Source organism: Puma concolor, chromosome D2 (genome assembly GCF_028749965.1).
Source record: "Puma concolor isolate L17-30 chromosome D2, mPumCon1.1.hap2, whole genome shotgun sequence".
Lineage (NCBI taxonomy): Eukaryota > Metazoa > Chordata > Mammalia > Carnivora > Felidae > Puma > Puma concolor.
The window spans coordinates 57,162,508-57,375,545 of NC_141677.1; the positions used below are offsets into that span (position 1 = coordinate 57,162,508).

General features: G+C 50.6%; 1 protein-coding gene, 1 long non-coding RNA gene and 1 other non-coding gene across 4 annotated transcripts; 1 reads left to right on the forward strand and 2 right to left on the reverse strand.

Moving 5' to 3' along the window:
- Positions 1-6,741: 6,741 nt before the first annotated feature.
- On the reverse strand, positions 6,742-191,097 carry SLIT1 (slit guidance ligand 1). 2 transcript variants are annotated; one of them, XM_086680526.1, is made up of 37 exons: positions 191,079-191,097; positions 159,446-159,517; positions 157,269-157,340; positions 153,825-153,896; positions 64,067-64,138; positions 62,482-62,553; positions 61,806-61,877; positions 61,161-61,324; positions 59,716-59,863; positions 59,169-59,240; positions 58,586-58,657; positions 56,381-56,452; positions 55,489-55,632; positions 48,463-48,626; positions 47,711-47,734; positions 47,439-47,583; positions 46,748-46,822; positions 46,431-46,574; positions 43,507-43,650; positions 43,078-43,244; positions 40,108-40,240; positions 37,914-37,982; positions 35,387-35,458; positions 32,867-32,938; positions 31,921-31,992; positions 24,436-24,599; positions 22,367-22,491; positions 21,976-22,073; positions 19,207-19,346; positions 18,928-19,021; positions 16,425-16,562; positions 14,886-15,123; positions 13,334-13,464; positions 12,748-12,902; positions 11,385-11,673; positions 10,849-11,060; positions 6,742-10,038 (listed from the first exon to the last, which is right to left on the reverse strand). In XM_086680526.1, exons 3-37 carry the CDS (start codon positions 157,331-157,333, stop codon positions 9,800-9,802), a joined length of 4,329 nt encoding a protein of 1,442 aa, XP_086536652.1. In that variant the 5' UTR covers positions 157,334-157,340; positions 159,446-159,517; positions 191,079-191,097; the 3' UTR covers positions 6,742-9,799. The 2 variants fall into 2 exon arrangements, with proteins under 2 accessions (XP_086536652.1, XP_086536651.1); XM_086680525.1 differs by lacking the exon at positions 191,079-191,097 and adding an exon at positions 181,615-182,163.
- Positions 191,098-203,399: 12,302 nt separating this feature from the next.
- Positions 203,400-207,263, reverse strand: LOC147576098 (uncharacterized). Its single transcript, XR_015241763.1, has 3 exons — positions 206,181-207,263; positions 205,893-206,014; positions 203,400-204,163 (listed from the first exon to the last, which is right to left on the reverse strand). It is a non-coding gene; the product is annotated as an uncharacterized LOC147576098 (long non-coding RNA).
- Positions 207,264-210,619: 3,356 nt separating this feature from the next.
- Positions 210,620-210,704, forward strand: TRNAQ-UUG (transfer RNA glutamine (anticodon UUG)). Its single transcript has one exon. It is a non-coding gene; the product is annotated as a tRNA-Gln (tRNA).
- The last annotated feature ends 2,334 nt before the right edge of the window (positions 210,705-213,038 follow it).

A 213,038-nucleotide genomic window follows, 5' to 3' on the forward strand; every position in this document is an offset into this window, starting at 1 on the left:
AATCGTGATCTGATCTACTAGGACAAGTAGTTAAAACCAGAAGTGCAAAGTCTTTTACGTCTCCTCTGTGGCAGTGCTGCCCACAAACAGATTTGGTAATGAACCTGAATCCCAGAACAGTGCCTCCCCTGGCCAGAACAGGCGTGCCCCTTTCACCCTCTAGCACCCTTTTTCCTTTGTTGTACACTTGCAAGCTCACTCCCCAAGCTCTGGTCACTACTTGTGAACCTAAACGAATGACCCCCGTGCCCATTTGAACCCGAGTCCAGCCTGCCCTCCCTCCGCCCTCTCGTGAACACCTGCATGTTGATGGCCCCTTGTTGGCACACCAGCAGCTGTAGTCTGAAGAAGTTCCGAGCTCTCTGGCCTGGCTCAGCTCGTCTTGAGGAGCCATCCTTGGCCCCTCCTCTCTTCCCTCTTCTGCTTGTGCCGCCCAGCCCCCTTCTAGGAGGTATCTTCTCTGGGACAGTACCATACCTCCCAAGCATGTCACTGAGCGCATACGTGTCATACTAGAAGCATCTTTCTTTTCATATCCCTTTATTTTCCTTCCAGCATTTAGCCGTTGAGTCCAAATACTCTTCAATTTATCAACTTTTTCAGCCCACTTGTTTTCTATAATCTGCACCTTATGCTGTCTTGCAGCTGAAGCTGTAGTATTGGGGAGGTAGTTTGTGGGAAAGATGCCATACAAACAAGATCTGCATAATTATGTATGTTTATACCACAGGTAGGGATTCGTTTTAAGGCCACTGTATCTTAAGGGTATCAGTTTCACCAGTGTTCTAGGAGACTGTGTTCTTGACTGTGGTTTCCAATACATGGTGTAATACACAGTTACATTCACCACTGTTGGATTTATTTCACTGTGTAAATAGTGGTATTTTCCTGTTCAAATGCTTCTATAGAAAGTATTTATTTTAACAACAAAAAATTAACTGTCGAAAGGGCTTTCCAAAAAAAGTGTTCTTTCTAGCCACCTGTCCTCCCCAATTACCTTGCTCATCCATTGAACCCCCAAACAACACAGTGAAGGCAGAAGGGTGCCACCTCAAAACCCTCACTCTGGGCAGACGCAGCGTGGATTGGGAATCTGAGTGTTTCCCCCTACTGTCATCCCATCCCAGAACGAAGTGAGTCTCCCACAACTGGTATGGCTGTGCCAGGCATGGCATCGGGGCTTGCCTCAAGCCGCCCACTTTTTTTGCATACGCAGTTGATACCTTCCAACTGTCCACTCAACACCCTGTCCATGGAAACGAGCCTTAGCTGTAACCCCAAGGAACTCCAAACCCATACCTGTGGGGCTATGGAGAAACCACTGGTTGCCTAAAGAAAGCATTAAGATGTATTTTTAGTCTTTCTCACGTTTGTGAAAGACACACACCTATTCACATTCATTAACCATGGGAGATAAGCACGTTTCCTTCTGCACCTTGACAGTACTCTTGAGCACCTCAGCCCTCCTTCTCCTTACCCTCCTCCTTGTCTTCCCCCTTGCACTCCCCCTTCTCCCTGTCTCAGCAAACATCTGTGCAGATGTGGCCAGCCCCGCCTGTCACCCGTGGTTACAGGAGGAGACCGTCTGCTCTAAGGTGTGTGCAGCTTTACCTCTCAGGAGTCTTGGTCTGCAATTCAGAGCACCCCTAGATTTAACGGAACGGATGCTTTATGATCGTGTTCCTCTTCTCTGTGCCCCATTCCTGGGCACCTCTGTCTGAGCCGTGACTCTCATTCTCCGCAGCTGGCTGGACTGAGAACCACGGCTCCAAGACCAGAGAGCTTGGGACTGGACACATGGTGGGGGTGGGGTGGGGGGAGGTTCTCATCCGCTTGAACTGTAATTTGCATATTTTCTTATGGCCTCCCTTTGTCTTTTCTAACAAACGAGGAGGACACTTGAACAGCAATCCTGGAGAATGTTTTTTCTAAGATACTATTTGTAAGCAAATCTGATTTTAAGATGAAATGTGAATGGGTAACTAGATGCCAGGGAATTTAGCACTGAACTAGACCGTCAAAACTTTTTTAACCTTTGCAGGAGGAAATAAATTTTGCTCTCATCTAATGTTCACAAGAAGTAATGTTGTAAATAGTTTTTTAAAAATATTTATTACACGTGCTGTATACAGATTCATGTTCTGAGTGATGTTGGTTTGCATTGTAGTATTGTAGAAGACTATATTTTGAGCAGTGGACTTCCTTTCATAACACAGTTCACACATGGAGAAAGAACAAAAACCAGCAGGTTGAGAGCTGTTTGGGGCATTTGATCTGTAACGCTACATCAAATCCAAGCTTTAATTGCCCCCTCTTCTCATCTGGTTATGCCATATATATATACATATATATATATATATATATATATATATATATATATATGTGTATATATATATCCTATATATATATATCATATATATGATATATATATATATATATATATATATGATAAACCGGTCAGTTCCCAGATCTGCAGAGCAGATTTCCAGGTGTTCTTTCTGATGTGTTGCCCATAAGCAATAAGATCCTAGGTAATAACAATTTATTCTGGGCTCTGCGTTGGCCCTTGTCTCAGAGGATAGGGTGGGGGTAGAACAGCTCTTGCTAAGACCTCTTGCCTTTGCCGGAGAGGTGGCTGTACTTGAATTTTTGCTTCTGTTCGTCTGCACGCTTCTTCATGTCCTACAACTCTAGCAATGGATGAGAAATCTGTCAGCACCAGACACATCAAAGATTGGGCATAGAGATTGAAAACTGATCTATTTTTCCATGAATTTGCAGGGCTTCCAGAATCTAGTCGAGGCAAAGCTCATTTGGCTGTGAACATAAGAACTTTTTACATTAAAATTTTAAATTGACAGTTAAAAGCCCTTTGAGTCTATCTGCCCTACCTTGGAAAGCTAAGCCCACTTCCTGTGATCCTCCTCTGTGCCTGGGTTTGAAATGTCTGGGGTTAAGCCGTTTAGATGGGAGCAAGGAAGGCAGTCCCTCCTCTCCCAGCGTGTCCAGTTCAACAGGTTTCTAAGCTGTTTAGCAGCCTCTCCTTGTGACCGTCCTAAACTTTATGAAAAATACCCCACACCCAAATAACCATTAATAGAATAATGTAGTTTTTTAGGCTTTTGGAATATGTCTTCTCTTTTGTATTTATGACGGTGTTTGGAATTTTTCACTAGTGTTTTTTTAGATTGAAGTGGGTGCGTTAGAATAAAACTTTCCACTGCTGAGCCTGAAAGCAAGCAAGAGGAAAGAAACTGACCTATATTGTGTCATTGGGAAGGTGACTACTGTGGTGGGAGGGCGGGGAGGGGGCGTCGTAGATTATGTGCGAGTAAAATAGAACTCTGGCCTGAGGCTCCCCACGTGTTTATTACCTTGTAATAAATAATCCCTTTATTAGCCTCACTTAATCTCAATAGAAGCCTGCTGTTTACCCTCAGGGAACAAGTAGTTTTCAAAATTGAGCTCCTCCAAGGTCATCGGCCAGTGCCTGTGTGCAGGCAGTGGTCGTCTTTGTGAACTCATGGCATTATTTTCCCATATGCATTATGGTAGTAAGGAATTCAACCCCAACCTGTATGAAAAGCACAGCCCAGGGTCCTACTTTAGGCTAGAGTTCATGCCTTTCAGGGGCCAGGGGGCCATAGGAGGCCCATGCAATTTAACTGAAGCTCAGGTGCCGTGTTGGGTTTTTATTCTTTTTAGGCCACGACCCTTCAGAATGAGATTAGGGCAGGGGCTGCTGATCCGGCTGTGGATCCAGGGAGCTCTAAGATGAATCTCTACCGTTCCTTTAAGGTCTTTCTGGTTCCTCCCAGTGTTGTCATTGCCGAGGTCAATCTTGTAGTTGTTCAGATGTGCTCCTTTTTGCTGTCTTGTGAGTCTTAGCCAGTGATCCAGATGCCTAAGGAGAGAGTCTCTGGATTCTCGGTACCAAGTGTGTGCCCCTAACCTGTGTGCAGGTGGTCTTTCCAAAAGCAGTGAATTGAGAAGTTCTACAAATGTTAATCTGGATGATAGATGTGTATCCTTGGGCCTGGATTTCCACTGTGTTAGTGAGTGTAGGAAAATACTGTGTCTTTAATGGATGAAAATTCAATGTATGCTGTGAATTTGTTGGTTTGAAACATTGAAAATTTTTCATTAGACAATGTTTACATACCTCACCTGAAGAACCTTTGAGAGTGTATATATGAAATTTAAAAATATATTAAGTTGCTTTAAAACAATATGTATAGCTATAAAAGTTGGAGTTATTTTAACTTTGAATATGTACCAAGTCTCTTAAATATTGAAATCTTGTGGACTTTTTGTGCTTCTGTGTTTTACTTTCCTATTAGGCCATGTAGGAAACTGTGTTCTTGTTATTGGTAAAGGGGCCCTCACTGAAATCCAAGCTTGGATGGATTTCCTTTGTTGTTTCAGATTTTCTTGTTTGGTTTTGAGGGATGGGGTATGGAGCTAGAGGATGTGTGGGAGGGATTTCTCTAACATTGACATCTATTCCATGAGCTTTTTCTAGGCGCTTATTTTATTGCAGTGTATTAAACTTCTTTGATATTAAAGTGTGTTTGTGTAGTTACTGGACAGGGAACAGAATGCACTGAAGCCCAGGATTCAACTTGTAGCCTGTGGCAAAGTTGAGCAGTTGCCAGAAGGAACCAAAAGACAATACTTCTAATACTTCTGCCTCGGCCACAGTGTTGGCACATAAGAAGGGAATGTTGTTTGGTAGATCTGAGGCCATTTTGTGAGGTATGCCTAACTTCAGGGAAAAGAAAACACTGCGGATGAATCCTTGGAATTCCCATGGTGGAGTTGGAAAGGTGCCAGTGCTTCATCCTGAGGGGCGGGGGACCTGGTGAACCAGGTAAGCCACTGTTAAATACCAGGGTGATACGCACAGCTGCCAGGGGGGGCTGCCCGGCTGTCTGTAGCCCATGTTGGGGAAGGGCAGAACGTTGGCATTTACATTGACTAGCCCCATGACCTGTTTCACTATATTCTTTCAGTTCTGCTTCAGAGGGGTTTATGTAAGGGTCCAGTGGGCCCGTGATTTCCTTTTGGAGTCAGCCATGGTTTCCTGAATACGTTACATGACGGTGGCCATTGACATGCAGAACTATATCCGGTGAAAATAACCCCACCTCTGTTCACTTGAATTTGGAGAATTTATCTTGTTCCAGATTAGGAGTTTTCATGGTTAAAAAAGACTTCTTTTCCTCCCATATTCATCCCATGGGAGGATAACTAGAATATGGCCTGAGAGGTGCAGACTGACTGGCTTGGGGTGAGGGCACGTCTCTAAAATTAGCTCTGAGAGCACAGAGTATAGGGGTGATAGACATGCTTTAGCACCAATCTCGGGAAAACTTGGCAACTCTAGCTGGAAGCCTGGTCATTCTTTCTGTTGCTTCCACTCCCCAACCAAGCCCTGCTATGCTCATTTCCTTGGTCGGGGATTTCCTTTTAACTGTTAAAGTTGCTACTTACTTTCCTTTAATTCAGAGGTTGCAAACTGGTGGCTCACAGTTGTATTTTATTGAGCCCAGTGTTTAAAAAAGTTATCTGTACACATGAACTGTGAGGGTTTACATAAAATTTGGTTTCTGGCTTCTCTTTTAAAAATCATAATGAAGATCTAATAAAGTTAGTGCATGGTACGAATCAGGTAGAGCTCAGTAGATTGGAAAATGTGCCTCTAAGGTCACCAGAAGTCCCTAACTGTCAGCTGCCATTTGTCCCTTTTTTCTTTAACAGTAGGGAAATCGGTCTCTTACCCGCTGCTGTATCGGAAGTGGTAATACAAGTGATGGGCCAGAAGGGCAAGGTGCCCATTTACTTAGGTAACCTATTGGCCAGACACTTGAGCTTACAACCCTATTTTAACCCATTTTCTTCCTTATACCCAGTTCATTACATTTCCTCCCAAATCCCTAATTGCTTTGCAGACACTGCAGTTACCATCACCGCCCACTTTCAAGGTGACCATGTGCTGTTCAGGTATGACTTGTGTAACCATCATCATGATCTAGTGGGGAATCAGTCTCTGATCCTGGCATCAGAGGAGAACCAGGTGGGTCACCTTGGTGGTGGGGGCCTTGCCCAGCCCGACTGCCAGCACCTGGCCTCACCTAGATGCTCAGGTCATGCATCCTAAAAAATTGCTAAGAGCAATTCTACAGTCTGGAGTCATAGTAGAACTACTGTAGAAGTGTGTTTGCTTTCTTTCTCCACTGATCCCTATGAACCACTCTTCTAGTGACACTCAGGTTAACCTTACAGGACAGTTTGAGAAACCGTACTGCTTTCTTATCTGTTGCCCCAGTGAACTGAAACCTTCAGAGCCAGGTTAAATGTGGATGTGACTCTGTTCACAAACTCTGGGTGTGACTCCAGATACTTGAGGGGAAATGAGGATGAGGACCCCTCCCCTGCCCAGATCTCTGCGTGTGCTGTGCAGAGCCAGGCTCTGCCCCTGCACTCACATCCCCAGGGAGCTATGACCAAGCCATCCCCCAGACCTCCCCTTCCTCCTTTGGGAAGAACCGACCTCCTCTGCCACTTCATGAAGACCAGAGAGTTCCAAGGGCAGGTGTCCTACATGTGCTGCCTCTGAGAGCCATCGGGGGGTTGTGGCCAGTGTGTAGGCAGCCCAGAAACCCTCAAACCCTGGGAATCTGCATGTCAGCAGCCCTGGGCTCATCCTTAGTGCAGAAAAAGAGATCAACAAGGCAGAACCTGAGTGAATCAATGTCATGTTCACATGGAAGACAACAGACAATATCCAACATGTTCTAGAATAATTCTAGGGAAAGGGCAGGTGTGGCTCCCTCACGGGCCTGTTCTAAACCAGTCTCTCTAAAAGAGTGATCCAGATAAGACTACAGAGACCCCTAAACAAAGTGTCACTACCACACAGCATCTGAAAATCAAAACGGGACACGAGATATTGACTTTAACATATAAAAATACTATAACAAAATGAAATACAAATATATATTAGAATCTGTTAAGTATTCTGTATAAAGAGATACTTTCGTGGTTAGGCTAACAGCAGGCAAAGAGGAGACGAGTCCGGCCTATTCCTGACACCTTCCCAGGGAGCCCCGGCCACCATCGCCAGCAGTGCTACCACAGCAGCAGCAACCTCAGGACTTGCCCCGCTTGTGTCCCTTCGGTGCATGTTGAATGGAGACAGCCGGTGGTGACACCAAAGTGAACGAAGGTCTTTATCAGAGGGGTGACAAGGTGTGGAGGTGATTAATTGGAGCTTGTTTCGCCAGAGCCTTCTCCTGGGCCTAAATGTGGACAGACGCGATGAGCGGTGGTCCAGTTCCTTAGCAACTTGCAGGTTGGTGGTTGAGGAAACGTTGATCCTGGGACACACCACGTGGCTCCTTGCTGCCCTTACTCTTGTGGTGGATCCCAATCTTGCAGCTCCACTGAGGGTGCATGCGGGGCCAGGCTGACATGCGGGGTGTTGTGGAGGGCCGGGTAGGGGCGGCACCCAGCTCACAGGGTACCCCCTGCAAACGCACACCCCGTACTCTGCCCTCCCAACCCCACGGGAGCGGGAGAGCAGGACTTCTGGCAGCCATCACCCATCTGCAGATGAAGAGGCTGCTGCTGGTTAGTGCCCCTCAAGCTCAGGAAGCCACTTCTACTCCAGGGCAGTGGCGGAATGGTGGTGGCCACGGGAAGGTAAGTGTCTCGGGGTCAGTTGGCCCAAACACCTCTCTTCCGTGGAAGGGGTAAGTGCCAGCTGCACTTGAACTTTCCTCCATATTATCAGTACCTGCCTAGCGCTAGAGCTGCTCTCCAGGGTCTCACGTGGTCCAGAAACTGTAGGTAAGAGAGGGATGCCGTGCAGCCCTAGGAGAAGGCCCTCAAGGCTGCTGTCCACGGAGAAGGGCACCGTGGCCCTGCTCAGAACCACAAGAAAATAGAGCCAGGTCCCTGGTGAGCAGCAGATCCAGCCATGAAAATGCCTCTGCAGTTGGGCAGGGCAGGATCCTCTTCCCATTACAGGGCTTCCAGGGCTCCAACTCGCTGGCCAGAGTCCTGGTGTAGTAGAGCGTGCCAGGCTTCCCCAGTTGTCGGAGGCTCCAGCCCTCTACCGCTCAGCACCAGGAGCTCCTCCCACCGCCCATGGTGGCTGAGGACACAGGTGCACTACCACCTCAGCCCCACCCAGCAGGCTCCCCCAGCCCTGTCTTCTGTTTGCAGGTGGAAGGAGCCAGGAAAGGGACATGCTTGCTCCTCTTGCCCACTGGCGTCCCCTGGGGGCACACTCTCTTGGGGAGACATCTGGACAGGAGAGTGTGACCTATCTTCTAGCCAGCTTGCTATTTAAGCTCAAAGATAATCTGTGTTTTCATTGTGCATGGAAGAGAAGCATGGAAGCATGGAAGTTGTAGTCACATGGCCCATATTCAGTGACTCTTCAAACACAGAGTCCTTCCTTGCAAACGCCTGGGGTAAGCAGCCCTAGCCTGGGCCACTGTCTAGTGGTCGGAGCCCTCGCTCGGCTCAACTCTTCCCAGGCATCCCGGTCATTCCTGTGATGCTCTACGATTAGTTCATATCTGTCCATGAGAGCAGAACACCCACAGTGCCAGCCCAGTTAGGCACATAAATACTTGATGTGATTCATGAACATGCATCTTCTACCTCCTCTAGCCTCCCTTCCGGAGCCACAGTGGGAAGGTCTACATTGCTCATATGTATGTTCAGTCAAACCACCTCCCCATGGGACAGCTAGGAGACAGAGGACCATAGATGGGGAAGACGTTTGCCCAGAGTGACAGGCAGCAAAGGTTTCCTGGTGCCTGTACCACTGCTCCCTACTGGCCTGCACGGTGAGGGGGTCTGGACCCAGTCTCCGTGGGAGGGGAAGCCTCCCTGGCTAAGCAGCCTAGACCACACCCCCTTGCCCCTGCCAATGGCTTGACAGCATCCTGTGGCTGGCTAGGGGCTAGGAAGGCCTAGGACCAATGCCCCTTTGGTGGTGTCTGGAGGTGGTGGTTATTCTGCTGGAACCAAGAACCTTCCCAGCGCCTGTCCTCTTTGGTGGGACTGCCACTCCAAACAGACCCAGTGGACGTTTTTGAAGCTACAATGGTCAACTCGTAACTTCAGGATTCAGGGGTCTGGTCCTAAGGGACCCTCCTCTAGCCGCAGCCTCACTCCCCATTGAGCAGTGGCTTTAGTGCTACATCAGCCCAGGAGGCAAGGGTTAGTCCCTTCCCGGCCAGCAGGAGGGGGCCCTTCCCCTGCGCAGCCTGGCCTACTGCTGGCAGATGCTGCAGCAGCAGAAAAAGCAGAGATCCTGGCTGGCTGCCCCAGGGGAGGCTTCAAAGTTATCTGCAGGGGACAGGGGGCTTCTGAGGGCAGTGTGGGCCACCGGCGAGAGGGAAAGGCTGTTTTGGGAAGGGGCCAGTCCCTTCTTCAGACCCAGGTAGTAGGCAAGCAGGGGGGGTGGCGGGGAGGGTCATCATTCTGTGCACTTCTTGGCCTGACCTCAAGCACACATTCATTCAACAAATATTTATTAAGCGCCTGTTTGTGCAAGGCACTTCCGGAGAGGGCGGCCTAAAGCCCGGGCCACGCCCACCCACCCCACCCCCAGCTGCCGGCCTGGTCACCCCCCCCAAGAGATTGCTGTGGGGTGGGGCCAGAGGGCCCTGCCACTCAGGAACAGGCAGGATGGCCTGCACCCCCACCCCACTGCGGGCCACCCGGCTTCACTGCAGCCGTGCCCTCTCGCCTGCCTCACCCCTCCCCGTCTAGCCTGGCGCTACTCGCAGAGGGCACAGCCACACTTGGTGGGCTTCTCCACCTCCTCGGCAAAAGAGGTCCCGTCGCTGCACTCAAAGGTGAACTTCCTCCGCTTCAGCCGCAGGCCCTGGCAGCAGCCCTGACCTGGGCATGAGCCCCGGCACTCCACCCACGACAGCGGGCGCGTGGTCTGGCAGATGGCATAGCCCCTCTGGACCTGGTGAAAGTCCCGGACAGGGTCCCCCCGGCACTCGGACTCTGGATAGGACAGACACCAAGAGAAAGCCTCAGGGCACACCCATGGGCCAGCGCCGGCCCCCGGGAGGCCGGAGGCGGCAGAGAGGCGCATCCAAGGACCAGGTCCTCTAGCGCTTAGACTCCACCTCCGACCCCACCCGACATGCACATGCACAGGCTTCCTTCTGGGCCCATAGGCCAGTCAGTAGGAAGAACTTTCTAGCTGCCAGGGCCCTCCAGGACCGATTAGGCTGTCAGGTAAGTGGGCTCCCAGTTGCTGGAAGAGTGCAAGAGGAGGCTGGAGACTGGGGAGGCAAGAACAATAGAGAAGGAATCTGTGCCAGGAGCAGGGGCCTAAGGGCCCCTGAAGGTGCTTGAGTTCTGGACTTCTCCAGCTTCCCTCTGCCTAGCCTCAGCAGTCTCAATCCCAGCAGAAACATCTTGGTTACACGGGCCAGGGAGGGCCTGGGAAAGAGTCCCCAACCCTCACACTTCCTGTTGCTCTTGGGTCACAAGGTGATGGGGCCAAGATGTGGAGGTTTGTGCAGGAGCTGTTCCCCTGGGCAGCCCCTTCGGTAAGGAGAGACCCCAGCCAGAAGGGACACTTGCCCTGGATAAGGGGGCTTCAGGGCAAGCTGAACCATTTGGGGGTGGGGGTCAGAGCCTAGAGGGTAATGGGTACTACGGCCCAAGAGCAGCCCAAGATGTGGGAGAGGAGAGGGGAGGAGGCACAGAGGGGATGCCAGGGTTTGGAGGAGGAAAAGTCAAGTCACTAATGCAAGTTGTGGGGAGGGGCCCTGGAGAGGGCATGTCAGGAGGGGGGCCCCTGACCTTGCTCACACAGCTCGCCCGAAAAGCCTGGGTCACACACACAGTGTGCCCCTTTGGTGGCCAAGGCCTGGCAGTGGCCATGCAGGCACTGCAGGCCCCCGCAGGGGTCTACAGGTGCCCCAGCCTGGTTGCACAGAGCCCCCGAGTACCCATCCTGGCACTGGCAGCTGTAGGAGAGAGCGTCGAGGGGCATACATTCCCCGTGGACACACCTGGAGGGGACAGAGAAAAGGTACTGTGAGAATAGGCTGGAGCTAGTCCAATCCCAGGGAACCCACCCCCCCAGCTTTGGCATCCGGGGAGGTTATCCTATTCCTAAGACTGAAACAAAGGGAGAAAAATGTGATTCTGTATCCCTAGGGACCTCTTCCTGTTAATAAAAACTGAAAACTAGGGGAAAAAAATGGAAAAAAAACCCTGTGCTGGGCCACATGTTCCAGTTTGGGGTGTTAAAAGTACAGTCTATGCAGCAGCCCTCAGCATGGGGAAAGGGACGGGCAAGGGGTGAGGGCTCCCCGAACCCAGCTCAGGCTCACTTGTGGCCATGGCAGGGGCCGTCGGCTGGCTGGTCACAGTGTAGGCCCCCCCAGCCGGCCTCACAATGGCACACGGGCCCAGGGGTGGCATTGGGCTGGCAGATGCCATGCAGGCAGTAGAGCTTTCGGCAGGGCTCACAGCCTGGCACCACGCCTGGCTTCATCCGCGTCTTGGTGAAGTCCTGCAGTTCGTTGTTAATGTACAGGTTTCGGATGCAACCGTGGAAGCTGGTGCCGTTGAGGATCTGCCACAGGCGGAAGGCAGCTGAGTTCACATCCACTGGCATCCCTTGGGTGGGTAGGAGCGAGCAGAGTTGGGCTGAGTCAGGCTCAGACCATGTCTGACCCTACTGCCCTCGGTCCACTGGGCATCTCCACAGTGTTCCCTCCCACCCTCGGCCTCCGTCTTTCTGTCTTTGCAACCCTGAGCCAAGATCCTTTGCCACCTTGGAGGGGCCAGACTCCTTTCCCAGAAAACAAAAAAGGAAAGCCTGTTCCCTCAATGACCAGAACCCACAGGTGCCAGGCTTGGCAGTGGCCAGCTGACAAAGGAAGCTCTGGGTGCCTAAAGTCTGCCCTCACCCTTCCCGCCCTCTGGGATACCAGCTTTCACCTCCCAAAGACTCCAAAAGCAGCAGAGGACCTGGGCCTGGAACCAAGGTGTATGCTGCTTTGTCACCTGCTGTCGTGGTGATCACAGCAACCCTTGAGGGAGGAGTAGCTGAAACCCATCTTGTGGTCAGTGATTTGCCTGAAATTGTACGACTAACAAACAGCAGAGTTGGGAGTAGAGCCCAGGGCTCTCTCCTTCACACCTGCCTGCAGTCTCACCAAGGCCCTCTGTTGCAGAGACCTGACTTGTTCAGACCTGGAAATGTTGGCGGGTGGCAGACAGGGGCATTTAACCTGCAAAGCCTGTAAAGCCAGCTGGGAGGTCCCCAGCTGATGCGGTCCCCAGCTGATGCGGAGACTCCTGCTGGGTGCCTGGGTCTCTCACAGCAGCTCCAAGACTGGGAATGGACCCTGAATGCTTGACAAGCCCCTTCTGGCCCAAAGACAAGAGGGAAAGTACCCACTTTGGAAGAGAGCTAGGAAAGTTCCAGGCTTCCCCCAAGGCCAGGCTAACCTAGGCATCTATCCTTCTTGGTCGGTCTGAGCTCGACAGCAGCCTGGGCTCCAGGCCAGGAAGGACAATCCCTTGGCAGCTTGGAATGCCCCTGTCATCCGGTGGCCTGGGCACCAGCTGTCTTGGCAAGACTCAGGCCAGAAAGCAACAGAGGCCCCACCTGGAATGGCTGTCACATTGCTTGATGGGGAGGCCTGGGGAGAGCCAGCCGCAGCCTCAACCTGGCCAGGTCCTTACCTCCCACGTAGAGGGGGGCCTCGCTGTTTAGTGTGTAGTGTTTGCCAAAGTTGTCCATGGTCATGGGACTGCCTCCATCGATGGAGAGATTCACCATCTGGTCAAAGGTGACTAGCTCAACAGTGTGGAACTGCCCGTCATTGATCGTCTCAGCACTAGAAGAAGAGGGGGTGCCCCCACCCCAGGGAATGGGCTTCAGTTCAGCCCATCCCTGCCTGGGTCCTTCCCCAAAAACGCCACTGGTCAGCAGCTGCTTTCCAGGGAGAGACCATGGGGACTCGGTGGCCTGGGGCCTGGCCCCTCCTGCTCTGCTTCTTGGGACTCCCCAGGGAAAGGTGAGCAGTTTGGGGCAGGGGTCTCCAAATTATCCCCCCTCCCCTTCCCACTACAGACCCCCTTGTGAGGGGGAGGTAGGATAGGGAAGGGTCGGTCCACTGCTCAGGCCTCGATCTCAGCCTCAGCTCCAAGATGGGCCCAAATACTGTATCTTCCTACATGGGCAGCCCAGGTTCTGGAGGTCCCGATAACCACCTGCTCTTGGCCTGGGACACCCTGAGGGAGGGCGGTGGGTATGAGGAAGCCTTACCTGTAGATGGCAGAGCTGGGGTAGCTGCCTGGGTCATAGCTGACACGCACATGACCCTGGTACAGCTCCACTGCAATGTGGTCATTGTCCCCATTGTACAGCAGGATCCCGTTGTCCTCTGCCGTGGAGACCTGATGGGCAAGGGCACTTTCTCTGCCACCCCACCCCACCCAGCAGTGGCACAGGTAGGTGGGACAGATGGGGGATCCACATTTGGAAGAGGGATGCTGTGCGTAGAGCTGCCCCCCCCCGGCTGCCCAGGGGACACATCCTCAAGGGGATGCTGACAGAGGCTGGCAGCCCCTGGTTCAAATCCCATCCACTGCCAGGCTGGCCAGGGCCACAGAGAGAAGGCAGACAGACCAGCTGAGGCCTGGAAACGACGTGTGAGAAGGGGCAGGTAAGAGACCTTAGGACTATGTGCCCGGAGAGGAAAGTCAGATCGATGCAGGGTAGCTTGTTCTATGGGCCTCTGGGAGCCACAGAGAGGACAAGGTGAAGAGGGCTCTCTAATAGCCATGACCACCCAAACCTGGAAGGAGCCACTCAGGAGGTAGCACCGGTCTCTGAATCTGTGTGAGCAAAAGCTGGAGTTGCCTTGGTTGGGGGAGCCCTCTGTGAAGCCGTAGAAACGATGATCCTGCCTTGTCCCTCTTCCCCCATTGCTTCCGGTAGACAGCCTGACTCCCTGGTCTCATACACAGGGCTGGCACACGGCCCAGGCCGGACACCTCATGGCACCCGTTTCGCTGGACTCAGTGACTGGTCCAGGGATGGGAATGGGACTGAAGACAGGCCAGTGACGGGGACAGCAGGAGGTGCCTGAGGCAGTGGCTGGGAGGGTGTGGTGAATTTTATTTTACTGAGCAGTTGGGCTGTGTTGTTGCAGTATAGACAGTGTACATGGGCAAGACTTAGGAGAGGTGATAAAGTGGGGGAGAGCACAGTGAGCACGTCGGGAGGCTGAAGGGCTCTGGGAGAAAAGAAGAGGGCAGAGAGGAGAAGTGGCTGCCAGGGTAGGGAATGCAGCTGTTGGAAGAGGGAGATGGCCAAAGAGGAGACGCAAACTTTTATCATGTGATGTGCACTGTCCTCTCCCTCCCCAAGAAACGTTTAGCAAACAGTGCCATTCAAGTGGGACCCGCTCTTTGCCCTCGAAACACTGATGTTCTGAGATGAAATTCAAGACGCAAAATGGCAAAATAAGGGCCCCAGGGACAGGTGGCCAAAGATACAAGCCCAGAGCCAACCCTGACTGTGTCCTAGCCACGTGGAGAAACCCGTGTGCAGCATTCGAGGCTGAAGCTCAGGAGTAGGCGAGACTGGATAGTGGGAGAGGACCCGGTCACCCAGGAGACCACTTCTGGCCCTGCCTTGAGACTGCTTCTGTGACCTGATAACATTTCCAGATGTGCCTGACCCACATCCCAAGCGTTTTGACTGACACAGGCTGCTCCCAGTTTTGGGCGAGGATGCCGCTTGATGCTCGGACCTGAGGCCACGGCCCCCTGCTGCCTGACTCCCCTCTGTGACTGGCGCCCTGGGCACGCACCTGCAGCGTGATGTTGGCCCGTGGCCAGTTCTGCAGATCGGTGAACTGCAGGTAGGTGTCCCGATCCACAAAGTTAACACTGAGCAACTTCTCACACTCGGGGCCGCCGAAACCTGGAAGGCACTGGCACACCGGCCCGCTGCCCTGGTCCACACAGTTGGCTCCATTCTGGCACTCAGTCCCCTCGCAGGGGCTTCTGGGGGCAGGTGGGCGGGGAGGGGTCTCACAGAACTGCCCACTGAGAGGGAAAAGATACAGGTCAAAGAAGGGGCAAGGCAACATCTTTCTCTCCCACAGTCCTGGAGAGAAATCACTAAACATCTTGGGAAACTGGACCCTTAAAGCAACAGAAGATGTTCCTAATGAACACTTTCCTCGAGAGAACAAGCCAGAAGGATACTGAAGACAAGGTAGGAAACAGGGGTGGTCCCTGGACCAGCATCATAGCTATCACCTGGGCATTTGTCAGAAATGGAAAACCTAAATCTGCTTAACAAGATCGTGTGCACATTAAAGTTTGAGAAGCACTCGTGGCTCGTGGCAGTCAAGTCTGCTAGCAAATTTTACTCTTGCCCATTTTACAGAAAAGAAAAAACAGACACGAGCAAAAGAGAGAAGACTCCAATTACTAAACAAATACAAGAGGGGACAGTACTTCCGGCAGGTAGTTCTGACACAGCATACATCCTGTAGCGTCAGCATTCACAACAGCCCAAAGCGGAAATAACCCAAATGCCTGTCAGCGGATGAATGGATAAACGAGTGTGGTCTACTCATGCAGCGGAATACTATTTGGCCACAAAAAGGAATGAAGTTCTAATACATGCTCCCACATGGATGAACCTCAAAGACATGACGCTAAGTGAAAGAAGCCAGTCACAAAGGACCACAGATTGTATGATTCCATTTATATGAAATCTTCAGGATAAGGAACTCTACAGACAGATATCAGATTCTTGGTTGCCTGGAGCTGAGATGGGGGGCGGTGGGGTGACAGATAAGAGGTATGGAGTTTCTTGTTGGAGTAATGAAAATGTTCTAAAATTGATTATGGTTAATGCATGCAAAATCCTGATAATAGAGTACAAGCCACTGAATTATATACTGAAGCTGGGTGAATTGTATCCCAATAAAACCATGGGGGAAAAAAAAAAAAGACCCAAGCAGAGCACGGGAGGTGGATGGCCAGAAGGAGGGCAGGTGTTCCTCACCCCCAACTCTTCAGAGAAGTCAGGCTGTGAAGGTAAATGACCTTTACGCTAGGACATGTCTTCAGAGGTTTTGCTGGGCAGGATGTGGTGGGCATTGGCCAGTAATCTGTACCCACCACCCCCTCCCTCAACCAAACAGTTTAGGGACCCTGTGCCTATGATCCAAGTTATTAGGTAACTTCCCCAAGGCCACACAGCTAGGGATGGCATAGCCTTGGTTAAAACCCCAGGATCCAACTTCCAGGCTCTGACCCTGGCTCCCTCCTGCCGGCTCAGCGGCTGGAGGCTAGAAGGCCTCAGTCACTCGGGGCACAGCGGGACCACTCACCCGTAGCCTTCAGCACAGAGGCAAGAGTAGCTGTTGACTCCATCCACACACCGGGCCCCATGCTGGCAGCGGTGGTCCCTGCAGTCATCCTGGTTCTCACTGCAGTTGTTACCTGCGTAACCTGATGCGCACTCACACCTGGGGGCGTGGGGGGATCAGTCCCTCACTCAGCCGGGAGCCCGCAGGGCCCAGGGGCTATGTGTACGTGACAGAGAACCTCAAGGCCTGCGCGTCTGTGGGACACCCAGGAGATCAAGCAGAGCTCTGGAGAGAAAGATGCCCCCAGCCCGTCCTGGTACGCTTTTCTGGCACAAGAAAGGAGCTTGTGTGGGCTTCTGAGTGACAGCAGCTTCCGGGCTAGGAGGATGGACACCGAGGGGCACGAGGAGATGGGGATCCGGTCACGGAAGACCCACCCTGGCCACTGACCACACAACCGAGGCCAAACTTCAGTCCCTTCTCGACCTGCCCAGCTGCTCCCCAGCACAAGGCCCCGAATCCTGGGGCTCATCTTGCCCTCTTCTCCAGCCTCCCCAGCTCCACTGGACCAGCCTCCTGGCCCTCCCTCTGCAGGGCTGGTGCCCCCTCTCAGCAATTCCAGCCCAGCCCCCAGCCTCGGTGACCTGGGGGTCAACCATTTGCCTATCAAATCAGGAGCGCACTCCTCCACCTACTTTTCAGTCACAGCCTCGCAAGATGCCCCCTGGCCTGCTCCCCCCACATCGGGCCCACCCTGTGGTCAGACTGGTCTCCACTGGCAGCAGCCCCCATCCCACCCACCCGCACTTCCCTACCTTCACACCTATTGATTCTGGAACATCCCCCTCCTCTCTCCCTGCCCCAGTCCAGCCTGGCCAATAACCTCACCTCCTCCAGGAAGCACCCCCAGCTATCATCAAGAGATTCCCTGTTGGAAACTCTTTAAACTGCAAACTCCATGGTTCAACCACGCAACCTGGAAGGCAGGTACCCCTGCCTGGATGTTTTTATTCATTCCCGGTTTTCCAGGCTGTAAGCGACACCTTCCTACCCCAGTGAGCATGCACACACACGCACCCCTAAAGCTGGTTTCACGCCACAATACTTTTCCTTACTACGTAAAATGGCATGTTGCTTCTCAATGTTAGTTTTTCACGGTACTCTTGACCCACCCTGTTGATCGCAATGCACTACTGGGTCTTGGGCTGCAGTCTGGAAAATGTGCTGCAGCTGAGCCTCCGCCCACTCGTTTACATTCGCTCCCTCGGTCATTCAGGGACTGAATACCCGCCGAGCTGCAGGCACAGTGGAGTTACTTACACCCGCCCGCAAAAACAGGAGAGCGAGAACAGGCACCACACAGCTGCTCTCTGCTCATTTCCCAGCACAGGGCGAGGGACCGCGTGCAGTCCTGTTTTATTCTATGTCTGAGGCCCAGCCCCTCTGAGCGGCAGCCACACCCCTCGAGCTGCCACTGCCCCTCTGCCATGGCAACCCCACCCCCCAGCGGCACCCCACAAGTGCAGCATCTGGGCAGCATTTGGGTGGGGTCTCCCATGCACCCCTCAGTCTCAGGCTGGACCTCGATAACCCCGGTCTCTTGCTTCCTGCCACTGTCCTTGGGCAGCTCCTGCTGGACAGTGGGCTTCCTGAGAGACTCGACCGCTGACCCTGGCCTGAGTGGCTGGGGTTGGGTCCCTCAGCCACAGGCCTCAACCCTGACCATCTGTTTTGTCCTGACCAGTGGAACGGGCTTCCCAAAATGGGACTCTGTTTGCGAAACTGCAGATGGAAACATTTTTAAAATCCATGACCTTGATGTGGTCTTCAGGTGACAATGCACTTCCATATATGCCAGTAACAACGACGGTGACAACGGTCAACGACCCCTTATGCAAACCTCCCAGGGCTAGATAGATTTTGAAATTCAGAATCTTTTGGGGTTTGGAAAGGTGACACAATGCCTAAAGCATTATGTAACACGTAACGGGATCTGGGGCAGCCCCTTAATTACACACACTCACATTTCTGCAGCAAGAAGAGTGACTATAAGTAGCCTCGTGTCACTGTACGTCCGGTTTTATTACCAGATACGTTCAGGTCAGACCAGATTTTGCTATCAAACGGACTTTTGATCTTCAGAGTTTTGTGCATTTTGTAATTGGGGATGAGAAATTGTGGATGTGGGAAGATAACAGCCATTTATGGCACACTTATCAGATGTCAGACTTGGAGCTAAGTGCTTTCTGTGCATTTGCTCATCTGACCCTTACAACCACCCCACGAGGAAGACACCGGGTGCCCAGTTTGCAGACGAGAAAACAGGCTCAGGCGGTCAAGGCATCCATTCAGCGTCACACTGTAAACCCAGGTCTGTCTGACCAAAGCTGCGGCCGCCACCACCCTGAACCCTCGTAAAGCTGAGACCAAACTCACTTGACAAAGAAACAGAATGGGGAGACCAGAGGGGAGGGGACTTCAAGGCCCATGCCCTTGCCTGGCCCTGGAAATGGGCAACACTCACCTTGGCCCATCTGGAGTACCCACGCACTGGGCTCCGTGCTGACACGGGTTCAAATCTGGAGAACAGAAGTCCACCAGCTGCTCACAGGCCCTTCCTGGGGAAAGAACGAGGAAGAGGCAGGAGAGAAGCTGCCCCAATCTCTGCCAGGCAGCTGGCCTGGCCGAAACCTCCTGTAGACACTGAGGGAGGGCCCCAGCCCTCCTGCCCACAGGAACGGGGCTCAGGGCAGGCACACCTGCCCACCTCTCCCCACAGATGCCAAAACTCCACCACACTTACCCACATACTGCAGGGGGCACTGGCAGGTGTAGTTGCCCACGCCATCCACACAGGTGCCCCCATTGGCACATGTGTGCTCCACACAGTCGTCCGTATTCACCTCACAGGTCGGTCCTTCAAAGCCAGTGGGACAGGAACACCTGAGGTTGGGGGGGGGGCAGGTGAGGAGAGACGGACAGGTGGGCAGGGCCAGGGCAGCAGCCTTCCTGAGGCACTGTGGAAGCCTGTGTCCACCTGTGACCATCATCATCCCAGAGCTTTGGTCCCCACTCCCGGCCAGGTCCGTGCTAGGCACTGGGGTTAGAGTAAACAAGACAGTCCTGCACTCTGGGGGCTCCCTCAGTCTAGCCGGGGAGACGACAAGGAGACCGGCAACCAGAGGAGAGGCCAGGATGGGGCCACACTGAGGCCGGGGAGATGAGGACAAAGAGGCAGAGGACACCTAGCCCATATGTCAGGGATGAGGTGAGAACAGGGCTGGGGGATAAACAGGAATCAGCTCATGGAGGGTCCCGGAGACCAGTGATCTTCCAGCTGGGGGAGCACCTGCGGTTTGCCAAGAGATCTGTGGGTCAGAGATGTCTGAGAAATTGATTTCCAGATCTTCAAGTCCTGCACAAACACTTCCCTAAACAGACCTAACCAGAGCTTCAGAAAGGCACGTGCACTTCTCCCAACTGCAGTCCAAGGTGGGGACATGCCTGGAGCCTAAAACCCTCAGGCACCAGATAAAGGGACAACTAAGAATTGACCGAGCATTAAAATAATTTCTGGGGGCACCTGGGTGGCTCAGTCGGCGTCCGACTCTTCAGCCGAGGTCATGATCTCACAGTTAGCGGGTTCATACAAAGACCCGTGTCAGGCTTTGTACTGACAGAATGGAGACTGCTTGGGATTCCCGCTCTCTCCTCTCTGCCCCTAACCCCCCTCAAAATAAATAAACTTTAAACAAAATTAAAAAATAAAAATAATTTTTGATGACAGATCACTCTGGGGTTTTTGGTATATAATCTTGGAAGGGTTTCAAATAATTGAATGGCATGCTACAATAAAACGTCTAATCCCAATGATTTATTTCAACAACTCTTTCTCAGCATTTATAGCTATATACGTATATTTTTATAAAGGAATATATTGGATGCTGAGTCCTCATTCTGTCATATTCACCCTGGGACACATGAATCAGAAAATTACACACAAAAAGCTCCACCTGTTATCTGTAATAATTATCAATAAAATTTTGTAGCGGAGTTATGTTCTGATCAATTGTATATCATTGATTATTGTAATGACGACTCTGAAAAAGAAACCGTTCATCAGAAGTTTATGGTGACAAGAAATAAAAAAAAAAACTTTAAACTTACATTCCCATGTTGGTGGCAAAGAAGTATGGCAGCGTGCTCAATAAACAGACTCTCTAGCATCACAACAGATCACATGCGAACAAAAATGGAGGCGGGGTTGGGGAGTAAAATGGAAATACTAGTTGGAGGAGAAAGAGAGGGAAGATGTTTAAGCAGTTAAAACAGGAGCTTGTGGGTGTAATCTTTAAGTGTATCAAATTGCTGCGCTATTCAGATTCCACTGGCAAGCGATGAGAGTGAAGTAAAAAGTGAGGTCTTTCAATGTTAATATTTACAATATCCTGGAAATTAACCTCCCTTGCAATGCAAAGTTCAACTTACCACGAAAAATTCCAGCCGTCCGTGTAAGAGCGTGTGAGAGGGGATGGAATTAAGTTTCGTGGGGGCACGTGAGCAAAAAGGTTTGAAGCGCACTGTTTCGGGGCCTACTGTCATCTGTAGGGCTCCCACCCCCACCTAGCGGGAAGCGTCTGAGGGGGCTCCCCTAGCTCCCCACAGAACCCTGCCCCTGGAGTCTATCAATGAGGAGGGGGTTGGACAGAGCCTATTGTATGGACGCCGTTTCCAAGGTGACGACCTGGGAGAGGCTGTTTAGTGTTTTATTTTTCACATCTGGTGATTTAGGTCTGCAGAGACAGGTTTGGCCATTCCTGCTAAGTAGACTCATCATTTTCTGAAGAGGAAATTTGTTCGGCCGGCAGTTTATTTTCAGTAACTAAATACTGTGTGTTCCTCTGAAAAGCTCTGGGTCCAGGAGGGCTCTGGGAAGGTGGGGGGCTCGTGGAGGGGTCCTGGGGGAAAGCAGACTGGGTGGGGGCTTGTGTGGTGAGCTCAGAGAAGAGTCAGGAGGCCCGGCCGCCCAGGTGTGACCTGTATGACCCAGGAGACCATAGCAGGAGGCCCGTACTTGCTAGCAGGAGGCGGGACTATCGGAAGGAGACTAGGACTTGCTCCCACCTCAGGTGGGGGGGGTGGGGTGGGTTGCTTGATACCAAGGAGCTGGCTGGGGGCCTGCCGTCAGGCAGCCCTGGCACAGCAAGCAGGTGGTTGACTTCCAACTGGAGGCCTTGGGGTTAGTGGAGATTATAGGGGTTTAAAACACCCCTAAACTGCCCCTTAGCAGTGCCACTGCACATGGCCTTGGCCATGGACTCCCAGTGCCATCAGAAGGCCCTCTGGCACCTGGCACGAACAGGGAGGGGCCTGGAGCAGGGGCGGGCAGTGTAGCTCCGAGCCCCCGCCCTACCTGCTGCTGTCAGCCTGGCAGGCCTGCATCTCTCTGGGCAGCAGGGACCTGTGATGGGTAGGCATGGAGGGGTCTCTAGCACACCCCCACCTCCTCCTCCAACACAGGGAGGCCCGGGCCATCCCACCCACCAGGTTCCAGCCTCTCCAGGCAACTCACGTGAACCCAGCATCCTCGCCCTGCCGCGGGTGGCAGGTCCCGCCGTTTCCACAGGGGCTGCTGGAACAGCTGTCCAGGGACACCTCGCAGTCACGGCCCTGGGCAGGTGGGAGAGGGGGACAGTGAGTGAGGAGGACCTCAGAGGGACCCAGGGATTGGTGTGAGCCGACAGAGACAGCCAGCCCGCTCAGCAGCAGGCCTCCCTGTCCCGAGAGTTACCTGTTCATTCATTCGTTCACTCATTCATTCATTCACGTGCTGGGTCATTGACTAAACATTCCCTCAAGCAGCTGCCCTGGGCACTGTGGGCAAAGTGGCGAACAAGACAGCACAGCCCCACCTGATCTTGAACGAACAGCCCTCCTCCTCCCCAGCCCCAGCTTCCACTCACCTTATAGCCGCTGGAGCAGACACACCTGTACGCCTCAAGGGCATCATTATGGCAAGTGCCCTGGTTCTGGCACGGGCTGGACAAGCAGGGATCACACTTGGCCTGGACAGCCAGCGCGGGGGGACCTGAGGCAGGGGGTAGGTATCAGGGGAGGGTAGGGCCGGACAGCCTCAGAGACAGTGCTGGAAGCTCTCTCCCCAAGGAGATTTCAGCCCTCCCTTTATTTCCTCTGCGTCTGGTTCACGCCCCCTTTCTAAGCCCACCTTCCGGGCCTCCAGACCTTCCTTTGTAAAGTGTGGTTAATAACAGCACCTGCCTTGGGGGCCATATTGGCTAAATAAGCTAATCTGAAAAGTGCTTAACAGGCAGGCTTTGGACGCCCAAGGAGCCCCCACACGGCGTCAGGGCAAAGCCGTCCGCGTGAGGGCATCACAATCACTATCACTGAAGCCGGCTCTCGCTCCCCAGCGTGGTCACGGTGAGCAGAAGACTGAGGGCAGCCGCCTTGGCAAGGAGGGGACACAGCTCCGTGAGAGGCCATGCTTAGGAGCAAAGAGCTCATTTGTCTTTGAGATGTTTCTCTCCAAGGCTGAACAGGAAAGAACCCTCTCCTGTCACCACAGGCAAGGCCTTCCCCAGCCCCTCCAGGACCCACTGGTCCTCTTCCCTGAACTTGGAGGTGGACGAGGAGCCAGCAGCCAGGCTGCTTGGGGCACCACCTGTGAGGGGCATTAGGCCCTCACAAGAATAAATAGAACTAGCTGGTTAACTCAGGTGTCCGCTTAGGACTCCTTCTAGAAAAGGAGAAATACTGGTTCTGCTGAAGAGGTATGAGCATTAAGAGAAACAAACACTTTTCAGTGATGACTGGAAGGAAGCATGAGCAGGTTTCCCGGGCACTGATGGGGTTCTGTGTTTTGATCCCTGGTATGTTCGTTCAGTCTGTGAAAATTCAGCAAGCCATTCACTTATGATCTGTGTATCTTGCTATTATGCATGTTATATTTCAATAAAATAAAAAAAAAAAAAACTTACCAGTGTCAACCCCACCCCATTAAATAAATATTGAGCAAATGTTTCACTCCCAACAGGCAAGCCACAGATCAGGTCCCTCTGAACTGTTACCCCTGTGACAACATCCTTCATGGAAGGTGGCCATTAACCTATGGCTGTCAGTTTCATTTTTTAAAAAAAATTTTTAAACATTTATTCATTTTTTTAAGAGATGGAGAGAGACCAAGCGCAAGAGACAGGGGGAGACACAGATCCGAAGTAGGCTCCAGGTTCTGAGATGTCAGCACAGAGCCCGAGGGGCTTGAACTCACGAACCGTGAGACCATGACCTGAGCGCAGTCGGATGTTTAACCGACTGAGCCACCCAGGCGCCCCATGTCAGTTTCATTTTTGATGGAGGTCTGTGAGCTTGCAGAGGGCAGGGGCTGCACCCCCCAGGCGGCCCCCAGCACACAAAGCTGGGCTTGGGGCAGGCCTCAGCCGCCTCCCTTGGCTCAGCTGGGCTCCCGGGCTGTCAGTCAATCAGTCAATCAACCTCCGAATGAGTATTTACAGATGCCCTAAGTGAGGCAGCTTCAGAGCAAAGCGTGAGCGAGTCTCCAATCACACTCAAGTCCCTGTATTTCTGCAAATGTCAGGCGAGCGGCAGCTGGGTCCAGCGGCTCGGGGTTTAAGCTAATTGCCGCGCACAATTCCTACCATAGAGAGGCCCGAGCACTCCCGCTGCTGAGAGGCTTGGAGCTTCCAGAAACGCTGCTGCTATTTTTATTTTCCTTACATAACCCCAGGGAGGGATTAAGGCCCTTACAGCCTGAGATTTTCTGCCTGGCTTTTTTTTGTTCGTTGTACGTCAGGACTAGAAGGCGGCCATACTAACAAGCAGCAGGTGCCTCGTTCCTGCCACCTGACCACCCCCCATCCAGCAGGTCACCACAGGGACACAGGAGCTCCTGGAATGCCCTTCCAGGATTAGGCAGGTCTCATGGGCTCCCAGCAGCAGGTGGGCGGGATGCAACCCTGTACCCGCCACCCCATTCTCGTGCTCCTGGCCTCACCTTGGCATTCAAACTTCTTGGCAGGCGTGGTGAGGAGCAGCTTGCCCTCCATGTCCGGGGGCCCAGCACAGCGGGCAATGCCCGGTTCCTTATAGCCCGTCTTCACCCAGCCAGACAGCCAGCGGAGGTGGCAGTCACAGTACAGAGGGTTGGCACCAATGGCCCTGAGTCAGAGAGCAGAGAGAAGCAGGCATCTATAATGGGCTCCTTCACCCACCGGGCGCACTCAGCCAGGGGCTGGCAAAAATCCCAACAGCCCCCTTACATGAGCCTTTCCTGTGTAGCCAGTGCTGCTCTAAGCACTTCCTGCGTGTTGGCTTCCGAGTCCTCCCACACCCCACTCTCCCCACTGCGCACATTGCACCAGTCTCAGAAAGGCTGAGGCACAAAGCGGGGAGGTGAGACTTGAACTGGTGCCGTTGGGGCCAGAGGCCATCAGTGTGTCGTCTCCAGAGAGCACGGAGGGGAAGGAGTCACCAGTTACCGCTGGGATGAACCAGCTGCTTTCCCACAGCCAAGCATCTGACATCCTCACGAGCCCCACGGGGTAAGCTCTCTCCTCCACCTCAAACAGGGGGAACTGAGCCTCACGGGGGATAAGTCATTTCCCTGGGGTCACACAATGAATGAAGGGCAGGCTCTGGATCCAGGGTCTGGATCTGACTCTGAAGCCCATACTGTTATTCTTCTTTTCATTTTTAACTAAGCAAGGAGCACACGAACGCATTCTTAGTCTAAACTACTTTGACAAACTGCGCACAGAAGTCTCCACCTCACACGACGTGGTAAACATACTAAATGCCATGAATTTTACACACCAAAATGGTTCATTTGATCTTATGTGAATGTCACCTTCATTTTTTTCAGAAAGGCATGTTCCTGTTACTGATGGGAGAGCAAAATGGTGTAACTCTGACAGAGGGAACCTCGTGATATCTATCAAATCACCCATGCAGTTGCCTTTGGACCTAGCAATTCTGTTCCTGGAAGTTTATCTCACAGATACACCTCTACAGGTGCATAAAGGTGTCTGTGCGGTGGGACTGATCACAGCCTTGTTTGTAACAGCCTGAAATGAACTACACTATACCCACATCACAAAGAAAAGCTGCACCCGGTGCCTCTACCACGTCAGAAGGACCCACGGCCATACGGCCACATGGTCACCGCGCTCAGGCGTGTGGCTTCCCGCTCCTCTCCCATAGCGACGTAGAAGATTCTTCACAAATTATATCCACCTACTGCACATCGTCCCCAGGCAGCTTTTTGTCACCAAGTGACATGTCTTGGAGATCCTTCCAGATCAGCATAAATGGATCCACCTCATTTTGTCCAAGGGCTTCCTGGCATCCCAAAGTAATGGACATCTAGCTTACTGAGCAATGTCCCTGTTGCCAGGCATCCTGGTTGTTTCCAAAGGCAGCGAATACTCTTGTCCATGCTTCTTTGGGAGGTGTGAGCATTGCTCTAGAACAGGTGCCCAGAAGCAGGCTTCTACTTCTAGATCGCGGAGGATATGCATGCTGGGTGTTCACAGGCCCTCCAAAACGAGGTGGCATCGGTTCACACCCGCCTGCGGCATAAGGCCATGCCTGCTCCCTCCCATCCCCGCCCGACACCAACACCACACAGCCAACTCTGTAGCGTTTACCAACCAGCGGACAACTGCAGCATCTCACTGACTCACAGCGGGAGATTTAGAGATGGGTCAGAGACAGGGCAGGGGAGGGTAGGGGGTAGAGTTCCTCGGCCTAGCAAATAGAAAAATCAGAGCCTGGGCCGGAGGTTCGTTTATATCAACGTTATTTTGAAAATATAAGGCCGCGTGACGTTAGCGAGACTGGGCTCATTTATTAAGCACCAAATAGACGCGCTGCCCTCTTCCACCTGTTTCTGGGCAGCAGAGAGGACGTGGACCCCCCCGAAGTGCGTTCGGTCTGATGAAAGCAGCAGCAACCCTGAGCAGGAGTTCCCCAAAATAGCGCCGCTGACGACCTCGCAGTCTTACAAAGCGGCTGAGCGAGACCTGGACTGGGGCCGGCGCAGCTGCTCGCTGCCCGGTGACCTTGAGCAGCCCGCCTCACATCTCCGGGGCTCACTTTACGACGCGCTAAAGAGCCTGCAGCCTGGAGGAGGGCAGAAAGACAAGCACCAATAACCTAAAATGGGCACCAAGGGAATAACGCAGCGTGGAAAAGAAGGCCAGTTCAACCTCAACGTGTGTTTAATTTTTTCTGTCCTGATTTGCTGACAACATCCAGCCCGGCTCACAGGACAGCGGAGACGCCTTCCCTTTGCCACTGAATGGGGCCGGGGCCGCTCAGAGGTACAGGAAGCTGGGGTGCCTTGATTTTCTGACGCTGCAGTGTGTTAACGGCAACAACAACAAAGTCTTTTTTAAAAAGCACAGGAATACCAAAAATTGTGCTCTAAAATGGTTACATGAACCAGAGTAATGGTTTTCACGTAAAAAGTGCAAGGTAATGCGATTATGTTATTCAAGAGGCAAATGTAGAATTTATTGTAAAATATATTTTGTAATGCACCGCAGGGTCGTGGTCTGGTAATGGGCCACGAATTTAAAGTGTATTACGAATGACTTTTTTCAAGTCCTGTAGCTCATTTCGCGGCCGAGGTCACTGTGACCGTGGATGCCTTGACAGGCCAGGATTGCCACAGTTCCAGTCCCCAGAGAGCAGCCCCTCAATAAATGGCAGGAAAAGTGCGCCTCAAATCCAAGTGTCCCTTTCCGATTCTTCACATAAAAGCAGAAATAAAGAATAACAGAAAGCACCAAAGTCAATATAAAGCTCTTCAAAAGTAAATTCCAGTGGGGCCAACGCATTTTCCTTGTTTCTATGGAGAACAGACTCGGAGCCACACCCGAATTCAACCTTTCACACTTTGGTTCACCCAGAGGCTGGGGTTTTGAGACCACTTCAGTGGTTTCACGTGGGGGCCACTTTTCCCACTGGGAGTGACTGCGAGCTCGGTGTGGAGTGGCAAGTCACAGGCCCGGCTGAGTGAGGGCCGCGGTGGGGACCGCAGCCAGGCCGCTCGTCGATCCAAAAGGACTGTGGGTTCAGGCTGACACCCGGGCAAAAGTAGAAATAATCCTGTGGTGTTGATCTTTGGTGTATCTTGGAAATAGCTGAAACAGAAGATACTTGGTGTCTTCCTGCCAAGGCCCCGCTGGGCTTCCATTAACGGAACGGGGACCAAAATAGCTTTTCCTGTGCTGTTTCACAGAGCGGCCAACGGTAGAGTTTAGCACATACTGAAACTTCCACATCTCCCTCACCTGAGCTATACCCCCTCCGCCCACCCTCCTCTCGGGCAATCTATTTGTGTGCATCACTGTCTCCCGCTGCACTGAGGCTCCCCGGGAGCAGGAACCACGACCCCCGCTGTGCCTGACACCCATTTGCGAATGAACACCTGCCAGGACCATGCAGAATGCACAAAGCCCACTGTGAAAGCAAAGGAAATGCAAAAAGAAAAGAGTTCCCCCATCATCCCAGAAATGTAACCAGTTTAATTTTTGTGGATTTCCTTCCAGTTCTTGTGTTCACACGTGTACCTCAGTGAAATCAGAGTATACAGTCTTCTTTATCCTGTGGTGTCATCAAATAGTAAATTGTGATGCCGTAATTACAATTAACTACTTGCTATTCTGTCCTGTGGGCATAGTATGATCTACTTAATCATTCCATATTTACTTTTTAAAGTTATTTATTTTATGTTGAGAGAAAGAGGGCACACTTAGGTACTCAAACAGAGGAGGGGCTGAGAGAGAGAGAGAGAGAGAGAGAGAGAAAGAGAGAGACAGAAAGAATCCCAAGCAGGTTCTGAGCTGTCAGTGCAGAGCCTGACAGGGGGCTCAATCACATGAACTGTGAGATCATAATCAGAGCTGAAATCAAGAGTTGGACACTTAACTGTCTGAGCCACCCGGGTGCCCCACCATATTTACTTTTTCACACAGCATTCTTAGTGAATTCGGGATCTAGCTTCCCAGCACGCAGTAAATCAGAGGCAACAAAATGCCAGATTATAGAAATGACGAAAGATGTTGGAGAACCTTGGCACGGGATCTGGCACACAGTGAATATTTGTTGATGAAGAGACGGATGGATGGATGGATGGATGGATGGATGGATGGGCGGACAAATGGATGAAAATTGAACTAACTGCAAAGTAAATATAAAAGTAAACCACAGCAGAGCGAACCCAGGGCAGTGTGGACGCTTACAATCACTATGGCATATGGACCACAGTGGACCTTAGAAATAACCTTGGTACAGGCAAGAAAGAGGCCCAAAGAGAAGAATGAATTGTCTGGGATCCCACTGCAAGTCGATGGCAGAACAAAGAACCTAACGCCACGCGTCCTGATTCCTGAAGTTCAAGGAGACTGAATGTGGTGGACCTCAGCCTCCACTGCACCTGCTCACCCCGCCTCCCACATACTGCTAGTGAAGAGGAGAGGCCCGGGCAAGAGTCACAGGAGGAACAGAGGGCACTCCAGGAGCCAGGGACTCTGGATGCTAACTCTTGGGCAACCCCTGACTTGTTACAGAGCCGTGGGTGCCTCCCCCTGCTTCAGATTGCACACGGCCCTTGTGAAGCCAAGCGGAATGCGGTGAGCCTGCGCCGTCCTGGTACCACTCCCTGACTCCTTACAAGTGCTCGAGAAATCCTTATGGAACAGCTACGGCTCTCCCGTGCGGGGCAGATGGCGGACACGTGTGTGCACATGTACACGTGTCCTCAGTACTGCGCGTGCACCCACACCTGAACACAAGCACACGCACGAGTCCCAGGCTGCTGCCTAGTTCCATTTGAGACCCTGGGTATGAAGGGCAGACCTTATTCGTGACGCTGCTTCACTGGAAGCTTTCTTTCGCGCAGATGCTGCCCTGTAGAGAGAGGGGCTTGGATGCAGTGAACAAACACATCTAATCCGCAATGCCGACGCCCTGTTCTACAATTGCTGCTTAATGGATCTCTACCTCCTGCTTTATTTCTTCCAGATTGGATCTGGTTTTTTGGCTTGATGTCACTGTTCTCCTAAAGAAAGTCTGAATTTATAGATGCGTCTGGTTCAACAGTTGTTTGGCAGCTCTGGTTTTTTGTTTGTAGAAAACATGCTGTTTGTTCCCACCTCCCCCTTGAAAAACGAGGCCTCTAGATTTTGAGCTAGAGTCAAAATCGGAATGGACTTGGATGTTGTTCAGTTTTCATCAGGAAGAAGGACGGGTAGTCAACTGCACACTTAAGTCCCAAGTACAGGAGATACGTGAAGGGGGAATCCAAAGGCAAGAAAGGTTGACCAGATGCTTGAAGAGGCCTTGCCTGGCAAGTGGTGTTGGGGGCGTGGGCAGCTAAAGCAGGCCCTTGTCATAGTGGGGGGGGGGGGGTGAGGAAAGGCGGTGCGTGGGCCCAGAGCAGGGCAGACCCTGGTGCCTGTGAAGACAAGCACAAATGCCCTCTGGAGAGAAGTGTCTCTAATTTAGGTCCCCAGAGTTCCAAACATCCGCAAAATCTGAGCTCACCACCACTAACTACCAAACGCAGATGGAAACACGGCCCTGTTGACCAGGAGTCACCGAGAGCAGTGATCCACACAGCCCCGGCCTGGCCTTTGTCTTGACCCACCATCTCCAGCCAGGCTCCCTCCTGCCTCATCCCATGCAGCCAGCCTCCACATGTCACCACAGCTTTCCAGGAGTTTTCTGCGACTTAATTCTTCCACAATTCCCTTCTATCTGTAAAATAACTCTTTAGCGTGACACAAAAGGCCCTTCACAATGGAATTCAATGTTCCATTCCAGATTCGTCTCTTCCGACCCCACACTCCTTGCCCAACCAAACCCTGTATGTCCTATGCTGGACAACACAGCATCCCTGAATATGTCATTTACTTTCTTGCCTTCTCGCCTCTGCCCATGCTGTTCCCTCCTCCTAGAAAGTCTTTCCCCATCTTCTCCAAATGGCAAAAGTGTGCAGTTCAGTAGCATCAATGAACACTCACAATGTTGTGCAACCATCACCACGATCTGGCTCTAAAACTCTTCATCACCCCAAACAGAAACTCTGTACCCACTGAACAAAAATCCCCCATTTCCCCCCTGCTCCCAGCACCTGTCAGCCACCATTCGCCTTTCTGTAGCTTTGATTTGACTTTCCTAGGCCTCGTATCGGTGGAATCATACGATGTTTGTCCTGTAACGTCTGGGTTATTTCACTTGGCATGTTTGCAAGGTTCATCCATGTTTGTCGCAGGTGACAGAGTTTCATTTCTTTTTAAGGCTGAATAAGATACCATTGTATGGGGGCGCCCGGGTGGCTCAGTTTGTTAAGTGTCTGACTCCAGCTCAGGTCATGATCTCACGGTTCATGAATTTGAGCCCCGCATCAGGCTCCCTGCTGTCAGCACAGAGCCTGCTTCCGATCCTCTGTCCCCCTCTCTTCCTGCCCTTATCCTGCTCGTTCTCTCTCTTCCAAAATAAACTTTAAAATTAAAAAAAAAAAAAGATCCCATTGTATGTCTATATCACATTATCCACTCATCCATCAATGGACACTTGAGTGCTTTCTGATTTTTGCCTATTGCGTGAATAATGCCGCTATGAACATGGGCCGTACAAGTATCTGTTTTCAGATTTATTTGTGTGTTTGTTTAGAGCATTAATGAGGGAGGGGGTAGCAGGAGAGGGAGAGAGACATGGGCTCAGTCTCATGACTGTGACATCATGACCTGAGCCGAAATCAAGAGTCAGACACTTAACCGACTGAGCCACCCAGGAGCCCCACGTATCTGTTTTGAGAATCTGCTTTCAACTATTTGGGGTACACACTTAGAAGTAGAATTGCCAGGTCACAGGGTAATTCCACATTTACCCTTGCGAGGAACTGGGCATACTGCTTTTTAAAAATCCACATAGTACTGCCAGCTACATGGTTTTGGAAGCAATTCTACATCTCATTATACCACTTCTTGGGGGCAGTAAATTTCCAGAGCTTATCCCCCACCCTGTGAAGGGAGAGGCCCAAGTGTGGTGTCTCGCTTAAGAGCATGGGCTTTCGAGACAGAAGACCCCAGCCCCCACCACCTATGCAACGTTGGGCAAGCTTCTCACACTTTCTGGGCCTGTTTCCCCGTGTGTAGGATAGGAATAATTGTGCCTATGCTGTAGGATCGCTGTGAGGACTAAATTAGCTGAGGCGGTCAATAAATGGCCATCGCCACTTTTATTACTGCGTATGAAGAACCGTTCTCAGATTCCATTGCTGTGTTGACGAAACACCGAGTGTGTAAGAGTCTGAGATGGGGAGTATCTGAAGTTCACAAGCTAAACTTGTTTCAGGGCAAAAGCCACAAACTTTGACAGTTACAGAAGATGGTGGGGGGGGCATGTTTCTTGGAATACAAGTTCTTTTTACATCCAAAGAGGCCTCGAGAATTGGGCCGGGGTTACTTACAGGTGAGACAGGGAGGTCACGTCTGTGAAGATGCCCTCTTGGAGGGTGGAGATGTCATTGCCATGCAGGGACCTGAGGACAGAAGAGGCTGTCAGTGCCTCGTCCAGGGACAGAGACTTGAGAACTGACGGAGTGTGTCATGCTTATCCTTGGGTCTTGGTCAAGGTCAATGCTAGAGGGAGCCGGTGCCCCCCTCAGAGACCCCACCCTGCCGGCCACCGGCGGCAAGGGAGAGGGAGCGCCTCGTAATCCGTAATCCGAGGGAGCGCCTCGTAATCCAAGTAGATAACCCTGTGCCGCAGCCCTTCTCGGGGACTTGTTTTTGCCATCACGAATAACTCAAAGCACCATTTCCGTTTACATGACAAATGGAACGCAAGGCCCTGACCCTGTGCCCTCCCTCACTCCGCCAGCAAGTCTGGGTGGGGGGGAGGTAGGGGGGGAAGGTCCTTCCTGGTAAAAAAAAAAAAAAAGTTACTATGGCAAGCCGTAGATTGGGGATAAAGAATGTCACCCTGCCCCAGGCGGAGGATTCATGCAGATACTTGAGAGGCCTTCATAACAGCCGCGACAGAGGACTTTGATCACAGGGCAAAAACTCCCAGTGGGAATTCTTAGGAAAGGTTCACAAATCTCTTGCCAACAATCTCCACTGGAACCGGAAACTCACATGCAAACGAGAGGCTACCTTATCTTGGATGCCCCCACCTCCCATTGCTCCCCCAAAACACAAAGTGGGGCAGACAGCAACCCCCATTTCTCAGAGTTTTCCGTTCACTCTTCAGCCTCCGTGAGGGGCTTGAATGGAAATGGACAGGCCTCCCAGCTTTGGACACTGTTGGCTCTGCTGGGGCCACAGACATGGAGACATTTCTACCCACCAGGTGGGCTGCAGGTCCTCTGTGGGGTGGGTCTCTTTAGAGGAATGAAGAATGAAGAGACTTACAGCAGGCGCAGGGAACGCAGCCCCTGGAAGGCCAGCGGAGGGATGCACTGGAGGGCGTTGTAGCTGAGAATCCTGTGGGATGAGAGGGAGGGTGAGGGAGGGAGCAGGACAGGGGTGGGGGGCGCCATGTTGCTGACCAGGCCCCTGCAGGCGGCTCAGCAGCAAAATGAGGGAGGCCTGAGCGTGGAAGAGGGTGTGGGCCGAGCTCCTGGCCTAGTCAGCCCTGTGACCCGGGCCTGTCCCCTAACCCTTTTATGCCTCTCAGCTCCCTCAGCGGCAGAGCAGGGACAAAAACAATGACAACTTGATAGGGTTTTTCTGCGGGTAAGGGGAGATGGCCCAGGTGAAGCCCTCAGCGCGGTGCCCGGCTCCCAGGGAGGCCTCAGTAAGGAGACTGGGTGCACTTCCTCGTGGAGGCCACTCCAGCAAGGGCCAGAGGCAGGGTCCCCGTGAAGTGGACACCGGACCAGGACCTGCCTCACTTCCAGAGTGGACCGGTGAGGTCCAGGCCCAGCTAGTAATCTAACATTGGGAAGCTGTGGTGGTGACGAGGGCACCATGACTACCCCCGTCGTAAAGATGGGGAAACTGAGGCCCTGCAAGGTGAAAGAACTTCGTCAGGGTGGCGTAATTAAGTCAGTAAGCGGGGTTTTTAATTCAGCTTCTCAGTTTCCAGAGTCCACAGGCTAACCCACTCTCCCCAAATGCTTCCAAATAAATGAATCCACCAAGGGCAGATGGGCAGGTTGACAACAAGGGAGGCGATACTCGTGATAGCTCCAGATGTCCGTCAGCGGAGGGACAGGGACACTCCGGTGCAGCCATACAGTGGGACATCACTAGTCGCTGACAAGAAGGAAGGAACTACCCATACGTGCGGTGACATGGGGGAATTTCGGAGTAACTGTGTGGGTTGAAAGATGCCGAACAAAAAGGAGTATCGTTGCACGATCCCAAACATGCAAAACCCTAGGCGATGCGGACTCACCCACAGAGCCGAATGGTGGCGGCCCTGGGACGGGGGTGTTGGGAGGGGCCGGGCAGAAGGGGTGTGAGGAGGCTTCTGGGGGTGACGGAAGGGGTCTCTGTGTTCATCGTGGTGATGGTTCCAAGGACGTGAACGTAAGTCAGGATGTATCCTTATTTGCCGCAAGCATGTACAGTTTCTTTTATGCTGACTGTACCTCACTAGGGCTATTTTCAAATAATAATGAGAGCAGGGGTGTGCTCCTGTCACAGGAATGGGTTCTGTTTCCCCCGGCAGCTGCCGGAACCACTGAGACCGGGACTTCTCAGCCCAGCATTACCAACAATTCTTTGTTGGGGGGCTGCCCTGGGCATTTTACAGTGTGTAGGGGTAAAATCCTGGCCTCTGCCCACAAGGTGCTGGGGGCTTCGCCTGCCCCTGCTCTAGCTTTGACCACCGAAAATGCTTCAGACATTGCCAAACGGCCCCTGGTGGGCAGGACCTCCCTAGCTGATGGCAGCTTCACATCCAGGCTCACAAAGACTTTGAAATGGGAACCAGTTGATGAGAAGACTCTGGAGCAAGTAAGTGCAGGTGGGTAACCTAGAACCAGAATTTCATGGCCTCGGGCCCACCTTCTGCTCCTGGGGGTCTGGCTGGGTCACGACCCCATCCTTTTTTGGGGGTACTGGCTCTAATGTTGGACCACGGTGGAGCCCAAGGGAAAGTTCTTAGGTTCTTGGCACATTATCTGTAAAATGAGGTGTGGAGAAGGGGAGTGAGATACCCCCGTAAGTTGCAGGCCAGTATACGGGCTGCTTGTTATTCTTTCCAACTGATTGCTTGGCATGTAATTAAAGCGATCGTTAAAACAACTCAGAATATGGGCACAAAAGTGTTCGGAAGCACCGTTCACAATAGTCCGAACTGGAAACAACCCCACTATCCATCCATAGTGAGATGGGTAAGGAAGGTATGACATATTCCTACAAAGGAATACTACACAGCAGTAAAAATGACCAGACCGCGGCTTCACATGAGTGGACCTCGCAAACATAATGCTACATAAAATAAGCCAGGTTCAAAAAAAAAAAAAAACACATCCTGTATGATTCAATTTACACAAAAATAAAATCGATTTGTGTAGAAGTGCATATGTAGATGGCAGTGCTATAAAGAAAATCAAAGACATGATCACCATAAAAGTCAGGGGAGGGACTTCCTGGAGACGGTGGGGAGGGGGGAACAAATGATCAAGAAGGGGCTGGGGGAAGGACTTTTGGGCGTGCTGTGTTCCGTTTTGTGCCTTAGGTATTTACACATGTGCTAGCTTTATGGTTATTTGTTAAATTGTACTTCATATTTTTTTGCATTTTTCTGTATGTATGCTATATTTCACAATAAAAAAATTTGGTTTTGTTTTTTTTTTTCTTTTTGGCTGGCGAGGCCAGGCACACTCCCTGGTAGATGAAGAGTGACCAGTGGGGCTTGGAGAAAGTCTCGGTGACACAGCGCGCGTGCCCTCTCTCCACCTCCCCACCACTGGGACTCACAGAGTGGTCAGCTGGCTCATGTTGGTGAAGGAGGAATTGCTCAAGGAACTGATCTTGTTGTTACTCAAGTCCCTGGAAAAGACAAAAGCATCACTGCTTAGAAGAAAGAAGAACCCAATCCCGGCTCTCTGCTACAGGCTCCTCCCCTCTCCCACTCTGTCCATGCCCCCCCCCCCCCCGCCTCCCACCCCAGCCAGGTGGCTGCAGGGGCTTGGGGTGGTGGTAGAGAGGGGCACTTGGTCCACAAATAGTTACAGCCCTTTGCTCTGTTCCCTGAACTCCCGCTGCGTCCTCAGGGCTACATGTTTCCATTGCCTTTCCGCACCCCACCCCTGCCCCCCACAAGGACAGACTGGCTCATGCCCCCTTCCACCGTGGAAATGCTCCCACCAAGGAACTACCAGATCTAGTGGGCTCTGTGCTTTCTCTCTAGCTAGTACTTCACACAGGCTCCTTCCGTGGCTCTCCTACCGTCCTACCAAGGGGACAATAACCACCTTTTTTCAAATGAAGCAGGGTGATCAAGTAACCCCCCCCCCCCCGTCACAACTGATACCCCTCTTCTCAAACCTCCTTTCAAACCCCATCCATCCTCAGACACCTGTCTTCCCACACCACCACCCCCCCACCTCCCTGGCCGTGCCTCCTCCATCTCTTGGTAAAGCTTCTTTCCCAGACAACCCTACCTTCTTGACCCTCTTCCTTTAGTCCACTCTGGGAGCCTCGGGAAGCTCCTGGCTTCACTCCCCACCACGTGCAACAGTGCCCTCGCCTCTGAACTCCCCTCCAGAGACAGTCCAGCTCCAGTCCACATCTTGCACTTTTCCTACCCCCTACCCACCTAGTCCACAGCCCCAAGGACCCAGAAACACTGCCCTAACTGACCCCCCCGCTCCTCTCTCTCAGCCTCCTCCTTCATTTCTGCTTACTCAAGCCATCTCTTTTCCTGGCTTCTGTCTCAGACTTGTATCTCATCTCTCCCCTAAATTTGCCCCATTTCTATCCATCTTCCACACGGGCGGGCACCACCTCAATCTTTCTAAGACACTAATCTGACTAGGTCACTTCTCTGCCAAATCCCACAGTGGCTCTCATTTGCCTAAAAAATTATCCCAGCCACCTGCTAGGTGCTCCCGGCTCTGGCCCACCTCTCCCTCACTGCCTCCCACGTGCCTGGCATAGATTTGCTACACTTCCTGAAATTCTCTTGCCCCTGTTCCCTCTGCCTACTGGTGAGTTCTGCCTCTGCCCCGGCCCCCACACATGCCCTGACTTCATTTCCTCTTAGTAAATGTTCCTCTAACTCATTTCATTTAAGACCGGTCTATTGTTCTCAGGCCACACTGTAGTTCTTCTCTGAGCTCTCGGCACACCGCGTGGTCCCTGCTTCTGATTGGCAAGGACTGGCCCCGCATCGGCCCTCTCTCCCTCCTTTCCTCCCAAAGGTATCCAAGCCACCAGTGTAGCTGCCTCAAATTAGACCAGAGAAAAGCCGTCTATGTCTTTGCTACTCTGTCACCAGCCACCAAATCACTGCCCTCCTCCCACCCCTCACACCATTGGAACAGTCAAAACACATCTGCTGGGTCTTTAGCAAAGACAGATCCACCGGAGCTTCAAGATTCTGTGCTACTCAAAGTAGCCAGTCCCTGAACTGAATGTCCCACAACAAGGACCTTGTGCCAAAGTGCAGTCACCTATGACGCTAAACACACAACTCAGTTTAGCGAACGCTTTTTTCATAGTGACACTTCTCAGTGATGGAAGAAAGACACTGATTTACATTCTGGTGCAAGTTTCTTATCTAATTGTGGACCCATTACAAACAGTTCTCTAGTGACCATTGGTCTATAGACCACACTTTGAGTAGTAGTACTGCTCCAAGCCAAACTAACATGGAATGTTCTCTGGACTTCTTTCTGGGAGAATCTAGCCAATAAGCACACCAAGACAATTGGAGAGAGGTGTTAATTAGGTTGGAGAGCTGAGAAGAAATGAAGTTTATTCTGAGGCTTAGTTCATATATTTTCATGGAGTGGAAAGGCTCAAAGGTGTAAATAACAGAAAAAGAGATGTTAGCCTGAAGAAAAACTTAGTCACTGATGTGTATTTGTAGCTGTCGTATTTCATGTTTGGTTTAGGGGCCAAGGATGGACTGCGTTTTCCATCAGCCTCTACTTCTGCTCTGGCCCCCTTCCTTTGCCAGGATGACCCTCATTAACAATAATTCTCAGCCCAGATGGAGGCTTGGGGTGACAAGCTAGGGAGAAGTGGACAGGGTCCAACTCAAGGGAGCCAGGAACCATGCCATTCCCAAGCATGGCCACTAGGTGGCAACACAGTTCTACGCACTGACATTCAGGGAGGGAAGGGGCAAAATAAAAACCAGATGAGCTGGAAGCCGAGTGGTAGGGAATTCCAGAAAAGCTGGAGCCAGAGGGTTAGATACCAGTGCGTCCCCCCCCCCCCCCCGCCCCCGCCATCCTCTAAGGCAGGCTTGGGATCCTCCAGAGGTCCGAATACTCACACAAGCTGCAGATACTTGAAGGTAGACAGCTGTCCCGGAACCAGTGTGAACTGGTTCCCATCCAAGTAACTACAGGACAGAACACAACAGTTAGTGCGGTGCTAGGGGAGCCTCCCCTGCAGCCAGGGCCTTCTAGTTCCTCTCCTCTCCTACATGCAGACCACACAGTTGGCCCAGAATCACTAACTGGAGGAGAAAAGATGCAGTTTCTTAGGCATGTGGGTAGATGCCACCCAAAGAACTCGGTAAAAGCTCTGACACACAAAGCCTCCCTTGGCTTCCTTTCTGCCCCTGCCTCGCCCTCTCAGCTTCCTCCCTGTTGGCGGGCGCTACCCAGGGCTCAATGCTGGGCTCCTCTCTCTCCCCTCTCTGCCCTGCAGTTTTCTTGGCCAGACGGGTCAGATCTGCCACTAGTCCCCTCAGGTCCACCTGCCAGGCCCCTCACCAGCTAGCAAGGCCCTCCCTCCACTTGCTGGCTGGTCCCGTGGGAGCCCCAGACCCAAACCTGCCCAAACCTGACCTCAGGGCTTTCACACCCAAACTGGTTCCCCTGACCCCCTCAGCATCACACCATGATCCTAACCACCCAGGCTCAGGACCCTCAAGGTGACTCTCCTACTCACTCAACAGCACCCCACAGCTGCTGACTCTCCTGCCACTGGTCTCTGCTCATGTGCTGTGTTCCGCTCTCACATCTCCCCTGAATGCACACTGTCACCCACGCCTGGACTCCTCAGCTGCCTCCATCTGTTCCTCCACCTTGGCCTCCCTTCTGGGACCCACTATACACACTGCTGCCCAAGTTGTTGTCCTCAAAGCCAAGCCCACCAAAGGTCCTTGTAACATTCCCTAAGGTGCCCCATGTCTACAAGGTGGAGCTTGGGATTCAAGATGCTGTGAAGGTCCCCTATCCCCCCAGACATCCTCGCTGAGCAGGGATCCAAGGGCCAGGAGCTGAAACCCCCGTTGGGCTCCCTGTCCAGGACCCCCACCGACTGCAGCCCTCAGGATGGCTCACCGCCACCCCCAAAGATCCAGAGAGCAGCAAAATCAGGGCTTTACTCATCCTGACCCATCACTCTGGGTCATACAAAGTGACTTCCCACCCATCTCGCGTGATCCTCTCAATGGCTCTTCTCAACACACCCTAGTGGCCCCACTTAAGAGCTGGGAAAACGGAGGCCTAGAGAAGTCAAGTGATTTTCCCAGCCTCTGAACTTCAGCATCCTTAGTCAAAGAAGCCAGGCTGTTCCACCTGTCACATTATGCTCAGGGTGGCTAGGAGGCACCAAGGAGGAAGCAGGACACTAACACGATGATAGAAAACTGGGCGAGGGACACAGGACAAGGACTGCAGTGGTTGGTGTCCCTGTAAAGAAACAGCCTGCCTCGCCAGTAATGAAAGAAACACAAATGAAAAGCTCACACACTTCCCACAGGGAAGGAAAAGCGCAACTACGGAGGCCTGGAGGGACCAATCCCAGGGGACAGGACGAGTCGGGGACGGACCACAGCCTCTTATTTGGGGGTGTCAGTGGAAGAAGCCCAGCTCTCCTCTGTCTGTCACTCACACTGACATCCATGCCCCCACGTAGGCTCAGATACCACATCCAAATCAGCACAGGTTTTAGCGCATGATGCCCAGTATGGACAGCGGGGGTGGCCACGAAGGCCATTTCCACACCCGGCCAGCTGGGGCGCGAGGACAACGGCTTTTCTGGAAGGCCATGATGCAAAAGGCAGCAAGTGCCCTAGCAGTGCAGCGCTCTTTGACGAGCAGCCTCACTGAAGGGATGTTCACCTCGGGGACTTTTTTTAATAGTGAAACATTGGCAACAAGTCTCCAACAAAGGGGCATTTGTTACATAGATCACAGTAGATTCGTGTGGTAGCGTCATGCGCGGCCAGCGAAAACAAACTTGTGTGAGAGTTTTCATGACGGAGGGGATGCTCACAAGCTGCGGTGAAGCGGCCAACGTAAGGTTACTTCTTATTTTAAAAGCAGGCCTCAGCTTAAAGCGAGCAAGCGCTCGCCGTGGGAGACTCATGCCATCAGGTGACTGCAGAGGGGGGTCCGACAGAAGCTCAAAGGCTTCCTGGAACCAGTGTCTCCCGCCACGCCCTCGCTCCAAGCCCTAACCAGCTGTTCTTGGTGACCTTGTCCCCCCGCACCGTCAGGCCTGGGGCTACTCACAGTTCCGTGACATTCTTGGGGATGCCTTTCGGCAGGACCTGGAGGTGCTTGTTGCTGCATCGGACCACCGTGTCCAGGCAGGCACATTCCTGGGGGCACTGGGGGCGGGGCAGGCAGCCCCCCTCCTCCTGGCCTGGGGAGGAAGGCGCGAAGCCACGTCAGTGAGGGGACAGGCCTTCTTAGGGCCTCTTATACCTGGGGCCGTGCTCTGGGGTATCTCAGAACAGAAGCCCCTCTCTGACACTACCCCAGGCACTGGTAAGTCCCCTCTTGGCTGCATGCCTTCCTCACTAGGAACGAAGCCCCTTGGACCATTTCGAGGTTAAGATGGGTCTTGGGTCAATTTCTTCTGCCTCAGGTCCAAGGTGGACCTCAGCACAGCAGGAGGATGGCAACCATACCATTTCTTGAGCACCTACTAAGTGCCAGACAATATGTCGAACAGGATCTCTTTAACGATGCAGAAAGGATGCCAGCACCACGGGGACAGAGACTGGTCTCTGCTTTTTTGCTCACAGAAGGAGCCCAGCACCTAGAGCAGGGGCTGGCACACAGGAGTCCTCAAAATAGATCAGCTAAACGAACCTATGAATGGTCTTATACTTTACTGAGAGCTGGAGAGGTTACATAACTTGTTCGGCTCAGAAGGCTGGTCAGAGCGCAGTGTCCGTACCCGCATCTGGCCGACACAGACTCTGAGCACCTTCTATCACACCTCCTTCATTTATTCACTTATCTACCCAGTAAATATTCCTCCCTTCTGACTGGGTGCAGGCGGAACAATAAGGACACCACGGTAGGAGCCGCTGAGGGCACTAGGAAGCAGGTGACAGAGACTATCAGTTACGGAGGGCAGCTGTGTGCAGGCGTCGTGAACTCCCTGAATCCTCGAAACATCTCTCCGGTGGATGTGCTATCAGCCCATCGCAGAGATGAGAAAACTAAGGGCAGAGTGGCTAAGTAAGGGGCCCAAGGTCCCCCAGCCTGGAAGAGGGGCAGGGGCCTGGAATCTAAGCCAGCTGCTCTCCACCACTTCAGTCTACTGCAGCAACATCTCAAAAGTGCTCCTGTCCCTTCCCCTCCAGGGAGCCCCTCTGAGGGGGGCGGGGGGAGCCTCGCACGTGCACAGAGTCGCCTGCCAGGATGCACGGACATGACAGCAGAGCTCTGGAAGGTCACCCGGCGGAACACTGACCAGGAGTCATTCCAGGTCCGGGAAGTTGGAACAGGCCAACACTGGTGATCTTTTTAGTCTTCTGGATTGTGTGTTGTTTTTTTAAGCAAATGGTAATGCTTCACTTTGTGATAAGAAAAGTAAAAAGAAATTGTTTCTTGAAAAGAAAATAATGTTTTCAAAAGATAATTAATGGCAGAAGGAAAGGCCCAAAATATATAGTCGGGTTTAAAAAGAAACAGAATTTGGGGCGTCTGGGTCACTCGGTGGGTTAAGCGTCTGACTCTTGCTCTCGGCTCAGGTCATGATCTCAGCGTTCGTGAGACTGAGCCCTGTGTCAGGCTCTGTGCTAACAGTGTGGAGTCTGCTTGGGATTCTCTCTCTCTCCTTCTCTCTCTGGCCCCTCCTTCCCACTCTCTCTCTCTCTCTCTCTCAAAATAAATAAATAAACTTTAAGAAAAAAGAAAAAGGAACAGAATTTTTGGGTGGGGGACGGATAAAATAGGTAATGGGCTTTCACTTGTCGTGATAAGCCCGGGTGATGGATGGAATTGTTGAATCACTATATTGTACGCCTGAAGCTAAAATAATACTGTATGTTAACAATATTGGAATTGAAGATAAAATTAAATTTAAAAAAAACATTTTTTTTAAAAGACTAGGAAGTTATTACTATATAAAATGATATACAAATATATACGTGAGTCGTATGGAATTTTTTAAAATAGCAAGTAAAATTGCTCTAGGAAACCCATTGACTTTGTTTAGAGAAATACCCTGACCTTCTCTCTTGGTGTGAAAGTTGAAGCTCCTTGCGCGGCCTGGATGGGCCAGTCTGAGAGCCGAACTGCCCCCTGGAAGCAGGCTGAGAGCGGGGCGGAGGAGGCCAAGTGGGGGCGGGGGGGGGGGGCTGGAACTCCCCACAGGAAACTCCCGGTGACCAGGCTCAAGATCAGGGACCGCCGGGCTGAGCTGCAACCTTGCTCTGTTACCCTGGGTACAAATCTGCCTCCGGCAGCTGCCTTGCCTGCGTGGAGCTCTGTCGGAAAGTCACGGGATGGGGCTACTACACTCTGCACGGGCAGGGCTAGAAGGGAGGGCCTCAGGAAAGAGATGGGGAATCCAGAGGAAACAGGACATCAGGGTGAGAGGTGACCAGGTTTCCCAGGTGGAGGATGGGGGGCCCGGGAAGGTCCCACTGCACATCATGGACAGGCTGAGCCCACAAGTCTGGGGCACTGAGGAACCGCCAGGAGGCAGATCAGTGGATCAGGCACATTTACATTAAGAAAAGTACTAAGATGTAGGGGCGCCTGGGTGGCTCAGTCGGTTAAGCATCCCACTCTTGATTGTGGCTCAGGTCACAATCTCGCAGTTGGGAGTTCGAGCCCCTCGTCAGGCTCTGAGCTATCAGTGTGGAGCCTGCATGAGATTCTCTCTCTCCTCCTCTCTCTGCTTCTCCCCTACGTGCTCTCTCTCTCAAAATAAATAAAGAAACATTTTTAAAAATACACTGAAACGTTAACTGTGATTTTCTCTGAGTGATAGAATAATAGGTAACGTTTATCTCCTCCTTTTACCTATTCTTTCCATTTTTTAAACAATAACTTTTTAAACAATAACTGTTGCTCTTAAAATCATGGGAAAACACCCCCAGGCAGCGGTAGGCGCAGGACTAAGACTGGGTCTCCCTGCTCCCCGCCCCACCCCAGGCCCAGGGCCACCCCTCCCCACGGGAAACTCTTCAGGGCTGGCCTGCCTGCCTCTCCCCTCCCGCTCAGGGCCCCACGACTTACCTTCCTCACACCTGAAGTCAGGGAAGGCCACGTCCTGCAGGGGGATCTGCCGCAGGAAGTCTGGGTTCTGGCACCGCGGGTTCCCTGTCACAATCTTCCTCCTCCGCAGCCAGTCCCCCAGCCAGGCCAGCTGACAGTTGCAGTTGAAAGGGTTGGCCAGAAGGTTTCTGGAAGAGGCAGCCGTGTGACCAGCAACACACCCTCCGGGCTGGGTTTCCCTGCAATGCCCTGTCGCCCCACCACAGACTGGCCAGGCGGCCACCCACGCTTTTTCCCAGATGACCGGCAGTTACCAAGACGTGGCATTCTGACGTAGTGGGACCCCACAGACCACCAGGGCCCGACACCCCCAGTGAGTCCTTTCAAGTAGCCGCCCTTGGGAGGGTGGGCGGACGGGCGCTGGGGCTCAGATGCCGGAGCCAGACTTACAGCGTGGAGAGGGCCTGCAGGGTGTCGAAGGCCCCAGGGGAGATGGTGGCGATCTGGTTGTCGTAGAGCGAGAGCAGGCGGACGTTGCGCAGGCCCGTGAAGCTGTCGTTGTGGATGCAGCTGATGCGGTTGTTCCTCAGCATCCTGGGGGGTGAGAGGGGGGAGCCCGTGCTGTGCCCGCAGCCACCCACCAGCCTGCGCCTTGCCCACGGGGGCCTCCCACAGATTCTTCTCCCGGGGCCCTCCCCTCCCCACGCTCCCCCTCAGGATGCTCTCCCAGCCACCCTGCTTGCACAGCGCCCAAACGGCCTGACCTCCGCCTACACTCCCTGGGTGCCCAGGGCCTCCTCCCGCCCCCAGGCCATGCTCTGCACCAACGCCGGGGACACTGACCCAAAACCTAAACCCAGTCGTGTTCCTCTCCAGGCCGAAGCCCCAGTGGCTCCCAAACTGCCCACGGAATAATGTTTACACTCTTTACCGTGACCCGCGGGAGCCAACCCCAGACCAGCACCGGCCGCCTTCCTGGAGAGGGACATACCCTTGACTCCTCTGTCCTGCGGGCATGCATAGGGGCCTGCCTCTCCATGCCCTTCCCTGGCTGTGGTGTCCTTCTAGAATGACCCCTTCCCTCATTTTTATCTGCTTAAGTCTGTGTTCACCCTCCAAAACCTGGCTCAATTCCCCTCCCCAACTAAAAACAAAACCAAGCTGGACACAGAATAGGCGATTCACTAGGAAATTACAATGGTTTATGAACACCGATAAAAAAAAAAATGTTTAAACTTACTAGTAATCAAGTACATGTAAGCAATATTGAATCTTTGCCTGACAAACTGCAAAATAACTAAAAATATAGTAATATATAAATATAGTAATATAGTAATATATAAATATAGTAATAGTATAGTATATAATATAGTATAGTAAATATAGTAATAGAGGGTCAGTATGGGTGAATGGGCATTTTCACACTTGGGCCGGCAGGAGAATGGTGTGGGGCCTTCCTGGAAGTGAGAGGCAGGCAGCAAAGGCCCTAAACGGGCCTCATGCTTTCATCCTGCAAGGCTTCTTTTAGGAATTTATCAATAGGGAATAATCCTGGATGCACACAGAATTTCATGATAAAGATATTAATCACATTACTCATAATAAAAAATTAAAATAGCTTGAATTTCTGGGGTGCCTGGGCCGCTCAGTTAAGCATCCGACTCTTGATTTCAGCACAGATCATGATCTTACGGTTTGTGGATTCGAGCTCCGCATCAGGCTCTGCGCTGAGGGCAGTGGAACCTACTTGGGATGATTCTCTCTCTCCCTCTCTCTCTGCCCCTCCCCCGCTCATGTGCACGCGTGCAAACACGTACACGGTCTCTCTCTCTCTCTCAAAAAAACAAACATTAAAAAATAAATAGCCGGAATTTCCAGTAGTTATGTAATGCATAGTCCTTCAAAATGATGTTGTAAAAGAAATTTTAATGGTATGTAAATGTGCTCACGTTGTGTTTAAGACAAAGCAGGTTACTAAATAAAATGGATTCTAGGACTCCGTTCAGAAATACCTACATGGAAGCACCCAGGTGTATGGGTGTGTGTGTGTGCATATGTGCAAGAACATGTGTGGATACAGAAGACTGGAAAGTAGTTGATATGGACAATTAACAGCGTTTGTGTGGGCTGGAGGGGTTATGGCACTCCTCTTCCTGTGCCTGCGCTGTCACTCATGGGCTCTTACCGGCTCTGCCCCAGACCAGCCCTTCCTCTCTCCTCCAGCCCCATCCACACCTTCCTCAGAAAGAACCCACGTGACTGGCTGACTAGCCCACGACACCTTCATTCAAGGACTACCCGGCAAGTATAGAGAAGAATGAGGCAGCCCCATGTGAACAGCCTGGGAAAACAGTCCCACTAGATCCACGTGTGAAAGAAGCCGGTGGCAAAACACAGCACAAAGGGCATCCCCTTTCTGTAAACCAAACCAACCAAACAACAACAACAACAAACCCCAAACCCACAGGGAACCCCTCATATATTCATTTCCTTTACACAAATTCCATGATGTGCGCTCTGAAAACGGATGGATAGCCCTACAGCTGGTCTGGGATTGAAACCCAGCAGGGCGGCGTCTAGAGCTATGCCTCCCCCCCTCCCCATAGTGGCCCTTGGCTATTCAGATTCAAAATAATTAAAATGAAATGAAATTCAAAATGTCGTGCCTCAACAGCGCTGGCCCCATGTCAACAGCCACACGTGGCTACTGACTAGACAGTGTAGACGTGGGACATTTCTGCCACTGTAGGAAGTCCAACTGGATGGCACGGTCTATTGCGCCCTTGAAAGGTCTATGTGGTCACGTGAAGAGCTAGTGCCGCCCGTGTGTGGGGGGGGGGGGGGCTCTACAGCACTTGTGGGGGGGGGTGCGGGTGACCCCAGGATCTACTGAGTCCCAAAGTCTGGTTAGCTCTGGCTGGGCTCTGGTTCGTGGGATCCCAGAATCCCAGAGATAATGGGCCATCCCTCCTCCCCCTTCCGCACTGGCTGAGTCACCTCAGCAATGTCCCCGCCTTGGGGCCACCCAGCCCTCCTGCCACTCCTGAACTAAACACACGTGCGGTGCTCTTGCAGGCTGATGAGAGGGCAGTGAGGGGGAACCTCCAAAAGGGCTCACCCCCACCCACCCCTTCACCAAGCATCGACCCCACACCCCAGGGAACAAGAAAGGCCTCACCACGGTTACCAACATCTGATTATTTGCTGCCTGCAGACCCTGGCTGTAGACCTCATACACCCTCAGCTGCCCCTCTCCTCCCGCCAGCCGGGGTCGGGAGGGGTGCCTCCCATCCTCTCTCCTGATGCAGACACCGACACGCTAGCTTGCTTTTGCCCGTTGCAGCCTGGCCCTGCTCCCTGGCCCGCACACTCACAGCGTCCTCAAGCCGTCCAGGCCTCGGAACATGCCGCTCCGGATGGACTCCAGCTGGTTGGCGGTCAGGTGCAGCTCGCTCACAGAGCCCGCACCCTCGAAGGCCCCATCTTCGATTTCGGACACCTTGTTGTTGCTCAGATTGCTGGACGGAGGGCGGCAGAAAGATTATGGAGTTGCAGACCCTCCCCCACCTTCCTGCACCCGCCCCCTGCAGGGGAGCTCTGCCCCCATGAAACTCTCCCCACACACAATATTTTCCTTCTCCCTCCCCAGCTAGAGTCCTGGCCACAACCTCCCCGCCAATGGGTAACTCACATCTTCTTCAGATGAGTGAGTTTTTTAAATATCCCAGTGGCTTCCAGGATGGAAATCTCATTGTTGTTTAATCGTCTGTAAGAGGCAATGAAGAGAACTTACACATTCATAAATGACAGACATTAGAATATCTTCCAAATTGAGAATATTTGGGACTCAAACAAAGGGGCTCCCCGAAGAATTTATCTGGCAAGGCAAACTGATCGCTTATCAAAGGAAGGGTGGATGATGGTGCTGGGAGGGGCGGTGAGTGGGGTACTTTTAACACTAAAAATGCCATGAAAACTTACATACATGAAGGACAGATATGTGTAGCTATTCGTGCACATAGGCATGTGCACAAATTTATGTTTTTAAAGAAAAAAAATAGAGTATGGCCTAAGATCCAACTTGATCTAATGGAATCATATCTCCCAGAAGAAGGCAAAAGCCTGGTTGAGAAAAGCCACCCCGGCTCAGGCTGACAACCTTCCCTGCACGCCAGAGATTGTTGGAAGGGTCTGGAGGCGGTGAGTCAGAAGCAGAGGGGCTTCAGGGGTGGGGAGGTGCTTCCTGCTAAAGCCAGCCGCTGCCATGCTGGAGTCTCCAGCGGTCCCAAACAGAGCCAGACCGGGGGAAAGCCCAGTGTGGATCGAGGAGGGCTAGGAGGACTGGGGACCGGTGAGGATGTGCAGGGGCTGGGGGCCCTCACAGCTCGGCCGTGGACTGGGGGATGCGCTCAGGGATCTTGGTGAGCTTCAGGCTGGAGCACTCCACCAGGCTGGCCTCACAGCGGCACTTGTGGGGACAGACCACGTCACTGTTGCACTCGCTGTTCAGCTGGTAATCCTCCGTGCCTACGGTGAGAGGGCAGGGGCGGGAGGCTGAGGGCCCCAGGGCAGGGTCTCCCTAGCCCCCTCAGCCTGCTGCCCCTGCCCACCAGCTGCCACCGCCCCAACCCCCTAGTTCCCCGGACTCTCCTACCTGGAATGAAATACTGCTCTTTGGCTGGGGAGAGAAGCAGAAACACCATCAAGCTGGAATCTTCCAGGATGTGCAAGAGCCCAGGCCCCAGTCCCACTGCCCAGGTGCAGGCACCCCGGGAACAACACTGGGGTCCCAAATCAGGGCCCTAGAGCCCACCCGCCCAGTCCCCGTGCGGAGAAGGCCTTGCCACAGAGCACAGATGTTCCTTGGCCAGGTTGATGCTGGGGTGGTACCACCCCCAAATGAACCTCTCGGGGAGCACCCAAACCATGGCAACGCTCATATGCAATGGTACAAGACGGGGATGGGGCAGAGAGGCACCCGGTTCCTGACCAGGATCCAGGCTCAGAAGCTGACTCACACTGTCCCCAGCCAGTTTCTGCTGCCCCAGAGCCTGGAGGAGGCAGCTCTCTCCCTGAGGAGAGCTCCCAGGCTTCTCGAGTGTGAAAAGCAGTAGCATGAAAGCAAACTGACCTGGGAGCAGAGGAACCTGGGTCCTTGTGCGGGAGTCCTCCCTCAGGGACCTTCAGCCAGGCCTACCTTTCCCTGAGCCCCAGTTAAGTGAGGGGTGGGGCTGACCAACCGTTCAGATCCAAGTCTATGGTCTCGGAACTACCCCCTCTGAGAGGGTCTCCGGTGGCCTAGGACGCCCCTGTTGGAGCCATCCAGAAAACACCACCAGGTCCCTGAGCAGATAGAAGACAGGCAGGCAGGTGGACGGACAGACAGGTGGGCAAGCAGGCAGCTACCTGAGCACCGGAACTTCTTGCTCTTGATCTGCCCGATGCGCTTGTTGGCGAGGCGCCGGGGGCTGGCACAGCGGGCCCCGCTCGTCTCAATGGGGTTGGTGCGCAGGAAGTCTGCCAGCCCCTTGAGGTTACAGTCGCAGATGAAAGGGTTCTGTGCCAGGTGCCTGTCCAAAGGGGGCAGAGTGGGGATCAGAGACAGGGTTGCAAACTTGCACTGACCTCTGCCTGGACAGGGCCTCACTGCCTCTGGGTGGCTCCAAGCCCAGGCCTGGGCCCCGGGGGAGATGCACCACCTGGGGCCACCCCCCGGGCACACCCATCAGCTGGAGAAGTCTTGCCAGGGCATCGCAGCAGGGAAGGATCTCTGCAGGCTCTGGGTGTCCAGCTGTCCCTGCTACACTCCCCACTTCAAGCCTCACTCTGTCCCCTGTCCATCTACCTACCTGTACCCACCCTGGGACATTTCACAGACACCAGTGGAGGCAAGAGTGACCTTGAGACTGGCCAGATCACCCCATCATTCCATGGGTGAGGGGACACAGCAGGTACTTGAACCCAGGACTGTCAGTGCCCAGAAGTCTTTGATGTGGGTGGTCCCTTCCACGTGGCCTTGGACGACAGCAGCTTCTTTCCACAGCCTTTGTCAGGAAGGGGATGAGGCCAGGGGTGCAGGGCTGGGTCCTGCAGCTGGAGTGACGTGTGTCAAAGTGCCTGTTGCAGCCTCTCACTTACGGGAATCTCCGTTCCCACCCCAGGCCTTTGGGACTGCTTCCCCCTGACCATTTTACATGCTGTCTCTTGACACAAGGGAAAGTCAGAGAACATGGCCGGATAGCTACTTATTGGGAAGTCACTCTTACTCTCTTTCCAGGCTGCCTGTGTGACCAGCAGGGTAGGTGTGGGGAGGGGGCAGCTGACAGGTGATGCTGACTATAGCAATCTGGGTTGCTGTAAGCAACCACAGGGCTGGTTTTCCTGTTTGTGGGCCCTCACCACCCCCAAAAGGCTCAGACCAGCCACCTCTGAACCACCCCAGCAGCCAGCTTGCTGACCTGCATCTGGGCCATCACAGCACTGGGCATGTCCTGCTTTCTAAACTGAGACAGCCAGGGAAGAATATTCTAGCACCTGCTCAGGCTACTGTCCCTGAGAGCCAATGCTTCTGCACGGAAGTACAGGGAGACAGAGCAGGGGCCAGCTCAGAGGCCCATCTAATGCCATCACTTCAGGCCGTCCACTTCATGGCCTCAACCCAGTGCCCTGATGGGCCAACAGGGCTCTGCAGGCAGAGACACAACTGCTGCTCAGGGTTTGCACCCAGCTCAGCTCAGACCTCGGCCACTCGCTCTCCTGTTCATCACCTCCTGGGCTCTGGATGAAGGTGGGATGCTTGGTTGGAGCCTTCTTGGCCCAGACGTCCCTGCCACTCCCCTGGGCACTGTCCCCACTTGCCTGCCTGAGTCCAGGCTCCTGTCAGGATCACCAAGTGGGCCGGGCCTTCTGCATCTAGTTGCACATTTGTCCCCCTATTCAAACTGTCAATTTGCAGAGAAGACGTGTTTGCCGACTCCCCAGGGCAGAGTTCATTGCTGATGGAAAACGTATTAGGAGTCGGGGCTTGCTCTGGGACCCTCCCGACCACATCTGCCTATGCCTCACTGCCCGGCCTCTGCCTGAACTAATGGCTTCCCTTTATCACAATCTTGGTAGAAAACTGCTTAAAATCAATCCAATTATGTTATTCAGGCACACGTTAAAATGTTCAAGGGGTGCAGCGTAGAATATATCCTTTTTAAGAACAGGTTATTTGTGTCAAAACCAATCTATAAAAACTTGAACCACCCACAGAGACAAGAGGCTTCAGTATTTGACACAAATTAGAGTTTTTAATAATTGCAAAGGGCAGGGAGCTGAGAAGGGAAATTGCTCAAGAAGAAGGAAAAAATACCAGCTTGGGAAAATATCATCACGTTAGAGGCACACGCAGAAATGTGCTGCATGTGTGGCCATGAACATTTGTCACAGTAGAAGGTGGAAGGGAAGACTGTATTCTCAGTGTCTTTGTTGGAATATGCACTCAAGAAGTCACAACTAGGGGCGCCTGGGTGGCGCAGTTGGTTAAGCGTCTGACTTCAGCCAGGTCACGATCTCGCGGTCCGGGAGTTCGAGCCCCGCGTCAGGCTCTGGGCTGATGGCTCAGAGCCTGGAGCCTGTTTCCGATTCTGTGTCTCCCTCTCTCTCTGCCCCTCCCCCGTTCATGCTCTGTCTCTCTCTGTCCCAAAAATAAATAAACGTTGAAAAAAAAAATTAAAAAAAAAAAAAGAAGTCACAACTAAAAATCTTGCGGGAGAGATGCTCAGCATCATTAATCAAATTAAACCCACAATGAGCTACCACTCCACACCCACTTTGGTGGCCATAATCAAAAAGACGAATGATACCAGGTATTGGCAAGGATGGAGACAAAATGGAACCCTTACAATACACTGCTGGTAGGACCATAAAATGGGACTTATAGCCACTTAGGAAAACTGACAATTTAAAAAAAAATTTTTTTTAACATTTATTTTATTTTTGAGAGACAGAGCATGAGCAGGGGAGGGGCAGAGAGAGGAGGAGACACAGAATCCGAAGCAGGCTCCAGGCTCTGAGCTGTCAGCACGGAGCCTAACGTGAGCCTCGAACCCACAAACTGTGAGATCATGACCTGAGCCGAAGTTGGACTCTCAACCGACTGAGCCAGCCACGTGCCCAGAAAACTGACGATTTTTTAATCGTCACAGATTTCCTATGTGACCCAGAAATTCTAAGAGAAATTAAAACATTTGTCCACATAAAGATTTGCAAGCAAATGTTCATAGCAGCCTTATTCATAATGATTCCAAAGTGGAAATCCAGATGTCCACCAACTAGAAAAGATAAACACAAGGTGGTCTATCCATTCAATAGGAAATTACTTGGCAAAAAATAAAAAGGGACAAAGTACTGATACATACTGACACATGGACGAACCTCAGACACACAACGCTGGGACACCTGGGTGGCTCAGTCGGTTAAGCGTCCGACTTAAGCTCAGGTCACGATCTCATGGTTTGTGGGTTCGAGCCCCACGTCAGGCTCTGTGCTGACAGCTCAGAGCCTGGAGACTGCTTCGGACTCTGTGTCTCCCTCTCTCTCTGCCCCTCCCCTGCTCTGTCTCTGTCTCTGTCTCTCTCAATAATAAATAAACATTTAAAAAAAAAAAACCTCACAATGCTAAGTGAAAGAAGTCAGTCACAAAGATGACACATCATGATGATTCCATTTTTATGAAATGTTCAGAAAAAGCAAACTACAAAGACAGAAATTAGACGAGTGGCTGCCTGGGGATGAGCTGGCAATAGGGACTGACTGTAAAAGAGACACAAGAGATTTTGAGGGAGTGATGGAAATGTTCTAAAATTTGATTGTGGTGCTAGCTGAACAATTGAAATATACTAAAAATCACTGAATTGTACACTTGGAACAGGTGGGTTTTATGGTATATAAGTTATACCGCATGAAAGTATTTTTTTTAATTTTATTTATTTTGAGAAGGACAGAGCATTAGCAGGGGAAGGGCAGAGAGGGGGAGAGACACACAGAATCCCCAAGCAGGCTCTGCGACATCAGCACACAGCCTGATGTGGGGACTGGAACCCACAAACTGTGAGATCATGACCTGAGCTGAAATCAAGAGTTGGACGTTTAACTGACCGAGCCACCCAGGCAAGCTTCATGAAAGCTGTTTAAAAAAAAAAAAAAAAAAAAAAAAAACAACTTTGAAAAATCTCTTAGGGCGAGGAAAACTGCAGCAAAATCAGTATTGAGACACAAGGCACCGAGCCACAGATCTCGGAGCCACGGACAAATCAAGCAGGATGTGGGGAGTTGATATCAGGCCTGACACACGATTCAGTAAAGGGGTTTAACCATCCAAACCTGTATTGAGATACCTGATTATACCTCAGATTTGTATTTCGTTTATTCTTATTCCAAACTATATTTGAGCTGTTAATATACATTAGGTGTTTATGAAAGTCCAGTTCTGTTTTACAGCCTTTAAATAATAAGGTCTATTCTTATGGAAAAAAGCACAATTGAGGGGAAAGTTAACTGCCTTCTCAGTGATGGTGAAAGAGATGCCTGAGACCAAATCCCTGCTCTACTAAGATGTTGTGTGACCTTGAGTGAGTCACATGACCTCCTGCCTCTGTTTCCTCATCAGTGAAGTCAGGGATGCTAGACCCTCCCTCCACAGGCCACTGTGAGTATTCAGTAAGGTCATACATGGGAAGAGCAGTGGCCTGGCATTCTGTGAGGGCTCGATAAACAGCAGTGACTGTTGTTTTCAGTGTCACCACCACTATTTTGATCTCACCTGTGGGAAGACTTCCTGTTCTAACATTCTGCTCCAGCTTTGTGCCCCACTACTGCCCTATGGGCAGTGGCCAAGATCTCAGGCATGCCGTCTGGCGGGCACTCTCTGAAATCCAGTCAGGTAAGTGGACACAGACAGAAACCATCCCCAGGGAGCGCAATCCATTTGATTTGTTCGCTCTCTTTCCACCTTGAGAGGGTGACGGCTCCTTGCATGAGACCCTCAGTCCCATTCCCCATCCTCAAGGCTTTCCTGTGTGGGGGTCCCCGACCTTGAAATCTCCTGAGTGCATTTCTCTCGGACATCCCGCCAGCTGCATAAAATAATCCACCTTGCCGATGTCTCCCCGTAACTTTGAATTTCACGTATTTGGCAAGATTTCCCCATAGTGTTCTATCCCCTTCTCCTTGGCTATAAGAAAATTAGTTAGCAGGTGTGGGCGGCAGGTGGGCACATGGGCTTTAACAAGTTTGTCTTTGTGGCTAATGTCCCTGCTGGTGAGCGTGGTTCCCGGGGAGCAAGAGCTGTGCTTTTTCTTTGACCTCTGTTAATGTATGCTGGTGCTCTGTGCACGTATTATCTGATGGAGACCACTGTCCAGCGGATAAACAATGGCAGGATGACAGTGACAACAAGGGCCATGGCGATAGTAATGGTAAATGTCCATTAAGCATGCAGCTCTGGACCCACAGGTCGGCTCATCAAGTCACACTGCAGGTAAGGATTCCTTTTTCAAGCATAACCACAACAGCATTATCAAATGAAGAAGGAATGTTAGAAATCCAGTATCACCGTTTCAGGATCCCTAATGAACGAACGGGTCCAGGCACTGAAATGAGCGGCTGTGTTTATTACACAAAGAGAGCTGACCAGATATCATGTGACTCCCAATGGAAGTACACAGTTCTGTGGAGTCATCCTGCCTAAAGAAGAAAAAAAAAAATCTGAACCCGACCAAGCTCCTGGATAGAATTTTCTATCTGCAGGACACAGACAGGACAGAGGGGAATGTGAAGCTACATCGCAGGGAATGTAATCTCCCAGCAACGTGCAGACCATGGGGAGCTCTATGGATGCAATAACACAATGCCTTCGACTAACATAGCACAAGGAACAAGGCCATGGAGAGGACACCTAGAGGCTAAAAACAACTTAGTGATACATCAGCCAGTATCAGCCAGTTGTACCATCTAGGCCTTATTTAGCTCCTGATTCAGACAAGTTATTTTAAAAACTGTATAATATGTATGAGACGCTTAATTTATTTTTTTTTATTTTTTAAAAAAAAATTTTTTTTTTCAACGTTTATTTATTTTTGGGACAGAGAGAGACAGAGCATGAACGGGGGAGGGGCAGAGAGAAAGGGAGACACAGAATCGGAAACAGGCTCCAGGCTCCGAGCCATCAGCCCAGAGCCTGACGCGGGGCTCGAACTCCCGGACCGCGAGATCGTGACCTGGCTGAAGTCGGACGCTTAACCGACTGCGCCACCCAGGCGCCCCTGAGACGCTTAATTTAAACGCTAATTCGATATCTGATGATATCAAAGAAGTGCTAAATTTTTAGATATAATAACAGTGTTGTGGTTGCGTTTTCAAAGAATCTTTGCCTTTTATACATATGTATGAAGTCTGTATAGATGATGAGTGATGCTGGGGTTTACTTCCAGATAGTCTGGGAGGTAGGAAGAGGGGATATTATGAAACAAGACTGGCCACGAGTTAGAGCTGGGCGATGAATTCTAGGAGGCTCACTATTCTGCTTTGAATATGTTTATAATTTCCTTCAGTAAAAGATTAAAATAAATGCCTAGGGTTGTTCCTCTCTAATTTTTAATTTATAGCCATCATTGCTATTACCGTATTTCATCTGGTTTAAGATATTATCAGTTGCAAGATGCTCTGTTATTTTATGTATTAGCAGAAAAGAACTAAATCCTGCCAATTAGGGGCACCTGGGTGGCTCAGTCGGTTAAGCGTCTGACTTCAGCTCGGGTCATGATCTCGCAGTTTGTGAGTTCGAGCCCCGCATCAGGCTCTGTGCTAACAGCTCAGAGCCTGGAGCCTGCTTCGGATTCTGTGTCTCCTCCTCTCTCTGCCCCTCCCATACTCATGTTCTGTCTCTCTCTGTCTCTCAATAATGAATGAACGTTAAAAAAAAAAAATCCTGCCAATTAAATGACATGCCATTGATTGTAATATTCATCCCAGCTTAGAGCTGTTAATGTAGAAACAACGGATGTCTTAGAATTGATATTATATTATTATTACTAATTACAGCCAGCATTTAAGGAACATTTACAATGAACTAAGTTCTGCACAAACATCCCCTTTTATCTCATAACAACCCCTGAAGAAAATAGTATCCTCATTTTATGAATGAGTGAGCTGAGGCCCAGAGAAGCTAAATTAAGTTGCCTAGAGTCACACAGCTAATAAGAGGCATAGCTGGGATTTGTACCCAGGACTATCCAATCCCAAATCTGTGCTCTTTCCTCTGTGAGAGGCCATCCTGGTGAGCAAAAGGCACAGGGCAAGACAGCTGCCTGTCCCTGGGGGGCTGTCGCCTCCCGCTAAGTCTTCCTGCAGGTGCAGGGACCGAGGGGAGGAGGGCAAGAGGGCACTCACAGGGTCTGGATGGCCCGCAGGGAGGTGAAGGTGCCCTTGGCGAGACTCTGGATCTTGTTGTCATATAGGGAGAGGAGCGAGAGGTTCTGCAGATCCTGGAAGGCATCGGGCCGGACACAGTTGATCTTGTTGGCGTTCAAGAGCCTGTGGGCAGACAGGGCCAGCTGGTGAGGGGAGAGGCGCGGATCCAGCTGCATCAACACGCCCTGGGCACCTCCCGGCACAAAGCATGCGTTGTCTCGGGGAGAAGAGCACAGGAGCAGGTGCAGGGGGTCTGGCCCTCTGCATGTCCACTCCATACAGGAAGCCGCGAAGTCCGACTGCCCCCTCTAAGCGAGGGATCATCCTGTTCCACTGCTCCTCTCCCTTTCAAGCAACTGCTACAAGTGCTCATGGGGTTCTTGGGAAGCAGAGAGCACAGTGGTCAGGCCTCCTCCCAAAGGCATTTTGGGGGCTCCCCTCCTTTCCAGAGTCTGCCGGGTTTCCAAGTATCTGAGATGGAGCATTTAGGTTCCGTGCCTCTCAGATTCTGGGAGAGAACCCTTGCCTGAACTCTCATGGTTGAAGGAGGCTGAGCTGGGTCTGGATGTCCCCTTGCAGGAGTCAAGTCTGTCCCCAGCCATGCTGACCTCCTTGGGAACACAGGCTGCATCGCGGGAGCCTCTCAGCTCAGGCGTCCTGTGATCGGCTCTGAACCTGACCCCCCTCCCTCTCTGGCTTTGCCAGAGTCCCAGAGTCCCCCATGGCACCCCTAGCTCTGCCATCATCCAAGCTCCTTGCCCCAGTGAGTCCCACACCCCCAAAGAGGCTGACAAGGCTAGTCTGAGAAGCCAGAGGAATACTAGCCCCCTCCCTGGGCGCCACCCAAGGACACCTGCAGATGGGTCCTTACAGGAGCTGTAGGGTGTACAGGCCTCCAAACACACCCCGGGGGAGGTCTGTGATCTTGTTCCCATACAGGACCCTGGAGACAAAAGGCAGCAGAAAGAGAGAGTAAGAGGACAGCCCACCAGGAGGGACAGGGCTCTGCCAGTCACACCCGCACAACAGCGCCACTGCTAAGCCATTCACAGGGCACAGCATGGTGGTGTCGGTTTGTTGTAACAAGTTGCCAGCAGGTGGCAGTAAGGTGTGCTCCTAAAGGGTTCCCCATTTGTAGTTTGCAAAAGGTACCCTATGGGCTAGAGGCAGCAGTGATCCCCCGCTACTGTAGGAGCAGCCCCCCAATAACCCGCTCTCTGCCTCACACATGGAACCCCCAGAAGCCTGCAAAGGGGCCCTCTGGGGAACTTCATGGGAAATTAACCTGGCCCTGGATCTAAAAGGTTCAAGGAGGAGAAAATCCCATGAGCGGGATAATTAACATATTTTCAGAGGATTATAGGAAAAAGAACAGGAAGGCCAGATGGCACGTGTGGCATGAGCTCTGACGTCAAGCAACAGAAAACACCCCAGAAAGAAAGAGATCAGTTTAGCCGAGCTGAGATCTGGGCGGTGGGGTACGAGTGGGTGTCATACCTGAGTTCTCTGTGTTGAGCAGGAATTCTGGTGTATGATACAAAAAAAAGCAAAGGTTCAAAAAAGCCATGCAGGCAAGAATGGGTTGGGGCAGAGGATGAAGTACCAACGGGGCTTGGGAACTTGCCCAATATCACAAGCAGCCCCCATAAGCCACCCCTGTAAACGATTCAGGCTGAGTAAAAACAGTATATGTGGTCTCTTCATACACGGCTTCAAGATCCTTCCTGAAGGAGGGCATGGCAGAAGCAAAGGCCCTACGGTGGGGTCCAGGTTGCCCCTCCCCCTGGGGGGGGGGTGGTTCAGTGTGGCTCAGGGGAAACAAATGGAATAACAGCTTGGATTTTACCCAGCCAGCACCAGGAAGCCTCTGAGACATGATCAGATTTGCATTTGCTCGGTGGAGAACAGAGTGGAGGGGACAGGGGCTGAAGCAGGGAGACAAGGTCAGGGTCTGCCAAGATGGATGCTGTCAATGAGGTCCGTTAACACGCCATCATCACAGAAGTTCCCAGATGGTGGGGAGATGGCTTTGACCAGGTATCCAGGAGCAACAGGAACCTACTTAAATGTTATTGCATTTTGGCAGGTCACCTCCAGATTCTGATCTCCTCAGCCAATGATAGAGACTCATCACCAGGCCGTCAGGTTACAGCTGTGTAGATTGTATACTGCACAACTTACAGGGTGCCATTCACAAACAGTCCCACCCACTAGCTCAGACTCTACTCCAAGAGAATAAGGCTCACAGAGAGGCACTGAGCTGGCAGCCTCACACATTCCCCAAGGGGGAGTTCCATCCTATCTCACTTCTCAGGCCCCTAATCTATACAAGGCATGTGTCCATTGCTGCCAAGGACAAGCAGAAACACTAACTCTTAAGAGTAACAAAAGGCCCCTACCAATGGGGAACTCGCCCAGCTACAGTGCACTCTCTGTATAGACCTCCAACAGCAAGAGACTTGGTGAACTTGGGGTACAAGCAAGGGCACCGGGAAAAGGAGAGATGAAGTAACATTTTTGAAGCTGCATGACATTTTGTAGATTGATGGACCCCACCCCCACCTTCACCCCCCCCCCCAAACACAATAAACCCTCCAGGGAAGGAAAATGGACAGAAGTGGAGGAAAACGCTTTTTTCACATCACCCACCGCAACCTGGGATCAGAGCACATTTGGGAGGAAAGATACAAGGTGTGACAGTTGTGACAACTGGAGCTGGGAGTGGCTGCCCTTACATGTGAGCTGGGGAAAGTTTAGGAGCATAGAGTGCTGGGCCTCTGTGGGGAGGGGGGGGTGCCAACAGGAAGCCTGGGCCAAGTCAGAAGACTGTAGCAAGGGATGCTGGGAAAATCCCCTTCATGGCAGGAAGAGCATCAGAGTTGCCAGGGGCAACAGCTCGGCCTGCTTTTTCCAGGCACTCAGCCCTGGATTCCCTCCACCCCTTCCCAGTTGCAGAGCATCCACCAGAGAGGAAGGGGGAGCTGGGCACAGCATCCCCCTCCAGTGCCCATCAGAGTGGCCACAGCACAGGGGCGGGGGGCTCCCTGGACCCTGGCAGACTTGCACTGCTACTCACAGCGAGTTCAGGGAGCGGAGGCCCTGGAAGGCATCGGGAGCGATCTCTGCAATCTGGTTGTTGCTCAGGTCTCTGCAAAGTGCGCAGGAGGGAAGATGGCTGAATCCCGCGGTGGCCACCAAGCCCTGCTCGGCCCCTCCTCCCAGATGCCATGGGAAGGCAGACATTTCTTCGACATTAGGAAAATGAGGGGCCAGTTCTCCCATCCACCTGAAATGCCCCGGCCACTATTTCCCCATGCGTGAGAGAGTCATACTCAGGCCAGGAAGTCCAGCCTTGGTCTCCTTTCTTGATAAAGCTTTACCCCACATCCCAGTTTCCCCTACACCCCCTCTCATGTCCTAGTAGTTCCCCTGCTGAAATAGGAGGGTGACAGTCAGCTCTGGTCATGTGCCAGACTCAGGCTCAACACCCCATTTAGGCCTCATGATAACCCTATGACGAGGTCACAGCACCACCACCCACATGTCACAGATGACCTGGGCAGGTAGAGTCAAGACCTGCCCCGTGTCTGTGGCTGCCTGCTCCAGGCTTTTCCTCCTGCCCCAGGCTGACCCCCCAGGAAGCAGCGCGAGGTACTCACATCCTCCGCAGTTTTCTGTAGGGAGAGAAGGCTCCGGGAGGGATGGACTTGATCCCATTGAGCTCCAGGCGGCTGCAGAGAGAGAACACAGAGGAAGCCCAGGGTCAGGTTACCCCAGTCCTGACTGTTGCCTGCTGGGATCACCTGCCCAAACAGGGCCCTTTGCCCCTGTTCCCATCCTCCGTCTGGAGTAGATGGGCTGGCACAAACAGGGGAAAGGTACACTGCTGTATTGGAGCCCATTATCTCAGGCTTTGGTGGCTGCAAGGGGCCCATAAATCAGGCTAATACTAAGAAACCGACTGCAGTGGACTCAGCTGGGCTGGACAATGGACCACAGAGAGTCACCCCTTCCCCAGCCTTCTAGAGCTGTCCAGCTTTGGGCAAAGGGCTCAGCCCAGCTGAGGCTAACTCTATCTCCTCCATTTGTACAGAGGGGCCTCAGGCAAGCCCTGCAGTAGAGCCCTGCTCCCTCTCCTCCCTGGACCACCAGAGCCGGGCCAGCCCGAGCACCTGTGCCCCAGCACCCTCCCTGCCCTGTACTCACATCTCTGTCATGCTCTCAGGCAGGTTGGCGGGGATGGCAGTGAGGCCTTTGCCACGACAGTCCACAATGCCATTGCTGCAGGTACACATGGCCGGGCAGGAGCCGGAGGACAGGGTGCAGGAAGGCACTCGGCCCGCTTCTCCTTGGCCTGAGGAAGCAGTGGGCTGTGATCTGGGGTGTCCCATGTCAACACCTCCCACCCCAGATACAGCATTATTATACAGAGCACATGTGTTTTTCTGACTGAGGATGAACCAGAGGAGATCACCAGGGACTACCATGTGACTCTGTGGGTGCCTGGCACATGGCAGGTACTTGCTAGATGTTTGCTGAACTTGAATCTGGATCTAACTGTGCTGCATGAGAGTGTGATTCACACACTAGGAAATCCTGGCCTAAATTCCGAAGCTCCAGGTTCTAGTCCACGTCACTCAACACTTTGAGTCTCCTCATTGGTCACCAGAGAATGACAAGGACCATGTCCATGGGGCACTCGCTCTGTGCCACATGCAACGATGTTAACACACATGGTAACTCATTTAATGCTACCGCTGAACCCATGAGGAGTGTGATGTTATTGTGGTCATTTTACAGGTGGGAAAACTAAGCCCTTGAGAGTTATTAGTTTGTGGAAAATCACACAGCTGATAGGTGGTAAAACCAGGATAAAGCCTACTGACTGGTATAAATTTTCTAAATTGAAGTACGACATTTAAAGTGCACCGTCTTAAGTGGAGATCCGGCTGAATTTCCACTTATGGATACACCCACAGAACCGTCCCCAGACATAGAACATTTCTGTCATCTAAGAAGCGTTCCCCATGCCCCTTGTCCAAGTTACCACTATTCTGAGACCTGTCTCCAAAGATCTGTTCTGCTTATTTGGGGACTTGACATAAATGAAATCAGAGAGCAGGTCCTCTTTGTGTCCGGCTTCTTTCGCTCAATATAAAATCTGTGAGATTTGCCCATGTCGTTGTGCGTATCCATGGTTTGTTCCTTGTCACTGCTGAGCAGTATTCTATTACATGGATACATCATAATTACTTAATCCATTCTCTTGCTGGTGGACATTTGGGTTGTCTCCAACTCTGGGCTCTTATGAAAAGAAGCTGTCTTGAATATTCTTGGACATGATGTTTTTGTGATGGGTGAGAACAGGAGATAAGGGATGGGGCAGGAGGGGGAGATGGGGCAGGAGGTGATGGATGGGAATAGGAGATAATGGGTAAGGACCGGAGACGTGAGTGGTCCAGGCAGTGGTGGATAAGGACAGTAGGTGATAAGTAGGAAAAGGAAGTGATGAGCAAAGAGAGGTCATGGGTGGGCCAGATGTTAGTGCATGGTGACAGGAGGTAGTGGGAGGCAATGAGATGTTGGGGGGAGGGGATGAGATGTGGGGGTAACAGGAGGCAGGTGATGGGCAGTCAAGGGCCTGCACCCACCTGAGCAGCTGAACTCACTCTTCTGGACCTCAGCTACATTGAGGCCACGCAGGCTGGCGGGGCCCGAGCACTGGGTGAAGAGCCCGATGGTTGGCCGCTGCCTCAGCCACTGGGAGAGCCAGGCCAGGTGGCAGTCACAGAACAGGTGGTTGGAGTGCAGGCGGCTGCAGGGAGACAGGGCAGCTCACAACCCACCTCCCTGGGCCCCCAGCCCCCAGCTGAACAGCAGGAACACCGATGGGGATTACCTGCAGCGGGGGGGACACCTCCTCTGGCCGCTGCCCCTCCCCGCCCTCAGCTCTCTCAGGGACAGCCGCTGGCTGCAGAGTGACCAGCCAACAATTCATCTCACTGAGCTCACACAGACCCACTGCCCAGAATCGCATACCTCATTCTCAAACACAGAAACAAAGCACTTGTTCTCCAAGTTGAAACCAAATATAAGACATTCAACATCCTTGCATTTTAGCTCACTTCCCTCCCAGCCTAGGATGGCTCTGACACTCCCAGCCTGGGATGACCACTGAGAATGCAGAGAAGGAGCTCTTTCTCCTGCCTGTGGAAGCCTTTGCCCCCTTCCCCACCACGCGGGGCCCCAGCCTGTGCTCGCCCGCCGGGCTCTAGGCTGCCCCTGAGCTGACTCACAAGGTCCGCAGCTTGGGCATGTGGTTGAAGCTGGACACGGGGATGGTGGTGATGTTGTTGTTGTTCAGGGTCCTGACCGGGGGAAAGCAGAGTCAGTCGGCATCTACGCAGCAGGAAGTTACGTGCCAAGGAGGGACAGGACTGCTCTCTGACAAGCACACAGACTCTTCACACCCAGATCCACGGGCTGGACCCCGGAGGCTTCGCCCGCCGAAGAGCTTGTGACACGGAGCCACCCTCAGGGATAGCCCAGAGTGGGCCAGAGGCTAACAGGCAGCAGCCACGGACTCCAGGGAGAGGGAAAAGCTGCCCACAGGCTGAAGCCAGTTTGAAACCCCCAGGGTGGGGTTTCATAGAGGGAGACAGGGAGTCATTCCTGCTTCATGTGTCAGAAAGTCCTGGAAGACACAGACACTTGCCTGGGCTCCATGCGAGCAGGGTAAGCCTGGGTCACCCGCCGCAGGTACGATGCTGTGAGCATGCGCCCCACCCCCATCCTGGGTGGCGGGTCTAGGGCAGCAGAGAGCATGGCCTCTGCCCTGGGCCTAGCACTGCCCCCCGGGGTGTCCCGGGACACCTCCTGTGCTGCTCCTGGCCCAGCCCCAGCTGCCTGGGCCTCCGCTCCTGCGTTAGCAAGGCTCTGCGGCCTCTGCTGCCCTTCCCACGTTCTACTTACAGCACCTCCAGCCCCCGCAGGGCCCGGAAGGCCCCTTCCTCGATGCAGCTAATCTGGTTCTTGTCCAGCTGTCTGTGGAGCAAAGGAAATTGTACTGGAATGCACGTTGCCTAGAGCAGGGGTGTCTGTCCATGTGTTTTGATCAAACACTCATTAGTTAAACAAAAAAAAAACAACAAAAAAAAAGAGGCCTGGCCCCACTCATTCAGTACACAGGCTTTCATCCAAATAGCAACTACAGTAAAACGTTGGATTGCGAGTAACTTGTTTTGCGAGTGTTCCGCAAGACGAGCAAACATTTCTGGTAAATTGTGATTTGGCAAACGAGCGATGTCTTGCAATACAAGCAGTACGTGTCAGCTAACGCCATGTGATCACAGCTGACCGACAGTTCTTGAAATTTGCTCTGATGTCCAAGCACTTTGGAATACAAGCATGTTTCCAGAATGCATTTGTCACAAACCCAGGTTTTACCGTACTAATAAAAGTTTCAATTCTTTCTGATTCAGTTAAAACAACACATCTACATAAAAGTTGCATTGTATTCCTTCACCTAAGTCGGCATAGGCTCTGGGGAGCAGGCGTCTGTGCCCCCACTGTGGAGACCACCTAGAGGGTGCTGGCAGCTAGAAAATGAGACAGCCTCTCCCTGGAGCAACGGCAGCCAGCGCTGGCAAACAGATTTCACCCTGAGTGCCAAGCGAGGCCGACTAGCCGTGGCCACCTGGAATGCTGCCTTTGGAATAAACCGAAGCTGTGATTTGGGTCCCCTGGGAAAGAATGCCATGCTCCGCTGTCTACTACAAACATGGGGTCAGGGAGCAAGACACAGGCCGGGCACCTGCCATCCCTGCTGCACTCAGAGCTCAGGGAGGTGGGACGTCTGGACCAGAACAAATTTGAGTAGTAGGAATAAACTGTCACATTTATTTGTTTTTAAGATTTTCTTTTTTTTTTTTTTTCAGTGTATTTATTTATTTTGTGAGAGAGTTCAAGCAGGGGAGGGGCAGAGAGAGGGGGACAGAGACAGAATCCCAAGCAGGATCTGCACGGTCAGCAAAGAGCCCAACGTGGGGCTTGAACCCACAAACTGTGAGATCATGACCTGAGCCGAAATCAAGAGTTGGACATTGAACCGACTGAGCCACCCAGGTGCCCCTAAACCATTACATTTAAATAGCACTTGACAGAGTGTATTTATTTCCATGTCTCGTTTAAACTTCAGAATAAGCCTGTGAGGTAAATGGGAGAAGTTAACTGACTTGCAACCACTTACACAATATGTACCTGGAAGAGAAGATTCAAACCCAGCTCTCTCAATCTGCTGAAGGGCAAGAACATAGAGGCTGTGCCATTTAAATGGACCTCACCTAAGCACTCACAGTCCATGACACTCCCTTCTACCCAGTCCCCAAAGGCTGCCTGTTTCCTTCGACCCCAGATTGTTCCAGAAGACCGTCAGTCATCTCAGAGCCCACACCAGCAACTTGTCTGCCTGGACCACAGGGCTAGGGGAGATGCACAGGATGCTGCAGGGGTGGCCCTCCAGCCCCTCCACCCTTGTCCCTCCCAGGCCTGGACTCACAAATTTTTGAGGTCTGTAGCTCCACGAAAAGCTTTCCTGGGTATGGCCTGGATGGTGTTCTCACTCAGGTCCCTGAGAGGATAAAGCCAGAGGGAGAAAAACACGATCAGAGGAGACTTCTCCAGAATGCCCTGATGAGTCAGGGAGGTCAGGATGGCCAGAGAGTGCTCCAGCACCCAAGACAGTGCTCAGTAAGGCAAGTGTTTGTTGAATGAATGAATGAATCAATGAATGAATGACAGAGCTGGAGAGAGGCTCCCTGCCCTGGAAGGAGCTTTGCCCCCAATCGCCTCCCGTCTCTGCAGAGAGGGGGTTGCAGCTGGAGAGACAAGCTTGGGGCGGCCGTGACCTACTCCTCTGCCAGATCCCAGGGAGGTCAGCTCAGCCCCCACGGCATCAGCCAGGGCTGTAAAGGAGCAAGCCAAGGAGGGCTTCTTAATAAGCCCACCGCCACCCTGGGGCCTGTGGTACGCACGACTCACTCTCTGTTTTGCTGAGGAGGAACAAGGCTCGGGAGGAAGGCACCACTGGTAACCCAGCCAGCATGTGGCAGATTCAGGTCACGAAATCCAGGCCAGGTCTGACTCCAGATCCTGTGCTCAGAGCCTGCCATCAGCAGAGCTGACTCTAAGAGCCTGAACCCACACCAGAGTCTGGCCCCTGAACCTGCTTCTCGTGCCGGCGGGGGGCCACAGTGCTGCATCCCTGCCCTGCAGCCTGGATGGCAGAGGTCACCAAGGACTTTGCCGTTTCCCCATTATTAATGCCCTGATGGAGGGGAGGCGGACTTGCAGGGACTCTGCAAATCCCCGGCCTCTGCAAGTTCCCAGACCAGCTTCTGGACACTTCCTCCAGCTCTGCTGGCAGATAGGGCCTCTGGCACCTGTCCACCAGCCTCTCCCTTCCTCTCTCACCATCCTTACCACAGACTTTTACAACATCCTTACTACTGCCTTTGCAGGGCAGTTTTTCCCTCACCACAGCAGTGGCATCAACAGCCACTGTGTCCCAAGCATGTCCCCCAGGCCAGCATAGCCTAACATGTCACATACAGGAGCCCACTTGACCTTGCACTAACCACGGGGAAAATACTATCACCATCCTCCTTTTCCAAAAGATAAAAAGGAGGCTTTGAAAAATTCAAGGGAACACAGCTGGTGAGTGATGGCTCCAGAATCTGAGCCCAGGCAGGCAAGGTCCCTCCCGGAGCCACCCCTCACACAGCTGAGCTAGGAGCAGGCACTGGAAGTGGGGGAATGGATGTCCTCCCCTATTTTGCAGAGGAGGGGCCTGAGCTCCAAGAAGTGAAGCAATCTGCCCAAGGTTAAACCAGGATGGGGACCCCGGTGGTTTACAGGAGAGCCCTGCATCAGATGTGCCCTCAGGGTCCACAACATGGGATCCAATGCTAGACAGCTCCACAGACCCCCAGCTCCCTCTGGGCCAGCCCCACAGGGCTTTGACCATATCCTTCCTTTCAGCCATTCACCCCACAGCCCTTATGGTTCACTGCCAGCCCCCCAGCACACAGTCCCTGGGCTATGAGGGCCACCACCACTCCATCTGGGTTTTCCTACTGAGACAGTAAACAGAAGCGTGACAGTAGAATGCATGGGCCCTTCAGATCCCAGCTCCCTGGCTGTGTATCTGTCAGTCAGCCCCTTTCCTGCCTGAGTTGCAGTGTCCTTGTGTGCAAAGTGTGGATATGAGCCTGGCAAGGACTGTCCCCACCAACCCTGTCCCCCTGCATAGAGTGTGAGCTCCCTTCCCTCCAAACCCCAGCCTCTCCTGTCCCCCAGCCCCCTAACTGGCCCCAGGCATCTGTGCTCTGGAGGGGCTTCATCGCCATCAACACCTCCCATTCCCTGTTCTCTCTCCCCTTGAAGGAAGGCATCTCAAGCCTGTGGCACAGACACTTCTCTCCTCCAAAACTACATACAATCCCCCATCACAGCTTGTGCTCCGCTTCACCATAACTGGCTGTCTCCATCCCTCCATGCAGCAGTTGTTTCACCCACATCCACCTGCCGGCAGGTGGCAGTGGGTCTGGGGTGACGCTTGGGTCCATCTTCCTCTCCTTCTCCCACCCCACGTGCCAGTCTTCCCTCTTCCCAGAGTCTTTGATCTCAGTTGTCAGTGCGCATCTCTGGCCCCTGTTTAGTCTGTCTGTGTTCCTGGAGACATTCTCTGTGCCCCACTGACTTAAGCTGCCCCAGAACCGCCCCTGGCCTCCCCATCCATGCTACCCGCCCCACTTTCCCCTTTCTCGGCAATTCCCACCAGCCCCTCCATCTTGAGAGGAGAGGGGAGCACTTCAGCCTTTACTCATCTGCCTAATCCTATTATCACCTCTTCCTTGCCTACATAGCTCTGTCCCCTGCCCAGTTCCTGTTATGCAAGTAATTGCTGCACATTATAGAGTGCAGGTGATACACCCTGTGACCTTGATCTCTACCTCTTCTTAGGTAGACGCTGACACCGGGCAGCACAGTAAACAAAAGAATTGGGAGCAAGGGCTGTACAGGCCACACAAGTAAACAAAAGACTGCCAGCGCTCAGGGGGTCACAGTCACACGACTTCTCTCTCATCACTCTCTCTGGGAGAAGCCAGCCGCCACGTCAAGGACACCCAAGCAGCTCTCCGGAGAGTCCCACATGGGGAGGAATGGAGGCCTCCTGCCGATAGCCAGCACCGGCTGCCAGCAAAGTCAGTCAGTCATCAAGGAAACAGATTCTCCGGCCTCAGTCACTTCCTGACTCTGCAGCTGGCTATGGTCCACCCGCTGCCCTCAGGATTCAGACACTGAAATCCCACTGCCCAATGTGCCAGTGTTAGGAAGTGGGGCCTTCGGGAGTGCTTAGGTCATGAAGGTGGAGCCCTGGTGAGTGTGATGAAAGGCCCCATAAAGGAGGTCTGAGGGAGCTCCCTCCTGCCGCGGGAGGACACAGCTGTGAGCCTGGAAGTCTGTGAGCCAGGACATGGGGCCTCACCCGACACCAGTCTGCTGGCACCATGCTCCTGCACTCCCCAATGTCTAGCACTGCGAGAAATAAATATTTCTTGTTTATAAACGACCCAACCTATGGTGTTTCTGGTACAGTAGCCCAAACAGACTAAGACACAGCCCCAGCCAACATCGCAAGTGCAATCTCATTCAAGACCCCACGCCAGGACCACCCAGCCACCTACAGAAACTGTGAGGGCAAGACAAGAGCAGGGAGGAAGGGCAGCGGCCTGGAGACTTCTACAGACTCAGGAAGACAAGAGGGCGCACAGGAGGCGTGGACCTCCAGCAGGACAGTCCTGTTGGCCCCAGCTGGCAGCTCACCCTTCAGCCAGGCCTGGGAGGGAACTCTGGGCCAGCAACTCACATCCATTATTCCGTCTAATCCTCTCCACAACCCTGCAAGGGAGGTTTTTTTTATCTGTATCGATCAGTTTATTGATTTAAGCCAACCTTGTTCCAGAAAGGCTTTAAGGCTGCTTATAGGGCTTTACAAAACAGCAAGAGAGCAAGAGTGAAAAGTGGGGCAAAGAGAAGAAAAATCAATGGCGGGCACCAAGAATGCAGCACAATATCACCCACGATGTCAGGTCCAGGGCAAAGCGTGAGCTCTAGGCTTTCCGAGAGCTGACGTACATGGGGGAAACCGGTCTGGTAACAGCATTCCCAATATGTGTATACATTTAAAAGGACCGGTTTCTCAGGAGTATAGTTGTTTGGGGTACTAAGAGGAGACAAGAATTCTCCAGGGATCTTCATGAAAAATGACAGTGTGGCCTAATCAATAACACTAGATCCTTATAATAAATGGGTTTCAAGTGTGTCTTATAATTGTATCAAAGTACAGTTCAGGAAATGCAATTCTGTAAGGACTCACAGCAGGAGCTAAGTGGGGAAAGAAGGGCAGAAAGAGCGTGTGCAAAGGCAAGAGGTGGAGTAGAGCCTGGAGCAACCCAGGAGTAGTTAGGTTTGCCTGGAGTGGAAGGTGCTGGAAATGTGTCTGCAGGAAAAAGCCTTGCAGGCCAGAGGCGACAGGTTAGACGGAGAGGGGAGAGGCTCTGATCCAATGGCCTTTTAGGCAATGCTCTGGGGCCCCAAAGCTTACAGAGGAAAGATGTTGCCCCCAGGCAGGCAGGAGATTTGACATCAGGAGCCCATCCATGAGGTAAGGGTCCAGGGGTGGGTGTGGAGCCAGCCAGGGCCAGCCCACAGGACGGAGCAGCCCACGCTCTTAAAATGAGGAAAGGAAACTGAACTTAAGACCTGGGAAGAAGCCAGCCTCTAGACCAGAGGAAAGTGGGTGAGCTTTGGAAGCCTGAGGAAAATGCAGGATGCTGGCAGCACAGGAGGGGGTGGAAAGAGCTTGAACTGTGCAAGGAAAAGGATCCAGATTCAATTCCTGCTTCTACCATCATAGCCAGGGATCCCGGAAGTTATGGGCCTGCCCGCTTCACCGTCCCTGTTTGCAAAATGGAGATAAAAATACCTACCACACGGGTTTGGAGAGGAGGAGTTCATGTATTTAAGCTTCTGTCCTAGTACCTCCATTCAGCAACATTTAAGAAAGCTGGCTTTTGTCCCTCAAACACAGTTGGCCAGTCTCTTTCCTAAGGTTTGACTGTAGTTTCCAGTTTGCTCGCTAGGGGGCACAAGAAGCCTTCCCTGGACGCGATGCCTTCTCCACCACTGCAGAAACCCAAACAAAGCTATTCTTTTTTTTTTTTTTTTTTTTTGCCCCAGTTGACCTCCTATCTGGTCAACAATTGTCTTGTCTTTCCCAAACCCCTGTGAAGTAATGTTTCTCATCTCCATTTTCACTAGGTTGGCATGCAGTCCCAAAGGCACCACCTACATCTTTCATTTTTGCACCACCATCCTATGGTGACCTTGTCACAGGCCCTGAAGTTGAGTGTGGCCTGGGTGTGTCAGGGCAAAACGAGATACACTGAGAGAGTCCATCCTGGAAGAGGGAGGGTGCTGGAGCTGGAAAGACAAACCGAAACTGGGAGCACCTGGTGGTCTGACCCTGGCCAGGGGAAGCGGAGGGCACAGAGCCATGGGGCGGATGGGGGCTCAGAAGGAAGTCCCAGGCAGGACAGTGAAAAGCAGATTCCCAGAATAAGGATGCAGCAGCCAGACGAGGGACAGACTGGGGAGATAAATACCGGCCCGGGGACAAATTCTAAGGGTGAGGATGAGGTCTTGGACCTTGACAAGCTCCCCAGGAATACAGATGCTGCTGGTCCAGGAAGTACACACTGAGAGGCCAGCGTGTAGAAGAGAAAGCCCACAGCAGAGTGTCATAATAGAGATGGGTTCAATAAACCCTGGCTTACCCACTTAAATCAGGTGGTCTTGGGCAAGTCACTTAAACTTTCTGGCCTGTTTTCTCATATGCAAAATTGGGCATGAGAAGTGGCACCTACTTTGCAGGACCTGATGTGACAGGCACTGTATGTTCTCAGTCCTGCCTATCACTCCACTTATGCTGCCGTACCTTCAGTTCTTCAGATCCCTCCTGCCACAGGACCTTTACACTTGCTATAACTGCTGCCCAGAATATTCTTCCTCTAGTCTTCACCCAGTAAACGCCTATTTGTCCTTCACATCTCAGTCTACAGACACTTCCCCTGACTGTTCCTTCTGCTTCAGGTTCTCAGGACCCCATGCTTTTCCTTCCTGGCACCAATTCAGGTTTATAATGAAATATTGCTATACTGAATGTAATTAGTACTAATTTTTGGTTAACATCCATCTCCCCCTCCAGACCATAGTCTCTCTCTCTCTCTCTCTCTCTCTCTCTCTCTCTCTCTCTTTTTTCCCAGACCATACTTGAGTCTCTTTTAAGGGTGCCTGGGTGGCTCAGTCAGTTCGGCATCTGACCCTTGATTTTAGCTCAGGTCATGATCTCGCAGTTTGTGAGTTTGAGCCCTGCATTGGGCTCTGCGCTGGTAACTCAGACCCTGCTTGGGGCTCTCTGTCTTCTCTCTCTCACTCACTCTCTTTCTCTCTCTTTCTCAAAAATAAATAAATAAACCTTAAAAATAAATACAGACATGTTCCTGATTCTTAACAAAAACAAAAACAAAACATAGTACTGTCTCTCTTGCTCCCCTCTGCTATCCCAGACCCAGCACATTGTGGGGACTCAGTAATTTTTTACTGAATTGAACTAATGTGGATCCACATCTTTGTTTTGTTCCAATCCCTCTGCGCTTTCCTGGCCAAAACAAGGAGTGAGGCCAGGCTGTGCAGCAGAGAGGGGAGGCCAGGGGCTTGGAGCTGGACGGGCTGGCTCTGCCCCGTCTTTGCGAGACACGAGCCCCTCACTCGTGCACTGGGTACCCCCGTACCCACTCTGCCTAACTGGGCAGCAGCAGGCCCTACAAGATGAGGCTCTGAAAGGGGAGGGAAGCGCTGGCGAAGCCCTTGTCCTTGTTTTATCATCAACCCTGCCCTTCCCCTCACACATCCTTATGGAACCTCCGTAACTGAATGAGTCCACGCGGTTCTGAGGTGGTACCAGCAGCACGAGCATGGAGGTTCGGGTGGCACTGGACAAGGGTGACTCTCCTGGGAGCCCACAAGGAAGAGAGGGAGCTGGAGCCCCTAAGAGTCCCACCCTGGGGAGCTCCAGTTAAGGGTCCCTGAGGCAAAGATCCTCGCGGTCTGAACCCCACCCCCCAAGATCAAGGGCCCTGAGAGGTAAGCCGCTGCCAACTGCAGCAGCCCCCAAGTCTGGGAACACCCCCCGAAGACCCCAGCCAGGCCCCTTTCCATGAAAAGAAGGGGGCGGCCAGGCCCACGCCTTGACTTGGGCACAATCCCAGGGGCTCCTGCTCCTGCAGCCTCTGCCAGGGCTGGGGGAAGCAGGGCCTGGGAAGCCGAGGTCGGGACCCCATGTTCCTGCTGCTAATCCCCCTTCACGCTCTAACCAGATTGGACCCTGCTGGCAGATTGGTCTCTGAGGGGATCAGCGGGGGGCCCAGCCGGGGACTGCTGGGCACCAGCCCAGGCCAGACTCGGCTCTGGGTTCCTGCCACCAGCTCGCCAACCCCACCGCGGGCCCCAACAGGGCCTGCTCTGTCTGCCTCTCAGGCCACACGGAGGGAGGCTCCGGGCAGTCTGGCCTGTCCCGTTGCGCTAGCAGCCTGACTGGTTATCCTGAGCCCGGGCCTAGTGGGAGGGAACTAGGCCGTCCTGTTTCAGGCCCCCTCACCTGATCTTTCTTGTGAGACTGTCCGATAAGGACTCAGGCCCAGGAGCAAAACCGGCCACGACCCCACCATGGGGACCCTGGAGCCTCCTTGTCCGTGAGCTGGGAATGATCGTGGGCTTGTGGGGCTGCACTGAGGCTGCCACCACTTGCCCTTTATAATGGTCCTTATGGGGCCCTGTAGGGAGGGCTGGGGTGGGGGTGGGGATGGGCGGTCAGGGCTGGAAGATCCGGGAGTGGGAATCAGGAGGCTGAGGCTGGAGGCCAGCTCTGCCCCCAGCCCGCTTGGTGACCTGGGTCAAGACCTGCAGTTGGTTCCCCAGCTCCTCAGTCTCCCCTTCCAACAACACTGCCCTCCCAGGGAGGTCGAGGTCAGGAGGGTTCAGTCGCAGTGTGTGGCGGCCCAGCATGGGGGTGGGGTGGCTCACGCCGCTGCTATTAGGCAGTACCCCCCCATCCCGCAGTGGGTGACCCAGCACCCATGCCTCCGGCCCCTGGGCCGGCAATAGTGGAGCCACCTGGGAGTTCGTTCTAAGCGTGGACTTTCTGGCCCCGCTTACTGAATCAGAATCTGCATTTTAGCAAGACACCCAGTTGATTCATATGCATATTAAAGTTTGAGAAGCCCCGCATCTGACCGAGTGGAGTTTAAGATGTTTCCCTGTCCCCCGCTAGGGCTAAATGGGGTTGTGTTCCCTGCTCCCAAGTCAGCATTTCAATGAAGGGGCGGAGGCACCAGCTCCAATTCCTTGGGGGTGGGCGGGGGTTGGGGGGGGAGGGAGGGATATTGTCTGAGGGCTTTGCTGAGAACCAGGCTGTGGTAGTAATCAGCACGTGAGACTGCAATGAGGCCAGGGGTCACTGCTCCAGGGATACTCTGCACCGCAGGTCCCCACTGCAGGAGGCGCCCTCAGGGAAGAGGTTGGCAGTGCCTCCTGGGTGGGATACCCGGTGCCCACCTCGCTCTGAGGTGCTGCTGGGATCTGGGAGGACCACCCCTCCCTTGTCTCTGCCTGTCCTTCAATCTTGCCTCCACCTCTACCCCTCCCACCCGGGAGGGAAATTAGTTCTGCAATTACCCCTCTCTGTTTGTTCTCCCAAGCCCATGGACAACATTCAGGTGCCCCAGATTCACCTTGTGGGGGGGCTGCGTGTGTGTGCCCCTGCCTCTTGGTGATGTTCAAGGGGGGTTCTTTAAAGGCATTTGGTGGCAAGGACCTGAACCATGCTGCCTCAGGCTCCGACCTCAATGCAGGGATCAGGGCTTTGTCTGCTCATAAATCTCAGGCACTCCCAGGAGACACAATCTGTGTTTATCAGGGGCTGATCTTGATGTGGATGAACTTGTTTCGTCATCTCCAGGAGTCAAGTTTTGACAGAAGGAAAGAGGACTTTGCAGAAGTGACCAGAGTGTAATGCCAAGGGGCACTCTAGTGGGGTGGGGCACGCTAGTTTCCTCTGACCTGGGCCAACCTCCCCCACCCCCCCACCCCCCGATATTGTCAGAACAAAGGAAAGACTGAGGGAGCTGTCTTTGCCTGCTCCTCAGCTGCCCTCTAAGTGGCCAGTTCCCCTTGCTAATCCTTATGCCCTCCTGACCCCCTCTCCTCTGCTCTCCTGATCAGCAGAATCAAGCCAGCGAATGGCAGGGCCAGCAGAGAAGCCAGGATCCCCAGAGGGGGCCTCAGTGACAGTGAGGAGCTGGCCACACAGTAGCCACTCTGGGAGGAGAGCCAGCAACCCTGGGTTGAAAAGTAAACCTCGTTGCACCTCAGTTTCCTCATCTGGAACATGAGCTTGTAAGAAGAGTAAATAAAAGTATGTGAAAGTATCCAGAAGAGTATCTGGTGCACAGTCGGTGACAATCAACCGGTACTGCTGGTAAGGCTCCAAAGCCCTAGTAATTCTTGCTGGGCGATCCAGCTCTGTCCCCTCTCCCTCACCTCCTCTTCCCATCCTAAGGTGGTTATAAGACTCATAGAATTAAAGCTCACACATGCTCTGTGAGCTCCTGAGAGTTCAAAAAGCGTTGCATATACCCAGGCTTTTCTCAGGGAACTCCTGACATCCAAACTCCTGTAGGTGGCTTTAAAGGCTGACACCATGGATGGCGGGGATGAGCTTTGCAGGAGACATGGGCTGGTCCCGACAGGGCATGTCAGATGCTGTCAGCTGGAGCGATGCCCTCCCTCCTCTGCCCACCATACTGCCCTGAAGCCACATACCCTCCTGCGGCTGCCCACCCCCCCACCTCCAGCCCTGCAGAGTTAATGTTGCAGAAACCTCATTAGGAAGAGACATTAAGCAGCCCTGGATGGCTGCACCATAAAACCAGCCTGGGTAACATTTCCTCCTCAAACCGGGCTGTTTGTTATGCAGCTACTGAACATCACTGTAATCGATTCCCACAACAGAGATATCAGATGAGAGGCACACACCCCCCAAAGCAACCTCAGAGCCCTTCCAAGGAAAAGCTGCTGAGAGGCTGGAGTCCCATTCAAGAGGGAACAGCTTGAGGGTGGGGGAGTGGGGGGGGGGGGGGCAAGAAACAGAACCAGTAGGCACAGGTCCCAGCTACCATGGCAAGAACACAGTAATGGCCATAGGGTAGAGGGGGTGGGGGGAACAGGTGGGGGGAATGCAGGCCTCTCTTTTTTTTTTTTTTTTAATTTTTTTTTTCAACGTTTTTATTTATTTTTGGGACAGAGAGAGACAGAGCATGAACGGGGGAGGGGCAGAGAGAGAGGGAGACACAGAATCGGAAACAGGCTCCAGGCTCCGAGCCATCAGCCCAGAGCCCGACGCGGGGCTCGAACTCACGGACCGCGAGATCGTGACCTGGCTGAAGCCGGACGCTTAACCGACTGCGCCACCCAGGCGCCCCAAGGCCTCTCTTAATCTGGGTACCAGGGCAAGACCTTCCGTATACTCAACCACCACACACTGGGCCCCAAGGAAGTGCCTGCTGTTCTACTGATCTTATCCTGGACACCTACAGGTTGTTAGAACCAACAACTTCAGAGACTCCCAGACCTGACACACGGTGGTGGGGGTGGGGTGGTGCAGCAGGAGGAAGAATCAAGATATAGAAGAAAGAACGTGAGCTTTGGAGCCAGACAACCCTAAGTTTGACTCCAAGTTCTACCACCATTTATTGCCTGTGTGCTCCTAGGCAAGTTACTCAACCTATCCGAGTCTAGTTGCTCATGTGTGAAGGGGGGTTGATCACAGCTCCCTCTTGTTTAGTTGTGGTGAGGATGACAAACCATACATGCCTTTTATACAAAGCACAAAACAGGCGGAACTAATCTTTGCTATTAGAAGTCAGAATCACGGAGGTGCCTGGGTGGCTCAGTTGGCTGAGCGTCCGACTTTGGCTCAGGGCGTGATCTCACAGTTCCCAGTTCGTGGGTTTGAGCCCTGCATCAAGCTCTGTGCTGACAGCTCAGAGCCTGGAGCCTGCTTCAGATTCTGTGTGTGTGTGTGTCTCTCTCTGTCCCTTCCCTGCTCACACTCTGTCTCTCTCTCTCTCTCTCAAAGATGAATAAACATTAAAAAAGAAGAAGAAGAAGAAGAAGAAGAAGAAGAAGAAGAAGAAGAAGCAGCAGCAGCAGCAGCAGCAGCAGCCGCCGCCGCCAGGATCATAGTTACCCTGGAGGGAGTGGGGAGAACTAAAGATCAGAAGGAGGTACAGGAAGTTTTCTGGGTGCTCATGGTATTTTTACCTCTTGGTCTGGTGGCCCACCATGCTGGGCGCATGGGTGTGTTTGCTTTGTGAAAATTCAGTGAGTAATATATATGAAAGATGTAACACATACACAGACAGTTGCACTTTTTTGTATGTATGTTATTCTTCAGTGAAAAGATTGTAAAATAACATGTGAAGCACTGATTCCCATGCCAGGTGCTTTGTAGACATGTAACAAACACCAGTACCCCGCCTCCCTGATCCCTCACTGGAGGAGGCAAATGGGGAAGAAAATCTTCCAAAGTGACAAATTCCAGAAGAATCGAGGCTCACAATTCTAAGTGGTTGGGAAATACGTGGGCTGAGGGGAAACTGCACAGAGGGCACTGTGGTGGGAAGAAAGCCCACCCCAAAGTGATGAGGGACCAGAGACCAACTTTAAACAAGTAAGGAGGTGGGAAAGCAGGCACTGTGGGCACGCGAGAATTTTGTGCTGGGTGAAGATGCTGCATCTCCTGGGGAAGGAGGGCATCTGTCTCTAATGCAGTAATGCATGTCTCAGTTCCATGTCTTCCTAGAGAGAGGGGGCTGTGCCCTGCTCTGGGACGACACCTCAAGGTCAAGCGGGTGAGCTGAGATGCTGGTGCTGGAGGGGTGAGGATCTCAGGGAATCCAGGGAAGGAGTGGGGGAAAGGGGCCAACAAAACAGCCTTCAGAACAAGTCTAGATTCTTTTTCTGCCTGTTTCAAGAAGGAATTAAGGTAGTTTTAAGGATACATTATTAAGTGGAGTAAGGTAACAGAAACCAGAAGAGGAAGGAAGGAAGGAAGGAAGGAAGGAAGGAAGGAAGGAAGGAAGGAAGGAAGGAAGGAAGGAAGGAAGGAAGGAAGAGGTAGAAACATAAAATAAGAGAGAGAAACACACTCTTCAAAAGCCTTTGCGTCTGCTCATATATAAATGTTCCCTGGCTTCTCCCAACCTAGGGGAATGTGGAGACTGATGTGCTACGTAATTTATGAAGACCACAGATGAAAACAGGCTTGAGAGAGTCATGGCCTTTCCTTGTTCTAAAACCAAACAAGGAAGCCTCCCACCAGTCCCCATAAAGAGGTGCCCAAAGGATGGAAAAGCAAGACTGTCATCGGCATCTCCAAAGGCAGCCCAACTATGGTAGGTCACTCCCTTCTGAGTCACTTCCCCAGAAGCCAAGTCACAGATCAGCCAACTCTCCAAAGGGTCAATTTCATTGTTTCCTTTACCAATTTGGCTTTGTTGGGTAGCTCCCCATTTGTCTTCACATTGGCCTTTTAGAATCAGTTGGGTTGTCCCTGCCCTAGCTCCCTGCTCTGCAGTCACAGGAAGAGATGAGGGGTAGTTCCACCCTAGTTCAAGCACCAGGAGCAGAGGCAGAGACAAATGGAACAACCCTTCAAATATTCTAATAAAGACAAAATGCAAACCAGTCAACTCACACTAAACAGTTAAAGGAAGTAAGTCAATGTGATGAATTGGTCATTTGACAAATTGGCCATTCAGTGAATTGACTTTTGGCAAATTGGCTTTTAGCAAAATGACATTTGGTTTAAATTGGTCTGCTTCTGACATAGCAATGTGTTTCACAGGGCAATTACTCACACTCATGGCTGGGTACGAGAGCTCAGGAGAAGCCATTCTGCAGACGGACCAACCCCACTCTATCAAACACACTGCTCTCCACTAGACTGGCCCAACCCAAGGGGGAATTTAGAATCTTTTGAGGGATACACACATGGCATGGCATGCAGTCTCACCCTTCATCTGTGTTGTTTTCCTCGGTTAAGCTCACCAAAACTCTAAGGGTCAGACTCCTTGGGTTTCCCCCAAGGCAATAAAGACCTGGGAGTTGGATGGGCAAGATTCAATGTGGTTTGGGAAGGGAGAGATCCAAGGGTAGGGCAACAAGGCTGGGCAAGTAGAATCCAGGCTGTGCTGGGGGAGGGGGCTCCACTCGGTGCAAATGACGAAATTGCCAGTCTGAGCTTCCCCAGAAGAAGAGGGGAGCCATAACCAATGTGAGGGCAGCTAATGCCAGAATAGATATCTGACTGAAGCCTGTGGCAGGAGCCATCTGCCAGTCCACCAAGGAAGCCAAGAGAGCATCACTGAGCCCCTGGGGCATTACCAACACTCTATTTCCTGACCTCCAAGAGAAAATGGGACTTTTTTTTTTTAATCTAAGACAACACCTTTGTCTCCCCATCTCTTGCACTGCAGTCCAGGCACTGTAAATCTTGGTCTCTGGAGTTGCTCAGAGGAGTTGAAGGATTGGAATGGCAAGAGAGAGGTCAGCCTCCCCGGCACATGTGCCACTTTTCATGTCCCCTCCACATAGATACAGAGGGATGCCCAGAGGACATGAGACACTTCCCAAGGAGGCAGAAAAACAGAGCCCTGCCAAGTTACAGGGCAAGAATGGTGTCAAATTGGCTGAGTGTGATCTGCAAGTGGCCACAGTAGGAAAGCCCAGGAGCTCAGGGACCACGTGCCTGGAGGAGCTGTCCGTGGTTCTGAACCATCTTGGAGGATCTTCTGGTCAGAGCCAAAGACATATTTTGTTTGTTTTTTGTTTTGTTTTGTTTTGTTTTAGCTAAAGACATATTTTGGATCCTACCCACCTTCAACCTTACCCATCTGACCCACACACTAGACCTTGTCTATTCAGTTTTATTTCCCAAAAGCCCACAGGGAGTCCAGCTTATAGCATGCACACAGAGGGTCAGGTGAGCACCATTATGAGTTGCAAAGGTCCAATTCTTAGACTTTTAGGAGAGGCATGTACTGAGCACAATCCATACCATTAAGATACTTCCAGATAGGAGTGAAGTTTGATCCTGCCCCATTTCTCCATAAGTCAGACCTCCCATTGCCTGGACACAGACCCAAGCACAGAGAGGTGCTGAAAAGTGCCTGTGCCCCAAATACCCTCGCCCAGATCCTCCCACCAAAGCCACTTACTTTAATCCTTAGGACCTTAATGATCATCACTGACTCTTGTATAATACACAATTATAATTGATGAAGACGGTGATAACTACATATATTAAACACATTTATTATGTGCCTGGCACTGTGCTAGGTATTTTATATGTTTTACATACATTATTTCATTTCATCCTTAAAACAGTCTTCTAAGATAAACAGTGCCACCACTCTGGTGTGGATGTTGACAGTGGGGGACTTTGTGTATGTACAGAGGGGAGGAAGTATATGGGAACTGTCTGTGTTTTCCATTCAATTTTGCTGTAAACCTATAACTGCTCTAAAAAAAATAAAGCCAATTAGGGGCACCTGAGTGGCTCAGTCAGTTAAGTGTTCAACCCTTGGTTTCAGCTCAGGTCATGATCTCATGGTTTCATGGGTGAAAGCCTTGCATCAGGCTCTACAGAGCCTGCTTGGGATTCTCTCTCTCCCTCTCTCTCTGCCCCTCCCCCACTTGTGCTGTCTCTGTCTCTCTCAAAATAAATAAACTTTAAAAATTTATAAATAAAAAATAAAATCAGTTAAATAATTCTCACCATTAAATTTTTTTTTTAATTTTTAAAAAAAATTCTCACCATGCCTATTTTCCAGAAAATGTAATTGAGGCATAGTAGCTTTCCCAGGCTTTCTGACTGCAGCTAGCCCATTATGCTACACTGGCTCAGCACATCAGAATCATCAAAGTGATAGGCATGTGGGTGGGGAGGCATCTAGAAGCATATACGTGTCAGCAGTGACATCTGATAGATGAACTTGGGGAAAGGAGGTGAAAATCTAAAAAGCAGAGTATGGTAACGAACATTCATAATGTTGACACTGAGTCATCAAAAAAAAAGGTTAAATTACGTTCAGGACCCTCTGTTTTAGAACTGAGATGATTCTATAGTAAGTTTTAGACATATGCCATTAAAAAGTGGCATGAGGTTCAAGTATTTTCCCTGAGCTGACATTCTGTGGGAAGAACAGAGTGTCGGCCCCTGACTGGGATGAGCATTGTCCAGAGACTTCTTGCACCTGGATTCTTACCAGTATCTCAGAAACTGTCACTCCTTCCAAACCTCCTTATGTCTGAAAGACAAAGAGGTGAACTTTGGATTCCTGTGGCGAGAGGCTTCAGCCACGAGTCAGTACAGATAGGAATGTCTCTGAGTCCCTGAGAATAAAGTGGTCTTGGTGTGGGCAGGCTGGAGGGAGGATCGAAGTCATCAGCCACTGGTTTCTCAGAGCCTCTGGTATCTGCCGCCCCCTCCCAGAGCCACCACCCAAGATCCCCCAGCAGAATGAGTGACTGCTAGGACTCCCGCCCCCAGTCTTCACCTAGGTGCAGAAATGAGGCTAGGCTGCAAAGCTTGGAATAGAGAGGGCATCATAACCTCCTGGTTTGGTGGCTGTGGCCAGCTTCTGGGTGAGACAGACAGAAGGCCGGGGGGCTCTGACCATGTGTGAAAACTAGAAACTGATATTCAGGTTGAGGAGCTTTCATTTTAGCACCCAAGTTGGTCCAATTTCTGATTCTCCAAAAGAGATGGAAACACTGTCCAGCTTCTGGGAAGCTGGCTCCAACAGCCCTGCTCCCCCAGGAATGGCCGGTGCCGCTAGAAACTCCACTGTCCTGCCTCATCCCTTTAACGCTCCAGACCAGGGGTCCCCCACCTGTGAGCTATGGAGCCTTGAGGGCCACACAGCTGTTGCCACATCTGGGCATGCTCATGCACCCCTAGCACTGTCTGCAGCCCGACTGAGAGTTATGTAAGACCGTGGGCTTCCCCTCTCTGTGGTTTCTTTTCCGTGTCTAGAAAATGGGCACAGTTAAGACACATTATCTCAGAAAAGTGCCACGAAGAGTGGGCAGGTGGGTTGGCAGTTTAAAGCCTAGTAAGTGGGCACAACTGTTACTGATTGCTCTTCTCCTTGTCCCTCCCACATGGGTGTAGATGCTGTTATGATAAGATACAGATGCAATTAAACGTACTGTTGGATTCATAACAGGATACGTTTTCTCAGTTATCACGTAACTGTACCCAGGCTTTTTTTTTTAAAGTTTATTTATTTATATTGAGAGAGAGAGAGAGAGAGAGAGCAAGCAGGGGAATGGTAGAGAGAGAAGGGAGAGAGAGGATCCCATGCAGGCTCCACACTGTCAGCGCAGAGCCTGATGCAGGACTTGAACCCACAAACCTATGAGCTCATGACCTGAGCCAAAATCAAGAGTCGGACGCTCAACCGACTGAACCACCCAGGCACCACTATTTCCCCCCGCCATTGCTTTTCTCTTCTTAGCACTTGCCATAGTCTCTTTTTTTAATGTTTATTCATTTTTGAGGGACAGAAAATGAGCAGGGGAGGGGCAGAGAGAGAGGGAGACACAGAATCCAAAGCAGGTTCCAGGCTCTGAGCTGTCAGCACAGAGCCTGAGGTGGGGTTCAAACTCATGAACCATGAGATCATGACCTGAGTCGAAGCTGAATGCTTAACCAACTGAGCCACCCAGGTGCCCCAGCACTTACCATAGTTTTAAGTCAATTGGTTAGTCATCCAATTATTTAATGTTTATCTCCTGAACTAAATCATGCATTCTATGAGGCAAGGCCTGTGTCTGTTTCCTGCATGCCTAACAAAGAGGTTGGATTCAGTAAACATTTGATGATCATTTAGGCTACTCAAAATGTCAAACTAGCACTTGGGAGGGGGTCTGTGACATTCTGACATTAAAAAACAGGTCCCTCTCAGGGACTGTCAGGATGAGGATATAAGGCCCCCTGTCTGTGACCCCCCCCCCATCCCCACCCACCCAGCTGTTATTCTTCTGAGGATCCTGTCCTACAGCAAAGGGCAAAGGGCCTGAACTGGGTCAGTGTTACGTGGGAAGGGCCATAGGCCCTGGGAAGAAAAGCCAAATGTTGTCTCCAGACTCCCCTTTCACCATGTCCGTTTCTACTCTCCTCACCACCTACCCTCTCCTCCATGTGTCACAAAACCCTCTGCTGTTTCCATCACTGCACCTGTCACATTGCGTGTCTGTGAGTCTCTAGCCTCCTGACAATAATTACAACACAGCTGTTAGGAAGGATACACCTGCCCTCTGCCTGCCTCCTGGAGAAAGACATACTTATGTGAGGAGAGTGGCCAGCACCCGGGCCACATGTGGGCAGAGCCACACCACCACGGAACGCCAGCCACACAAACGTACCATATACCTTCTTGAGCTTGCTGATCACTGCTTTCAGTGCCTGTACTGAGCGTGTAGCCAGGAGCCAGTAACATCCCAGATCCGACTGCAGCTTAGAGAGCCGGAGGCCTCCAGGCTAACCTGGTGCTCCAACTCAGGCTTATCAGAGCTCTGCACTGGACGGCTTGTGTGGATCAGCACAGCCAGCGTTTCCTATTTTTCATCTGTCATTGTCTGAGAACAAAGCCAGGTTGGAGAATAAGTAATAAAAACCACAGCCTTACCACTCACAGTGTGACCAGAGATGTGCAGGATTGGCTTTGGTAGAAATGCAGAATCTCAGACCCCCTCCCAGACCTACGGGATCAGAATCTGCATTTAACAAGGTGACTTGTGTCCATTTAAGTCGTGAAGCACTAGACAGAGCAGTAATCCTCAAACTTGGCTGCACAATAGAGTCTGGGGAGCTTTAAAAACTACTGATGCTTGGGGGTGCCTGGGTGGCTCAGTCGGTTGAGCGTCTGACTTTGGCTCAGGTCATGAGTTCGAGCCCCCCAATCGGGCTGACTGCTGTCAGCGCAGAACCCGCTTCAGATCCTCTGTCCCCTTCTCTCTCTGCCCCTCCCCCGCTTGTGCTCTCTTTTAAAAAAAAAAAAAAGCCACTGATGCTTGGACCTCACCTCAGAGATTCTGATTTCATTGGTAGAGCCTGGGCACCAGGACTTTTCAACGCCCATTTTACCCATTCCAACGTGTAACCAGGATGGAGAATCCTTATTCCTCTGTCCTCTCGGCCCCTCAGGCGCCTCATCTTGTCCTCCTCCACTCAGTGTACCTCCCCTTACATGGCTATTTGCTTCTCCAACCCTTCCTTTCTCAGTATTTCCAGCCCCCCAGGATTACTGATAATAATCAAGTGTTGAGGAAAGTAGTTCACACTAGATGGTGAACAACTGACAGCTGTGACTCCCATGAGTATGTGCACTTTTCAAAGAAGTGGGTTCCCGACTCAGCTGTCATCATTGGTGGCATCTGATCAGTCTGAAGAATGTAAACGAAACACTTGAAGCAGAGTAGGCCTTCCCAGTCTCCCTGAACTTGCCTTTTCTATTCAGCTAAACTTACTATCCAGGAAAAGAGCTACTCGTAGCATGGGTAAAAGTTTACTACGAAAGTCAGACGACTGAGCAAAGACACCTGCATGTTTACCTGTGCGTATGGGCTACTTTCTGTCTCCTGTGGATGGTGGGATGTCCCAGGACATTTTGGGCGGGAGGGGGAAAGAAAAAAAGGGGAGAAGGTCAGAGGGTACTTTCAGAAGTCAAGAGCAGAGGCTGAGGCCAACACCGTGGGTGGCAGGATCAGAAGTGCCCACATCTCTCAGACCTCTGTGGTGACTCTGGTGCCGATGTCTCTGCACAAATACACTCCCCTCAGACTCAGGAGCTGCCACGGGGAGGGTCCAGAGACCAAGGGAGGGTAGAGGCCAGAGCAAGTTTATTTATCAGATGAGCACCGCAGACTTGAACAGAAGCCAGAATTCCAGGCAACACATTCTGAGCCCACCGGCACACCCTTGGGAAGTACACGGAGAGGCGTGGGGAGACCCAGCAGGGAAGCCATGGGCTGGGACCCCAAGGGAGCAGCCCCCAACCCCCAGACTCGGGGTACGTGGGAAAGCCACCTGGGGGAAAGCAAGGAACCCAGAGACAGAAAGAGAGATGGAAACACGAGACCAGTAAAGAGAAATGGGCCAAAGAGAATGAAGAGAGAAGCTAAATGAGAGGAAAAGACAAAGAGAGGCAGACAAAAAGAGACAGAGGGGCCAAGACCCCCGATTGAAGATGAGGCTCTGAGGCAGGACTGGAGGCACCTGGCTTTTCAGAACAGCCAGGGGCGAGTCAGTGTCACCGTTGACAGCCAGCTGAGGTGCAAATGAAAAGAAGCAGCGTGTGAGCCTGTGGGGGGCTTTCTGCTCTGGGAGCTGGGCTCTAACATCCCCTGGCCTGTCTCTCTTGCAGGCTGGGCGGCTGCGGGATAATTTGCCTGTGGCTGGAGGTGTCAGGCTCTGATGATGAGTGTGAAGTCTGCAGGTGACCTGCCCTCGGGGACACATCCTGTGTGACTAATCACTGGGCAGAGGTGGGAATGGAGTTCCAGCTACTGGGGCCTCTTCCTAGCAGAATCAAATCCCCATGTGTGTATGGGGGGGGGGGGGTCCTGTCCCCATTCGTGCCTGGAGAGGGAAGGCTTTTGCATGAGAAGGACCCTGAAGGCTAGCAGTAAGCTAGGGGACAGAGCCAGTAGGGACAGGCTGTCATCATGGAGGGGTGGGGGACACTGGGGAATGATGGTGTGTGGGGTGCATGGTTCATTTTCTCTCTTGCACACCACAAACCCAACAAATACTTTACATGTAAGTTAAGAATATAGACTCTGGAGCCAGACTATCTGGGCTTGAATCCCGGCTCTGCCTCTTACTAGCTGGGTGACTCTAAGCTTGTTGCCTAACCTCTCTGTGCCTCATGTCTTCCTCCATAGGCCGGGAATAACAAATAATAATTATATCTAGCTCATAGGCTGTCGTGAGGATTTAATGAGTGAATATGCATAAAGTGTTCATATCCGTTCCTGCCGGCACATGATAAATGCCGTGTGTGTTAGTTATCATCATCCTTGCTACTGTTGGTCGTTCAACCCTTATAAGTGGTGGGCCCCGGGCTGGGGGCTCTGTCAGAGCAGTGACCAGGACAAAGAGGTGCATGCTGCCATGGGTTTGGCCTTCCATTCGAGTTGGAGAGAGAGAGACACTAAATAGCACAACCCAAAATCTTCAAGCTGATTTCCAAGACGGATGAGTGCCATGTAGGAACGAGAACAGGGCGCCACACTAAAGAGTGACTGGGAAGGAGGAGGCTTCAGTGGCCAGGGTGGTCAGGGAGGGCTGCCCAGTTTGTCCAAGGGGAAGCCAAATGGTGAGAAGGAGGGAGCCATACGGAGTCCTGGGGAAGTGCATTCCAGGCAGAGGAAGCAATAAGGCAGGCGAGAGACAATAAGGCAGGAATGAAGTATCAGGGGACAGAAAGGAGGCCCGCGTGGCCAGCGTGCCATGAGGAAGGGAGGAGACACAGCCAGGAATGGAGGCAGGGAGCCAGCGACAAGGACTTCATGGGCATGGCCAGGATGTAAGGTGGACTCTACGTGAGTTAGAGGGGGTTAAGTAGGAGAGACGCAGGATCTGACTGACATTTTCCAGGAGAGCTGGCTGCTGGGAGGGGTCTGTATTATGAATGTGGGGGAGGCAGGGGGTAGTGAAACCAAGTGTTGAGCCTCTTAATAACCAGAGAGGTAGGATTTTTACGGTAAGGGAGCTGAGCTCTGGTGGCTGCTGCAGGACGAAAGGAGTACAGGACCCACAGTAGCTGTGGAGTCACGGAGTGCTTACGTCTCCCATGGCTTGTACTTGCACTGTCACCACCTACAGAACAGGTTCCATTGAGAACCCAGAGTCATCCAGCCGGTCCTGGTGTCCGGGTCTGGCTGGCTCCAAAGTCCTTGCCCCTACCCACTGAGGCTGGCCATCTGCTGGTGCTGGGAGAGGGGAGAAAACCCTGGGGGCCCTGGGTCTGCCCACACAGCTCTTCCCTGCTCTAATCTCAGCACACCTGCCCGTGTCACAGATGGAAACAACCCACTGGGATGGGAGGAGGGCCATTCAATGTCAGAGGTGGTGCAAGAGGCAAAAAACCCTTTATGTTGCATTTGAGATCATTTACCTAAGTCTGAGAAGATACCTACTTACCCGACCAAATTTTGGTCCTACCCAAAGCGCACTCTGCTTTGATGAGATTCTATAACCTATCCTCAGACCTCAGAATCTGTCTCTTGCAGAAGGCAAATGCTACAGATTCAAAGCACGGATTTCTTTTCTTTTCTTTTTTTTCCATTTCACTTAACATTAACTTCGCAGCTGCATCAGAAAACCAATCAGGGTGGGCCTGTTCAGACACGTTCCCTGCCTCATTTCTACCACCCTCTTCCTGGAAACGAGCTTCTCCTGATGTCTTTCCATGAAGCCCGTCAGGACCCCCAGGGAACTTAACCTTTGTTCATCTCACTACTGATTAGGGCCTATCCTCTGTGAAGTTACGAGTGAACTTGGAGATTTTTGTGTGGTAGAGTGGTAAATTATGACTGCCCGGCAGCAAAGATCACAAAGATGAGTTACTGCCCTGCAGGACATTAGCCAGCATCATATCTAACTTTGTAATTTTACTTCAATGTTCTCTTTCATTGCTTATAAGGGCCTCAAACCCTCCTTGAGACAACTTTACCATCCTGCGGTTTTCTCATTAATAGCTTAAATAAACCTTTGGTCCCACAACCACTTTCTATTTGCGTGAGAGTCACGTATCTAACTTTTTCCAGTGACACTTTGGCAGTAGTTTATCTTCATCTTGCAGATGAGGCCACTGGGGCTACGAGAAGCCAGTGAACTAGCTGAAGTGCCCAGAGCCAGCAGGTGCACGGGCAAGATTTGGACGCCCCTCAGCCCAATGCCAGAGCTCACAGTGCAACCGCCCCTGAAGGTCTCACATGTCATCTGAGTTGACACAGGGCCTCAGAATGGCCTGACCAAACTCCTCTGTGTTACAGGAGCAGACCCTGAGACCAAGGGGAACTTGAAACCTTGCACACTATCGCACACTGATAAAGGACAAAGGGCAACTGCAGCTGAAAAGCTGTTTCTCTTGTAACTACTGCCTCGTCTTCTTACGTTTAGCTCAGGTCTTTGCTCGATCAAGGCCACTCACAAGGAGCAAAAAAGAATGCCTGCCATACAACGGAATCTCACCTGCTCGCTGGAGAGGTGAGGCATCTCCGGCAGAGAGCCACTCCTTAGAGTGTCAAACAGGTCTCTGATGCTCTGACCCAGAGTCCGTGGAGGCCCTAGAGGACCAAAGAGGGGCTGCCCAAAGTCTGTGCATCTCCTGGAGTTGTGTGCAAATTTTGCCTTATGTGCACAGTGCATCAGATTCTCAAAGGGATATAACTCCAAAGAGCTTTCATATCCTGCCTTGTCTGCAGAAGGGCCCTTGTTAGAAGCAAATGAGCTGCCTGAGAAGGAAAACACATTAACCTCCTGAGCACTTGCATAGGTCAGCCTGCCCAGATGGGCCCATTTGTGACTATGAGAACAAAGCAATCCAAAAGTTATATTTTAAAAAGTGGGTCATTTCATTGGTCAAGTACCTGAAAGGCTCAGGATCTATGAACTGCATGTGAGAGGCTCAGGCCTAGAGATACATAGACCCACACGGATGCCACTTCCAGTGACATAAAAGCAGCCAAGGGCCAGAGGGTCTCACCCAGAAAAAGGAGATGTCAGCTCCCTGGGGTAGGGATTCTTGTCTGCTTTGTTGGCCAATTACCCCAGGACCTAGAGGACAGCCTGGTACATCGTAGATGCTCCATAAATATATGCTGACTGAAAGAGAATTGTCCAGGAGGGAAGAGACATGTCACTGACTGATGATAAGAGCCATGCCAAGGGCAAGACCCAAAAATAAGAATAAGATTAATAGCAACTAACACTTATCCAGCCTGTCCTGTGTGCCAGGCTCTGTGCTAATATGCCCTGACCTCATTCCCTCATTCACTCCTCACAGCAACTCCCCTAGGTCAATGTACTATTGTGAGCTCCATTTCATACACGCAGAAAGTGAGGTTCAAAGAGGCTCAGTGTCCTGCCCAAGGTCATATAGCTGAGGAGCCCAATCCACAACCTGGACCAGGTCTGTCATAGTCCACTCTTAACCACACAACACTGCCTCCCCGGATGCATGGGAGGAGTGGCAGAGGAGAGAACCACAGCAGAGAGAAAGTGGGGTGAGGCGAGGAGAGCGCACTGTAGCAGTCGGAAGACAGGACCTGCGTTGCAAAGCTCTGCTGGGACAGCATTTATGAGACGCTGGGAAGGTCATGGGAAGGAAAAGGGGAGAAGCGGCTGGATGTGGCAGAGGCTGCCTGTTGTCCCTAGCCAAAATTCATTCTCCCCTTTGCCTTCTACTGGAACTGTGATTTTATTTGGCCAGCCATGTGCCCTGATAAACGAGTACATTTTCCACTTCCCTTGTGTGTAGGCGTGGCCAAGAAGAGGTAAACAGAAGTTGTAAATGAAAAAGCTTCTAGAAAATCTGTAGAGCAGGCTGACTCAGTTGCTGCAGGTTCCCCTGTATCCTTTGTTCCCCTCTTTCCCCCTTTTTCCTACCTAGGGCCCACCGGAAATAACTGGAGCTCCATCAGCCATCTCAAGCCATGAGGTGACCTTAAGGACAGAAGACAAAGCCTAAGAATGTTGGAGCAAAAGATAGAGGGACCTTGGGACCTTGACTCCTAGCTGGTTCTGGAGCTGCCATTTTTTGATGTGAGAGGAAAACTCCTATACTTTGTTTAAGCCACCTTTTATTTTTTTTTTTTTTTAAATATTAACTTGAACTACACATCGTAGGTAAGGTCGTGGCTTTTGGCAATGTGTTAAGTTTCTTTTTTTTTAATTTTTTTTTTCAACGTTTTTTTATTTATTTTTGGGACAGAGAGAGACAGAGCATGAACGGGGGAGGGGCAGAGAGAGAGGGAGACACAGAATCGGAAACAGGCTCCAGGCTCTGAGCCATCAGCCCAGAGCCCGACGCGGGGCTCGAACTCACGGACCTCGAGATCGTGACCTGGCTGAAGTCGGACGCTTAACCGACTGCGCCACCCAGGCGCCCCTAAGCCACCTTTTAAATATTTACTTTTTTTTTTTTTTTTTTTAGTTTTCTGTTCTGTAGAGTCAAACCCAATCCCCCCAACTGGCACAGAAATCAATCCCCTGTAGGGAGAAGACCAGCAGAGCTGTGCAGAGCCCAGCACTATATGTCCAGAAACATTGGACGGAGGATCTGCAGGCTTGACCACAGCAGACAAGCAGAGTCCTGAGGTAAGCAGGGCGGCAGGGGGGATAGGCTTCCTTCACACCCCAGACTCTCTTAAGGCAGGTAACAAGAGAGGGTGGGAGGACACAGTGGCGTGAAAATGAGAGTGAATGCCAGAGAAGCTGATGACTGCAAAGACGAGGATTTTCAGAAGCTCCAAAAGTAGGTTAATCTGTGGGAAAATTGTAGGCGGCAAGTTCCAGGGCTAGTTCTGGAGCCAGAACCCCCAGGACCACTGCCAGGCCATAGGGGACCTTTGTGGGAACTGGAGAAAGGGGCCCCTTCTTCAAAACACTTCCATTTACTTGGAAACTGTCATAATAAATATACAAATCTACATCTGTGATATGAATGGCGTCCCTTAGAAATGGCGCCCTTGGACAGTGCACGGCCTGCACAACCATGAAGAGTGACTTTGCAGATCTGTCTGGTCCCACCACACCTGCATCAACTTCATAGCTCCAAAAAGTGGCTGAATGCTATGCCCCTAAGGATGTCTCAGCATTATTAAGGGATGATTACACAAGGCCATGTGGACCCTGGTTAAAAAGGCAGGAGATATTTCTACCCTAAAAAAAAAAAAAAAAAAAGATGCAATGTCAGATTCGAGCACCTGGTTAAATGTCACTCATAAGGAAAATGCAGCTATGTGAGGCAGGTCACAGCTACACTAAGATGAGAAGTGACTGTAGCTCTTGTCCACGAGTTTGATAAAGACCAAGCACGGCACCTAAGTAGAAATCCCAGCCTAGTAAGAATCTGTGGACTGCAACAATCAATGACCAAATAAAAGGAGACATGGGTGCCTCTGAACTTTATCGTAATTAATTCAACCTTCTTTACATAATTTTATTGGTCTATTTTTTCCCTTGAAGGGAAGGAAGCACTTTTACAATTTATGGAATTATTTTAGATACAAAAAGCAGGGGCGCCTGGGTGGCTCAGTCAGTTGAGCATCTGACTTCAGCTCAGGTCGTGATCTCGTGGTTCACTACTTTGAGCCCCACATCGGGCTCAGTGCTGACAGCTCGGAGCCTGCTCCGGATTCTGTGTCTCCCTGTCTCTCTGCCCCTCCCCTGCTCATGCTCTGTCTCTCTCTCTCTCAAAAAAAAAATAAAACATTAAAAAAATTTTTAAATAAATAAAAGCAATGATAGATCTCAATAAATAAATTATTGCAACCTTAATTCTCTGCCCCTACCCCCAACTACCAAAAAAGCCCCCAAAACTAAAAACCAAACTAAACCAAAACAAAACCCACAAAAAACAAAGTAAACTGCATCTATGCTTTCCAGCCAGGGCCCAGCTGCTGACCTCACCACACCTTAATGCTATTCTTGCAGACCAACCACATTTTCTAGGGAAGGTCCCTCTGCTGGGGGCTCTCCAGGCCCTGCACACCCCTGCTGCCCTTCGCAGCTTCCCATACTGACTCTGTGGCAAGAGAGAAGTGAGCATGTCTCAGATGAAGGAAGGGGTGGGGCTGAATCTGGTGCCAGAGAGATTGTTAATGAGAAGAGCTGCAGTTCACCTATCAATGCCAAACGGTTCCTGAAACTGTTCCCCGGGGCAGAGACAAGCCATCCCACTGTGGCAGGAAGAGAAATGACAACCACACTTGTTGAGCTTACATTTGTGCCAGGCACCGTAACGGACGTGAAGGTTGCGTGAAGCTGATGGGGAAAAATGCTCTGGACCCTGATTCAGAGGCTTGCTTTCTTGTACTGTGTGACCCTGGGCAAGACCCCCTGACCCTCTAGGTCTCAGTGTCCCCACCTACAAAATGAGGGCCCCAACTATGTCTAAGGCAGTGCTTCTCAAGCTGCAGGGTGCACAGAAGTCCTCTGGGGTCTCGTTCACACCCCAGGGGAGGGCCTGAAAGTCTGCACTTCTGACTAGAGTGGCCCTGGGCCTCATTCTCAGCAGCCAAGCAGAGAAAGCAAGCCTCACTGAGTGAGCCTGGCAGCTGGCCTCTCTCCTGCCTCTGCAATTTCAGCCCAGCAGACCAAACAGCCAGCTGTAGGCAGAGCCCAGGGACCTCAGCCAGCTGCCTTCTTCTTTTCCCTTTCCAAACAAAATTTGAGATGTCACTTTTTTTTTTTTAAATCACAGAACAGCTGAGAAAAGAAAACAAATATTTCCTCCACATCCGTCTCTGCTTCCCACCCCCACCTACCATGGGCCAAGAAACTAGCTTTCTTGGTGTCATCCTGTCCTCTTCTCCCAGCTCCCACACCAGCACCCTTGTCTGACAGGGTACCCCCCCCCAACTCCGCAGGCTCCCCCCCCCCCACCTCCACTCTCTGAGCTCACCTCTGGCAGAGGCTTGCCAGGCTTATTTTAACAGCTCTGATTGAAGCTGGGATCCCGCTGACATTTACACTCCCTCATCATTATCAGCTCGAAGCTTCCAGCAGCCAAGCTAAAAAGGCTTCGCAGAGCGGGAGGGGCCAGGGATGAAATGTCAGCAGCTTACGCTCCTGCCTCTCGCGGAGCCGCCCCACCACCTTACCTGGCACAGCCCACCTGCCCCCCACCAGCCCAGGCCCGGGCGGCCAGCGGGTTCTTGTTCTAGTGACCACATTGTCTCTCTCAACAATCAGGACACGTGGTGCGATTTGGAAAAGCACAGATGTGAAAAGACTCATAGAGGCAGAAAAATTAAATCCCATTTAGCGGTGTAATCAGAGCCACCAGCGAGCCCCTCCTGGGCAGCTTTCTCCCCATTTAGACATCAGACAAATGTTCACTGCCCAAACGTTGCTCTGCTGAACCTACGGCTTTCTGGCTCCTCTCTTGACTTCTGGAATATCCGAAGCTCTGTTTTTTCTCTAGAAGGGGGTAATCGTCCCCGCCCATCGGGTTACTGGGCCATGAAATGGGAAGAGGCAGGTGCCTGTAGTCAGGCTCGGCCAGCGCCACACCCTCACGGCCGCCCTCTCCCTCGGGGGCCTCCCTCATCCTACACCTCAGACATCAATTGCTACAACCACATCTGATCCTTTAAGCTGCTGAACTGTTGAGCCTCAGAAAGAAGAGACATGAGAGCAAGGAGCGCCTCCACGCTTCACGGTCTCTGAAGAAATTCATGGCTGTGTTTTATGTCTGCTCAGCAAGGGCAGGGTTCACAGGAATGCGTCTGACTCACCACTAAATAATTTACTCCTGGGTCAGAGAGGCAATAATTTTTACAGAGAAAGCATTTCCAACTCAATGCACTAAAATGATGTCAGTTCATTGCGGGGGGTGGGGGGTGGGTGGGGGTTAGAGGTGAGAATTAGGATCTGAGCGATTCTTCTGTTGGAAGGAGAGATGAGCTGTTCAAAGCACAGGAAGGACAGACACCATTTATGATGGGAGATGACGAAATGCCTACGCGATGAGATGGGGTGAGGTGAACTGTGCAGGCATTGTGACGTAGCATTAGGCCACTGGTGACCTTCTGGCCACACCCCAGGAGGGTCATCTGCTTCTGGACCACAGCTGGCCATGGGGAACTGACACCATGGAGGGCAAAATATAAAGATACTAATACAAAAGCAAACGGCCTAAGATGTATGATAGTGGTTGTCTTAAAAACAAACAGGGGCTCCTGGGTGGCTCAGCCCATTAAGCGTCCAACTTCAGCTCAGGTCATGATCTCACGGTCCACGGGTTCGAGCCCCACATTGAGCTCTGTGCTGACAGCTCAGAGCCTGGAGCCTGCTTTGGATTCTGTGTGTGTGTGTGTGTGTGTGTGTGTGTGTGTGTGTGTGTGTGTGTCTGCCCCTTCCCTACTTGCACTCTGTTTCTTCTCTCTCTTTCAAAAATAAATAAACATTAATAAATAAATAGATAGATAGATAGATAGATAGATAGATAGATACAAACAACAACAAAACCTGTCCATCTCAAGGAGTCCCTCCAGGAAGTCTTCCCTGATTTACCCCATCTAATCATTCAGATTATAAAGATTACTGTCTTACAGCACTTGGCTGTATGGTCTGGTCTGTAATCCACTGCACCTCAGGAGAACATTAAGTTCCTCATTGTCTCCAGCATTCGAGGCAGGCCTTCCCCAGCCATACACTGTCCGTGGGCAGCCGTGGGCCTCGTCCTTCTCTGCCACCCCCGGTGAAGACAGGTGCCACGTTGTGTCTGGCTTGTTCAAAACTGCCCTCCACTACCACACGCGTATCTATAATCACCAGCGTAATAATTGTGTTAAATTACCATTCTGACATCACCCTTTCAAGCAAATCAGGAAGCCCAGTTTATAGTTCAATCTGCAACATTCTGATCACATTGCCAGCCGGCAAATGTCTGGCAAAAGCAATCGCCTTGGGCTATCACAGCTGGAACAAATAACTATGTTCCTAGAGTGCCTTCCACGTAAAACACAGTGGCTGGGTTGTGTAAGGGGTACAAATGGCAAGCAGGCACAGGCCTGGTCCTCATGGAGCTCACCGAAAAAACAGCGGTGATCCTGAGAGCTGAGAGTTCTGGAACTCTCACTGTGCACTATACAGTACCACATTTCATCCCCACGAAAGCCCTGCCGTTCAGTGCTATTCCTATCCCCAGTTCAGAGCTGGAGAATGAGGCTTAGGGAGGTGGTCGCTCCGAGGAAGCCACACTGCTCAGAAGCACAGGCTGGGTTTCCAACTCGGGTATTCCTACTCCAGAACCTAAGTAGTAACTGTGACGCCAATTCTGCCTCCTCAGACCCTGACTGAGACAAGACTCTGTGTGACAAAGAACCCAGAGAGAGAGACAGAGAGAAAGAGAGCAGGAGCCCTGACAGGGAGAGAGATAGGAGAGAGAGAGAGAGAAAGAGACAGGACCCTGAGTGAGAGAGAGACAGAACCCTGGCAGAGAGAGAGAGAGAGAGAGAGAGAGAGAGAGAGAGAGAGAACCATGACAGGGAGAGACAGGACCCTGAATGAATAGGATAAGCATGTAACAGCCACCCAGCACCCACAGACAGGGCTACACAGAGGAATGGACTATGGAGGGAAGTCATATGGAAGAAAGCCCCTGGGCTGAAGAGGCCTGGGAGGGTGTCTGGAAGTGAGGTGAGTGTCCCAGGAGAAAGCAAGGATTGGGAAACGCAGACGGTGAACCATACTCCTAGTGCTGAGACAGAGCTGAAAAGCCAGTCTGCCGGAGCATATCGGGAGACGCAAGCCTGGAAGGGGTCTGGTGCCAGGGGGCCCTTGAGAGCCAGCAAGAGGAAGGTGGACCCGAGCCAGCGCAATGAGGACCTCTGTATTTTCGAAGACAAGAGTGAATAGACCAGAGTGATGTCCAAGAAGGTGATGCCTGGCACCCTGAAAGGGTGGCTGCGGTTGGGAGGGCCAGGGAGGGCGTGGGGCCACTTGGGAAGCCACACTAATCCTTCTAGCACTACCAATGGGGCTCCCGACCTGGAGGACCTGGCTTCCCCCAGACGTGAAACTGTCTAGGGCAGCAGATCAACGTGGCTATGAGCACGAGCTCTGGAGCTGAGTGGCCCTGGACAAGACACCTAGCCCCTTGGGTCCCATCTTTCCTGAGCAGTAAAACAGGGGCTGCTCACGTGGGGCTGCTGAAGGACTGACACTGGAGGGAGGGCCAGGAGGGCAGGGGGCAGGAGGGCATCAGATCTCTCAGCCTCACGTGGGCCTCCCAGAGCAGCAGGTTCAACAACAGCAGGACGGGGCCAATGCCACCTAGAGTTTCCAGAAGCAAAAATGGCACAAAGGTGGTGACACTCTCCAGGGGCAGAGGTCACACACGTTACTGGATCTGCGGCGCATCTGGTCAGGTGTCTGTCTGTTTGCACCCCGCTACCGCTGGCTCATCCCCTTTCCACCTGTGCCCCTGGCCAGGCCCTGGCCCTTGGTCAGCACACATACACACACAGGCGCTAGGCATTGGGGGAGGGGGCACTTCCAGAATTTTCTTCCGCTTTTCCTTTTTAAGCAAATCTGGTTTGACGGTCCTTGAGCAGCTGCCCTGACCCAGAGGGGGAAAAGGCAATCCCAGAAGGAGAAGGAAACCCTGGCAACCTCTTGCCTAGGGGAAGAAGTAGACCCCAGGCAGTGGCCCTGCAGCGGCTGGTTGCCATGAAATGGAATTTATACATGAAAATCAGGAGAGAAGCAGCCCAGGGCACCCCAAGTGTGGCTCTGACAGAGCTGACAGCTAATTAGAAAGCTGCATTCGAGCTTCACGTTGAAAAGCCATTTAATAATTAAATGTCTTATCTGTATTTAAATCCCTCTGACAATATATACTTAGAGTGTGGCCAGAGAACAAATGTTCTCACTTCTATCACCCTACAAGACACAATATTTGAATCCAAGCATCTCCCCCAGTGACAGTAAGTGACATTATGTCACACGACTTGTACCGAGAGCCTTCCAGCATCAGGGGACTCTTCGACCCGGTTCTTGGATCAATGTGGCACAGAGAGACTCAGTCTCAGAAACAGGCTTGACATGAATACGTCGCTTCACAAGTCACAGAGCTGGGAGGCAGGGAATGGGTGAGGGGGCCTGCAGCCTGGTGGGGTATGAGGAGGGGCAGAGGGATCAGCTGGCCTGAGTGTGGCCAAAAGAGTGCATCGTCTGTAGAGTAAGAATAAAATTCTTAAAATGATAATAAAATCCTTGTTTTAATAATAATAATAATAATAATGAAAGTTGGTCTGATTTCCATTAACTCCATGCACAAGTAGTCCTAAAGAATATTGATAAAGTACCGCTCCCCACTTAGAAGGAGGCTCCCACGGCCACCCCCTTGGCACACCACCACCTCAGCCTTACTTAGTAAGCATGAGCACAAATGGTCTGGAAGCCCCAGGGAGAGGGGAAGGCTGCAGAGGGGGAGGGGGAGGAGGCCGCAGAGGAGAAACTGTTTTAGAGTCGGGGGAAGAACAGGTGCTCTGCGGGGTACAGGGATGGACAGACATAGGCTGGGTTGGGCCCCATGAGTATGCTCCGCCCACACTGCAGAAGCAAGAAACAACGAGGGAAGAGACCTCTGTGTGGCCCATCGAAGCTGCACCCCATCCTGCTGGCAGCAGGGGCCATAATGTCACCGGCATCCCCAGGTGGGCTGCGAGGGCCATGCAGGGCTGTGGGAGGAGGGTAAACACCAAAGGGACACATGGAAGCCTCTGCAAGGAGACCAGATTCACATGGGAGGGGGTCAGGGATGGTCCCGGCTGGGACATAGATGGAACACCTGGAGAAGATAACAGGGAGGGAGGCTTAGATCCTCTCACTGGTTGGTTGGAGCTCTCCTGGGACAACACAAAACACTGCCTCCCCTCGGCCCCAGGATAGGTCTCAGAAAGCACAAGGCTGCACTTCTGTCTCCCCTTCTGGAACTTTCTCTTGCCATCCAAAGGAGCCAATGAACCCCCAGCAGAGAGTGCACATTCAAAGGAATAAGACCTGGAAGGGAATTTAATCATGACCTAGTTCAACTCTCTCTTCTAACCAACGTAAAAAACCCAGAGAGGTCAAGAGACTTCGCCAATGCCACCCAGCTGGTTAGCTGGTGCTCTTTCCATGCCCCTGCCTGGCATGCTTCTGAGAAGCATTATGGTATCATAGGGGCTTTGCAGTCAGTGAGTTAAGGTCCAGATCTGCTCTCCTCTTAGAGCTGCGTGATGTGAGATACACCACCAGTGCTTCCTGGCCTTGGGTAGCAGCCTGGACTGGTGGCTGGACTGCCTTTGAGCAGCTGAGCAGTGCCCCAGTCCCAGACGGCACAATCCTGGCTTTGGGGGTGGGATACGACTTTGCGTATCTGGGATGCTTGAGTCACAGCCAATAAGACCAAGTACCTCTCTTCAATACACGCTGTGTCATAACCATTGAAACTGGCCTGGACTATCATTAAATTTGGGAACGTCAAGGGTCTTGGAAAACACTAACTGTACCTGACACAGCCGTCATCCCGCCCTCAAGGTGCTCTCCATCCTATTGGGTTCAACTGTTGATTTACCAGGGATTCAACTGCTACCTCTCAAAATGTAGTCCGCGGACCAGGAGGGTCCAATCACCTGGGACCTAGTTGGAAAGGCCCCTCCTGGACCTGCTGGATCCAGATCTGCATTGACACAAGACCCCCAGGTGACTCGGATGTACCTTCAAGCTCGGGGGGCACTGGTTTAGGGCAGCGTGGGGACATTCCAAGGTGATGGCCCTGAAGACAGGCCAGCATCCCGCACACCATCAGAGACCATCACAGAACACGTGTGACGTGGTGCTACTGTCCCTCTGCTCTCGGGCGGATGGGAGAGGCTCAGCTCGGTAAGAGCTCAGGTGGAAAGCTTCTGAGTTTCTGAGGACGGCAATCATAGCGTGCTCCCCCTTGTTGTCATGATGCAGCCGGCCGCCAAGTTAGGCAACCTCCTTTACACAGTGTCTGGGGAACACAGGTCCCGGGCTCCCAGACCGGCTCTGCATCCCCGCTCTTTGTTCCCCAGCGCTGGGACACCTGCATGTCAGCTCAGGTCTCCAGGACTTGTTTCCACATCTCCATCGTGACATACGGATACAAGAAGATCCTAGATGTAAAAAGCCGGCCCTGGCCTGGTCCCTGATGGGTGCCCAGGCAGTAACAGCTCTGATTGTGATGTGGGGGTGGGGAGACTGACTGCTTCTCCAAATATCCTAAGGGGGCAGACGTGGGCCAGCGAGCCATGGGTACAAGTCCCAGGACAGCAGTTTGGGCTTAGTGCGTGGGAAAACCATGAGCAGCGAGCGAGCTCTCAACAACAAATGCCCAGCAGGGGCTGGTGCAAGCGTGGCACACGCTGCCGGAGCTCAGGAGAGGGACCGTGGCGCTACGGGAGCCGAGAGAAGACGGAGGGCGACACCCTTTCGTCTCCCATTCCTGTTGCTCTAAGGTAGGGCACAGCCTCCCCCAAGATGCAAACGGGCGTCTCCCACTTCCTCTCTCCCAGCAGTGGCACAGACAGAGCTGCGCTGCAGCTGGTGCCACAACCTGCGGCAAGCCGGGCGCTCTTTCACCAACACGGCTGGCAAGCAACTCTCATCACGTAGCCAAGAACGAAGGCACCACCGGCCGCCTTAGTGCCCACTTCCCAGGCCCCTCGGTAATGATTTTAACACGCTTCTGGTTCTCCCCGCAAACTGCTCAATTTTTACAACAGCCATACTCTTCTTTTTTTCTCCTCTAAGTGTTCGTTTTAGCGCAACTGAACAGAACACAGTGGAAATTCCAAACCAAGTTTGACAGCGGTTTCTTCAGAGTGCAACACCCTGGATTAATGATCCCGCCGGAACGAAGTTCCTTTTAACAAAGACACTGTTAAAAACAAAGCCAAAAAAAAAACCCTCACTCAGCCCCTAAGTGTTTACCATCCAGTCACAATGAACCAACAAGAGAGTGTGCGTGGTGTGGGTTATGTGGATAGCTCAGACCATTCCCTGCTCCTGAAAGAAGGGAGAGAGCAAGACGTGAGTATCTATAAGAGTGTTCTAGGCAGAGGGAAGAGCCGATGCAAATGTCCTGAGGCAAGAGTATGCATAGTGTTCCAGGAAAAGCCAGGATTGTCAGGAAGGCTGGATTAAGAAAGAGGGTGAGGGGTGGGAGGTTAAGGATTTGGGATATCAGACGGAAGCAGGAAGCCATCAGAGGGTTCTGAACAGACGAGCAACTTGATTCATAAGCTGATACACTTAAGTCACCAAGAACAGGGCCTGGCACAGAGTAAGTGTTCAATTAATACTAGCTCCTGTTGTACTTTACCCCCTAAATTTCCATGTACTCACCCCAATATGCAAATACACACACCCCTCAAAGCCCTTCAGTAACACCTCTCTACCTACTGAGGTGTCCCAAGTCCTTCCATCTGGGATTCAAGCCCCTCTATAAGAAGGCCCAATGCACACTTCCAGCCACCGGCCCAGAACACGCCCAGCTACAGATTCGCTCTCCCTAGACCTGCACACCTCCCCTCTTCTTTGCTTTCCCCTGTACAATTCCTTTCCTCCTGAGAGGAGGTACCTTCTTGGTATCCAAGGTCACATCCATCTCAAAGGCCACCTCCTCCATGAAGCCTTCCCTCGTGCATCAGCTGATAGAAGACACGTCTCCACCATTCGCCAAGCCGTGCCACTAATGGACCTTCTTATCCTTGGTGCTGGTTTCATCCCCCCACTGAAGCCCACCTCCAGCCCCTGCCACCAGCCACGAGGAAGCTGCCCACCAAGCTCCTCCACAGGGCTTAGCCAAACACTGAATAAACCATTATGACTATCAGCTGAATAATGCAATAAACGCACAGCCTCTGTTTACCCCCACCCACTCGGCAAAGACCTGGCTGAGACTCAGCCAAGCAGTGAAGGGGGCAACCTACTCTCTCAGGCCCTCCCAAGGGGCCAGTTAATTATAAATAAAAAAGGCTGGAGGGGGTATTCCTCTTCCTTCAAATATAAAAACTCAACAGACAAAAATAAATCTAACAACTGCTCAGATCAGATCAGAACTGTTCTGATCACCAGTTAAGCCCAAAGGCTCTGGCCCCTCTGTGAGCATAGATACAGGCATTTCACCACAAAAAAACCCAGCCATGATAAAGAGGAGGGGAGGTTCAAAACCCCTGCTCAACACCACACATGTGCACACACGCATGCCATGCACCCACACGCCTAGCATAGCTGTGTGGCCACATTCAAGCTCTTGCATCTAGAGAAAGGACATCCCTCACACAACGAGGAAGCCCTGAAGCAGCCACGAGGCAAGAGCCTGATGAGAAGGAACTGAGGCCATCCTTGCAAAGTCAGTGGCGGGGAGCACTTCAGCTACATCATAGAAGCCTCCAATGACCATGGTGTAATGAGGGCGGGAAACATAACTCACCACCCGTCTCTATGGAAGACATATTAAAGAGCTCTGAACTCCCACATGGTTTTCTGAAGCAGGCAGAAGGGATGCCAGATCAAACAGGGGTCAGAATCTTCTAGACGACTGCTTAACCAGATGCGGATAAATCACGGGACCACAGAGCAGCCTCCAGAGGGTCTGAATTGAGGAGCTCAAGGTGAAAATGGGGCCGGGACTCATGAACTGTTGTTACCCGGGCCTCTTGGGGAGGCTCTGGCTTCTCTCTCTCAAGCTATTTCACCAGGTTAGCCCCCTCCCAGGGCCAAGAACCCAACAGACAAAGCAACCAGCCAGAGAAGGAACCGGTACCCAGAATCTGATCAAAAGGCCTCTGCCAAAGGACAATCAGTTGGATCTCCGGTCCCATAAATGGCACCTATAATGGACATCCAGTGGGTTTTGTCTGTTTTTTTTATCTGCAGCATCTGCTCACTCTACTTCCCAGTGATAACCCCAATTGTTTTCTTTAGGGATCTATCCCTCCCAACTCTGCTCTCATGGTCAAGTAGATATGACTCCACTCCCAACTCCAGGCCCCATCACCTGGCCATGGTGGCTGGTTCAAGATGGCCACAGAACTCATCAAAGCCAATATGATGGTGTGAGACTTTGGGGACAGAGGCTAACATTCCTTCCTGTGGACTTGGAGCTAAACACTGGAGCTTCTGTAGCCACCTTAGACCATGAATGGAGAAAGTGCTGAGAAGAGAGCCAGCATGGTAGAGATTAGAGGAGGGAGGGACAGAGACAAAGAGACTGGATGGATGGATAGATGAATGAATCATCACTTGATGAATGAAACACCCTGGTATCATCATTTGAGCCCTTGATCAGGCCTCATCTGATTTAAACTCAGGTCTGCCTGATTCCAGAGGGAAGACTGTTAATGGGTATTGAGTGTTTATTGCTGGACACAGTGCAAATGTTATTGAATTTAATCTTCACAATAACTCTGTGAGGCTTCCCCCCTGCCTGTTTTATTCGTAGACAAGGAAACTAAGGCTAAAGAGGTTTTTTAACTGTCCCAGGTCAGCCGATTCACTAGAGGCAAAACCACAACCAAGGGTCACCTCCAAGGCTATGATGTTCACGCTGTGCCCTTCCGCCCCTGGGCAAACAGGCCAGAGCTCTGGAGAGCATCCTCAGAGGGCTGTGGACCCAGGGGAGCTCACATTTTGATCACTGAGCCAGAGGAGGGCTTCCAGGGAAGCATCTTCGTGAGGGACTACTGGGCATAATGTTTCCTGGGAGACAGATGCCCTATCTGCTGGACTAGGCTCCAGAAGGATCTCTCAGGGACTGCCGAAACCTGCAAGAGAGCAGCTGGCAAACACATGTGCACACGGTCCTCCAGGTACAGAGTGGGCAGTCATCTAAGCTTTCTGAACGGCAGTGACTCTCAGCCGTCAGTGGTAATCCAAGAGGGAGCCCTCGGAGTCCTCCAGGGTGATTGCCAAGGATACGGGCCAAAGCCAGAAAAGTCACAAGGCGGTACAACACCATGGGGAAGGTGTCAGAAACAAAAGACAAAAACGTGTTACTTCGGGGAGAAAGTACCCCCGCTGCTCCGGAGATGCGCCTACAGCACTACCAGCTCACGCCGCCACCAACGTGAGGGAGGACGGAATGCCCCTGGCAATGCGTCGCAACAACAGCAACGTGCTGTGACATTATTTTAACTCCGTTCTTGGTTTGTGAAGACTCAGCCTCCATTGTTAAAATGACACGGCAGTCTTTCCCCAGGGCAGGCAGGGCAGCCTGCCAAGGACGCCACCTCTGTTCCCTGGGTGTCCCTTGGCTCTGGGGTACCTCACACCTAACTACACCACACAAGCCCCCAAAGGTCTGCTCATTGCCCTTGACGTTCAAGCCCATTTGGTCATGGGCCAGTTCCCGTTTCTAAGACAGAGCTCTTCGCTGCCTGAAGAGGAATAATCAGGACTGCAGGAAATCCTAAAGAAGACAGAGGGAAGAGCAAGGAAGCACACAAGCAACCTCCTCCAAGGTCTGGCTGGGAGAGCTGGCACCCCCACCCTGCTGGCAGCCCCCCCCTCGAAGTCTGGAAGCCCCCGGCCCATCCCACGTGCTGCCATCCCAGCTAAGAGCGGCATGAGCTGTTGGAGGATGGGGAGCTCACTGGTAGGGCCTGCGCTCAGGATAAAGCAGGAGCCGTGCTGGGGCGGGGAGGCCCCAAACCACTGCAGAGGGGGCCTCAAGCACCCCACCCCCATTTCACCCACAGGGAAGAAGTGCAGACTTGCTAACATGAGGGCAGAGCCAGAAGCCGCTGCTTGAAGAGAAATCAAAGGGTGAGGCGTTCGTCTGGGGGAAACCAGGAACCCTAAACGGGGCAGGGTTGGGCCTCGGTCTTTCCTGCCTCAGGCACTGCCCTCCTCCCCCATCTGCCCACGAGATGACTCCTTTGGGAAATCCTCTGTGCTTGCCATCCTCCTCCTCCTCTCTCCACCTAAGCCCTCTCCACAAACAGGGGCTGTGCCCTCCCCTGGGGCTACATCAGCACCTGGTAGGTCCCTGCATGAAGCACTTCTGGAAGGTAAGAAGCAGAAGCAGAGGAAACAGGAATAGGAGGGTAGGCTCCCCCTCCTCTGCTACCCGGGTTACACTGCTCTGCCACTTTTGTCATTTTTAACTAAGTCACTTGGCCTCCTTGTACCTCACCGTCATCATCTGTAAAATGGGGGAGAATGACACCGAGGTATCAATGAAATCGTTCGTGGATTTCACTGATGTTTCCTTTTAATGCGCCGCAGAAGGAAAACGAGAGATGACTGATCAGTGCCTGGCTCGTGCAATAAATGTGATTTTTTGCATCTCTAACTTGTTCCTTTTCCTCCATGAAATGGAGAGCTCCTTGGGGACACAGGCTGGGTGTCATCCCCATCCGTGTCCCCAGCACACAGCCAATTCCACTTCCCAGGTAGCAACATGGAACAACGCTCCACAGGGCCAACAGAAATGGTCAGAAATGGAGTGAGGGATACAGGTGACAACTAAGAGCCACATTCGGGACTCAGCGGTCCTATTTCCAGTGTGGGTCCAGGGTCAGGGTGCAGTGACATGAACAGGTTCCTTTACTTCCCTGAGCCTCAGTTTCCTCATCTTTAAACCCGAGTTAAAAATGACAACCTGAGGGCGCCTGGGTGGCTCAGTCGGTTGTGTCTGACTACGGCTCAGATCATGATCACGCAGTTTGTGGGTTTGAGCCCCGTGTCAGGCTCTGTGCTGACAGCTTGGAACCTGGGGCCTGCTTTGGATTCTGTGTCTCCCACTCCCTCTGCCCCTCGACCCCACTCACATTCTGTCTCTCTTGCTCTCAAAATGTTAAATGAATAAATGTTAAAAAAAATTTTTTTTAATAACAACTTCACAGAGTCACTCTAAGGACTAAATGAGAGGATGTTTCTAAAGAACTTAGCACAGTACCTGGCCCATGGTAAGTCTCAATAAATATAATGGGTTCTGTCACTTTTAGTAATAATAACACTGGATTACTATCAATAATGAACAGTGGGTACCCTGAGTTTATCTGGAACCGCGGCTACTTTCTCAAGAGGTATTAAAGGAAAAACGCAGAACAGAAGGACTGCCTCTGAGATGCTGGGGGAGGAGAACTGCCTTCCCACTCAGAGCCCAGATCAGAAGAAAGTTCTGGAAATATCCTGGCAGAGACCCTTTCCGGGGAGAAGCTGTGGGCCCCTGCCGCTCTCGGCATCTCTTCTCTGAACTGTGCCGTCTTCCCTCCTTACACTGTTAGCCTGTCACACACAGAGAGGAAGGCGTGAAAGGTTGGAGTCTAGAAATTAACATTTCAAAGTCAGCGTTGGATATGTGCTGCCTCCCGCTTCCTGAGTGGCATGTGAGGAGCCCCAGCACAGAGGAGGGTTGAGGGGCGGATCTGGCATGTGCAGTCCCCACAGCTTTTGCGCCTGATCAGTCATGTCTCATCTTCCTTCTGCAGCACATAAAAGAGAAACATCGCTGACAAATCTACCCTAGGCAAGCTAAGCCAGCGCTCAAACGCAGCCCTGTCCTCTCCTCGAAGGAAGGGCGGGAGAAAACTTTGGCCTCCTCTCCTCCTGCAGACCTCTGTCAGACTGGACAGGCCGGAATTTGGGAGGATGAGAACAGCGCATTCAGCCCAGGCTGCTTAGCCATTCGGTCAGACGGCTACGGACCTCCCAGACTGGCCCAAATGAAGCACAGAGAAGCATCAATCACTTGTTCGTTGATCCACTGTCCATTCAAAAACCACTACAATCAGATTTCACCTGTAAAGTATTTGTTGGCTCACTCTCTGTCCCTCTGAGAATCACACCTGGGGAGACAGCACAGAGACAATTCTATGGCCCACAACCAATGCAAAGGTTTGCTTCAGCCCCTCACTTAGTGCGTAGTCAAAACAGTCACAGTGACGGAGACTCTCCTGAGAGCCCTGAGCATGACACGGGGGAAAGTGGAGAAACTTTACAACCATTTTGTAAAACAATTTGCCAAGAGCCAGTAAAGCTGACAATGCTCAGGCCCGCGTCCTAGCAACCCTGCTCCCAGGAATTCACCCAAGAAACTCTCCCAAATGTGTACCAGGAAGCACACGTGCGGATGTTCTCGGCAGCACTGGCTGCAGCCCAAAAACCTGGAAACAAGTCAAACACACCCCATACGTCCATTGTGGGAATTTGTACAGTGGTGAAAATGCGTGAGCCACAGCCACCCATGTTATCATGGGTGAATTTCAGAAACATAATGCTAAGTGAAAAAAAAAAAACATTGTAGAAGAATGTACATCATTTGGTTCCTTTTATTAAAAGTTAAAGAGTAGCGGGGCGCCTGGGTGGCTCAGTCGGTTAAGCGGCCGACTTCGGCTCAGGTCACGATCTCGCGGTCCGTGAGTTCGAGCCCCGCGTCGGGCTCTGTGCTGACAGCTCAGAGCCTGGAGCCTGTTTCAGATTCTGTGTCTCCCTCTCTCTGACCCTCCCCCGTTCATGCTCTGTCTCTGTCTCAAAAATAAATAAATGTAAAAAAAAAAAATGTATATAAAAAAATAAAAAAAAAGTTAAAGAGTAGGTAAAACTTAAAATAACGCTTACATATACACATACATGTAGTAATACTACAAAGAAAATCAAGAAAATTACAAACCCCAAAACCAGTGTGTGGTTCCCTGTGTTCCTGGGAGGCTGGGGTGGTCATGGACTGGACAGGAAGGGCAAGGGACCTTCCAACAGCACCGTAATGCTCTTTCACTTAAGTCAGCTGGTGAAGTCATGGATATTCATTTTATTATTACGCTCTGACATTAACATATACATCATGTATAACACATTATGAATATTCTTTTGTATTATGACAAATTCACTTAAATGTCACGTTTAAACAGAGGGCTGCTGATAATGTTGGGAGGGGCATCTGAAGGCAAAAAGGCACTGGAACTCTCAGGAATCGCTGAAGTCGAACCAGATGACCGCTAACATCCTGCCAGCTAAGCGTTCAGGTTATAAAAACCACAGACACGAATGAGCAATATAACAAAGCTGCTTTTACTGGGGCCCAATGTGTCATCAGCACATGCTAGTCTCTTTACAGACATTATCCTAATTCCCATTTGTGGAAGATGGGAGCCATTATTGTCGTGGAAAACATGGCTCTGAGAGGTGAAGTGACAAGGCCAGGGTCATCAAGCTGGTCTTGCCGCCGAGTGAGAAAGCAAGCGCACCCCCCCCCCCATCTGTCCGCGCCTGCAAAGACCGCGTCCTTCCACGATGCCAAGCAGCCTCTCAAATATTTATAGACATAAATGGTGAATGAACCAAAGCGCAATTCAATCCAACACATATTTATAAATATTTATAACCAAATGTTTTGCTTTGATAAGGCCTATTCTCTGAAGTGCCTGGCGTCAGACAAACGGGGCTTTTTCTGTGGGAGCAGGCTGCGGCTCACCTGGGAACGTTAACTCATTTCCATGAACGCACACTTATGTCTGCACTCACATCCTACACAGATGGTCCTCTGCCCCGTTACTCATCGCCATCAATTTAACACACCATGAAAATAAGACTCGGGTGCTCAGGGACCGCAGGAGGCTTTGTTTGTGAGGGAATTCATGGCTCTCTGCTGCCTAAAATCTGCCAGAGGCTCCCCACCGTTTTCGGAATGAAATCCAAACCCCTCAACAGAATGACACGTCCTGGCTGAACTCACATCTTCCCGCTCACGGCTCACACCTGCACCCTGAATGGAAGGAAGGCTGGGCTCCAGCGGCAGTTCTCGAATGCATCGTGCTCCCTCTCGCCACCTGCCCCTGCTCTGGCCATTCTGTCTCCCCTTCCTCTCTTCCCCCCTCTGCTGGCCTGGCCAGTGCCCACCGCACGCTCAGAGCCTCACAGTGGTGCCTCGTCCAGCAGGCGGCTTTGCTAAGCCTCATGGCTGGGCTGCCACGGCTCCTGCACAAACCGTCCCCTGGTACTCATCCCTCGGCACGAGCCCTGTTTTCTCGTCTATCCTTCTGCACAGACCCTGAGCTCCTCTTTCTGCATCCACAGCCCCTAGGCTGGGCCGATATGAATTCAGAGCTCACGATAGATAAATGCATGTTGTTGCCTGAGCCTCATGCCCCAGGGCCACATAAAACAACGGTGGGTCGGGACAGGTGATCCGTGTTGATGTGCACGTGCCAGCCTGTGCTGAGCTTTGACAGCGTGATCTGACTTAATCCTCATAACTACACCACGGGGCAATACCATCCCCATTTCACCAATGAGGAAACCGAGCTTTAGAAAAGTCCAGTGTCGGAGCCCCCGGGTGGCTCAGTCAGTTAAGCTTCTGACTCTTCATTTCAGCTCACATCATGACCTCGCGGTTCATGAGTCTGAGCCCCGCGTCGGGCTCTGCATCGACAGCGCGGAGCCTGTTTGGGATTCTCTCTCTCTCCCTCTCTTTCTCTGACCCTCCCCTGCTCATGCTCCCTCTCTCTCTCAAAATAAACACTAAAAAAATAATAATAAAAAACAAAAAAACAAAAAGAAAAAAAAAAAGACAGAATGAAAAGTCCAGTGTCAGGAACAAAATCACGCAGCCAGCCACCCAGGCCTGTCAGACTCCAAAGCCCATGATCCATGATTAACTTTTTGAAGAAACAGTTGAATGCCCTCAGAATCTAGAAATCAGAGGACGTGAGCCCTGAAAAGCATCTTGGGAAGCAATAATGATTTTTAGTGGTCATTGTCGTGTCTGCGAGAGTCTTTTAATTTTTTAATCATGTATAAGATGCACGAATGACAACACCTTAGATTTTGTACAGCACCTTGCAGTTCCAAAAGATTTTCTGTCTTAATCAGCTTCTCTGAAAATTTGCCTTTGAGCACTTTGAAGATGGGTTTTATGGGTTGTCCCAAGGGTGGCATGAGCTGGTACAAAGACCGGCCTACGGACACTTGAAGCTTCTCACCAGCCCCCCAAGCAAGGCAGAGGATGGCAGTGAGGCAGTGGGGGCTGGACGGCCCCCAACAGCACTGAGCATCCTAGGTCCTCCGCGCCTGAGGCCACTCCCACCCCACCCAGGCCTTCAGGACACTAGGGACCTTCCCAGCAAGGCAGGAGATGGAGATGAGTGACCCAGAAGACGTGCACCATCTGCCCAATTCTTGACTGCTTCACAGTATGACTGCCCATGGCAGCAACATTATAAGCCAGGGACCAATGCGACAGGTAAGAAGAGCAATTCACCACAATCTTCAGAGTCAACAAGGGGGTAGCCATGGCCCCAGGTCCCCCACAGAATGAATGCGGTTGGACACAGGGTGCCTGAGGGCCAAGGCAGTGGTGGTGCATCCACCTCAGAAGCACCACTCTGGGGCCTGCCCAAGGGGGGGCCACCCAGCCTGAAGGGGGCCCAAGTGAGCCCAGAAGCCAAGAGAGCATCATTACTGCACAGTCCCAAATCTTCCAATAAGGACAGCAGAGGCCTTGGGAGTACTCCGCCCAGACACCTGGCATCACGCCTTAGCTCAGAGTCTCAGGGAGGCTCACCTTCCCAGCCTCCTCCTCTGAGCCCTCGTTGGTTGTGGGATCTTATGAAAACCGCTGGCTACTTCAAGTCTCAGTTTTCTCATCTATAAAATGGGGATAATAACAATCCCAACCTCACGAGGCTTTCGAGAAGATTAAATAAGACACGGCATATAAACCCCATAGCACATAACAGGCCCCTAATAAATGGCATCTCCTACCATTCCAAGGTTCTCCTGTTATAGGCAAGATTCTTAGCTGTATGCTGCCTCGGAACAAGGACCATACCTACCTAGTTGCCCCTGAGTGCCTGGCCACAGACTACATGCTCAGCAAACAGCAAGTGACTAAACCATCAGGCCATCAGACATCATTCAGGCTGGGAGGGAATATTTGGATCACAGAGTGTGGGGGCTAGCCTAGCTCAGGAGCCCCTTCCAGGCATAGGGGTTCCCACCCAGGCTCTGTGTGAACACGCCCAGGTCAGAGCTCTGACTATTAACGGAGGCCCGGCATCTACTCTCAGGCCGCTCTTCCTCAGACTCGACTTAAGCCACCTGCCAGTGCCGATCCTACTTCTGGAGAGGGTAGAGTAAGCCATGCCCTCCTATGCCTGTGTCATTCCTTCAGACGCTCTCAGCAGCTCTGGGGACCACCCCCAAGCCTGCTAGTCATTGACTGCCATCTCTCCAGTTTTTTCACTGACCCCTCACAGGTCGATGCTGGGTGCCTGTGGGTTTGGCAAAGTTTTCAGGCGAGAGTATGGAGCCTGGCAACAAGTTCTAGGGAAGGAGCTTTCTGTGGCAGTCCTCAGCTACCCCGCTGGCCTCCCTGACCCCCAGTCCCAGGCCTGGAATGTCCCCTGAGTCTCTCCCATCCCTCTGGGATGTAGGGGTCTTCTGTCACTGGTTGTCATGTCAATATCATGTCAACGTCATGTCAGTGACTAAGGTCACTGATGAGGGGAGTAAGTAAGTAAGTAAGTAAGACCCATCACTGTGCACCCGGTGTGCTGGGTCCTTCTCCCCTAGAAATCCAATCCCCACCTGTGAATCGCCCCGATCTCCCACAGAACTGTGGAAATAGTATTTCTCTGCCCTTCCTTCTAAGGAGCCAACGCTCAGAGAGGAAGCCTGTATCAGATTCCATGTCTTCTGAAAACGAAGGAAACATATACTCCCCCCAGAAGCACCACGGGCAGTTAGGGAGAGCTGCCTTCCCATAAGGGTAGTGGGCTCTGTCCTTGTCAGTAGAGTGGGGGAGTCAAGGGTGAGAGGACCTAGCACAGGCTTCGGAGTCAAACCTGCATGCAAGCCTTGGCTGTGTCAACTTGCTTGTTGTGTGACCTCAGGCAAGTTGCCTGACCTCTCTGAGCTTTAATGTGAAAGGAGACTCAACAAAACGTACCTCACAGGGCTATTGTAAGAAGGGTCCTTAGCTGGCCTGGATTAGGGCCGGGAGTGAATAACGGTCTTCAACTGTGATGGTGATGATGAAGAACCAGAAGGAGGAGAAGGAGGAGAAATAATCTTTCAACACCACACCATACCACCCTCTCCCCCACTAGAGAAGACTGCTTCCTGAACTGTTGGAACCCACTGCAAACATTCCAGGTTCTTCCTCCCTATGAGCTGTCCTGAGGCCCAGGGTCAGTTCCCCTTCCCCACCTTACAGAGGCTAGAAGAGTGGAGACCACTGACAAGCAGGCGCCCACTGCCCACAGGCCCAGCCTGGCCTCTTGGACCCTCTCCCCAGTGTTGCTGACCAGGAGCCTGTCCCGGCTCCCTCACACATGGTGGCAATGAGGTTGTCTCCCTGGCTAGCTCATTTCGGGAGACAGTGGGGCCAGGGGCTGGGCACCCTGCCCAATTAACACTCTCAAGAATGCCAGTGGAATGGCTGCAGGAGCAGTTGGACTCCCCAGGGAGAAGGGCCCAGGTGTTCCTGCCACCTCTCGAGTACGGGCTCAGGGAGGGTCCGGGAACTGCCAAGGAGACGAGGAGGCGGGGTACCTGCCAAGGACCTGCCACCAGGCCCAGGCCCGGGCCCCACCTCAGGGCATCTGGGCTTCCTCTGTAGGGGAGCATCTGGCAACCCAGGTCCCCTCTGGGGCATGCACTCCGTGGAGACAAAAAATGTGCAGCCTCTGGAATGACAGGACCTGGGATTCACTGCTGGCCCCAGCTTATTACCTGTCTATAAAATGACAGCACGCTCTGCCCTGTGTTGTCACAAGGTAACATTAAGCCACATGGCTTGGAGCTCGGTCCACAGTCAGTACCCAATGACTTGCTGGTTTCCTCTCTCCCCTTCCCATCCCTATTTAGAGTGGGTGGCAGAAATATGCCAGGACCCTGCTGTATAGGGAGAGACTATGGACTCAGAGACACACACAAAAAAGCAACTTTATCTCTGCCTCTGAGAGACTGGCTTGAAAGAAAAACGCTCAGCATGAAGAAAAGCAAAAGAGACTCTGAAAGCAAGGAACCTACCCTGGAAAGTCTGAGAATAAAACGCATGAATGAAGGGTGCAAAAAATTATGCAGGTAAAAACAGGAACCAAATACAGGGAGAAGAAAGACTGGGAACAACATCTATTAAAAAATCATAGCTTCTTGCCTCTAATAATTTATTTGCTTATAAACATACTCTCCAATATTTGATTGATGTTTGCTTGCATTTAGCCTCTTTAATAAAGCTATTTATCTTTGTGTTTAACAACAACAACAACAACAACAACAAAACAAAACAGGATGTGACTCTGCAAGGTATAAACCCAAGGGACGGTGGATTTCCAGTATTTTCACCCTGGAGTGTCTGGAGCACTCTACTGCCACCTCGTGACGGTGTACCTAAATTGGAAGCACAGAATTGGATACAAGTATATAAATCTCTTTGGTTGCTGAATCTGAAAAAGCCATGAGGCTTTGGTCATATCACCCACCTTCAGGCCACTCCTTAGTTACCAGCAACCGTTTTGAACAATCAGCGAACTAAGGTCCGTTCCCGGCCCTGCTGGAAGGAAGGCAACTCATTTCTGAGTTTCAAGCTAACCTCTTCCTTGTCTATAAGACGAAGGAGAGACCTAAGGGATCTCTGCTGGCTCTGACGTTTGGAAGTTCCATGAATATATTTCAGAGCCTCCAGAGGTGTCTGTAAAAATGCAGATTTCTGGTTCCAGCCTCAGATTCTAAATTATAACATGGGGAAACTCTAAAATCCACATTTTTAACAAGCAGATTCTTATCTCTTTAACGTTTGAGAATGGCTACCCCAAGTCCTTGCATGTAATATTTAAGATGCTGCTTTATTAAATCTAGAAGTTTTGAGGTGTCTGGGCACGTCGTGGCACCCTAACATTTCCTGAAGGCCTGAATATCACACAATATTCTGTGCAGCTTCACGAGGACTCCATAGTGTAAGACAGGTTTAGGCCCATTTTGCTGATGGAGAAACTGAGGCTCCAAGAGGCACCATGAACAACAGCCCAAGAGCACAAACTGAATGAGCTGGGTCTGAACCTTCATTTTTCAAACATCCATCAACTTTCCAGAGACCCTGAAGCCTTCTCAACTCCATCCTCAGTGCAGTGGGGCCGGGATTCCCAGCAAGCAATGGAGTTCAGGGCCTGCTCCCAGCTCTCAAGAGCTTTCTTCAGCCCTCTGGGACACACTTCAGACTCCAGCCCAAGCTAACAGAAGATCAGCATCTCATGTCGTCCTGTGTCATCCTTCAAAGCACTCCTCTAGCTCCAAAGTAGTCACTGTGTGTTTTGACATTCGACTGAGAAAGGCAAGGGCATGACCAAACCCTGTGTTCATCTTATCTGCCCAGGAGAACACGTGTTTCTTAAGCAGGAAGCAAAGGTGGCTAGTCTCTCCTACAGTAGCTACGTCCACTTGACAGAGAGAAGCAATGTGCTCCATGATTCAAACTCCCTCTCTGTTGCACACTAGCTAAGTGACCGTGGGCACCTGCATTGCTCTGAGCCAGAGTTTCCTCCTTGGAAAAATAGCGATTAAAAAATCCTACTTCACAGGGTTGCTGTAAGGATTCAGTGACATAATATACACAAAGTGCTACCATGACTACTGGGGTATAGTAAGTGCTCAATAAATGGTAGCTTAAAAAAAATATTCACACACACTCACAACATATGGCTTAGAGAGAAACGGAAATAAATCCCTACTCTGACCTGTCCGTTTCACCTAGAAGCACATGCAACAACAGAGCTTGCTGACAGGCACTGTGCTAGACTCACATCTGTTCTGCGAGAGGCCAGTTTCCTAGGCTGGGAAAAGGGTTTCTGGTTAAAGTTAACATCAGACAGAGGTTTCCCACTGCCCCTCCCACCTTCTTATAAACCCACAGGAAACTTCTCTGGGGAGCCCCACCTTCAACGTGAAGGTCAGGGCATTGGCTCTTCACCATCTTTATTATTACACGAGATGGCAGGCAAAGTCCCTTCCCGTGATCTTCCGAGGGATGGGGGGGGGGGGTGGTGTCTATTTATCTTTTAATTGAAACAGGAGGGGGAACGTGAGGCGCTCCTGGCCAACCTAACTACTGCCTCTGTGTTCTTCAATTACTGGTACAAAATGATTTGATGAGAGGAACCAAGCCGACATCTGGGTTTCAGTTAGCATCTGACATGGGGCCTCGCTAATTAATCTGGAAACATGAATTGACAAAGGCTCAAATCCAAGCGCAGTCAGGGAGAAAGCCGGCTGACGGGCCGTGAACAGAAGGTGGTGTGTGGTGGGCGGGTGTAGAGGTCACTGGGAGTGTCCTGGAGGACTCTGAGATGGCGCCTGGCTTTGTCATCTGACCCCCCAGAGGACAGGCAGGAGGTGGCCCAGCAGCAGCTGGGAGGAGCCCGACTGACGCCAGCCTGCTCTGTGTTGGCAGCCAGCTAGGCAGACAAAGGGACCCAAACATTTCAGTCCCATCAGCCAGATCAGTAGCTTTGTTCCTGCCTGGCCTGACGCCGGCACATTGTTACATCTTCCCTAATTCTCATTCTTCCGCACGTAGTCTTAAAGGTCAAAGGAGGAGGAGGAGGAGGAGGAGGAGGAGGAGGAGGAGGAGGAGGAGGAGGAGGAGGAGGAGGAGGAGGAGGAGGAGGAGAAGTTGTTCATATATGTACAAAAGTACTCATCTGTTTAACAATCATTTATCAGTAAGTCACTTTTATAGTTGATCGCTTACTAAGCACCAGGCACAGCGTTACCACACTTAATCCTCATAGCTAACACAATGAAGTTTTATCTCCATTTTATATATATCTCCATTTTATAGTTGATCCAAAAGAGGTCCAGAGCTGTTAAGCTAGTTGCCTAGGATTGCACAGCTACAAATGCAGAGCCAGACTCCAACCCAGGATTGGGTGAAAAAGGACAGCGGACCAGGCCCTTGTTAACACAGGTGGCTCCCTAAACCCCTCTCCCTACAACCATGTCAATGTGACCGCCAGGGGGTGGGGGTGTTGGAGTCATAGAACCTTTGCCAGTTAGAGCTGAGGATGCCCTAGAGATCATCGAGGACCATTCTAGTGTGTCTCACACAACTTTGGAGGCAGGCCCGAGGCGAGGGGCAGTGAAGACGTGAACAGGGCCCCTGCTTCCTCCCCCACCCCGCCCCCCGTGTCTATTCTATATCACGGGGTTCCCTGTGAGATTTATTCTGAATGAACAGGCTGCCACCTATAAACGTTGTGCCCTGCTGATTCAAATCCGCTACTCGCATTTTAGAGTAAAAGATTCAAAAATCCGGGAGAGTGCAGTGGCTCATCTCGGAGGACGAGAGCCAAAACCCAGGTTTTCCGATCCTTCATGCTTCACACTGTGTCCAGGAGGAAGCTCCTAACAGAGGCGCATGCCTTCACTGGCATTGCATTTTCATGGGCTGGGCATCCTACCGGGGATCTTTGTGATTCTGAGTGGACAATACCTATGGAAGAGCTCGGCAGAGTGCTTGGCACACAGCACGTGCTCTGCAAATAGTAACTATTATCCCTGTTTTGTTTCACCGCTCCCTGGTGCTAAAATAAAGGCTCCCATCAGCCCCCCACTCCGCCTCTCCCTCCCGACCTCCCATCCCCACCCAAAGGAAGAAGCTGCTTATCTGACACAGCACTGATCCAGATAAAACACTTCACACAGTCCCTGGCTTGTAGAAGGGCTCAGGCAAGGTTGGCTGATATTGTCACGACTGTTACCATAGCACCTACCTGCAAGACGTGTCTCCTCTCCTTCCCTGCGAGTCTGTAAGACATCAAGATCTGTCTCACCGGCCTGGAAGTGCCAGCATCTCACACCTTTCCCCCGGCTGACAGTTGACACTACTCTACATTCTCTCCTTCTGCAGACCTATTCGTGGCTCCCCTGTTTCCTCTGGCTTTTGAAAATTAATTATCAGTGATTTGTTAAGTTCATTAGCTCTGCCTCTCAACAGCATGGAAGGCCTGCCATCTGGACCCGTATTTTCATTTTCATGCAGGTTGTTCCATAATTACACAATAAGTGGTGTCACCCTGAGAAGCCGTGCTGAACGCACTCAGCTCACCCTGCCTGTCTTCAGACTTACACGATCTCTCGCTGGGACAAGCGGATTTGTCCACCCTGTTCGTGGAGGCCCTACCATCTTGCTCTTCTTAAACTAGTGCCAGATCTGGTGTGGGCCCTGCTTAGACATGCTCTTGTCTGCACCTGTCATTCTCTGAGGTTACTATCATTAACCCATTTGCAGAGGAGGAAACTGAGGCTCAGACGATGAAGCAATTTGCCCAAATAATGCTTAATTTTCAAGTAGTGGAGCCAAGATTTGAATCCAAGCCCTAGGTCTACACCAGAAAAACCTCGGGCTGAATGTAGTATGGTCCTTCAGGGCCACCCCTGTCTTTCCACTAAATCCATGCTCCCTCCTGCCTTCCACCACAGGACCTCTTGGGCATGCAGTCCTTACCTGAGTTCCACTGAGTTCACCCATTCCTGCCTGATCAGCTAGAGCCCAGCTCCACTCCGCTGTTTTGCAGATGCCAGATTCCCGGCAGGACAGATGCACATGCAATAATATGAAGAATGAGTTCTATTTATTGAGCACTCATTACATGATAATTGCTAAATGCCTGGATTATCTCATTTACTCACACAACACTCTTATAAGGCAGGTAACCATGGGCATCATCATACCCACTTTACAGAGACAGTGAGATTAAGCACTGGCCTTAGTCACCCAGGTGTAACTTATGGAACCAAGATTTGGACCCGGGTGCGCTGGCTCCAGAGCCTATTAAGCCACCTCCCTCAGAAGGAAAGAGCCCGCCATACTTCTGAGAGGCTGCTACACACATAAGGACCCTGATCAATAAGGAAGACGGGTCTAGCATGTCACGAGGGGAGTGTAGACAGACTCCCACAACTTCCACTGTGAGCAAGTGAAACCCTGTTTTCAAGTGAACAATAATTGATAGGGAAGGTGATTCTTAGAGCATTCAATCAACAAACATCTACTGAATATCCATTAGAGAACAGGGACCACACCGGGTGCTGGGAACATTGAGGACAGTAGATGTGCACTCCATCCTTCAGGAGCCACAGACTCTGGACAGATAATTACAAGTATCCAAGGCCTGATGCATGTTACAAAGAGGTGAGGTCAAGGGTGTTGAGGGAACACAGGGCAGGGAAACCCCACCTAGCCCACAAAGTGATGACAGAAGACTTGGCTGAGTAAGCAGTGTCTCAGCTGAGACCCAGAGGATGACAGAAACTGTCCAGATGATGTGTGTGTCTGTGAAAGTGTTTAGTGAGTGCGTCTCTCCAAGGAGGCGTACGTTCCAGGTCAAGAGAACAGCATGAACAAGCCCAGAGAAGCATGAGGATGGTACATCTGAGGAACTCAGAGAGACTGGTACCACCCCAAAGCAGCAGAAGAGCCCATTCATTCATTCAACAAACGTCTACTGAGTGCCAGACACGCTCCCTGGGACTTCCTTGTCTGATAGCTGCTTTACGGGCCAGCAAACTTGGCCTGGCTCTGGAAGTCAGTCCTAGAGCTGCCTCATCTTCTGGGTTCCTCCAACAGTCTCCAAGTCTATGCCTCGTCCACTCACAGCTCTCCCTGAAGTCTACTTCACCTGTCTGTTTCGAGAGTCACCCCCCTCCAGCACCTCCCGAGCTTTAACTCTGGTCCTTGTCAACAGATGCCACAGCCACTTAGTCCAGGGAGGGAACCGAGCGAATGTGTACTGAAGCCAGCCCTGCACCAGGAGCCTCTGATACCCTTCAGGAAACCCAAACAACCTCCCTGTGAGGCCTGTTATCTCCATTTACAGATGAAGAAACTGAGGCTCGGGGAACTGGGTGACATCTGCACCACCTCATGGAGCCTGTCGCGCTCTTCCCAGCATTCTTTGCGCCCTCTTGCCCAGAGAAACAACCCTCAGAAGTCAACGTTCTGTCCTCCTTAAAAGGGACTGTAGAAAAGTCACAAATGTAAAAAAAAGAAAAAAAAAAAAGTCACAAATGTTAAGCAGCCTCTCCCTCTACGTGCCAAGCCCAGTTCCAGGCATGTTTGGAGACAGAGAAGAAACCTAGTAGAGGGTCCCCGTTCACGAGGAGTTAACCACTGGCAACTGAAACACCACAAATGCTTATGCGCCTCAAAGCAAAGCCCTAAAGCCTCGTTCTCAACCAGAGGTCCACCAACCCTCAGGCAGCATAGGACACATTCAAGGAGTCCTGAACCCCTTCGTCAAACAGTACTGCCTCCATAAACAGTATGCCTTCCGCGTGTACACAGACTCAGGGGGAATGAGTGAAAACAAACCTACTTGAAAGCATTTCTGCAGTGGAAGCCTCGGGGATGAGACCGCACAGGATCTCCCTTTCTACGTGATACAGCTCCGGGGTCATGAGTATGTATGACCTTCACAAATTTTTAAATGATCCAAATAAAAATGGTATTAAATTCGTAGAAGCTTTGTCGCTGTATTTTCTGAAATGATACATACTCCGAGTCCACTTATGACCAAGCAGGGCAGTGGAGAGCAGGTCTATGAAGTCTTTTGACATTCAGAAGGGGCCCCTGGCCTTGGAAAGGTTGGGCCCCAGGGACGGGGCTTTTCAGCCTAGTGCTCCTCCTGAGCATAGTGGCTGCCCTCCCTTGAGCCCTGCTATTCCAAGGCTGAGGCCATTTCATGCCTTATCAATAATTCACGGGTACAAACAATAGTGCCAGCTGGATATTCTCTTTGGGTGGGGGGAGGGGCCTCTGAGGAGGCTGGCAGGATAAACCTTTAACCAACTAGAAGCAAACAGCCACACATGTGCCCATTCTGCCTACCAGAGAGAGAGAGGACCTAGCCGACTTGAAGAGTCAAGGTCCAGCCTGAGAGGGCTTAACTTTGGAAACACCCTGAAAGACCCCCAAATCCCTCTCAGGGCCAAAGGTGTTCCTGGGAATGCCCAGCATGAGATTCATCCCCCTCCCAGGAGCACAAGGTACCGCCATTCCAGCTCTCATACAGGAAGGCAGCCTGGGCACTAGAAGAACCTCTAGACCAGAAACCCAAAGAGTGAGTTCTGGTCCCAGCTCTGCCATGTGCCTGCTGTGTGACCTAAGAAAACTGGATTAACCTCTCTGAACTTCAGTGTACTCCTATATAAAATGCAGCTGGAATAAAAACAATGGGCAAAGGACTCAAACAGGAAGTTTAACGAAAAAAGAACACAAACAGCCTTAAAAACATTAAAAAGGGATGTCCAACCACACTCATAATGGAAGAAATACAAGTTAAAACAAGATTTTTTTCTTTAGTCCATCAAATCGGCAAAAATAAAAAACACTAATAATTCCCCAAGGGTATGGAAAAACAGAAATCCTCATACACTGTGCAGATGCTATAACCTTTCTGGACAGCAATTTGACAACAGCCTCCATAATATAAAATGCATTTTGACATAGCACTTCCACGCTAGGAATCTGTCCTATCATTATAAGGGCAACAGACAAGGATATTGCTTTTTGTTTTGCTTACAAGAGCAAAAAAAAAAAAAAGACTAAAAACAATTTAGTGACCCTTGATGAACACACAGTGAGAGTTTGCAGTGCTAGGAGAAGAAAAGCAGCTCTAAATGTGATGATACACAGCAACCTCTGAGCTCTGCTGGAATGAAAAGAAAAGGGCATGCTCCCATATCTGGGAGGGAAGAGAGAGACAGAATTGGGAGGGAAGTATGTCTGTTTTTACACGCACAGAATATCTCTGGAAGTCTCCATAGGAAGCTGTTTCAGTAGCTGTATCTGGGAAGGGAACCAGGAGATCTGGAGTGAGACCGATTTCTTTTCATGTTATATGCTTTTGTCCTAACTAGTGTTTTAAACCAGGTATTACATTTTCAATCACTTTAAGACATGAGGGTTTTGTTTTGCTTCAATGGGGAGCATCTTGCCCGTGTGAAAATTAAGTGCAGTTGACGTAAGAGTGTTTCATAAACTGTGAAGGACCATGCACGTGCAAAGTGCTATTAGTTTGCACACACATGTAAATTCCCACATGAAATGTGGGTGTTTCTTAGGGAAGAAGACTACTTGAACATCTGGGTGAACAGTGAATCAGGATGGAGCTCACTGCTTCCTAACGTTTGTACCTCATTCACCCGCAGACGTGTTTCGGGAGCCATTGAAAATGACAGGGTCTGAACTGGCCTTTACCTAAGAGGTTTGGGTGGGGACGGGGACGGATATATTTCATCTGATGAACGCACTTTAAATTGTTTTTAATGTTTTTTTTATTTTTGAAGGAGAGAGAGAGACAGAGCGTGAGCTGGGGAGGAGCAGAGAGAGAGGGAGATACAGAATTTGAAGCAGGCTCTAGGCTCTAAGCTGTCAGCATGGAGCCCGATGTGGGGCTCGAACTCATGAACTGTGAGATCATGACCTGAGCCAGAGTTGGATGCTTAACCGACTGAGCCACCCAGGCGCTGCTGATGAACCCACTTTAAGGCCCAAGGTTGGCTCTCAAAGAGCAGGGCTAAGGAATGCCTGAGGGTTTTGTCTTGCCAACTGACAAATGCCAACACCATGCCACTTTACAGCTGGAGCAGGTATTGTTCCCTAGTCCCCCTAACACTCAGCTCAGTGCCAGGCACAGGGACCCACCCAGCCAACATCAGTGAAATGGATGAATGAGTGGCTGTGAATGGGCTACAGGCCCAGGAGCTCACAGACAGTTGGATCTGGAAGGACTTTCTGGAAGCCTCTGAGCCCCATGTGCAAATGGGACTTGCTCAAGGCCATGGCAAGACGGGAAAGAGGTGAGACCAAAACCCAAGATCTGTGGCCCTCCCCAAAGCTTCCTGCCCTGCTCATTCCCTGAGTGTCCACAGAAGTCACATCACTCCAGATCCCATGTGCTGCCTAGTGCTCTGTCCATCTATACCATCCCACACCGCGTTAGAGGTTTTGAAGTTGGTCTCCAGTCTGAGATTTTTGTAAAGCATCCAGATACATCAGAACCATCAACCCCGCCTTATAATTTAAAAAAGCAAAGGAGGGGCACCTGGGTGGCGCAGTCGGTTAAGCGTCCGACTTCAGCCAGGTCACGATCTCGCGGTCCGTGAGTTCGAGCCCCGCGTCAGGCTCTGGGCTGATGGCTCGGAGCCTGGAGCCTGTTTCCGATTCTGTGTCTTCCTCTCTCTCTGCCCCTCCCCCGTTCATGCTCTGTCTCTCTCTGTCCCAAAAATAAATAAACGTTGAAAAAAAAATGTAAAAATATAAAAAATAAAAAAAAATAAAAAATAAAAAAGCAAAGGAGGGGTGCCTGGGTGGCTCAGTCGGCTAAGTGTCCAACTCTTGATCTTGGCTCAGGTCATGATCCCCTGGTTTGTGGGTTCGAGCCCCATGTCGGCCTCTGCACTGTCAGTGCGGAGCCTGCTTGGGATTCTCTCTCCCTCTCTCTCTGCCTCTACCCCACTTGTGTTCTCTCTCTCTCTCAAAATAAATAAACTTAAAAAAAATAAACATGAAGCAAAGGAAAGAAAAATCTTATCTCTGCCAGGTGCACTACTTAGACCACGTCTTTCCAGTCCCTGCAAGATACCAGGAGTGTGCAGCTCACGATCTCCTCAAGAGACGGACTCAAGGTGCCTCCCCAGCAGAGTCAGGTCACTCTGAACGTGCAGAAACAATCCTACAAGGGCCTCATCAGAAACTGTGTCCTCTGGGTACAAAGATGAGCCCAACGGGTTCTACTGGCTGACTTTTACCTACGCAAGTTGTACTTCACAAAGAATCATGCACCAAGGTGGAAATCTGAGTCTGGGGTACAGCTCCCAGCTCTGCTCCCACCCAGCTCAGAGACTCTGGGTAACACATGCCACCTCTCTGGGCCTCTGTTTCTTCATCTATAAAGCCACGATATGGATCAGAACCTCTCCTGGCTTCCTTCCAGTCCAGTTCCAGTTCTCATATGTAAGACTAAAGCAATGATTCCTCAAGGATGAGTGAAGGAAACCCCAAAGGCAAAGATTGGCAATGAATTAACAAGCAGTAGCCTTGGACAGACCCAGCTCCACCCCGGCCTCCTAAACAATCCAAACAAAGAAGTCCCTGGGAACCACCATGGGGTGTCAGGAAGAGCCGGGCGCTGTCCACCCTGCCCGAGATCAGACCCTCTGCCCCACCATCTCCCATGACCAAAGGCAACCTCAGTCCTGGCCCTGGTTCCCTCAGTCCTCCGTCCACACTGCCCTCTCTCAGCAGACCTCTACGATCCCAGGCCCCCGGACCTCCCCTTCCATGCAAAGCCTGAGCCAGAGTCCCAGGGGGCTCTTCATTGCATTTAAGAAACAAGCCTTTGGAACAGACATGTGTAATCGTAAAGATGGGCCCAGCAGGAGAACCAGGAGTGTTTGCCTCTCACCTGGCACAATGCCTGCCTCAGGCAGCCCGGGCTGCTCTGGCTCAGCGCGCGCACACACACACACACGCACACACACACGTGCACACACACACTGCCCCAGTCCCGCTCCTCCTCAGCAAAAAGCTGGGAGTGGGTGTCCATCAGCTCACTTCCCCCAAAGCTCTTCCTCCTCACTTCCCAGCAGGCCCCCTCCTCCCCTCTCTGACAACGAGAGGGAGCCCACAACCTGCATTGTGTGTGTAGGATGCACAGAAAGTATTACAGCAAAGAAAGGCACGCCTGGAGCCTACAGCCCAAAGCCTAGGGCTGATGGCGGTTGCTAAGAGACAGAGGATGCCCAGCTGGAATCGTGACTGAGGTTGCTTGTTTGTGCAAGAGCAAGATGAAGAGGAAAGGAGAGGACGCATTTGCTGTGATGAATTTCAGCCTCCACCAGATCCTGCCAGAGGAAAAAAGATCTCACTTGGAATTATACCCAACGATGTTCAGTCTTTCTAGCCTTCTGGCGGCAGAAAAAGCTATAAACCCCATTCTTTCCCTATTCCTTAAATATATGCCTTGAAAAACTAAGCCCTCCCCCTCCAAAAAAAAATCCTAGGAAAGGGTAAAAGCGAGCCATTCTATTTGGCGAGGTGCAGCACTGTAGAGAGGTAGCTTCAAGTCCGGATCTATCAACTCAGATGGTCTCCATTCAATCCTAGCTTCTCTGCTTACCGCTGTGTGTCTTTGGGAAAATGGCTTAACCCATCTGTGCCTCAGTTTTCACATATGTAAAATGGAATTAATATAAGTGTTATGAGAATTAAGTCCAGTGACCCATTTAGGGGCGCCTGGGTGGCACAGTCGGTTAAGCGTCCAACTTCAGCCAGGTCACGATCTTGCGGTCCGTGAGTTCGAGCCCCACGTCAGGCTCTGGGCTGATGGCTCAGAGCCTGGAGCCTGTTTCCGATTCTATGTCTCCCTCTCTCTCTGCCCCTCCCCCGTTCATGCTCTGTCTCTCTCTGTCCCAAAAATAAATAAACGTTGAAAAAAAAAATTTAAAGTACTTAGCACAGCCCCCGGTTCTCAGTTAAGACCCACAGATGTTCACGTTTACTAAACACAGACTCAGAGCTAGATTTTCCAGCGCTCCTTATTCTGAGCTCTGGAATCTGAGCTGCAGAATGGTCCAAAACACGAATCCTCTGATGGATTCAAACCGGGCTAGGGAAGAGGGGGCCGCTTGCCACTCCACCAGGCCTTCTCTCCCCTTCCCTGGGACAGGCAGCAGCCTATCAGCCCAGCCTCCCAGAAGGTAACCCTGAGCCACTCTGCCACTGGATCTAGCTCTGCCCTCGTCATTTCCTCATCTCTGCCCAGCTGGCGCCACATCAGGCCCTGGGAGTGGCACGAGATGAATGCGACACAGCCCTGCTCCCTACCCCCAAGCTTACCACTGGGAAGCCCGCACGAGTCCCTTCACAGCCAGATGCAGCCCTGGACCCCACCAGTCCCCTAACCAGACCCTCAGCAAGGACTGAGACCACCTCTCTCCTCACCCAGGCCCTGTGGCCCAATGCACACCTGCCTGGCCCTGGCATGGCCCCTAGATCCCAAAAGCGGTGAAGGCTACAGGAAGAGGGAAATCAGTAAGAAGCACAGTCCTGGCAGGGCAGTCTCTGAGCCCCCAGGGCAAGGACGCAGCTCCAGGAGGAGACATTGGGGAAAACTGAGAGGTTTTGGACAGCACCCGAGGGGGCCAGATGAGTGAAGCCTCTAAATTCTAAATCAGGCACGTGCTCTGATGCATGGTTTATTTGTGTAAAAAATCTGGCAGTCTGGCAGTTCCTCAAAAAAATTAAACATAGAATTACAATTTGACCCAGCAGTTCCATTTCTGGGTATATGCATGGAAGAAGCAAAAAGGGGACTCACACAGATTTGTGCACCCACGTTCCCAGCACACGATTCCCAGCAGCCGGGTAGAAGCAAGCCCAGTGCGGGCCATCAGAAGAGTGGAGAAGCTCAAGGTGGTGCGTACGTACATGGGATATCGCTCAGCCTTAAAAGGGAGGGAGAGGGGCGCCTGGGTGGCTCAATCGGTTGAGCGTCCGACTTCAGCTCAGGTCATGGTCTTGCAGTCTGTGAGTTCAAGTCCCACGTCGGGCTCTGTGCTAACAAACAGCTCAGAGCCTGGAGGCTGCTTCGGATTCTGTACCTCTCTCTCTCTCTCTCTCTCCCTCCCCTGCTCATGCTCTGCCTCTCTCTGTCTCTCAAAAATAAATAAATGTTAAAAAAAGTCTTTAAAAAAAAATGGGAGGGAGATCCTGTCACATGCTACAACAGGGATAAACCTTGAGGACATTACGCTGAGTGAACTAAGCGAGTCACAAAAACACAACTACAAACTGCCCTTCTGGGAGGAACCCAGAGCAGTCAAATTCAGAGACAGAAAGTAGAATGGCGGCCGCCAGGAGCCAGGGGGATGGGGATGGGGGGAATGGGGAGTTAGTGTTTAATGGAGACACAGGGTCAACTGGGGAAGGTGAAAAAAGGCCTGGAGGTGGATGGTGGTAATGGTTACACCAATGTGAATATACTTCACGTCACTGAACTACACTAAACAGAGTGACGATGGTAAATTTTATGTGGTATGTATGTTACCGTACACACAAAAACAGGCTGGCAAAGGTTCCCAACAAAATCACATTTAGCTGCACATCTAAACACGGTACCCTTCTTGAAAAGACTGAAGTAACAGGCCACTTAGGAACAGCACAGGAAATACAAGAGGGGGAGTTATCACCTGTGAAATGGAAACTTCCAGAAAACATCCCTTGACTAAAGCTCACAGAGTGCCCAATTCCCAAGTCCCACGTCCTCCAGAGCAGCTGGAACCAGGAAACACGCATCCTTGGCCACCGCTGGTGAGACAAGGAAGGAAGGGGGGAGATGACAGATCCCTCACTGAGCAAGCAGTGTGGGTGCTAGGGCCTGGGTGCCATCAGGAGGTCCAGTGCACACGGGGCTCCAAATGTTCTGCAGAAGGAGCCCATGCTGGGGCCCAAATCCCACCCAGCTGGGAGACCTCCCAGGCGAGTTACTCTGTGGGCTTGCTGAAAAACCAGGGGAAATGACCCCAAATCTAGAGAAGTTTTAAGAAGATTAAAGATATAGTGAGAGAGGGGCACCTGACTGCCTCCGTCAGTTAAGCATCTGATTCTTGGTTTTGGCTCAGGTCATGATCTGACAGTCTGTGGGTTCAAGCCCTGCGTCAGGCTCCACGCAGATCATGCACAGCCTGCTTGGGGATTCTCTCCCTCTTGCTACCGAGAGCTCATGCTCTCTCTCTCTCTCAAAATAAAATCAAATAATATTAATTAATTAATTAATGAAAGAAAACGTAATGTAGTGGTAAAAAGCATGAACATTGATGCCAGACTGCTTGGGTTCAAATCCTGGCTCTTCTACCTTCCGGCTGTATGACCTTGGGCAAGTTACTTAACGGGCCTGTGCCTCAGTTTCCCCATCTGTAGAACAAGGATAACTGTACTTACTTTGGAGGGTGTTCGGGAGGATAAAATGAGTTGATGTATGTCGAGCATTTAGAACAATGTGGAGCACATGGCAACACCACATCAGTGCTGTTATTATGATTGGTGGTGACAGTGGAGTCCTTCTACCCAGAGCCCGGATGTCTAAGGACATTTCTGCCTTCCTTTTACTCACCTGGATTTGCTCAGAGAACCTGCCCTGTGGTGCCGACCCACAAGGAGCCCAAGTTCCCTGAGTGAGATGGCCCTCGGCCATGAGGACAAACTCAGTCTTGGCCATCAAACTGTGGGTGGATGGCCAGGACACTGAATGGAGTCGGGAGCCCAAGCAGACCATGACAGGTGGGGATCGAAGCATGAAATAGGCTAAGTAAGGGCATCGTGGACGATCGTGACCTTCCCTGTCAGTCAGCACCATGGCAGGGCATTTTCTTCTGCCCTAACAGGCCACTGAGCCAGAAAGAGCCTTTCACTTTCTGTGCAGCTGTCTGTCCGGGGCCCATGGGGCACCTCCTAATGCCCTTGTCAAATTCTGCCGACATCTCTCACCACACACACTCTCCTCCAAGCGGGCCCACTCAGGCAGCTAATCTGCACAAATTCCCCCTGGGTGCTGACCGCCTCCAGTGGCCAGGAAAACACAAACGAGGCCTCTCTTCCGGCTGCCCACCCAGTCCTAGATGGGGCAGCACTGGGCATGCAGACCCACGTCTCTGCAGACACAGGCCAATGACACATTCATCACACACAGCAATCATTTATGGCGCCCCACTCTGAGAGAGGCACCAGAGAGCCCCAGAAAACAAGGGATGCGAGTCCTGCCCTCTGGAGCCGGTGGTATTTCTCAAATAGCTCCGCCAAAATACCCAAGAGGCCAAGGACAGCTGCCCAGGCACAGAACTTCTTGGAGGTCTTTTGTCTTATCTTAAACATTCTAGTCCATTTTGCGTTCTCCTTACTGTCTCAGTTTTGGTTTTACCAATAGTCATGACAATAACAGCCACCAATCTCTATGAAAAACTTGCCTTGCTTCAGGTGCTGTTCTGACCTCTTTATACGTATCACTTCACTGTTAGCACCGTCATATTACAGATGAGGACACCAAGGCAAAGAGAAGTGAAGCATCGTGCCCAGGGTTACACATTCTGCAAATGGCAGAGCAGGGATGGGGAACCCAGCCTGGCCCCTAGGGGTGCTCCCTTTGCCACTATTTAGTGTAATATGCAAAATGGTTTTAATCACCTAAATGCCCATTCCCCCACCCCAACTTTTAAGTAAAACTGAAGCTCCAGGATGATTGCCCCATTCAAGCCTGCAGCCACATGCCCAGACTGGCTTACTGCCCCGGCCCCCAGGGCATCCAAACTCTTCAAAGTTCAGGTTCTAGGCACTTGCGCGAACTGAGGTTCCGGTTTCTCTGCCCTCTGCAGACTCCAGTCTGGCCCCTCTGCAGGCTCAGGTAACCTCAGTTCTCAGACAGCCAACTTGGGGTGCCCCTACAGTCTCGGTCCCTCCCCTCCCCACCATGGTGAAAGAATTTAGAAGTGTAGCAAGCCTTCCTTGATGGTTCCCTTAGGGTAAAAGCTGACTCCTTCATTTCCCAGGACACCCCATCCCAGCCTGGACCCTGAGAGTAGGTTCCCTAAGCCTCAGGCCACCTCCAGAGCTGCTGCTATATATATATAACAAGTTCCTGTGCCACAGTCTCATGGCCAAGACCTTGTATCTGAATTGTCCACGTGAGCTCCATCTTGCCTCTGACCCCAGTAACCAGCTCATCCCCCCCGCCCCGTCCCTATCTTTAAACTCCAAACTATGTATCATTGGACACAACCCTAAAATACCAAATGCCCCTCACTGTATTTCCAAGGGACACATAACCCAACTGTTCATTGTGTATTCCCCTACCTAAAGGGGCCTCAGTTATTACCAGGCTCACCAGTACCTGCCAGACACACTGGGGAGTCCTGTGCCTGAGATGCTGTGCCTTATCTACCTGCCAACATCCCCAGCATGGGCTGGGCCAGCACATGGGCTCCCAACCCATCGCCTTCCCTGCCTGAATTAAGACCTTCACAAGACAGAAAAGTTGGCAAGCAGAATGACACAACCAAAGATGAGCATCTTTGGGAGACATGAAAGGAATCACGGACGGGACCGCTTTCGGGAAGCCTTGAGTGTCTGGAAAAGGGGCAGGGAAACCAGTCACCTGCTCACGTCCGGAGGTCACAAAGGAAGTCAGAGTGAGCCTCAAAATCCAGAAGAGGCAAGTTCATAGCAGTATTATTCACAATAGCCAAAGGTGGAAGCCACCCATTAACAGGTGAATGGATAAACTGTAGGATATACATACAATGGGGTATTTTCCCACCTTTTCCAAGGTGGAAATTCTGACGCCTGCAGCAACACTGGTGAACCTTAAGGACGTTAAGCTAACTGAACTAAGCCAGTCACAAAAAGACATGCTGCATGACTGCCCTTCTAGGAGGTACCTAGAGTAGTCAAATTCACAGCAACACAAGGTAGAATGGCGGTTGCCAGAGGCGGGGGGTGGGGGGGGGGCAGGCAAAGTGGGGAGTTCTTGTTTAACAGGTACAGAATGTCAGTTTGCAAGATGAAAAAGTTCTGGAGACTGGGTGCACATCAGTGTGAATGTACTGACCCCTATCAAACTGTATGCTTAAAAATGGCTAAGATGGGAAGTTTTATGTTATATGTATCTAACACAATTAAAAATCTAAATAAATACAATTAAATCAAATTGGGGAGAGAGCTGTTTTGCAAGCCGATTACACATAACCTATTTCCTCTCTGTGCGCCCTAAATCACATTTATGGGAAGCTGTGCGCAGGATTTGGAGAGAGAAGGAATTGACACTCCCATTACACCCCCAGGTTTCCTATGGGCCCTGCCCACTGCTGGGTCTCTGATTTGCTACTATTTTTGGACAGCCTAGCGTCCTTGCTCTTAGCTTTGGACAGTCTCTTGTTCTAACCATGCCCTTGCACTCTCTGGCCGGGGAGCAGAGGTCCTATTCAGTTGTTGAGCATTTCCTGGAGCATCATCAGGACTGAGGTCTGGCGAGCCCCCAGCTCCCAGCAGGCAGTCCTGGACCTTCGTCAGACCCTTCACAGGCCTTCTGAAGTGCCTGAGAGTCTGGGGCGGCCTCACTTCCTCTCCTCAAAAGGGTGTGTTTGCTCTGCTCTGGGGGGGATCATTAGCGTGTCCCATCTCATGCCCCTCACCCCATCCTGCCCCCACCCACCTCCTCCCCCAAACCCCCGTGTCTCCACTGTCGTTGGGAACCTCAATTGCGTGACAAATGACTGAGGAGGTCCTAGGGACGCCATTTCATTCTGTAGGCGTTATTGTGCCTGACCTAAACCCAAATACCCAGGCCCCAGTCTCCCGGGTGACACCTGAAGGCCCCAGTTTCCTGGCAACTGGGAACAATGGCCCCTGGGAAAAGCACACACAGTTTGGGAAAGGGCAGCCTTTTTTCTCTGCGCCCCTGGGTAGGACAGGGAACTCCCCACTTCTGCAGGCAGAGTCTGGAGGGAAAGTCAAGCCATGAGGGTATTTGGGCCTCCCGTCCCCACCTCCCCACCCTAACCCTGAGCTGCAGGAAGTCTCCCAGGCAAGCGGGAGCTCACCCACCTGGGGCTGCCTCTTGATGGGACAAAAGCTTCTTTGAGCAGACTTTCTGCCCCCCTCTCCCCAGGGCAGCCCTCCTTGCCAGTCCCCAGTTGTACTTGGTTCCCAGAGCTGACTCAAGGCATTCAGACTTCTGTTCTGGTGACACCCAGTGTCACCTTTTGTCTGCAGAAGTGACATTCTCTTTCCCCTTTGAAAGGGTGTTAGGAGGATTAACAACAGCTCAGGTGCACAGCAGGTGCTCAATACATAGCAGCTGTTGTCAAGACCATTTTCTGGGTTCTAGGGGTGCCTGGTGGCTCAGTCAGTTAAACGTCTGACTCTTGATCTCAGCTCAGGTCATGATCTCATGGTTTGTGAGCTCGAGCCCCATATCCGGCTCTGCACTGACAGAACGGAGCTTGGGATTCTCTGTCTCCCTCTCTCTCTGCCCCTCCTCCTCTCTCGCTCTCTCTCTCAAAAATAAATAAACATTAAAAAAAAAAAAGACCACTTCCTATGTTCTGGAATGGCACCTTTTTCCCAGTGGAAACAGAGAACTGAGTGACCTGAAAAAGATTGAGGAGGTCCCCTGACCTTCACCATAGCTTCTCAAATTGCAGGCATGCCAGGGCTGAACTTCTGGGTGCTAAATCACAGCCCACAGGCTCCCCACAGACACAAGAGACTCTTAGGAGGGTCTCAGAAAACTCCTTCCAAAACCAGGAACTCTCAGGGCGCCTGGGTGGCTCAGTTGGTTAAGTGTCCAACTTTGGCTCAGGTCATCATCTCACAGCTCATGAGTTTGAGCCCCATGTCAGGCTCTGTGCTGACAGCTCAGAGCCTGGAGCCTGCTTTGGATTCTGTGTCTCCCTCTCTCTCTGCCCTTCCCCCACGCTCTCTCTCTCCCTCTCTCTCTCAAGATAAATAAACATTAAAAAAATTTTAAAAACGCAGGAACTCTCTTGTGAATTCTAATATGTCGTAAAGGCTGCTATTTGTGAAATAACTCTTGCCTGTATGCTAGGAAAAGAAGATCACACTTTTTTAAATCCACGCAAGCCCTGCTCATCTAAAAGCATTCCTTCTGACTGAACCCACAAGACAATTTCTGCAACATCAACTAACTGACCTTTGAGTAATGTCTTTCCTCTCTCGCCTTTTTGTCTCAGCTTTTGGAAGGGAAGCAGGAAGGGAGGAAGGGCATGGCTCCTCCTTTACCCACGGGACACTGAAGTGCAGGACATTCAAGACCAGGGTGTCTCAGCTGGCTAACGTCACAGCTGAGACCAGGCAGTGGCCATACACACATGGCTCAGCCATCCCGTTGGCAGAGAGTGCCAGAGCAGGGACAGGAGCCCAGAGCACAGGTTACGGGAGAGGACAGCGACACCAGGACCAGAGGAGCAAGCCTAACTCCAAATCACAGACACAGGGGAAAGTTGGGCAGCGGCAAATGCACCATAGTCAGAAGATGCCAAGGCCAAGGACGTAGTGAAGTAGGAGGGTTCTGGGCTACCCCAGGTGCTGGTGAAGGTGGGACAAGATCTCAGGTGTCACAGATCTGACCTCTCCAGGCTGGATGGGCAGGCACAGAGCCAGACAGAGCAGCTCGAATGAGCAGGACGGCAGAGGGCTGGACTCAAGCATCCCTGCCCACCCGCAGCTCCAGCCCCCCTGCTTTAGCTCCCAGAGACCTGCAGTCTTTGCCTCCATCACACTCACTGCCGCATGGCTATTGATTAGAGTGTCACACTGATGGCTGTCTCTCCCCTTCGTGACGCAGTTAAGCCCTGCACCTTCAGCCAACTGAAGCTTTGAATCAAACTCTTTTTCTCTAGCTCACGTTGACTCCCATCTCCAGCAGGACCTATCAGCTCTGGAGAGCAGAGACCACATCCTTTCGTTTCCTCACTGCCCCACTCCCTAGAGACTGGAAGGAGGCAGGCAGAGAAATACGTGTTCAGTGTTACAAACGAAAGATTAAAGATCAGACCCAAGAAAAGCCAGCACGAGTCAGGGCCCCGTGCGCAGACTTACAGGCATGGGCTTCACGAATGACACCTACTACGGATGGTGACCTGGGGAGCACGCTGTCCAAATAACTTGCTCTGGATTTTGTTCCCTCCCCAGCCTTACGCGTGTGCCTATCTTTTCAATTGCCGATAACAAGTCAGCCAGTCATCACATTGTTCCAACATTCTGAGTGAGGCCCAGTGGCCACTCACTGTATGACCCCTCAGCTTCCCCTTGGGAGAGTACAGAAGGGACCAGCCAATTCTGTCCTCCTCTCTAGAAGGGAAGCCCCTTAAAGACAGCAGTGGGGGCGCCTGGGTGGCGCAGTCGGTTAAGCATCCGACTTCAGCCAGGTCACGATCTCGCGGTCCGTGAGTTTGAGCCCCACGTCGGGCTCTGGGCTGATGGCTCAGGGCCTGGAGCCTGTTTCCGATTCTGTGTCTCCCTCTCTCTCTGCCCCTCCCCTGTTCATGCTCTGTCTCTCTCTGTCCCAAAAATAAATAAACGTTGAAAAAAAAATTTTAAAAAAAGACAGCAGTGGACCTAAAAGGCCAGGGCAACAGAAGAGCCACTGCTAATCCTAGAGCTGGTGCTGACAGAGACCCAGGCACTGGCCCCCTAATCCTCACTTCCCCCCACGATGGAGGTCTGTTATGATCCACACCTCACAGATGAGGAAACAGGCTGGGGGGTTACACTGCTGGTCCACAGCCACATGGCTAGAAGTGGCAGCCAGGGCACTTGACTCCAAAGCCCTCCCTGGCAACCCCCACGCCTTGGGCCTAAAAGTAGGATTCCCTTAGGAGGCATAGAGTGAGAAGCAGAGATCCCAGGAAAAACTGGAATCAGCCAGGGGGCGAGGGTGGGGAGGGGGTGAGTTTGATGCCTTGGGAACTAGAGCAACAGCAAAGATGCCCGGGTGGGAGTGGTTTCCTGCTGGGCAGCACTGAGGTCCTGGGTGGCAAAGGCCCCAGACTAGAAACCTGAGCAGAAGCAAATCCAGGAAGGGTGCACAAGGTACCCTAGCTGAGAAGCACCTTCCTTCAGCCTCTCTCCAGCTCTCACTGGACACTGCGCTCCAAAGCACATCTAAACACCACCAAAGCGTCCTGCCTCCTGTTTCCAAAAACGGCAATGACTAGAACCGGTTGGGGGTGGGTCTTCCTCTCAAAATGTTTCCTTTAGTCAATCTGACTTTGCCTGCCTGCTAAGAAAAGCATCTCATGAACGGACACGGCATGCCCGGGCTCAAGATGGAACGGTGGCTGGAAAGGCACTCCAGACTCCTGAGTGGGCTCCTAAATTTCTGGGGTCCCTGGGGTGACCATGGAACTTAATGTTGGATGGGATTCTAGGGCTCACCAGCCTTGAGGTTTCAGCATCTGCATTTGGCATTAGTGATAAGGAATGGGGACACGCTAATAAAACCATACTCTGAGAAAACAGCCCATCTCCTTCTCATATGAAAATAAAAACAAACCATCTCTGCTGGGCTTTTTATAAAGGGCTGACAGGCATGATTTGTTCCCCCTCAAGGGCTGCCAAGGCCGCGAAATGAACAGAAAGGAGTGATGTTCCCGTGTTAACAGAGCCCCTAATTTCAAGGTTTGGAGGCACATTCTTGGTGTGTAAGAGGCAACACTGCATCCTCGGGGCACGGTGTGACATGCCTGGGGGCAGTGGCCTCATCACACAGGAGACATGTCACCGCAGTCCCTCCTGGGTGTGAGCTGATGTTCACAATGGGGACTGAGATTGGAACAGATTGAACAGGGCCAAGTCCTCCCTGTTAGAGTCAAAACAGATAACTGTCCAGGCCTATACCTCAACCGAGCCCAATGCGCTCTGGGTTAAATGAGCTATAAAGATCCGCAGCCTTTAACCTGGGCCAAGTGGATGCCCGGGGAAGGCACATAAGAGAAAAAGGAACCTTTTTTCTGGTTAAGCTCCAGTTCCCATGGCCAGCATAAAAAACCACCACATTTTTATTTTATTTCTTTAAAAATAATGTTTTGGGGCTCCTGGGTGGCTCAGTCAGTTAAGCGTCTGACTTCAGCTCAGGTCATGATCTCGAGGTTCTTGAGTTCAAGCCCTGTGTCAGGCTCTGTGCTGACAGTTCAGAGCCTGAAGCCTGCTTCATATTCTGTGTCTCCCCCTCTCTCTGCCCCTACCCCATCCTCCTTGCACTCTGTCTCTCTCTCTCTCAAAAATAAATAAACATTAAAAAAAATTTTTTTAATAATAATGTTTTTCTCCTCCTAAATAATAAAGGAAATTCTTTACAGCACCTCTCCATCAGGAAACATTAGCTACTAACAGAACCACTTTGGAGAGAAGCATTGTTTTCATGGCTCACTTCCCTCTTGCTTGAAAGAACTCCAATATGTTTACTGTCCAGAATGAATTTCCAGAATGTCAGCCACCTTTGGTTGCCCATTGATCTTTGTTTGGGGGGGGGGGGGCGGGGAATCAAATTACAAACCGTCAAAATACCACTTTTGGAAAATTTTGTTCTGACAAATTCCAAGTATAGAATGATGATAAGATGTGATTACTGGGTAATGGAAATGTAACTGTTTTCTTTTGTTTCCTGCATCTCCTTCAGTTAGAGGAACTAGAGCTTAACTATGGAAGAAAATTTAAGCTCAGTGTTTCTTGATGGTTCATCACACACAGAATGTGGGCCAGAATCCCAAGCCCCATCACTGGCATCATCTTTTTTTTTTTTTTTTCTCAACGTTTATTTATTTTTTGGGGGACAGAGAGAGACAGAGCATGAATGGGGGAGGGGCAGAGAGAGAGGGAGACACAGAATCGGAAACAGGCTCCAGGCTCCGAGCCATCAGCCCAGAGCCTGACGCGGGGCTCGAACTCATGGACCGCGAGATCGTGACCTGGCTGAAGTCGGACGCTTAACCGACTGCGCCACCCAGGCGCCCCTGGCATCATCTTATTTAACTCCTGCTCAGCAATTTGAGATAAGTCTTTATTATGCTCTTTTCCCAGATGAGAAGACTGAGTCCATGCAAGATTAAGCACTGTGCCCAGTACTAGTAGGTAGTAACAGCAGGGCTGTTGGATTCCAGGGTCCAAACTCTCAACTTCCATGTTATGCCTGGTCCCCAACTCTGGTGATGTCAGCAGCATCAGCACCTAGAAGTCCAAAGAGAAGTTGCACAAGGACTTCTCCACACAAGGGCCTCTGAGTCACCTGTGACTTCAGAAAGGCACTCTTGACCTCTGCACGCACCCCTGCCATCAACAGATGGCGCTCACCAGCAAGGGCTGCACTCCTACAGGGCGCCCAGGGGACAGAGCCATTTGCAGTCTGCGGTCAACGTTCAAATGACCACAGCTTTTCCCCAGAGACAATGGAGGTCTCATACCATGTCCAGCTGGCTGTGAAAGATGCTATTAAAAATCACTGATAAATGAGTTCCAGCCTTTGCTTACACAGTTTACTGTAAGGACCTATCAACACTGATTTCTTATCCTTTGTTTCCTATCAATGAAGTTGATGACTGTCCGAAATGGATTTGTTTTTTCCAGCTGCCTTAAAAGAAATAAGACATTCAAATGCCCAGGTGTAGTGACATTTCAATATACCTGAGACAGAAGATGAAGTGTGGGGAAGTTTATGTTTGAATAGCAGTATAATTGATATGGGCATTCGTTCCCATGAAATATGATTTTTCACTTCTATTAGTTTTCTTTCACATTCCTTTTCTTTTCTTTCCTTTTTTTTTTTTTTCATTTCATAGGCACTGAGAGAGAAGCCAGAATACAAACTGACCATCAAATTCTCACAGCTTAAGCCCACCACCCTCTTGAGGAATCAGTCATCACAGAACCACCAGTCAAGCTCCAGCCAAGCCCCAGACCATGTCTAATTCATCCTGATATTCCTCGAGCCCAACAAGTCACTGTGCACAGCAGGCTTGTAATAAGTTTGTTGGGTGAATGAATCCATCCATCCATCCATCAAGAGAAGCTGGGTCCAGAGTCCCCACTGCCACACTGGGGAAAGTGACACTCAGAAGGAGGGCTGGCTCTCAGCCAGGCAGGAAGACTAGGGGACATCTCCAGAGCTCACGTCTCCAGGAAGGACCCCCCACCATGGGACCTTGTACGTACTCAGAAACCTAAGAGCAGTTGCTGCTTTGTAAACATCAACCAGGAATCTCAGTAAGGATTCGCACCCACAGCAGAGCACCGAGGAGGGGTCCCAAAGCGATGTCCCTTTAATAAGGCTCTAGACCCACACCTGGGGCAGATGCCCCCCGCCTTTCTCTTCTTTCCTAAACATTATGAAGAGCAGAGCTGGTCATGCGCATAAATAAATAGATAAAAAATTCGTTTGCTGTTTTGTTTCCTAATAAAAGAATACTAACGTGACCAAAAATGGTTGCTCTGTGACAGACACAGAACTAAAACCTCCATCGATGAGCCATGATTCTGGACTCCGGGATGCCCCTGGTTGTTTGGGGAACACCATAAAAGTTCAAATACCAACTGTTAAATGGCTTCCTCCAAAAGCCCCCAGGTAATAACTACCATCCCCTTAGAGTTGACATGTCCAAATGATTCTCCTATAAACGATGGACAGAGTTATGAGGGCAGTGAATGAGAGCCCTGATGTCTGCCTCCTCTACAGCCGTGGCCTGGGACACGGGCCTTTGGCCCCCCTAGCCAGCTGGTGACTCCTGAGGGCCAGCCTGGGGTGCAAAGCCTCACAAGCGGGGTCTCTGCAGGGCCGCACCACCCCTCTACCACGCATGGAGAGGCCCCTCTTCCTTGGCACTCAGCCTGGGGCTCTGGCTTCTGTAGAGAACGCTCTCCCCTTCCGTGACCATCCTTCCCGAGGCCCTGCGGGCCATGAAACCCCAGCCACCTTTTCCCCTTGCAGCCATCCCTCACCCTGGCCTCGTCCCTGGGAGCGGGAATATCTCTGGCGTTGGCACCGGGGAGGGTGAAAGAGTGGCCCCTGTCTCCCTGCCAAGAGGGATGTCACCCCACCAGAATTTATGTGCCAGCTTTCCTTGTACCAGCTTTTCCCAGGTTACCTCCCCACCCATTACTACCCCATTAGTTGCCATGTGCTTTCCCCTCACTGTCACCAGCCCACACTGCCTCTTTGTTAGCCCGGGGCTCTCAGGCTGGCCCCTCCCCAGCCAGGGGCCTAGCTTGCACTCGCACTGTGAAATATTTCCTCCCTTGCTCCCGGGTCCCTCCCCCGCCTCCTCCCCACAGCCTTTAGTAAAACAAACCCACCAAAGGGCATTCTTGCTCTGTTTGCACAGCACGAGTGGGCCCCCGAGTTGCCTGGCGCCCCTCATCCTCCATGAACACACTTCCCCTCCTTATTGGTATTCAGTCAATACCTTCCTTTTCTGACCCTTCCCTGCTTGGCCCCTGAGATCCGCTGACAGAAGGGCCTTTGTTGAAGGAGCAGAGGGTGCAAACACCAGGGCTCTGAAGACAACACATGGACTTCAAAGGGGGAAATGAGTCACTGCTCATCAAACTGGGTGGGGGGCCGGCTCCCCGAAGCACCTCCAGGACCAGACTCTTCCTGAGGACAAACCTTCCGTGTCTTCTCACAGACCAACACCATTTCCAGAGCTATTTGTAGGTTTTCATTGTTCCAACTCTGACTACAAAACATGGGCCAGAACCCGAGGTCTGGTAAATATTTTGTTACACAATTCGCTGGAAGCACTTTGCTGTAAAGGATGGCTTGCAGCACGGAGGCTCGGGCTAGGGGCCTTCCAGGTTCCCACCATCTGCCAGTTTCGTGTGTCTGCAAGCTGATTACCCACCCAAACACCATTCAGAGCAGGCCTCTCCTCTGCTTACTGTGGTCAGACAGCTCTCTATGGAAAAGCATCCGAGGCCACCAAACCCAGGGCTCCCCAGCATCTCGGGCACATAGTCCCAGAAGATAACGAATCCGCTCCCCCTTGAACTCTTCCGTGGATAAGCCAAACAGCAGAGCAGCCCTCTCCTCTGCAGCCAGCTTTCCAGGAAGCCTGCCTCATACAAAACAAAATCCACTTCCCCACCTTCCACCCACTGTACCCAGTTCTGCTTCTGGAACAAATCAGCTCCCTTGTTCTCATGACAGCCTTCACGTAGATTTGAAAATTGCTCTCAGAGTTCCTCTACATTTGTTCTCATCACACCAAATAGCCCCAGGCCCCTTGACCATATCTCACATGAAATGTTTTCCAGATTCTCTCAATGTTGGCCACCCTCCTCCAGAGTACATTTAGTGTTCTCACCACAGCTGTCCACAACAAAGTACAGATTCGGGTACTGAACACTGTTCTCTGTATGTGCTCAAATCAGCACAGACAGAAACAGGCCTATCCCCTCCCCTGGAGAGGACACCTTGCCTCCATTAATTCAGCCTCTGACTACATTGCTCTGTCAGCCACCTTACCACCCTCAATTCATTCTCAACTTGAAATCACAGGCCCTTTTCCTAACAAGTGCCCCAAACCAGGTCTCCTCCAATCAGAGCTTTCAAAGTCACCTTCGTATTTATCAGTATTTAATTTCACCTCATTGATTCCAGTCTAGTTCATGGAATTCTTTTTCAATCTTCCGTCACCTTGGGTACAACGGCCATCCCTTTCCAGTCTTGTGCCACCTGTGAATCTGCTGAGCATCCCTTCTGTATGCTCATCCATTTCATTAATAAAAATGGTAAACACAGCAGGGTCCAGAGATGTTAATGACTTGTCTGTCCAAGGTGTCACAGCCAAATGGGGACAGAGTCAGATCTAGAACACAAGTGTCCTGGTTCTCAGTCTAGTGCTCATGTCTATGATCCTCTGCCAAAAAGTCCCCAGAACCCCCTCAGACTGCTCTCTCCAGCCCTCTACCACCCCCATATCCTTACTGGTCTATCCAGGAGACCTTGATTATAGACAGGAAGGTCTGGTAAGGACTGGCTTTGTGGGAGGAAGATGGGGAAATTGCCCCCTACCTAAAGGATCCTTATTTGTTAAATTATGTTTCCTGAAGCTACAGCTCTATGCTTCAAGGGGGCCTCTAAGAAATCCACCCAACAGAGCAGTAGAAACGGGACTGGGAAGATAAGGAGTTCCTGGGATCAAAGCTGCCTGAGATAAATGGGTTAGAACGAGGAAGCCTACAAAGATTCTGAGGATAACCCTGAACTTTAGAAAGAATCTATACAATGGACACTTAAAGATAGCTTCAGCCCTATAGCCTCTTATAGACCAGTCTTGCATGGTCTCTTGAAGATAATGACGAGTTAAAGGATTGACCTAAACATACATCCTTTCTCTGAGTATAATTCTAGAGAGTAACACCAAGATCGCTGGGTGAACATGCCAGGAAAACAGGTCAAGTTTAGTATGAGAATTCCTAATGATCAGATCTCACCACAAGACCAGTTGTCCTGTGAACTCCCCATCAACCAAAGTGTTTAAGCAGAGGCTGGAGCAAATTACTTTTGTCCTATTTGAATCCAAAGATCTAAGTTTCTGTAGCCTCTTTCCTGCTGTGACAGATCCCTTGTGCTACAAAGTAAAAAGCCATCACCAGACTCCAAATAGCCAAAATAATTTTGAAAAACAACAAAGTTGAAGAACTCATACTTCTTGATTTCAAAACATATCACAAAGCCACAGTAATCAAAGCAGTGTGATATTAGCATTAAGACAGGTACACAGACCAAAGGAATAGAGAGTCCAGAAATAAACCCTCAGCTGTACGGTCAAATGATCTTCAACAAGGGGGCCAAGACCATTCAATGGGGAAAGGACAGTCCCTTCATCAAATGGTATTTAGAAAACTGGACAGCCACATGCAAAAGAGTGAAGTCAGACACTTAGCTTTTCCTACATATAAAAATTAACTCAAAATGGATCAAAGACTTAAATGTAAGACCTAAAACTTATTATAAAAGTCCTGGGGGTGGGGGTAGGGGGAAACAGGGAAAAAGTTTACAAGATTAGACATGAAAAGGATTTCTTCAATTTGACACCAAAAGTACAGGCAACAAAAGCAAAAATAGACAAACAGGACTACATCAAACTTAAAAACTTCTGTGTATGTAAGGACACAATCGGTTGTGAGAAAAGACACATGGAATGGGAGAAAATATTTGTAAATCATATATCTGATAAAGGGTTAAATACCCAGATTACAGAAAGATGCTTCTCCAGCAATGACATACAAATGGCCAGCAAGCATATGGAAAGATAATCAACATCGTTAGTCATCAGCAAAATGAAAATCAAACCCACAATGATATATCTTCTCACACCCATTAGAATGGCAACTATTCAAAAACAAAAACAAAAACAAAAAGCCCAGAAAATAACAAGTGTTGGCAAACTGGTGCAGCCGCTATAGAAAACAGTATGGAGGTTCCTCAAAAAACTAAAAATAGAACTACCCTATGGCCCAGAAATTGCACTACTAGGCATTTATCTAAGGGATACAAGCGTGCTGTTTCGAAGGGACACATGAACCCCCATGTTTATAGCAGCGCTATCAACAATAGCCAAAGTATGGAAAGAGCCCAAATGTCCATCGATGGATGAATGGATAAAGAAAATGTGGTATATATATGCAATGGAGTATTACTCGGCAATCAAAAAGAATGCAATCTTGCCATTTGCAACTACATGGATGCAACTGGAGGGTATTATGCTAAGTGAAGTTAGTCAGAAAAAGACAAAAAGCATATGACTTCACTCATATGAGGACTTCAAGAGACAAAACAGGTGAACATAAGGGAAGGGAAACAAAAATCATATAAAAACAGGGAGGGGGACAAAACAGAAGAGACTCTTAAATATGGATAACAAACAGAGGGTTACTGGAGGGGGTCGTGGGGGGGGGATGGGCTAAATGGGTAAGGGGCACTAAGGAATCTACTCCTGAAATCATCGTTGCACTATATGCTAACTAATTTAGATGTAAATTTAAAAAAATAAAATAAAATAATTTTTTTAAGTGAACATAGAACTACATTCCTATAATCCAACAATCCCACTTCTGGGATATACTCAAAAGAATTGAAAGCAGGGTCTCAAAGAGGTATTTGTGCACCCATGTTCATAGCTGCACTATTAACAACAGCTGAGGGTGGAAGCAATCCAAGTGTCCATCAGCACACGAGTAGATAAACAAGATGTGATATATACACGTGATGGAATATTATTCAGCCTTAACAAGTTAGGAAATCCTGTCACATGCTGCAATGTGGACATAATGCCAAGTGAAATAACCCTTGGAGCGATGAGGAGTTGTTTGACGGGTATAGAGTTTCAGATTTGAAAGATGAAAAGGTTCTAGGGCTCTGTTTCATAACGACATAAACATACTTAACACCGTTGAAAGGTACACGTAAAAAAGATGGTAACCTTTATGTTATGTGTTTTCAGTCACAATCTTTTTTGAAAAGCTGTGTCTGACAAGAGGCAGGACAGTGTGGAACTGGGAAGGGCCAATGGGGCCTGGATTTCGATGAAGCAGAACCGAGCTACAGATACATCAGTGAAAGCTGAGGAGTCTTTTGGAATACTGATACCAATCCTCTACTCACATGTGACAACCTCTACCACCCCTGTGGACTTCTGATACCAAGTTGACCTCAAGTCCCAAAGTAATAAAACCATGCGTGTGTTCTAGGAAACCTTCTGATGCCAAGAGGCTCAGCATTATTAAAGTTAAGATCAGATTAAGCAGAGATCGATACCGGTCAAGAATTAACGACAAAGGTAACGCAGAGTCCAGCTGTTTATTCGCTTAAATCCTGCACTATTATAGATCACAAATGTAAATATAATGAGTTATAATTCATGTTAATAGTCACACCAAGTTAATCTACTAAAGAGCCTGACATTATAGTCAACTCCCGGGGAATGCATTCAGAGAAAGCGGCTGCAGAAATCCTTCTTCCATTTGTATGAAGTCACTATCTCATTTCCAGTCTATAAAACCAAGAAAAGAGGCTGCATGGGTAAAACTCTCAGGTGACAAGCTGCCTGCCAAATGCAGAGTGAGCTGCGGCAAGAGGCGGCAGGAGGTAAGGAACTCTGGCCACACAAAGAAGACGGTGTCTCTTCGAGCAGGCCCCGCACTGAGCCAAGGAGACAGGCAAAAGGGCAATCGGGACCCTCACACCAGGCCTCTCCTGCAACCTCCCGCCGGGGCCGTGAGGAAAGGGGAGCCAGAGAAGCCCACAAGCCTGGAGCAACCCACAAAGACGTCTAGAATGGCAGCTTGTCCTCTACGTCCAAGTAATATGGCTGGACGGAGCATGCCTGCCCACCCTCTCCATTGCTTTCAGGATGATGGTTTGGGTGACGATGGCATTCACAGCAGTTGAACTGGGTGGTCTGTAGAAATCACCCCTGACTCTCACAACATCCCCCAACACATTTTACAGATGATGAGATAGACTCAGAGAGTTTAAGTAACTGGCCCAGAGTCCGACAGCTAATCACTACCAATGATCATGGGAGGAAAGGCGAAGACTCAATGCCCACGAGGCTAACTATAACCTGGAAGAGCTGGTCATGCTTTCCAGAGGTGCACTTCTTTGGAGGGCTTCTGGAGCTCCGATGGCGTGTGCCCGTAACTCCAAAACCCCGGGCAGGGAGGACCCAGGCCATGCTTCTTGTCACTAAGGTTTACTGTCCTCTAAAGGGAAGACAAGATGCAGTATACAGAATAATGCCCCCCAGAGATGCCTTTGTCCTAATCCCCTGGGACCTGTGAATGTTACCTTACGTGGAAAAAGGGGTTTGACAGACGTGGTTATGTTACAAATCTTGACACGGGGAGGCTATCCTGGATTATCCAGGTGGAACCAGTATAATCACAAGGGACCTTATGAGGGAAAGGAGGAGGCAGGAGAGACAGGAGATGTGACAGCTGACACAGAAGTCGGAGAGGGGCAGGTGGATGGCTCAGTCGGTTAGGCATCTGACTCTTGGTGTTGGCTCATGTCATGACCTCATGATTCATGAGTCTGAGCCCCTATTGGGCTCCACACTGACAGCGTAGAGCCTGCTTGGGACTCTCTCTCTCTTTGCCCTTCCCCTGCTTATGCACTCACTCTCTCAAAATAAATAAATAAACTTTAAAAAAAGAAGAAGTTGGAGAGAATGATGTAGCCACAGGCCAAGAAATGTGATTGACCTCTAAAAGCTGGAAAAGAAAAGTAATAGATTCTCCCCTGAGCCTCCAGAAGAAACACAAGTCTGCCGACACCTGGATTTTAGCCTCATGAGACCCATTTCAGACTTCTGACCTCCAGAGCTGTAGGATAACACATCTGTGTTGTTTTAAGCCACTGAGTTTGTGATCATTTGTCCCAGCAGCAGGAGGAAACAAATACAGACCGTAAGGCTACAGCTGCCAGCAGCTGCGCCCACATCCCCACACGGAGTCCCAGCCAGGTGAGGAAAATCCAGCCAGTCAATGTCCTTAAAGGCAAAAATGGTTCCAGGTCCATTAAACTGACAGGCAGGGTGCATGGGTGGCTCAGTCAGTTAAGCATCTGGTTCTTGATTTTGGCTCCGGTCACGATTTCATGGTTTGTGGGATCGAGCCCCACGTCAGGCTCAGCGCTGACAGTGCAGAGCCTGCTTGGGATGCTCTGTCTCCCTCTCTCTCTCTGCCCCTTCTCTCACTTGCTCTCTCTCTCTCTGTCTCTCTCAAAATAAACAATTTTTTTTTAATTTTTTTTTTCAACGTTTATTTATTTTTTGGGACAGAGAGAGACAGAGCATGAACAGGGGAGGGGCAGAGAGAGAGGGAGACACAGAATCGGAAACAGGCTCCAGGCTCTGAGCCATCAGCCCAGAGCCCGACGCGGGGCTCGAACTCACGGACCGCGAGATCGTGACCTGGCTGAAGTCGGACACTCAACCGACTGCGCCACCCAGGCGCCCCTAAACAAACAATTTTTAAAAAGACTTAAAAAAACTGACCAAGCAGTATGGGGAAATGGAGTACATGCTCTTTACCAGCTCAGGGGAGTCAGCAAACTTTAGCCAATCTCATTCAAGTTGCCTCTTTAAGATGTGAAAAAATATACCATATACCAACTCCAAGAGTTTTTCTAAGAAGTTTTTTGCAAAGTGTTAAGTGGTCTAAGAATATACGGTGTTAATTTTGTGGTGCCTATTTTTCATAAAAGACAAGCATTTCCTTTCAGGTTAGTGCCCATCTTTTTATAAGGGCTGGTCAGGAACAGTTCTGCTCCGAGAAATCCAACCCCTCCCTCCCTAGCCAGAGTCCAGTCTCTTACCCAGAGTCCACATGAGGGTTGGCTCATGCCAGGTCACCTGTCAGGTAGAGACTTGCATCTCTTTAGCAAAGGTCTGGCGCCCACAGAATTATGAGGGAAAACAGCCAGATTTGGGAGAGACTTGGGATGGGTTTATCAGCTCCCTACCTCTTCTTTACCCACCCCACTCCAAGGCTCCCGAAAAGCGCAGGAGACCAGAGCTGTCCTGCGACAAAGACTGAGTTTCTGCCAAGAAGCTCCATCCATATTAACACTGGGGCCAAAGCTAGAACGATCATGGAGAACAGCCAGGAGTTCCTTGCCCTACAGCATGGGGATGGGAGGTCGGGTGCAGGAACGGGTCCAAATGTGTAAGGCAATGGTTCCCAGCCACTTCACCAAAAGAGTGCCCTTTGATCACACTCCCCAAACATTTGAAAAGTATGGGCCATTAAAATATCTCTATTAATAATATATCTTCCCATATTTTTTAAAAATTTTGAGAGAGAGAGAGCACAAGTGAGGGAGACAGACAGAGGGAAAGAGAAAGGAGAATCCCAAATGGGCTCCACGCTCAATGTGAGCCAGACCCAGGGCTCAATCCCGTGACCCCGAGATCATGACCTGAGCTGAAATCAAGAGTCGGACACTCAACCGAATGAGCCACCCAGGAGCACCTATCTTTCCAAATTTTTATTATTAAGCAAGAGCCAATTAATCAACTGCCAGTCAGGGCTTCTCTTTAGCAGAAGATGGCCAGTGCTACACCAAATGCTGCCCACACTGCAAAGAGCTTAAAGGAACCCCTGGTTTCTTCTTTGAGCTTCTCAAGCCCTGTGGACACCTGGCCGGAATCCCAAGTAAGAAACAGAACCACTTAAGCCACAGAATTAAGTATAGGGGAGGGTCTCATCAGGAGATGCAGGGTCCTGGCCCATCCTAATAAAAAATGGAGTCAGTCAAACCCTGCCATGCATCCCCTGGGTTCAGCCTCTTTCCGATTCATGTCTGTCTCCACCAGCTAAAAGGTCCATGTTTCCTTCTTGATCTTGATTACCTCCTGTCTCAAGTTTTCATGGCCTCCCAGGCATGAGAGGCAGCAGGGGCTCCCTAGAACTACCTTCCACACCCCATTTCAAGCAGAGGGGTATGCCTGCCTGCTTCTACAGAGACTCCATCTAGCCCACCCTCAATAGATTTTACTTCTACAAGCCATCAGTCCTTGAACAACTAGCTTCATATTTCTGGGCCACAGGTCAAAGTCAACCACAGGTCAAGTAGAACAGGGGTCAGTGGGCAAGTGCTGAGTCCATCAAATCCATGAAGCTGGGGCCCGACACACAAGCTCAAAGCCCCAAGCCCAGAAATTACAGACGGGAGGGAGGAAGTCCTGGGCTCCTCACGAAGAGCAGAAGCTGTTCACTCTCCTCCCACAGGCTTTGGGACGATGCCCGCCACCTGAAAGACACGGCTTACCGGCCCTGCTAAGCCCACTCGTGCTGGGGAAATGAGGATGGGTAGCCTGATCACTGCCTTATCTGGTAGGAGAAGCAGGAAAAGGAGTCATGAAGAACGTCGGGGGCTTGGACAGAGATACAAGCAACTGTACCTGATGGAAACAAAATGCGGTCTAGCCACACATGGGGATACGACTCAGTCTTAAGAAAGAATGAGACTTGGATGGACCTTAAAAACACCACGCTAAGTGAAGTAAGACAGTCCCAGAAGCCAAATATTGGATGACTCCACATGTATGACACACTTAGGATCGGCGAATTCATAGGAATGGAAAGTAAAAGAGAGGCCACCAGAGCTGGGAGAGAGGCAGGAATGGGGAGTTATTGTTTAATGGGTGCCGAGCTTCTGCTGGGCACAATGACGAAGTTTGGGGCATTGACAATAGCGATGGCTGCCTAACATGTGTGTGCAGTTAATGCCACTGAACTGCACACTTACAAGTGGTTAAAGTGATAAGTATGTTTATTTTAACACACACACACACACACACACACACACACACACACACACATTTCAGGCCAGCCAAGGATAGACATACATTCATCCGTCCTCGTGTCATGGGATGGAGACCCACAGGAGGGGAGGGGGCTCTGGTTGAGGGAGTGGGGTATTCAGGAAAGATGACTTTTACCCTCTGCTCAGTCACTCTGCTCGTAAGTACCCTCTGTGGCCCCCTCTGCCCATCATCCATTCCAGACTCCTCGTTCTAGGAAACAGAGACCGTCTATACCTTCTGGGCCAAGATCCACACAACACTCTAGAATTATGGGGCCCCTGCTCATAGGACAACTGCACCCTCTCCATCCACCCGTGTCTCCCACATCCTTCAACACCTGACTCGAAACTTCTCACCTTCCCAGAAGACTCCTGAGCAATCTCTTTCCTCTTCCTGTTTCTCATTTTTTATCATGAAAGGCAGTATAGCAGAGAGGGTTAGAGCCTGACCTGCATTCAAAGCCTGGATTTGCCAACAAATACCCATGTGACCAAAGACTTCACCCCTCCATGCCTCAATTCTCCCCACTGTAAAACAGGATAATAATTGCAAAGGACTGTTAACAATTAAAATGAGAAAATCCACATAAAGTGTTTGGTGCATAGGTGCTTAACAAATGGTAATTACAATTATTCTAACAATTATATATAGCTTTGGTATTAAACTGCATTTTTTGAAAATATTTGAATGACAGCTCAAGCATTTTTAAATGTCTTAATTAAAAAAAAAATCCCTATCTCTTACTTTTCTTTAACGGCAGCACAAAATTATTTATATAATTTCTGAAATGGCTTTAAAAAAAATCCTTCCTCCCCTAAAAGTTATTCATAATCGCTCCCCTCCTATGTGTACTCCTCTCTGTTCAGAATCCTCTTGATGCTTATGAATTCAGTTTGTCCCATACTGATTTTTGTAATGCTGTAGGAGAGGACTTTTCATTCCTTTGAGCCACAAAACGTCCCCAGCAGAGCGCTCTGCCTTTGCTGGGCTTTCTCCTGGGGGGCGACCTGTCCACTGCTCTTCCCTCCAGCCCTCCCCCAGGCGCTGGCCAGCTGCATTTGTGAAGGCCCATGTGGTTCTGAGGCAGCAGGGTCAGAGCCAGGGGCCAGTGCTGTGTTTAGGACATTCAACCATGCTGGGCGCATCAGCCCTCTCTGACACTCTGGATGTCAATCTCGGGCTGGCTGCCCTCTGCTGCAGAGGCTCCCGGCCAGCCCAGTGGGACGCTTGCCTTTTTCACTTGAGCCTTGACAGCAGGCACAGATGTAATGATTGGAAAGCACTTTGAGAATTCAGAGTGCTCTGTAATTGCTAACTCATAATCCCCAAATTGTTCTCTGTGTGGCCGCAGGAGGTAAAGCGTCTGCCCTTGGGAGGGTCTTTGTTAGCGTGGCTCCCACACCAGAACCAGGCCGGGCGGAGGCAAAGGGGGGTTCTGATCGTAGAGGGGTACCTATCTAAGACTCATCAAAGTGTGCTGAGAGGAAGGCTTCTCAAAGTGTGAACCAGATAAGGAGGGGATGATAATAATTCAGATTCTTGGGCCCTCCCACATCTACAGACTCGGGATCTCTGATGGTAATGCTCTGATGATAATCTGCATTTTAATAAACTCCCCTAGACAACTCTCATTCACGCTAATTAGAGTACTAATGGTTTAGACGTAGAGTACTAATGGTTTGGGTCAGAAGGACCTGGATTTGAGGCAGCTATGATCCCTATTGCCAGAGCTCAGCAAGTGACCTGACACTAGACCCACAAGACCTAGGTATTCCGGAAAAGAAAAAAAAAAAAAAAAAAACAATTTTTTTTAAGAGTTTCAAGGTCAAATCAGTTTGGCCAATGCAACACCCCACACGTCCCCCAGGGGCTTTATAATGCACATAAGCAGATTAAAGGGGCTGACCCAGTACTTCCCAAACTGTCTAACCAAGGAAGTTTCCTTCCATCATTACTGCCAGAAACATCTCACAGACTTAATATCTCACGAGACAAAGCTCATGAAGGTCCTTCCTGGGAAAAGTGAAGTCTAGGGAGTAAGGAATAGAATCTTAAGGCAGCGGTTCTGGCAAGAAGGAGGCCCTAGCCAGTGTGGGGCAGCCACAGCAGCCCCATCCCTCATGCACCAGGGTCCTTGGCGGCAAGGCTGGTTCAGTCCCGCAGATCTGCTGCCCGGAGTGGACGTGTCACAACGGCGAGGTCACCTTCCTGTTTCGGGTAATTTCCCTTGGAGGCAAGACAGATCCATTTTTAACAGCTCTTCATTTCAGCAGAGAATGCCCTCCCGCCTCTGATGGGGGCTGGGGACCAGGACTGGAAGGGAGGCTTTGTTCTTCTGACCAGTGCTGACAGTTTAATTAAACCCAGCTCCAGACGGGGTCGGCAGGGTCAGGCATTCTTCAACAGGGCTCCTGCAGAATATCACATCCACGCCTCTCCAGCCACCAGGGCTCTGTTAATGAGCTATCCTGGTCCTTACAGCAGGGATATAAATAAGGGGAAATAAATGCCCTGGGCTGCCCTTAATCACCCATCCCCACCCCTTCCAGGTCCAGCAGACACACAAAAGGTTGATCTTGTCCGGAGACATATTAGTTGCAAGGCTAAAAAGAAGCCCAGAGTAACTGGGTTTCCAGAAGTGGCTTCTGGATGAACAAGAAAAAGCAAGCAGCGAGAGGGGGTGTTGTAAGGCAGCACAGCGGACCCCTCCCTGAATCTGGGAGGACAGAGGCACAGAGACTGACACCCACTGTGCTCCACACCCAAACATGAATGGAGAGTGAGTTTTGCTGATGTAAGAGGAGCCGTCTGGTTCAAACAGGTCTGACCCCTGTGTGCATCCATGAAACATCTCCACATTCTCTAGTGATTGACTGTCAGGTGAGGAAGCGAACCCCAAATCCAGGTAGCCTGCTACCAGGGTATAACCACCTTGGCAAGAGACAGGGCTCCAGCTAGTGAAGCATCTGCCTCTACCCACTCCGTCCTGCTGTTGGTCAGAGGCTGGCAGATTGCTCTCAAAAAGCAGTGATGACAGACCCTCCCCTCCTGGAGAGACAGTGCCTACCCGTCTGTCTACACAGCCCACTGCAAGTGTCCTCAGCGCTGAGGACAGCACTTGGCCTACAGGAGGCCCTGGGTAACTGTTGGATGAATGGGTGGGCGGGTGGATGGGTAGGTTTATGGGTGGATTGGTAGACAGGGAAGTAGAAGGAGAATGAGTGGGGGGCTGGATGGGGAGGATTGATGGGTAAATGAATGGAAGAGCGGATGGGCAGGCAGATGGATTAGGTGGGTGGAAGTGTGTTCGGTGGGTGGAGATGGGAGGATGGGAGCTACGGTACAGGGTACAGAGACAGATGGGCAGATGGGTAAGTTGACTGGTGAGTCGGTAGATAGGTAAGCAGGAATGCATCAAGTCAGAGGTGCATAGGGGGCAGGTATATGACAGGTTGATGGGGCTGAGGGGATAGGTAGGTGGTGGGAAGATGGGTAGGTAGACAGGTGCAGGAGGTGGATGGGTAAGGGGCGGTGGAAGGATGATATGGAAGGATGAGCTGTAGCATCAGAGAGACCAGGGTTCAAATTTGGCTCAGCCCCTTGGGCAGGTCACAAACCCTCTGAGCTTGCATTCCTTCATCTGTAAAATGGGGGAAATGCTGACATCAGAGATGTTCTGATGATGAAATCAGATAATGTTTGTGGGTTGCCCCCCTGATCCTGGCCCAGAATAACCTTCCATTTGTTCTAACCATTGCTGTAACAACTGCGGTCCCTGAGGCCTTCTGTGACCGTCCTGGGAGCCCCAGGCAGTGAGAGGACGTCACAGGATGGGCACTCTTCTGCAGAGCCGCTGACTCCCTCTAATGTGGACAAGGAGTGTGGGTGGGCGCCCTCTTCTAAAGATGTGGTGGGGTGGGGGTGCTGAGCAGGAACTCGGAGCCCACTCTCAGTGGGGGCATCCCCAAGGAAGCAGAGAGTGCACAGGTGACTCCAGGGTACTAACAAACATTTCTGGAGCAACATCACCTACTTGCTCCATGCTTGTTCAGGACGGTACCCAAGAGCACAAAAGCCAGATTCCCTTGTCAATTCCTGAGCCTGCACAGTGACTGACCCAGGTCACACCCCAGCCTCTGCCTACAGAGCCCTTCTGCTGGCGAGCACACCTCCGTGGCTCCCTCCGTGGCCCCTAGGGGTCCCTCCATAGGTGCACCTCGTGAAAAACAGCCTCTCGTGAAAAAAAAATGTTAAACCTGTTGGGGGAGGTCCCTGCAAAGCAAGAGGATGGCTCTGCGTTAAGACAGATGAGGATAAATCACCAGCAGAGGACAAAGGCTCAAGTGTAGGGTCAACTTAGAGGCTGTAGTGCCACCTCCAAAGCAATCGCTACGTAGAATCACCTAACATTTCCTGAGCATCTACTACAGGCCACAAAGTTTACAGCTGACCCAAGAGTGGGTTACACCTTTCTCCAATCCCCACAACAGCCTGTGAGGTAGACGATATTATCTTTATCTGATAAAAGAGCAAAACGGTGCTCGATGGGGTTCCAGGAAGTCCTCCAACATCACATACCTAGCACTCACTGTAACTCAGACCACAGAAGCTTGCCATCGTTTATAAAAGCTGGGAGGTCTCCTACCATAGAAATTACACATGCTTCTTTTCAGAATATCTGGGAAATAAATAGAGAAAAGGAAAAAAGTCGCCCAGAGACCACTCCTGTCGGCAGTTTGCAGTCTGTTTCTGTGCTTTCTTTAGAGTGATTTCTTTAGTGGTTATATTGTCAGTACAATTTTGCATCCTGACTTTTGATAACACAAACATTTATCTGCATTGCTTTACATAAAGACCACTTTTGGTGATATAAATATCTCATCAAATAGATACACCAGAATTTGTTTAACTGCTCCCTCAACACTGGACACTTTGGTTATTTCTATATTCAATATTCTATATTTCAATAGAGGAATATTCTGTATTTCAAATTCTAATTAACGCTGCAGTGAACATGTTTGCACCCATGTATTATTACTTCCTTGGGCTCGATCCCCAAATGTGAGCTTCAGGACCTTCAAAGGCCCGGTGTCTAATTCCAACCCGATCACCTCACTGCCCTGTGGTCCAAGCCAAGTCACTGCCTGGGCCTCAGGTCCCGCGTAAGGAACGAGATGGACAGATCAACCCAACTCAGGGGGAGATATTACTGAAGAATAGCCAGGAACAGGAACCCTGCAGCCACGTCGACAACATCAACATAAATGTGGGCTGCAGCATCAAAGTGCGCCAGTCACTTTGTGATCACACCTTACCCTACGTATTTGGCCTCTCTCTAACCTGTTTTCATGCCTAGTTAGCATAATGGCCTCTGCTGAAAGTCCATGATTTGCTCCCGGTGAAAAGGATTAGCAATGGATCCCTTAAAGCAGAGGGGAGGTCAACAGGTGAGAGACCAGAAACGCCAGGCCCTGCCTCCCCTCTCTCCCTGGCTCTTAAGGGAATGTGGTCCCCCTCCAGGTCCTGGAGGAGGAGCGGGCTCCATGGTGAGACTACACCGGGTGACCCCACAAACCCCCAACCCAGCTCCTTGGCCTGGGGATGATCTCATGACCAATCATGAGGTCATGAGGTGAGCCAATCAGATTCTTTCCCCAGAAATCTGGAGTTAGGACCTGAGGCCTGGGCATTAACTCCAAAGTCAGAAGAAGCAGGAGGGGAGTCGGCACTGTGGCTAACCAAAGTCATGGTGGAACTGAGATGTTGTCCATAAGCCCATAATAAGTAGATATTCAGAAAGAACTAGAAACACCCTTCACATCTCAGTCCTGGTCCCAGCTCTACTTCACTTCCTGTCCTGGGGAAACTGAGTCTGCTGGTTGTCCCCTTCAAGTACCCCACCACACCCTTACCGTCACCAGCGTGCAGGAGTTCCTGTTTCTGGAGCTGAGAGTGCCCAAGTGCTGCTTGGACAGACCAAGTGGACTGGGAGAGTTAACAGAGGTGTTTTGCAATGCCAGATGTTCAAGTCAATAGACAGGGTGGAGGTGGGACAAAGACTGTTAGCAAATAAATCTCTAAGCACTTGCTCCTCACTGTTCCCTAGAACAGCAACAAAGGTAAAAAGCTCAGTGAGGCCACACGCCACAAACAACCAGATCAACCAAAGGGTTTGTTTAACCATTTCCCTCAGAATGTGTACTTTTGAGATGGCCTGAATTGGAGGGGCACCATGCTGCACTAAACCAAGTTGGGCCCAGTCATGAACTCAAGTCCTGGGCTGACCTAAGGGGGAAAATGCACAGGAGCTCTCCTCAAAGTCCTGATGGCTGGCACACCTGTGCTTACAGATGAGCTTAAGAAATATTCTAGAGGAGAGCTAGAGAAAGCAGTCCCCCTCCACCCGGGTCTGGCTATGCTCCTGGATAAGAAACATCTCCTCCCAAGAGTTAGGGACCCATTGCCTAAAAGGAAAAAGCAGCAGGCACTGGGAAAGGTTCTGGCTCTAGAGCCTGGAAATATTCCCCAAAGAGCCACCAAGCCTTCGATCGGGAGGGCCCATCTCCTGGAAGTCCTTCTGTCCACTGCTGACTGGCCCCTCCCCAAGGCAGCCAGCCCCAAGCCACTGGGGTAAGAACATCCAATGTTTCTGGAGGCCACTGCCTCCAGCTCCCAGCCCTATAGGGTGCCAAGAGCACGAGTCAGGCAGACTCCTGTCCCCTTCAATGGCTTTTCCTTGAATGGAGCTCCTTGTGCCAGCCTTTGGATATAAAACTCAGCTATTCAATATTTGTTAAGGCATAGAAGTGCTTTTCTCCAGTAAAACATGAGGAGCACTGGGTGGGGAGTCCAAAGGGGCTTCAGTACTGACCCTGAGGAGGTCGCTTTACCCCTCCAACTTTGACTTTTTCCTGACTTTCAACAGCAATAAAACCATGACGCTCTGTTCACCTCGCAGGGTCACAGGTGTCAGACGAGACACGGGACCGCCAGCTTCACTGCAGGGCCATTCACTCACCAACATTGCCCAGAGCACAACGGACATCAGCTGCAGACCTGGATGCTTTACGTGCACGATCTCAGCTCAGCCTCCTGATAGCCCAACAGCGTACCGGTAAGAAAAGCAGACCCCAGGAAGTTAGACCATCTGGCGTTACACCTTGAAAAATCCAGGACCACCTGACTCTTGATTTTCTCCTCCAGGCTACCTTCCCATTCCACCAGGGATCCAAGCTCTCTAGACACAGGCCAAGAAGGCAGCCACATGGACCACACTGTGTCACCACTGTCAGGAGGGGAGCCCACGGACAGGCAGGACACCAATAAAAGGCACCAGGGCACCTGGTAAAAGGTAGACCCAAGAGTTGGATAAAGACCCCTGTGGAGCCATCCTATCCCCTTCAGCCCCAAGAGCTGGTGGAAGGCTATGGCCAAAGATGTCAAAATATGATAGGGTTAGAAGTAATCTTAAGCAAAAGGCTGGAAGTTTGTGAATTTAGATTCATATGAAGGGATCTTGGGTATTTTAAAATAAATGAGAGATGGAAACAACCTAAGTGTCCATCAACAGATGAATGGATAAAGATGTGATATATATATAATGGAATACTATTCAACCATGAAAAAGAATAAAATCCTGCCATTTGTAACAATGTGGATGGACCTTGAGGGATTTTGCTAAGTGAGATAAACCAGAGAGAGAAAGACAAGTACTCCATGGTATCACTCATATGTTGAATCTAAAAAAAAAAAGTCAAATTCATAGAAACAGAAAATGGCAAATGGCAAAGTGGTTGCTGGGGGTGGGGGAAAATAGGAAGAGGTAGATCACAGGACACGAACTTTCAGCTATAAAATGAATAAGGTCTGGGGTGACTGGGTGGCTCAGTGGGTTAAGCGTCCAACTCTTGATTTCAGCTCAGTTCATGATCTCACGGTTCGTGGGTTCAAGCCCCACGTCAGGCTCTGCACTGGCAGTGAGGAGCCTGCTTGAGATTCTCTCTCTCTCTCCTTCTCTCTCTCTCTGCCCCTCCCCGACTTGCTCTCTAAACAAATAAATAAAATGTTTCATAACATAAGTGAGAGAGGGTCAAAAAAGGTGCCCAGAGCTCAACGACAAGCACGCACTAGACACATACTCTGAACGCTGGTCAGTGGAAGACAGTGGGTCGGGATGGCCGAGGGGAAGGGAAGCCGAGCAGACAGATAATGCTGGGAGCATGAGGGCAGACTTTTGCAAGGTGAAGAGGGCTTGGGGAAAGCGAAAAGAAAAGTACAGGAGGACACCAAGGGAAAAGATGTTCGGGATGAATTTTTGCAGAGGCGGAGCTGTGATAAGACCTGCGAGAGCCAGCTTCTAGAAAGGACAGCACAGAGAAAACAGGAGCTGCTGGAGCCAGGACAGGGCAAGGCCAGCACCTGCCCGTGACCAGTAACAGCACAGAACTCAGGTTAAAGCACAGGTTAGGGAGATGTTAGGGCGGACGCATCTGCTGGGAAGGACCATGCACCTTCAGCAGCTAAGTAAAGTGCCCACCGTGTATGCCCAGCCTGGAATGAAAGCACCAACCCACCAAGTGATGGGGGACTGAAGAAGGCCCGGCTCAAGCCCAGGGGTGGCGAAGACCAGCAGAAGGGGTCATCACTGAGGGTCACTATGGAGATCCTCCAGGCCAGAAGGAGGAAGAAACGGGAAATGACCATAGAGACCATTTGGACAGCTCAAAGACAAAAACTTGAAGGCAGGTTCAATGACACAGGCTAATCAAGAGCTTTGGAAATCGTGACAGACGTGGAAAAAACCGGCTGTGCTTAATCCAAACTCCCAGTCACACCCATCAGCACTCAGGCAGCCCTAGGGTGCCGTCTCCCACCCAGCCCCTGCCCCTCAGTCTTGTCTAAGTCACTTGCTGCCTCTTCCTCCACCTCGGTGCTGCCTATAAACTTCTTCAGGGGAGACCAGCAGCCTCACTTCCTCACATGGTGCTCTGCTGGCCATGCAGGTCCCAACCAGGTTGTTAATGACAACTGAAAGAACTCAAAAACCTCCCAACCTAAAATTCAAAATCCCTACAGCCCTTCCAAAATCTAACAAGAGGGGCACCTGGGTGGCTCAGGCGGTTGAATGTTTGGCTCTTGGTTTCGGCTCAAGTAACGATCCCACAGGTTCATGAGTTCAAGTCCCCAGTCGGGCTCTATGCTGGCAGCGCGGAGCCTGCTTGGGATTCTCTCTCTCTGCCCCTCCCTTGTTCACACACGCTCTCTCTCGCTCGCTCTCTCTCCCTCAAAAAATTAATAAGTAAACATTTTTAAAAATCTAACAAGAGGACACAGTTGTTGTAGATACCTACGGAAAGCAAAGTGAAGGAAAACATAAATTGTTGGAACACAGATTTGGGGCTCAAAGTTAACAAAATGTTTCTTTTTTTTTTTTTTTCAATGTTTATTTATTTTTGGGACAGGGAGAGACAGAGCATGAACGGGGGAGGGGCAGAGAGAGAGGGAGACACAGAATCGGAAACAGGCTCCAGGCTCTGAGCCATCAGCCCAGAGCCCGACGCGGGGCTCGAACTCACGGACCGCGAGATCGTGACCTGGCTGAAGTCGGACGCTTAACCGACTGCGCCACCCAGGCGCCCCAACAAAATGTTTCTAATACGCAGATCTGTGCAATAATGCAACTGACTGTGGAGGTGGTGAACTCTCCATCATTAGAGGTAGCCAAGCAAAGACTGAAGGACCACAGGCTAAGGATCTGCAGAAGAGATTCCTTAGATGATCTCTAAGGTCCTCTCCAACCCAAGATCCCAAAAAAGAAGCAAATGCTAGAACAATTACAGACACATTTAGCACATCACAGAGTAGCAGAATTAGCCACTACCCTTTAAACTTGGAAGAAGTACATTTGCAGCAGATAGAAGCCATGGTTACTAAGTTTCCAGACCTTATTACCCTGATCTGAAAATATAAATAGGTCCAAGAAGGGCTTAGTTGAATGAATAAATATTCGGCCCAAGGCAGGTTACCAAAGGCTGAGACAGATGCGCAAAGACAGTGCTCCCCATAAAGCCTGGCATCACGGCTGAAGAGAATGTCCACTCCCAGAACATTCTCACATCCACACTGTCAGAGGCAGCACACAGAACTGAATGAGTCGTGGATTCTGCAAGTGCTCACCAGACAGAAATGCCCCCACGCAGCACCTTCCTACAGAAAGGGCCTGGCTTTTGATGCCCCGTGCAACTCCTGACAGGTGAGGAGCAGGAGGTCACCGTCATGGGAAATTCTGGGTCCCCCTGACCAGACACTGCCCCTCCCACAGGGTGAGGGACTAGACCACAGACAGAGTTTTGGCCACAGTGTCACTCACAGCCTCGACAGAGCCTGGTTATTCTGGAACAGCAGTTCTGGCAAACTGTGCAGCTGGTTCCGGTTCAGTCGTCTGAAAAAAAGAAGAAAGGGAGAGTTGGAAGTTGCCTAAGTGTTCCAGGAAATCCAAAGACTTTTCAGAAAGCACTGGACTCAGAGTGAGAGGGCACAGGGTTCAAATTTTAACAAAGTCACTGTGTAACCCCAGGGAAATTACCTCCTCCGGGCCTCAGTTTCTTCATCTATAAAGTGGGAATTCACCATCCAACACTTGGGGAGGAGAAGCACAGAGCGCCTATGAAAGCTCCCCACCAAGGACCCGAAGTACAGTGGGCGTCGACACCTTCCATGACTTCCTCCCTTGCTCATCATCATCATCGTTACATTTGCATGACCCTTTGTAATTTAGAAGGCACTGATTCAAATATCATCTTGGTTTTCGAGCTGAATACCTGACTACACTTGAAATGTGAGATATACCCTTATGGGGTAGGACTAGCCACAAGGTCCTGATTTTTTGTTGTTTCATCCACATTTGACTCCGTGGCAACTTAACTTTTTTTTTAGTGTTTGCTTTAGGTCTTTTTTCAAAATGAAAACAGCTTTCTCGATTTTCTAAATTATGTATGAAAACGCATGCTTAATTCTTTAAAAACTTCAAGCAATAGAAGAAAAAGTATTCAGCCACCTGCATTTTCCTCACTCAACAATTTGTGGATGTCTTTTCATGCCAAACGATAGAGAATGACCCCTTTATTTTTAATGACTGACTAGTATGCCCATCATTTCTAATTGCTCCACGGGTGGACAGACGACTCCCCGTTTTGTAAACACAGGCAGGAGTGGGAAGTCTGGTCCTGGAAGGTGGCCTGGCGGAGAAGACCCAATACAGAAAGGACCCGGACTCGTCCCAGGAAGGCAGCGATGCCTAACCAGAAGCTTCTTGCCACCTTCAGCACCTAGTTCTCTACACCAGAGCACCGGAGGCCCGTCCACTGGGGCTGTGGCACCTATAAATGTAGAACCTTGGTGCTCACACAGACCATCTGCAGGGGCTTCACCTGGGAGTTGGTAAGCACTGCGTACCCCAGCCCTGTTGAGTCAGAGTCTGCATGTTAACAAGATCCCCCAGTGATCTACGTGCACATCAAGGTTGGAGAAGCACAAGAGTACGAGGCAGCCCCCGCCCTCCAGACTACAGCACAGTTTGGGCCTCACACGACCATCCCCTTCAACAGTGCTGGACGATGAGAAACCAACTCGGCAAGAGCTTTCTTCCGCTGGGAGGGAGGAAGAAATGTAGTTCTCTGCGGCCAATAGTAACTGGTCTGTGGTAACCGCCTCGGAGGTCGCTCTTCGTCTGATATGTGAGAAAGGCATCATTTTTTAGCGCGGCGCAGACAATTAGACCAGCTGGAAGAGGTTTACTCAAAAGGGAGGGCTCCTAGGGAAACACACCACTGCCTTGGAAAAAAAAAAGCGGGTTGGGCGGGGGGGACCACCAATATAATCCTTAAAGCAACAGGAGTAGACATCAGATCACCTCAAGTTCCTTCACCTTGTCCAGTAAATTAATCCTGTGTTTACACTGTCTGGTAATCATTGTTTTTTTTTTTGTTTTGTTTTCCCCCAGGACTTTCTCATCTTTCTGGCTTCAATTTCTGAAAACATTTAAGAGGGAAAAAAAATTCAATAGCCAGTTTAAAGTAGAAAATCAAAGGACTCCAAAGGAGGGACCCAGCACGGCGAGGAACCTACAGGTCCCTGCCCCATCCTGGTGGCAGCAGTAGGCATGACCTGGGCCACCCGCAATGTGGGTAGACCCCCGCCCACCTTTTCTCCTCCTGCAGGGCAGGGCAGCGCCCAGCCAGAGCTGCAGTGGGTTAGGTCCCAACCAGGCCCTCCCAGCCAAGTCACGAGGACATATTTTGTTCTGAGCCTTTTCAAGAAAACAAACACAGGACTAATCATCTGTCCTAGCTGCAGCCTCCTTATTGCTCAGGTTTAGGCCTGGATGAAGAACACAAAAGAAAGATCGCCTTGAATGTCTTCCAGGCAGCAGGAAGGCAAGAAGACAGCCATATTCTTCTCCCTTTATTTAATACCTCCCTTTCTTTGAAGTAAAAGAGAAGAGTGAGGTATGAGGTCATAGCCATTAAGATCTCAGGCTTTGGAGGGAAAATGATCCGGGTTCTAATCCCTTCTTCTGCCGTTAATCTCTTAATAATCACTTAATAACACAAGTGCCTTAACTGCACTGCACCTCTGTTTCTCATCCGTAAAATGCCACTGACCACTGTGTTGTTTTAAGGATTAAATGAGATACAGTAGGGCAAAGAGCTCAGCTTGGCGCCTGGCACAGAGTAAGGCAATCAACAGTAGCTATAATTATAATTATAAACTCATTGTAAGAAAATTCATCAAAAAGATGAGCACAAAGAATAAAATTATCCCACCACTCAGTGTAATGAGAGTTAATATTCCCAATGATTTTCCTCCTCCTGTATTCTATGTACATACAAGCTGATTTAATTTACATAAATGTCACTTCCTGCCTTTTTCATTTAATATTACATTGTGAGCACATTCCAATGGTCTCAACTGTTCTTGACAAATGTGATCTGGTATCTTATGTCTCCACCAGAATGGTTTTCCATTTTTTTGTTGTATTTGTTGTATTTAAATGATGTGCCATGAATATCCCCCTGATATACAAATTTTTAGCCACATCTCTGATTATTTCCTTAAAATGAAATGGGACTTTCTGGCTCGAAGGGCATGAACTTCAGGACTCTGCGCACCTCTTGAGAGCCAAACCAAAGCAAAAAAATGAGACCAGTGACCACCGTGAACTTGAGTGTCTATCCCCCACCTCACTCGTACCACATTCCCTTTTCTTTTCATTACTGCCAACCTGAAATGCAAAAATTGATCAAGACCCATTTTCAAATGCAAGAGCCCTGTATGGAGCAAACCATGTAAATCAGAAACATTTCCACCTTCCGGTTTCTGTGCTGTGGCCCTGAACACCCAAGACACAAATCCTCAGGTGGCCGGCCACTGTACCTTCCCTGACGGTCCCCTTGGCACACCATTTCTTCCTTATGGCTACACAAATCAGTGGGTATGAGATGATATGAAGCCATCTCACTTCCTCAGTACTGCATGGATTTTTTGCCATGATGTATTTTCAGGGAAAACCAACAGACGGTTGCTTTTAGAGCACGGGGTGCGGACACCCTCCAGCTTTGTCCTTGCTGTCATCTCACGACAACAATGCCGTGACAGCTTCCACGGCTGCGGCTCCCCCTGGCTCCCATCAGCAGGTGGGAGACGGGCGGGGCGTGCAGTCCTCTCCCCGCACATGGCCCTCGCTGCCAGACTCAGCCATCATGTGCCCCCGGCGCCACCCCACCGCCCCAAGCCTGTGCCCGCAGATACTTACAGCCGCTCCAGCTCCTTCATGTCGTCGAAAGCCCCCCGCTCCACCACTCCAATCTGGTTCTCCATCAGCTGCCTGGGGAGGCAAAGAGACAGGACAGCTGCAGGGTGTTGGACAGGAACTCTCAGCAGCAGATGGCACAAGGGAGTGAAACAGGAGCAGGGCCGGAGATACACGCAGACCCGTGTTCCGGCCCGAGTGGACAAAACTGCCTCACAAGCTTGCAAATTCCCGACAGGGCTGGCGGGCACGCTCAGCCCCAGCAGCAAGATGCACTTCCAGCCCCCGAGCCCATGCCGAGACCTCTGAAGCGGCCACCGTGGTCACAGGATCCCAGAGCACCAGGCCACAGCTCCAAAGACATCCTCGTCTTGGGAAGCTGGGACCCAGGCAGCAGGGGTCAATGCCAGGCTGCTGGCGCACGTGCCCTCCTTCAGCCCAGAGGGCACATGTCCAAGCGGCAGAGCAGGGGGATGGGCCGGTAGCAGGGGGCGGGGAGCCTGTGCCAACTGGGCAAAGCCCACACGTGCAGCAAACACACTGCAGTTGGCAGCCAGCACCCCTCTGCCCGCACTCCTACACCGCCTGGCCCCATCTGCTGCCCACTCGACCACCTGGCTCCACGAGACTGCACCTCCTCACCACCAACGCGCCCTACAGCCCAGAACATCCGGCTGGCAGGCAGTTTGCTTGTTGCGTGGGAATTTTGGAGACCGTTGAGTAGATTTTTCTCCCTGTGGTTTTTCTCCTGTCCACTCTCAAGCGGGTGGCTCGAGGTCTCACACGGACCTCAGAGGAGGTTTGGGGATGGGACAGGGGCAGAAGCTGCCACCACACACTTCTCTTCTTCCACCTTGTTTCCAAAAGCCCGAGTTGTTGAGGAGCTCGTGCTGGAGGCCTGGGTGGGTGGGGGGTGACAGGAGGGAAGGAGGGTTTTCCTGTACTCAGAAGAGATTCCTGGAGCCTGGGGAGGAGTCAAAGATCAGGGGGTTCTGGAGCAGCAGAGACCCCTGCCCAGCAACTGACAGCTATGACCCCAGGGAAGATGGAGACCGCAAGGTCCCCAGACCCACCCAAGACCCTCAGAACTGCAAAGTAGTTCTGAAAGAACTGAGGCCCCAGGACCCTTGCACTACCCTGACAGTAGGGGGTGAGGACCCTATGACTGTCTGATGTTGAATGTGTCAGAACGCATGCATGTGTCTGAGAGGAGTAGAGCAGGAAGCGACGAAGGGATCCACCCTTTCCCCTCCTCACTCCTCAGTCCTCACTCCTCACCCCTGCCCAGCCCAACAAGGGAAATGCTGTGGACGGCTCCTTTGCTGGCTAGTGGTCAACGCCAATAGAGCCACACCCATCACCTCCAGTATCTGCCTCTGTCAGGCACCCAAGGGGGGGTCACCTCTATCCTCAACTGCCCCCACTCATCTACCGTCTCAAGTCAGGGGTAGCCTTGCCGGAGAGTCTTTCTGAGGCACAGAGTCAAAAGAACTATGGAGAATGTTATAGGCTGAAATGCATCCCCCAAAATTCATACACTGAGGCCCTAACCCCCAACGTGATTTGGAGATGGAGCCTTTAGGGAGGTTATTAAGGTTAAATGAGGTCATAAGGGTAGGGCCCTAATCTGGTAGGACTGGTCTCCTTATAAGAAGAGAAAAAGACACCAAAGATCTCTCTCTCTGCACACACAGAGGAAAGGCCATATGAGGACACAGCAAGAAGGTGGCCAAGAAGACAAGCTTCACTACAAACAACCTTGATGGCACCTTGATCATAGACTTCCTCAAGAACTGTGAGAAAGTAAATTTCTGTTGTTTAAGCTACCCCGTCTGTGGGTGTATTGTTATGGCAGCCCCAGCAGGCTAAGTCAGAGACCTAAAGGTTCCTCATGGTTACCCGGTCTTCCCTCATTCCAGGATACAACCAACAGACAAGACGCGCCATCTGTCCGGCCCAGACCCTGCCAGGCAGCGACCACTGGTGCCTATGCTGAGCCCAAGTGCTCAGCCGTGTGCAAGACAGTGGCTGCTCGGGGGAAGGACTCACTGGCCCTTCCACTCCACCCCCCTCAGGGCATCCAGGGTCTCTGGCCCACAACCCTACAACCCACAGCCAGGACTCTGCTCAGGAGCCACAGGGCCACTGCCAAGGGTAGGGGCAGAAGGGAGGTTACTCACAGCACCCGCAGCTGCTTGAGTCCCACAAAGTCATTTTTATGGATCCGAGTGATGTTGTTGCCGTTGAGTTCCCTGGTGGAGGCAAGGAGAGAATGAAATGGGTGAGATGCCCAGGGTGGCCCCCAGGCCAGGGCTCAGCTCCACGCTCCCTCTCCACCTGTCTCCAGCCTGTCCTCTCATCAATGGGGCTGGGTGCTTCCCAGCCAAGCCCCGGGACCCCCAAGTCTATGCCAAGGCCCAACAAGCTAATGCCCATCTTTGCAGCTGATGTGAGGCCAGGGAAATGCACAGGGCACAGGCTCGCTGCTGGAAGAGCCGTGGAAGCCAAAGTCATGGCTTTTGCCCAGAAAGACCTCAGGCTCATTGGAGAGACAAGACATTCACGCAGGGAAGAACTTGGAAACTAGACAGTTGGAGGCTGTTCAGGTGGAATCCTCACTGAGCCTCAGTTTCCTCATCTATCAAGCGGGGATAATAACTGTGACTAGCTCATCAGGTTAGCATGGGGCATAAACAAGTAAAGAGCATGGCCTGTGCTTGAAAGGGGCCCCCTTGCAGACACCCATGCCATTATCTGGTGGCACTGGCTCCTACAGGCTGTTGTGAGGAGACAGCAGGGTGGGCCATGCATTTTAAGGAGATTGAGTACACGGGGCCCAAGATGAGACCTAAAAGACAAGGCAGGTGTGCACAGTGAGAGGGACAGAGTGGACATTCTGGGAAAGGGGAACGGCCCTTTGCCTGGGGAATGAGGGAGGAGACAGGCTGGGAGTCAGGAGCTGTGGGAAACGGGGTTGGGGGATGGGAGTCCGGATCACAAAGGGCCTGAAAAAGCAAGCAGAGGAAGACAGGGAGCCTGGAAGGCCCACAGGCAGGAGCCTGCCACAAGGTCCATCTTGCATCGAGGAGAAGGAGGGCAGGGCCGAGGAGGACAGGGGGCCCACTGTCTGGAGCAGGGCCAGGCCTGAACTGCAGTGGCTCCTCTCCCCACACCACCCCAGCCTCTGGCCCTTCCTTCCCTTCCAAGGCTACTGTGCTCTTCCTCAGCCCTCCCCAACCATGACCCGGGCACCTTGGCCATGAACCCCACCTTAGAGGCCATCTGACCCCTGCCGAGCCTCTGCCAGGCCACTTCTCTTCACAGGGAGCTAGCACAGCCTCAGAAAAGCAGGTCCTTCCAGGAGGCAGCTACCGCACTCCCCAGAACGTTCTTCCACTGAGCCACACACGGCAGAATCTCAACCAGGCCTAGCCTCAACCACCTCCACGTCTAATCTATCTCCCTGTGGCAGCTCTGTGGCCACATCCACGCCACCTCCTCCTCTTTCTCACCGCGTCAGGGTCACTCACGTATCTGGCAACAAGCTAACTACCCCCATCCCAACGCACATGCACACACACACACACATACCATATTCCCCTGCAGCCCAGCCTCCTCGCCTACCAACACCCATCAGCCCAAATCCAAGCTACTTTGAAAATCGGCAAGCTCCCTCTCCTCTAAGCATTTAGGAAGCGTGTTTGGCCTAGATGATGTTCTAGAGTTGCATCTGCTAAGAACAACGTATGTTATTAGTTTCCACACACTCCAGAAACTGGGCTCTGTGTACATCCTCCCGCAGGGCTGGAAAGTAGTTACGGTGCCTGTCTTACAGACGAGGAAACTGAATTGCCGCTCAGAGAGGTCAGGTGTCTCCCGGAGGGCACCAGCTGGTAAATGACAGAGCAAAGATCTGGACACAGCCGTCTGATCCTAGGGCCTAGGCTTCTTCCACCAGGCCAGGCCCGTGACAAGCTGATAACCCATTCAACCCATCACTCTCTGAGGAGCAGCTGGAAAGACTCATTCCCTGCTCTTCTCTCTTCTATCAGGATCTCTCAGAGGGGCTTGAGGCCTCTCCAAGGTAATGGGGCCCCTGACGATTGGCCCAGACAGAGCCACTTCCTGGCCTAGACGCTGCAAGGGGGCCCTCTCTACGTGAGATGGGCTCTTTTCCACGTGAGGGTTTTTATTGAACCAAATATCCTTCCCTGACACCTTGGAGCCTCACCTGTGCACCCCAAACTGCTTCTCCTGGGCACAACTGCACCTCAAGCATCGAGAACCTCGTCAACAAGCCCTGAAAATTGGTTCTCTACGCAAGTGTGGCTGGTTTCCTTTGGTCCATCCTGCTGAAACCTTCATCCCCAAACCCCAAACCACAAGGAATTTTTAACTGTTTTAATTTTTTTATTATAAAGATATTTCAGTACTGATTACAAGAGCAAAAATGTTAAAAAATGGACATCAACAAAGCAATGTTTAAATTTAAAAAAAATTATATTTATTTATTTTTGAGAGACAGAAAGACAGAGCACAAGGGGGCAGGGGCAGAGAGGGAAGGAGACACAGAATCCGAAGCAGGATCCAGGCTCTGAGCTGTCAGCACAGAGCCCGACACGGGGCTTGAACTCACGAACTATGAGATCATGACAAAGTCGGACACTTAACCAACTGAGCCACCCAGGCACCCCTTAAAATTTTTTTTAACGTTTATTTATTTTTGAGAGAGACAGAGACAGAGAGAGAGAGAGAGAGAGAGAGAGCAAGCAGGGGAGGGGCAGAGAGAGGGAGACACAGAACCCAAAGCAGTTTCCAGGCCGTCAGAACAGAGCCCAAAGTGGGGCTAGAACTCACGCACCTGAGATCATGACCTGAATCGAAGTCCAAGGCTTAACCCACTGAGCCACCCAGGACCCCCGACAAAGCAACATTTAGTTGACTTTCCAGCACATCTGTGAAACCAAGTACTATGCAGCCATTTAAAAGGATACAGATCAGTTTGTACTGACAGGGAAAGATGTCCAGGATACAGAACGGGTAAGAGGGTTACAAGACAGCTTGTATTCTGCGAGCTGCTCATGTAAAACCACACACAAGTCATCCCAGTATGCGGGCAGAGCGAGCTCACTGGGGCTTATAGTAATGCCACATATTAATACCTATAACTGCTCAGTGGTGGGAACTGAGGTGACTTTAGTCTCTTTTATACTTTTCTGCACTGTTTGGATTTTTAAAGTACATCTATATTTTTATAAGCCAACATAATATTCAAGTTATTGCACTGAAAAATAAGAGTAACACAGAGGCGCCTGGGTGGCTCAGTTGGTTTAGCCCCTGACTCTTGATTTCAGCTCAGGTCATGATATCACCGTTCATGAGCTCCAGCCCCATGTTGGGCTGTGCACTAACAGTGCAGAGCCTGCTTGGGATTCTGTCTCCCTCTCTGTCCCTCCCCTGCTTGCTCTCTCTCTCTCTCAAAATAAATAAAAATAAACTTAAAAAATAATAATAACAGGGGTGCATGGGTGCCTTGGTTGGTTAAGGGTCTGACTTCGGCTCGGGTCACAATCTCACAGCTTTGTGGTTCAAGCCCTGCATCAGGCTCTGTGCTTACAGCGCAGAGCCTGGAACCTGCTTCAGATCCTGTGTCTCCCTCTCTCTCTCTGTCCCTTTCCCACTCATGCTCCCTCTCTCTCTCTCTCAAAAACAAAACATTAAAAAAAATTTTTAAATCATAAGAGTAATACATGCACATTGTTATTTTTTCCGTTTTCTGAAGAATAAAGAAAAAAATTAAAATCACACATAAATCCATCACCCAGAATTAACCTCTGTTAACATTCTAGAAGTTTCTCCCAAGCCTGTTTTCTTCGGATACAATTTTTATATAGTTGAAATAATTCAACAAATATTTATTGAAGATTTACTGCTGGCAAAGCATTTTACAAGGGGGTGGGTGAGACAGAAGTGGTACGTGCTCCTTCTGCCATGTTACACCCTGTTCATTCCCCCACTGATGACTTCTGACAGGCCAGCACTTATCCCTGCATCTGGATGCATCAAGTTACTGGGGCATTCCCCGACCCCCCCCCCCCCCCCGGTTCAATGATAAACAACGCATAAAGTTTGGTGGGCATTTGGGAGGAATACATTCCTGGAGACAAAATCATTCAGTCAAAAGTCATGAAAAAGCTGATGAATGTTACAATAACTGGCTCATTCTTTCTCGTGGCAACCATGGTTTATTTATAAGGCAATTGACTTCAACAATTGTTCATTTCACAGACAGCAAAGCTGAGGCAAAGGAAAATGTTAGGGCTTGTCTGAACAAGGCCCAACAGGGAAGTCAGGAACCTCTGCGGTGGGCCGGGGGGTGGGCACGGAGCACTCACAGGGACTTCTGGTGACGTATCATACTCACATGCCTCTCTTCTTACCCTGTTGCACCAGCCCCTGCGCAGACCCCCGGACCCATTCCTTAGCCCACCATCAGGCGACTCCACCCCCTCCTCCTCACTTCCTGCTCCCCACTCCACCCCCACGCAAGAAAAGACCTGAGACAGGCAGGCGGAAGAAACAACAGTGCAGACAACGAGGCAAATACAGCCTCTCTCTCAGGAGGCCCTGCTGGTGGCTTCCAGACAAGAATGCCCATGGACACTCAAGCCCCCTCCCCACCCCAGCCCCCACCCCAGCCCCCTGCCTCCCTCTCCAGCTCTCTTACCCGGGAGCTAAGTGCCTCCTCTCAGGGGAGAGCCCTCTACAGGCAGCCTGGGAGGCAGAGGCAGCTCTCATCCGGCACCCAGGTCTGAGGGCTGCTGCTTAACGAGGCATTATCACCACTTAGGCCATTTAGGCCGAGAGAATGACCTCCACGGGGTAGCTCAGGGCAGCCAGGATTAAGTTTCCAACGTGGGCCAACCCCTTCCCCTCAAACCTTCGGCCGAGGCTGCTGGAATGAGGCAAGGAGGTCATTTTTCTCCAGCGCCTGACTCCTCCAACAGGTGGTCCTTCGGTGTCGCCATGGAGACGCCCTCCCCAGCAAGCCACCTGGGAAAGAGAAGCTGGGAGAGACTGCTGTGACCTTCCGACCTTTGCAGCCACAGCAGCCAGGCGGGCGGGGAGCCTCCAGGGCGGCTCCCAGCCTGGTTTCCAGGAAGAACCCGGATCCAGAGCTACCCAGGCTCCCTGAGGTTCTCGCCGCCAGGGCCCCACATCCACCACTCCTCCCTGCCGGGCAGCCACTGAGTGCAGGCTCTGAGCCCAACTCCTAGCACGCTTCATCTCACTCACCCTCACCCTCGCAGTGAGATGAGTCGTGTTCTGTCTCCCTCGCTGATGAGGAAACTGAGGCACAGACTGGTGAAGCAATTGCCCGGTGCCACGCAGCTAATTAGGGGTGGGGATCAAACCCAGGCCAGTGTGATTCCGTGCTCTTTCCCCCACATCATGACGCCTCCTGCCAACAGACTCTGCCAAGCACACCCCTCACCCCAAGTGCTCATGAGAAACTTGGAGGCTTTGGATAGGAAACACGGGGGGCCCTGTAATAAGACCTTGTGCTCTGCCTAAGCAGCCGTATCAGGGGGTCCCTGGCCAACTGAGCCAGTGGCTAAGAGCTTGGCCTTTGGAGCCAAACTGTTCCACCATCACTAGCTGTATAACCTTGGACACGTGGCTTAAATTCCCTGGGCCTCAGTTTCCCCATTTGTCCAACGAGGCTAAGGATAGCACTCACCTCCTAGAGGTGTGGTGAGGCGTACATGACAATATTTCTAAAACACTGAGAGCAGTGCCTGGCACACACAGGTGCTCTCTGGGTCGGTATTACCTGCTGTGAGTATTTCGCTATTACCGCTATTGCTGTCGTGCCCCTCAAGGACCATGGCTCCACCGGGAGGGTGGTGCCCCAGACTCAGCTCAGGCTGGGGCCAGATGGGCAGCACCCCAACGAGCAGGGAGGAGCCAGCAGCTAGCCAGGCTCTGCAGGCCCCAGGATGCAAAAGTCCAGGGAAGAGGCCCTAAGGCCATTCTCTCTCTTCCAAAAGTGACGAGTGTGCATCTGCCCTTCTCCCCCAGGAGGAAATACACTCTGGAGGCAAGTGGCCCTGATTTCCATCAGCTCCTGTGTGGTCCTAACCTAAAAGAAAAACCTCAGTGGTGAACGATTTTGAAGAAAATCCTCTGAAGCAAAGTTACCAAGGTAAAAACAAAAACACACAAGGATTTCGTGAATCCTCTCAGGAAACAAAACTCTGATCCCCAGCACCTGCGTGTTTGGTGATAAACTGAAAGAACCCCTGGGATTTCCTAGAGCTTCAGGAATAAACAGCCTGGGTCCCTCCCGGGGTGTTCTGGGGGTCCCACATGCCTCACAGCGTTTCTTGCCCTAAAGCTCCACCACTCCTAGTGCTAGTTCCCTATGGGACCAGAACATCTTACAGGGCCCCAAACCTGCCATGGCAGTGAGGAGGCTCAGGCCACACTCCAAATCCCTTCCCGCCAGATCTCCAAAAAAATAAACATGCAGCTCTGACCGTAGCTGAGACAGGCCTCTGGGGGCAGGGGGCAGGGAGTGGAGGGGGCTGTATACCTCGGCTCTGTCCTTTGAAATCTTACCCTGGCCAAATCCACGCAAGGAGCGCCTGCAGAGTCAGGAGAACTGAGGGAAGGAAGGATTTCCCTACCCAGCCAGGGCCCACACACGACAGGCTGAACTCCGCAACCCACAGGCCGCCCAGCTGCACACCCATGCCGTTGCGCCCGGAGGGCCTGGGGCCCCGCAGAGCCACCTAACAGGGCTCCCCACATTCCCTCTGGCTCCCCTCCAATCTGTTCTCCTAGCCACAGCCAGAGGGATCCTTTCAAGATGCAATCTGATCGTGTCACTCTCCACTTAAGCCCTTCAATGAATCCCCACTGCTCTTGGAATCGAGACAAAATCTCTACCGAGAACTACAAGGCCCGCGCCGCCTGCCCCCCACTCCCCCTTCTGATTCGCTCCCTCCTGTGGCAGGGCCTTTGAACTGCCATCCGTTCTGTCTAGAATACTCCTTCCTCTTTGCCTGATTCCAAGTGTTCCTTCCAGCTGGTCAAGCTCCCTATCACAGGCCTGCAGAACACCCCAAACTCCTCCTCTGCAGCACAAACCAGATGGATTTGGGGGCTTCCTTGACTGGTGTCTCAGCCCCTGCGTGAGTTTATAAGCTCCCTGAGGACATGAACTGTGTCAGTTTTTTCTCACTGTTGTATCCTCAGGGCGTAACACAGTACATGGCACCTCATAGATGCTGCATTAAGTTACTGCTTGAATGCATGAATAGATTTGCATTAAAGTGGACATATTTCAAATAGCAATGGGTTGAGTGGGTTTTCCAATGTTTCCCTGCTCCCCGCACCAAAGGGAAAAAAAAAACCTATCCTAAATAAGAATTACTCTCCCCGGGGTGCCTGGGTGGCTCAGTCAATTGAGCATCTGACTCTTGAATTTGGCTCAGGCCATGGTCCCCGGGTCATGGGATTGAGCCCTCAGTCTGGCTCTGCACTGAGCATGGATCCTGCTTGGGATTCTCTCTCTCTCTCTCTCTCTCTCTCTCTCTCTCTCTCTCTCTCTCTCTCTCCCTTTCTCCCTCTGCCCCCCACCCAGCTTGCTCTCTCTCTCTCTCTCTGAAAAAAGAAAAGAAATGCTCTCCTTATCCAATCATTATGTTGTAAACCTGAAACTAATCTAACACTGTGTCAATTCTACTTCAGTTTAAAAATAAATGGGGGCACCTGGGTGGCTCAGTCAGTTGAGCGTCCGACTTCGGCTCAGGTCACGATCTCACGGTCCGTGAGTTCGAGCCCCGCGTCAGGCTCTGGGCTGACGGCTCAGAGCCTGGAGCCTGCTTCAGATTCTGTGTCTCCCTCTCCCTCTGACCCTCCCCCATTCATGCTCAGTCTCTCTCTGTCTCAAAAATAAACAAACATTAAAAAAAAATTTTTTTTTTAAATAAAAATAAATAAATTTGAGGGCACCTGTTTGGCTCAGTTGGTTAAGCATCCGACTTCAGCTCAAGTCACGATATCACGGTCCGTGAGTTCGAGGCCCTGTCAGGCTTTGCACTGACCTCTCAGAGCCTGGAGCCTGCTTCGGATTCTGTGTCTCCCCCTCTCCCTCTGTGCCCCTCCCCCCGTCATGCTCTGTCTCTCAAAAATGAGTAAATGTTTAAAAATATTTTTTAATAAATAACCAAATTTTTAAAACAAAAAAATTTATTAAATTAAAAAGAAATGCTCTGCCCAAATGGACACCAGCCAAGAAAAGCTCCACGCACTGAGGACACTGCTGTTACCAACAACTTCCTATAGCCCACAGGTGAAGAGACTGATTTTTACTCAGCTGCTCTCATAGGAAAATTCCAGCCCCCAGGGCTTCAGCTGCTCTGTTCCTCTACTTCCTTCAACACATCAGCACTTCTGCCGCAGGGCCTTTGCCCATGCTGCTCTCTCAGCCCAGGACTTCCCAGAACAGTCCTTCCCTCCTCACCTGCCCACCAACACATACACCTGACTGACTCCTAACATCCTTCGGGGCTTCAACTGAAACATCTGATCTAGACCACCTCTTTTATGTGTTCACTCAGCTCCCCCTCCAGAGCTGGGACTAGAATTTGGAGTTGTGTGCAATACTATGAGATCCTTTGTTAAAGGCCAGTCTCTCCTGCCAGGCTAGGAGAAGCAGAGGCCACATCTGGTTTGCTCCCTGCTGTATGCCCAGCACCCTCCACACAGTAGGTGTTCACTGAATAGAGTGAAAATAGGCTGATAAGCAATCCTGCCCACCGAGCCCAGCTGCTGCTGGCAAAACTCGGCCCAAGCGCGGCACACAGTCCCGCCAGCTGGCTGAGCCTTGCCCACAATCCTCAGGCATCAGTGGGTCATGATCAGGAGGCTCCCCCAACACCTCCTGCCCCAGCAGAGACCACGGGCCTGGAACCAAGTGCTGGGACTGCCCTCCAGCATACAAGAAGTCAAGAAGCCCCAGGGACGAGTAGTCAGGCGCCCCATGCCAGGACAAAGATGCTGCTGGTCGCACTCTGCCTCAGGCTCCTGGGGACCCATCTTGCTTCCTTGGCTCGAATACTAGAAATATCTATACGATCACAACCAAGCCAACTCATTTAAGCCTCACGAGAGCATCTAGCTCACATTATGAGGAGACTGAGGCATAAAGCCTTTGAGTAACTTGTTCAGGATCAGCTAGCTGGTAAGTAGGTGGAGGACGTAAGCCTTAGCATGTCTGACTCCAGAGCCCAGATCTTTCTTTCTCTTTTTTTAATTGCAATAAAATACACATAATAAAACTTACCACTTTAACCATTTTAAGTGCACAGTTCAGTAGTGTTAAGTGTATTCACGTTGTTGAACAACAGATCTCAAGAGATTTTTCATCTTGGAAAACTGAAACTCTGTTCCCATTAAACAATAACTCTCCATTCCCCCCCCACCCCCCCGCGCCCTTGACCCTGGCAACCACCATCCTGCTTCTGTCTCTAGGAATTTCACCATTTCATGTACCCCATATGAGTGGAATCATAATAGTATTTGTCTTTTTGTGACCGGCTTATTTCACTTAGCATTGATGTCCTCAGAGTTCATCCATGTTGCAACATGTGCCAGGATTTCCTTCCTTTCTCAGGGCCGAATTATATTCCAACTGTGTGTGTGCACCACGTTGTGTTTACCCAGTCATCTGTACATGGACGCTTGGGCTGCCTCCGCCCTTTAGCTGTTGTGAATAACGCTGCTATGAACATGTGCAAATATCTTTGAGACCCTGTTTTCAATCCTTTGGCCGCATAGCCAGACGTGGACTTGCTGGATCTTCTGGTAATTCTGCTTAATTGTCTGAGGGATCGTCAGAATGTCTTCCAGAGGGGCTACACCATTTTACATTCCCAGCAATAGTACACCCGGGTGTTTCCACACCCTCACCACCAATTGGTATTTGCTGGTTTTTTGATAGCAGCCCTTCTAATGGGTGTGAGGGGGTCAGGGCCCAGCTGTTAACCCCCATTCCATGGTGTATTCTGTTCTGAGGCGTGAAGTCCACCCCAGTCTCTTCATTACCAAGGCCTGGACTTGCCCTCGCCAATCCCCTTCCCAGGTCTGGGGCCTAGCCCTAAAAGCACAGCCCTGCCCACCTCAGGCCCCTGAGAGGCTATCCACCAGCTAACGCTCTGACGCTGAGTCCTCCCACAACACCTCCCCACATCTCCACCCCTGACTCTGCTCACTGAACCCCCACCCTGAGGCTGGACACCTCCCTGTGCCGGCCTGCACTTGGGCCCACCCTGCAAACGTGCGCAGGCCGGACTCAATCGCAGCCAATTTGCCTTCATGCTCCAGGGCTAAGCCCTCACAGGGGTTTCACAGGTGCTGAACGAACGTCGGATAAATGAGTGAATGAATGAAAGAAGCCGGGCCTTATTAAGATGTGTGGTGCAGTAGCCAGATTTTAAAGACTAAACACAAACACATCTCAGAGCCTCAAGGCTCAGGGACTCTGGACACCCCGCTCAGCAGCCGTCTGTGCCCCCAGGCACATGGTACGCCTCTCCAACCCACTCCTCAGCAGAGCAGCGATAATAGCTTCCTCCAGGGACAGTTGTGAGCAGAAAAGGGCAGGGGAGGGTAAAGCAGGGCTCTGAGCCTGGCCCGGGCTGGGGGCTTTCCGTGGTGACCACAGACCCCATCACAATTCCCCGCTGCTGCTCTCCTTCTCTGACCTGTCTCCCCATCCCCAAGGGTCTGGCTCCTCATTTCCAGATCGCCCCCCAGCCCTCCATGCTACGGTCCATCTGCCCCTACACTGCCGAGCCCACTCCCCCTCAGCGCTCCTGCGTGCTTTCCCCTCCCGCAGACTTCCTCATGGCTGACTCACTCCCAACCACCTGCCTTTGCCTCCCACTTCTCCCAGGAAACAGGCTGCCCAGCTTGGCCAGTGACCCACACCACAGGTCCAGAAGCTGTCCTCAGGCAGCCTGTCTGCTCTCCCAGGTGAAGCCCCCTCCCCATCTCCAAACTCCTTCTCCGGCGTGGCCAAGAACCACCTGGCCAGGTTCGGATCCACAAGCAGCCAGGAGCTCTTGTTCTCCACCTTCTCCTCCCCTGTTGCCTTCTCTTCCTCCTGAACCCACCCACCCCCGTTTTGAAAGTTTATTTATTTATTTTGAGAGAGAGAGTGGGGTAAGGCGGGGGGGGGGGGGGGGGGGGAGAGACTCCCAAGCAGGCTCTGTGCTGTGAGCGCAGAGCCTGATGTAGGGCTCAATCCCATAACTATGAAATCATGACCTGAGCTGAAATCAGGAGTCACTCTTAATCGATTGAGCCACCCAGGTGCCCCTTCTTTTTTTTTTAATGAGATATATAATTGACATACAACATTATGTTGGTTTTGGGTGTACAACACATTGATTAGATACCTGTATATATCGCAACATGATCAGCACAGTAAGTCTAGTTAACATGTGTCACCTCACATAGTTATAACATTTTTTTCTTGTGATGAGGACTTTTAAGATCTCTCTTAGCAACTTTCAAATATACAATACAGCATTTCTTTTATTTTATTTACTTTGAGAGAGAAAGCAGATGAGGGCGGTACAGAGAGAGAGAGAGAGAGAGAGAGAGAGAGAGAGAGAGAGAGAATCCCAAGCAGGCTCTGAGCCATCAGCACAGAGCCCAATGTGGGGCTCAATCCCACAAACTGTGAGATCATAACCTGAGCCAAAATCAAGAGTTAGACACTCAACCCACAGGCCCCCGGGCGCCCCTGGAATACAGTATTATCAACTGCAGTCACCATACTGTACTTGAAATCCCAGGACTTACTGACTTTATAGCTGGAAGTCAGTACCTTTGACCTTCACCCACATCACCTCCTGCCATCTTACCGTGGGCGGAAGCTAAAGTCAAGCCTCATGAATCTTCAGAGGATGCACTTTCCTTACCAGGAAACCCAGTGCTTCTCTCCAAATGTGTTCTGGGCACCTCCTGCATCTGAATCGCCTGAATTGCCTTTGCCAAAAACCTGCTGAATCAGCATCTCGGGGATGGGTCTCGGAATCTGCATTTTATACCAGCTTCCCAGGAAATTCTTTTTTTTTTTTTTTAAGATTTTATTTTTTGTAAGTAATCTCTACACCCATTGTGGGGCTCGAACTCACAACCCTGAGATCGAGAGTTGCAGATTCTACCAACTGAGCAGCCAGGCCCAACCACTGCCCCCCAACCCAGGAAATCCTTATTCCTGTTGAAGTTTCTGTTCCACCTCTTCACCAGGAGGCCTTCCCAACTGTCTCTCCAGTCCACATACTCTACAAAGTAACCATCCCCTATCCCTACCCTTAAGGTCACCTTTTAAATGTAGCTGATTATTGGCAACTCAAACAAAAGAAGTAGAAGCCAGGTTCTCTTCTCCCGCTCAGCCACCCTCCCCAAAGTTCACTCCATTCCCAAGGTCATTCCCCCAGGCTGGAGGCTTAGGGCCCCATGACCTTCTCATTAGCTCTCTCTGTACTTCCTGCCTCGGTCCAGTCCTGTTTCCTCCTGTGGCTCGGCCCCTGTGGCTCAACTCCATGAGGACTGTGGCTGTTGCCCACTGGTACCGTAGCAAATTGCCACACGCTTAGGGGCTTAAAACAACACATATGTATTATCTTACAGCTCTGGAGGCCCCTTTTGGCTCATGGCCCCTCCCCCATCCTCCCACCCCTTGCTTCCATGGTTATATCTCCTACTGAAGCTGTCCCTCCTGCCTCTCTCTTACAGGAACCCTGTGATGATGTCAGGGCCACCCTGATAACCCAGGATCATCTCTCATCTCAAGATCCTTAACTGCATCTGCAGACCCCCTGTGCCATGTAAGGCAACATATTCACGGTTCCAGGGATTGGAACAGGGACATCTTTGGGACCATTATTCAGCCCACCATGATGACTATATTTTCTAAAGCAAAGATCAGAACCATAAAATGTCTTGCTAAATGTTTTTATTTTGTTAAACTTTTTTTTTTTAAGTTTTATTAATTTAAGTAGTCTGTAACACCCAACACGGGGCTCAAACTCACAACCCCTCAATCAAGAGTCACATACTTTTCTGACTGAGCCAGCCAGGCACCCCACGTCTTGCTACATACTTAAAAAAAACAAAAAAAAACAAAAAAAAACCAACTCATTGAACACATCTTTTTTGAGCACCTACCAGACAATGGGACTACAAAGATACATGAGACACAGCCCTGCCCTCAGGAAACTCAAAACCCAAGGTACCCATCAAACAAACCAGCTTCTTAAAAAGCAATAAAGTGCTCTTCCTTCCAGAAGAATTCCAATTAATAAGTGTAGAAGGAATGAGGGAAATAGAAAATCAAAATTGCGTAATAATGGTTGTAGGCAAGATCCATTAATGGATGCTAAAATTAGTAGGTAAGAATTTGAGGACAAAAAGTCTATGGCAGCCTCGACGTATCTCCCCCAAATATTTATTAACAGCAAATGTGAATTCAGTAATGTCACAGGGAAGAAAACAGGCAGACACTGTCTTAACCAAGAGATTAAGGTTAACATCACCAGCAATGAGACCTATCAGTGTCACCTACCGCTGACAGGATACACTGGGAAGGGCACACCATCCCCGCGGCATTCCTGCCAAAACTCCATTACCTCAATCCAATCAGGGAGAAACATCAGACAAAGCCAAAATGAAGAGCCTTCCAGAAAATAACTTACCAGTACTTTTCGGAAGTGCCCATGTCCTGAAAAGCAAGAAAAGACTAAGGAATTGTCACAGACTGAAGGAGACTAAGGGGAAATGACAACTAAACATCATGTGGAATCCTGGACTGGACCCTGGGATAGAAGAAGGACCCTGGGGCACCTGGGGGGCTCAGGCGGTTAAGCGTCTGACTCTTGATTTTGGCTCAGGTCACGATCTCATGGTTCTTGGGATTGAGCCCCACATTAGGCTCTGTCCTGACAGCACAGAGCCTGCTTGGGATTCTCTCTCTGCCCCTTCCCTACTTGTTCTCTCTGTCTCTCTCTCTCCCCCCACCCAAAATAAATAACATGAAAAAAATTTTTTTTAAATTTTTTTTTTTTGAACGTTTATTTATTTTTGGGACAGAGAGAGACAGAGCATGAATGGGGGTGGGGCAGAGAGAGAGGGAGACACAGAATCGGAAACAGGCTCCAGGCTCTGAGCCATCAGCCCAGAGCCTGACGCGGGGCTCGAACTCACGGACCGCGAGATCGTGACCTGGCTGAAGTCGGACGCTTAACCGACTGCGCCACCCAGGCGCCCCGAAAAAAAATTTTTTTAAAGAAAAAGGACACTAGAGAAGAAGTTGGTGAAATCCAAATAAAGTGTGTAGCTTACTTAATAGCCTTGTGCCAATGTTAACTTCTTAATTTTGATCATCACGCTATGGGTAAGAGAGATGTTAACATTAGGGGAAGATGGGGCACCTAGCTGGCTCAGTAGAACACGCGGCTCTTGATCTTGGGGTTGTGAGTTCGAGCCACGCACTGGGTGTAGAGATTACTTAAAAACAAAATCTGAGGCACCTGGGTGGCTCCATCGGTTGAGCATCTGAATCTTGATTTCGTCTTAGGTCATGATCCCAGGATCATGGGACCAAGCCCCACGCCGGTCTCTGTACTGAGCATGGAGCCTGTTTGGGATTCTCTCTCTCTCTCTCTCTCTCTGTCTCCTTCTGCCTCTCTCCCTTGCTTGCATGCACACTCTCTCTCTCAATATAAGTAAGTAAATAAATAAATAAATATTTAAAATAAAATAAATAAAATCTTTAAAAAAAGAAAAGAAAACATTAGGGGAAGCTGGGTGAAGGGTATTTGTACTATTTTTGCAACTTTCCTGTAAGTCTAAAATTATTTTAAAATACAAGTTGCTCACATTTTTGTTTTAAGAATAAAATCACAGCAGTGGCAGTGAAACCACTGTCAACGGAAAAGCCAGAAACCACAGTGACCATAACCAAGTGGCCTCCCCGCCACCAGCCGGTCTCCCCCTCCACACCAGAGCCAGGCAACAGGATGTCGTAAAACACTACTTTGCACTTGTCACCCTCCGCTCAAAACCCCTGGGGTAAGTGCTCAAAGGGTCTTTTCGAAAGGACACAGGGGCAGCCTGAAGGGGCTCCCCCAAACGTGGGACACACTCTGAGCGTCCAAATAAATAATGATGGAAACAACCCAAGGAACAAAATAATAATCCCTGAATCCATCCTGTTATAAACAGACAAACAGATGGAGGAAAAGGCCAAGTTCTTTCTTGCGGTAGAATGCCAGCTGATACGCAGAGAAGCAATGAGGATGCTAGAAGTGACTCAGCGATGGCTGCTAAAACCAGTGGCAACTGATGTCCCAACGTGACCCACTGAGGACACAATGCCACTTACGTAGCATAACCTGCCAGAAGTGCATAACCTGAGCATAATGATGAGGATGGAACAGATGAAGCCAGACGGAGGGACATTCTACAAAATAACTGGCCTGTCTTCTTCAAAACTGTAAAGGTCAAGAAAAGCAACAGGCTGAGTAACTAGTCCAAATTAAAGGAGACTACAGAGCTGTCACAAGTGAATGCCATGTGTAATCCTGCACACACCTTCCGAGAGCCACGGATGACATTGTTGAGGCAACGGATGGAGTGCAAACAGAACAATGGAGCAGATACCAGTACTGTAGCAATGTTCAGTTTCCTGATTTTGATGGCCGTATTCTCAGAAAATCCACACCACGCTAATTAGACAGAAAGACTTACATTTCAATGTAATCTTTTTTTAAAATATGTTTTCTTTTTAAGCAGGCGCCATGCCCAACACGGGGTTTGAACTCACCACCCCGTGACCAAGAGTCACATGCTCCACCGGCCGAGAGAGCCAGGCGCCCCTCCAACCTAATCTTAAATAGTTCCAAAAAACAAAACTGTGCCTATGCATACTATATGATAGAGCAAACAGGGAAATATGAACAATCGAATGTGGATAACAGGCATATAGGAGCTCCTTATGTTTTTGTTGCAACTTTTGTACAAAATTGAAATTATAACAAAACAGAAAGTTACATGGAGCACCAAAGAGTCTTTTTGGGTGATGAAAATATTCTTTTTTTTTTTTTTTTTTTCAACGTTTATTTATTTTTGGGACAGAGAGAGACAGAGCATGAACGGGGGAGGGGCAGAGAGAGAGGGAGACACAGAATCGGAAACAGGCTCCAGGCTCTGAGCCATCAGCCCAGAGCCTGATGCGGGGCTCGAACCCACGGGCCGCGAGATCATGACCTGGCTGAAGTCGGGCGCTTAACCGACTGCGCCACCCAGGCGCCCCGAAAATATTCTAAAATTGGATTGTAGTGATGTTTGCACAACTCTGAGGATTAAAAAAAAAAAAAAAAACCACTGAATAGTAAAAGAAAAAAATTTGTTTTGATAAAAAAAATGTTATGCACACACACACACACACACACACACACACACACAGTCCCTCTGATGGCTCCCTATTTCCCAGCCCCATGGCCTAGTGCCCATCCATTACCCTAACCTCCTATCGCAGAACTCACCAACACGAATGTACCCACTGGCTGGATCCGCTCCTTACTCTCCTCCCCAAATGTATGGCACTCACAGCTCAGCCCTTACCTAGGTCCTGCCCAGCCCTCAGACCCCATCAGCCCCTCTCCCCACCCCAACTCCCGTCTCTTCATCTCTGACGCTGATGGACTACTTGTCCCAACGTTACTCTAAACACTCTACACAGAGTATCTCATTCAAACTCAGCCCTGCAAGGTAAGTGTCATCATTGGCTCCACTTTATAGATGAAGTAACGGAGTCACTAGTGAGCCGGCGGGGATCTCTCAGGTGGTAGTTGATGGAGCCAGGATTCAGGCTGAGCCATCCTCACACCAAAGCCAGCGCCGGTAGCCGCTGTGCTTTAGTCCCCATAGACATCTTCGCACACCTGCTCTTCTGCAGACAGACCTTTCTCGCCCACCAGCCTGCAAGCTCCCTGGGGAGCGGGTCCACACTCTGGACCTCTCATAACACTATGCACACAGCAGGTGCCCAACAGCTGTTTGTCCGCCACAGGCTGGGTTCCAGAAAGAAGAGGAGGGGGTTGCAAACTCCATCAAAAAGAGGAGCCCGTTCTCCACCCCCACCCCCTCACCCCCACCCCCTCCCCAGCGCAGCCCAGCTCCCTGGCTACTGCCCAAGGCCCGGCCGTCATCTGCTCTGGGTAATAAGTATTTGTATGGCGATAATTACAGCATTTGGGGAGAAAATCCCATTAAGCAAGAGCCCTGCCGAGCTGCTAATGCCGGCACAGGACTGGAGGCCAAGCTCCTGTCTGCTTCCAATAATGCAGGAGCCTCCCGTCCCTGCCACCCTTCACCCGGCCCCAGAGAGCACGGCTGTCCCCTGCTCACAGCCCCAGGCAGCCAGGACCACCGAGGACCAGCCCCCTGCCTCCGAGAGGGGCACGGAGGCAGGGGCAGTGTTCTCGGGGGCATCCAGAATACCAGTGGCTACGCGGTGAGGGAAGAGGGAGCGGGGCCGTGCTGGGACCCAGAAATGAGTGGTGCCCCAGTTGCTTTCATGTCCTTGCAATTCTGTCACCTTAATAACAATAGTAATACTACCATTTATGGGGCACTTGCTGTGTGCTAGGCCCTGTGCAAAGTGCCACTCCCAGCACTGTCGCATTTAAATCCTCACAACCAGCCTCGCAAGCATGTCTGCTATCGTCCCCACTTTGTAGGCAAGGAAACGGGGTGCTGAGGAGTCACGTCTTCTCCAGAGTACTTACCCCAGTTTGCCATTATGTGTTTATTCTCATATTGTGCCATTCATCTCTACCTCCCTTACTGGGCTAAAACTCAGGGAGAGACAGGTGGTTTGGTGTTCTGTCCGGCACTATTCACTCAGCACGATGCAGACACTCGATAGACAGCTATCTGTTGAATGAATTAATTAAGCCCCATAACTTGTCCAAGGTCCCCCCAGCTGTTGAGTGGCAGAATGGGGCTAAAATCCCAGGCAGTCTGGCTCCAGAGCCATGTCCTCATGCCATCTACCCTGCAGAGAATCCCTGCAGGCCACCACCCTGCTCCCTCCTGCAAACTGCAGGAGACAAAGCTGCCCAGGTCCAAGGAAGGAGCACTCTGGACAGCCAGACTCCAGAAGAGTCCCTTGCAGCACCACCAACACTCACGTGCTTACCTCCCAAGCTCTCTCCTGCCCCACCGGAATCCTCAAACCTTTGCTTGAGCTTCTCAAATAATAATAATAACATCACCCAGTTAAATCACAAAGCATTTTCACACAGCCCTGTGCCAAGCACACTACCAGGCCCTCTACGTGCATTCGCTCACTTAATCCTCACCATCAACCTGCAAAGCTGTCATCATCGTCCCTTTTACAGATGGGGAAACTGGGTCTCAGAGCAGATGGAGTGACAGCACCAAGGGCCTGCCACCGGTCATGCAGAGCCCAGCAATAAGCCCAGAGCACCTGCTACTGGAGCCGCCATCCCCACTTAGAGGCAGCCTCCCCTGCACAATGCAGGTCTCCGCTGCAGGAGACCACAGTACAGACATGGCTGCGGTCTGGCCCCCTGACCCCTCTCCATGACCACCACCCAATCGTCATTTGGAATTCCAAACAGGCTCCTGGCTGTCCTGGGAAGTCTTCCTTGGGCATGCCCACCCAGCCCCATTGAATGGGGCCTCCAGATTCAGGGGGCCAGACCAGGAAAAGGCAAGGGCCCTCCAGGCCTCTGCAGCAGGCAGGCGAGCTAGGGCAGTGGACAAAGTGGCCACGATGCAAGAGAACAGGCCCCCAGAACCTAACAAACAGCAGATCATGCTGGGCCTGAGGTGTGAACGGAGACCAATGGGCCTCCCCCAGGGCCTTTCCCAGCCTTAGCATCCTCAGGCCTCTCCTGTCTCTGCACCCTGCACCCACGAGGGCAATCTGTGACAAATCTAGAATACAAGTGCCTGGGGTGGGTGGGAGAAGCGGTGTCCCCGCATATTACACCCTCTTATCACACTCTCCTGGACAATCTAGTCTAAAAGACTGTTTTAATTTTTAAAAACTCCAACTGAAAATCAAAGTCGTTGAGTAGAAGAAAAGACAATTAATAGCGGCCGTGGTTAGGTCCCTCTGAGCCTGAGTTCTACAAAGAGATGAAGCTTCCAGGCCTCCTCCACCACACCCCTAACCCTCACTCCGTATTTTAATTGTTCCATTGCAGCGAATTATTCAGCGTCCCTGCCTCACGCAGCCCGCCAGCCCCACATCCCCTCTGGCTGAACCAATCTCCTCAACAGCTCTGGAGTCTGCATGGCCCTTTCCCAGAAGTCTCCACAGCAAACCAATCCCTTCCCACTTGGGGGGACAGGCCTGGACCCAGAGTTACGGGATATGTGATCATAAAGTTGCCAGGTCTCATGAGCTGCCATAGAAACTGCCCAGAAGACAAAAGGCGAAGGCACAGCTGCACTCTTTCCCAATTTCACAGCCGCAGAAGCCACTGTCTCAGGCTCTGACACTGCACGACACCCCTATCGATTAGACAGGGCGTTTGCTACAGCTATTTTGGGTCTGCCGGGGCGCTCACCAAGGCCTCTTTTCAGGGTGTTCTATTCCTCTTCAAATGGCTCTTCAGAGGCCTGCCTGCTGCACAGGCTTTCACCGCCTGAGAAGTTTTGCACTCAGCAAAGACCAGACTTCCCCCGGCTTCCCCCTGGTAAGTCACCCCTGGATTCCATCCCTGAAGTCCCCAAAGGAAAAATCCAGAGAGAGAGAGAGAGAGAGAGGACTTCCTGACTCTTCCTCACCTTCCCAACCTCAAGCCCTGTCACATCCCACTGGATGTGACACGCTGCAGCCCCGGGACAAAGCCAGTCCACTCAGCCATCAGGCTGGCACATGCACACCTGCGGGCCTTTTGCCCGAACGTTCCCTCTATTTGGGCTGCCTGCCATCTCTGCTTGGCATACTCCGACCCAGCCACTATTGGGTCCCAAAGTATGCTAATAAAATGGCCCATCCTCTGAGAAGCCCCTTCCCTCCAGAAGAGTGCTTCCCACCCCAATGCTCCCCACCACAGCCCCATCACACTGCCAGCCTGGCCCTCTCCCAAGAGCTTCCAGTTATGTGTCCCCTGCCTGGTCCTCTCGCCTGTATATCTCTTGAAGGCAGGGACTTGCCCACTCCCTGCTGGAGCCTCAGCACCGAGGGTAGTTCCTGGCTCTGTTACACATTTGCTGAATTAAATAGAGACTTTTCTCCTGATCCTATCACAATAATACCTCTCACTTAGTAAACATAATGAACCAGGATCCTTTCCATATATGATCTTCGGTCCTCACAAAAACCATCAGCAGCCCCATTTTCTGGATGGAAAGTAACAAAGGCTCAGAGAAGTTAAGTAACTTGCCCAAGGTCACACAGCAACCTCAGCAGTTGAAGGCCCAACTCTCTTTTGCATTAGGAAATTTCACTTCCATTCCACCCTGATAGCAAAAGCGTTCAAGAGAACTGAACGCCAAAACTGACACTGTCCTCAAGACTAAAGGTGGAGAGAAAGAGCAAGGAATGAGATGACTTCAGCATTCAGGTCCAAAAGCTAAGGCAATGGGCTACCGTGTCACAGACCTAGGCTGTCATCAGCATAACAGCTGCAAGAAAAATGCCCTGTGGATGCAGCAAAGGAACAGAGAATAGGTCCAGGACAAACAGGTGTGGAGGGCGACCCTACAACCTCAGGGGTCCTCTGGGCAGATTCCTGACCCTCAGTCCCTCTCCATAGCCACACAGGGTAATGCACAGGCTGCCCCAAGGAAACCTGATTCTGTCCAACCTCTCCCCATGCCAGCATCTCTCCGCAGCCCCACAACACACATGTACACACACACACACACACACACACACACACCAATTCCCATCTAGATTGCATCTAGATTGCAAATTCTCTGAAACCTCCATGGGAATTTTTCAGACTCAGCCAAGAAGAGTCTGGGGCAAACGTGTGTTCACTAATTGCTGACCTTGGTACAGAGTTTGATCCAGGAGATAGCTCTCCCCAGGGTCAGATTTCTGCCTTTGGCCAGCTGGGAGCTGTGAAAATGCGCTCAAGTTATCGAGATATGTATGCCTTTCCTGAGAGCCATTGCAGTTGCCCAGGAGTGTGGGGAGAAGGGGCAGGCAAGTTTCAAAGGAGCTGGCAGCCTTCTCCAAAGTCCAGTTCAATAATCTCCCAAAGCAGTCACCTCTGCAGGCAGCACAAAGACCCTGCATGTGACCAAAAATCTACACGCATGGCCTATGTACAGGGACTCTCACAACCTCCCACTACTGAGGTGACACCACGGATACTAGGAATTCACACAGACACACATTCTGCAGGAGAATCTGGAGAAACAAATTATATAGATCCATACACACACACACACACACACACACACACACACACACACCCTACAAAGCTCAGCCCATCTAGAAAGGGCTGAGTTTTCTCAAGAATTTAGAAGTAAGAGACAACAGGGGAAGATGAATTATTTTTAAATGACTTCATGGTCCATGTCTCCACTCCAGGCTCCCGACCCCTCAGCATTATCACACCTACCCTTTTCTGGGTGTCGATGTAATATACCCCAGGCCCCAAACCCAAATCCCTCACGTCCCATTGTCTGCCTCGGTTAGGGATGGCTGGATGTGAGGTGGGGGGGACCAATGCCTGACACCTGCAAGAGAAGAATTCTTAAGGCTCTGGGGCAAACAATGGGGAGGCAGGGGAAGACTGGAAACTTCAACTCCATCCCATCTTGCGGCCCATCACCTGCCTGCTAGCCCACAGAGCCCAGTCCACACATGCAGCTCAGACCACAGCCCAAGCCCCATGTGCCCAAAAGAAGACATGGTGCCTGGCAGTGCGAGGAGCTTCCCCCCTGAGTGCCAGGAAGGCTTGCTGGCACCAAGTCACAGGCACCCTGTAGGAATCAAGTGCTAGCGCAGTGGGAATGGCCTGCCAGGGCTAAGGGCAGGGTGCAGGGGTGAGGATGGGAGCTGACAGCCCCGCCAGGGCCCTTTGAATCCCGGGAAAGGGAAACCCGGGTGCTGCTGGCTCCTGGCTCAAGAAGGACCGCGGCAGGCACTGACCCGTCTATTGGCCACAGAGCCCGGGCCCCAACAGTGCTGCCCCACCCCAGCCCTGAACTCGTCTTGGTGGGAGGGTAACCGCGGGGCTCCCTGAGCGCTGGGGATGGGGGCCGTACTCACAGGCGCTCCGTGTTCCGTGGGATGTTCTTTGGGATGGCCTGCAGCCCCGTGCCGTGGCAGTCCACCGTGGTGCCGGTGCAGGTGCAGAGGGCGGGGCACGCGGTGGCACCCAGGCGCCACGCGGCTGCCCACAGCAGCAGCCAGAGCTCGGGTCGGACGAGCCCCGCCGAGGGCCCCCTCCCGGGCGTCAGCGCCATGGTGCCCTCACCGCGTCCCGCTGGTCTGTCAGACGGCGGCAGCCGCTTACCATCCCCGTCCGGGGCGGCCTCCAGGTGCGGTCCCGGGGCAGCGCCACCGAGGAGACCGCGGGCTCGTACGCGATGCCCTTGCGGGCTGGGAGGCACCTTGCTCCTCCAAGCGACGGCTCCTGTGTGCGGACCGAGGGAGGGCGCCTCGGGCGGAGGGCGCTCGGCTCCTCTCCGGTTTCTCGCTGGCTGCGTCTGTCTCCCTCTCTCCCTCCCTCCAGCTCCCAACTGACTGCTGCGAGGAGGAAAATGGGCAGGCCCCGCGCGCGCACGCACCCTGCGCACACACACACACACACACACACACACACACACACGCACAATCACACACTCACACCCGCACGCTCGCTCCCACCCGGCAGTCATCCATCAATCGAAAAGCACACATCCAGGGCCAGACTCCTCCCCGCCCTCCCCCAGCAGCCCCCTCCCCCGCCTCCCGACGACGACCACTCGGCGGCGGCTGCTGCGAGCAGCGTACAGTTTCAAAGGTGGAACCTCCGAGGCGCCGCGAGCGGGCAGGGGGCTACGGGGGAGGGGATGGGAGGATGGCCACCGCTCAACCTGTCCAGTCCTGGCCCTGGCCGACTACACACACACACACACACACACACACACACACACACACCCCGCGAGTATGTGCTCACTTAGACCCAAGCACTCGGAACCGCAGCCCCAGCAGCTGTGCCAGAGCGAGGGGGAGATCTTATTTTGCCCCCTGGACCCCCTTCCCCAGGGCCACAGACATGCTTTCCCCGACGTCAGAAACGCGTCCCAGGCCCCACCAGACTTGCTTTGTGAATACTTGGTGAAAGGAAGCTCCACACCCCAGCTCTCCAAGCTACCTACCTTACTTAGCCTTGGACTTTGAGGGCAGAGCCTTGGTGGGGGGAGGGAGGCGGAATGTACAACAACCCTAGGCTAAGTACAGTCTTCTCCCCTGTCTCCACCAAGATGGCAGCAACCCACTTGTCTGAGAAGACAGCAGCTACCTGCTCCCTCATGAAAATGGCCCTGATGTGGACATTTACTCGTCGGGGAGATGTTATTTCTGCCCAGTCGGCTACACTGGCTTCCCAGGTGGGGATGCAGGGTTTGGGCAGAGTATCAGTGGGGGTTGGAAGTCCAACCCACACTCACAGCAATATTCTTCCATTTCTGACAGATGAAAACGAATATTCGGTCCTGCCATCAGAGGACTGCAGACAGGGCTGGAAGAGGGCTGGGTGGCCTGCTTGGGAGAGAAGCTCCTTCCACGGTCCACCCATGTCAACCCCCCAAGCCTCTTACCCTCCTTTGGATAGGGACTTTTCTTACTCCAAGGCAGGTGTAGACACAGGTGTGGGCATGGGTGTGAACAGGAAACCCAGAGAGGGAGAGAATTATCCTCAAGCCCAGAAAAGATGAAGGACCTCTGGAAAATCAAGAACAGCTGTGGTTTGCTACCCAGACATCTTTTGTCCATCGTCCCCTGATTCCCGGCCACCTACAGGCGCTGGCAAGAAGAAACAGTTAAGCAGTTCCAGAAGCACCTCCCTTCCCTGGAGCTGGCTACCTGGGTTTCCCCTCAGGAGGAACCAGAAAGAAAGGTAGCTGGTCCAGGAGGTGCCAGGGGTAGGCACAGCATGGATACAGCTTGTGGGGGGCGTGGGGGATGTGGCTAGTCTCCACGAGATTAAAGCCTTATCCACCAGGTATCCAAAGACTTGGGGGGGGGGGGGGGCTTTGTTTTTCTTTTCCACCTTGATGAAAATTTTACTATCTCCACTGTCATAGCAGAGATAGAACTGTGGCCAGTATGTCACAACTAGTGTGACTGGTGTTATGGGCTTTTGACAGTTCTTTTTCAGGTTTTTACACACTGCTCTCCATGACCTCCATCCCAGGCCATGGGTTCTTCAGTATCAATCAAATGACAACTTGAGGGGAAGGGCCCTTCTTGGGGGTCCCCAGGGGCTGTGACCTTAGAGAAGCTTCCCACACATTAAACCAGAACTCCAGCCTACAAGAGCCTCCTCACTCCTCTCCCTCACCAATTTCTGCTGCTTCTCCTCAGGGCGCTCAGCCCCCTCCTCTCACAGGCCCTGCCAGCTGCCTCAGGCAGAGTTAAATCCTCATTCCACTGAGCCTGCTGCTTTGTTTACCCCCTCTTAGCTGGAGCTGTTTACACATGTGGCTCCTTCCCTGACACTCCTCCTGGGGCAGAGCCTGCCTCTCCCCCCGGCTTACTTATTTCCTCGCTTTGGCACTTAACCCAGCACCTGGCACTTAGTAGGCCTGTCACAGACGGCACTCAGACTGTTGAAGATGTCCAGTTTCCAACCTTCTGCTCCAGCGGTGCCTCCCCAGCCCGGTGACCTCAGAGGGCTCCTCAGAAGCCAGGACCCATGTGGGGAAGAGGGAGAGTGTTGATTAACTGGGCCACTTGCCCTGGGGGCTTCAGAGTGGTAGGGTGATGGGATGGAGGGAGGGGTGGGAGCCAGCAGGGGGCTGCAAGATCAGCCCTGCCCGTGTCTCCCAAGAGCCAGCCAGTGCCCTAGAAGCTTCTAGACTGGCCTGGACAGTGAATCCCAAATTGTCACCACCTGGCAAAGCCTGGCGTTTCCTATAAAGGGGAGGGAAGGAAGGGGGCCCCCTCAGACCCAGGACAAAGACTCCCCATGCCAGCCTAGTCATGGGAGGCCCTGCCCCAGCAGCCAGGCAGCTCCCCAACTTGGCTCCTAGCCCCAGTTCCTCCACCCCAGAACCTGGCTGGCTCCCCAGTTTGGGAGGCAGCTAGCCATGAATGAACGCAGCTCATTAGCGTTCCTAGCACATTTACTCTTGAAACAACCGCCTGGCCAGCCGCTCACCCACCACCCCCACTCTGCTTTGCTGGTTCAGTTTCCTCTCCCAGGCCCCTCCCTCTGTTGGATCTCCCTGCCCCCTCCCTACAGCAAGGCCACCTGCTCCCTCTGCACGGGTGGGGAGGAGGCAGCCTTGTCATACTGCTTCTGCCAGGAAGGCTCTGCCAAAGCCCACTGGCTACCGTCAGGGCAACCCGGGATGGCGGGGTGGGCGGGGGGGACTGGGGGCTGGGTCTCCCCATCCCAGTGGTGGGCATCTCCTCCAGCCCCCTCAGCCATGCGTGCTCAGGAGTTGAGGGCCACCTCCCGCCTGAGACTGGGGAAACCTCTGGGGAGTGTCTCCTTCCAGCTTTCTGCACAGGGCCCTCTCCTCCACCTCCACCAGCCCTTCTGAGGCACCGAGAAGCAGAGCACCTGGGTGAGGCTGCAGAGCACTGCGGTTTGGATTTCTGGACTGCAAACGGCAAGAATGAGACAAAACGCCTGCCATCTGGGCGTTCGTTCAACACCATCTATTAAGTATCTATGTATTATGTACACTGTCCTGGGACTTGGCACTTCAACAGAGAATAAGAACTGCCCTGGCCTGCCCTGAGCTCCCAGTCCAGTGGGGAACAGAAAGAGGAAAGCCCACTCTGCATGATTAGCTTGGTAAGAAGGAGTGTGGAATTGCAGAGAAGCCAGAATGTGGCGCTCAGGGTAGGGCCAGAAGGCTTCCTGGAAGAGGAGGCACTTGAGCTGAATCTTGAAGGATAAATAGGCATGGGCTGGGCAGCAAAACAGGAAGAAAGCCTTTCTGGGTGAAGAGAAGTACAAAGGAAAGGCACACAGATTGTGGCAGCATCTCAGTGGCTGAGCTGGGGCAAGTTCAGCAAGGCTAAAATGTGGCAGGTGTTCGAGTGGGAAGTGCAGGTAGAGATCTTAGAGATGGCAGGTGGGGCAGGGGCGGAGGAGGGCGGACATCCGAGAGGCCCTGGTGCAGCCATTCTGGCTTTACTGAGCTTGCAGAAGTCCCTGGCCTGTCCCCATGCTCAAGCACAAGCGCATATATGTAGGTGCCTGCAATGCACTATCCCTGGAACCAGTGACCCAGAGAGGACAGGATGATGGCAGACGAACAGTTTCAGCATATGCTTTTTTTTTTTTTTTTTTTTTTTTTTTTTTTTTTACTGTTAGGATTTTTTTTTTAGCTGTATAGTATGACTTAACCTCCCCATCACCACCAAAACATTTTTAAATACCTTTGTATGCTTATTATAAATGCCAATTCCCAGGACCCACCCCAGACTTTCTTAATCAAAATCTTTACTGTTAACACACTGGGGAGTGAGAAAGTATGATTCTGATGCGGGTTCCGGGGACCATGCTCTAGAGCCTGGTGTGCTGAGTTAATCAGTTTGAACTTGGACCTGAAAACTCTGGGAGCCACTGAAGGAAGGGGCCCAGTGAAGACAAAGGGTCTGAGGCCTGTCTGCCTTCCTCATCTCCAGTCTCCACACACTCTTAGCAAAGATGAGACACATCAAAGAGAAAGGCAGCCATGGGGGACTGGCAGGGAGGGGACAGAGCCACGTGGCAACGGATGCGTAGTAGTAGCTTCAATCACAAGATGTCACAGCTGGAAGGGGATAAAGAAATCATCAAATCCAAACACCACCATACAGTTGGCAGCTCAGAGAAGTGAAGCAACCAACCTAACCTCACAGGGCAAAGGAATGGCAGAGCCGGGCCATGACTGAGGCTGCATCTTGATCTGCTAGGCCACACACCTGAGAAGAACACAGGATCTTGTCCATCCTGGGCACTCCTCCTGACCCTACAACCCCAACAGGGACTGAGAAGCCAGAAGTCCCCAGGGAAGTGGTGCCAGCAGGGCTCAGGATATGGTAGCTTTAATCTCTAAACCCCTTGAGGCACTCCAACTTGAAGGAGGCTGGACTGCTTGAGGCTTTCAATGACAAAGCCTAAAGCAGAAACAAGCTCCTAGACTTAAGATCAGTGGCTTTTCTAGAGGCTACCATATGCATCCAGGACAGATGAGAAGGAAGAGACACGCAGAGGGGAGAGGGAAGAAAGGAGAGGTGATGAAGACAGAAAGCAGGGGGCAGAGTCTGTGCAGGCAGCCATTTGATCATTCATTTATCAGACACTGATTGCATGCGGACTGTGAGCCACGCATTGAAATACAAGAGATTTTTTGCTTGGGATTCATTGGGCTTCTTGTATCTTGCTCATGGTTTAATTCAAATTTGATGTTTTCCATCATTATTTCTTCAAAAGCTTTTTACATCCCCTCCTTTCTTCACCTCTGGGGACCCCAAGTACACATATGTTGGGCCACTTGACGTTGTCCCAAAGGTCACTGATGCTCTGTTCATTTTAATCTTCTCTGTGTGTTTCATCTTGGTGAGTTTCTACTGTTGTGTTTTCACGTTCATTATCTTTTCTTCTGCAGTGACTAACCTGCTGTTAAGCCCATGCAGTGCAGTTTTATCTCAGACATTGTGGTCTTCATCTCTAGAAGATCTATTTGGGTGTTTTTTCTCTCCCATATTTCTTAATGTGCTTATGGTTTCCTCTGCCTTCTCATGCATATGGAATATAGTTGTAATAACTACATCTATGAATTCTATTATCCTGCATCATTTCTGGGTCAGTTTTGATTGGTTGCTTTTTTTCTTCATTATGGGTCATATTTTCCTATGACTTTGTATCCTAGTAATTGTAGATTGGATGCCAGACATTGTGGATTTTACCTTATTGGGTGCTAGATATTCTTGTATTTCTAAAAAAATACTCTAGAACAGAGTCAAGTTACTTGAGAACAATTTGATCCTTTAAACTTTCCTAGGCAAGACCAGAGTAGCCTTTAGTGTAGGGCTGATTTCCCCACTACTGAGGCAATACCCTGTGAATAGTCTACCCAATGCCCTGTGAATTTGGAGGCTTTCTACTCCGGCTGGTGTCAACACCAACTCTGTGGGAGCTCCAAGGATTGTTTCGTCTACTCCATTTGGGTGGAACTTTCCCCAGCTTCAGATAGTTTATAGCATGCCCTGATTGATGTTCAGCTAAAGACTAGGGATGGGATGGAGCATCACAGGGAGGAACCATCTGCAAATCCCTCACTACTCTCTCTCTGCAGCAATTTCCTCTCCCATCTCCCTGGAAACTGTAGCCACCTTGGCCTCCCAATCTCTCAGCTTCAACTCCACAATTCAGCTTCATGACATGTTACACTTGGGTGCCCCTCCTGCTCTGTGGCCTGGAAACTCTCTCCAGCCTATAAGCCAAGGCAATTATAATGCTCATCATACTTGTTTTCCCTCTCAAAGGAATCACCATCCTACATTACCAGTTGTCCAATGTCTGAAAACAGTTGTTTCATTTTTGGGTTTGTTTTTGTTTTTGTTTTTGTTTTTGTTTAGTTGTTTAAGGTGGAAGGGTAAATTTGCTCATTAGTCTACCTACACAGACACAGAAGTTTGGGGGCGCCTGGATGGCTCAGTTGGTTAAGCGGCCGACTTCAGCTCAGGTCATGATCTTGTGGTTCATGGGTTCAAGCCCCGCATCAGGCTCTGTGCTGACAGCTCAGAACCTGGAGCCTGCTTTGGATTCTGTATCTCTCTCTCTCTCTCTCTCTCTCAAAATTAAACACTTTTAAAAAATCTTTTTTAAAGACAGAAGTTTGGGGGCGCCTGGGTGGCGCAGTCGGTTAAGCGGCCGACTTCAGCCAGGTCACGATCTCGCGGTCCGTGAGTTCGAGCCCCGCGTCGGGCTCTGGGCTGATGGCTCAGAGCCTGGAACCTGTTTCTGATTCTGTGTCTCCCTCTCTCTCTGTTCCTCCCCCGTTCATGCTCTGTCTCTCTCTGTCCCAAAAATAAATAAACGTTGAAAAAAAAAAAAATTAAAAAAAAAAAAAAGACAGAAGTTTGTAAGAGATGTTTAGCAACACTCTATGCCCTTTAAACTCTCCGAACATGCTAAGGAGATACAATCAAGCAGTCACTTGACTTTGACAAGTATCACGAAATTGGCCAGAGAAGAAGGGGCCTCAGTCACATGGGGCTTCTCTCAGTTCATAAAGCAGCTCACACTCTGTGCACAAGACAGTCCCTATGCTAGCATGCTCTTTCTGCCATTCTCAACATGGCTTAGTCCTCCTCCTCCTCCTATGCAACACCTCCTCCAGGAAGCCTTCCCTGACTCCGGGTTGAGTCAGCCCCCTCCCCTGTCATGCAGTCTCCTGGCTCCCTGTGCCCCCTTCAGAACACTGATACTGTCATTTGTAATTGCTTGTTTACCTAATGTCTCTCCTCTCCCCCTAGGCTGGAGCTCCATGAGGGCAGGTTCCCATCTATCTTGTTCCCTAATGCCTAGTTTAGGGACTGGAGCATAGAAAATGCTGAATAAATATTTTTACTGAAGCATGGGGTGGGGGGAGCATTCAGGGGAGGTGTATCTTGAGAATAAAGGTGCAAAAAAGGCAGGTCTCCTGTAAAAATCAGGATAATAAAGAGTCACATATGGCTAGAAAGAGAATTCCCCAGGGAGCAGTGAGTTGGGGTGTTTTGGAAATCCATGAGCATGGTATAGCTTTTCATTTATTTGTATCACCTTCAATTTCTTCCATTAATGTGTTACAGTTTTCAGAGTACAGGTTTTTCACCTCCTTGGTTAAATTTATTCCTAGGCATTTTATTCTTTTTGATTAAATTGTAAAAGAGACTGTTTTCTTAATTTCTCTTTCTGCTAGCTCATTGTTAGTGTATAGAAGAAATGCAACAGATCTCTGTATATTGATTTTGTATCCTGCAAATTTACTGAATTCATTTATTAGTAGGTTTTTTGGTGAAGTCTTTAGAGTTTTCTCTATATAGTATCATGTCATCTGCAAATAATGACAGTTTTACTTCTTCCTTTGGATGCCTTTTATTTCTCTTTCCTGTCTGATTGCTAGGGGTAGGATTTCCAGTACTAAGTTGAGTAATGGTAAATCTAATTTTTTAAAAAACATACCAAACATTAACATTATTGGGATTATGGGTGATTTTTAGCCTCTTCTTTTATACTCTTCTCTATTTTCTACAAAAAAAAACCCCACATTTTAGAAATAAAAGCATAATTACTAAATCTATAATTATTGTCTGAATAAAATTACCATTAAACTTAGTATTCCAAATTTAATTATTTTATGAGCAAACTAAATAACACATTTTACATTCCTGCATTGAAGAGCTGTTATAAATCTGCAAAGGATGCTTAAAATAAGTGATGGCTTGTATGAACTATCTAGAATAGGTAAACTCAGAGAGACAGAGAATAGATTAGAAGTTATCAGGGACCAGAGGGAGGAAAGAATGGGGAATTATTGCTTAATGGGCACAGAGTTTGTTTGTTTGAAAATAGAGGTGATATTGCACAACACTGCAAAAGAAATTAATGCCACTGAATTGTACACTTAAAAATGGTTAAAATGGATATATATACCACAATAAAAAATAGTAATGTGATGGCTGCGTGTTACAGAACACCCATCGGATCACTGGCTTGTCTCCAGCTGCCCAAGATGGATGCAACAAATTATGAAAACGGTAGTTACCACTAACAATGAGCAACTGCTGCCCAGAGGTAAATAAGCTGCTCATCATCACCTGCTGACAGGGATCGGGGATTTGAACCCAAGCAATCGGACCCCAGATGTCACACCTGTAACCATTTTACTGCACTCGACAATGGCAAAACCGTCTGTTGTAGATTTCATATGACATAGATCGTCTGTAGGTAACCCTGCAAGGAAGGTACTGCTCTTCCTACTTACGGACAGAAATCGGAGAGGCTCACAGTGAACTGCTTGCCAGCTTATCCAGCTGGTGGGGGCAGGGTTCCATTCTTAGACCCAGGCTGGTGCCTGCAAAGGCCTGACAACTGTGTAAATGACTGACTGCAGATTGAAAACAACCGAAGCAGTATTTAAATTGACTTGGGGGAGGTTTGGAGGATTTTCAGGCAGGGCAGGAAGAATTTTTAAAATCAACTATTAGGTTGCTTTGCGGCTTCTGCCAAGCCAGTTTGGGTCCTTGGAGGGTGTTTCATCTTCAATGAACATTCATCAATGAACATTTATCAACCTCAGCCAGGGCAGCGGTCCAGAACCTAAGGTTCTGGGCAGGTTTGTAGACACTTGCTCCCTGCAGGCTCCACCTGGCAGGACATGGATGGGGTGCCGCTGCGGGTTCCGGGGAGAGGGAGAGGCGGGTGAGGGCAGCGTGGATGCTCAAGGGTGGGGTGGGGCCATGTGGACCTGCTGTCGGGGCGGGGGGGGGGGGGGCTGCTAAGCAGGGGGGGCTCCCACCAAACAGAAACCACTCACTTTTGTTGGATCAATCAGGACAGTGCCTCCGGACAAATGGGGATGGACACAGCACAGAGGCCCTCTGGGAAGTTTCAGGCACCATCTGCAAGGAGATGAGGGCAAACTGTACCCAGGGAAGCACTGAACTGGTCCAGCTCTGTGACCAGTCCAGTATGTCCACCCACCCAGACCTCAGTTTCCCTCTATGAGAACAGATGCATAGCACAGTTCAATGCTTCTCCAGAGATAAACTGCAATCCCCAAGCTACAGCCCCATTTTACAGATAAGGAAATAGAGCCCCTAGAGGAGAAATAACTAACTCAGGGTCACAGAGCTGACTGGCTATCATAGATCGGCTTCCATTATGTTCATATTTGCTGTCCAGCACCTAGCACAATAACTGGGACCTGGCAGATGCTCAAAAATGTTTATGAAATCAAAATGAACTGTAATGGGAGCAGAAAACCCAGGTCCTCGATCCTTGAGGAAAGACAGAATTTAGAAATCCAGTTATCGTAACCGTCCAGAGCCAGACCAGCTGGCGTCTAGATAAATGTGCCCAACCAGGGACCCCGGACTGCTGCCCAGGCAGATCCACTCCTTTCTGCTATGAAAATCAGTTGCTTACCCCTTTCCCCAGCTGCCCATTCCCAGGACTTAGGGTGAGGAAATCACCGGAGGGCTTTGCCTTAAAACCTTGGAGCTGGAAGGAAACTTCCACAGCCTCTAGTTACAGTTCTGTGTTATGTCTCCTTAAAAGATTTTCATCGAGTGGATTCAACAAATATTTGTTGTGCATCCACTATGAACAAGGCTCTTCATTGCTAAAACAAGAAGTGTGACCCTTGTTAAAATTAGAAGCAAGTTTATAAGTCAGAAATTTTCTACAACCAGAGGTATTTAGTGAGCCAACATAATAAGCTTTCAATACAAATGGTATATACAGCAGCTATTATTTCAAAAAGCAAAGATCTAGGGCAAAAGAGGTCATTTTTTGGAGAAATTGCCTTCTGGGTGGAAAAAAATAATAATTTCCAGGCATAGAAAACTCATTAGTGGACTAGGGAAGTATCCCAAGGCTCTTTCCAACAGACACAGACAAGATCTGCTCTAGGACAACTAAAGAGAACTGAAGATTTGACATCTGGCAAAACAAACTTTAGACAAGCCCCTGAAAAGTCAAGAAAGAATTAGAGGGAATTCAAGATTTACTCAAGCCTGCAGAAAACCAAAGTTCAATTACATAATTGAAAATATTAAATATGCTACAAATATTAAAACAGTGAAAGGTTAGAGAACAAGCTGCCTGGTTATATAAAAGTGTTTGCTTTAAAGTCTTGTGCTGAACTGATGTCCAACCTCAGAGTCAGAGTCTGAGTTCAACAGCCTCATGCGGACCGGGAGCCCAGCAGCGTATTTGATGTGAACAGAGACTCGATTCACATTTGATGCAATTCAGTGCTTTGTGAGTAGAAATCCATTCACCTACCCTATGAACCAGCTAGTTCTCTCCTAGGTAGAACTATATGGATATTGCTACAGATGTAGATATGGATAGAGATAGAGACAAATTACTGTCTTAGCTCTGGCTGCTACAATAAAATACCACAGACTGGATAGACTGGGTGGTTTGAAAACAGACATTTATTTTTCATAGTTTTGGAGGCTTGGAAGTCCAAGATCAGGGTGCCAGCATGATCAGGTCCCTTTTCCTGGCTTGCAGAAAACTGCCTTCTTGCTGTATCCTCACACGGCAAAGAGGAAGGTCTGGAGTTTCTTCCTCTTCTTTTTCTTTAAGGTTTACCTATTTGTTTTTGAGAGAGAGAGAGAAATTTATTTTTGAGAGAGAAAGAGAGAGAGCACGTACACACACACATGCACATGTGCACACAAGCAAGGGAGGGTCAGAGAGAGAGGGAGACACAGAATCTGAAGCAGGCTCCAGGCTCTGAGCTGTCAGCACGGAGCTCGATGTAGGGCTTGAACCCACGAACCAAACCGTGAGATCATGACCTGATCTCAGTCCAACACTTAACTGACTGAGCCACCCAGGCACCACCCCCCCTTCCTCTTCTTATAGAGACACTAATCTCATCAGGAGGGTCCCACCCTCATGGCCTCACCTTAACCTAATCACCTCAGAAAGGCTCCACCTCCTAATACCATCACATTAGGAGTTAGGACTTCAAAAAATGAATTTGGGGTGATATAATTCTCAATAGAAATGAGGGGGTTAGTCCACCAGAAGACATGTATAAAACTATTTAAAACAGCCTCATTCATAACAGCCCAAACTTGGAAAAGAGTCTGCTGTTCATCAATAGGGAAATGGATAAACAGATTGTGATGTATCCATACAATGGAATAATGAGCAAGACATGAATAAATCACACAGGCATTATGCTGAGTGAAAGAAGCTTGACACTAGAGTGCATACCATTTAATTCAATTTATATGAAGTAAAACACAAGCAAAACTAATCTACAGTAATAGAGATCAAAATAATGGTCGTCTTTGAGAGAGTAGTGACTGAAAGGGACACAAGGGAATTCTTCTGGGCTTCTAGAAATATTCTTTATTTTGTTTTTTGTTTTTTTTTTTTAATTTTTTTTTCAACGTTTATTTATTTTTGGGACAGAGAGAGACAGAGCATGAACGGGCGAGGGGCAGAGAGAGAGTGAGACACAGAATCGGAAACAGGCTCCAGGCTCTGAGCCATCAGCCCAGAGCCCGACGCGGGGCTCGAACTCACGGACCGTGAGATCCTGACCTGGTTGAAGTCGGACGCTTAACCGACTGCGCCACCCAGGCGCCCCTAGAAATATTCTTTATTTTGATCTAGATGGTAGTAATGTGTGTGTGTGTGTGTGTGTGTGTGTGTGTGTGTGTAAAAATACACCTCGTTGTGCACTTAGGGGTGCCTGGGTGGCTCAGTCAGTTAAGTGTCTGACTTCAGCTCAGGTCATGATCTCACAGTTCATGGTTCAAGCCCCGCGCCGGGCTCTGTGCTGACAGCTCAGAGCCTGGAGCCTACTTCAGATTCTGTGTCTCCCTCTCTCTCTCTGCCCCTCCCCTGCTCATGCTCTGTCTCTCTCTGTCTCAAAAATAAATAAAAACATTTAAAAAATTTAAAAAAAAATACACCTCATTGTGCACTTAAATTTAAGATATTATGTCAAAGTTATGCCCCGATTAAAAAAAGAAAAAAACATTTCTATCAGGGAGGACAAGTAGATTGTGGGTGGGCTACCATTATCCCCTCCCTTGTCCATTAATACTGATTGATCACCAGACTCCTTTCCACTGAGCTCAGCTTCAGAATCGTTCTCAACCCAACACTCCAGCCAAGTAGCTTTGAATTGAAAACTGTTAGCGTCTCCTCATGTACACACACAAGTATCTTAATTAAGATATGCTATCATCTTCCACTTGTTGGTCATGCTTTGGGGAAGCCTGGCTTCTACTGACTGACTGCTGGCAACTTCCCTGAATTCCAGGTTCAGTTCCCAGAAGAAAATGGCTTCAGAAGAGCAGACTTGGAAGCTGGAGAACAAGAGCGTGAGAGATACAGGACTGTCCCGGGGCCAGGTGATTAAGTCAGCACCACACATAACAATGGGGCCCAGCAAAGGCTAACATTTGACAGGGGCCCACTTTCTTTCTTTCTTTCTTTCTTTCTTTCTTTTTTAAATATTTATTTTTGAGAGAGAGAGAAACAGAATGTGAGTGCGGGGAGAGGCAGAGAAAGAGGGAAACACAGAATCTGAAGCAGGCTCCAGGCTCTGAGTTGTCAGCACAGAGCCCAATGCGGGGCTTGAACTCACGGACCACGAGATCATGACCTGAACCGAAGTCAGATGCTTGACCGACTGAGCCACCCAGGCGCCCCGATGGGGGCCCACTTTCCACCACATGGAACAAACTGGCTTTCTCTAGTAGCAGGGAACAGAGAGGGAAGAGGAAAGAAGAAAAGTCTGGACCGTAGGAAATGACACCCTCTTGATCTGCACAAGGTCCTCTGGCAGCTGAAAACATAGCCTCTGTGTCATGTCTTATCAGGAATGCTAACTTCCTGTGGGTTCACTCTTCACAGCTTACAAAATCCCCTACATCCTCTATCACACAACCATGTGATCTGGACAGAGTGGGAATACCCACCCCCATTTTAAGTAAGAAAACTGAGGTTCGTCGCTGTTGTGCGACTCACCAACACCCTGTTAACCAAGTAAGAGATCCAGGATTCAAACCCTGGACTGCCTTACTCCTAAGCCCACACTCCTTCTTTGTCTTTTCCTTTCAGTTTTTATTTTTACATCAAAGCTATACATACACATAAATAGTCAAATGATCCTGTAAGATCAGTTACGAAAATGGCAGTCAACCTCCACAACCACCGCCATTTACCTTCCCAAGAGCTACCAACTTGTACCTCCTACAACTGACCATTTTGGAATTTCTCTCCATGACACATGAAAATAAATCCACCAAGTTAAGTCACTGTGGAGCTTCAGCATACTGAGAACGCAAAGAAGTTCCCACAAGCTCCCAGAAGGAATAAAAATAACATCACCTACAAAGAGCTAGGAATTAGTGTTCTCTCGGCAGCAACACTGGAGCACAGAAGGCAGTGGAATTCTGAAGGAAAAGGACTCCCACCTCAGAATTCTATACACAGTCAAACTATCAATCAAATGTGAGAGTAAAGTAAAGACATTTTCATTTACTAAAAGTCTCAAAATATTGACTTCTCATGTACCTTTTTCTCAAGAAGCTCTCAGAGATGCCAACCCCTTTATGACCGAGCCACCATTGTGTTGCTGTTATACCTCTTCTCCTTCCTCTGTCTTTGCAGATCCTGCACCTTCAGTCAATTCAGTAGAATTTTAAGAGAGAGAAAATTGACCTATTCACTCCGTTATCATTACCCAGAAGTTCTCTGCTCTTTTTTTTATTCATTGTTTTTAAGGCAATGGACCCGTTCTTGAAACAAAATCTTACGCAAAAATCCCCATTGGCTCTCTGTTAAGAAAGTCGCTGCTGCTAATTACGGAAAAAAGGAATGGGCAAATTCGAACAACAACGCCATTTTGTACCTATAAATTAATTAATGGATCTAGGTATTGAGTATCAGCTGCTGTTAGCATCACGCCTTACATGAACACAGGCAAAATAACAACACAATACTGTGTGCACCTTTTGATGAAAGAACACACCATCGCCTATGGATTTGAAAGAATCACAACCTGAATGGATCAAGCTTCTGTATCCAACTACCAATTTATTGTAAATACAGATGCTGAACTGCAGGCAGCACCAGTATGCAGTCAGCAACATGCAGACTGGGGAAGGTCTGCTGGTCCAACGCCCCTGGGATCTTAAATGAATAATTAAAAGAGCGGGCAAAAGGGATGGAGGGAGAATCCGTGGATGAAAAGAGACCTTAAAGACATATCAGATAAAAACGTGGGTAAGTACACACCCACGTTCATAGCAGCATCATTCACACTAGCCAAGAGCAAGGGTCCATCCACAGGTGAATGGATAAACAAAATGTGGTGCCCACATACACTGGAATGTAATTCAGCCTTAAAAAGTAAGGAGATCCTGTCACATGCTGCAGCAATGTGGATGAACCCGGAGGACACTAAGGCTAAGTGAAATAAGCCAGTCACAGAAAGACAAATACTGTGTGACTCCACTTATATGAGGTGCCTAGAGCAGTCAAATTTAGAGAGACAGAAAGTGGAATGGAAGTTATCAGGGGTGGGGGTCAACGGAATGGGGAGTTGTTCAATGGGTAAGAGTTTCAGTTTGGCAAAGTGAGAAAGTTCTGGAGATGGATGGTGGTGAGGCACGCACAACCAGTAGGAACATACCTCACACCACTGAAGTATACACTCAAAATGGTTAAGATGCTGAATTTTATGCTGTGTATAAATTGATGTGTACAATGAAAAATTGTACTTTTTTTTTTTACTACAACTAAAAATTTGTTTAATTTTTTTAATGTTTATTTATTTTTGAGAGAGAGAGAGAAACAGAGCCTGAGCGGGGAGGGAGAGAGAGAGACAGAGACATAGAATGCAAAGCAGGCTCCAGGTTCTGAGCTGTCAGCACCAAGCCCAACACAAGGCTCGAACCCATGAGCAGAGAGATCATGACCTGAACCAAAGTCAGACGCTCGACCAACTAAGCCACCCAGGCGCCCTGAAAATTTTTGCTTAATTTTTAAAAGTGGGTAAGACTGAATGGTAGGGTTTAAAAAGGTGCTCTTGGGGCGCCTGGGTGGCGCAGTCGGTTAAGCGTCCGACTTCAGCCAGGTCACGATCTCGCGGTCCGTGAGTTTGAGCCCCGCGTCAGGCTCTGGGCTGATGGCTCAGAGCCTGGAACCTGTTTCTGATTCTGTGTCTCCCTCTCTCTGACCCTCCCCCGTTCATGCTCTGTCTCTCTCTGTCCCAAAAATAAATAAAAACGTTGAAAAAAATAATAATAAAAAAAATAAAATAAAAAGGTGCTCTTGGGTGGTAAAGTTTACTCAGGAATGTGAGGAAGCGATTACCATAAAAGTTGGGATGGGGAGAAGAAGGGAGCTACGCCATTTCTTGACCGGAGTGCTGATTTACCCGAATGGTCACCTGATAGGAATTCATTATGCCATACATTCATCTTCCATGGATTTCTGTATCTGTTTCAAGTATAATTTAAAAGTAAGGGCGGGGGGGTGGGGGGAAGCCTGAGAAGAAAGAAAGCTGCTACAATCCTGTCAACGAGCCTATTCCAGTAAAACAACCACCTCGTTTGAATTAACAGAGGAGAATCTGGAACGAGGCAGCCTGAAGCTGAGCCTACTCGGCTCTTCCTTGGCTCTCCCTCCCCGAATACTTTTGCGAACCCAAGTCTCCTCCCTGCATTTGAACCTCCTACACGCAGCCCGCCTCGACGCCTAGGGACATTCTCAAAGAGCTAAAACAGCTGAGCTCCCCCGGGGGTCACAGGGAAACAGGACTCAGCAGCATGACAACAACCCAGGGTCTCACCCACATGAGTGCAAAAAGTAAGACTCAGATGCCTTTGTTGTCAGCTGTCAAATTTCATTCTCTGGTTCCCAAAATCTCTAATGTGAATTCTGCTAAAAATCTTTGTGCCACCATAATGTGCCGTCACAGGGTCAGGATGGCATAGTTTTCTGTCAGCCCGCAGTGATGAGCGTCCCAGTATGGAGTCCCTGATGCTCACAAAAACACAGCCCCCGGCGTGCACAGGAGGATGCTGTGGGACACTGGTTAAGAATGCAGCTCTTGGGGCGCCTGGGTGGTGCAGTCGGTTAAGCGTCCGACTTCAGCCAGGTCACGATCTCACGGTCCGTGAGTTCGAGCCCCGCGTCAGGCTCTGGGCTGATGGCTCAGAGCCTGGAGCCTGTTTCCGATTCTGTGTCTCCCTCTCTCTCTGCCCCTCCCCCATTCATGCTCTGTCTCTCTCTGTCCCAAAAAATAAATAAACGTTGAAAAAAAAAATTTTTTAAAAAAAAGAATGCAGCTCTTGTTCAGTCTGCCTGGGTTCAGATCTGGGCTCTGCCACCCGACCTCACACAACAGGCTCCTTATGATCTCTGGGCCTCTGGGTTCCCATAGGTAAAGTGGGGGGGGGGGGGGGAGGGGTAACAGTATTTATTCCATTGGGTTGTTATAGGGCCTCAATAAGCTGAAATATGTCAGGTCTTGAAAAAGAGTCTCGCTCAGGGTAAGTAATCAGTGCTTATCCTTATTTCCCTTACGGACACAGCCCCAGGCTCACAATGGCCAGAGAGGAAAACCAAGGAGGAGGGGAATCCATCAATCTACCCATCTTTCCTGCGTCCTGGGGAGGGGAGAGCTTGAGAAGTCTTGTAGCTTCCAGACCTATTCCTCCAACTGCCTGGGCGAGTTCATACCTCAAACTCAACACGACTGCAAACCCAGTTCATGAGCTCCCCTGCCGCCCTCCTCTCCCTATTCCCCTCTCCCTATTCCTCTCTCAGCATTTCCCACTCCTGCCTGAGAGCTGGAGATGACCATGCCCACTTGACAGCTGAGGAAGCTGAGACCCAGAGGTAGAGAAGAACTTGCTCTGTCACAGACTGAGTGCCGGTAGACTGGGAACCAAAGCCAGGTCATTGGCTCTCTTCTGGCTACACCAGCAGAAGGGATGGGTTTGATACCATGTTCATCAGCACTCTCCATTACAAGTACAAGGGGTGTGAGCCAGGCCAGCCCAAGCCTAAGAGGCGTGTATCTGCTCCATTCCCAGCTGCAGACACGGCAAAGGGATGGCTGGGTCTCTCGCTCGTCTTTGCTTCTCTCTGACACCATGCCTTCAGACCAGCTCCCTACTAGGCTGGAATCACAGCCACCAGCAGCCTTGGTCTCACATCCTAACAGGCAAGGGCCAGAAAGAGCAAGGGTCTCACTTTCCCCAGGTTGACTTGTATCAGCCATACTTGGGCCCCATGCCCACTCCTTGGCATTGTAAGTCTGGATCCTGAGTGCCACCTTCAGGCTCTGTGGCTTGGCCGCTCCAACCTCTCTATCCTGAAATGAGGAGAATAACAGTAGCCGCTTCACTGGGCTGCGGCGAGGATCATTCATCTCATTCATCCGTCCAACCAACACTTAGCGCAAACCAACTACGCGGCAGGTGGCACGGTAGGTGCTGGAGCCACAGCAAAGGATGAGACCCAGTCCCTGCCCTCATGGAGTTTACAGTCTAGCAGGAAAGACAGATATTAACTGTATAGACTTATGAATGAATACCTCTGTTGCACTTCTGGTAAGTGCTCTAAAGGAGAAGTACAGAGCATGATGGGAGAGAAAGAAAGGAACCTAGCTCAGGCTGAATGAGTAGCATTAAAAAGCCTGACTCAGGGCATGGAGTAAGCATTCAATCTACAGTAGCTATTATATAGGTTTTCTCCTGGCATCTTCCCAGTCATCTCTCAACCAACTTACCTTAAGAAGAGCTAGGTGACCTGGCGGCCCCGCCCTCCAACTCTGCAACCAATTACAAGGCTCCTAAGGGATGGAGAGAAAGTGTGACGCATGTGTTGGGACAGCTCAAGTGCAGCAGGTCCCCGGGCAGCCTGTTCCTGGTGGATGGCACACACCCAACTCTCGCCATCCCTGCCTAGCCAGAGCAGCAGCCCCTTCCTGGCTCCGGCTGAGGCTCCAGGGGCTTCTCAGGCTCCAGGGTCTCCCAGCTCCTTCCGCTGGCTCCGCGGCAAAGCCTAAATGAAGAAGTGCTGGAGAGAGATTTACTGCATAACAAGCCAATTTTCCATTCACCATTGCCAGGCTCTGCTGCTGTCCCCACAGCTCCTGGCCGTAGGGACGAGGGCCCTGCCCCTGTCTCTGCCCCAAGCCCCTGGGCTGTGTAATCATGTCCTGGTGACTGCCTCTGGAGGGACCATTTGCAAAACTCTCTTTGTGATCAAAGGATGTGTCTGTAGAACGCACTCAGTCCCCACCAGGCCCCTCCGGGGTTCCATTACCATCTCTCTTATACAGACACACTGGTTTGTTTTTTTTTCTTTTCTTTTCAGGGAAGAAGGGCTAAGGGCCACTGTGTTAGATTAATTGCCACAAATGCTGACTCCATTCCTACATCCCACCACCATCACCACGACCCCAGCTCAAACCAGCAAGACCCTAATCAGGACTGTGGTGTCAGCCCATCTTGGGGTCTCCCGGCCCCCACTTCTCCCTTTACCACCGCAGAGACAGCCAAAGGGGCTGCCTGGCACACACATCACTTCTCCATTTTGCCACTTTCCATGGTTCTCTGGATCTGAACAATCTGAACCAGTCCACTTAATGTGGCCAACAAGGCCCCCCGTGATCTGGCCCCTCCTAACATTTCCAACTGTGTATTCTCAGGAAACCAAGCATCTCGTGCAGGGTTTTCCCAGAACATCATACACTTTCCTCATCCAAGAGTTTTCTAACACATGTCCTTCTCTTGTATTAATTTGTTCATTAAATAATGAATGCCTACTATGTGCCAACCTCTGTGTTGGCTCTGGGATGCCAACAGTGAGTCACACAGACACAGTCCCTGCCCTTGGGGAGTCCATGGTCTCCTATGAGAGGCAGACATCAATGAAAAACAAAGAATCGCCAGATTTTATAATTACCGAAAGTAGTGAGAGCTGTAAAGAAACCACGTAGGATTCTGGGAGCCCAAGAAGACTTCCGTGAGATGACGCCCAACCTGCCATCAGATGAAGAGTAGTGCATCTGGGTGGGAGTGTGGGGGTGGGAGAATTCCGGACGAAGCCCTGAGGCCAGAGGGCATCTGCAAGCTCTGGGATCTGAAAGCCTGGGTGGCAGTGGGCAGAGAATATGGAGATGGGCTGGAGGAGGAAGTGAGAACAGCCAGCAGATCATGTTAGAAGACTGTCCTTGACCCAGAGGACCTGGAGGGGCGTTTGAGCTAATCAATGGACTCAAACAGAGCATGAGCCTCTGGACTGGGAGGAGGTAAGAATGGTAACAGGGAAGTCTGGTGAGATATGATGGGGACTGGACTGACATCACCACAGTTGAAATGCTGGGCCAAAGAGGACTTTATTTTTTCTAACTTTGTACTATGTACACAGATTTTCTACTGTGTATGTGTAAGGGGGTCACCATCCCTAGCCCCCTGACGTTGTTCAAGGGTCAACTGTTCTCAGAGGTACCCCAAAGTTGCAGATATAGTTCTTCTGCTCCCACTTTGTAGCAGCAACCCAACTTCCCTTTGGTTCAGAGACACAAGGGGCTCAACATGGCCGGATGGCAGTCTCAGTTCAATGGACTCATTGTTTCCCGATGGAAGCATACCTCCATCAGAACGAATGCCTTCAAACCAGCTAACCTCAAAGTTTCTGCAGGTAAGTTAGAGGAGTGACTTGCCTCAAGGTAACTGAACCAACTTAACTGACCTTAACCAAAGGTAAGGTAGAGGACTGAGAAGGTTGATTACTATGGGAGACAGTCACAGATCTAAAGCTCACAGTGCATCCTGTAAGACAGAACTCAACCTTCCAGGACAACTGGTACCATAACCAAGCCTTCAGGAGGCCATCCCATGTCCCATCAGGTCAACTGCTTCCGGGTTATAGGGCATGTGGTAAGACTAGTGAATTCCCACCAGCACAAATCTGTTGCTGCTCTTATACTGCTCTGAAATGAGATCCCCAATCAGAAGCAATATTTTGTAGAATACCACGACAGTGAATGAGGTATTCTGTGAGCACACAGATGGTTGGGCTGGCAGAAGTATTTCAGGAAAGGGTGGCAAATCCTCATCCAGAATAAGTGTCTATTCCAATGATGACCAAATCGATGCTCTCCATGATGGAAGGGGTCCAATGTAATCAATCTACCACCAGATGGCTGCCCGACTGCTCCCCCCACATTCAGGAATGGTAAGCTTCTAAAGTGTCTGGAGGGCATTTCTTTCCTTCTTTTCCTCACTCACACAGTAATTTTCTGAGTCTCCCCCTGCACTGCTATGCTCATCCTGTAAGTGGCACAGCAGGAGGGAGCTAGGCTCTTGGCCATGGTGTCAGGCTCAAGGTTTTTATACACAGAGACATGACAAACAAGATGGCTGTAACTGCCACCACTTCTCAAATAGAATGATGTGGCACAAAGAGCACTGGACAAGGAGTCAGAGCACCTGACTTCTAGTTCTAGACCAGCCATCAGCACTCCTGTGATGTAATGGAGGCACACTGCCTCTCTGGCCTTAGTTCCTCATTCCTAAAACAGAATGAAAGCCCCAGGATAGTAGGTACCTGTGGTACCAAGGGTGGTGTGGTCAGATTGGTTCCCTTTGGGTGCAGGCAACAAGGGAGTCAGTTGTTTATTGAGATTTTTTTTAATGTTTATTTATTTTTGAGAGACAGAGCACAAGCAGGGGAGGGGCAGAGAGAGAGGGAGACACAGAATCTGAAGCAGGCTCCAGGCTCTGAGCTGTTGGCACAGAATCTGATGCGGGGCTCGAACCCATAAACCCTGAGATCATGACCTGAGCCGAAGTTGGACACTTAACTGACTGAGCGACCCAGGCACCCCTATGGAGATTTTTTTTTTAATAATGAACTAGTAGTTGGTCTGCTTTTTATTATGACCATATACCTGCAATTCTAAAAAGTATCAGTGAAAGAATATTCCTCACCCAAAAAAAGCCTTTTGTTTGCCTAAGCCCTAAACAATTGCTACCATTACTATTAAAATTTAGTAATATATTTGTAAGCTATAAATAAGCACATTTTTACCACCTATCTTTTGATAAACGTGGCATTTTACATGGTTGTCAACTTGAACAATCCCAATTATACAATTGGCCACAGACACACACAGATCCAGCTACCTGTGTTTATTTCTAGGGTAAGTTTATAATGGTTGTCAATGTTTCAAGCTCACTTCTGACTAAAATTAAAACAAATAAATTAAAGAAAGGGAGATTTAATTCAGGTCGCCACCCACCCAGCCTCTCATGGCTGATGCATTAACTGGGTGAAAGGTCACCTGCGCCATCTAATGGTAGAGGTGGTGATTACAGGCACATGTACTTACTACGAAAAAAAGAACGTAAAATGAATTGCATGTTGCAATAATATTGAGGGAGTGGGGAACAAACAAGAAATTTAATTAGTCAACCCTAGGGCTGACTGCATCACAGGTTTGCCTAGGTAACAATGGGCAAGTCTCTTCACTTCTCAGGGCCTCCGTTTCCTCATTCTTTTTTTTTTTTTTTTTAATGTTTGTTTATTTTTGAGAGAGAGAGAGAAAGAGAGAGCAGGGAGGGGTGGAAAGAGACAGAGTCACAGAATCTGAAGCAGGCTCCAGGCTCTGAGCTGTCAGCACAGAACCTGACGCGGGGCTTGAACTCACGAGCGGTGAGATCATGACCTGAGCTGAAGCCAGGCACTCAACCAACTGAGCCACCCAGGTGCCCCTCCTCATTCTTAAAACAGATTGATGATACCTACATCACGGACTGTAATGATTAAATGTGATACGGCATATAAAATTCCTGAGAGGCAGTGGGTGCTCAGATGTTGGTTTCCTTCCTTTCAGAGCTAATCAAAAGGGGAGAAAAACTAGAGTCGGTAGTCTCCCTAGGCACTGTCAGAAGGTCTGGATTTACTTCCCTTTTCCTACATCATTGCTAAGCTGCGGGTGCTGGGGCTGGGTATTAGCTCCCTGACTTCGAGGAAGCAGCCCCAGCTGCAGCCCTCCTGGGCATCCCACTTGGCACTGTGTGCCCACCCCAGCACCGGCTCACTCCACCCTCTGCCAGGTAAGGCTGAATCTGCCTCTGCCTCTGCCTAGGTGTCACCGCCCATATACATGCTCCTCCCCTTCCTGCAGGTTGCTGACCCCCTGCCCCTCCAGCCCCATATTCCACACCCACGACTGGTCACAAACTCTCCACCCACTGCCATCTCTACATCAGTGGTTCCCGGTGTGGCCTCTGGACCAACAATATTAGCACCACCTGGCACCCTGTTAGAACTGCAACTTCCTGGGCAACTGACTCAAACTCCAGGGGGTAGAGGGGCACCTGGGCGGCTCAGTCAGTTAAGTGTTCGACTTCAGCTCAGGTCATGATCTCACTACTCCTGAGTTCGAGCCCCATGTGGGGCTCTGTGCTGACCGCTCAGAGCCTGGAGCCTGCGTTGGATTCTGTGTCTCCCTCTCTCTCTGCCCCTCCCCCACTCATTCTCTCTCTCTCTCTCTCTCTCTCTCTCTCTCTCTCTCACTCTCTCACTCTCAAAAATAAACATTAAAAAAATTTTTTTTATTTGAACAGTTCACCCAAAGTACCACCTAAAAGTTATTTCGGGGAAACAATGCCTTTTTTTTTTTAACTTTTTTTTTTTTTAACGTTTATTTATTTTTGGGACAGAGAGAGACAGAGCATGAACGGGGGAGGGGCAGAGAGAGAGGGAGACACAGAATCGGAAACAGGCTCCAGGCTCTGAGCCATCAGTCCAGAGCCTGACGCGGGGCTCGAACTCACGGACCGCGAGATCGTGACCTGGCTGAAGTCGGACGCCTAACCGACTGCGCCACCCAGGCGCCCCTCGGGGAAACAATGCCTTAAGTGTAGTCTGGCTCTCTCAGAATACACTCCACCCACCCTGCCCATCCCCCCAGAGCTTCCATGTCCCCTTTGCCTCTCATCTAAATTCCACACTTTTGTCAGTAATACCTTCCTGGACCATTCAGCAACCCCCTTCATCAGCCCCACCCGTGAGGCTGATATCCCTGAGAACTCCCCATGAAACATCACTAGTTCGGGAAATATATATGGAATGACTCAACTCTGGGCCCCCAAGATGTCCACCCCTGCTCCACAGCATCCAGGCTCCCCAACATTACATACTCTGCCTAAGCATTACCTCCAGGAAGTGTCCCTAGGCCTCCCCTTCCCCCATCTTTCCACCTTCTCTCTGCATCTTTCCACCTTCTCCCTATCCTCTCGGCCGACTTTCCACCCTTACCAAGACCAAGAGCCAAACACTTAAATAATTAGTACCTAGTTAAAAATCAATTTCCTTCATGCCCCTCAAAATACGCACACACATTCTATTGAAGCATAACATACATAGAGGAAAGTACAAATATGGTTAAGTGTACAGCTCAGTGAATCTTTGCAAACGAACACGCCCGCATAACCAGCATCTCAGAACTTCCTCACGCCCCCTTCCGGTCCGTTAGCACCCCATGGCCACCCTCAGCCCAGAGTAACCATTCTCCTATTTTCTAATAGCATGCATTCATTTTGCCCATCTTTATACTTACATAAATTAAATCATACAGCATGTTCTCAGCCATATTGTTACATGTAATTGCAAATCCTCCGTCCTCATTGCTGTGTAGTATTCCACCATATGAATATTCCACGTGTTAGTTTCTCATTCTTGCTGTAACAAATTGCCACAAATTCAGAGGCTTAAAACAGCACAAATCCATGATCTTACAGTTCTGGAGGTCAGAGGTCAGAAATGGGTCTCCTGAGCCAAAATCCAGGTGTCAGCAGGACTGCCTTCCTTCCCAAAGGCTCTAGGTTAAGAAAGAGTGTTTCCTCACCTTCTCGGCTTCCAGCAGCCGCCCGCATTCCTGGGCTCACGGCTCCTTCCGTCTCCAAAGCCAGTATAGACTGGTGGAGTCTTTCTCATACCACTGTCTCTGGCCCTTCTGTCCCCCTCTTCCTCATTTAAGGAAATTTGTGATACATTTGACCCACCCTGATAATCCAGGATAATCTCTTTAATGTCAGCTGGTTCACCTGTTAATCCCATTTCCTGCCTAATCCCCCTTTGCTATGTAATGCAACATATTCACAGGATGTGAACATGTGGGAGGCAGAACCCACCACGTGGGTATCCATTCGAGTACTCTCGGGCATCTGGAGAGCTCCAGGCCAAGCCTGTTGGTGAGCATATTTCTGTTGGGTATAAACATATCAGCGGAACAGCCTGGGTATAGGCTAGACCTTCCGCTAGTTAGTTGATCCTGCCAGCTTTCTCCAAAGTGATGAACCAACGTAACACTCCCGCCAGCCACGTGTGAATGCCAGTTGTGCTCAATGGTGCAACACTTGGCATTTTCCATGGCTCTTGCTGACACCGGGGACTCCCTTGCCACTCTGCCTTTCTCCGTGTCTGCGGGTCCAGCAACGTTTCACCCTGACCATCCGTTCATTTCCATTTCTGTTCCCAGGATGCAAAACCTTGTTGCAGAAAATGGCCATTTTCAGAGCATTTTCTGACCCAAACCTCAAATGTGTGTGGGTATTTTGGGGCACTTATGGCCATTCAGCGAAACCCCGCTACTTACAGAATCTTAGGATGACAACAACTGCAGGGGCCACATACGTTCCATTTTCCCACTCAGAGCAATTATGTCACATGACCGTGGTCTCTCAAGTTGCCATGCCTTAGGCTGGTTCCTGCACCAAAATCCCTTTCCACAGGCTACTTCTCACCATCCCTCATGACATGTGCCCTCCAGACAAGCTTCCCCAGATCTCCCAGTCGGATTCTATGCCGCTCCCCTCTGTTTCCACAGCATTCAGCTACCTACCTACCACCTACCACATCATATTAGAACCCACCATCTCTCCCACTGCACTGTGCCCCTGGGGCCGAGCCAAGACGACTGGACACAGCTCTTGCCCTGTGTCTATCCCTCAAGGTCAGAAACTCAAACTCACTTGTGTTCGTTAGTGATAGGCACCACCACTACCAGCACATTTTTATCCAGGAAGGAACAGAACAGCTTCTCCAATGGATAATCATTCCATTATTGGACAGATACATTTACTAAGTACATTTACTAAGAGCTTCCTATGTTCCAGGTACTGTTCTAGTATTGCAGAAACACAAAATAAGGAACAGCTCCTGCCTTCAAGAACTCTGGTTTCCACAAGCCAGATTCACTCTTTCCTGCCATTGGTCTCAGAAACAGTAACAAGGGTCCTCTCTCCTCCACATGGGAACACTCAGATATTTCAAGTCAGCCAGGCAGGGAAAGGAGGCTTACGTAGTCAATACCCCAACTGCAAACTAGGCAACAGAATTAGTGACAAAAAGGAATTTCCAGTGATAGAAATGAGATGGTAGCCTGGGGCAGGCACATGGGGATTGACCGTACAGTGGCATGAGAGAACTCTCTGGAATGATGGAAATATCGTACATCTTAATTGGGGTGGTGGTTACAGGGATGTATGCATCTTATCCAACTGTATGCTTAGAGTTGCTTTAAAAGGAAAGATGAAGGTGCCTGGGTGGCTCAGATGATTGAGTGCCCAACTCTTGATTTCAGCTCAGGTCGTGACCCCAGGGTCCTGAGATCGAGCTCCCCATGGGGCTCTTTGCTGAGCATGGAGCCTGCTTGAGATTCTCTCTCTCTCTCCCTCTGCCCCTCTCCCCGACTCATACTCTCTAAAAAATTAAATAATTTTTAAAAATAAAAGGAAAGATGAATTCAATTCTATACACTGGCACTCACTGCCACTCACTGGATGTATCACCTCAGGCCTAAGTCACTATTTTTCCAAATCTCCATTTCTATCTGTAAAACATCATTTGCGAGCTAGTTTGATGACTTTCAGGCTCCTTATTTATATAAATTCTTACTGTAAATCAGAGACAAAGGAGCTAGCTCCCTGGCTCAAGTGGGCATGGGGAATCTGGTGGTATGCTTCCAACCCCTTCCCCTCCTCACAATGGCCCTGAGAGGGCGCCATTGTCCCTAAGTCCCAAATAGCTCTGCCAGGCGCCGATTCTGTCTCTGCAAAGGATTTGCCTGAGACTAAATATATCCCCTTTTCCTCCATACCAGATGGTTTCTAGATTGCTCTGGAAAGAGTAGGCTTTTGTGCTTCCATGGAAGAGGGAAGCAGTGACAAAAAAGACGGCCATGCCTCTCCTCTCCATTCTCCTCCTCTTCCTGGTTCATTGCACACAATTCCCACAGCAAGCGTTCAAGAAGTGGCTGCAGTACAAGACCTCTCATTAATGGTCAATTCCAGTTACATTAAAGTACTTAATAAAGCCTGGATTACTGGGTGATTAGGTTTCCAGTAAATCCCAGTGGCTTTTCATCTGGGCCGGCAGAAGGCCCTGGCCCCAGGCCTGTAAGCTGAACAGAAAAATTAATGGGTGTTTTATGCCCAAGACAGTTGGTCATGAGGAAGGAGGTTACATTTTTAACGTTTTCTTTCCTGCTCTGACCAGCACAACTTCCTCTTCCTTTGCTTTTAGAGAATTCATCACTAGTTCCCTGCATTTGGGAAGATGAAGACCCTTAACACCCACAAATTTCAGTTTCTACACTTTACAGCTACATTTTTACCCATATAGAAACTATAGGACACACACACACACACACCTTATTATGAATTCATTAACTTAAAAAAGATCTTGATGGATCACAACACGGACAAGCACTGAAGGGCAGCATCGCCTCTGGGAGAAGCAGGCCGTGCTCGGTGCACACCCTGACTTGAAGTCCCCTTGTAGCAAATCCCAGCAGCCCCCAGGGCTGTGCACACCAGGAGCAGAGGCATTCCCATGGCCAGCCATAGCAGGCAGGAGCCAATCCCAGAGAAGCCGGCGGCTAAACCTTTTACCACCTTTCCTGTGACCTTCCCTCCCCTCTCCAGGGTGGTCTCATGACTAAAGGAAAAGAGAAGATGTGGCCACAGATGCCACTGGAGTTGAGGAGTATGTTCTGGGAAAGAAAGGACAGTTTAGGATTAGAGCCCCAGAGGCTCTGGAACACAGCAGTATAACATGAGCCATTTACGTAAATTAACATTTTCCAGTGACCATGTTAATTAAAAAGGTAAAAAAAAGAAACAAGTAAAATTCATGTTAGTGGTATAATTTATTAGCCCAGTATATCCAAAATATCATTTCAACATGTAATTCTTATAAAAATGGAGACATTTTCACATGCTGTTTTCCTTACTAAGGCTTTGAATTCTGGGGTGTATTTCACACGGAGAGCACATCGCAGTTCAGACTGCCATATTTCAGGTTCTCGATATCCTTTTAAGATGAGGGGCTACCATATCCAACAGTGCCTGTGAGAGAGCAAAGAAATGAGCAGTTCCCAGCAGCCAGGGGAAGGGGGTGGTTATGGTGGACACCCCCCTCCTGCATCCGAATGCCATTCCTGACAGGCACGCCTCCTGTCTCCCAGAGCCAGCACTGAGAAGCTCAGGAGAACGTCCTACGCAGACCCAGGGCCCCGCCAGGAGATGCGCAGCAGTGTCACACAGAGGATGCCGAGTGGAGCTCGTGGGCCAAATCCAGGCTGTGGAGGAGTTGTATTTGGCTCCTATGCCATTTTTCAATCTCTTGAAGCAGTTGTTTTCACAACCTTGTATTTCCCTCCTGGCTCTTTTAGACACTGGGTATGTAACTCCTGTATGAGACCACAGTTCTTGAAGTCAGGCAGCCTTGCATGCTAATCCTGACTCTACTGCTTTTTGGCTGACATTGGATACATTAAACCCTTCCTATGTCTCCTATTATAAAATTGGAGAGAACAATACTTTACAGACATGTGTGACTTTAGTGAGATAAGGCATTCATTGGCTAGCACGAGGCTTCGTACATTGTAAGTACCTGATAAATGGTGGCATTAGTGTTTCATTCACAGGAGGCTTGAACTCCTTAGAGCCCCTACGAGTCTTATTTCAATATGGGAAATTGGGAAGTTCATGGACAGGAGCAGCTCTTAAAAGCAACCTCTACTTGCCTACACCAATGTTGACGAACGGCTTCTGCACTAACAACCTTTAGACAGTCTGTTTCTTTTCTCTGTGGTTCAACTGAATTAAGCAGCCCTCAGTACCAAGGCACCACAAATTTTAAAAGGCTTATTTCTGGGAACGAAAGCGGAAGCTAGCAATGACACCAGTGGCTCCTCCTGCTAACCTCCATCCTGGTTCCAAGGTAGAAGACTTGGGGTCTGGGCACCAGATGCTGCTGATAAAAGATACGAATGATCGGGGTGCCTGGGTGGCTCAGTCGGTTGAGCATCTGACTTTGGCTCAGGTCATGATCTTACAGTTTGTGGGTTCAAGCCCCACGTCAGGCTCTGTGCTGACAGTTCAGAGCCTGGAGCCTGCTTTGGATTCTGTGTCTCCCTCTCTCCCCCTCCCCTGCTCACTCTCTGTCTCTCTAAAATGAATAAACGTTTAAAAAAAAAAAAAAAGATATTAATGATCAAGTTGGAACAAATCTTGGCCATTGCTCCACCCCAATTTTTGTTTTTGCTTTTCATGGAGAAATTAAGTGGCTGGGACTTAAAAACATCTAAACAATGATGAACTCCACACCACAACCCTCTAGCCTGGGGTTCAGGCTCCTTACCATCCCCACCGCCATATGCCTTTACTTATTTTTCATTTTTTAATTTTTTGAGACAGTGAGAGCAAGGGAGGGGCATAGAGAGAGGGGTACAGAGGATCCCAAGCAGGCTCTGCGCTGACAGCCACGAGCCCGTTGCAGGGCTTAAACTCACAAACTGTGAGATCATGGCCTGAGCCGAAGTCGGACGCTCAAACAACTGAACCACCCAGGCACCCCCACCGTATGCTTTTAATTCAGAGATGTAGGTAGGAGCAAAAAGCGGGCAGCCCACCACAGGGGACAGAGGCCACAGAACTAGCCCAGGAGGAAGGGGAGGCTAAGGAAACCTTTTCCCAGTTCTGTTTCCCATCTTCCCTTTCTGCTATTTAATGCATATCTTGCTTCTTCATTCCTTTCTACAATTCAAGTATTGATAATGTGCCCAGCACTGTACTAGGCATTTTGAACCTCCTCCTATTTTTCAAAATAACTCTTGTCTCCTCCACACCTTTTTCTTTCCTTTTGCATTACTCAGTTTCCCATGTGCTATCTATGAGTCTCTCCATGATTCACTCTCTGGAAAAAGATGTGGCTCCTTTCTTTACAGTAAATAATATATGAGTTGGCCCCTGGGGGCTGGGGAAAGGGACAGACAGTTCTGTGCAGCACCCAGGGAGCCTACATGGCAAACGAGGAGCACATGGGTAGGTAATGGAGTAAAGACAACCGCAGAGGTTTTATTTCAGTACAGATTAAAAATTTTTTTTTCAACGTTTATTTATTTTTTGGGGGGGACAGAAAGAGACAGAGCATGAACGGGGGGAGGGGCAGAGAAAGAGGGAGACACAGAATCGGAAACAGGCTCCAGGCTCTGAGCCATCAGCCCAGAGCCTGACGCGGGGCTCGAACTCACGGACCGCGAGATCGTGACCTGGCTGAAGTCGGACGCTTAACCGACTGCGCCACCCAGGCGCCCCCCTTAAGTAACTCCTTTGTTATCAAAAATAACTATGTCAGCATCAATAACCTGCTGCTTATAAAATGTATTCTTGGCAGAGACAGAGAATTAACATCTAATGAATACTTGCCATCTGCCAGGCAGAGTGGAAGTCTCGTGGTTCTTGGTATTTTAGTGGTCAAGGACTCCTCTGGGATTCTTGTGGAAGCTACAAAATCTCTCCCTTAGAAAAATTCAAATGTACTCAAAATTTTACATAGAATTACAAGGGCAAACAATGTTCCAAAGCACAATCACAGACCCCAGACTAAAACTTCTTGCGAGGGGCACCTGGGTGGCTCAGTCAATTAAGTGTCCGACTCTTGGTTTCACCTCAGGTCATGATCTCATGTTTTGTGGGTTCGAGCCACACTAACAGCATGGAGCCTGCTTGGAATTCTCTCTCTTCCTCTCTCTGCCCCTCCCCCACTTGCACTTTTTTCTCTCTCAAAATAAACATTAAAAAAAAATTGGGGCAGATGAACATGAGAGAAGGGAAACAAAAATAATATAAAAACAGGAAGGGGGACAAAACAAAAAAGACTCATAAATATGGAGAACAAACTGAGGGTTGCTGGAGGGGTTGTGGGAGGGGGGATGGGTTATATGGGTAAAGGGCATTAAGGAATCTACTGAAATCATTGCTTCACTATATACTAATTTGGACGTAAATTTTTAAAAATAAAAAATAAATTAAACACTTCAAAAAAGAAAAAAAATTGGGCACCTGGGTGGCTCAGTTGGTTAAGCGTCCGACTTTGGCTCAGGTCATGATCTCACGGTTCGTGAGTTCGAGCCCTGCATCGGGCTCTGTGCTGACAGCTCATTGCCTGGATCCTGCTTCAGATTCTGTGTCTCCCTCTCTCTGCCCCTCCCCTACTCGTGCCTCTGTCTCTCCCTCTCTCTCAAAAGTAAATAAACATTAAAACAAATAAAAAAAAATAAAAAAAGACTTTTCTGCCAAGCCCTTACATCTGAAAGCATAGCATTATTGAGACAAGATGCCATTATCCCCACCTGACAGATGAGGGTACATCCCCAAGGTCATATACATCATAAGTGACAGAAACATTTCAACCAGGT

What these genes read in the sequence shown, in the direction of transcription:
- SLIT1 (XM_086680525.1), bottom strand. Translation starts at nt 181,811, where the DNA reads ATGGCGCTGACGCCCGGGAGGGGGCCCTCGGCGGGGCTCGTCCGACCC. An exon ending in GAGTGAGTTCAGCTGCTCAG is followed by an intron (nt 59,864 to 61,160) that starts GTGGGTGCAGGC and finishes CTGCTTCCTCAG; the next exon opens with GCCAAGGAGAAGCGGGCCGA. An exon ending in TACAGAAAACTGCGGAGGAT is followed by an intron (nt 58,658 to 59,168) that starts GTGAGTACCTCG and finishes CGCACTTTGCAG; the next exon opens with AGACCTGAGCAACAACCAGA.